Source organism: Equus przewalskii, chromosome 31, assembly GCF_037783145.1.
Source record: "Equus przewalskii isolate Varuska chromosome 31, EquPr2, whole genome shotgun sequence".
Lineage (NCBI taxonomy): Eukaryota > Metazoa > Chordata > Mammalia > Perissodactyla > Equidae > Equus > Equus przewalskii.
The window spans coordinates 21,734,012-22,015,700 of NC_091861.1; the positions used below are offsets into that span (position 1 = coordinate 21,734,012).

At 38.9% G+C, this 281,689-nt stretch overlaps 2 protein-coding genes and 1 pseudogene across 5 annotated transcripts; 2 read left to right on the top strand and 1 right to left on the bottom strand.

The window, feature by feature from the left end:
- Positions 1–11,498: 11,498 nt before the first annotated feature.
- On the top strand, positions 11,499–227,199 carry CDC73 (cell division cycle 73). 3 transcript variants are annotated; one of them, XR_011535272.1, is made up of 17 exons: positions 11,499–11,871; positions 14,541–14,646; positions 17,100–17,169; positions 21,728–21,790; positions 21,892–21,944; positions 24,551–24,639; positions 34,157–34,373; positions 39,020–39,118; positions 40,991–41,069; positions 42,754–42,818; positions 98,007–98,064; positions 102,945–102,980; positions 103,291–103,378; positions 114,722–114,883; positions 224,598–224,721; positions 226,014–226,142; positions 226,336–227,199. XR_011535272.1 is itself a non-coding variant. In XM_008542148.2 (17 exons), the coding sequence occupies exons 1-17, from the start codon at positions 11,741–11,743 to the stop codon at positions 125,540–125,542; spliced, it is 1,596 nt and encodes a 531-aa protein (XP_008540370.1). In that variant the 5' UTR covers positions 11,499–11,740; the 3' UTR covers positions 125,543–130,671. The 3 variants fall into 3 exon arrangements, 2 of the variants coding, with proteins under 2 accessions (XP_008540370.1, XP_070458277.1); XM_008542148.2 differs by lacking the exons at positions 224,598–224,721; positions 226,014–226,142; positions 226,336–227,199 and adding exons at positions 119,053–119,153; positions 124,392–124,533; positions 125,506–130,671; XM_070602176.1 differs by lacking the exons at positions 224,598–224,721; positions 226,014–226,142; positions 226,336–227,199 and adding an exon at positions 125,506–129,996.
- B3GALT2 (beta-1,3-galactosyltransferase 2) lies at positions 73,316–81,074 on the bottom strand. 2 transcript variants are annotated; one of them, XM_070602177.1, is made up of 3 exons: positions 80,442–81,031; positions 76,405–76,544; positions 73,316–75,975 (listed from the first exon to the last, which is right to left on the bottom strand). In XM_070602177.1, the coding sequence occupies exon 3, from the start codon at positions 75,849–75,851 to the stop codon at positions 74,583–74,585; it is 1,269 nt and encodes a 422-aa protein (XP_070458278.1). In that variant the 5' UTR covers positions 75,852–75,975; positions 76,405–76,544; positions 80,442–81,031; the 3' UTR covers positions 73,316–74,582. The 2 variants fall into 2 exon arrangements, with proteins under 2 accessions (XP_070458278.1, XP_008540369.2); XM_008542147.2 differs by lacking the exon at positions 76,405–76,544 and having other exon boundaries at positions 80,442–81,074.
- A 6,380-nt stretch (positions 227,200–233,579) lies between the features above and the next one.
- Positions 233,580–234,713, top strand: LOC103563749 (small ribosomal subunit protein uS5 pseudogene; annotated as a pseudogene).
- The last annotated feature ends 46,976 nt before the right edge of the window (positions 234,714–281,689 follow it).

Genomic DNA, 281,689 nt, shown 5'->3' on the forward strand with positions numbered 1-281,689 from the left:
CCATCTGGCGTTGAACAAACAGCATTTCTTGACAGCTGTTTCTGAACCTTTGCTTTCTGAAGCTTTGTCTTTTCTCTCTCTCTCTTTAGAGGTCAATGTTGCTTGCTCTCTCCTGTTTTCTTGTGTCAAGAGGGAGCTAAACTTGTGTTTTTATTCTTACTTTCTTTTCTTATGAGTTCCAAGAGAATGAGCGAGGAGCTATATTTTTGACCTTACTGGTGAATTGAATCATAGTTGAGACTAAAAATTCACTTAATAGTATAGAAAATTTTAACTATGGATGTAGGTGAGTAAAACAGACTGTGAGTAAGCAAATTCACAGCCACAATCTAGGAACATAATTTGGTACAGACTGAAGACTGAGAAATTTCGATGGCATTTCAAAGAAAAGCCATAATGGTAGTCGTATGCCACCGAATCTCTAACTCTTTACGATGTAAGGATTGATACAAACGTGTGAGCAACAATGCAATAGGTATGCAGCTCATTAAATTCCCTTGAATCTAATCTAATTCCCCTTTAATCTTAGGAGCTTTCCTGATCGATTTAGCTAAAATAGCAACACCTTTAATCTGCTTAATTTTTCTCCAGGGCATTTATCACCAACTGACTTCGTGCCTGGTATATATGCATTAATTGTCTCCTTCTTCATGAGAAAGAGCGGGGAATTGTTTTGTACACTGCTAGATCCCACAAAAATTGACTCAGGAAACTGTATAGGTTTCACTATAGTCACAGAAATAAAGCAAACAAATATTTGTGAATTTTAAAATTGAATAAACAACATAAATATAGTGTAAATAAATTCATTCTGGAAATTTAATAACATTTGATTAGAACAGTAGGCTGGGGGCTGCCCGGTGGCGCAGCGGTTAAGTTTGCACGTTCCACTTCTCGGTGGCCTGGGGTTTGCCGGTTCGGATCCCGGGTGTGGACATGGCACCGATTGGCAAGCCACATGCCGTGGTAGGCATCCCACATATACAGTAGAGGAAGATGGGCACGGATGTTAGCTCAGGGCCAGGCTTCCTCAGTAAAAAAGAGGAGGACTGGCAGTAGTTAGCTCAGGACTCATCTTCCTCAAAAAAAAAAAAAAAAAAAGAACAGTAGGCTGATAATTCTCAGAGAAGAGAACTATGATAATCTTGTTATTCATACTGAGTTAAAGTTTAAGGGTTTCTACAATACAAATATGGAAGAGAAGAGAATGACGCAAGAGGAAGATATCCAGTCAAACTCTTTTCTAGTCCAGTTCTTTTTTACCTAATGAAGCAGCTTTTCAAAGAGGCCTTCTGTGCTGATATTATATAAAGTAGCTAACACATCCTGCATTCCCTGTATCTTACTGCTCTATTTTCCTCCTGAGCTCTTAGCACCTCTTGACATTGTGTGTATGTTTCTATTTCTATTTGTCTTTCCTCAGAGAACAGAAGCTCCATGAAGGTAGGGGCCTCAACTATTTGGTTCACTACCAGAGTCCCAGGTCCTAGAACTGGATCTAGCATGCTGTAGATGTTCAATAAATGATAAATTCGTAAAGTATTTAATTACACTTTAGTACAGAATATACTATTTTAATTTAGCTGTCACTAAAATAAATTCACAGCTGTCTTTGGAAAAATAATAGAATTTTTATTACAATATCTCATATGGTAGAATAATCTCATTATAATTAATTTAATATTTCAGTTCTATTTGTAATTACAAGTCATAGAAAAAAAAATAGAAGTATTTTCTGGGGCCGGCCTGGTGGCGCAGCAGTTAAGTTTGCACATTCTGCTTCGGTGGCCCAGGGTTCACCGGTTTGGTTCCTGGGTGTGGACATGGCACTGCTTGGCAAGCAATGCTGTGGTAGGCGTCCCACATATACAGTAGAGGAAGATGGGCACACATGTTTAGCTCAGGGCCAGTCTTCCTCAGCAAAAAGAGGAGGATTGGCAGCAGATGTTAGCTCAGGGCTAATCTTCCTCAAAAAGAAAAAAGTATATATATATATGGTATCATATATATATATCCTGTTTTTCTGGAGAACCCTGACTAATGCAATATCCAACAGTTTTACCAAAGGTAAGAAGATTGTTCAACTTCTCTTTTCTATAGCTCTTTGTTCAAAATAACTTATGTCCTTAGGATTCCCAAGAAATAAAAGTTTAATTCAATGAGCCTCTAATTCCCTTTTGCTATAAATTTCCCAAACATTGGCGACCCCTAATTGCAGAAATCAATGGAAAGAATCAGAATCCATTCTGCAGGGAACTCGTACAGCACTCGCTCCTTTCATTCTAAAAGATAGGCACAGTGCGCTCGGAGGCGTGTCTGATCCGGTAAGGATCACACGCTCTTAGGGGCAGAATGCAGACTCAAACACTCATGCTCTAATTTCACGTGTAACTTTTCAACCCTATTTTTGAAATCCTTTTCTTTTTCCTTGAATTGTACCTTTTGTCCTTTCTGGGAATCCACACAGAAGAATGTAGGGGGAATTATGGAGGGAAAAACTTTTCTGGAGAGAGAGCAGAATCAATAATATCAAAAGAGGACAGAAGCGAGGGAATAGGAACTTACACAGATTCTTGGATTTGCAAGAAGAAAGATATTGTTAACTTTCCAGGGATCAAATTCTTTTTTTTTTTTTTTTTTAAGATTAACACCTGAGCTAACATCTGTTGCCAATCTTTTTTCTTCTTCTTCTCCCCAAAGCCCCCAAGTACATAGTTGTATATTCTAATTGTAGGTCCTCCTGGCTCTGCCCTGTGGGACGCCGCCTCAGCATGGCTTGCTGAACAGTGTGGGGTTTGCGCCCAGGATGCGAACTGGTGCAATCCTGGGCTGCCGAGGTGGAGCTTGCGAACTTAACCACTGGGCCACGGGGCCGGCCCCACCAGAGACCAAATTCTCATGAATGGACATGGCAGAAGAAGTCAGATTGGAAGTGCCTGACAAAGAGATTGATTGTGAAGTTGTGGATAGAGCAGGTCCAACTGGTGTGGTCAACTGAGGTGAAAGGAAGAAAAGAAGAAAGCAGATAAAGGAGAAGATCCCAAGGCTCACAAATTCTCAGCAGTGCTGAGGTCTGAGCTAGAATGAAGGCACCCGGAGCCTGCAGAAGGCCACCCTTTCCTTCCCTTCCTCTCTCCATTAGATAACAATGAAGTCAACACACCTAACCCTCTGCCAGGTACTAAGGAGATTATCAAACAGCGCTTTGAAGAGCGGAAAAGAACTCATGTTTATTGATGTGTCAGATACTGCATTTGAATGATTCACATATGAAAACTCATTTAGCAAACAACAGGTTACTTGGGAACTACTTTACATAGTTTTTCTTTTCTTTTTTTATTTTTTGAGGAAGATTAGCTTTGAACTAATATCTGCTGCCAATCTTCCTCTTTTGGCTGAGGAAGACTGGCCCTGAGCTAACATCCATGCCCATCTTCCTCCACTTTGTGTTTGGGACGTCTATCACAGCATGGCGTGCCAAGCGGTGCCATGTCCGCACCCGGGATCCGAACCGGTGAACCCCCGGCCGCCGAGAAGCAGAACGTGCACACTTAACTGCTGCGCCATCGGGCTGGCCCCACGTATTTTTTTCCTTTAACTTCCTTAGCAACTCTATGAAGAGATACATTCTTACCTCCATTTTACATAGTATAAGGAGCCCAAAGCACCAAAAGGTTAAGTAACTTGTCTAAAGTTGCACAGTTGACAGACTGGACCTTTAATCCACGTGGTCTGATTCCAGGGCCCGGCTCTCCATAACCACACTGTATTGCTTCTCATGATAAAGTATTTCTATCTCTAATTAGTAGTGAGAAAAGGGAGGCAAATAGCATGAGCAAGGCCACACTTAGTTGTGACAGAATTGAGATTGGATCACAAGTCTCTCTAATTCCAATGTCACCAAGTTTCCACCATGCTATGGAGGCCAAGGACAAAACAGAGACCTAGTAAACTGTTTGCTGTGAAGGGTAAATCGAATACAGCATCTGAGATGGGCACTCAGGACAATAGTAGTGAGAGAAGTCAGTCCAGCCCTCCACCTACTCACAGGCAAAGAGAAAAGCTGTCTTTGGCATCCAAGATCTAGACTGGCACCAACAGCTAGACCATGATATTCTCCTGTTAAATATAAATAATTCCACAGAACACCAACATCAGATAAGATCTCTCTGCCATGATGGATCAAGACACAACAAGACCACTTAGTAATACTAATTGAGCACTTATACAAAAATGACCACTATCGGGGCTGGCCCCGTGGCTGAGTGGTTACATTTGCGTGCTCCGTTGCCGTGGCCCAGGGTTTCACCGGTTCGGATCCTGGGTGCAGACATGGCACTGATCATCAGGCCACATTGAGGCGGCGTCCCACATGCCACAAATAGAAGGACCCACAACTAAAAATATACAACTATGTGCTGGGGGGATTTGGGGAGAAAAAAAGCAGAAAAAAAAGAAGAAGATGATTGGCAACAGTTGTTAGCTCAGGTGCCAATCTTTAAAAAAAAAAATGACCACTATGAGTGACTGGTCCTCTTTTGCCAATTACAGCTTTGGCCTCACTCCATTCCTCCCGTCTTCTAGATAAGGTAAACTACAGCCCTGCTGGCCAAATCTGGGCCTTGACTGCTTTTGTATAGCCTTTGAGCTAAGAATGTTTTTAACCTTTTCTGTGTGTGAGGAAGATTGGCTGTAAGCTAACATCTGTTGCCAATCTTCCTCTATTTTTTATGTGGGATGCTGCAACAGCATGGCTTGATGAGCTACACCACTGAGCAGGCCCCAAGAGCTGGCTTTTTAATTGTATGGCTAGATAAAATTGTCAAGGACCCACGTCATTCTTTTTTTTTTTTTTAAGGAAGATCAGCCCTGAGCTAACATCTGCTGCCAATCTTCCTCTTTTTTCTGAGGAAGATTAGCCCTGAGCTAACATCTGCTGCCTATCCTCCTCTTTTTGCTGAGGAAGACTGGCCCTGAGCTAACATGTGTAGCCATCTTCCTCTACTTTATATGTGGGACGCCTGCCACAGTATGGCTTGCTGAGCAGTGCCATGTCCTCACCTGGGATCCGAACTCGTGAAACTGGGCCCGCCGAAGTGGAACGTGGGAACTTAACAGCTGCACCACTGGGCCGGTCCCCCAAGTCATTCTTTAAATTAGTTGTAAGTACATTCTTTTCGTGTGTGTACATGTTAAAATGGGTATTTCTACATCTAAATTTCCTCTTCTCTCTTTGCATAGAAAATATAATTAGCTTTTTACAGTAGTAATTTCATAGTTGTCTGAAACTGGCTTCTCATTTTGTTCTGTTTTTCTCTGTCTTGGAAAATCAGAAGGAGATCCCACATCAAACAAACAAAAACATTCAGTTATTTTGTGCTCACTCTAGGAACATCTAGTCCAGACAAACAGTCAAAATATCTAAAAGAAAAAAAAGTTCTCAAACTCTTAGTGTTTATTTTGTGAACTCTGGAAAGTATATTTACTGAATAGCCCTCGTGACATAGTTACAAGATAAGAAGACAAAGCTTTAATTAGTTTCAAAATAAAAGAAGAGCTTTTCAGGGCCGGCCTGGTGGCGCAGTGGTTAAGTGTACACATTCTGCTTCAGTGGCCTGGGGTTCACCGGTTTGGATCCTGGGTGTGGACATTGCACCACTTGACAAGCCATGCTGTGGTAGGCATCCCACATATAATGCAGAGGAAGATGGGCATGGATGTTAGCTCACGGCCAGCCTTCCTCAGCAAAAAGAGGAGGATTGGCGGCAGTTAACTCAGGGCTAATCTTCCTCAAAAAAAAAAAATTGGTTAGCAAACATAATTTTCTTTTACTCTTATTTCTTAGAATGGCGATAGATTAACAAAATATGCAAATATCTCTGGGTGATATATATGTGTGTGTTTAATTTTTTACTACCTCAAAATTGTTAAAATGATATAAAGTGTACATTCATGGAGAAAAATTAGGTAAGCAATTATTGGTTTTCTCTGATATTCTCTTTTGTTTAGATATTCTAAATTTTTATTGTTTAGATTTTGATATTCTCTTTTGTTTAGAGAAAAAGTCAATGGTTACTTTGGTTAAATATGATAATTATATCATGTTAATTATCATATACTTATAATATAATGTAATAATTACAGAGAAGTACAAGAATGTACGGCAGACAACAGATATGACTTTCTGTTTATTAAGAGAATTATTTCTGTTTATCAAGACATTAAACTTAATATGATATATAGTTTTACTTAATATACATTTTAAGGTTGTAGTTAAAAACTTTAAGCATATTAATTATTTGTATATTTATATATTCATTTGTCTAAATAACATACATATACACGTATATTTATAAATCTTTTTTTGTTTTTATTTTTGTTTTTTGGTTTTTTTTGAGGAAGATTAGCCCTGAGCTAACATTTGCCACCAATCCTCCTCTTTTTGCTAATGAAGATTGGCCCTGAGCTAACATTTGTGCCCATCTTCCTCTAGTTTATATGTGGGATGCCACCACAGCGTGGCTTGATGAGTGGTGCACAGGTTCATGCCTGGGATCCGAACGGGCGAACCCCAGGCCACCAACGCAGAGTGCCCAAACTTAACCACTATGCCACTGGGCTGGCTCTATAAATCTTATATTGCCAACAGTTGTGTGAATAATGTGCAAAAAGAGTAAAAGTAAAATTAGGGTCTTTTTTTCTGTAAAAGGATTCAGTTATTCTGTGCCCAGATTGGTGGAGGTTTGTTTTTCTCACCAAAATATGTGTTTATTCTCAATGCTTTCTGATATATTCTTAAATCATTTTGAAAAGATTCCTCCCTACTTTTGAAAAAATTTAGTTCCTCTTACCATTGTTGTCTATTGCTATGTTTTTCCAAGGTTGCGCATAAATATTTCTTGTCTTTAGATACTTTTAACTTAATTCTTGTCTACTCTAACAAGTATGCTTAATTTTTGCTTTTTCTCAATTTAGGCTCCAGATTCAGAATAAACTCTCATCAGGTCTCCCCAAACGGCCATTAGGGAACAAAAAGAATTGCTCTTTTACCCTCAACATGAAAGGACAATCAACATAATTAGGTTTTTCTAGAATTGTTTAATTTTTAAAAAATTATTATGAGAAATCATTGTTTACAAAATTTAGGGATCAAACACATAGCAACAGAGATTGGATTGGTGGTTACCATGGGGGAAGGGGGGAGGGCAAAAGGGGTGATTAGGCTCACACGTGTGGTGATGGACTATAATTAGTTTTTGAGTGGTGAACATGATGTAATCTACATAGAATTTGAAATATATTACGATGTACATCTGAAAGCTATATAATGTTATAACCCAATGTTACCGCAATCAAAAAATAAAAATTAAAAAAAATTTAGGGAAAAACTGACAATGCAGAAAAGAGGTTCATCTTCTTAGGTTAGTGATACATAAACAATTTCTGTTAAGAAAAATATCTTCCAATGATTGTGTATTTTTCAAGTGAAAAGAAGCCTGTCTATCAAAATATTTTGTTTCCAGGATCCTAGATTCAAAAATCCTTTTTTGTTTTTGTTCATGAAAAGTCTGATACTTTTCATGGGGTAAAAAGCACTGGGGTTACTGACTTTTCAGAGGTTTAGTCCTTTTTCAGTCTTTCATTACATCCAGGGCACCCATCTTCCCTGAGAGCCGTAATGAACACTAGAAAAACACGTGCAAGCTTCAGGTGATTCTCCTAGGGTCTCCACTAAACCTAATGGTTCCCCAGGCCACACAGACCTTGTTATTGACCAAAACCTCTCAACACTTCTCAGCAACTTGCCTAACCTCCTACAAAATACTGTTGTTTCCCTCACACACCACTAGCCATTACTACCACAGTAAACTCAGTCACCCTCCTTCTCGTCCCACAACGAGAATCCCGTCGTTGCTCACCTCCGTTGGGAAACCGTCCATAACACACACGCGCCTCTGAGTCTCTCTTGGATGTCTCTGATTTAATTTTGTTGGTTGATGGTTCATGCATAAAAAGAATAATTAAAAATTGCCAAGAGGGCTATGCTATCACATACTGAAATTTACCTTTAAAATATAAGGCTCTCCCAGAATTATATCATTTTGGATATCTAATTTCTCTTACCTAAACTTAACAGCTGACAAAAGGTAACAGTATGTATGTATGCATTTGTAAAAATACACATTGTGTGTGTGTATATATGTATACATTACATATATATGTATATATATATTCCAAAACATATATATATATATATATATATATATGCTTTTGGATAAGTCTGTAATCTTGGAATGCTTTGAAAGCAAAGAGAACCCCCGACCTCTATCGTAACCTCTATAAAATGTTTAAAACATTTAGATGCTTTGCTATTATCTAAGGATAAAGCAATTATAAAAATGGATTTTAACAAGAACGCATCATGATGTTAAACACAATAGCAGAGATAAGTTGACCACAATATGGAACCACCCCTAGCGGGGTAATTGTACAGGAATTGCTGAGGATGTTTCCATCGTGCATCCTATCAGCCAAGGACACAATCTGGGCAAGACTGTACAGGTAGGAAATGACGGAAGCCCACGCCTCAAGGCCCCTTTGAACGCTGCCCAACGGATTTTACACAAATTCCTCTAGCGAAAGGCTGTAACTATGTTCAGGTTGTTGTTCGTTTATTCTCAGAATGAGCAGAGGTTTTTCCTTGCCGGGGGAGCTATGGCTTCACACCCTAACCTTCCACAAACTTTAGGAAAACTAAAGAGGATGAATGGAATCCTAAACCTAAAATTAGCAAAGCGCTCAGGAAACTTTGAACTTCTGTGACTTGTAGTATTGCCATTGGCCTTGACAGCAATAAGATTTACCTTCTCAGGGACCCACAGCTTATCCCCTCATGAGTTAATAGCCACCTCCCTCCCCCACCCTCCCAGTGCCCCTTGCATTTGAACAATTTACTTCCAATCCTGGAGTCCATCCATCACAGACTAACATGAATAAACACTACAAGTGATTACGATGCCTCCAGAATTATCACTAGCAGGTTCAGGTTGCATTTCTAAAATACCTACTTAACGGACCTTCCTGATCTTGACAAATAGAAAGGGCAAGCAATAGGATATATTGGAGTATATGAGGAAGCCATTTGGTGTAAACCTAATTCGGCCTGACTTTGTTTTTTCCAAAAACACAATTTATTCCCAAAGATGGACTGTTCGGTCACGTTATAGACTGAATATTTGTGTCCCCACCTCCCTTCACATGTTGAAATCCTAGCCCCAAGGTGATGGTGTTAGGAGTGAGGCCTTTGGGAGGTGATTAGGACCACATGAAAAAGTCCCCAGAGAACTCCTTTCCCTTTTTTTTTACCACATGAGGATGCAATGTGAAGCCCAAGGTCTATGAACCAGGAAGCAGGCTCTGATCAGACAGCAAATCTGCTGGCATCTTGATCTTGGATTTCCCAGCCTCTAGAACTATGAGAAATAAATTCCTGTTGTTTATAAGCCACCTAGTCTATGGTATTTTCTTACAGCAGCTTGAATGAACTGAGATAGTCATTGTTTGTATATGAAATAGGTATCATTTGCAGGAACTGGAGTTGCTTTTCCTAATCCATCACAAAATCTTGACTTTGTTGAACTCATCTATCCATTTATTAATCTAACATTTTCTTTTCTTTTTTTTTAATGAAGATGGCCCTGAGCTAACATCTGTGCCAATCTTCCTCCATTTAGTATGTGGGATGCCGCCTCAGCATGGCTTGATGAGCAGTGTGTAGGTCCATGCCCGGCATCTGAACTCATGAACCCCAGGCCACCAAAGTGGGGTGCAAACTTAACCACTACGTCACTGGACTGGCCCCTAACATTTTCTAAGAGCCAGTAATGTGCCAAATAATGTGCTAGACACTAGGGTATGATGACACAGGTTTATTGCTCTTTAGTTTTGTAGGGTGAAGCAAGCAAGTAAACTAATAAGGGCAGTCAAGTACTATGGGGTCCTCTGATACAAGCATGAATAGAGTAGACAGTGTGGCGGATAGATAAGAAAGTAGTAAGTTCTTCATAGCGTGTGCGTTTGGGGAGAGTTTCAGGAAAATACCATACGGATGGGAACATTTGCAGAGCAGACAAAAATTCTCAAATCTAGTTGCAAAATGGCCATAGATAGTCTAGGAAATGAACCACACACTTCTGTATCTATAGCCCTCTGCAGTGCACATAACCACAATCTGATTCCTTTCAAAGCTGGTCAAGGAATTTGGTTAAGTGAATCACAAAGTTGGCTTTTTTTCCTCTCTGCTATGGTAAAAGGAATAAAAAAAACATCATGGGCCCCATAGGATATGTTTGATTTAAGGTATACAGGCCACAGCATATTGAATTTATTTACTGCTTCCAGCACAGCAAGGACCCCCTTGAGCCTTCTGAGTAAAAAGTCAAGTAATCTGAAAGCCTTCTAATTGGGACAGTTGGACCGTGTTCTCCAATCTTCCCATTAGCATCCTGGAACAGACCCATATACACGTAAACCTGGGGCTGGTCCTTAAGGCATAGCAGTTAAATTCCCAGCTCTGCTTCAGCAGCCAGGTTGGCAGTTCGGATCCCAAGCGAGGACCTACACCACTCCTCAGCCACGCTGTGGCTGGGACCCACACATATAGGGAAAGAAGACTGGCACAGATCTTAGGTCAGGGCTAATCTTCCCCAGCAAAAGGGTGGAAAAAAACCCCACATAGCCCTTTTTGCTGTTGGCAGGCAGGGAGGAAAAGGGGCCAGGATGGAAAAAGTTATCATCTAGAGAATTAAGGGGTGAGATCCAATATATATAATACATTGATTTGCTAGGTGCTCTCACTCTCATCTTATTCTCACAGTAACTCCACTTTCTCCATTAACCAACTGATGCCGTGAGAAGATATGGAACTTGACCAAGGTCAAACAGCAGCTAATAAACGTCGGTGCTCGGGACTGGTCTCCGCTGGACTCAGTCTCTTCCACTACGTGAAGCCACCAAAACCAAAAAAGCACCCCCGAACCAAACCTCTCCCCAAACCTCCTTCTAAAGGGGCTTCATCGCATCCCTACCACCTGGAGGCCATTTGCGAGGCCCAGATGGAGAGGAAACCCTAGGGCGCCGCACAGCTTTTGCCCGGCTCCATCCTCGCCCACGGAGGGACCCGAGCGCCGGGCCACCCTCGAGGCGGGCCCTGGACACGGACAGACACGCACCCTCGGGAGAGCCGCGCGTTCCTTCCGCGCAGGTGCGCGCGCACCTGTCGCCCGCCGCGTGCGCGCCGCGGGGCAGGAGGTGCGTGCCCGACGCGCGTGCGCCGGGCCGCGTCCCCGTACGTGCGCCGTACGTGGGCGCGGTGGCCGTGCGCTCCCAGTTCCGCGCCGGGAGTCGGCCCGGGGCCGAGGGGGAGGCTGGGAGGGGCGTTTTCCGGGGCGGTCTGGGCTCCCCCTGGCGGCGGCGGCCGGGCGGCGCTGGCGGCGCGCAGTCAGGCGTTCTCTGCGGGCAGCCGGCGGCGGGGCCTCGCAGGGCAGCGCGGGGTCCTCGGCGGCCTGGGTGGCTGCTGGCCCGGCTGCTGGCGTAGGCGCGGGCGGCTGCGGGTGCGGCGGCTGGGGGTTCGCGGCAGCGGCGGCGGCGGCGGCGAGGGCGCGGCGGCGGAGGCGGCGGGGGAAGGAGGAGGCCGGCGCGGCGGCGGCGCCCGGGGCCGGCGGCGGCGCGGGGGGGGAAGATGGCGGACGTGCTCAGCGTCCTGCGACAGTACAACATCCAGAAGAAGGAGATTGTGGTGAAGGGAGACGAAGTCATCTTCGGCGAGTTCTCCTGGCCCAAGAACGTGAAGACCAACTATGTGGTTTGGGGGTGAGTGCGGCCGGGCGGTGGGCTGGGGGCGGCGTGGGGCGCCCTCAGGCGACCTGGGTCCCAGCCCCTCCCCCCGGCTCCCTAGGGGACGGGGAACGACGGGTGCTTTGGGTGAAAGTTTTTCTCCGGAGCAGAAGTTAGACTTTTCGGTGAGGAGGGAAAAGGGGGGAGCAGCGTCTGGAGTGGTCCATCCCTTGAAGTCTCGGGAAGCCCCAGGGGAGGTAGCATGGGAGTTTGTGGCTTTTGGGATCATGTTCACCAGTAGGGACTGAGTGGTGGTAGTGTGTGAAGGTGCATCAAGGAGCACACCGTCCGGTCCCCGGGACGTCTCTTTTTGTTCTTTAGTTTCTCCTCTGTCTCCGAGGCTGCCCTGCCTTGTAGCTCTCTCTGCTGGGCTTTGCAGCTCCTGGTCTTGTTCCTTCTCCTTTCGTGCTTCCCTCCAGAAGAGCTGGAAGGGGAAGCACCTCGGTGGAGTTAGGACGGGAAAGAGGTCTGATCGCGTCGGGAGAGTCAACAGAATCTGTGTTAGAGGTGAAGGCAGGAGTTTCTGCAGGGAGAAAGTTGTTGTGAAATGGAGCGGGCTTTGCAGGTCTAAGTCAGAAATGGAGGGGGTGCGTGTTTGCAAGAGAAATGTTTTGGAACGTTGAGCCACGTGGGGTTTTCCGAATTGAAGTCATTAAGGAAAACGTGGAGAGAGAGGTCTGGTTGGCAATCGTTTGGGGTCTTTTTAGTGATGTCTCTCTCTCTTTGGTGTTTGGTTTGGATGATTAGAACCGAGGGCCAGAACTGCCATAGTCGTTTCGTTGGATTGGACGGGAGCAGTGGGGTTTATGAAGAGTTGATCAAAAGCAAGGGGAAATTTACTTTGTTGGTTGGCTGTTAGTTTTTTGTTTTGTGGCCTTGAGGGCTTATGATTTATTTAGCTGTGTGAAATGTTGATGAAATAACGTCATTCTGAGTTTCCTGTATTTTGTCCTTCCGAGAGAGTTGGCACAGACAGAATTACATTTGATTGGAGTCTTAACTTTTTTTTTTTCTTTCTCTTTAAAAAAATGGTTGAGTACTCCAGGTGTAGGGCAGCTCAGTTGAGAAATAGAAAAAATTGGTAGGACTCTGGTCCCTCTCTCAGAGGAGGAGAACTTAATCAGAATAGAGGTGATGAAACATAACTTGATCAGAATTGCGTTCTAGTTCTTAAGAAGAGAGCAGTCACTTCTAGCTTGGGGCATCAGGGAAGGTTTCATATAAGTGTGTTTTGCATGTCAAGATGCTACACATTTTTCTTGAATAAGTGAGAGAACAAATGAATAAGCCTTAAAGAATGGGTGGGAATTCTGAGGGTGAAATAAGGGGTTAGGTCCAGGACCAGGGAACTGTAGGCCTTAAAGGCGTGAGAGCTGGAAAGGAAATGTTTTGACAGCGGTTCAGTGAAGCCAGGAATGAAAAAGGAATGCTTAGAATAGTAGATTGCAACCTTTTAGGACAGTGTATTGCAGCAGGAAATAGGTTTTCATTTACTACTCATCCCTGTGTGCACGTGTAACCATGTACACATTCGTAACATTAAACAGCACTTACGCTTATTGCATGCAGTGCATTCTGTTATTTTGTTTTTCTATATCTTAAAAAAAAACCTGGTTGTTACCCATATGTTAGATTTCAGAGTACAATAATTGATAGTGGCGTGTGGTTTGAAATATGGTGATCTAGAGGAAAACTGGAAAGAGAGGCTAGGAAAGTAGGTTTGGGGCTGATTATACTGAGCTGTCTTCAGATGAATTCAAATACCGTGTTGACATTTGTAGATGGGAGAATGTAGTAGGCAGCATGGAATTGGACGCTAACGTTTGTTGAGCGAGTGGTAGTTTGTGCTTCTGTTACAGAGCTTGCACCCCGAGACACCATTGCTTTATCACAGGTAGAATTCCTTCTGGTTTTACACCACTGGTTTAATTATACCTCTGAAATTCATTATTATGTTTACTGTAAGAATGGTGTTAAGGATGTTGTTCTGCAGTATCTTACTTAGGAGACAGGATAAATGTCTTGTAAGCTTCGCACTGGTAATAGTGCTCTTCTCCTAAACAGGTTGATTGTCTTCTCTTATGGATCCTCTCCAGTCTGTAACATTAGGTTTCTCTCTCTGTTGACAAAGCCTAGAACCTAATTTGGGCCAAATTCTAAAAAGTGTGTAGTACCTTTGAGTATGAATATGATTTGCTTTCCTTACTTCTTGCTTTTGTTATTGTCTATGTTTGTGTTTCTTTTGCCCTAAGGACAGCTCCACTTATTAGGTTTCATACTTTGTGTGTTTTCGTCAGCCATGTTAAATCCATTGTTGGATGGTGAAGAGTATAGTTCAGTTAATACATACAATAGAGCCCAAAAAGTTGAATTAGAATTGTGAGTAAAAAATTTTGCCTTCGGGGCGGGCCCTGTGGCTCAGTGGTTAAGTTCACGTGCTCAGCTTTGGTAACCCAGGGTTTCGCTGGTTCGGATCCTGGACGTGGACATGGCACCGCTCATCAGGCCATGCTGAAGCAGCATCCCACATGCCACAGCTGGAAGGACCCACAATAAAAATATTCAATTATGTACTGGGGGGATTTGGGGAGAAAAAGCAGAAAAAAAAAGAATTCCTTCAAAAAAAACTTTATGCCTTATTTCAGGACTGGAAAGGAAGGCCAACCCAGAGAGTACTACACATTGGATTCTATCTTATTTCTGCTTAACAATGTGCACCTTTCTCATCCTGTTTATGTCCGACGTGCAGCCGTAAGTAGAATCCATTTTAAAACTTTTTTGATTTAATTGATAGTAGGTATCATTTGGCATGGATAACCTCCCTCATGGGTTTCATATTGAAGGAAGGAAAGGTTCGTCTGTATGAAAGTCTCCTGGAGGGTCAAAATTAGGCCACTGTGCCTTAGGCAGATTTTTAGTCTGTGACTTTTCCATGTAAAATCTGGGTAATGTGTACAAGAACAGAAGTTTTAACGACGTTTATAGAGATGTTTTACAAAATTATGAGCTTGTGGAAGGACCCTGATATTCAGAACTCTAGTTTAATCTCAAGAAAACTTTTTTTGTTTGGCATCAGAAAGAATCAAGATTAACAGACAACTTTTTAAAATTAATTTGCAATCAATTTAACAGAATTCTTTCATACTTTATTGATGAATTCGTTTTCAATTTTGCCTGCTTTGTGCATCTCAGTGTTTGAACACTGCTTTTCTGAACAAGAAATACATATTTAGTGTCAAATACGTATAGAAAAAATCATACCTAGGGGGAAATAGAAAAATAGTGGGATAAAATAGCAGCAGCTCGCTCTATAAAGCTGTAACTCAGATCTCTAAAAACTGAAAGAGGCAGTAATTTGGATGTTTCGTTGGATATATCCATTCACTTTGGGGTGGTATAGATGATCCCGACAGTTGGTTTGGATTTAGAGATTCTCTTCTTAGGGAGTGGTTGTAGCACATGACTAGTAGCTATAACTGATACTGTGGGCCTTGGGACCCTTGGTCACATAAGATTGATCTCCTTTGCTTTTCTTAAATACATGATAGACTGAAAGGACAGAATTCTAAAATTCGAGGGTTCTACCAATTTTTTCTCCTCACTCCTTTTTGTTAGTTGCTCTTTGTTGTGGTCAGACCATTTCTGAAATAAGTTTTCCTGACCCGTAGCTCCTGTTTAGTGTGAGTAGACGTATGTCTTTTTCACTTGGCTGTAATGGGTATAGAATTCATTAGTGACTAAATGATGAAGTATGTTATCAGACTTAGAAACAGTAATTTAAAGAAAATTAATTCAAATCTTTTCACTATGATATTCCATGTAGAGTAGTTTTTAAAAACAAGTGCGAAAAACCTGTAGAGTCTTAAATGTTTATACTCATAAGCAGAAGTTAAAATTTAGCCTACGCTAAAAAAAAAAGAGTAATTTTAAGTGATTAAACATAGTTCAGGGGCTGGCCCTGTGGCCGAGTGGTGAAGTTCGCAAGCTCCACTTTGGCGGCCCAGGGTTTGGCAGGTTTGCATCCTGGACGTGGACGTGGCACCGCTCATCAGGCCATGCTGAGGCAGCATCCCACATGCCACAACTAGAAGGACCCACAACTAAAAATACACAACTATGTGCCAGGGGGCTTTCGGGAGAAGGAAAATAAAATCTTTAAAACAAAACAAAAGCATAGTTCATCTCTATCATGAGGGAGTGTGTACAGAATGGTTGGTGTGGTGCAATGTAATCAGTACTCAATATAAGATAATTAGCTAAAGATACCACGGGTTCCTATTGCTTCATTGTTTATATAAAGTGACAAAGGGATTTTGACTATTTAATTCTGCAGCACCAGTTTTTCCTGTTCTCTGTTGTTTGTTTACATTATAAAAATGATATAGGAAATTGTCGTAATTACAGGATTCATTGAATTCATGGCCTGATGATGATTTGGGGCCTCAAGTATATAGGTTTCTTTGTTTTGCACGCCACTTTACAAATAACTAGTGTGGAAGATTAAAGGAAAATTACCCATTTTACCAAAATAGATACCTTTTCTAGATTTAACTTTTTAATCTTTTTTTTCTGCTTACAGAATTTATACACACCCAAGAATAAAAACGAAATGTGTAATGTAGAAAATAAATCACCATTAACATTTTCCTGTATTATCTCCTAAATTTTTTCCCATGCTTGAACAACACATGCCTATTGTTAATTATGAAAATAGTTTTAGTGTCTATATTAGTTTATTTAAAGGGTTGAAGTAAAATATTTTGAGAAGGTCTAGTTTGTGTGAGAAAAGAAAGCACTTTGGAAGCATTGCATATGATGAGCAAGCAGTGGGACTAAAAAGATATTTGCCTCAAATATGCAAACCATCATGAGTAAAATTAAAAAATAGAGTAGGCTGAGGGAACAAAAAAGACTGGGATTGATAGTTTAAAGAGGGATAGGGTCACTGTTTTCATTTCTAATGATTATCTTTTGTATATCTTACTCGAATTTCAAGAATAAAGTTACCAAAAATTAATACGCTTAACATTTTTCAAGATTTCTGTTAGTTTCTTTTTAGCCTAGTCATTTTCTACAAATGTAATTGTAAATAAACGTTATCAAGATGTGTTGGAATACAGTTGAGACATTACATGATGTGTATCTTTACCAAGTTTCTTACAATTGTTATTGATTTGATGTTTAATTTAAAATTTTGACTGCAGACTGAAAACATTCCTGTGGTTAGAAGACCTGACCGCAAAGATCTGCTTGGATATCTCAATGGTGAAGCATGTGAGTGACTTTTGGATTGCTCCCACTCTTAAAGAGATGTTGTTTCTTTTTCTCCCCTGTAAGAAATCAGAGGCAGTGGGAAGAGAATCTGTATTCCTCCTGAAGAATGAACCCCCGTGCAGCTGTGTGCCTGTGCTCTCCTTTCCAGTTGTAGTGAATGCACTGTCTTTTCTCCTGAGGCCAGACACCCCTTCCTTGGGTCTGGCGTCCATCTCCTTTCGCACTGGCAGAGACTGTCTTTGTAAACTGTTGCTGCTTGCTTGCATCATCAGTTTTCTCCTTTCTTCTACCTTGTTCCCTTGAGGGATCTCTCGTTTAAAACAGTTTTTCGACCCCAAATTCCTACTATCTACTGCTCTGTTTGTCATTGTCTTTTCACTGCGAAATTCTTCGCAAGAGTTGTGATATCACTGCTTCCTCTTTACCTCTGCTTCTCTCTTGAATCTGCTCCACTCGGGCTGTCTGCCTCACCATCCCACCAAAATCACGCTTGTAAGGCCAGCACTGACTTAAGGATCGCTGGATCCTGTGGTCTCTCTTATCCACAGCTTACTTGACCTCTCACCAGCGTTTGGTACTGTTGATCGCTGTTTTGGAAAGCGTGTCTTCACCTGGCATTTGAGGCACCAGACTGTTGGTTCTCTTTCTACTCGTTGTCCACTTCTCGTTTTGTTTTGCTTACCTCCTTGTCTCCAATGCTGACCTGTTCCTGAGCTCCAGATTTATGAATTTACTGTCAGCATATTCCCTTGGATATTTAATAGGCAGCTGAAATTGAACATATCCAAAATAGAATGCCGATTTCCTCCTTCCCTTCTCCCTGCAAACAAAACAACAACAGTGAGTCTGTTCTCCTACTGTTCCCATCTCAGTAAATGGTATCCCATTCATGTAGTTGCTTAGGCCAAAAACCTGGAGAATTTCTCTTCTCTCATGTCCTTTTCATCAGCAGGTCCTTTTCTTTACCTTTAAAAGTCTGATAACTTGTTTACCTAGTACTCCCACCCTTCCCATCCTTCCTCTTTAGACTGTTGCGTAGCCCTCTCACAGGTCCCCACTCTGTATTTTCTACGGTGTAGTCTGCACCCATCAGTTAGAGTGACGTGTTTTTGAAAAAGCCTGTAAATTTGATCATGTCAGTCATCTGTCCAAGGCCGTCCTGAGGCTTCCCATCACACTTGGAATAAAGCCCATGCTCCTTGTGCTGACACACCTGATCCTGCTTCTGCTTAAATCTCTGTGACCTCCTCTTCTGCCAGTCTTCCTTTGCTCACAGCAGTCCAGTGTCCCTGGGTCTTTGAACTGTTCTGACGCTTAGAGCCTTTGCTCTTGCTGTTCCCTCTGTGTTCACTTCTCCTTCTCTGCATTGTCACAGGGTCACTATCATCACCTCATCCAGATCTGTGCTCAAGAATTGTTCTGTCAGAGAGGACTTACGTGACCACTCTAAAATATAAAGTAGTATTGCTGTCCCCATACTGCTTTCTGTGTGTAGTGCCATCCTGGTTTATTTTTTATCAAAACCCTTGTGTTGAGCTGAAATCTCATACTCGTTTGTGTGCATATCTATCGTCTGTCTGCCCCACTCGAGGGTAAACTCTAGGGGGCAGACAGTTGAATACCCAGCGTTGAGAACAGTGGTTGACAGTAGGTGCTCACCTGAGTAAGGGGGTCGTTGTTAATTTGCTGTCTTACGGAGTATGAGTAAATTGATGTAACAGAACTGTTGAGTCTTACCTTCCCTGGGGTGGCGTTTACTGCCTTTAAGGAATCAGTAGCGGTCTTGTCACTGTTCTGCTCCACAGTGAGATTGATTTGCCCAGAACCTCGTGCATGGTGGAAAGAGCATCGTCAGGAGTGTCTTCCTGTGCTGTCCTCATTGAGCATACAGCAGGCACTTACTGAGTGCTTATTTTCAAAGGCATCGTGTTGGGTGCTGTACAAAATGCAAAATCCCTGTCCTGGGCATGTTTCCCGTCACGCAGGGTAGACTGGTAAACTGATGGTTAGAACCCTGGGGAGGGTTCGGGAGGGGTCCTGATCCTGCTGCGAGGAGGATGGAGGTGAGGAGGATAGGCAAAGACTTTTTTTTTGAATCTCATGGTGCACTTGTTAAAACTAGATTTTTTTTTTGCTTCAGAAAATGTGTCATAGAGTTTCAGATTCTCTGTTTTTAGTGAGTATCTCAGGGGAGCCTGCTCCCTGGGCTAGTTGGGGGCACTGCTTTAGAGCAAATGGGTTTTCTTTTCCGAATCCAGAAAAAGAGTTGCCCTTTATCCATCCATGTCATTTCCTGTAGTTTCTATAGGACAAATAAGTTGTCATCAAGTACACTGCTTTGCTAATTTTTAAAAAATGGCTACTTTAATGATTTAATGAAAAAGTCAAGCAAATCTTAAGACATTCCATGTTTTTAGACAGGAGTACATAACAGCTTAAAGGTGTCAGTTCCTAACATAGTTTATACGTTTAACATGATCTCAATACAAATCCCTACAGTTTTTTCTTGAGGGAAGGGTGGAACTAGAGAAGATGGTTCTAAAATTCATTTGGTAAAAAGTTTTATAAAAATTTGGAGAAGACCAGTGAGAAAATACTAGCCATTCTAGAGTTTAGCACTTATAATAAAGCCTTCACAGTGTGAAAAATGTGAATGGATAAACTGCTGGAACAACTTTTTTATTTGTTACATGTTAAATTATGTGAATTTCACATGATTAACAAGACACGTCAAATCAGTGGGGAGAAGGTGGGATTGTTCAACTAATATGTTAAAATTGGAAAAGTTCTTCATTATATATAAAAGAAGACATGACAAGCTGGGAAAAGATTTCAACTCATGTAGTAAAAGGGCCAGTCTCACTAATATGATGAAGTGGTCCTCAAATAGATATGTAAAAGGTCTCCAACCCAATGGAATTATGACCATACAATTCACAGAAAAGGTGATAAATCATAGGAAACATGCTTAATTTCGTTTGTAAGAAGAGAATTGCAAATTTAAACTATACAGAGATAGCAAGTTTTTTTTTACCTGATAAAAAACTAGAAGTTCGGTAATACACTCCAGTGAGGCTATGAGGAAACAAATATTTTTGTGTACTGTTGATTGTAGTGTCAATTGATATAACTGCCACTGAGGAAATTTGGCAGTAACGTATCATCACAAATTTGACATGGAAATCCTACATCTGGGGCTTGTCCTAGACGTGTGTTTGGAAATGGGTGAAGCAGTGTGTATAGAAAGTTATTCATTGTGCCACTGTTTGTAGTTGCAAAAGTCTGTTTGAATTGAGCTGCTCATCCATAGGGAACTAGTAAAATAAATTGTTATTAATCCATACAGTAGAATACTGTGTAGCTGTAAAAAAAAGAAAAAAAGAGTTAATATGTAATGTGCTATCTTTTGTGTAAAAAAGGGGAAAATAAAAGTATCAGTTTGTATTTCTTGTATCTACAGAAAGACACCCTGGAAGGATATGTGTATAAAAGATTTAACAGTAGTTATCTAGAGGGGTGGCAACTAGGGGGATGAGGACAGGTACAGCCCTTTGTTATCATTTCATTATTTGAACCATTCAAAAACTAAATGGTTTTAATTTAAAAGATACGTGAAATTTTTTTTTACCAATTGTGAATAACTAAAAATTCCATTTTTAGAGTGAATGCTAACTTAAAAAAAACTTTTCCCTTATATACATATGTTTATTTTTTTTTAAAAAATTTATTTTATTTTTTTTGAGGAAGATTAGACCTGAGCTAACATCTGCTGGCAGTCCTCCTCTTTTTGCTGAGGAAGACAGGCCCTGAGCTAACATCTGCGCCCATCTTCCTCTGCTTTATATGTGGGACGCCTACCACAGTGTGGCTTGTCAAGCGGTGCCGTGTCCGCACCCGAGATCCGAACTGGCGAACCCCTGGCCGCCAAAGCGGAACCTGCGCACTTAACCGCTGTGCCACTGGGCCGGCCCTGTGTTTATGTTTAGATCCATTTTTATGTGCTTGTGTTGTGGTATTGGGGTATGCTCTTTGAAGTGACCAGTTGATTTCAGGCAGATTGTCTCAACAATTTGTAAGTTAAATTGTTAAAAACAGTTTGTCCTCTGGGCCGGCCCAGTGGCGTAGTGGTTAAGTTTGCACACCCCGCTTCAGCGGCCTGGGGTTTACTGGTTCACATCCTGTGTGTGGACCTACCCACTGCTCATCAAGCCATGCTGTGGCAGGCATCCCACATATAGAATAGAGGAAAATTGGCATAGATGTTAGCTCAGGGCCAATTTTCCTCAGCAAAAAGAGGAAGATTGGTGGTGGATGTTAGCTCCGGGCTAATCTTCCTCCAAAAACAAGAAAGTTGTCCTCTGATAGACTGTCTAATATAGATTAATCGTTTATAATAAAATGCTTTTACAAAGCTACTTTTAAAAGTTATTTTTTACCGGGGGAAATCACCATGTATAAAGTAAGAAATATAACAAATCTTGAGCATTTCACTTGTAATCATATCCAACATATGTGTTTAAATGTTGACCTTCTCACGTCAGTCTTTTTAAATCTTCAGCAACATCGGCAAGTATAGACAGAAGCGCCCCTCTAGAAATAGGTCTGCAGCGATCTACTCAAGGTATGTCTTACTCAAGGTAAAGTTGATCTACTCAGGTTTATGTTGGACTTTCAGAAACCTATGCCAAAACTGTACCTTTATTTACTTCTTTTTTCTTTCAGTCAAACGAGCTGCAGATGAGGTTTTAGCAGAAGCAAAGAAACCACGAATCGAGGTAACGGAACTTTAAAGGTGACGCGTGTTGTTACGGAAATTGGGATTGTGTAGCAGTAAGAATTCTTGCTTCGTGGTGGTCCTGGGAGCTTTTTTCTGGAAAAATTGTAGTAGAATGAAGAGTTGGTTAGTAAGTTAGCTTGGGCTGTAGTTTAAGATCTCTCACGTACAAGCTGTGTGATGCACAAATCGCTTTTTCTTTGCCTTTATATCCTTACTGATGAAAGTCTTAGGCTAGATCAGGGGTCGGAAACCTTTCTTTGTAAAGGGCCAGAGAGTAAATAGTTTAGGCTTTTCGGGCCATTTAGTCTCTGGCCAGCTCCTCCCGCCTGCTGCTGTGGTGTGACAGCAGACGCAGACAGTACATGAGTGCGCAGGTGAGGCTGGACTCAGTTCACTTGTACCACGCAGACGGCGGGCTGGGTGCGGCCTTTGGGCTGTAGTTTTCCTCCCCCTGAATAAGGTGGTGTGGGAGTTGGCTTCACTCTTAAGAGCTGTGAACATGAAGTGCTTGTTGTAATTACTGCTTAAAATATTGACATATCAGTCTACATATTTCTTGTAGCATTTTATAGCCAGCAAGTGAAATATTAATATTGGTAAATAAGGATAGTTCATGTGAAATAGAAGCCACCTAAGAAATGCAGTTACCTTTGGAAAGAAAATTTCTTGACCCATTGATGCACTGCATAAAACAGTTAAACCTTAGGTATTTTAATTGTACGATCATGATACTATTTAAATTTGTAAGAAGCTCCAGATCTGTTACATATAAAACCCCCTGAAATGGAGGACTATGCACTAGAGGCAACTGAAAATCTGAGAAATGACTAAACTGGTCACGTGTCAATTAACAATATAGGAATAACACTTGTAGTCATCACTAGTGTTAACGGTCCCATAAATCTTTTCATTTCACACTAGCATAAAAACCAAATAGGTGTACATTTGCCTGCTACCTAAATAGCAAAGCATCCACTATTAAGGACAAGAAAGGTAACTTCAAGGGACAGGCTTGGTTGGTAAGTACACACAGTAGAATCATTGACAACCATTGATACTAAAGTAATGTAATTTTAATTAAGCATACTCTGAGACATGGGCCTGAGTTTTTTTAGGTAAAGAGAATAATGGTAATGAGCTCATTGTTATTCCTCTGTGCTAGGTGAGGTTCTGTGTACTTTAACTCATGTCATCCTTACCACCTCCTGAAGTTGACAGTTGCTCATCTGTGAGCAGACGGGCTCAGACAGAATGAGCGACTTGCTGAGGTTCACACAACCAGGAGTAGAGCCCATTCTGCTACACTGGGTACAAAATTTTGTGGCAATAAACTGAACTCTCTTTGTATGAAAGGAGGTTATGACCCAGTATGAGCAAAACGAGTGAATTTATGGATACTATTTATTTGGCAAAACGTGAAATTCACAGTTTAATTATTTGAAAAAATTGAACATGTCATAAATGCTAATTTACTGGGAATTCAGTAACTTGAAAAATCAGCAGGAAATAGCATAATAAAATATCTTCTAGAGCATTTATAGAGTTAAACTGAGTTATGTAAACAGCTGTCTAAGATAAACAGGTTTCAGTTCAGCAGATACGCATTGAGAACCTGTGAGGCTCTACTGGGAGAGAGAAACCCTGAGGGCAGGGTTCCCATCTGATTAAGGTCTGGACTCCACTTGTCTGTAAAACCAGCCGTCTCCTAAGGAGCTTGAGTGATTTGTTATACTTTTATACAAAAGGCAAAAATTTAATGCGTTTGCTAAAATATTATCTTTGCCTTCGTGTCAACAATATGTCTGTTTTAAGAGTTTTACATGATAGATTAATATTAGAGCATGAATTGGAGCACATCTTTGTGGATATCTCGAATATAGTGATGCTTTTTCATGCAATTTCATATCCCATTAGTCTCAGACTCTGACTCTGATCCTCAGTTTTCTCATTTGTTGAATGTGGCATTGAACTAGATCAGAGTTACTAAGTTTGATTTTTAAGTAACCAAATGCTTTTCAGACCAAATTTTACCTGAAATTCTAATCTGCACATTCTCAAAGCTGAGCTACCAGTGTTGGATTCAGACAAGAAGTGACCCATTGAGCACTGTGTAGGAGCTCTTAATGTTCTGAGGAACGTGCTTTCAAAACCATTAAAGTTTCGTATCTTTTGTTTTGATCTCTGCTGATGGGTTCGGGACCTGGGGCAACAGATGGAAAAGATGTAGGTCCAAAAATGAAATTTTGATTGTGGTGAAGGCTTTGCATAAAATTTACTTATGCACTTTCCTGAAGAGCAGGCATTTATTTGTTGTATGATGTCTTTCTGAATAAAGATAGCCATGATATATTATGGGAAGAACATTTAATCATAGAAAAAAGTTCACTGAAGTTTTTTGGTAAGCTTATAGTCATTTCTACTCTTATGTTATCCAACATACATTTATTCTTGTTCTCTTTATGTAACTAAAAGTAATTTTAAAATTGACCCAAGGCCAGTAATGCCTGGAGCTTTATAAGTGGGAATTTATGTAAGGAAAAGTTATGTGCAGTGTTTCTTTCATTCTAAAGTTAAATAAAAATGTAAAATATTCACTAACCTCAGGATGAAGAGTGTGTGCGCCTTGATAAAGAGAGATTGGCTGCTCGCTTGGAGGGTCACAAAGAAGGGATTGTACAGACTGAACAAATTAGGTAAGATTTTCTTCAGTAGAAAGTGGGCAGTCAAGGTGTATGTAAGTGTATACGGAGCAAGCGATATTACTGTGCTGTCTACACTTAATTACCTCTTGCACTCATGATATGCCTCTGGGCCTTAACTTCAAAAGAAGGTATGTGGGCATGTTTTATGATGGGGGATTGGAAGCCATTGTGCTCATTATACTTCTGGAAAGCTGCCCTCTTGATTCTATTACAATATTGATCTTTCCTCTTTAAAATTACTCCATAATCCAAGCCACTTCTTTATCACATAATCGTTTGTTGATTTACAGCAGAGGTCAGCAAACTTCTGTAAAGTGTCATGTGTTAAATATTTTTGGCTTTGCAGGTCAAGTTTCTTCTTTTTGCAACTATTCAAGTCTTTTGTGATAGGGAAAGCAGCCATATGCTGCTTTCATTCATAAATGAATGTGTGGCTGGATTTGGCCTGTGGTCTCTATTTTGTTGACCCCTGATTTTTACTATAATTTAGAATCACTTCATGATTTTTTTCTAGGCACAGTATATTGCTTTTGGAAGTTTTATCCAAACTTGAAAATTCAATGCAGATTTTTAAAAGCTATATTGAGGATAATTGACATGCAGTAAACTGCACATATTTAAAGTGTATAAGTTGATAAATTTTCACATATGTATATGTCTCTGAAACCATCATGATAATCAAGATAATGAATATGACATCCTTCCCATAAATTTCCTGTATGCTTTTATAATTTCACACTTCCATCCCTACATCCTTCTCTCACCAGGCAGCCAGTGATCTGCTTTACCATAGATTAGTTGTTTTTTTCTAGAGTTAAATATAAATGGAATTATGTAGTATGTACTTTTTTTTGGATCTCATTTCTTTCACTTACAATTATTTGGAGATTCATCCATGTCATTGGATGTGTCTGTAGTTCATTCCTTTTTATTGCTGAGTGCTCTTCCATTGTATGGATGTAACACTGTTTTCCCAGTCACCTGTTGATGGACCTTTCATTTGTTGTTTTTTGGCTCTTACAGCTAAAGCTATAAACATTCGTGTACACATTTTTGCATGGACATAGGTTTTTGTTTCTCTTGGGTAAATACCTAAGAGAGGAACGATTGGAACAGACAGTATTGTAGATTTAACTTTTTGAGAAATTGCCAAACTGTTTTTCAAAGGGATTGTACCAGTTTACATTTCTACCAGCAGCGTATAAGACTTCTAGTTTGCTCCCATCCCTGTCAGTGCTTGGGATGGTCAGGCTTTTTAATTTTAGCCGTTCGAGTAGCTATGAGGTGCCATCTCACTGTGGTTTTATCTTGTACTCACCTCGTGATTGATGATGTTATAAGTATCTTTTCATGTGCTTATTTGCCATCTTATATTCATCTTTGATGGAGTGTCTTCAAATTTTTGTCTTTTTTTATTGGATTTTTCTTTCATTACTGAGTTTTAGAAGTTTGTTGTATGTTCTAGATACAAGTGCTTTTTCAGACATATGCTTACAGTCATTTTTCCTGGTCTGTGACTTGCCTTTTCATTCTCCCAGCTGTGTTTTGAAGAGTGGAGTATTTTAATTTTTATGGAATTTCTCATTGTGTTCTTTTGTGAATTGCATTTTGGTATTGTATCTAAGAAATCTTTGCCTGAACAAAGTCCATAAAGATTGTCTCCTATATTTTCTTGTAGAAATTTTAGTTTCAGGTTTTACGTTTAAGTCTGTGATCTCCTTTCAGTTAGTTTTTTGTGTATGGTCTGCGGTATGGATCTAAATGCACTTATTTGTTGTGAGACAGGGATTGAAGGTCAGTCTCATGCATGTGGCCAGCCAGCTGCTTCAGCACCGTGGGTCTCCAGTGAGTTGTCTTTGCACTTGTGTGAAGAATCGGTTGTTCCTTCGTGTGTGGCTCTGTCTCTGGACTCATTCTGTACCATTGATTTGTCGTTTTGCCAGTACACACTATTTTAATTACTGTTTCTTTATAGTAAGTTTTGAAATCAGGTAATGTTAGCCTTCCGTCTCTGTTCTTCTGTTTCAAGGGTGTTTTTGCTATCTCTGGTTCTTTGCTTTTTGATATGAATTTTGGAATTAACTTGTCAGTTTCTACAACAAAGCCTGCTGGGATTTTGATTGGGATTGCATTGAGTCTGCAGACCAATTTGGGGAGCATTGACATCTTGAAAATATTGAGTCTTCTGACTTATGGACAAGGTCTATTTCTCCATTTATTAATGGAGAGAGGTTTAGGTCTTCTTTAGTTTCTTTTAACAACATTCCATAGTTTTCATTGTACAGGTCTTATACATCTTTTTGTCATATTTATTAACAAGTGATGCTACTGTTAGTGGCATTTTTAAAAAATCTCAATTCTTGATTGTTTATTGTTAATATAGAAATACAGTTGATTTTTGGGTATGGGTCTTGTGTCCTGCAATCATGCTAAACTTATTGATTCATTCTTGTAACTTTGTTTGTGGATTTCATTGGCTTTTCTACATAGCCAATCATGTTGTCAACACATAAAATATATCTTTACTTCTTTCTTCCCAACTTGGATGCCTTTTATTTCTTGCCTTGTTGCCCTGGCTGGACTCGCTGATCCAGTGTTGAATTCGGCAGTGAGAGTAGACATTCTTGTCTTACTTCATCTTAGGGGAAAGCAGTCTTTCACCAGTAAGCGTGTTAGCTTAGGTTTCTATGTAGATACTCTTTAACAGGTTGAGGCAATACCCCCCCCTTTTTATTTTTGCTGAGGTTTTATCAGGAAGGAATGTTAACTATTGCCAGATGCTTTTACTAATTCAATTGAAATGATCATATAGTTCTTCTTTTTGGTTAATGTGGTGAATTAAATTAATTTTTTGAATGTTTGCATTTCCTAGATAAATTCTCCTTGGTCCTTTTATTAGTTATGTATTTTGCTGCGTAACAAATTAACCCAAAACCTAGAGGCTTACATGACCCACGTTTGTCACCTCTCAGTCTCTGTGGGTCCGAAGTCTTGGGATGACTTAGGTGGCTTCTCTGCTTCAGGGTATCTCTCAAGGCTGCAGGTAAGGTGTTGGCCAGGACCGTGGTCTCCTGTGTAGACTGGATTGGGGAAGGATCTGCTTCCAAGCTCCCTCCTGTGGTTGCTGGCAGAGTTCAGTTCCTTACGCTCCAGTTCCTCAGATGTTACCTAGAGGACTCTGTTCGTTCTTTGTTGCATTTGGTCTCTTCATATACTATTTCACAATATTGCAGCTTGCTTCATCAGAGTGAGCAAGCAAGAAGGCAAGAGAGAGGTCAAGCAAGATAGAAGTTACGGTTTTTTATAGCCACGTTTTTAGAGTGACACCCTGTCTCTTATACGGTACAGTCCTGCGTCACTTAACAACGGGCACACATTCCGAGAAATGTGTTGTTAGGTGATTTTGTTGTGTGAACATCAGAGCGTGCTTACACAAACCTGCGTGGCACAGCCTCCTACACACCTAGGCTATGTGCTGCTGATCTGAATGGGACCACCGTTACATGTGTGGTCTGCTGTTGGCTGAGATGTCAGCATGGGGCACGTGACTGTCTTCCATTCATTAGAAGCAAGGTGCAGCTCACACACACGCACGGGGAGGGGCTTACATGTGGGTGTGAATGCCGCGAGGTGGCTATCGTTAGTAATCATTTCAGAAGCTGGCTGCTACAGTGATGATGTATTACGCTTTTTACGTATTATTGAATTAGATTTTAAAAAATTTATGTGGAGTATTATGAGGGATGTAGTTTTCTTAGAATGTCTTTGTCTTGTTTCATGTCACGATAATTCTGGTCTCAGAATGAGTTGGAAAGTGTTTTCTTCTCTTCAGTTTTCTGGAAGACTTTGTTTAAAATTGGTATTTTTTCTTCCAACATTTGGGAGGATTTACCACTGAAGTTATCTGTGCTGTAGTTTTGTTTTTATATATTTGTTTAAGGTAAAGTTTTTAACTACAAGTTTAATTTCTTTAATAGTTATAGGGCTATTCTCTCATAGTGCTATGGTTCTCTCTGTTTTTTGAGTGTTTCTTTGAAAGAATTTGTCCATTTCATGTAAGTTGTCAACTTTATTGGCATAAAGTTGTTTGTAATATCCTTTTATTATGTCTAGAATCTGTAGTGATGTCCCCTCTTTCATTCTTGATGCCAGTAATTTGTGTCTTTCCTGTTAGTTTCCTTATTAGTCTGCCCAAAATTGATCAATTTTATTGATCTTCTTAAAGACTCTGATTGGAGTTTTTTCCCTCAGTCTTTTTTTTTTTCCTCTTTTTTGATTCTTTGATTTCTGCTCTGATCTTTATAATTTCCTTTCTTCTGTTTACTCTGGGTTTAATACACTATATTTTTATAATTTTTTTTTTTTAAAGATTTTTATTTTTTCCTTTTTCTCCCCAAAGACCCCTGGTACATAGTTGTATATTCTTCGTTGTGGGTCCTTCTAGTTGTGGCATGTGGGACGCTGCCTCAGCGTGATTTGATGAGCAGTGCCATGTCCGCGCGCCCAGGATTCGAACCAATGAAACACTGGGCTGCCTGCAGCGGAGTGCGCGAACTTAACCACTCAGCCACGGGGTCAGCCCCTATTTTTTTTATAGTTTTTATGGTGGAAGCTCAGGTCATTGATTTCCGTCTAAGCCCTGCTTTAATGGCATCTCATAATTTTGATATGTCGTGTTTTCATTTTCATTCACTTCAAAATTACTTTCTAATTTCCCTTGTGATTTCTTCTTTGACTCTTGGATTGTTTCAAGTGAGTTGTTTAATTTCCAAATATTTGGGGATTTTCTAGAGATCTTTCTGTTATTGGTTTCCAGTTTATTCCAAAATATGGTTATACTTTATATGACTTAAATCCTTTGAAATGTGTTGAAACTTATTTTTTGCCCCCAAATGTGATCTGTCTTGATAAATGTTCTGTATGCACTTGAAAAGAATGTGTACAGGCACACCTCATTTTATTGTGCTTCACAGATAACTGTATTTTTTACAAGACCCTCCACCAGCAAAAAGATTACAACTCACTGAGGGCTCAGGTGATGATTGGCATTTTTTAGCAATAAAGTATTTTTTAATTAAGGTATGTACCTTGTTTTTTAGACTTAATGCTATTGCACACCTTATGGACTACAGTGTATGTAAATGTAACCGTTATACGCAGTGGGAAACCAAAAAATTCGTGTGACTCACTTTATTGCCATATTTGCTTTATTGTGGTGGTCTGGAGCTGAACCCACAATATGTCTGAGGTATGCCTGTCTTCTGTTGTTTTGGAGTGTTTTACAAAGGTCAGCAAGGTCAAGTTGGTTGATAGTGTCAGTCAGTTGTCTTCTATATCCTTATTTGTTTTCTGCCTTACTTGTTTTATTAATTGTTGAGATAGGATTGTTGAAATCTCCACTCATGGATTTCTCTGTTTTTCCTTGCACTTCTGTCAGATTTTGTTCTACCTACTTTGAAGCTCTGTTATTATGTGTAAATGTTTAGGGTTTGTGGTGTTCTCTTGATGAATGAATCTTTTTATCATTATGGAATGACCTTCTTTATCCCTGGCAATATTCTTTGTTTAAAAAATCTACTTTTACTCGTGTCATTTTTGCAACTTTCTTTTGGCTTATGTTGTTAGCATAGTATGTCTTTTTCATCCTTTTACTTTTTAAAAAAAATTATGGTAAAATACACATAACCTAAAATTTACCATCCTAACCATTTTTAAGTTTACAGTTTAATAGTGTCAAGTACTTTCACATTGTTGTACAACTATCTCCAGAACTCTTTTCATCTTGAAAACTGGCGTCCTTTTACTTTTCATCTGTATGTCTTTATAGATTAAATGCTTTGCTTGTATGTTTAGATTTACACTTAATGTGTTATTGATATGGTTAATTTTAGTTGATCATTTTGCTATTTTCTATTTGTGTCTTCTGTTCCTTGTTCCTTTTTTTGGACTTTTGGATTAAATGAATATTTGTTGTAATTCCATTTTATATTTTTGTTGGCTTTGTAGTTATACCTGTTATTTCAGTTTGCCTATGGGTTTTTAGTATGCATGGTTTATGGCATGATAGTCAACCTTCAGGTGTTCCACCACTTCATAGAGAGGATAGAAACCTTACAATAGGATGCTTCCACTTCTCTCCTTTTGGCCTTTGTGATACTGTTGTCATGCGTTTTACTTACATATATGTCGTAAACACCAATATGCATTGTTCTTATTTTTGTTTGAAGTTTTGTTTGAAGTATTCTTTTTAAAGAGATTTAAATAATAAAACATTCTTATAGATGTACAGATAACATTTCCATTGCTCTTCATTCCTTTATGTAGGTCCATATACCCATTTTATTTTCCTTCTGCCCAAAAGATGGCATCTCTCTTTTTTTTTCTTTTCTTTTTTTTTCTTTTTTTTTACGGATTTTATTTTTTTTTTCCTTTTTATCCCCAAAGCCCCCTGGTACATCGTTGTATATTTTTAGTTGTGGGTCCTTCTAGTTGTGGCATGTGGGATGCTGCCTCAGCATGGCCTGATGAGTGGTGCCACGTCCGCACCCTGGATCTGAACCAGCGAAACCCTGGGCCACCGAAGCGGAGTGCATGAACTTAACCCCTCAGCCACAGGGCCGGCCCCAGCAAAAGACTTGTCTTAACTTTTTTTTTTTTTTGGTTGAGGAAGATTGGCAGTGAACTAACATTTGTTGCCGATCTTCTTCTTTTTGCTTGAGGAAGATTGTCCCTGAGCTAACAATGGTGCCAGTCTTCCTCTGTTTTATATGTGGGACACTGCCACAGGATGGCTGGGTGAGTGGTGTGTAGGTCCGCACTTGGGATCCAAACCCGCCAAATCCACCAACCCTGCATTGCTGAAGCAGAATGTGTGAACTTAACCACTCTGCTCCCAGGCCGGCCCCTAACATGTTTTTTGTGTGCAGGTCTACTGGTGATTAATTCTTTCAACTTTTTTATTTCTGAAAAAGTCTTTGTTTTGCCTTTTTTCTCTTTTGAAAGAAATTTTCACTGGGGTATAGAATTCCAAACTATATCTTTTTAAGTACTTTGAAGATGTTATTACCATTGCCTTCTTGATTGCATTGTTTCTGATGAGAAGTCTGCTGTCATCCTATTTTTGTTTCTTTTTAATGAAATGTATCTTTTTTTCCTCTGGCTGCTTTAAAAGTTTTTACTACTGCTGGTTGCGGGTCATCTAATTATCACATGACTTGGGGGAGTTTTTGTCATGGTTCTTGTGCTTGAGGTTCATTGAGGTTCTTGAGGGAATTTTTGGGTTCATAATTGTCATTGAATTTGGAAAATTTTTGGCATTGTTTCTTCAGATATTTTTTGTTTCCCTCTTTGTGGACTCCAGTTACTCCAACTCTGCTTGAAGTTGTCCAACAGCTTGCTTATGTTTGTTTCTTTTTGTGGATTCTTTTTTCTATAGTTACTATAGTTGTATAGTTCACGATATTTTCTTCTGTAACTGTATTTGCGGTATGTTTGCAGTCTCTAACATTGTATTTCTTATCTCTTGAAGTTGGTTAAATATGTAGTCCATGTCTCAACTTGTTGAACCTCTGAAATACAGTTACATTAGTTATTCTAATGTCTTTGCTAATCCTACATCTGTGTCAGTTTGCAGTTGGTTTTGATTTAGAATTCTTCTCATTCTGGCTCATATTTTCCTGCTCCTTTGACATGCCTTGTATGTTTGGATACTATGCATTTTACATTTTACCTTTTGAGTGCTAGATATTTTTGTATTTCTCTAAATTTTCTTTAGTTTTGTTTTAGCACATAGTTAAATCACTTGGAAATAGTTTGCTCCTTTTGAGTCTTGATTTTAAGACTTGATATTTCAACCATGGTACTTAGGGTAATTGTTCTGCCCCCACTGCTGAGGAGAGACTGTTTGGAGCACTCTCCCCAGTGCCCCATGAGTTTGAGGCTTTTCTTCTGGCTGGTGGCAACAGGTGCCGTTCTTCCCCTGTGTGAGCACCGGGTGTTGTTCTCTCTGATCCTCCGGGATGATTCTATACCCGGCTTTAGTTTCCTCTTGCTGGTGTGCTAATCAGTATTCTCTGGAATACTCGCAGAGGACCTTCTGTGGGGCTCTCTCTTCTCAGGTGCTCTGCCCTGTCACTCCCAGCTGCCTGGTCTTGCTGGACCCTCAGCTCCATTTTCTCGAATCAGGGAGTGCGTTGAGTTTGGCCTGAGTGCTCCTCCCTGTGCCCTGTTGGAAACTTTGAAGCAGTAAGCGGCAGCACTCATCGGGCTCATCTTACTTGGTTTTCATTTGTCAGAGATCACTGTCTTTGATCGCTTGATATCAAGCATCTAGAAAACTATTGTTTCATGTATTTTGACTGGTTGTTTCAAGGCAAGAGGATTAATTCAGTCCCACTTACCTCGTCTTGGCTGGAAGTAAAAGTCTGAGTATGAGTCCCATGTATGTTTGATTATGAATTAGAAGAGTATTTGAATTTTACTCAGGGTGTGCTGGTGTGCTTTAGATTTGGAGGGAAAGTGCACAGTATTATATAAAATGCGTCAAATACTAGATGAATGTTAAGCATCTCTTATAAAGGACTTTAATACCTAATACAAATAAACTGGTATACTATATAATACTACCACAGTTAAACCTACAGGAATTCCTGTCCTTTTTCCAGATATTGTTTAAATGTATTTCAGGATTGTCATCTTGTGATTAGAGTAATAATTTTGTCAACTGTTGTTAAGGTACCCAAACACTCTTTAACTCTTCTTCTCATTTTACATTGTGAAAAACGACAGTAAGCTTAAGATTATCGTCTTAATAAAATCTATACTTTCAGTGTTCAGTCTTTTTTTTAAAATAGTTCTTAAAGCTATTTTGCCTGTTGTTTGAAAAGCAAGTAAAGGAAAGAAAAAGAAAACTTCAAAATATGGTTTCATCTTCCAGACATTAAAAGAAGTATATATTTATGTGGCATATAAAAGTCTCTGTCACGTATAAAATTGATATATTGTGCGTTGTGACTTGTAGGTTTGAAACCTTGAAATAAATTTCAAGGAAAACCTAAACTTTGAATTCTTTACAGAATGAATTTTTCATCCTCCTTCCAGGGTGGCACGAGCACATGCATGTGTGTATGTGTGTTTGTATAATTTGCATAGATAGGACATTACCAAATAAAAGGCTCAGAAAATATGAAGACAGTGAGTTCTGAGACCATATTAATGAGCTCTGCTTTTTTGAAGGGGAAGAGATTAAAAAGCATGAAGATTTTTGTTGCATTGATCCTTCTAAGAAATTACAAGTTTGCCCATAGAGTATTGTTTCTACATGGACTCTTTTATCTGTAAAAATCTTATGTGATTATAAAATATCAAGTATGTCATTTTTGTAGGTAAAAAAACCTTAAGTATTGCCACTTAAAGTGCTTTTACCAGAAACTTATAAATGTAACAATATATTTATGTTGTGCTCAAGAGATCCTTGCTGTGAAAATTAAGAAAAAGAAATTGCTTTCAGGTCTTTGTCTGAAGCTATGTCCGTGGAGAAAATTGCTGCAATCAAAGCCAAAATTATGGCTAAGAAAAGATCTACGATCAAGACTGACTTAGATGATGATATAACCGCCCTTAAACAGAGGAGTTTCGTGGACGCTGAGGTAGATGTGACCCGGGATATTGTCAGCAGAGAGAGAGTGTGGAGGACACGAACAACTATCTTACAGAGCACAGGAAAGGTAATTAAAATATTTTACCCATTCATTAGAGATTTAACCAATCTGTGATTGGTTACAATTTGCTATTAGGAGGAGGTTTCAGATTTTATCTCTGAAAGATCAGTAATACTGTAGATTTTTCAGTGGCCACGTTTACCATTCCTTGCCAGCGTATCGTTGGTCATTGGTCTCCAGAGAAGCTGATGGAAAAGTCTGGAAGTGCAGGCTTCTTGATTTACAGCTCATCTGTCAATTCAAAGAGTCACCCAGTTTTCTCATTTATCTCATTTTTGCGTAAACCTAATAAATAGGAAATAATGATGGCAGGCTCTCTGGTCATTAATATCATTATTAATTTTTTCCCCCAAAAAGTAAAGAACTTATGAAATCCATCAGCAAACATTTATTGTGTGTGTATTTTATACATTCTAGTGTGTAGATGTAGCAATATTTATTTATTAGTTCCTTATTAATGGAAGTTTTCTTTTTTTTGTTTTTTTTGCTATAGGATTGTGGGATTTTCTTCCTTCCCTTTCTCCTCCTTTCCTTTCTCCTCTCATCTCCTTCCCTACCTTCCTATTCACGATTACAAATAATGCATTAAAAAATCCTTGCACATATACCTCTGTGCATTTATGTGTGTACAGCAAAAGGGTTAATTCCTAGAAGTGAATTGCTGTTTAAAGGAGATTTGTACTTTAAATTTTGAAAGATAATAATTTGAAAGATATTGGATGTCCGTTATCTTAATGGATCTCAGAAAGTTTGCGTGGATTCTGTTTCATTTATTTATTTTCACCTGTCTTTTCCTCCCCTCCCTCCTGATATTCTTTTAAATGTTTGTTTTCCCCCGATGCACAGTTGTTCATGGTGGGGATTTGGTAAGCAAGTTTGTAAAAGTGTGTAGGATTCCTGATGAAAGGGAACTTCAGCATTGCTTTAGGCAGACTGGGTTTGTTTGCAGATTTTGGATTCTGGCCTTAAATTTATGATGCCTTTTTAGTAGGAATAAAAGCTGCAAGGAAAGAGTGTATGAAGGAAAGAATTCTTTTTCTTTTGTACTTTGCCTTGTTTTAGAAAGTACTTGAGGTCAAGATTAAGAATTATTCTCCAGAGTAGAATTATAGAGAAATCTGAGAACATGAGTAAACTTTCATTTTTGTATTTACAATAAAGTGATCTGTTGATACTCATTTTCACTGCCTAATATAGCTACTAGTTGAATATTGTGACTTATATTGTTCTACCAGTGTTCATTGCAATTGTTGAAAAATCTGAATTTCATACTAAAGGAGTAAAAACAGGTGCTAGGCCTCACCTTACTTTTAGACCAAGCATGAAGTTTTCAGGTAACTGAGGTTGAACAATTTTCCTTGAGCTGTAGGTGGCAGGATTGTACCATCCTTTCAAAATTTAGCATTCTAATTTAATTTAGTGTTGTTTGCACCACTGTATAGTTTTAAAAGTAAGTTAAGTTAATAATTAAAGAATTGTTTGGTAGCTAGATTCGCTTCTATGAGTATTAATATTTTAAAAAATCAAAAGAACTATTTTGACTGATAGCCTCTCTGCGTACTGTTTCCACGTGCTAAACTCGAAAAACCTTTTAGGTACTCACAGCCCTAGAATGCTGTAAGATTTTAGACAGACCTTTATTATTACCAGGTATCAGGGCCTTCTTATTTTCTGAGTTTCCAGAATAAAAGGCAGGTTCAAGATCCCATGAGAAATATAAATACATCCTTTTGTAGTTATATTACTCTAGCAAGCAACCCACATAAAACAACCTGGTTTTATAGTGCCATTAAAAACACACTTTTAAGCGTATATAAATTATTATATGTTTTTAGTTGAAAAATGATAAAGAGAGATCACTAAAAGGAAGATAATCACCTGTAATTTGACCACACAAAATTAGGTAATAACATTTTGATTGATTCTTCTGGAATTTGTGTCTCTCACGCAATACTTTATTATTTTTAAAACAGTGAGATTTGATTTTCATATGTTTTCATGATAGGATTAAGACGTTGTTTGCGTGTGCCACCGCGTGGATCTTTGCGCTGCTGGTGCAGGAGCAGTGCTGGTGTAATGCCTGGCATCTTGGCCTGAATCAAGGCATTGGCACCACACTTTACTAGGAGACCTTGCATTCTTCATCCACTAATGATGTCCTTGATGAAAACAGAAATTACAAAATTTGTTAAATCTTGACTTTTGAGTAATGTCTTTCTATATTTTGTGTGGTGAAATCGGAATATATAAAGCACTTCCGCATACCAAAATCTGATGGCTGTCTCCACGAATAGCGCTTGTGCCATTGTTTAAGTTGGGTGTCAGACCAGCTGCTTATTCACAGAAAACCATTTTGTATTTGAATAACTATGTTATTCAGACTTGCATATTTGACATTTGTTTTTCTGAAAATGAAGGAAGTCTCTTCCTTCAAGGAAAACAACTGACAGTATTTCTTGCCAATAATAAAATGTTAGCTTTTATGAAAAAATTAGAATTTTGGGAAATTTCTTTTTGCTACCTTGACCTTACCAGCTTCCTAATTCTTAAAGACTTTTGTGATGAGTTCTGTGATATTAACAAATATAATTTATTGATAATTGTATAATACATGTGTTAATATTTGGAAAATCTTCATAACTCAGTGATGGGTATTTTCCAGATGACCAGGGTTTGCTGTTACAAAATCATGTGTGCATTGAAAAAATCCGTTTCAACTGCAAAAGAGACCAATGGATTTTAAAGTAACAATGCGAAAAGTTTATGGGTGTGGTCTCCGCATTGCAGTAACCTTTAAGAAACTACCACTTACTGAGTTTTAGTGTGATATCAGGGAACACCCACAGTAGTGTCTGACAAGCTTTTATAATACTCCTCCTTTTCCAGCTCTCTCTGTGAGGCTAGATTTTCTTTATATACTTTGACCCAAACAAAGTATCACAACAAATGTTGAATATAGAAGCAGATAGGAGAATACAGTTATCTTCTGTTAAGCTGGACAGTAAGGAGACTTGCAGAAATTTGAAGTAGTACCACTCTTTCATGTCATTACTTTTTGTGCAATTTGGAAATTAGTTTTTCATAAAAATATTTATTTTTACATGGGATAGTTTTTTTCTTATATTTGAAGGAATTAATACAGTCATGTATCACTTAATGATGGGGATATGTTCTGAGAAATGCACCGTTAGGCGGTTTTGTCATTGTGCAAATATCATAGAGTGTATTTACACAAACCTAGACGGTATATCCAATACACACTTAAGCTATATGGTACTAATCTTATGAGATCACTATTACATATGTGGTCCATCATTGACTGAAACGTCATTTTGTAGCGTGTGCCTGTATTTTAAAAATATCTCAGTTTTAGTTTCTAATGTGATGAATATTGTAACCTCTGTAAACCAAAGCTCTCAGTTGGGGGGGCAGTAATTTTTAAGGGTGCAAAGTGGCTCTGAGACCTTTATTTGCTGTCCTGAAGAACTATAGGAACTAGCAAGTATTGTCACTGGGGCAGTGGTAACAGTTATGTTTCAAGCTATGTCTCGTTTTGTATGCATATTTATTTGACATCTCCAAGCCAGGCCCTTCGTGGGCACTAACTGGACGTGCATTGGTTCTAGCTGTCACAGAGGTTATATTTAACAGAAGACAGAAAATTAAATAAGCAGTAATTGTGACATACGACATTGTAAGGTAGGCACCCAGCAAAGGCAGTCAACTTGGTCAAGAGTACAGGGGAGAGAGTGATAGGTAAAGAATCAAAAGGAGTGAGGTAGGTGAAGGAGTGAGGTGGGACAAAGTGGTCCAAACCGAAGAAACAGTATTCTTAACTGTCTAGAGAGAGAACTGCTGTTGCATTTGAGGTTTGTGAGGGCAGGGACCCGTGTCTCCCTTGGCCATAATTTTATCTGAGTGTCAAGCAGGGTGTTTGGCTTATAGTAATACCTATTGCTTAAAATGATAAGTAACTGATAAGCAGAATTAGAAGAGCCCCAAAGGAACTGTCAGACATTAGAGCAAAAACTAAGGGAGAGTCTGGGAGGTGTGAAGGAAGACTTTCGTGAAGAGAGGAGTAGTCAGATGAGTCAGCATTGTTGAATGTTGCTAAGACTTTTTTTTGTGGTTCATGCAAGAGTTTATTAAGTTTTTGAAAATACTTCCCAACGTATGAGTCTTTGAAAAGTGCACAGTGACTCCTAACAAATAGTATCTCAAAACTTTGAACGTCTCATAAATTGTAGCAATCTGAACTTAGCGCTGGAGTTCGTTATACCTAGAAGAGGGTGTGGTAGTTAAGAAGGCTCTTTGGACAACAGATCTGTCATTTTTATTTTACGTAAATGTTAACTGTTTCCTGGTTACGTGTTTGAATACATGCACAATATGAATAAATTTATAGCCGATTATGCAGTTTAAGTAAAATGAAAATAAATGAATAGCCCTGGGTGTATAATAATCGGTCTTTGGCTCAGTTTCCCAGTAGTAGTCGATTTTTAGTTATGTGTGTAACAGTAATGCCTCATCATGATATAGTAGGGAAGAATTAATAGGAAGAAAACTTAGTTTGAAATTGTTTATTAAGTAAACTTACTATCTTTGAGTATGTAATTTTAAGTGGGCTTAATTAAGATTCATTTATGTTTTAGAATTTTTCCAAGAATATTTTTGCAATTCTTCAATCTGTAAAAGCCAGAGAAGAAGGGCGTGCACCTGAACAGCGACCAGCCCCAAATGCAGCACCTGTGGTAAGAATTAGTACTGCTCATATAGTAATCTTGAGGGAAATGATGCTTGTTTTTCAGTAGCGTTGTTTAGAAGACATTGCATCTTAAAGTTTTGGTCAGTAGGTTCTAAACCTTTTGCTGCTTCAGCATACTTGAAAGATGTGAAAACTCTCTCCACCATTGAAAGCTCCTTACGTCAGCAGTAATTCTTAACTGGGGACATAACTGGGTCAGAATCTGCAAGAGGTTAATTAGGAAAAGCCCTCTGAGTAACTGGGTAAACTGTAGCTGGCCTTCTCATCATTGCTTAGGAGAATCTCTGACCATGGTGAGAAGTGTAAATCCCTATTACCATCCACTTCGGGGCTGTTTTTGAAATCAGTGGTGTCTGTGACTTCTTGGTGACTGTATTGTCTTTCTCCTGATCACAGGTCATTTGGTCCTTTCATTGTGCCTTAGTTTTAGCTATTTGGGGGGTTGATTGCCTCACCTTTTGAGGTGCCACTTAGGACTCTCCCAAAGTAAATTTCATGTATGGCGTATACCTCTATTTAAACTCAAACATATCCTGCAATTTTGTTGAAAATCCTTCCATTTAGTTTCATGTGATTCAACAAAGGAAAGAAACCATACATAGAATTGTTTTTATTTTATATGGAATTTAAGAAAGTATATCAAAATTTGGTAGAGTACTAACAGTCTTTGCAAAATCTAGTAGTTTTGTTTGTTCATGAAATCTTTCGTATTTAACCTTTTAGAGGTAGTGAATTTTTGCTGGTATTTAGAAAATACTTTCAGTTGACTTCCTAGCAAATGTTAAAGTGCCTAGTATTTGTCAGGCAGTGTTCTGACAAAGGTACAAGAGATACAAGAATGAAAAAGGTCCACAGTCCCCTCGCTCTTTGAGCTTACAGTCCAGTGGGATGTAGAGATGAATGAAAAGGTAGTGGGACCAGTGTTGTGATGGTAAGACACAGGGTGCTCGTAATTATGAACTGGTTGACATTTTGAATAGCAGCTGGTAGGAAACTTATGTCAAATCTTAAAACAGTTTAACCATTATTATCTTTGTGACTCTGAATCTTCTCTGTATTTCCATAATCATTAAAATATTTGAGGAGTTTAATGGTTAGCCTTTGACTCTAGAAGTGTATACCTAGTGACAGTCTTGAATAACTATCTTTTATTTGGAATAACACCAGGGGTAGCATCCTGTTGTATCAAAATGAAAAGTATTTTAGTCTTCCTGAATACCACAAATTTCTCAAGCAATTTTGGAAATATTCTTTAAATGTGCTTTTTCTAGGTTATTACAGACTGTGAGTTTTGGATAAAGTATTTGTGAATTAAATTATACGTCATTAGATTGGCAACTTTTTCTAAGTATTTAAAAAAATAACACTAGTCTTACCCCGTACGTTTTCAATGGGTTTGTTGTCATAGTTGTCATATTCACTTAATTTAAGGATTAACAATTTGGAGAATGACTCAGTTTAAAAGGTTCTAAAATGTCAGCTCAATAAAGTCTGAATTAAAAGGTTATTTTTTTGTTAAAAAAATTCATAATTGGAGAGTTTATTTCATGAAGAAATTTAAGTAATCAGAATGAAATTACTAAGTACATCTGTTTTATTTCTGCAGTTCCTGAGAGTTTTGTTTTTTGCCTTGGTGTAGGTTTACTTGGGTACCTTTGCCTTCGTCCCTGATAGAGATGGTAATTTTCTAGCAGTAAACAGTGTCTTGAAAATAAGCATCAAATGACTCCCTGCTTTTGTCTACTTCCCGCTTTTGTCTTACTAACTATAGTAAGAAAAAAGCTTATGAAATAAAATCCTTCTTGTGGTTAAGTGACAATTTAAAATATTAACATGTAACTCATGAATTTTTCTACAGGATCCCACGTTGCGAACCAAACAGCCTATCCCAGCTGCCTACAACAGATACGACCAGGAAAGATTCAAAGGAAAAGAAGGCAAGTGACTTAATTTTTATCTTCCTTTTCCTGTGATTGTACTGAACTTAAGAGGCCGCGTGGCCTGATGTGTAAGAGCAGGGGGCGGCAAACGAGTGTGGGCAGGCCACACCTGGCCCACCACGTAACTGTAAATGAAGCGTTGTTGGAACACGGCCACCCTCATTCATTTGTGTATTATCTGTGGCCCCTTTGGTGCTGTGACAGTGGAATTGAGTTGTGACGGAGATTGTATGGCCTGCAAAGCCTAAAGATACTATTGGTCTTTTACAGAATAAATTTGCCAGCCCCTGGTTAACTGCATGGATTCTGGATCCTTAGTGCCTGGGTCACACTTACTTTTTGTGTGAATTTTGATAAGTTACTTTAACTGCATTCTCTCTCAACTTCCTCCTGTGTAACGTTAAAAAACTTGCAGTAGTAGTACCGGTGTCTTAGGGTTATTGTGGGGATTAAACTGGTTAATAAATACAAAGTCCCTAGAATAGTGACGTGTATATCATTAGCTATCTATGAATATTTGCTGTTATTAATATTCTGTTTCTCAAAAGTTTATTGTTGAGTGGATTTATCAAATCACATTTCCCAAATTCTGTATAAACTTGGGAAGCACAGGTTGGAGTAACCATGAGGACTTATCTTGTGAGGGCCTGCGTGGTCTACTGGCTAATGCAGTAGTGAGCCACTTCCACGTTAGCGAGGTCGTTAGTGAAGTGTGGGACTCATGTCAGTGTAACTTCTCTTATGTCTCAGCTTGAGTCATGAAAAAATGACATAGAAGCAACTGGAAGTTTAGCGTTTATGATTTTTTCTGCATAGTCTGAATTCTCCATTTAAGTTTCATTAAAGGATGTATTGCCTTGATGTAGCGAATTTTGTGTGCTGACTTCATTTACTGGTTAAAGGCATGTACTGCATACATGCCGAAGAAAGACAGCGGTCTGTTCTTTTATTCACTGCAATGTTTTTCTTGTGGAGTGAATTATATAAACTAGAGGTTGGCAGATTACAGCCCACAGACTGAACCTGACCCTCCACGGGCCAAATCAGGCTGTGTCAATTTGGTTACATGTATTATTTATCCTGCTTTTGCACTACAACTGCAAATTCAGGACTTGTGACAGAGACTTTGTGGCTTGCAATATGTAAAATGTGTGCTATATGACCCTTTACAGAAAAGCATATTTAGTATTCTGGAATTTACTGTCTGTCCTGGAACATTTATCCCTCGTGTCAGTGTTGCTTTTCTACAAATCATATAACATATGCCTGTCATTGTAATTTTGGAACACAACTTTTTATAAGTTAAGGACTTCTCATGATATTAGATGCTTTTAGTGGTACTATAATTGAGTATTAGGAGTAAATAATTTGGGGGTTATAAAATATTTTATTCAATCTAGTGTTTGATATTCACAAACAACTATATGATTATAGAACACAGTTGTAGAGATAGTCTTAACCAGCTTCTACATAGTGGGCTTGTTGGTGTGTACCAAATATATTTTTGAAACTAGTATCCCTTTAAGATTTTTCTCTTCGCAAGTATGTAATTTAACTTTAAATATGTAGTAGATTCAAGGCTTTGTTATACTTCATTGAACTGTCAGATATAATGTAGATTATTACTTGTTATTGATCGTGAAATACTTAAAATCTGATAGTACACCCTGTTTGTTTATAGAAACGGAAGGCTTCAAAATTGACACTATGGGCACCTACCATGGTATGACGCTGAAATCTGTAACGGTAAGTTCCTCTGACTGCGGAGCTGCTCTGTTCCAGGAATTTTATGTGAGTAGCAGATGTTGAAGGAAATCTCTGTTCTCTAACATTTTCTATTTCATACGTTTATCTTTAATACCCAGTTGTACTGATAGATCTGTGTGGTGGGTATTTGATTCATGGATGTCCTTTTTTTAACTGAGTTGAGTGTGTGTAAATAAAATCTGTTTTGATTAACTTGCAAGTAGGATGCATGCTACTTGGTTAGGGTATTTAAAGCCAGTGAGGAGTTACAGGGCCCAGTTTGGGAGAGTTCTTTGCCATAATATCTTTGGGTCTTTAAAATGTAATGCCGTATGCTCTTTAAACAGACAGATTGCTTTGGTTGAATTTCATACTTGGCAGAACCAAGTATGTTCTTGGATGTCCATGATTATAAGCCTTTGCCTCACTTTTAGCAAACTTTCTTTTTTATTTTTTAACCCCTGACAGTTATTCCTAGATGTTCTGCTCTGACTAAGCCATATTTAACCCTTTTAATTTTTATTTAGTCGGTGATAGGACTTAGTGATTTGGAGCAGGAATTCTGTTTACTTCATTTTGCATATTTGCATTATTGGTCATTATACCTTTTGTACTTTAAAATACTTTGTGTACGCCCTAACTAGAGTACCTGTGTATTTAAAACACTAATACCAAACTGGCTTTGTCTTTGTGAAATCATCAGATCTTTGAGGACCCAGTATGACATGGAATCATTAAGTATTTGCTGTGATTTCTCAGAAGTAAGACATATCTTGCCATGCTTTCCTCATTTCCAGAAGCAAATAGCAGATAACTGTGGAGAATCTGATTTTAAAAGTTGACTTTTTTCTTTCTCTGGACTTCAAATTGGAATTGAGTATTAGATATTTTGCTGATACACTTGTTTTTAAGTTGTCATCAGATTTATTTCTGTGTTATTGAAATTGTATGTGGACTCATGAATTCATTCAACAGATGCTTATTGAGCTTGTTGTGTTAGACTCTCTTCTGGTTGCTGGCACTGCAGCCTTGAGTAACACAGACAGGGCTTCGTTAGATAGCGTAGTGAGTGGGCTCTCTGAGGCGCTGGCAGTTGAGCAGAGACGTGGCAGAAGAGCATTCCATGAAAGGCACCGCAGAGCAACAGCAGGAAGGCCAGTGTCTCCAGAGTCTAGTGAGTGAGAGGAAAGAGGTCAGAGATTAAATACACCTGTCTTATGAGAGATCTGCCTGACTTCAAAATGTAACTCACAGCTGTAAGAGTTCACTTGAATTCTTTGAAGATGTACTTATTGGCATTTTCTTGGGTTCAGAACTTGCCTCTGTCCATTCCCCAAGTGGACTGTCGTGGAACTGAGGTGGCGGTGTCCTTAGGTATCTGTCAAAGTAAGTGTTTTGTGGTTATTGTTGTTGTCATTGTTCTTTTTACTTTTGTCTCGTCTGAAATGCCATGAACTTGGTTCCATTACTGAGCTTCTGTGCGGATGATTTTACAATCGGGTGGTTTTTGTAGAGATGCTTTTTACAGAACAGTTTTTCTAAAATCCAAGGACAGCTTCTTAATTAAACAGTATGAGAATGAGATGACTCTGCTTCCTCATCAGAGACTTTGTTCCTAAGTATGCTTAAAAGAGATGAATTTAAACAGATTTATGGTGTGTGATTTTACAGAAAGAATCACAAAAAGACATTGTGTAGCAGTGCAACAGAAAGACTAAAAATGGTCAAATTGTTAGTGCTTTTAATATTTTAATACTTAGTTTGAATCATTGTGCTGCTTGTGACCTGATTCGTTTTAGCAGTTGATAGAAGAGAATGCATAGAGAAGTTTGAACTTGAAAGCTTTGAAGTAGTCCCATAATAGTTGCTTTTTAAAAGTTGAACCTCAAACTTATGCTTCTAGTTTAATGTTTTTTTCCTCTTCGTTTTTTCTTTTGGAATTAATACCTATTTGTGAACTTGTGAGTTTCACCAACTTTCTAACTTATTCTTTAATTAAGAGAGTACTTAGACGTACAGAGCAGTTAACTGTATGTTAAAGGCTTTGTTGCACAGCTGTGGCTTCCTTTCTCATTTATGTGTAGCTCATTTTTGCTACCATTGTTCTTCAGAGTTTTGATATGCCTCGTTGATACACAGTTACTCAAATTAGGATCAGTCTGCATTAGGATTGATCTACATATCTTTTAAGTTCAAGACACCAGAGTTCTGTTAGATGTAAGACTAAATAAATTGACTTACGCAGACAGCTAGAAAAATTTTATACAAATGAGTTTTTTTATATATGTTATAGAGAAGTGGTGTGTGTTTTGATATTTCATAAGAATCATAAGCTGTTGAAACTTACAGAAATTAAGGCCCAGGCAGGATATTTTGGTAATATTTAGTAGAAATACATTTCATAGTAAAGGTTCTAGAGGCACAAGACATGAATGTTTAAGAGTTGTTAGAGGGCTTTTCTGAGTGGTAAGCCTTTCCCCAAAATGTGTTACTTGGGTCCTATAATGTTTTAGAAATAGTAGGTTAAACAGATTTCGATGTACAGGAGTCTCATTGTTTTTAGTATGTGGATATCTGAGTTGGAAGACGAGAGTATGCCCTCTTTCCCAAGCTTGTTTACCCCCCAGAGTTTGCCCTCTCCTCCCTCCTGTGGAGAACACTAGAAAAGAACTAGTGTTGTGTAGAATTACCGTAAGGGAAGCTATCTTAGGTGTTATGCATTAGAAGTAGAAACCATTCAGTATGGGGAAAACCAGAATATATTTTCCTGGGTTCCTTTTGTGAAATGGGCCATTGTAGACTAAGAAAATGCTACTTGATGATGCTTTTCAATATATAGTAAGAGGAGATGAGGAAGACCTCTCTCTGTTAGGTAGTGGCAAGGAGCTTGCCTATGGTTCCACTCGAGAGGCAGTAAGAAGATGGCATCACACTTCGCTATTGTTATTTATAAGGATTTGGTAAATAACTTTGAATTGAGAACTGTTTCATTTTAACCTCCCAGTCTAGCTTGTTCCTGTTCCGGTGGAAAGGACACATACTTGAGCCTTTATTTATTCTTTCTTCTGTTCTTATGGAATATCACTGACTCTTGATTATCTTGCTGTCTTCATTTTTGAGGAAACATTTTGCACTCTGAAATTGTACAGAATGCTTTCCTTGAAGATCATTATTTGAATCGACCCCAACAGACATTGTAGTTCCTAGAAGTCTTTTTGGGGAACCATTTTCCTGATAGTAAGTACACTTGGGTGGATTTTCAGTATCTGTTTCAGAGGTGTAATGATATCACCATCAACCTTCACTTTTCAGAAGGATCTGGAATCTCAGTCTCTCTGTGAAGTTACATTCTTAAGCAGGAATGTGTACATGAGTGACTTCCCCACCCCTGTTTTATGCAGCTTCCCTCATTCTCTTTTGGGTGTTGATGCACTTGGTCGTCTCTGCTTCCAGTGGTCTGGGAGGGCTCTGGTTGCCATAGTGCTTTGGAGTAGGGTCTAGAGCCCAGGCCAGCAGAAGATGGAGACGATGGTTAGGGCTTTCTTACTGGGACTCGCCTTCTTCCTTTCCCTCCTTCTTCCTTTAGCAAATATTCGTTGAGTGCTTGCTGTGTGCCATGCACTGGGCTAGGTGCTGCGACATCAAAGACGAACAAAGCCAGACTGTTCTCATGGACTTGATTTGTGGTCTTTTGGAGGAGAGGCATGTTGGTCAGTCACTCAGATACCAAATTGTGACTGTGCCGAGTGTGTGGAGATACATTGTGCCAAGGGAACCTAAAATTGGAGGATTTTTTGGTGGGAGGCAGAATGCTTCTTTGAGGAGGATATGCTTGCAGTCAGATCTGAACTTTGAGCAGGAGTTAACTGGAAAATTGGAGGAAAGCACGTTTCAGGAATAGAGTACAAAAAGCAGGAGTAAATGCCTGGTGAGGAGAGCATGCTGGGTAGAAAGATCTGGAAGAAGACTGGTTATTGTGTAGATTTTAAGGATGCCTCTGGGAAGATTTTGCCGCAGCCTGCCTGTTCATAATGCCATGCCTTGACATCATGTGCCTCTCTTAGCAGACTGCTAGGGTCCTTCACTGTGCCAGTCTAAATGGGGCCCAGATATATTTTCTTAGGCATCCTTTGTGATTTAAAGTTGTCTCATTTAAAATTGTATCACCAACATTAAAAAATAAGAGTGTCACATAAACAGTCTGGATTTCCAGCTTCTTTCAAGAAACTGGCGTGACTGAGTCTACAGTCTAACAGAGCAACAGCCACGTGGATCTGAGTAGTGGCTGTCTTCTTGAGATGGGATGTTTTCTCCAGGTTGCCACCGGTCTCACTGCTGTTTCTTTTATCTAGCCTTCTGCACTTATTTATACTACCTTCTTAGACTGTATTGGCTTTTCACTTTGAAATTCCTGGTCTAAATAAAGGCAGTGGTAGCTTGTTAAAGAGAAGTTAATCCGTTGGAAATACTACAGATTTGGGCCTTTGAAGTCAGTCCTGGCTTTGAATCCCAGCTCTTCCATTCATCCTGTCACTAATGAAGTTGAGAAGGTTGTTTAACCTTTCCATCAGTGATCTTGTTTTTATTTTATAATAAAGATAATAGAAGTTACATTGTAGTATTGTTGAGGATTAAAAGAGACACTGTAAAATGCCTAGCACAAAGAGGACTCAACAAGTAAATGATGGCTACTTTTATTATGGATTTATAATTTTATGTATAATCTCAATTTGACATATATAAATTTAGGCAACTATAGCTTCATTGATGTATTTAACATTTCGTGTTTAATGATGGAGTTTTCATTCAAAGTTATGAAGACTTGTTTATTTAGATATTATAGAATTTTTTTCCTCTCTAGGAATTGGGATATTTTTACTATAGCCTTATATGTTTATCTTATAGTGTAGAGTTCTTTATCCTTTGAGAGAAAATTGCTGCAGAGAAGTTACCATATAACGCGTGTGATAACTTAGCTAAGTTAGGCTTTTTCATCTACCTGTTGGGACTCAGATATAGAAAGAAATGGAATTTATTTAGATTTAAATTATTTATTTGGATCCAAAAAAGTATAGAAAGCGTTGGTATTTAATAATGTGGTCACAGAATTATCAGTAGGCATATTACTTTTATAGTTTATGATTTTCGGCATTCTGCATTTAGATTGACAAGTGAGTCTGTTTAAGAATATTGTATTAGACTTGAAATCATTTTCAAAACTTGTTCACTATCTTGATGTTTCAGGGAACAGGGTGGTTCTGTTCTGCGTCAGCCTGAGCAATAGAAAGGTGTACCCCCAACAAAGGAAACATTATTTGGTTTCTATCAGTAACCCAGTATATGTCTTAAGCTTTGAAAGTTAATTTTATATGTTTCTGTCTGTTCCATGAAGTAATAACTTGTGTTAATGTATTAATATTTTGTACACAGTTTTTTATTATATGTGCATTTTCATGAACTCTTGTAAGATTCCAGCACTAAATGGAATGGACAGTACTTTTTTGTCTGTTCTCAAAACGTCCCCTATATCCCTCTTGTAGTAGTTTTCCCCTAGGGATTTTTCCAGTCTTCTGAGGGTTTTTTTGATAATGTGCTCATAGATTTGGACCATTGCTTGATACAAGGGAGTCACAAGAGACAGCCTTCTGTTATAATTTGGTGTCCTTTTTGTTGCAGCAAATTATGCATCGGTTTTCTCCTCTGAAAAATGGGATTATAATAACTTCCTCTGGGATTTGTCTTAAGGTTTAAATGTGTACAGGTATACCTTGTTTACCATTGTTCCTTTCAGTGCTCTTTGGGTGTAGCACTGAATTAATTGTAGTTCTTGCAGAAATACTTTTATATTAAACATATTTTATAAACTTTTTTTACTGAATAATACAGAAACAGCCCCCCCCCCCCTTTTTTAGTTGGGTATTTAGTGTGAACACCTGGGTTGGTATTAATCTCCTTACACACATATCTTCTTTGTGGTGAGAAATATTAAAATCTTATTTTACCTTAATATTTTGTCAACATAATCAGCATTTTGATGCTAATATACTTCAAGAAAAGTGAATTAAAGCAATAGAACATATTAATAGGTGTCAGGGAATTTTAATTCATGTAAAGTAGAAGTTTTATCTCACTGAGATTTATTAAAAATCAATTGCAGAGGCCAGTCCTGTGGTGTAGTGGTCAAGTTCACCATGCTCTGCTTAGGCAGAGTGGGTTCGCGGGTTCAGATCCCAGGCATGGACCTACACCAGTCCTCAGCCATGCTGTGGTGGTGACACACATATAAAAAATCAGGGAATATTGCCATAGATGTTAGCTCAGGGCTGATCTTCCTCAAGCTAAAAAAGAGGAAGACTGGCAACAGATGTTACCTCAGAGCTAATCTTCCTCACCAAAAAACAAGAAAAGAAAAAATCCATTTCACAATAAATAGTACTTGTGGTGTAAGTCTGTAAATTAGACTCCATTAATTTAGCTTTGTATTTCATTGAAGAGTAGTTATTGGTTTATATGAAATATCTTAGAGATTTTAATAATGTCTGTAACATACCCTTTAGGATTAGTCTTCCAATGACCATGTTGTTAATGCCGTGATTACAAAACTCCTGAGATTTGTCTTTGAAAGAAGCGTAGATAAAGTTATTGTTGGTCATATGTCAGAAGTAATTAAGTCATTGTGTAAATTTTAATAAAAATGTTAACGTCACCTTGTTTCAAAGTATTTTCATATTGGTCATTGTAAGAACAGGAAACAAACCATTTTGGAAATATAATGGTATTTTGTTAAAAACATGGTAAAAATTTGTATAATGAAATTTCAGTTTGATTGTATATGCTCTGTTAATTGTAGTTCCATGTGTAATGCTATAGTTATGTATGACTCAGATATGCATAAAAGGTAACTTTAATTTTCTTTACATTTAATATTCTCTCTTGGACATACTACAATAAAGCTTTTTATTTCAATGTCTGTATCTTCATCAATACAACTTTAATCCATTCAGTTTTAACAAAATTAGTATCAGCATTAAATATATTTCATCACTTTTAAAATCTCACTCCTTCTTAGTATATTTTTAGACTAACCAACACTGTTCTTTAACATAGACATGATTTTATTTTATATATTTCTCTTCGTTACTTGGAGGAAACAAGATTAATATTTCCTTTAATTTCATGACAGATGATTTGAATCAATTCACTTGTGTGAAAAAACCTCCTGTAATGGGGTGTTTAGATATATTCTGGATGGGTACTTTTCTTTTGGCTGTTGTTGGCTCTTTTAGTTTGCTGTATCAGTTTCTAGGTCTTCATAAATTGGTTTAAATCTTCAGTAAATTTCCAATCTTTTATATAAATCCTACATTCAAATTTTATTTTGAGTTTAACATTTTTGTCTTAATATTCATTGGATTGTCTAGTTAGTTCATCCCCTCCCCTTGCCCGACCCTGCCAGACCTCATTTGATCTTTAATTCTAAGTTTTGGTTTCTTTTCCAGGTATTTTTCTTGATGGATGTTTCTTTTAGTGTTGTTGTTCTTGTCTTTCCTGCTTCTCAGTTCCTCTGTGAGTGACTGTTCCCATGTTTATTTTAAATATCTGTTTTTAATTAAACTCTTACTTGCTTCTGGTCTGGACAAGTCTTACTATTTAGAAACTAAGTTCTTGTTTGAAATTTCAGAATGGTGCTTTGCTGTGAACAAGTTGAAGGCATGTTCATTTGAAATGCTAAGGAATTAAAGCTGTTTAAGATTTTGATTTTTGTTTTAATTGGAGACAAAAGTTATGGAACTCAGGTAATTGTCTAACTGCTGTTCTTGTCATATTTTATGTTGTCATTCAAAAAGCATTTGTCCCTTACATTTAGACTTTTGCAGTAGTATATAGGATCAAACAGAATTATTTTAACATTTTCACAAATTACAGTTTAAGTCAGAAAGAATTGATTCAGTATTTTATCATCATCTGCAAACAGTGAATTTTGGACACTATCGACCTAATCATTTACCTCCTTAAATTTGATATTTTTAGATAGATGCGTCAGTCTTCTTGCAGTGTCTTTTTGTCATTTATGTCTTACGTGTGTTGCCATGAACATTCTGGAATTGAATTCCTTATATATTTTAATCTACCAAACTTGAGAATTAAAATTAAGCAGGACTTTGACCTTTCAGAAGAATTTAACTTCCTTTATGTAGAAGGCTTTTAGTTTTCTTTATTAAAAAAGACCAAAAATTCAGCTGCTGATGTGATTAGAATATTATCATTCATCTTAAAAGGCTATCCAGAATACTTCATAGTGTCCTTCAGAATTGAGTTTTTACATAGAACTACATCATCATAGCCAACCTTCTGATAGTAAATTTGTGGGTGCAGTATAATTCATCAAGAACTTTGGTATAATCACATTTTTCCCCTATAAAAGTTACTTTAACAGGAAAAGTAAACATTAAAAGCTTAACAAATAAATTGCTTTGGGGAACATTTTCTCTTTGGATTAAATGTAATAGATATAATTGACCTAATACCTTCTAATAAATTGATAGATACCAATATTTGGGAGACCTGTAATAACCATTTGATTTATTTCTAAACTTCCAAAGGCATTATTGGTATTTTTGAAGAGTTTGTGTGATTTTCTTTTAAAGCTTTCCGTATCAGCATAAAGGTCATAGTACAGTCAATCTTATAGGAACATGCTGGAGTATGGCATACTGGTAGTATTACATTTATATTTTATATTGGAACCCTCTTGTAGATCACTGAAGACCAATCCATAGTCATACAGTCTGGTTCTAAGTGTCTGAAGAGTTTTCATCACTGTTATATAACAGATCAAAGCATAAATAACTGCTGGTCATGAGCATAGTGCAGAAGTGATGGTCCCTGGGAAAGATCAACTGAATGGATCTCAAGTTGCCTAATAGGGTGGCATTTCCTGTGGCCCAGGAGAAAGCTGAGAAACTGAGTAATATTAGTATACCATGAGAGATTGATTCATTATTTAAGCTGATGAGAGTAGCATTTGAAATGCTAAATGTTAAATACTGATTTATTAGTTTACAGTGAGAAATGTAATTGCCAAGGCCACTGGACGCTCAAATTCTCTATCTAGCACTTACGTGTTCTCCATGTAAAGAAGCTACATGAGAACTCACAGTCTGATCATATGTTTGCACAGTGAGCACATATTAAATTGTATCCTTCAAATGTTTGATGGTATTAGAGTAAGATGGCTTGATATTTGCATCTCCTCAACAAAGACAGCCCTGTTGCAAGGCCAGGGAATCTTTTGCCTTGGTCACTGCATGGACAGGGTTTGTCATCATTTGCAGCTGCGACTTCCATTCCTGATTGGCCTGGCTGAGTAATCCCTCTCCAGGTGGGTATGATGTCTTCTTCAGATGTTGTGTCAATGACTGATTCAGCTTTAGGACTAACATCTCATTCTGTTCTGTTGGATGTGTTGAAAAGTATTAGTGAGGGAACTACCTCTTTCGAGTTTAAAATTCATAGTGTAGATGTTGAAAGGATCTGGTTTGTCACTAGAGAGGAGAGGCGGTGGTAGATGACCTGGCTGGCAGTCTGAGCTGTAGGTCTAGTCCCATTTGGTTTTGTTGATTTGGAAGGGGAGACATGGGGCAAGGATTTCCTGCTGGATTCTGGAAATCACTTATTTCTGTCTTTCACTCGTTCTCACAGGTAGATAATCAAATTAATGAAGCTTACTTAAATCCCACCCTCCTGATAAATTCAGTAATTTCAATTCTACATTTGTTTGTAATTACACCTACAAACAGATTTACACTTTGTAATTACAATTGCAAACAAATTTACAGTTGTTTTCTTGACATTACAATTTGTTTTCTTGACGCTGTGTAAAAGCATTTAAGATTTAGAATGCCGTCAGAATGAGTACAGAAACAAATATAAAGTCAAATAGAGAGGTACTAATATGAGTACCATTATAGAAGACTTTGTATGTATATAAATAGATACGTAATTCTGTCTTGGGATGAACATTTTATACAGCTCAGTGCTACCTTGGCATATTTATTTGAAAGATGTGAATATGTACATAGTATAATCCAAAGTATGAGGGATTTTTTTTCATTGAGTTCATTATTGTTTACATCAATGTGAGATTTCAGTTGTATATTATTTCTTGACTATCACCACATAAGTGCTCTCCTTCACCCCTTGTGCCCACCCCGCACCCCCCTTCCCCTGGTAACCACTGAACTGTTTTCTTTGTCCATGTGTTTGTTCGTATTCCACGTATGAGTGAAATCATCTGGTGTTTGTCTTCCTCGGTCTGGCTTATTTCGCTTAGCATAATTCCCTCCAGGTTCTTCCATGTTGTTGCAAATGGGATAAATTTGTCTTTTTTTTTTTTATGGCCGAGTAGTATTCCATTGTGTGTGTATGTGTATATATATCACATCTTCTTTGTCCAATCATCATTCACTGGGCGCTTGGATTGTTTCCATGTCTTGGCTATTGTGAATAGTGCTGCAGCGAACACAGGGGTGCATATGTTACTTTGGACTGTTGATTTCCAGTTGTTTGGGTGGATACCCAGTAGTGGGATAGCTGGGTCATGTAGTAGTTCTATTTTTAGTCTTTTGAGAAATCGCCATACTGTTTTCCGTAGTGGCTGCACCAGTTTGCATTCCCACCAGCAGTGTATGAGGGTTCCCTTCTCTCTACACCCTCTCCAACATTTGTTATTTTTAGTCTTAGTGATTAAAGCCATTTTAACAGGCGTAGGGTGATATCTCAGTGTTTTGATTTGCATTTCCCTGATGATTAGTGATGTTGAACATCTTTTCTTGTGTTTATTGGCCATCTGTATATCTTTGGAAAAACTGTTTGTTCATCTCCTCTGCCCGTTTTTTGATCGGGCTGTTTGTTTTTTATTGTTCAGCTGTGTGAGTTCCTTATGTTATGGAGATTAACCCCTTGTTGGATATATGATTTGCAAATATTTTCTCCCACTTGGTGGGCTGTCTCTTTGTTTTGATCCTAGTTTCTTTTGCCTTGCAGAAGCTCTTTAGTCTGATGAAGTCCCACTTGTTTATTTTTTCTTTTGTTTCCCTTATCTGAGAAGATACAGTATTCAAAAAGATCCTTTTAAGTTCAGTGTCAAAGAGTGTAGTACCTATATTATCGTCCAGGAGTTTTATGGTTTCAGGACTTATCAAGTCTTTGATCCATTTTGAGTTTATTTTTGTTTATGGTGTGAAATAGTGGTCTACCTTCATTCTTTTGCATGTGGCTGTCCAGTCTTCCTGGTACCTTTTATTGAAGAGACTGTCTTTTCTCCATTGTATGTTCTTGGCACCTTTGTTGAAGATTAGCTGTCTGTAGACGTGCAGTTTTATTTCTGGACTTTCGGTTCTGTTCCAAAAATTCCAGTACCGTGTTGATTAAGAATGGTGATAGTGGGCATCCTTGTCTTGTTCCTCTTCTCGGGATGGCATTCAGTTTTTGCCCATTGAGTATGGTGTTGGCTGTGGGTTTGTCATATATGGCCTTTATTATATTGAGGTAATATCCTTCTATCCCCATTTTGTTATGAGTTTTTATTATAAATGGCTGTTAGATCTTTTCAGATGCTTTCTCTGCATCTATTGAGATGATCGTGTGGTTTTTATTCCTCAATTTGTTGATGTAGTGTATCACATTGATTGATGCGTGTGTTGAACCATCTGTGTCCCTGGTATAAATCCCACTTAATCATGATGTATGATCCTTTTGATGTATTGCTGTATTCTGGTTGCCAAAATTTTCTTGAGGATTTTTGCATCTATGTTCATCAGTGATATTGGCCTGTAGTTTTCCTTTTTTGTGTTGTTGTTGTCAGGCTTTGGTATCAGAGTGATGTTGACCTTGTTGAATGTGATAGGAAGTGTTCCATCTTCCCTAATTTTTTGGAATAGCTTGAGAAGGATAGGTATTAAATCCTCTCTGAAAGTTTGGTAGAATTCCCCAGGGAGACCATCGGATCCTGGGGTTTTATTCTTTGGGATGCTTTTGATTACTGTTTCAATCTCTTTCCTTGTGATTGGTCTATTCAGATTATCTGTTTCTTCTTGATTCAGCTTTGGGAGGTTGTAAGAGTCTTAAGAATTTATCTGTTTCCTCTAGATTATCCATTTTGTTGGCATATAGTTTTTCGTAGTATTCTCTTATAATCTGTTGTATTTCTGTGGTGTCTGTTGTTATTTCTCCTCTTTCATTTCTTATTTGGTTTATCTGAGCTTTTTCTCTTATTTTCATTGTCAGTCTGGGTAGGGGTTTGTCAATTTATTTTCTCAAAGAACCAGCTCTTTGTTTCATTGATCCTTTGTACTACCTTTTTTGTTTCAATAGCATTTATTTCTGCTCTGATTTTTATTATTTCTCTCCTTCTGCTGACTTTGGGCTTTATTAAATGTTCTTTTTCTAGTTCAGTTAGGTGTAATTTGAGATTGCTTGTTTGGGATTTTTCTTGTTTGTTAAGGTGTGCCTGTATTGCGGTGAATTTCTCTCTTAATGCAGCTTTTGCTGCATCCCATATGAGTTAGTATGGTATGTTAGCATTTTCATTTGTCTCCAGATATTTTTTGATTTCTTCTTTAATTTCTTCAGTGATCCATTGCTTGTTCAATAGCATGTTTAGTCTCCACATCTTTGTCCCTTTCTCAGCTTTTTTCTTGTAATTAATTTCTAGCTTTATAGCATTGTGATTGGAAAGATGCTTGTTATTATTTCAATTTTTTAAAATTTATTGAGGCTTGCCTTGTTTCCCAGCATATGGTCTGTTCTTGAGAATGTTCTCTGTGCACTTGAGAAGAACGTGTATTCTGCTGTTTTGGGATGGAGTGTTCTATATTTGTCTTATTAAGTCCAACTGGTTTAGATTTTCATTTAATTCCACTGTTTCCTTGTTGATTTTCTGTCTGGATGATCTGTCCATTGATGTGAGTGGAGTATTAAGGTCCCCTCCTATTATTATGTTATTAATATCTTCTTTTAGGTTTGTTAATAGTTACTTTATGTACTTTGGTGCTCCTGTGTTGGGTGCATAGATATTTATAAGTGTTATTTCTTCTTGATGGAGTGTCCCTTTGATCATTATATACTGCCCCTCTTTGTCTCTCTTTAGCTGTGTTATCTTGAAGTCTGCTTTGTCTGAAATAAGTATTGGGACACCTGCTTACTTTTGTTTGCCATTAGCTTGCAGTATCAACTTCCGTCCCTTCACTCTGAGCCTGTGTTTGTCATTGGAGCTGAGATGTGTTTCCTGGAGGCAGCATATTGTTGGGTCTTGTTCTTTAATCCATCTCTCTACTCTGTGTCCTTTTATTGGAGAATTCAATCCCTTTTCATTTAGTGTGATTATTGATGTATGAGAGCTTAATGCTGTCATTTTATCACTCGTTTTCCAGTTTTCCTGCATTTCCTTTGTTTCTCATCCTGTGTGTTTTGGTCTACCCATTGAATTATGTAGTTTTTTATGATGTGTTTTTTTGTTTCCTCCTTATTTATTATTTGTGTCTCTACTCTGCTTTTTTGTTTACCTTTGGTTACCTTGGGGTTTGTATTCAGAATCTTGTGTATAAGATAGTCCATTTTCTGATGGCCTCTTATTCCCTTAGTCTAAACTGATTCAGTCCCTTTCCTCCTCCCCTCCTAAGTTGTTTTTCTCTCATCTTATTCCATCTTGTGTTGGGGGTTTGTGGTTAAAATGACAGGATTATCTTTCTTTTTGCTATTTTCCTTCCCTTTAGCTTAATGCTATACTTGAGTATGTACTTCCTATTCTGATTCTGTCTACCTATTTATCACCTTACTCTGTGTTTTGTAACCCTTTTCTGCCTTTTTTTCTTTTTTCCAGTATGAGGACCTTCCTGAGGATTTCTTGTAGGGAGGGGTCTTGTGGCTACAGACTCCCTTAGCTTTTGTTTGTCTGGGAAAGTTTTTATTTCTCCCTCATATCTGAAGGATATTTTTGCTGGATAGAGTATTTTTGGCTGAAAATTTTTGTCTTTTAAAGATTTAAATATGTCATGCCATTCTTTCCTAGCTTGTAAAGTTTCTGCAGACAAATCTGCTGAAAGCCTGATAGGGGTTCCTTTGTAGGTTATTTTCTTCTGTCTTGCTGCCCTTAGTATTCTTTCTTTGTCATTCATTTTTGCCAGTTTTACTACTATATGCCTTTGCAGTAGATCTTTTTACACTGACATATCTAGGAGATCTGGAAGCCTCTTCCACACAGATTTCCCTCTCTTTCCCTAGGTTTGGGAAGTTTTCTATTATTTCTTTGAACACGCTTTCTGCTCCATTCTCCTCCTCTTCTCCTTCTGGAATACCTATAATTCTTATAATGCATTTCCTAATTGAGTCAGATATTTCTCAGAGACTTTCTTCATTTCTTTTTAGTCTTAGTTCTTTCTCCTGCTCTATCTGGAGCATTTCAACATGTCTGTCTTTGATTATGCTGATATGCTCCCCTATGATGTCCACATGAGCATTCAGGGAATCCGTATTTTGTTTTATGTCTTCCATTGTGTCTTTCATCTCTGATATTTCTGATTGATTCTTCTTTATAGTTTCAATCTCTTTTGTGAAGTAGTTCCTGAACTAATTTAATTGTTTCTCTACATTCTCTTTTACCTCGTTGTCTTTTTTGATGTTAGCTATTTTGAATTCATTGTCACTTAGATTACATATTTCTTGTCCTCAAGACTGAATTTTGGGTACTTGTCATTTTCTCCCTGGTCTGGAGATTTGATATAGTGTTTGATATTGCTAGAGGAGGTGGGGCAGATCTTAGGCATTTTGATATTATTTGTTTGCAGTTACCGCCTATCACCACTGGGTGGGGGTCAAGAGCTGCATATTCTGAGCCATCTCCCTTTAGCCGAGATCCCAGGCAGCGGAGTGGGTGTGGGGCAAGTGGGGGCTGCGGTGCTTTCTCCTGCATCCTCTCTGGACTTTCTCGCTCTGCTCTTGCCATCTCGTCTCCTGTGGTGTTGGCTTGATGAGGTCACCCCTCGCGAAAGCTCTTGCCCCGCTAGAGGTCGCTCAGCTGCAGGGGCCCTCAGGAGTCCTTTATGTTCCCATGAACGAACTTCCCCTCCCCTGTTCCTTCCCTCAAGGAGCCTCCCATGGTCACTTACTGCAGTCTTTAGGAGAGGGAGTGAAGTTCTCTCCTGCCCCGTTCCAGCTCCTCTGAGAGGGGCTCCAGCCTCTCCGCCCTCTGTCGTATGGCTGTGTGTCTCTCCGATGTTTTTATGTTGTGTTAGGATGCCCTGTGTTGGAGTATGGATGCCCCTTTTCCTTGTATGTTGGAGGGGAGAGAGTCCTGGGCAAGTTCACTCTGCCATGATGCTGATGTCACTGAGTCTGCAGTGATTTTAAAAAAGCTTAAATGTAATGATTTAAATCGACGATTGGCAGACGTTTTCTGTAAAGGACCAGGTAGTAAATATTTTAGACTTGCAGTCCTATAGGCAAAATCAAAGAAATTATATAGATACTTATGTAACAAGAGAGAAATCAGATCTCTCCAAATTTTTAATGACAAATAAAACAATAATACAAAAGTAAAATTTTTTGTAATAATGATCTGCTAATGAGAAGAATGTAATTTCTTGTGGTGGCGGGATGACATTTTGTGATTCACAGTGTTTGTTCTCTATTACCAAAATTGATTGTAAATGTCAATCTGTTAATGCTGATCTGTAATGAAATTTTATGTATTTCATCTTTGAAAAAATGTCTTTTCATGCAGATAGATACTTCCAAATACTGATATTAGTCCATGAGTGTATGATAGTAACTGAGCATCTTCATCACTTGGAATGCATTTCTAGAATTCTCTTTGGTTATTTTCTTGATGTTTATCTTTTTAGCATGTCATTACATTTCAGATTGCACTGTCATTGAAGTTTAGGTGGAAGTTCCACAGTTGCACAGTAGACTTCAGATGTTGCTGTGTGGCAGAATATGTGGCACACAACATGATGTGTTTTGCATTCATTCAGCCTATATTTGTTGTGCACCTGCCGTATGCTGGGCAGTATTGTAGGTCCTGGGGATACAATGATAAACAGGAGGGGGGACAAACAAACGGAATAACGGTGATATATGCTGTATAGAAAATTAAAATAGGGTGACCAGTATAACTGCATTCTTGTGATTTGTAGTGTGCCAGTCAGCAGTGCCAAACTGTGAGAGTGCCACATAAGGTCTCTGTCTCAAATACTTAACTCTCTGTTGTAGCCCAAAGGCAGTCATAGACAATATGTAATGAATGAGTGTGGTTACATTGCAGTAGAACTTTCCTTATGGATACTGAAATTTGAATTTCATATACTTTTTACATGTCAGGAAGTATTAGCATTTTTAAATTTGAAAAAATTTTTTTTATTTTTAATTAATTTTTTTTTTTTTGAGGAAGATTAGCCGTGGGCTAACATCTGCCACCAATCCTCCTTTTTTTGCTGAGGAAGACAGGCCCTGAGCTAACATCCGTGCCCATCTTCCCCTACTTTATATCTGGGATGTCTGCCACAGCATAGCTTGATAGACAGTGTGTAGGTCCGCACCCAGGATCTGAACCAGTGAACCCTGGGCCACCGACGCAGAACATGTGAACTTAACTGCTGTGCCACTGGGCCAGCCCCTTGATTTGTCTTTCAACCTTAAAAATGTAAAAACCAGTTTTGGCCCAGGGGACATACAAAAATAGGCAGTGGCCTGGGTTTGGCCCACATCTGTAGTTTGCTAACTTTTGGCTTAAATTTTTTTTTTTTAAAGATTTTATTTTTTCCTTTTTCTCCCCAAAGCCCCCCGGTACATAGTTGTGTATTCTTCATTGTGGGATCTTCTAGTTGTGGCATGTGGGACGCTGCCTCAGCGTGGTCTGATGAGCAGTGCCATGTCCGCATCCAGGATTCAAACCAACGAAACACTGGGCCGCCTGCAGCGGAGCGCGCGAACTTAACCACTCGGCCACGGGGCCAGCCCCTGGCTTAAATTTTTATCAACTGATATAGAAGGCAATAAATTATCTGCTAGATCAAGTGATCAATACTTGAGTTGAGGAGCTGACTCAGTGGCATAATGGTTAAGTTCGTGTGCTCTGCTCTGGCAGCCTGGGGTTTCCAGTTCAGATCCTGGGTGCGGACCTGCACACCACTTGTCAAGCCATGCTGTGGCAGTGTCTCACATAGAAGAACTAGAAGGGCTTACAACTAGCTCATCCAACTATGTACTGGGGCTGTGGAGAGAAAGAAAATACTTGAGTTGAATTTTAGGTTCTTAGGAATTGATATTTAGGTGAATTTTAGGAAGGATGCTATTTAAACACACACCTGGCATGTGCATTAAGTAAAAATCCAACTTTAACGATAAATTTGTAAGATTGGAGGTATTTGCATAATGGGTATTGTTTATGTACTGTGGTTAAAACTATTTCTATTTGTCTTAGGAAATGCAAGAATGTTAAATGGAAACTGGTAATGTTGGATTTGGATTTTAGAATAACGGCAGTGAGAAACTGTGTTACAGTATAAGATGTATTTCCTAGTACTAAGGAATTAAAATTTTATTAATAAATCTTTTATAATCAGGAATTTTCGATTGCTTAAAGCCAAATAGAATAGATTTTTGGTATTTTTTTTAAAAGGAGGATTTCTCATAATGAATAAAAGTATCGATTTTTGTCAGGTTTGTGACAACATATGCTATTTGGGAAACAAAGTGATAGGGTGTTTTGTTTGTCAGCCAGGCTGAAGAGCCATTACACGAAGACAAAGGAGAGGTTGATGGGAGTCAGCTGATTAGAAGACACTGAGGAGAGCAGGACGGTGTGACAGGCCTGGGGAAGCAGAGAGGGTTGGCCGACCCACCTTCCTGCTGGTTGCAGAGCCTTGTTGGCGTTCCCCCCTTAGATGTGGGAAGCCCGAGAGGCATAGAGCCCGCTCTAGTTACACGAATGGAAAGGGTTCCTTTTCAGGGACAGTCATGTTTTTGACAACCTGGGAACCGTCTTGTTTGGTCCAGTTGCCTAGATATGGCATCCTCTGACCCCTATCCAATTTATTTGCTTTCTACTGATTGTGAAGACTGTAGTGACCTGGCATTGCATCATTTATGTGCATTTGCAGCTACTGTGCAGCTTCCCTCCTCCTCCTTCCACCCTAGTCACCCGAATTTCCAGATCTTCCTAAGTATAAATCTAAACTGAATCAGTACTTGTTAGCTTAAGACTGTAGCATATTTTTCCTAAACGATCGCTATTTCTAATGCCAAGAGTGCTAGTTTGATCAAGGACTAATTTTCTAGGCCCAGACGGCTGATATAATGGGAATAGGTTCTTTTTCCTTTCAGGTGAGTGCCATTAGACAGAGAGCACAGGCGCATAAGATATGGCTAATACCCGAGCGGCTTCCTACTGTCTTCCCTGAACAGAATGGGGGAAAAAAGAGGAAAATCCCTATTTAGTTTCCACCCTTATCAAATCAGGTGACTTGGTCTAGGACATCATCAGCCTAGAGGAAGGGGCATCTTTCTCTCCTTTGTTCTCCAACAGACAGTACCTCTTTGTAATTTTTTTTCCTCTAGGGGACTCCTTTTTGCAAAGCAACTGCCAAATGCTTTCCCCCCTTTTCCTTCTTAATTATGAAAAATTTCAAACATAAATATAACCAGAGAAAATAGCTTATGATTTTCTATCTGCCCATCACACAGTCTAATTATCATGTTTTCACCACTCTTATTTCATCCCTTGCGCATCTCCCCTTTTCTCCCAAGTATTGTAAAGCAAAACCCAGACACTGACATTTTGTTTTGTACTTTGCACTTGTAAAAAACATGGGCTTTTTTTTTTTTTTAACCTAGCCTCAGAGGCATTATCACACATAAGAAAATAAATAATAATTTGTTGCTATCATTTAATACCCAATTCATTCTCCAGTCTCTTGAGTTTTTCTGAAAAATGTCTTTTTGTAGTTCATTTGTTGGAAATAGGATTCGAACAAGCACCAAAAGTTGCGTTTAGTTGTTAGGAATCTTAAGTTCCTTTACTTTAGGTAGAGGTTCATAATCTTTTTTTGTGCCATGGACCCATTTGGTAGACTGGTCAATCCTATGAGTTCTCTCTGAATAATCTTTTTAATGCATGAAATAAAGTATGTAAGATAAATAAAACCAACTGCATTGAAGTATAATTATCAAGGTATTTTATTTTTTCTCTCTTTTTTGTTTATTGAGGAAGATTAGCCCTGAGGTACCTGCTGCCAATACTCCTGTTTTTTTTCCTGAGGAAGACTGGCCCTGAGCTAACATCCATGCCCATCTTCCTCTACTTTATATGTGGGACGCCTACCACAGCATGGCTTTTTGCTAAGTGGTGCCATGTCCCCACCCGGGATCCGAACTGGCGAAACCCGGGCCGCCGAGAAGCGGAACGTGCGAATTTAACCACTGCACCACCGGGCCAGTCCCATCAAGATATTTTAAAAATGCAAATTTATGACATGGTAGTTTGTGCTTCTTTACTAAGCTCTAGCAATAAATCTAATAAATGCCAGAATTTTAAAGTCACGTGTCGCTTAATGACGAGGCTGTGTTCTGAGGAATGCTTCATCAGGTGACTTTGTCATTGTACGCACATCATAGCGTGCACTTACATGAAGCTCAATAGTATGGCTTACTACACGCCCAGGCCACATGGCACTAATCTCATGGGACTACCGATGGATATGCGGTCCGTCGTTGACTCCAGTGTCGTCAATGCAGCACGTGACTCTACGAGCATACACAGTATTTCAGGATATCTGTACCAGTTTTAATGTGATTTGAAAATACCTGATTTCTCTTGGTGATAGAGTCACAACAGTTGTTAACAGTACTGTTGTTTGTTGCCCTCATTCTTGAAGGAAGGAAATGTTAATTTCTCTTAGAGGTTGGTGAAAATAAATAATACGTTTTTCCCCCCATCCAAATTAAGGGCTCTCTGAATTTTATCCACAGCCCCCTGCTCTAGAGTAAAGGTGTTAAGAAAGGTCCTCACTGCAGTTCTAATTCACTGGGTCTTTTCTGTTTTTCTACACACTTGTCAAGTTCTTCTCAACCTCCTAGCCTTTGTTTTTGCAGTTCTGTTTGCTTCAATCGTCCTTTCTCTTGCTCATGATGACACTGGCTCCTCATAATTCAGATCTCCATTCAAAGGTCACTTTCAAGAAGACCTCTCAGTTTTTTCTTGTAGTAATCTTGTTTACTTTGACGATTTTCTTTGAATATGAGAGTCTGAAGGGAGGAACCACGTGTTCATTGCCCTCCGTTGTATCCCCAGTGCTGAGAACAGAGTACTGGGCATGTAGGTGTTGCTTGAAAAGTATTTATCAAATGAATGATTCTTAAGCTCATACTTTTTAGTTACTTTCCATTCTTTCATATGTGTATAGAGTAGTAGTTAACATTTATTATTATTGTTATTGATTCTTTGTAAGACATAGGCCCCCCCCAGTGCCACTTGACAGGCTTTTTATACATTTTTGATGGCTCTTTATTACTTTATCCCTGGTGAATCAGGTTCTTCTTGTATAGTGTTTCCTCTCTTGGTAAATGGTGCCGTCATCCCCTCAGTGCCCAGGCAGGATCTTAGGCTTCATCCTTGCCACTTACCTCCCTCTCCCTCACCTCCAATATCCAGATGAAGGCCTGTTGACCGTACTCCTAATGTCTCTGGAATGCCTTATCTCCATATCACTACCATCCTTCCTGGTCCAAACTGTTCTGTTGTCTTGCCTGGATTGTGGTCTCGTAATTGGTCTTCTCACATCACTCATATGTCTCTTCAGTCTGTTCTTCACATTGTAGCTAGTGTGCTTCAAACTTCAAGAAGGTAGAAGCCATTAGGCGTGAAATAGCCTCAATTTTTTTTATTTCCCAAATATTACTATATCTTGGCTTTCTGTTACTCTTAGGATTAAAAAGCATAATTCTTAATAGGCACTACAAGTCCTCCTATGGCTTTACCTTACCCTTTCTTTCTTTACCTTTCTGGCATCAGCTCATGCCAGTCTTCCTCTTTATTGTTGTGCCATGGTTTTTTCTCACCTCAGGGCCTTTGTACCTGTTGTTCCCTCTTCGTGGCATTGTTCTCCTTTTGCCTGATTAACATCTAGTTATTTCTTAGATGTTAGCTTAAACATTTCCTCAGGGGAGGCTTTTCTGACCACAGGCAACAGAGATTACCTCAGATCCCCTGTTACGTGCTTGCTAAGTACTGGGTATCTTTCCTTCATGGCAGACAGCACATTTGTCCTTTCCGTTTATTTGTATCAAGATTTGATAAATGGCTTTCTCTGTCAAAGGAGTGTTATCACAACAACTTAATGATTGTTTTTGTTCATCAGTGTATCTACAGCTCATGTCTCAATGCCTGTCAGTAAATATTTATCACATGAGTGGACTTTTGGATGTTTCTTCAACTTGTAAGGAGAACTGGGCTCAAGAATGTCGATTAGCCTAATGTTAGCATTCTAGAATTTAGAGTAGTAAAACTGATCTGTTTGGGAAATGATGGCTAGCAGTTTCATCTGTATTGATTGCGTGAGGAAGGTTAAGCCTCATTTCCTGATCTTAAGTGTCATACTCCCTGCTTAGAAATGCAGTGTAATATGAAGGACCTTAACACATATGTGGCTTTTGGTAAGTTTGATCATCAGTACTTTCGCTATTGCTTCCCTATACATGATTCAGTTCCAGTAGCTTGTTTGTAAATCTATTTTTGTATAGTCCAAGATGATTGAGAAGGATTTAAAGTTTGTGTAACTGATGATAGTTATTATTTTCAGAATACTTGTACTTTCTTTTTGTCAATGTATATTTACTTATATGTTGCTTTATTTGTGCATATCCCAATCAATGGATGAATCTTGTCACTACAGAGAAAGATTGACTTGATACCTTAAAAAAGTTTCTTTTCAAGTAAGATGAAAATGCTTTAAACCCAAAAAAGTAAGGCTCTTTTATTGAGTCAAATTTCAATTCACTGTTTTTAATCTAGGATTTTTGTTTCTTTATTGCTTTTAAAATCAATTTTGAGAAAGAGAGGGTAATTTATAGAATGAAGTAGAAGGCAGGAATGCCATCAAGTGATTGAGTAGTGAGATTAGCCTTCAGGGAAGAGAGTCATTCCTGGGCCTTGAGCTAGCGCGGGATTGCAGGGATTTTGGTATTTATTGTGTGAGCATTGGGAAGCTGTCGAAGCTGTGAGATGATGCGAATAGCTTTGTGTTTTGTAAGTACTGTTCTGGCTATAACATGGGGAACACATTGCAGGAATTTGAAAAAACCAGCTGTAAAGGGATTGCAGCAGTTCAAGTGAGAGATCCTCATTGGAACTACTAGAGGGGTAAGGTGAAGAGAAGCAGATGGAGTCCACTGGGAATCCAGGTTTTGGGGAGAGATAGATATGGATGAGAACAAGAGAAGGAACTGGCAGAGATGACTCCTGGTATTCTGATGTGGCCGCTGACTGGAGATAGCCATTCGCTGAGACATGAAATGATGAAAAGGTCTTAAATTTGGAGATGAGAAAAGATAACTTGGGTTTAACAATATACTGTTAAATGTCTGTGTGCTTGGCAGACAAACAGACATACGAATACTTTAAATTTGGGGTTATGCATTGAACTTTGATTAAAAACTTCATTTTATTTTTTTAAAAATTAGGTTTACTTGTCTTTTTTTGCCCAGTTGTTAGCTTTCTTTCTTCATTGTAGAGGACTCCTTCATTCTTTTCCTTCTTTTACATAAATCTATCAGGAAGAAGAAGTTTGTAGCTTTTTTCCCCCCTTGTCAGGATATCTCTGATAAAGGAATGCAGTTTTAAATGGCAGATGTGAGACCTGGCGGACTAGTCCTCTCTGCTCACTGATTTCTAAGCTTGGACAACATTTTACAGCGTATCAGGCTCAGGCAGTCAGCATTTGCGGTTGCTTTGGAGACCTGTTGGCTCTCCCTCATTGTGGGGTGACTTTAGGAACACAGCTCCCAAACCCTGTTGCCCTGGTCCTCCTCAGTAATAAGGCGTTTATAGTACTCTAAGTCTCGGCTGTATTATGTTGTACGCACAAAGTCTGCGTTGTTGCTCCTCTGAGGCTTGGCCATGGATATGGATTATGAACAGCTGTGAAATTTTCAGCCTGTTTTCTTTAACAGAGAAGTTGTTCTTGGATTCCTTTGTCCTCCTGATTTGTTCGGGTGAGAGAGCACACAGAGGGCATGGTCTTCTAGAGCGTCATGGAATCATCATAAGAGCTAGGAACCGTTTTATTACTGCACAATTTGCTGGTAGTAGGTTTTCTGTCAGGATTCTTTGGTGACAAGCAAAAATTAACTAACTGAAGCAAAAAAAGAAAAAGTATTGGACAATTTGGATGAGCTCGTAAAATTGAAGAACCAAGAGGTTGAAGGGACAGGAGCCGTATCAGCTCTGGCAGTCTAGGTAGCAAGAGTTAATAGATAATTTCTTCACGGTGCTCAAGTTCAAATGAATTAGTTCCGGCTATTTTCTCTGTGAATGTGCGTGTGTACCTGTACCTGAGTGTGTGTGTGGGTGAGCGTGCCTGAGTGTTTGTGTATGTTTCCCTCAAGATTCAAATGACTAGAAGAGAGGGTCTCTGATTATCTTAGCTTGACCAGTGCAAGGCAGGGTATCTTGATTGAAAGTCTTCCTAGAATTTTTTAAATTGAGTGTAGAGTCTCTTCCCAAAGGAAAATCTGCCAGTGCTGGAAATTTTCTGGAAATTTTAAAAGATCATGATTCATTTTTTAGGAGTATGCCATCTCCAGCTGATGGAACACCAATCTTCTGTAGGAGTAGAGTTTAAGAATCACTATACACAGGAGTAACTGAAATTTGGTGTCCTCAGTTTTATCTTTTTTCTTTTTAATGACCTAAGAGGCAGCTCATCTTTAGTAAGTCTTTGCTCTGTTTTTTAGTAAGTCTTTGCTCTCTTTTTCCATCCATCTTGAGCCTAAGATTTTTGTAAGCTTGCTACTTCTTGAAAAAGAGGATTCTCTGCTTTTCTCTTGTTGAGGCATGATAGTTATCCAGATTTGAGTCTGCTGTTTTTCCTTTTCTGATGCTCAGAGTTCCCCCTAATTCTCTTCCTCTTCCTCTTCTCCCTGCTCCCCCTGCCAGCTGTGTGTGTGTGTAACCAATGCACCTGTATTCATTATTTCTTTACCCCATTGTTGGTTACATGGTGGTATTCTTGAGAATAAGTAAAACTATTCTTTTTCGGTAACTCTGGTTTTCCACATCTATTCTAGTGAAGACATAAGCACAGGGTTATAAGTGGAGAGAAAATATTTTCTTAAACAATTCAGTTCATAGCATTTCCTAACCGTATTGGCATAATTTCTTGTTTGAGCTTATATTTCAAGAATAACTTCAAAATAACAATACTAGCGTTACTATTTACCATAAGATAGTTGAATGCAATTACGTAGGTTGTGGTGTGCTTTGATTTAAGCAGTGCCGTGTGGGTGGACATTTAGGTTGCTTTCTGTCTTCTGCTATTACAGATTCTTGCCTCGATTAGTTTTATATGTACCTACTTTATTTCATATCGTTATCACTGTATTTTGGGAAGAGATTCCTAGATGCAGAATTGATGAGTAAAGAGTGAATGCTTATCTAATTTTGCAGGGTGTTACCAAATTCCCCTCCATTAAGAGTTCTACCATTTGCATTCCCACTAGTATGTATGAATGTGCCTATTTCCCCGCAGATCTATCAAAAGAGTATGATGTTAGGCTTGATTTTTGGTTAATCTAATAGGTGAAGAATGGTTTCTCAGTGAAGTTTTCATTTGCATTCCTTTTATGGCCAAAGTTGATCATGTTTAGGGGTCATATCATTTCTTTTTCTGTTAAACTATTAATACTTCTTCCCCATTTTTCTGTCAGAAGTTTGATTTCCTCCTTCTCCTTCTCTATGTTTATCTTTCTCTTTTTAATATATTGAGGATATAAACTTTTATAGGTTACAAATGATCTTTTCCCAGTGTGTCATTTGTCTTCTGTTTTTGTTGATGTTGTTTCTGTTGCCATGCAAGAGTTTTGTCCCGAATTTTTATGTAATCACAGTTATAAATATCTTACTGCTTTTGGGTTTTGTTATATTTAGGAAAGTTACTTCTCCCAAGTTATAAAGGAATTCACTTTTTTCCCCCCTCTAGAACTGGTTTGTTTCATTATTTACATTTGAATCTTCGATCTGTTTGGAAATTATTCTGATATATGGTTGATCTAATTCTTTTTTCTTGTGGCTGTTGAGTTACCCAAACATCGTTTATTAAAGATAGACCATATCTTGTCTGATTATCATCATAGTGTCTATACCTGACAAATTGTAGGCTCTCAAAAAATGTTTGAATGATTGAAAAAAATTTCTCTTAAAGATCTTCTAGTTCACTTTATCAAAACTTTGATTATCATCTGTAACTCTAGAAATTCTTTAAAAATATTCGAAATTTATTAAATTTGAGTAGATTCAGTGAATATGTGCCAGTTATACAAGATATAGGGCAAACTTTGGTATGATGCTAATCAGCTTGTTAATGACTATTTTTCATTAATTGTAAACCTGGAAAAATTGTTAAAAACAGAAAACTATGAAGAAGAAAAGACCCATTATTCCATTTTCCAGAAATCACCATTTGTTTTTTATGTATTTTCTAGGATTTTTTTTTGAATGTGTCTGGTTGTGGAAAATGAACCGTGTTACGTTGTTTTGTGTCTTGATTTCTTTTTTTGGCTTAATAGAATATATGAGTGTTTTTCTGTTATTAAATAGTCTTTGAATCCAAATTTTAAATGACTATAATATTCCATTATATAATTACCACAGTTTATTTAATTTCTATTTTGAGAATTTAAAATTTTTTCCTTGTTTTGCTTCCTTGATTATTGCCTGATAATAGATTTTTAATTGAGGGTGGATGGTTGAAAGGCTCTTGTTAAATATTTTTAAGTTCTTTTTCAGAAAGGCTTTACCAATTTACACTGCCATTTGGGGTACTTTCTCATTTTCATTACCTGAATAGACTATTACTTTAAAAATTACCTTCCGATTTGAAAGATAAAGATGGGACCTGGTGCATTCTAAGTGCATTTATCTCACTACTCTTGAGGCTGAATATGTTTTATTTATTGGATAATTTCATTGTTTGTGATTTATTTATGACTTATGATTGAATTTCTTTTGGAGTATTGATGTTTTCTTCTACGAGTTCTTTATCAAGACACTTACCCTACTGTCCATTATTATAAATATTTCCTCAGTTTGTCTTTTACCTTTTGTCTTTTAATTTTGTTTATGGTAGAAGTTAATTTTACGTAGCGGTTAGTATTCTGTTTATCTTTTCCTGCTTGATTTCTTTCTCTCTCTGTTTGAATTCCTTCTTACTCTGTGATCAGTAAAATAGTCCCCTGACCCCCGCGTGATAAGTTTAATTATTAGTACAGTATTGTACTTATTTTGCTGCACCTGGAATTTATTTTTGTAATAGTATGAGGACTTAACTTGAATTCTAAAAGATTAAATCCTAGACCTTAGCCAGTTTTCCTATTGAATAATGAAATAGTAAATTCTAATTTGTTCATAATACCAGGTTACTATAAATGGTACGGTCTCTTGCAGGTCTAATTTTTTTTTTTAATTTAACTGCCTAATTCTTGTACCAGTACAAACCAAAATCATTGTTGCTTATGGAAGTTCTTTATTGTCATTTAGAATATTTTCTTAGCTACCGATACTTTTTTTCCGTATTACTTTTATAATCATTTTGTGATTTCCATTCACACACTCTAGAAACTTAAAAAACTATTTATTAAGATTTGATTGGGCTTACACTGACCCTATATATTAAAACAGCTTTTCCCCCTAGAATATTTAGAAAATGCAGATGAACAAGATATCTTAATTGGGGGAAGAATGTCCGTTTTAAAAGTAGGTATTCTTGTTACCTAAAAACAAGTCTCACCTTTAATTGTCAGAATTTTTATATCTCTCAGTAAAAGTTCAGTATTCCCCATAGAATTCCCTCTTACTTGTTGTAGTGATTATTCTTTATTTTTAAAATGTTGTTTTTGTGAGTTAATTTTTTTCCATAGTATTGTATAATGGGTTATTATGTGTAAGACTCTTGTTTTAGTGTTTTAATCTTGTTTTTGACTGATTTTCTGAGTTCTTTTTATTCTTTGAGTCATTCGCTCTGTTGGGTGTTATATAATAATTAAATATATATTTTTTTCTCTTTTCTGTAGTTATATTTCAGTTCAAGAGTCATTAAGATCTCAATTAAAAAAACAAAACAATAGAAACTCTTTTCAAATGAACTTTGACATAGAATCTTTTCATGTATCACAGAAAAGTGCAGTTGCTGTTAAAGTGAGGGCGGGACTCTAGAATGCCACTCTTGGGTTTACTAACTATTACTGAAACAGCTAAGGAAATTAGTTTGGAAACTACTGTTAAATCATAAAACAATGTCTATTTATGGCCTTAGTGAGCGTTCTTATTTCTACTCTTAACTTTTTCTGACAATTAAGTATGATTTTGGGTATGGTTTACAGTGATTTCCTTTAGTTTTAATTTTCTAATAGTATTTACTTTTTAAATCACAAGTGGGAAAAGTTTTATTAAATCCCTTGAAAGAAATTTATTGTGGTGGTTATAGTGTGATTTTATTAACTTGTTTCAAATCTTCAGTGTGTTAGAAAATTCTCATTGCTATCAGAATCCCATGTTAATTCTGTTTTTATCTATATTCTAATGTATTTTTAGTAGCATTTTAGTTATGACAATGAAGCATACAACCCTTAAACATTTCATTGAAAACTCATACAAACATGAATTTAAGATTTTGCTATAATATTTATAGCTTTCTGTTCTTTAATATTTGTTTTTTATGATGTTATTGATCCGTTTTCCTTTTTTTCAGTGTTTAGGATACTAAAGTGAGATTCAAATTTATAATCTGTAGGATTCATTTGGAAGTTGAAATAACTGGATTAATACACAGACTAAGCAACTGCCTTAGCCCCCATTGTCCTCCAGCTCCGACATTGGCTGTGGTAAGGGAGAGGAGATTCCTGTAGGTGCAGAAACGTTTGCCTGCCTCCTCTGGCAGATTGGATCTGGAACGTAGTAAGGTTTATGTTACAGCATGCTTGGAGGAGGGTGTGCACATGTGTTGATGGAGTGTACAGTGACAGGTTTCTTCCTGAAACTCAAGATGTCCCTTTTTAGTATTTGATGTACATTACCTGTCTTCTGAGAGTAATGTTTAAGTGATACACTGTTATTCTGGGAGGTATATTAGAAATGTGTAGTGGGGATCTTTTTTGGCTTCTTAAATCTTAAGTTTTGTAGTTAAGCAGTAAAAACTGAAAACAACCCCCAAAGCTTGAATCAGCTGGCTGAAAAGATTTTACCACCTTATCAACAAAACAGAAGGTGACTAACCAGAAGCACGGGTAAATACAGTGCTGCCTTTGTCTATTAACAATGATCACTTGTGCTTCAGAACAAGCACCTTTTAATAATTTCTGAGTGCCACCTGCGTCTTGTTTACAGATGTGTCTCAGAGCCCAGAGGAGCAAGAGATAAGCCGTAATTCTTAGGCTTTTCTAAGGTTTTGGCCACCAGTCATCACCAACTACAAAGGAGAAGAAAAGATAACTGAGGGATCGGATTTCCTCTCCTTCCCCTTCTCTTTATTTGCCCCTAACATCAGATGCCCCTCCAGCGTGTGAAACGGTTGTGAAGCCTGGAGGCCCTGGCAGAAGATGAAGAGTAAGTGGAGAGTAGGAGAAGAGACAGGCCATTTTTGTTGAGCTTTTTTAGACCTTACAGCAGGTGTCATGTGTGAAATATCCAGCAGAATAACATAATGGCTGAGAGCATGGTCTTTGAAATGGAACCCTGCTGCTTTCCTAGCTGTGTGATCTAGATATTCAGCCCTTTGTGTGAGTCTGTCTTCCCTGTCTCTCAGTGTTTAAGAGGATTACGTGAGATCATGTCTGTAAAGCGCTTTAACACAGTACCAGGCACACAATTATGCTCAGTCTACTGATAGCTCCTGCTGCTGCTGCTGTTATTTCTACAGGGGTTTTGGATAATAGATATTAACTAAGATTCCAGTTGAGTTATATGTGATTATGTTGTAAACTAAGGTGAGAAATTTAAATTACTTACTTGAATTAGAATTTCATCACCTATAATGTTGGTCAAGATAACCTGTTGTAAATATTGAAAGTTTTGGTATTTTTATCTTCTAAAATATCTGTTAACACTTTGAGTATAAAGATTACATAGTTGATGTTCCTATAATTTTTTCTTTGACCAAGTGCAGTGCTGTCATTTAAAATTATATTTTCATGCGTAGTAACTACATAGTAGGGCATGAAAAGGCACAATTAATACTTGGTGAGATATTTTTAAATACCATAATATTTGCTGAAGAAATCAGCTTGCATATTGTTGTAGAAGATCAAAAATAAATTAATAGAATATTTATTTTAAAATAAGGGTTTTCAGCAGTATTAAGAAACTTTATTTGATTCAGTGCTCTTTGAGACCTCTGAGTGTCATCAGATCACCATCAGTTTTCCAGATATTTTATCAGGAATATAGAAATGATTTTAAATTGATGTCTGAGATGGGAGGAATTTGTTAAGAATTCTGTTTTTCATATGTCAACTTTTTAAACTTGAATTTTTCCAGAAGGAAAGTGCTATCTTTTAAAGATCCTGCACTGGAATCGTAATTTGGACAAACAGCACCTGCATTCTGTTTCTTGTGCCTACCTGTGCTTGCACATGCGTGCACATACCCTCGCCCCCCCCCCCCCCCCAAGCTTCTGAAGTATAATTGAGAGCATTATTCTACACTGAGGGAAGATTCCTTCTGTCTTTCATCAGACTTGCTCATCTAATTTGATACATCCTCTAATATGTGACTTTTATTTAGTAATTGTAGTCTTTTTGTAATCATATCGAATAAATTAAGTGAAGAGCAGACTTAACCAAGAGCTGGGGATGTTATATAGCTCAGCTTTCAAAGTTACTCTGTGTAGAATAGAAAATGTAGACTGCCGAATTGAAAATGGGAGATAAATCGAGTATAAACAGAATTCAACATATTAGTAAGTACTTAAATAGTTTCTGTGATTCTGAACTTCTGCAAATGTTAAAATTATGTTTTGGTGCAATATCTCTTCAAAATAGAATCAAGGATAAAAATGATTGTCTTTAAAATTAGGATAAGTAACATCCTGACTAAATTAAATTCATAAATTTTACATACTTGTATAAAATAAAAACTATGTTAAAGTTAGTGGGTTAGTATTTCTCGATTTTAAAATATATAATGGAGCCAAACAAAATTACTGTGAAAATATTTGTACCATAACACTCAGTAAAGATTTTTCGTTTACTTTTTTTTATTAAAAACTTGATAAAAGTGCATTGTATACATTGTTCATTCTAGAATCAAGTTTTCATCAAACATTGTAGTTTTCTCCCATCCCTCCCAAAAAGGTTTTTAATTGGTGATGTGGAATATTTGTCATCTACCAAGTTAAAAACTGCAGGTTTGTAAACTTGGCACTCTGAGAAAGAAGTCGGTGCCATGAAATGATGAAGTATTGGCATGTGTACACCTGCTGTCAGGAAATAAACTTCCCATATGGTGCAGTTTGGCAGACATGCATCTTAAAAATGTATTGAATGAAACTGCTGCTTCGCTCTTTATCCCTTATCTTTTTCCAACAGTACATTCTCTTTGTGCCTGTAAGTAATCACTTCTACTTCAGTTCGAGGAACATGATACACTTTTACAGATACGCTTGAAGTGAAGTGGTGGTGCTCCTTAAGAGTGCAGTAACTGATCTAATTGGATAACTCATTGAAATACTAGCTTGGCCCTTAACACCAACAAGGAAACAAACTTTGTCTATTTTGAAACATTTAAATTTTTTTTTATAAAAACTTGAGCCTGAGACACATTGATTTTTCACATTTTATCACATCATGTCAAAATAATTTTCCCAGATATATGTGAGTATTAATAAAAGAAAATATTTCAGATGTTTTTAAAAAGTAAGGACTTAGATGAGAACTGCATTGATGAAACATCTGAACTTTATAAATGTGTTTATGATATTCAACTAAATCTTATTGCATGGAATATAGCTTTTAGAACCCTAGAATAGTCAGGTCAGAAAATTTGTCCTTTGCACAATTACAAAGTTTCCTTAAAATTGACAGTGATGTTTTATTTACATTTAATTATTTATGTGATATGAAAAACTGAATTTAAAATGAAGGGTGTTTTGAATGTCTCCATTTCTTAAATTAAAATTTATGTGGACGATATATGCAAATACATCTTGTTGGCCCCTAACATAAATCTTGAACCATTGATGTGTGCATGCTTGTTATTGCATGTTAATACACAGAATCCCTTTATACAATTTTTTTAAATAGATTCTTTTGGGATATCTTTTTGTTATATAATGTATTTTGGAGAATTACCTTCTTCAGAAATTAAAAAAATAATTTTTTGAATTCCTGTATGTGATGAGTTTTAACTAAAACTTGTCCTATGGATGTAATCAGTTTTAACTATACATGCTTTTAGCAATATTTTACAGATTGCACGTTTGAAAAAGAAAGTTGTCTTTCCTAGTGTAGTTTACGGTGGCGATACCTGCCTGCCTTTTCTTTTGCTGCGTTGGCACAAGCATTGTGCTTATTTTGTTGTAAATGGTTCCAGTATTTTATCAGTTCACTAGGCTGGAACTGATGAGAGGTAATTAGGTGGCTGTATTTACAGCTTGAATAAGAAACTCGCCAGTGGTTGAACACAAACTCATTGGGAGGGGGCACAGGATCAACTCTCAGCTTGGCAAGACAGATCCCTACATACACATCTTCCAAGTGCAAACGACGGATGCTTAAAGAAACTTTAAATATCTTCTCTGCTAGATCACCAGAGAAAACATAACCAGTCCCTGAACAGAAGACAGGGTAGCGCTCACTTGGGTAGAGTTCTGGTGGCATGTACCACTTGCTGTCTTTGTTTCGGTTGGGTGCGTATCCTCTCATTAGGTAACCAGTGAAATAGTTATGTCTGGGAGGCAGGTCTGGCTTCAGTAACTTATGTATTAAATATTCAGTGTTGACAAACATGTCACTGTCAGTTTTCATGACATATGGAATATGTGGACAGTATGTTGCAACCCAGTTCATGCCCATTAGTGTTTTAATGGTCAAATTATAGTATGTATCTAAATATTCCTGTTGAATTATATCATGATATTGTCTGCTTTCTTCCAGTATTGCACGTTGAAGGTAGCCATTTAACTTAATACTTACGCCCAACAAAAAAATCCGTGTCACTTGGATACCAGGTGCTAGACTTTCGTTGCCCCAGGTTTGCCGAATCGCTCTTCTAGCTTCTATCTGTCCAGGTTCTGCAGCTATTAGTAGTATTAAAAAAGGGCTTTTCTCCTGGCATTTTTCAGGTTCATTGATAATATATTTGAAATGGTAAGAATTTGGATGTCCAGTACCTTTCTCATTGTAGATACTTCCATTGGCACTAAGTGTGTTCTCCAGCCCTGTAACTCCTTGTGGAGACAAGTCTGTGTTATTGGAATTAATTGCTGTTTGAGGCCTCAGAGTTTGAGGGACTGTTTCTTTCCAAAGGTTCCGAAGAGAGCTGTGGTTTGTCTCACTTTTTGTAGAACGAAATCCTCGGAAAGTGTATGTTACAGGGTTTTCTTTGAATCCAGCTCTGCCTGGCAGCCAGTCGTGATGATTGAAAAACAAAAACATAGCAAAAAGAAACACTAGAGAAAGTACACCAATAAGATGGGTACGGAACAGAGACCTCTTGGCATTCCAGCTCATCTTTGCAAAGCAGCAGTGTCTTCTCCTCCACTGAAGCATGTTGTAAATATCCACTAATGAGATATGCAATATTGGTGGCTGAAAGTGTTTTCTTCTCCTGAATCAATACTGTTCTTTGGTAATCATTTTCTAATTCGGTCACATTGTTTCCCTCGCAGTCATTCTGTAAAGATGAAGCATAAAAGTTTATAAAATGGTAAATGTTACAGAACTGCCTGAAAGAGACTTTGGATGCTAGTAAAATTAGGACACATGAGAATATTTAGGCTGTGAAAATATAATAACCTGGGGACAAAGTTTATAGTTTGTTTCTTGTTGGCAACATTCCATCACTGAGAACAGGATTAATTTCATTAAAAATGTACCTTTGTCGCACAATGAGCACTTTAAAGAGAAGTGATGGATTGATTTTCTTCCACTTATTTCATTGTCTCAGCTCTGATGATCATTTATACTTTTGACCCGAGTTAAAGATTTAGTTTTATGCATGTAGAAGAGAAGAATGTTACTGGATTCCTGAGAGAGGCCGTGTAAGAAGGCCTGAGAGCAGATGGAAAATTTATTGGCATTAATTAAAATGGATTTGACATACCATTGGTGGTATGGAGCACAGTCAGTGGCCTTTTTTGTAAAATGGTCATGTATCAGTTGTGGGACAGACGGTGCAAGGTTGATGATGGCAGAGTTCTGTTAGTCACAGTACACTGCTTGGCGTGTTTCCATTGGCCCCTACTGTGTTGAGAAAGTCAATGAGAAGATGCACCTGTCAAAATTAATTTTCAGGGTCCAGTAACTTCAGTGCAGTATTTTAAGACAGTAATAAATGATGAACATTTTCAAGCACTCTTATCTAATTTTTACCTTCCATCTCAAATATGAGGTATTCAGGAGATCATTGTCCTTACTTAGACTTAAGATTGATTTTTAAAATGTGGCAGCTAGTTATCACTAGTTATCTGTGGCCTTGGCAGAGCGCTGTCATGTCTCAGTTGAGTCTCCATGTTAGAATTAAACAAAGAGTTACTTTGAACGGTCTTCAGATTTATTATAAAATTATAGGCACTAGGTACTATCATATCCAACTGTTTAAAATGGAAATTTCACAAAATGCATTTTTAAAGATTTCTTGAGTTGTGCTGTGTTCTGAATTTGCATGTAGAGAACGTGTTATTTTTAGGACTTCTGCTAGCATGACACTTAGAGCCTTAGATTTTTAAAAAGATATGAGATGTCAATATGGAAGGTTCATGATGCCACATGTTAAGAACTGGTTGTGTTATCTTTGAACAAGGTTTTTCAGTGCATAGCACAAATTTGTTCATGGTTTTCACTTCTAGGTTTTTGGATCAAGGCGTGGGGGTTGAGGTGGGCAAGGAGCTGTAGTTTTATTTCTATTGAGAGAAAAAACTTTTTGGGAAGGTGGCAAATGTGTAATTTTAATTTTTTCAACTTTTTATTGTGAAATTATTTCTTTAAGCAAAAGAAAACTAGTCAATTAAAAAATATAGGAACATTTGTTTATTTGAAATAATACATACATACGTATCTGTTTATTTAGCCTGTGGTATTGGGAGATTTATGGTTGATACCACATTTGTTTAACTTGACATGACGTTTAATTACTTTTGGAAAATAATGGCATTTACATGCAAGTCCTCATATAATTGAATAATTGTAGACTAAAAATCACGTATATAATGTGAATTACTTTGAAAATATTGATTGAAAGTGTTAAGACATACCTATGAATGAAAGCACTACTATTCTAGTAACAGCCACTAGGAGGAGCAAGTAGATGGGAAATGGGACGAATTTCTAAAGTGTAATAGGACAGGCGCCAGCTTTTAATAATTTCTAGTATCTGAAATTATGTAGTACTTTTAGAAGTTATGGTATTTCTCAACTGTAAAAAATTATTTAATCATTTTGTGAGCTAGGAACAGGGATTTTTTTAAGTTTGGGATTTTAAAAACATAGAATCTACTTTTCTATTTATTAGAGTTTATTTACATGAATTTTAATTTCACATACTCTAATGAAGACCAAGGCGATTGACTGTATGAGTAAAACATAGTTCTGCTGTGAGCTAAGCTGAAGGTAATAGAGCTGAGTGTTCTGATGTAGAAACTCATGTTTTTCCTTCTTGCACTTATAAATAGTTTGCCATTCTGTTTGGACCAGGACACAGTTTCTAAGCTTTTATTTCAAATGAAATATTTGATAAATAGTAATGATTCTTCCTTCACCTCATAAAAAAGCCAGTAGATGTAAGGGTTATGTGTGTAAATTTAAAAGAAACAAAAACTGCTTTATAAATTGACTTGATAATGTATTTTAAACATTCCAAAGCTAAATTAAATGTATCAGCTCTCTGTTAATGTAATAGTGCTTGGAATCTGGTTGAAGTCCAATCATGTAGATCTTTTAAAAGTGTAAATTTGGTGTTAGGAAGCAGTAAATACAAGGGCAGCTGTTTGAGTGAATGTTTGAATAAAGGACTGAAGAAATGAATGAAAGTAAATACTATAGTAGTAAATTGTGATATTTTTATGAAAACAGTATACCTGAAGTGATGTCTCTAAAGTATTTCAGTGTTATAGAAAACAGCAAATTATTATATGTTGTAATCTAGCACAAATACATAGTTTATGGTCCTATGTGATTTTGTAGCAATAGGTGATAGAGATGCATCTTAATTTAAATTCATCATATTTGTGTGTTTGTAAATATTAAGCTGCTCAGGCTTGAAATCCATGTACTATTTGTTAATCTCCCATTGATAAATGAAGTGCATGTGTCTAGCCTTAAAAATTCTTTCTTAAAAGTTTCTCAGGTATTTATCATAAAATTTTGTTAAAAGGAGAGTAAACTAAAAGTAAACTGTTCCTCCTTTTATTAAATAATAAAATTATTCTCTAGTTACTGCCTGTTGTATTTAATTCTTAAAAGTAGGAACAAGACAAGAAAGTTACAGTATTTTGGTTTTCTAAATAGTTTGACTTTTACATCTCAGCATGGAAGTAGCTTTGATTTATCTCCTGAGTTTTTTATGGCAATATTTTCCAGTTATTAATGTGTATTTACATCTTATGGATTGAAGTTCATGGAGAGAGCGTTACTGTAAAATGTTCAGTGACTTCACACACACAGAGTTTTCATTATTTGGCTTCTAAAAGTGTTGATATCTTTAGTCTGTTTGAACAGTTTTAGATCTAAGTGGCGCTTGAATAAAATAATCCTATACTTTTGAGATATCTAGCTTGTAAAAATGATTGGTGACTTTAATCTGAGAGACTTGAGATTTTTTACAACCATATTTTTTTGTTTAATACCATCTGATTTCATTCTTTGGTGGAATAAAAATTCATGGTATGAGCGAGTTGATGTTGCGATGTAATAATAATAGGGCCTGATAAGCTCGTTTAATTTTAGAATGGAATGCTTACATATGTCTTAAAATTGTTTGCCTTTTGTGGTTATTAAATAAGTTATTGAGTTGTGCTGTGAAATTGAGCAAAAATCAGGATCTTTGATAGATCAGCAAGAAATACTAGAAATATCTTTGAGTTCCTGAGCCATGAGTTGCTATTCTAACTATGATTGTTGCTAAAATAGTTTATTAGGTTTATTTCTGCCCTGCACACACATAGCATGGCAGTAGTTCCTTACTACATATTAATATAGCCTGGAAGCACAGTAACTACGTTTATGTTTAATATTTTGACCTTGTATTGCTGTTCATGTATATTTTTATATCAAAGTAATTTTATACTATGTTTCTGATTTCATTTTAAAAATGTTCACCAAGAACAGCCTCATATTTGCTCATTCAGAATCAGTCTGTTGCTTAAAATAAAGGCTCACTATTTCAAATGAGGGAATCTTTTAGCAACTATTGATATTTCTTTGTTTAAAGTTGTCTTCATGGACACTGTGATCACATGCAAATCTACTGTGGTCTTGTCCTTTCCATAAACTCAGACTGCCTTATGTGATCCTCTGCAAATGCTTTCTTTTTAGTATCGTATACCTCGATAATACTTAAAATTTGTTCATACTCTCTTAGTTTGTGTTCTTTATCTTTATTTGGGGAGATACTGGAGGGAAGATTCTGTTACTAAAAGCTGTTATATATTAAGATTTTATTTTAAAAGGACTTTGAAAAAAGCTCTTAATGTTAAGATCATCTTTGATAATATTTAATGAAATTTCACTGCATTGTCTCTTTTGATAGCCATTTTTAAGAAAGCACTTTAATTTACTAGATAGGATTCAATGTGACCTAATTTGTTAGAGGATTTCTGTGTTTTCTTTAGAGGGCTACAGAGTTTTTTTTTTTTAAGTTTAATTTCTCAGAGAATCCTTTAAGCACATCTTGTTACTATTTGCTTTTTCTCTCTCTTATGTCTACTAATCCGTAACTACTCCAAGCTACATATTTACTTGAATAAACCAGTGACAGCTTGTTTTCTAAACAATGACAAATTTTAACATCATAAATTTAGAAACCCTGTCATAGTTTCAAGGACAGTGAACTGTATGAACTTGTTTATCAGATATTAGTGCCTCCAGGGCAATGAAAAGGTAACAGACATTTCACTGAATATCACACACAAGATATCGACATACCTTCCTTGGTCAGGCCATTTATGTGGAGAGGATTATGCCCACTGAAAATACTTTTGGCACGCCATCACTTCAGCAAAAAAGATGCTATCGAACATGCGCACATCCCCCAGTAGTCTGCCTCCTGCGATTGCTTTTCACAGTATCCAAAGTGTCCATCTGTCTGCTTGTCTTCAAGTTACCCCCCTTGTTCATAGGGGTCCTAGTCTTCTGAGGTTTTTCCTTTCTTTCATTTTCTTTCTCTTTGTTTAAACAAAAGAGCTGCAGTTGCTCGTTCTGTTTGGAGCACTGTTGACTCTCCCCGACAGTTGATGCATCGAGGCTTTTCACATCTGCTGTTTTCCTGGTCGGACAATGCAGTGCTGTATTCTCTTCCCAGTATCCATATTTCTAGTAATAACACTGAGCTGCAATGTAAAGCAGCCAGAGCTAGAATGTAGGGCTTCGATTGTCTTGGAAAAGAAGAGGGTTTAACTCTCGTTGTTGCCTGGCAGCTGCAGGAAGGATTTTAAGCAGTTTTACTGGGGTTTTAGTCTGTAATATGAAATCCACGGTTCCTCAGCTGCTGCACAGGCAGGCAGCAGTTTAAATGTGGGCTTGACAGATGCTCTCTCTGACAGAGCAGAATTGAACGTCACTGCTTGGCTGAATCCCACGTGATTGTTTGCATTCATTTTGACTAAAATCCTAAGGTAGGGAGAAGCTTAGAGATTCTGCTTCTATGTGATAAATTATATATATTCAGTACAAGTGCAGTGATGAGTGAATAATACAAGAAAGGGATGATTATGAAATGAATGGTTATAATTTTATTTTTTCCAGCTTATTTCCTTTTTTTTTTTACTTTATGCTTAAGCACAGGCTTTCTAAATGTTTTCAGTGTTAGATGCTGGTTTTCATGTTTCTTACATGATTTTATAGGGCATAAGCAATTTAAGCTTTTATATGTAACTTGCTGTAATTTAACCCCTTACTGTACTCCTTCCTTGAAGTTTTTTTCCTCGCATTGCTCTGATTTTACTAATATCTAGGTAGGACTCATAGACCTTTATCTGTAACTTAGACCCTCTCTCCCACCCCCCTATTCTGGGTTTTGTAGAAACCAGCTGATGGATTGCTTTACTGACATGTGATGTGATAAAGCCCCCTCCTTGCTTTCTCTCTTAGGGTTTCTAGTGGTCTTAAAGGCAGCAAAACTTTTTTTTAAATCACTTTTTAATGTCAGCATTTATTATTTATTTATTTTCCCTTTTCTTTAAAATTTCGTGTGTGGTAGAATTCAACAAATACAGCACACTCATACAGGATCTTCTTGGTGGGTGATCATATTTACTTGTCCTAATATTTCAGGGTGCTTTAGTAACTTGCCATGAGGCAGATTTTCAGTAAGCAGTAGATACTCACCCTGAAGTATTTCTTTGTATGGTTAGTCTCCTGGGCACCTTGCTTGCTTCTCTTTTTCTAGAGAATACTGAAATGTCTCTCTCTCTTTTTTTTTTTTTAGGTAGCCTGAATTATCTTTTTCCTCTGAGACTTCAGGGACATTAACTCCTAGAAATTGATCGCGTTGGAACTTAGGCTGTATGTTTGTAGTCATGTGTGCTCTTCATCCTACCTATCTTCCCCAGTAATGTCTATTTCAAGTATAGATTTACATTTTCTCTAATATTTTAAATTTTTTTGTCCTCATTATATTTTTTAATGTAGCTGATGGAATGTGCTTTGGAGTTTTAGGAGTCCTATGACTGTTTTATAGGAGTGTATGTGATTTTCCTAGAAATGTCAAAAGGAACATTAAGAATTTTATAAATGGGAAACCTTGGGCTAGAGCTTTGACTTTCCCTAGTTAAGTGTGGAGGAGAGAACTAAAACCCAGGTTTCTTGGCATTTACTACAGAAATGTCCACCCATGCTATGTGTTCACTACTCTTTTTTTTTTTTTTTTTAGATTAAACTTAGGTAACAGAGTAATGCTTAAGTGCATACTTAAAATAATTTTTTTTACAAAAGTAGAAGTGGATTTTAGTAGATTAGTATTTTTCAGTAATTCGTTATATAAGATTTGGCTATGCAGCTATCAACAGAGACCATTTCTTGACTATTTATCCAAAGTCAGATTGCAGTCTAAAGCTTTTTGAGCTGTTATATAAGTGACTTTTTTTCTTCCTAATAGTTTTATCATTGTAATACCCATTTTAAAGATGAGGAACCAGTGCTTAGAGTTGTAAAATAATTATCCCAAATACCAGCTAATGAGAAAGATTCCAGCTGGGAATTAAAGCAAGATTATCCAAGTCTTTATGCTCTGTTCTTAACCATTGTGCTACATGGCACTGCTAGAGAAATTGTGGGATTTTTTTGTAGTACTGGCACAGCATACCCAGAAATCATTCATAGAAGTATATTCTATGTATGGATGTTTATATTTTCACTTTAAACTTGTTCAACAAATACATAGTGATCAACTATTGTGTGCCAACATTTGCAGTTAGGGATACAAAGATGGTTTAGACACATTCCTTACCCTTTCTCCAGGAAGGATTAAAACAGTTATTTTTGCCAGTGCTTTTGATTGAACTCTCTTTTGATGCCCCGCTGGATTTATTATGGATCTTGAATGTTAAGAGAACTCCATAGATAACCTGCTGCTTAGTGGTTCTCTCCAGTATTGGGTTGAGCCCCAGAATTCCCAGTGGGCTGTGGTCTCAGCTATGCTTGCTATGAGGCAAGTGTTTATACAGCAAGAGAGACCTCTGAAAACTAATAAAAAAGGTGCCTGTGTACTTAATCAGAATTTGCTTTAAACTTTTAGGTATACCTGCAATCTGTTTCTTAAGTTTAGGTTAAGCTGGTTAAGAATTTTACATAAAGTACAGAAAAACTGAGCAGACTTGAGAGAACAGTTCCTGTAGGGACTTTTTCTAGCAACCTACGTATTTCCAGCCAAGGGAAACTAAAAATCTTACGACAGGCAAGCTTGTAGAAGTTCTGCCTTTAGTCTAGTTTCTTTTAACATCTGAATTCTATGCTTAAACTTTCTCAGTAAATGTGACAGTTTCCTTTGTCAGATTCTGCAAACTGGCAGCTGTTGTGTTAAGTTTTATAGTTCTAACTGTCTTGTAATTTTTACTTGCATAGGTCTACCTTTAAATCTTATAACACGTTCTCGATGCGAAAGTAGGTAGTCATTACTCTGTGCCTTATGGCCAGAACTGTCCTGGCTGGCTCTAGAATTTTCTTGGGCATGTCTGAGACAGCCCTCAAGAAGCCGGAATTTGAAGACAGGTTTTGCAGCACCTCCTAACTCTTAGTTTCTACTGGGGACAAAAGTATTACTTTATTCATGTACTTAATAGTTTTGGAGTGATTATCCCAAGATGAATCAGGTATAGATTTGCTCACTGTCAAATAGTAAAGACAAGTACTTTCATGGAGTTCTAATATCATATAAATTCAACTAAACATCCTCGGTGAAAAGAATGAGGGAGACGGGTGTGGGGAGAACCCGTCAACCGTGGCAGGTGATTTCCATTCACTGAGAATGAGCAAATATTGTGAGAAGGGAGATGTGAATCTGGTTTTTGCTATGTTGGTCTCCATTCCTGTTTGTGCTTTAGTGTGAGTAGTTGGCCCCTAAGTGCAAGCCATTGATTTCAGCTAGGGCTCACCTGAAGAAAATGCTGGAGAAAAATCTTGATATTGTGGATCGGGTGTAATTCCCACCATAGTACTCTGAAGAATGCCATTTAACATAGTTGTTTAGAGACCAGTTTTAGTTTTATTGAGATCAACAACTTTGCATAGTAATGTTTGCTATATCTCTTCACTGTTTTGACTTAAAATCAGATGAAATTCTTTTCATTACGTAAAAGATTTGGATGAATGGCATATTTTTGGTTATTTACTATTAGTAGTTTTCCCTTTTTGAAGAAAAATTATTGTGTTTATTAAGAGTTTAGAATTTTCCTTTGAAGCCAGTAGATGATTTATGAACCAGTTTTACTTTTCTTTGAATTCACAAAGCAGGAATTAGCCTGGTTGCAAATTAGCAATCTCAGAATGACCACAAGTGTCAGTGTTCGCCTGCCTTATTTTTTCCCAACTTGTGCAGCAGATACTCCTATTGTTTAAGAATTTCATTTGACTTGAAAGCAGAGCTAAATTTAAGTGTCTCTTTCAGAACTAATTGTAGACACCTTTATCTATTTTAATTCATACAAACTATTAATGATCCTAAGGGAAAATGTAAGCATTTAAAATCAACAGTGATTTGGTAAATCCTTTAATAGTGTGCTTGCGTGTTCTTTGGTTTCTCAGTAGCATGACTGTTTCAGTTGAGCACAGATCAACTAGACCGTCTCAGTTGTTTGGCACACCAGGGGCTCTTGGTTAGAGCTGTGGTTCTCAGTGGGGGTGGCACTGGGGGTAATATTACTTTCTAGGAGGTGTTCTAGAAGTTTATGAGGGTGTTTTCGGTAGTTGAAACAGTTGAAGGGGATTTAGTGAGTGGGGCCAAGGAACATAGTCTGTAGTGTGTGGGACAATCTTTGAAAACAACAAAGATTAGTCCCATGTTCTGGAGGGCTTCTGAATGTCCCATTTGGATATCTGTGTGTGGGTGAAAGGCCTTCTTTATAATTAAATGAACCTAAAAGCATAATTGGAATGCCAAGTATACTTTGTAAAGTTTTAACCTGTTCTGAATTTTCCAAGTGCTGTAACTGCAGTGTACATTGAGGGAGGGTCTAGTTAATTTTGTTCTGAGCTTTGCCAGTAGTTCACCATTTGAAGAACCATGCTGCCCATGGCACTGATGCTCGTAGTAATCAAATCGCCGGTACAGTGTACCAGTCTGGACATTGGAATGGTTACATTCACTGTGATTTTATGTGTATGTGCTACTGTCTCATTACTTCCTTGTGTCTTCTGGTGTGATCAGGTCTGAGACTCACATATTGAAATGCATATTGTTATCATAAATCTCTTAAAATTTCTCCTTTGTACTTGTTAGGGTATTGATTTTCATTAAAAAAATTACATACATAGGTTGGTTATTTTATCTGTGCATTCATTCAGATTGTTGGAGGGGTCAGTGTAAAGTATTTCTTACGTAAAGCGGGGTGTGTTGAGTTTCATAGGGTTGTGCAGCCCACTAGGTCAGCATTTGAATAAGTCATCTCAGCTGCCTTACTCCGTGCTCCCCAACACACTGACAGTATTTAAGTATTTTAACACTATTAATTCATTACAGAGTATAACAGACAGTTTGTAAATACAGGTAGATGTAATATTTTGAAGCTTAAAACTCCACTAAAACTTCACAAAGAAGCATAGTTACCCACATATAAATTATTAGTATCAGAAAATGCTTCTTATTTCATTGCTTTAGTAGATAAAAGTCAAAAGTAAATAAATAGAATGTTTTTCCTAAAGGGCGTTTTAATTGTATTTTATTGAGGTTATATTGGCTTATAACACTGTAAATTTCAGGTGTACATTATCATACTTCAGTTTCTATATAGACTGCATTGTGTTCAGCGCCAACAGTCTAGTTTTTATCCATCACCATATGTACGTGCCCCTTTACCCCTTTTGCCCTCCCTGTACCCTCTTCCTCTCAGGTAACCACTAATCTGTTCTCCTTATCTGTGTGCTTGTTTATCTTCTACATGTGACTGAAATCATACGGTATTTGTCTTTCTCTGACTTATTTTGCTTAGCATAATATCCTCAAGGTCCATCCATGTTGTTGCAAATGTCAAGGTTTTCTTTTTTTATGGTGAAGTAGTATTCCATTGTGTATGTATACCACATCTTTCTTTATCCATTCATCCGTTGATGGGTGCATGGGTTGCTTCCAGGTCTTGGCTATTGTGAATAATGCTGCAGTGAACATAGGGATTTATAAATCTCTTTGAATTGTTGATTGCTTGTTCTTTGGAGAAATACCCAGTAGTGGGATAGCTGGATCATACAGTATTTCTATTTTAAAATTTTTGACAAATCTCCCTGTGTTTTCCATAGTAGCTGTACTAGTTTCCATTCCCACCAGCAGTGATGATGGTTCCCTTTTCTCCACATCCTCTCCAACTCTTGTTATTTCTTGTCTTGTTAATTATAACCATTCTGATTGTTGAGAGGTGATACCTCATTGAAGTTTTGATTTGCATGTCCCTGATAATTAGTGATGTTGAGCATCTTTGCACGTGCCATCTGTAGATCTTCTTTGGAAAAATGTCTGTTCATATCCTTTGCCCCTTTTGGTTGGATTGCTTGTTTTTTATTGTTGAGTTGTATGAGTTCTTTATATATTTTGGAAATTAGCCCCTTGTTGGATATATGATTTGCAAATATTTTCTCCCAGTTGGTGGGTTGTCTTTTGTTTTGTCGATGGTTTCCCTAAAGGGCTTTTTTAAAGAAAGCTGGGAGCATTGAGCGTGCTTGATTCTGAATTCATGTAGCTATCTTCAGAATGATTGTTTAGGTCCCATTGGAAATAGGGATATTAGTATAAAGGAAATTTGCAAAGCAGAAAAGAGGCAGGCAAAGGTTATAGGATTTAGGAAGGGGGAATGTTAGACTTTAGGATTTGAATCACCCCCCCAACTTCTTAGAGGATGCCTAAGTTATTCACTTACATTCAGATCACATTGAGCATATTATATGCAAGTTGCAAGGGCATATGAGATACATCATTAGCTTCCTTTCTTTCAAGGAATTGATAGACTTGATGGGATACCTAGATCATTTTAAAGATAGCAAAATAAGTGGAAGTCAATGTTCTATGGTTAGTATTTAAATTTTTATCCTTCATGGACAAATTGTCTAGTGCAGGTCATTGTGGGATCGTTCACCTCGCTGCTTTGATACTTTGATCTTCCCAGTTGTAGTGGGTTTGTATTACATTTCTCTCCTTTTAATTTTTCATGCATTTCTAATAGTTTTATCCTCTTTAAATAAGACGAGATCTCACAGATAATTATAGTTGCTGAGTTTTAGTGAACCAAAATTAAAAAATGAAAATTTTTATATTTGTTTGGACCCTCCACTTTTGATTATCTCCCTGATTGCTTGTTAACGTATTGAGTCTCTTTTTCATAAATATCTTCATAGTTGACTTTGAGTTTTATCTATATTTCCTTTGTAACTTTTCACAGTTAATATTTATTAATATCTCTAGAGTTTATAATGTTCCAGAACATTTCTCTTGACTGTTTCAGAGTGTGTGTGTGTGTATGTATGTGTATGTGTGTAGTTTCAAATAGTTAAGTATGTACAGGTCTTTGTTTTGTTTTAGCTTCTCCAGTCAATTTATTGAATCATATTAAATGGTAAAACATTGACTATATTCTTTCAAAGCTTACAGTATTGTTATTTCCCTTTCTACCTATTTTGCTAGTATCTATAATTCTATGATTCCCAAAACAACCAAATTAATATCTAACTCCAAACATGTATCCTTTGATAGAGCTCAGCAGCAGAATATTATGTGTTTATTCACATGGAATAAAAGAAGAGCAAATTTATATGGCTGTATCATAATCTTTGAAGAAACCCATATTGAATTATGTCTTCAAACTTAATGAGTTAATCGGACACTTCAGGTTCTATTGTAATGGCATTGTTCCTAGTGAAAAGGCATTACTCACATTAGAATAATGGGATTTCAGAGCGGAATTGGACCTTTGAGGTCATCTAAAAATCTAGTTTTCTCACTTTACAGGCAAAGTAACTAAGACCCTGAGAGGTTGTGGTTTTCTCAAAGCTCTGCTCTTACTGTGGCAGAGCCAGAACTAGAACCTAGAGCGCAAGACTTCTAAATCAAGTTTTTCGTGGTATTCATTTTTAGTCCTTGGACCCATAAGCTATGCAAAAGGGTCCTCCAGACCTTCTACCTCATCCCTGTCCCTATGCCACTCTAAAAACAGTTCTGCCAGTTTTAAATGAGAAAGGTAGTGCTTTTATTAAACCTCAGTGAGATACATAAAAGAATTGTTCATCTGCTCCAGAAGGTAAGTTATGTGATCATTTTACAGACTTTGGTATTAAATGAGATCAATGCTCATGGTTTGTTTCTCATTGCTGTCCTATGATTAAACGTTTCCTCTACGTTCACATGGAGATAATTTTTTTATCTGTAGATAAATAAATGAAAAAACCCCACCATTTTCCCAATATACAAGATTTTAAGGATTTTGTGTTCTCTCTCAGTGTCTTTTCCTCTCTTTGGATTCAAATTTTAATTGCTGTATTAGTCTGAGTTCTCCAGAAAAACAACCAATAGGATGGATGTATGGATGGATGGGTGGGTAGGTAGGTAGGTAGGTAGGTAGATTATAAGGAATTAGCACACATGGTTATGGAGTCTGAGAAGTCCCAGGATTTGCTGTCTTCTAGCTGAAGACCCGGGAGAGCTGATGGTGTTGTTCCAGTCCGAATCGGAAGCACTGAGAACCAGGAGAGCCAGTGGTGTCAAGTTCCAGTCTGAGTCTAGTCTAAAGGCAGGAGAATACCCATGTCCCACCTTGTCTACAGCCAGGCTGAGAGCGAATTCTCTTTTCTTTTTTTTTTCTTTCTTTTTTTGGAGGAAGAATAGCCCTGAGCTAACATCCACTGCCAGTCCTCCTCTTTTTGCTGAGGAAGACTGGCCCTGAGCTAACATCTGTGCCCATCTTCCTCTATTTTATATGTGAGATACCTGCCATGGCATGGCTTGATAAGCAGTGCATAGATCTGCCCCTGGGATCTGAACTGGTGAACCCCAGGCTGCCCAGGCAGAGCGTGCGAACTTAACCACTGCACCACCAACTGTGCCACTGGACCCAGCCCCTACTTTACCTTTTTGCTCTGTTCAGTCCTTCACTGGATTGGATGAGGCCTACCCACATTGGGGAGGGCACCCTGCTTTACTCAGTCTACCAATTCAAATGTTAATCTCATCCAGAAACATCCTCACAGACACATCCAGAATAACGTGTTAGCCAAATAGGCAGGCACTCCATTGCCTAGTCAAGCTGACACATAAAATTAACCATCACAGTTACCTTCATGCATCTTACATAGCTTCTGCCAGCTAGAGCAGTGTACACCCTGATTCCGTGACACATAGAACAACTGGCTTAGCGTGTTAACTGCTTTAGGATGTGTTTAGTGAATCTGTGGAGATGAGATTTTCGTGATCCCTCTATTCTTCCTTAAACGCTTGGTTTTTATTTTTGTCAAAAATTAATTTATACTTGTCTCTTTTTGTTCAATTCATTCATTTTTGAACCAGTTTAGTTTTCAGCCAAGAAAGCATTCTACAGAATGAGGAATGGAAAAGCTGGTATTTAGTTTTTAAATTAGTGAATATCATTTCTTATGTTACTCATAGCACTTGTATTCCAATTTTGTCTGTGACTATAGAGAAAATGAATGTTACATTCTCAGGTTGAAGTTTTAATTACTGTGGGTAGATTTGGGTAAGAATAGAATTTTTCTTTTTCCTTCATTGAGATTAAAATATTTACTTTAGTGTAGTCCCTTTTGGTTTCAAGTAGCAGAAGCTTACTCAAGTCGGCTTAAGCAAGTAAAGGAAATATATTATAATGGTATAGGAATATTCCTCAGAACCCAATTCTGAGAAGTATGAATTGGCCTTTAAAAGAACACAGTGAGAAATTGGAAAACTGTCAGGAATCAAGGACGCTTTTCTCTCTTTCTAGCTGATGCCACGTGATTACTTGTCGTTTTGTCTGCGTCTGCACACCAGCTCTCTGGTCTTTGTGCGCAGTCTTCCTTAAAGCCGACACCACTCCAGGTGACTGTAGCCCAGACTGCTTGGCATATCTTAGCATGGATTGCAACCTCCCAAGGAGAGGAGGTCTGAGTGGGTCTGCTTAGTTCATGTGTTTGTCCTTTGTGGGTAGTGTCCTGCTCTGATGTTGGCAGATAGGTTGTTTTCTGAGCAGCCCTCCCTCAGAGTCTGCTGCAGCTTATAATTGCACTTTGTTTATTCTTTTACAAATATTTTTTGCTTTTTAAAAAAACTTTTAAAATTGTGGTAAAATATACGTTAAATATACCATTTTAACTGTTTTTAAGTGCGTACAGTTCAGCGGTAATAAGTACATTCACAGTGCTGTGCATCCATCACTGCTGTGTATCTCCAGAACTTCTTCCTCATCCCAGACTGAAACTCTGTACCCATTAGAAAATAATTCCCCATTGCCCTCTCTCCCCAGCCCCTGGTAACTACCATTCTACTTTGTATTTTTATGAATTTGATTATTCTAGGTACCTCATGTAAGTGGAATCATACAACATTTGTCTTTTTGTGCCTAACTTATTTCGTTTAGTGTAATGTCTTCATGGTTCATCCATGTTATAGCATGTATGAGAATTTCATTCCTTTTTATTTTATTTATTTATTTATTTTTGAGGAAGATTAGCCCTGAGCTAACTGCTGCCAATCCTCTTTTCGCGGAGGAGGACTGGCCCTGAGCTAACATACGTGCCCATCTTCCTCCACTTTATACTTGGGACGCCCACGACAGCATGGATCCGAACCAGCGAACCCCGGGCCGCTGAGAAGCGGAACGTGTGCACTTAATGGCTGTACCACCGGGCCGGCCCTCATTCCTTTTTAATACTGAATGATATTCCATTGTCTGTATAAATCACATTTTGTTGCTTTTTTCCCTTCTTTTGACTGTTGTGAATAATGCTGCTGTGAACATGAGTGTACAAATGTCTAAGTCCCCGCTGTCAATTCTTTTGGGTATGCATGTACCCAGAAGCGAAATTGCAGGATCGTATACTAATTCTATGTTTAGTTTTTTGAGATACTGCCATTACTGTTTTCCACAGCATCTGCACCACTTTACATTCCCACCAGCCATGCACAAGGGTTTGAATTCCTCCACATCCTTGCCAGTACTTGTTAATTTCTATTTTTTTTTTTGTTTATTTGATAATAGCCATCCTAATGAGTGGAAAGTGGTATCTCATTGTGGTTTTGATTTGCATTTCCCTAATGATTAGTGATGTTGAGCATATTTTCATGTGCTTATTGGCCATCTGTAGATCCGCTCCAGAGAAATGTCCACTCAAGTCCTTTGCCATTTTTGATTTGGTTGTTTTTTGATTTTTGAGTTGTAGGAGTTCTTTATATATCCAAGATATTAATCACTTTATCAGATACATGATTTGCATATATTTTCTCCAATTCTTTGGGAGAATTGCCTTCTCACTCTGTTGATAGTGTCCTTTGCTGCAGTCCAATTTATCTATTTTTTCTTTCGTTGCTTGTACTTTTTGGTGTCATGTCCACGAAATCATTGCCAATCTAATACCATGAAGCTTTTACTCTGTGTTTTTTCCTAAGCGTTTTATAGTTTTAACTTTTAAATTTAGGCTTTTGATCCATTTTGAGATAATTTTTCTATATGATATAAGATAATGGTCCACCTTCTTTCTGTTGCATGTGAATATCCAGTTTTCTCAGCCCCGTTTGTTGAAAAGACTGTCCTTTCCCCCTTGCATGGGCTTGGCACCGTTGTCAAAAATCAGTTGACCATATATGTGAGAATTTGTTTCTGGGCTCTCATTTCTGTTTCATTGGTCTATATGTCTATCTTTATGCCATACTACACTGTTTTGGTTACTGTAGCTTTGTGGTAAGTTTTGAAATCTGGAAGTTTGAGTCCCCAAAATTTGTTCCTTTGCTTTCGAGATTAGTTTGGCTGTCTGGGATCCCTTGAGATTCCATATGAATTCTAGGATGGGTTTTTCTTTCTGTAGAAACACCATTGGGATTTTTTTGGGGGGCAAGATTAGCCCTAGCTAACTCCTGCCAGTCCTCCTTGTTTTGCTGAGGAAGCCTGACCCTGAGCTAACATCCGTGCCCATCTTCCTCTACTTTATATGTGGGACACCTACCACAGCATGGCTTGCCAAGTGGTGCCATGTCCGCACCCAGGATCTCAACAGGCGAACCCCGGGCCGCTGAAGCGGAACGTGTGCACTTAACTGCTCTGCCCCCGGGCTGGCCCCACACCTTTGGGATTTTGATAGGGATTGCACTGAATCTGTAGATCGCATTGGGTGGTATTGAAATCTTAACACTATTAATTCTTCCAGTCCGTGAACTTAGATGTCTTTCCATTTATTTATGGCTTTAATTTCTTTCAGCAATATTTTACAGTTTTCAGTGTACAAGTATTTTGCTTCCTTGGTTAGATTTACTCATAAGTATTTCATTCTTTTTAATGCTATTATAAATGGAATTTTGTTAATTTCCTTTTCAGATTGCTCATTGTTAGTGTGTAGAAATGCAGCTGATTTTTGTGTGTTGATTTTGTATCCTGCAGCTTTGCTGAATTCATTCATTAGTTGTAACAGTCTTTTTGTGAAATCCTTAGGTTTTCTACATATGAATCTTGTCATCTGCAAACATAATTTTATCACTTCCTTTAAATTTGACTGCCTTTTATTTCTTTTTTCGCCAAATTGTTCTGGCTAGGACTTCAGTACTATTTTGAATAGAAGTGGTGAAAGTGGGCATCTTGTTCCTGATCTTAAGGGAAAAAGTTTCAATCTTTCATCATTGAGTATGATGTTAACTTTGAGTTTTTCATATATAGCCTTTATTATGTTGAGAAAGTTTCGTTCCATTCTTAGTTTGTTGAGTTCTTTTTTGTTTTTTAAATCATGAAAAGGTGTTGAAGTTTGTCAAATGCTTTTTCTGCATCAATTGAGATAATCATGAAGTTTCTTTCTTTTTCTTTTTGTTAATGTGATTAATTCCATTCGTTGATTTTTGTATATGTTGAACCATCCTTGCATTCCAGGAATAAATCCCAGTTAGTCCTGGTTGTACAATCTTTTTAATATGCAGCTGAATTTGGTTTGCCAGTTCTTTTCTTCTTATATAGAGAATGTTTCTTCTTGGGAAGAAGATGGTTTAACAGTTATTAGTCTCTATTTTGGGCACTGATCTGAATACACATACACATATATACATACATACATACATGTTTACAGACAAATACACATATGTGCACATTACAAATAACTAGGTTATGTTTATAATTATAACTTTTAAACTTTCATTCATTCATTCAGTGGCATCCTCTGTGAGATTGCAAACCTCATGAGAGCAGGGACCACCTTGCTCTTGTTTATAATGCTGCATTCAAATTCTTGTTTGGCACTCTGCTCTTGATGAATGTATGTGGAATGAATGAATGAATGTTGTTTAATTCTCTGAGTAATCTCTTCTGATGTTTTTACCATCTTCATTTAACAGATTAAAATAGTTTAACCAGTGTAACAGTGGTGAATCAGTAATGCTAAGGCAAGTGAATTTGTTTTAATTAATTAGTTAATGTGTATTTATTAAGCATCTACCATGCACCTGGCTCCCTATAACTGGCATTGGAGGTGTAATAGACAGTCCTTGACTTCAAGTAGTAGCTTACAGTCTGGTTGGGAGAAGTGGACAAGTAAATAGAGAATTATATAGCATAGTGAGGGATTTCATAGAGGTATCAAATCTATATATTTTATAGATATACTTTATTTTAGAAATGAGTTAACTATTTTCTGTGTTGAAAAACATTGTACACATATACCTCCAGGTTATGACAAGTCTAAAAATATTAATTGTGCTTACAATCTGTGTTGAAGTGTTTTGCTCCAGAAATCTTTTGTGTTTTTCAGCCTCACTGTGATTTGTCTACAGAGTTAACAGTTTCCTTTGTCTACATAGTTTTTCCGAAGTACTTTCTTTTTAGAGACTCACTCTCAGTGTACTTGAAAATTCAGATACTTTAAAAAAAAAAAAAATCCTAGTATCTGAGAATTCTAAATATCAAATCCAGATTTCATGGGAATAAGTTACTTTTTAAAAAGGCGCAAACATGCAAGGGTGCAGTTAGTATTTATTTAATTTTTAGAACATATGTTACTTTTGCTCTCATAAATACAGTAGTCAAAAATGTAGATTATAAACTCCTAGAGTCTGCATGTATATTCTGTATGTTTTCTTCATTAAGAACTTGCAGTATTTTACTGTTTCATATAAACAGCATTTTTCAATATTAACTAAATATGGTATATTCTTTTTCATACTGACACTTGTAATAAATGCTTATTCTTATGATATCATATATTATGGTATTATTTCCTACTTAAGTAGCAAATACCAGTATTCTCTCTCCCAGTACCAGATGATTTTAGATTGTCTCATTTGCCAAAATAACGCAAGTAAGGAATGTAAACAGCAAGCCTTGTTTTGACTAGTTATGTTTTGCAAATGTGATTCTGTCGCTAGTTCCCCCTTCCATTTTTATTAGTTGTTTCTTTTCCAGAATGCCTCAAGTTTTGGTGAAATTGTAATGGTTCTGGCTTTTCAAGAGAAAGCAGGGTTTCCTCTCCAATTAGCACCCCTTGTCAGCTCTTTTAGTTATTTTTGTGCTGGTACCTTTCTTTTCCCAGCTGGGTAATATTTTTTCCCCCAATCCAAATATCTTTAAAAAAAAGGAGAACTCTCAGTTTATTCCATATTACTGCCAATTATTATTCCTGTTTCTTAATATATGCCAGATGTTCTGCTGTGTAGCCTTTGAAAAACTACTTCACCTCTATCTTAGAGTAAAGGGTGAGGGGATTGGATTCTGTGATTTCTGAGGTCCTTTATGCAATGACTTCAACAATTTTATTTCAAAACAATGCAGATCAGAGTAGAATGAGCTTTTAGCTCTTAGTGTTGGCTAGAGAGTCCTGGAAATGGACGTGAACTAATGACATGATTGGCAAAGACTTTCCCATTTTTCTTTCAGTAGCTCATAGTCTACTGTTGCATCATAGCTGTGTAGCTTTTTGTGTATGTGTGTGTGCATGTGCATGCTTGTGTTTATTTGTGTGTATTTACTAACTCCAAAATTAAAGTTATATGAGTGACCTTTGCAACTCAAAACTTTCAAGAAACCCGAGAAGATAAAATTACTCTTTCAGTTGCAACTAACAGAAATTCTTCAACTAATTGAGACAGACAAATGTTGGGAGGACGAGTGGTGAGATGAGGGGCTTTAATGGCTCACATAATCAGAAAGGGTTAGGCAGGGAACAGGCCCTGCAGGCTATTAGAACTAGATTGTAGGTGTTCTGAGGGATGTTGTCTTCCACCTCTTTTCTTGCATGCCAGCTTCATTCTGTCCTTCTGCACATGAGTTTTCTCCATCAGTCAAGAGACATGATCATCTGTAATTATAGGCTTAACTCCTTGTTGCCCTGTGGCTAGAGGTCTCACTAGCTAGTTCCAATTCACCAAACAAATCCCAGAGAAGAGCTCTTGACTGACCTAGCCTAGGACATATGCCTTCCCGAGTGACCAGGGGCTAGGGCTTATTGCCAAAAGGAATGATTTGGAGCAGGAAAAGATTGCTTACTTGGTAAACAGAGAATGCCTGTTATTGGTATTTAAAGGATTCTAGTTTTGAGTTTATTTAAAAGTAGAAAAAATACTTAAGCATTATTATTTGTAATGGAAAAGAGTTTTTTTATATTACTTATCTGCTTGCACCTTTTGCTGACAAAAGGTTGCTTTTAAGAGCCATAGTCTTTATTCTTATAGTGTAGGCATATTTTAGTAGTCAGCTGAATCAGTTTTGGTTTGGATGATTTTCTTACTATGCATACAGTGCTGTATTCTAGTGATTTTGAACTTAGTTAACTCTATTCAAATGAAGAGGGCTTTGATTTGGGTCTAGCCAACCTTATAGTCAAATGGAGACAGAAGGATGTCTGCATATCTATGTGCTCACTGTTTTCCTTCCTGTCTTATTTCCTTTATTTTTTTCTCTCTTTCTCTGTGTATTTAAACCACACCCCATGAATCAGTATTTGCATGTAAGAATTTGTAAGTAATATGGTTAAAGTTTACTCTTGTTATTTTAATATGTAATGTCTAGTTGATTTTGTGCAGAAACATGGGATAGCTAAAATTTGTTTAACTGATTTCTATTTAATGATTACCCCTTGGCTTCTTACTTTTAAAAATCTAGACTCAGTTCAGCACAGCAAACATTTGTTGAGTGTCTAGTATGTTCTAGGTACTAGATTTACAAAGAAGTATAAAAGCAGTTATGTCTCCTAACGTGAACTTAGAGAAAAAAATAAACAGAAAATTTCAGCACGTTATAATGAAGTTAAACGTGTAATATGCTCTCCACCTTAATAAGAGCTCACCTTTTTTACATTTAAAATTTTACTTAAATATAATTTACTTGTAGAAAAATGACCATATCATAACTAAGCTTGACAAATGTTCACAAACTTAACACATCAATGAAACCAGCACCCAGAGTGACTCAATTTTAAATACACCAATATATAACTAAATGCATAATAGTGAAAGTAGTGGAAAAGGATTTTCTGCTGTCCTCAGGTGCTTTTTTTTTGTTTGTTTTTTTCTTTTGCTTCAAAGAGTATTTGCTAGTTGCTGCTTCTGCTATTGTGTCTTCCGATAAAGAATGATTTCTTTGGTATTTTAGCTGAATGCTAGCAATACCACTGTATTCAAAGTGAAAAATGCATTCTCTCTGTCAGTACTAATTTTCATAGTCATTTATTAAAAAAAAAGATGCTGTGGGATAGTCTACCATTCCAAATGGCTTAACCATGTAAAGTATCAAATTTTGAGGAGAGTATAATGTGATTAAAATTAACATTATTTAGCAGGATTTCTTTAGAAATATTTCTGTGATTCTAACATTGATTTTTATTATTGTGGATTTCTGTAACTTCCTGATATTTGTCAGATTTCCTTCAGTTGTGTACTAGCGTAAAATCTCCATGAATTACTGTTTTCCAATTTACATTTTTAGTTTTCTATAAAGGAGCATATTTTAATGAAAAATTTAGGGTGAGTATAATCGAAACTATTGCACTAAAGATAGACAGTTTTTTAAGTATCTTGAGCATTTCAGAGGCATCTCTTCCTGAGTATCTAATTGATATACCTCAACATTTAGCGTTTTTCCTTGTTGAGATTTGTTACTCAGTTTTTAAGATATTTTCAACCACTCTTAAATGTGTGATTATTTTCCCTGAATATTTTAAAGACATTTAATTTGAAATGTTTGTGGGATTTTTATCCACTCTGAAGTAACAGTGTTTACATCTTTCTAATGTGAGGTTATGTGTTATTTATTCATTTTGAGTCTGTGTAAGGGAAAAAGCTTGGCTTGATTTTAAAACCAGTAGTGACACTTCTGAGAATATTAGAATTGTCAGCAATTAAGCAAATCATTGAATATTTGAAAAATATTACCTTTTTACAATAACTGCTCTATGGTAACAATTTAAATTTATTTTCCACTATAGAGTCCTATTATTACCTCATGATGAATAGCATAAAAGATAAGTAGTGTTTTTCTTAAAAACTCTTAGGATGATAGTGTGTTAGTGGAGTGATTGAATGAGAGATAGAGAGATATGGAATTTCTTTGCCCTAATTAAATGAAAGTGTTTAACTATTATATAAAGGAACTTTGACATCATATATCAATTTTTGTTCTTTTAAAGGAAGGAGCATCGGCCCGTAAGACTCAGACTCCTGCGGCACAGCCAGTAGCGAGACCAGGTAAAAATAAAAAACTTTGGTTTTTGGTTTTTTCCCTAAATGATCACAAGAATGAAAATTTTTTGATATGTATAATGCTTTAAAGGAATTGAAATTTTACTTAAAATATTTCTAAAGTAATATCATAAGAACCTTTACTTGAGTAAATAGGTATATTTGAACAGTTAAATCTTTTTAGAAAATATTTTTAAAATTTTAGAAAAATGTTTCAAAAAGCTGTTTATATGTAGCCATCCCCTCACCGGTTCCTTCTTTGAATTCCGTGATAGTACACGTGGATGTGATTTTTTTGTCCCCTGTAGAACCATAATTTTAGTAGACTGATATGCAACCTTGATGCTTAGAATTTCAGATGTCTGTGTTATTGAGCGTATAAGGTTCTGTAATCATTTCTTAAAAGTGTGTGTTTAGCAAAGGTCATATTGAAGCTATTTTAGAAATATTTTTCTTCCCTCTTCTTCCTAGTACATAAAAAGATTGAACTTTATAAATGCACCTAGATACCAACACTATATTCATTTTAGCTGTTTTAGGTTTGGTTTTGATGTATGTTTGTTTTATTTTTGCATTCAGCATAATTTCAGTGCTAGGCTGTACCACCTGTCTTTTCTACTGCATTAGCGCTGTTGAAAGTGACTGAAGAGAATGAGGAGGGTTGGAAGGGCACGGGCAAGAACTTACCTGGGTGACCTTCCTCTCACATTTGGCAGTATCAGTAGTGCAGATTTGGATATCTGTTATTCGTAGTATGTTCACGCAGGCTAATTCTAAAATTGTGTAGATTATAAATATTAAATATTTCTGGAAGCACTTTTAAAGTATAGTATTAAGATTATATGGGGCTTGTACTGGAATGGTTTGTAGGCTAATTCACTTTGTGCTGGATCCATATGCTTGGATTTTGACATGACTAGTATTTACTTCTTTTTCTTCCTTCTGTGAGGAAGATTGGCCCTGAACTAACGTCTGTTGCCAGTCTTCCTCTTTTTGCCGAGGAAGATGGTTCCTGAGCTAACATCTGTGCCAGTCTTCCTCTATGTTGTATATGGGATGCCATCACAGCATGGCTTGATGAGTGGTGCATAAGTCTGTGCCTGGGACCCAAACTCGTGAACCCTGGACCACCAAAGCAGAATGTGTAAACTTAGCCACTATGCCATGGGCCAGCCCCTTACTTTGTTTTTTTAATGACAGTGGGTTTGTTTGAAATCTTTGTCATTCTTGATTTTGAGGAGAAGTGGAGAAGAGGAGTTCTGTCAGCCACATGAAATTTGGAGCACACTGGATCTAATTTATTTCAGATGACAGGACTGTCGCCTATTTTTAAGTAGAGAGAACCATACCAAAAGCCACTATGAGAGTATAAGGAAGAGCAATTAAATTTAGTAAATATTACTTGAATGCCTTCTGTGTGCTCAGTGCCAGAAACTAGGAGAAGCTAAAGGAGCTCTTTTCAGGAAGGAAGAAAACGATGAAGGAGATAGGGACGGGCCGACTGAGTTGGGCCCTGAGAATGCAACCTACCAAGCAGAGGCCTGTTGTGGAGGCAGTTGGATGCCAGGTGCACAGTCGTTTGTTTTTCTTTGGAAAGGAGGGGTAGGAGACTATAGTTGGTTAGTCTAAAGAAGATCACATGAGACACTCAGAAATAGTGTAAAAGGGGAGAAATTCCCACCCCAGGATTCTAACCCAGTTTTGTGTTGTGTGATGTAACGTCGTCTCCACTTGGCATTTTTTCAAAACCATTTGGCAAACAAAAGGAAGGGGTGGGGGAGGCACTATTGCCGAAATAAACCGGGCTGTTCAAACCAGCTCGTCCAGGGAATGTGGTCCTGGGGAAGACCAGATATAAAGTAGGAGCTCTGTGTCTTTTCAACTCTTAATATCCGATCATTCTTTTTCACTCCTGCCGAGGTGCACTGGCGATTGAACTGATAGAAGTTAATCTGAACTCATGGCTCCTGATATAGCAGATATTCTCATGCCTTCCATGTGCGGTCTCCTCTTCCTTCTTCCGCTTGCTCCTTGACTCTCATAGGTCCGCAGTCCCTACCCGCCTTTCTAAAGGCGAAGATTATTTTATAAGCTGTTAGCACTTCTTTGTCAGTAAGACCTGATATAGGTGGGTGTTAGCAGTTTGTCATCTTGGTTTTGGTTAGTGAATTTTTGTTTTGCTGCAGAAATGTTAAGTGTATTTGCTTATGGGGTGCTACCCAATTTTGAGGGAAAGTTGTATGAAATGTGACATGTTCACCCTGTGTTATCTTTTTAAAATTGAAAAAATGTCAATGCATGAAACACATCTGGCAAGGTGATATGTTGTAGATGAGAGATGATAGCTTTATGCTGCTATTTGTTAGGTGGAGTTGGAATCATTTGAAAATGGGGGATTGAACCACCTGTTCTTGTTTCCTTCAGTGAAGGAACTCGAGGATGGAGTTCCATTTTTGATCATTTTTTGTTTTTAATTTTTCCACCGGCTGGCCCCACGTGCATATGTATTTTTAACCTCGTCTTCTGCCACCTTCTTTTGTCCCTGTCGTCTGCACATCCGCAGTTCCATAAGCACAGCAGTTTCTTGTGGCCTTTGGCGTTTGCCCACATTCCCATCTCTTATCTGGACTGTTTGTCCACTTGTTCTTTGCAGGTTGGCTCCTTTTCATCCTTCAATCTCAGCTTAAATGCCACTTCCTTTGAGAGGCTTTTTCTAAGCGTTCTGTCTACAGGACACTTTTCTGTCAGTGTACACTCCTTTGTTCCTTAATATTACATATTCAGATTTGTTTATTTGTATGTGTTCTTTGCTTCTTTGTTTATGGTCTGACTCCCTTACTTTGCTGAAAGGTCTTTGAAGGAAAAGGATTATTTCTGTTTTATTTATCATTATAATAATAAGAACCTAGCAGAGTGCCTTGTACTTAGGCTCTGAATAAATATTTAAGTGAAGACTATGATTATATTTGAAATCAAACATAACAACAACAGTTGCTTATCCTCAGCTTGTAAAGTGTGCGTCGTTGCATTTGCTGAAGTCGTGGTAGTGTTCGTGGTGCTCCAGGCAGTCGCATTTAGCATCAGCTGTAGCCACAGGGTCAGTAAATGGTAAACGCGAGCCAAGACCCGGCTAAGGACTTAACGTGCGTTGTTGTTTTTAAAATTCTTACAGCAATAGCAAGATGGAAACAGCGTTATTTCTGTTTGACAGTTGAGGACAGCTGAGGCTGAGCAGTCAGTCAGTTCAACTTAGGAAGTGGCAAAAGGGGGATGTGGGTTGAGATCCCCTGAGTACAGCCTCTTGCTTTTAATCTCTCAGCTGTAGAGACCAGTGTTACTCTGCCTTCTCCTCCCCGCCCCCTTAAGTCAAGCTTATTTGTGTGTTTGTCACACTGGCCTGCTTTGGTTCTCACTTACCAGGGAATCTATTTATAGTCTTTTGTAGTTATTTTTCACCAAGCCTCTAACTTTATGTTTAGTACGTGAGCTTTTATATTTTGTCTTTTTCTTACATTGGGTCTTCTCAGCCTTGATTGTAGTGCATCTTTTCCTAAATTCCTGAGTGTGTTGTGCGCTCACTTACCAAATCAATAATATTTCAATCAAAGATTTCTTTTCCCTTGTTCTCCTTAGTCATTCTCATAGCAACTTGTGTCACCCGTTTATCTGTATGTCTGTCCATCCTGTCATTCTTTTATCCCTCTAACAAGTACCAAATATTTATTTGAGACTATATTATATTGCAGATGATGTTCCGTCAGTCCTCTGTCTAAAAATGATTTAAGAAAGTTTTAGTATTTTTTTCTCGGGAAGAAGAAAGATGAGAATACTATAATAAGTATGTATGTATGACCTTGTATTTGTGTATATCTTTCTCTGCTTTATGTAGCTGGAAGAATCATGCTACTGAACTTGATAATACTTTATCACAATGCAATAGCTATACAAAGAAGTACAAAGTAATAGTTCAAATGTAGCATTTTTCTGCTTTCAAAATGGAACATATTCCAAAAATGTGTGTGCTTCCCTTTAAGAGTGGTGTCTGTTTCTAAGAACTTATGGTTAAATTAGAATTTTAAATCTCCTTAGTTTTCATCTATTTTTGTGATTAAAAAAAGAGAAATTCTAGCACAGCACATGGCACATAGAAGGCAGTCAGTAAATTTTTATTGTGTGAATAAATACAGAAAATTGAACATACAGCATTTTTATCCTAAAATATTAATCTTGAACTAGGCTGATATTATCTCAACAAATATTTATGTGCATTAAACAGTCTGTTGTGTATACATATAATAAAAAGATAGGAATATTTATATTTTTATAACATATATTTACAATTGTTAATAGTGTGGGAAATTCCAGATAATATACACCTTCACATGACTCATTGCGTATAATGTTCTCTTCTAATAAAAAAAAAATTTTAAAGAGAGAAAAAAGGTAAGAAATATTTTAGATCTTAGCTCTCAGTAATTCCTTTCTTTTTCCTCTGAAATGGCTAAGCACATTTCCCCCTCCCAGCCCTTCTGCCAGTGTTGTGTGCTCTTGTAGTACCTGTTTGTGCATTTATTACAGCAGCAGTCAATTATTTATTTGCTTCATTTGCTAGATGTTAACATCCATGAACAAAGATACTCAGCGCCTAGCAATGTAGTATATCCACTTTCCTTGTCCTTACAGATTGTTGACTAATGCTAAGGCGTTTTAATGTTTTTTGTGAAGCAGAGATGTAACAATATTATTTGAGAAGATTGCAATACCCTTTAAATTTTATAACTAGTGATGATGTAAATACAAATAATTTTTAGGCCTTATTTGCTTTGTAAGTTTGAAAATAAGAATATGATTTTTATAACTCAAAATTTTGCTTTTTTCTCATACAGTTTCTCAAGCAAGACCTCCTCCAAATCAGAAGAAAGGTGAGGTTGTGCCTGTGATTCTAAACTTACTGTAAAAAGTACATCCGAATAAGCTAGATGACAAACCCAGGGCTGCTCTTATGCTTGTGCAGGTGTGTCACGTGATTGTGCTTGGGATCCATTCTGATTTGTCAGTGCTCAGGTCCTGTTGATTATTCAGTATTTTCAGTATCACTGCTGACTTAAAATATTTTTTAGCTCAAAAGAGTTAAAATTACAAATTTATAAACTTTTAATTTATAATTGGGAAACTAACTATAATTCCTTTTATAGTAACATATTTGCTACCTTGAACCTTTTGTCTTCACAGGGTCTCGAACACCCATTATCATAATCCCGGCGGCTACTACTTCTCTAATAACCATGCTTAATGCCAAGGACCTTCTGCAGGACCTGAAGTAAGTCATTCGTTCCACTGTTCTTTTCAGAGGACATGGAGACTCCTTATTTGGAGAACACACAATTTCCGTTCCTGTGCTTTACAGATAGTCTGAAAGACAATTTTCCAAATAGAATATATTCTTTAATATCTGGACCCTGTGGGGAAAATTATAGAAACTTTTGGCTGAAGTCCTAATTAAAAGGATGCTGTTGTATTAATTTTTAGTATGAATTGTTTTGTTTTGATTTTGCCCTGAAGAACTTGAAGAGGTTCTAAAACAAATTCAGATTTTTTTCCCTCTCCCTCCCTCCAGGTTCCAGTTGAAGAATGGGAAAAGTGATATGAACTTCTGTGTGTTAGCTGTAAACCCCGGGGGAAGAGCTTAGGACCGTAGTTTTCTCACCTAGACATTAGTAAAAGTTAGTTGAAGAGTGGAAATGAAACCATATACTATGTTAAAATTTCCAGATGCTCAACTTTCTGAAAAAAATTTTTATTGAGGTATAAATAACATGATTATTATTTTCAGGTGTCCAATGTAACGATTTGATATTTGTATATATTGCAAAAGGATCACAGCAGTAAGTCTAGTTCACATCCATCACCGTAAATAGTTAGAATTTTTTTTCTTGTGATGGGAGCTGTAACGATGTACTCTCCCAGCTCCTTTCATACATGCAGTACTGAATTAGTAAGTACAGCCTCCATGCTGTGTATCACGTTGGGATGACTGACTCATGACTGGAAATTTGTGCCTTTTCATTTTCTAATTGGAATTTTGCACTTGAAGTTTTTACTGTCTCTCCTTTCTCATTTCCTCTTTAAAATGAATATAGTCACCATTGTACTCAGTTTGTTCTGGTAAACATGCATCATGGTAATGGGTACAAAATAAATCTTTTCCCCACCCAACCAGCTCCACACTTAAAATATCAGTAGTGTACCTATTTTCAGCAGCATTTATCTTTATATTAATTAATATGAGTAGGCGTGCTGCTTTTAGAGATCATGACTTTGTTTTAATCTTTATACTTCTTGAATTGGCTGTTATTCACAGAAGAAAAATGGCAATGTTAAAATTGTTTCAAATAATTTTCAGTGATTTGTGCATTAGCAAGGTTTAAAATGAGCCACAGTTAAATGACTTTCAGAATGCTGTCAGCTTTATTAAGGTTATTAGCAGCGTGGCAGATGAGTGGTGCGGTGATTTCTGGATGTCTGCTTGTGCTCGTGACGGAATGAGGCCCACCAGGCCCTCCTCTCATTTTGAATTTCGTGTGCCGGTTCTCAGAAGGTGTTCGTGCTGTCAGTAATGTGCTGTTTGCGTCTGAGTTGTGGATGGATCTTGTTCTAGGTCATTACATTTTTACATAGTATATGTTAATTTCAAATTAACTATCTTTTTTCACTAAAAACTGAAAAGTGTGTGTGTGTTGGCAAGCCTGTGCACGGGGCACATGTGTTCCCAGCCACCTCGCTCAGGTGCGTACTGTGTTTGCATCCTTTTTAACAAGTTCCCTTTCTCTTTGCCAATGGTGGTACTAGGCTTAATAGGTTAAATACAGTAATTTTTTTTCTCCCTTAAACATTGGCACCTGAGCTAACATCTGTTGCCTGTCTTCTTTTTTTTCCCCCTTATTCTTCTCCCCAAAGCCCCCCAGTACATAGTTGTGTATTCTAGTTGTAGATCCTTCTAATTGTGGCATGTGGGACGCCACCTCAGCATGGCCTGGTGAGCGGTACCATGTCTGTGCCCAGGATCTGAACCGGTAAAACCCCACGCTGCTAAAGCAGAGTGCGTGAACTTAACCACTCTGCCATAGGGCTGCCCCTGAATGCAATAACTTTAATACAATATTTTCAAGGGGTAGAATGTGTTTTTCCTTTCCCCACATGTAGGCACATGAATTAAGACAAGAATAATTTATAAACATTTGTTGACATAGTATAAATATAGTAAAATGCTATTCAAAAGAAACAGTCACCTTAGCCTTTAAATAAGTAGTGTTTCTCAATAAATTGTTTTTCAGTCATCCTGATTTTTAAAATGGGTAAATATTTTACGTATCCAGTTAAACACTGCTGGGTGATTTAGGGATTTAAGATAGTTCATTCTGCTTTTGATTGAAGAAGTGAAATAAAAATGGAGGAACCCAGCGTTATAATATATCATAGTTTGGAGGCCAAGAGAGGTATCGTGGTCTCTAGTTGGAGAGAAGGGGGCTAAACTGTATTCTGCGATGCTGTTTTCCTGGCGTTTGGTGCGTTGTTATGTGAGGGACCTCTTAATTAAATGGAGGTTGTCGAAATTGTCCAGTTATGTCCTCGATCATTAAACCTTGGCATTTCGTGTGAATTTGGACTTTTGCTCACTAAGCTTTAACATGGCTTTCTTTGAAGCAGTCTTGGATTGAAGGCACGCCCTTACAGAGTGACTTTGTGCTTGCTTTGCCAGGTGCCACAGGAATATTCCAAGTCTAACGTTGATTGTTTCGTTAAGTTCTCAGCTTGGGGATTTCTGGTCCCCCAGCATAGTATAAATTCAAATTGAGGTCCGACCTGTGTGGCATTTGGGTTGGCCCGTGGCTGACAGGTTATCTAGGATCCCTTTTTCTTCCCCTGCTTTAGAGCCAGATGAAGATGGATTCGCTTCCTTAACAGTTGAGTGGAATTTTTTTTTTTTTTACCTAGTTGATCCTTTGGTTGATTGTGCACCTCTTCTGATGTTCCAGTTCTAGCTCCTTTGTGCCCTTCCTCATGTGGGTGGAAAAACCAAGTCTCAAGAAGGCATGCCCCATCTTCCGTTTTCCTCTACTGTAGCATGAGTGATTTCTAGCCCATTTCTGTTTTCTTCCCAGCTCAGCTGTGCATTTCAGGTGTGTGTTGTTTTTTTTATGCAGCGTTTCCTGGTGTTTATAGCGGGAGGGTGTTTATAATGTGTGGTACGCTGCGTTATTGGAACTGGAAGTTTATGAGGTGTATTTAATCTAGCTTAGTAGCAGCTCTCAGTCTGCCACATGTACATTAATCTGTTAAGACAACAGCACATTTCTTAATTCATTCTTCTTAATTGTTTGAGTTCTGCCTCAAACTTTCTAGAAGTTGAGACCTGAAAAGGAATATGGAATACAGTAGCTTGACCCACTCTCATCCTCAATGAAAATGCTGAGAGAGAACCTTAAAGGCTCCTCTGGAAGGTAGTTGCTTAGCAGGAAATGCAACTTGCTCTCCCAGTGACCAGTTTCGTTGTTTTCACCTTTGGACAGTGGAGATTCCTTTTTTTTTAATTGAAGTCATAATAGTTTAGAACATTGTGAAATTTCATTTGTACTTTATTATTTGTTGTTCATCACCCGCCTACCCTCTACCCTCCTCCCCTCTGGTAACCACTGATCTGTTCTCTTGGGCAGTGGAGATTCTTAATGAACGTTCAGGTAGAGAAATTAGCTTTTATTTTGGACTTGTTTTGGGATAACTCAAGAACAAAGCAAGCTCTTCTTCAACATTCAAGACGTTACGTTCACTGTTAGAATTACCATAATATTTTGTAATTCTAGTGGTCTAATGTTGAAAGTTCTTGTTAAATATTTTTAGTGATAACTAGGAACATATTTTCACTCAGTAACATAATTAATATCCAAAAGAAGAATGTGAGTGAATACTCTGCCTACTTTCTCAGTAAAATAATAATGACAGTTGTTGAAGAAAGAAAACAAAAGCAACCTCACCTCTGAAACAAAATCACACTGCTTTGAAATAATTTATGACGAATTAAAAACAAGAAGCAAAATAAGTTGTAATACTTGCCCGTTTCAGGTTTCACCAAACGCAGAATCAAATTTTAGTGCTTATGACTTAAGTGGATGTATAAAAATCTATGTAACCTGGCACGTACAAGTATATCCATATATTAAGCATGTTTCTTTAGTCCTTTTATTATTTTATTTTATTTTATTTATTTTGAGGAAGATTAGCCCTGAGCTAACATCTGCTGCCAGTCCTCCTCTTTCTGCTGAGGAAGACTGGCCCTGAGCTAACATCTGTGCCCATCTTCCTCTACTTTATATGTGGGATGCCTGCCACAGCGTGGTGTGCCAAGCGTTGGCATGTCCGCACCGGGATCCGAACCTGGGAACCCCAGGCCGCCGAAGCGGAATGTGCGCACTTAACTGCTGTGCCGCTAGGCTGGCCCCTCTTTAGTACTTATGAATGAAATTTTCAATGAACTTTTTTCCTTTAACAGTATGGAAAAAAGGAATTATGTTTTATATTTTAGTAGGCTGTTACAGTGAAGTTTAGTGTTCTCACAGTGTTGTGGATTACTCAAGTAATTCCTGAAGTAATCTACAATTGCTCAAGTAATCTATAACTGGGTGAATAAGAAATATAATCATTTTGGCCTGCCTCTTGAAATAGATTTGACAGTATAACTGAGACTGTGTCAGACCCAGGCAAAAATGGATTTCATTAACTGCTTTAAAATAATGTTTAGTTTTGGTTCGAGCATTTATGTATCTCCTTTACTCCTCCTAATCAATATGCAAGAGTAGTTTTTCATCATTTATATTCTTGGAGATATGATACGCATCTGTTTTTTGTTTTGTGCTGTAGTCTGTGTCCTGAATCTGATACCCAGTCTTTCCAACTAAACTGTGAATTCCTCAGAGAAGGGGGCTTGTTGTTGTAGTTACTTCTGTCTCCTGTATTTTATCTCCTGTACCTTTTCCAGTGTTTACAAAACACTGAATTTTAAAACAGTGTTTGCCTAATGATGGTATTAAGTAAGTGTTTAGGAAGGAAAAGAACAGAACGGGGGAGCACAGTGAGAAAATTGGAAAATGACAGACTTGTGTATCACATTCAAACTTTGTATTTTTGTGTCTGTGAAATCATTGCGTGCATGTATTTCTAATTTTAAATCCATTTTTTGGTATATGGTAGTTGGATCTGCACTGGGACCTGATTTGCGTTCCCATGGAGCATCGTTATACTTGGTGTTGCGGTGTTGGCACTTACTGCATGGTTGGGTGTTGCTTAATGACGGGGATGTGTGTTGTGTTAGCCAGTTTCATCGTTGCGTGAACATCATAGAGTGTACTTACACAAACGTAGATGATATGGCCTACTACACACCTCGGCTGTGGTGCTAATCTCATGGGACCGCCATTGTATATGCTGTTCATTGTATATGCAGTTCGTTTTGCAGCACATGAGTGTGTTGGGATCAAGTGATCTTTAAGGCCCTTTCTAGCTCTTTGGTTTCTGTGATTTGTGAATTTGGTATTTCCAGTTCTCACAATTTTTAGTAATTGACAACTATTTATATTTTTTATAAATATATCTGAATGGTTACAGAAAATTTACAGGAAGTTTTTGAAATGGTAAAAAGGTTCTGTCTTTAAATTTTCGTTCTCCAGAAACTTTGTTGTTCATCTGAATGTATTACAAATCTAATACTTAAATATTGTTTAATAATAGAAGAGAGTAAATACAGAGCAGGGAGATCACACATTTTGGCGTCTTTCTCCTTCGTCTTCCTGTAGAGAAGACAGACAATCAAACAGAGCACAGTCCTAGGATGGACCAGGCCTAATTTTTCTTCTGAGTTTCAAACGCTCCCTTCATTGTTTAACACCTCATTGCAGCTGACATGTCCCCTACAATTTGAGTCAGCTGGAGGCTTTGTCGTGTAATTAATGCATAATTGAATCCTCCTCCACACAGTTAGAGTACTGGCTGAAACCAGTAGCTCGTGTTGGCTTAGATTCTATTTGGTTTCATGTAAAACTGAGGATTCTTCACTTTTCGAGCCCTTTAATAAGTAAATGAAACAAAACAAAATAGAGCCCATCTTAACCTTTAACATCCTAAATAACAAAATTAAGATTATATTATAAAGTATTAAAAAGCACATTGTACATTTCTAAGCATGATCTTAAGAGAAGTTTTAGTGAGACTGTAAATTTATTTAAAATAAACTGATTGGGTGGCATTTGTGATTCTGGCCATGACGGCAGCCTCACAGGGCAGAGTTCAAAGAGGAGACGTGCACTGCGAGAGTGCTCCAAAGATGTGCGGAGGGCTCCCCTTGCACTGGTCAGATACTGTTGAGCACGCGTGTGAGGAAACTCCTGAAGGCCTGGGCAGGGGCAGGGAGAACAGGGGACTGGAGCTCACCCTAGGCCTGAGGAGTTCACGCTCGCAGCAGCCACAGGCAATGCAAAATGATTCAGCCACTTTGGAAAACAATGTAGGAGTTTCTTAGTTTTTTATCATTGCATTGAAGATGTTATTGTACTATTTTCTAGCTTTCCTTTGTTGATAATATAGGTCAGCTGTTAGTGTGATAATCAGTCATGAAGGAAATCTGATTTATCTGGGCATTTTAAAGATCATTTTAAATTTGTTTATCTGCTATAACTAGATGTAGATTTCTTATATACCCCACTTTGGGATTTGTTAGAAGTAAATCTGTGGATTTGTGTTTTTCTTCAGTTCTGGAAGTCTTGCCCCTTATCTCCTTAGATATCACTTCTTTCTCCCCTCCTCCCCTTTTTTTCTTTTTCTCGAACTTAAATGAGGCATCTGTAGAGCTTCTCATTCCATCACCCATGTCTCTTAAGCAATCCCCGTCTGTTTCTCGTCCCCTGGAATTCTTGATCGTTTCTTGAGATTTGACGTCTAGTTGTCTGTCTCTTTGGCCATGCCTAGTCTGGTGTTAAGTCTATCCATTGCATTTTAGAATTGGGATATCTTACTTTTCAATTTTAGTGATTCTGTTTTGTTCTCTTCCAAATCTTTGGTCTTTTCAAAATGATTTTTATCCCTGTACATATTTGCGAGCTCATCTTAGGGGCTTTGATCTCTGACAGTTGTGTCATTTGAAATCCTTAGTTATCTTTTTCTTTGGACTGTTGTTTCACTCATGATACCTCATTTCTGTGTGTATTTAGTTTGTTACTATTCATTTAATGTTTTTTCATTTACTCATTTACTGTTCATTTTCCTTGGAATTTTTTCCTGTGGAAATTCTTTGATTTCCAGAATGAAGGTGGAAGTACTCCAGAGAAGACTTGTATTTGTGTCTGCTGAGCACCCGGGAGCATTGACATCAAACATTGCTTTTAAATTCTCAGTTTGAGATTTTTTAATATCCAGATATTATTGTTAATTCCTTTTTTTTTCAAATTTCAATTTCTTTTATTTAAGAAAAAAGAAAACTATATTTTTAACTTGGGAAACATCCATAAACTTGTTCTGTTTTCAAAATAATCTTAAAGTCTAGAACTAATCTTGCTATATCGTCTCATGTGCATTTTTTTCTTGGACAATAGTAATAAAGTTATTTCAGTAGAACTTTGCTTGTTTAAACACTAATGACTTAACCATATCACCCATACTCCTTACACTCACGGAATGTAAAGTGGAATAAATAAATGGCAAATATTGGATAAGTTAGTGGACTTCACAGTATTTCTCCAAATCACGTTTGTCCATTCACCATATCAATTGTCCAGTCTCAGTTGTGCAATTCTGGTTGTATTTGTTAGACACTTTTAGTTGTAAGTGATAAAAACCAACTCAGAGTAGCTTTATCAAAAAATAATTTATTGGTTCAAGATAACTTGAAAGTCCTGGCTTCTGATACAGCCGGACTCAGTGCTCAAACGATGTAATCAGGAGTTGGTCTCTCCGTCTCCCAGGCAGGTTGTCCTCCGTCAGGGGCAGAGGTGACTGTCAGAAACTCCAGGTAGGCAAACACAGAAGACAGACACTGCTTGTTTCCCAGTACTTCCAGCAAAAATCCCAGGATTAAGTTTCATTGGCCTCGCTTGGAGAACATGTTTATTTCTCAACCAGTCACTGTGGTCAGAGTTGTTAATTCTGGCTTCAAGTCCAGGTGAGGTACAGTTGCAGTTCTGAGGTTTGATTTTCCTTACGATTGCCAGGGTGTTAGTTAGGGCTGGGGTGAGGAGGGCAGGAAAAAGAGTGGGCAGTGGGTTTGTTTCTAGTTTACCATTATACTGAACTTGACTCCTGAGAGTCTTAGCTTTTTAAAAGATGGAACTGCTGTTAGATTCCCTACCTTGAGCAGAATTTGGCCTTGTTTCCTATTTCAGGAGCCCAGTGAAATAAAGTAAAACCAAGGCTTAAGTTTAATTAGTTTGCCAGTACCTTTTATGGATAGAAGTTTGCAGTGTTATTCTGACTTCTTTGGGTTCCCTTCTTTACTCAGTCTTTGGTCCAAGAATTCTTAACTTCTTGCTAGCTAGCTTAGAGATGCCTTTAAGATGTTCTTTATACTTTATCCTACTTTGGAAAACTTTATGACAGTTTCGTGTAAAGTTAAATGTACCCTATGACCCTACAGTTCCACTTATAGGTATTTATATAAGAGAAATGAAAACATATGTCCACAAAGAGACTTACACAAGAATGTTTATAGTAGCTTTATTTGTAATAAGCCCAATTTTGGAACCACCCAAATGTTCACCACAGGAGAATGTATAAATATTGTGGCATATCCACACAATAAAATTCTTCTCAGCAATAAGAAAGAATGAACTACCTCTATGCCCCACAGCATGGATGAATATGAGAAACATTAAATTGAAGGAAAGAAGCCAGGCACTAAAGAGTATGTCCTGTACAATTCCACGTACATGAAGTCATAGAACAGGCAGAAGTGATCTGTGGTGATGGAAAGAAGAATAGTGGTTGCCGATTCGGGGAGGGAGGATGGGGATTTACTGAGAGGGGCACGAGGAAACTTTTCTGGTTTCTTGCAGATATTCTGTATCTGGATTGGAGTGGTGCTTACTCTGGGTATACGTTGATGCAAACTGATCTGTTTGTGAATTTCACTTTGTGTAAATTTTATGTCAATAAAAATGTTGCTGTGTATGCAGAAATACACTGAAATGAAGCAATGAGGCATAAATTTGATATTTGTGAAGCGTATATTCCTTGCAGGAATGACCTCACTCCCATGTTTTCTTACAAAGCAACAGCCAAGTGCATTATGGAACCCGAGAAAGGAAGATCCCTGTAGATGAAACTGTGTTGCTTTCTTGTTCCTGAGATGCATATGAAGGGATCAAGCAGTACATTTGAAGCCAAGAGAAATGACGAGTATCTGTCCCTACCCTCCGCCCGCCCCATAATGCCTCTAATTTACCTGGAGTGTCATTAAGGCATTATCCTAGTTTAATTGGGAGTATTTTTTTTTAATTCTTTCTTAGTAGTACAAAATGGCATATCCAGTAGTCATTGGGGCCTTAGGTTTGATGAACTACAGTAGGAAGAATGGCTAAAATTCGTATTGACTAGATGTGTAGTAGTTATCTTTTTAGTGGACTCAAGTTTAGGGGAATAGGTAGGAAGTCTGTCCTTGTTATCAAATGAGATCAAGGCTGAAAGGCATTTTGAAATACAGCTACTTTTTACTGCTAACAGAGAAATCTACTGTTTTAAGGAAAGGCCTAGATATATGCAGAAATTAAAACACTAGAGCATGTAAAAATTCTAGGACTATAGTTAAAGAACCATGTTAGTGACTCTGAACTTTAATAAAACTTAACATCAACAAATAATATAAACATGCAAATGCTGTATCTCTCATTTCTTATGCATTAAAAGTTGAATTTGCTGTGTAATAGACTTTTTTAAGTTGAATATTATAATAGATCACTCATTTGTATATATAATTCATTCATTATTAAACTTTATAAGTAATTTTATACCTTTACAACATTAAAGTTCAAAAGCTAGAAAAGAGGGAGATGCAATATTTAAGAATTTAAACATTTTAATCCCATCTAAATATAGACTAAGATAAATTAAAGCAAAGCGCCTTTCTCTTGGCAGTAAGACCCGTCTGTTCTGTGTGTCTGAAACATGAGCCTCAAGAGGGCAGGGGCTGTATTTGTACAACTGTGTGTATTGTGTGATGTAGCACAATGTGTTGCGTATACTCTTCACGTAATATGTCTTTGTTATTTGTGTCTTTATATTAGGACGGCTTCCATCAATGCAAGTCTATTAATTTCTAAAAAAATTCGTTATTCAAAGTGTTAGTATTGTATCTGGCATTTTCTAAGTGGGCTTGGTTAATAAGTAACCGGAATCCATCAGGAGTAAAATGATTATCTGGGAGAAATTTTTAGTGATACGTCTGTCAGTCTTAACTTTTCCATCATATGTGATATGGATGTGAAAACAGTGAGCTCAGAAGTGAAGTTCAGTATAATCCCAATCTCCATGTACTGGTTATCACTGCATGGTGAACCAGGGTGTGGTATTGAAGTTTTTCAAAGGACCCTGCCAAGTGCAGCCTGTCATGCATCCTCTTTTGTCTCTTATCCTTAACTTTAGAAGCAGAGTGCTATTCAGTGCCGTGACTGCATTGCCTCCATTAAAGTGGAGAGGTCAGACCATAGCTAAGAAAGTATGCTGATACATTGTGTATTAGAAGTGTGTATGTTTAAAAAAAAAAAGTAAGACTGTTTTAAAGTACTTTGTGAGCACTAACAAATCTAGAGCTGGCAACAGCTCTGCAGATTGCTGAACTATTTTTGAGAATATCTGTTGATGGTACAGTAGAGAATTGAACCACAGAGTTGGTAATTTACTGAAATAGACAATTGACATACACTGATTTAATTTCCTTACTTTAAAATTTGTGAAGTAACCCTGAAATTTGATGGCATTTTTCTAGTTTTGCTGAGGTATAAATGTGAAAAGGAGTGTTTTGTGAAGCTCCTGGATAGGCTAAGACACCTACCCAGGAAGAAACCTGGCTAGCCACATAGCTTCATTTCAGGTGACCCGTTGATTTATAGGAAAATTTCCCTCTGAGAGCATTTGAGAAGTCAAGGGTTAGTGTGGTCGTTCATGTAGGCTTGGAGAAGGCTGAGCGCGAGATGAATAAATAGAAATCGTGTGTGTCTGTGTGAGAGACAGACGCAGAGAGAGACACATACACACACATACACACACGCACGCACACACACGCACACCCACGCACACACCCACGCACACACACATACACACGCGCACACACATACATGCACCCACGCTCACACACACACACACACACGCGCACACGCACACACACGCGCACACACACACGTGCACACACACACACGCGCACACACACGTGCACACGGGCTTATGTGCAAGCAAAGCCCCATACTGTTCAGGCATTATAATCTGTACATGCAGAGTGGGTTTATTTTAAAAATAAACATTTTTGGTTCAAAACCATCAATATTTAAAAAATGATTTCTAAATATAATTTATTTTCCTATTTGTATCACATTGAAGCACTTGACTTTTTCTCATCTGTGTTTTTTCAAAGATTTGTCCCATCCGATGAGAAGAAGAAACAAGGCTGCCAACGAGAAAACGAAACCCTAATACAGAGAAGAAAAGACCAGATGCAACCAGGGGGCACTGCAATTAGTGTCACAGTTCCTTACAGGGTAGTAGACCAGCCCCTTAAACTTATGCCTCAAGACTGGTAAGATAATCTATATTGTTTACATAGTCATTAATTTTTTATACAATGAACAAATATCCAGTTTTATGATGAAGTGTTAGAACCCGTCCTTGAAAGCTATGTTACTGTCTCATTTAGTCATCAGTAATGTTAACATTCTAGTACTACGTAAATGAGTTTATATTTTGGATACCTAAACTTCTGTTTTACTTATAAGAAGAAACGCTTCTGGAAAACGTACAGAGTAAAACTTCTTTGCATTTGTCCATTTGTTCTGAATAAGCTTTTAGAACAAAACTTTCAAACAGACTAATGTTATTTTGAGGGCCTATATTTTAGATTTTTGATTTGGAGAATTCAGATTTTCTGATAGGAAATGTTAAGTGAAGGCATTGTTACTTTTATTGTAAGGGAATAATTTAATAAAAAGAACGTTACCCTGGTTTAACTCTTTTATTGCATTAAAATGTTTAAGAAAATACTAAGCTATTTATAGTATAAAGTACCTATAAATTTGTATATATGAAGTATCTTAAATTACTTCGTTAATCGAAGCTGGAGTGAAAATACAGGGTCTGAGAGTGCATCTCTGTGACAGAGATGCAACGCATTGGTGCATTAAATGAAATTGGCCTTTGAAGTACTTTTTAGTCTTCAGATATTAGGAAGTCAGCCGTTGAGAATATTAGTATGTCAGAAATTTACTAAAGAAAAAAGGGTCTTTAACAGAGATACCTTGAGTAATATATGAAGTGAATAAGAAAAATTTTAGATACCAAGTTTAAAACGTGTGGGAAGTAGGAAAGTTACACCATTTGTATTATATGTTTGCAAAAAATGACAGTACAGTGTGTACAAGCGCCATCACTTTGCTACAAAATATTGCTTATGTATGTGAGTTAGGTTCCTACCCATTGGTGTCATGATCTAGGAATAATATCTCCCTTACCTTTCTTCTTTTCTTTTCTGTTAATTGTCCTTTCAAGAATTCACTGGGAAGAGTTTTTGTATTCTCTTACTCCTCTACTAGCCCTATGAGACCTACTAGGAGCCATGTGACCCCTATCTAGCAAATTCCCTTTAGTTTGGCAGGCATCTTGGGCTTTCAAGTATTGTATGGTACAAGTTACATCATGAAGTTGAGGCCATTTAATAGTGTGCTGCATTACCAAAGATGGTTTTGGCAGTACGGGGCATATATCCCGTGAAAGGAGGAAATTTTTTATTTAAGATTTGATTTTAACCTTAGGGACTTTGAGAAGGTTAAGATCTAAGCTGTGGTTTTTCACAGTACCTTTGATCGTTCCCATAGGTCTTTTACTTGAGTAGAAGGTAACCATTGTTTAATGTTTTGTTGAGGGTAGAGAGTCTCCATTTAATGCAGTGTTTATGAAAGTGTGGTCCATGGACCTCTGGGCATTCCCAGGACCCTTTTAGGGAGTTGTGTGGTCAAAACTATTTCCATAATAATAGGGCTTTTCTCATCGTTTGCCAGTCCTCCCTCAGGGGCAGTAGCATAACCAGTGCACAGGCTTGATCATTTATTTCCCTCTCCTCACACCCTCTCTCCTTGCCCCGCTTCCCCCCTCCCTTGCTCTTCTGGCTGGTGGACTGTTCTCTGGTATGCCCGTTCACTTCTGCTTCCTCACCTGTGAAATGGGGATGATGATGCTACTCACTCCTTTGGATTGTTTTGAAGATTAAATGTGTTAACAGAAGGAACGTGTAAAGTGCCTAGAACAGCACTGGCAGCTAGTAAATGCTCGGTGATCTTACCAATGTTAACTCTTCCTGTCGATGTTGTGGTTTTGTCCCCACCTCTTTACTTGTAGGCTTAAGCTGTTTATGGCAGTTAGACGTATTATAATTTCTCAATTTAATTAAATATATTGTAATCGAGTGAAATATGAGGGCCTAGAAAGAGATTCGTTCTTTTAGGAAAATGAAGTTGAATCGTTGGAGAAACAAGTTACTTAAAAAAAAACTTACAGAGTTTAGGGTTAGTGAAATAGCTCTAAAACAGTTGGAAAAATTAAAAAATCTAGATGATTTCTGTACTCAGATTACTTTCCAAATAATTGGAGGAACTTAAGAGTAAGGCCTTGGGGCTTCATAAAATGGTTGGTGAATTACTATAGAATTACCTTACTATATAAGGTTTTTAATGTAAAATATTTAAGATGTCTTTAAATTTTTTTAGTGAAGTATAATTGACATGCTATTATTATGATTAGTTTCAGGTATACAGCATAGTGATTTCGTATTTTTATAGATTATGAAATAGCACCACGCCATGGCTAGTTACCGTACGAAGTTATTCCAGTATTGTTGACTGTGCTCCCTGTGCCACACTGCAACCCCATGACTTCTTTATTTGATGACTGGAAGCTTGTACCTCTTGGTCCTCTTCACCTATTTCACCCATCTCCTCTCCCCGCTCCGCTCTAGCAACCGCTAGTTTGTTCTCTGTATCTAGGAGTCTGTTTCTGTTTTGTTTGTTCATTTGTTTTGTTTTTTAGATTCCACATATAAGTGAAATCATGTGGTATTTGTCTCTGTCTGACTTATTTTCATTTAGCATAATACTCTCTAGGTTTATCCACATTGTTGCAAATGGCGAGAGTTCATTCTGTTTTATGGCTGAGTAATATGCCTTTGTATGTTTCTACCACATTTTCTTTCTTTATTCATCGATTGATGGACACTTAGGTTACTTCCATATCGTGGCTATTGTAAATAATGCTGCCGTGAACATAGAAGTGTATATATCTGTTCAAATTAGTATTTTCATTTTCTTTGAATATATACCTAGAAGTGTAATTACTGGATCATGTGGTAGTTCTATTTTTAATCTCTTGAGGAACTTCCATACTGTTTTCCATAGTGGCTGCACCAATTTACATTCCCACCAGCAGTGCCCAAGGGTTCCCGTTTCTCCACATCCTCGCCAACACTTGCTCTTTGTGGTCTTTTTGATAATAGCTATTCTAACAGATGTGAGGCAGTATCTCATTGCGGTTTTGATTTGCATTTCCCTGATGATTAGTGATGTGGAGCATCTGTTCACGTGCCTCTTGGCCATCTGTATGTCTTCTTTGGAAAAATGCCACTTCAGGTCCTCTGCCCATCTTTTTTTTTTTTGAGGAAGATTAGCCCTGAGCTAACATCTGCTGCCAATCCTCCTCTTTTTGCTGAGGAAGACTGGCCCTGGACTAACATCTGTGCCCATCTTCCTCTACTTTATATCTGGGACACCTGCCACAGCATGGCTTGACCAGTGGTGCATAGGTCTGCACCCGGGATCTGAACTGGTGAACCCTGGGCCACTGAAGCAGAACGTGTGAACTTAACCTGTGTGCCACCAGGCTAACACCTCTGCCCATCTTTTGATCGAATGCTGGGTTTTTTTTTTGAGTTGTATGAGTTCTTTATGTATTTTGGATATTAATCCCTTATCAGATAATATCATTTGCAAATATCTTCTCCATTCAGTAGGTTGCCTTTTTGTTTTGTTGCCAGTTTCCTTTGCTGTGTAAAAACTTGTTAGTTTGATGTAGTCCCATATGTTTACTTTTACTTTTGTTACTCTTGCCTGAGAGGGCAATCCAAAAAAATATTACTAAGACCAGTGTCAAAGAGTTCACTGCCTATGTTTTCTTCCGTGGTTTCAGATCTTACATTTATGTCTCTAATCCATTTGAGGTTTTTTTTTGTATGTGGTGTAAGAAAGTGGTTCAGTTTCATTGTTTTGCATGTAGGAGTCCAGTTTTCCCAACAAAGATGTGTTTGAATTTTAAATGATTTTCTTTTAAAACCAACTTTTTTGATGAACAGATCAACTGCTGTTCCCTATTGCATAGGAAAAGTGGGCTCTTACTCCAATTCATAGAAGGGAAGAGAAAAAGGCTGAAAAGATCACATATAAGGATTGTGCGTATAATTATGTTTAAAAGACTTATGCGCAAAAAACCGATGCATGGGCAGTATAGCAGTCATTAATGCACTCTAATGGTAACGGCGTAATGAACAGTTCTGGTAACGTACTTGGCTTGCCTCAGAGAAGTGTTGACAGGAGGCTGCATCACATGCGTAACTATGAGACTCTCCTTAAGGACTTACCCTGACCAGAGCTCATGTTTGAGATGTTCTCTCTCCACTCCCCCCCCCCCCCACCCCTCTTCTATGTTCAGGGACCGAGTTGTGGCAGTTTTTGTGCAAGGTCCTGCGTGGCAGTTCAAGGGTTGGCCATGGCTTTTGCCTGATGGATCACCAGTTGACATATTTGCTAAAAGTAAGATTCTCTTTATTTTTACTGCTTATCCAATATAGAAATGCTCTTACTTTGTTTAAGAGAAAGAGCCATCCACGGCTCTGTGTATATGTGTCATATCAAAGAATTCCTATTAAGTAGCATGTATAATGTTAATTTTTAAGCACTTGTGAAATATTTTTAAAGCCTTTTTTGAACATTAATATTTCCTGTGTATTCATATCTAAAAATGAATTAGCACCTATTCCCCAACATTAATAATTACTTTTTAGGTCACTTAAAAATCATTAATATTGTTGCATGTCCATACAGTTTTATTAAAATTGATGGCCAGTTTTTAAGTGGATTGACTTGCTGAACCATAGTGTGTAGCTGTAACTTGAAGTGCCGTGTGACTTTGCCAGCTCTCCCATTGCCTGGCATGATTATAGCTGATTGGCTGCTTCTCTTCGTTCAGGTCTCAGCTCATGTATTCTCTCCTTTTAAGAACCCTTCTCTGACCGCCCTGGAAATAGCCATCACCTCCTCCCAGTTACTCTCTCAGCTGTTTCATTTTCATGATAGCACTTAGCAACGCTTCATCTTACCCGTTATTTTTATATCTTTGTCATAAGTCTTCCCTGGTTAGAATGCAAATTCCAAGGTGGAAGGAGCCTTCTCTGCCTTGTGCGCCCTTGTATCATCAGCACAGAAGAGTGCCTTCAGTGGATATCTGTTAAATGACTGGATTTCATGTGGCTTATCTTTTACTGACATATATTTTTATATATTGGTATACCAGAAGTAGATGAAGGTAGCCTGTTGTTTTGCTGGTAGGGGTATTCCAATTATTATTCAATTCAGGTACCCAATTAAGTTAGTAATATTAGTAAAATTACTTTTTAAAAAGCATTCTCATAAGACAAATATGTTTATTAGAAACGACAGCTTTTAGTTATTATGAATGTAGATTGTGCTTTGAAAGCCAGCCCTGTTTTTGGCAACTTCAGGTTTTGTTAGTGGTACTACCATTCTTTCCAGGCTAGAAACTGCCCAGGCTGGAAAGTTTGAAACATTTATTCTCCTACCTTCATTCATTTTTAAACATGAATTCTAATACTACTAATATTATGATAACTTTTTATATGTTATTTCTGAAACTTGAGTAGTGCACAGAGTTGATAAATAGAAAATTAAAGATATAGAGAGAATGAGAATTTTAGTGAAAGTAAAATATCAGTGAACATGAGTGTTGTGTTTAGTCTGCTTGCTTGCCTTGTTGAATAGTATTGTAGTAAGAAATGATCAGAATGTCTTCAAGATGTAAATGCTCTCTGAATTTCATTAAGAATATAACAAACTGTTTTGTTCAGATTGTTAGTCTTCTGATTTAGCTAAGAACTTAGAGACTTTTTTAAAAGTTATCAATTATAATTTTCTTCTATGAATTATTCTTTCTCTTCAACCTTCCTCGTTTACTGATCCTTTCTATCATTATTTAAGATGAAGATATTCTTGCCCCTTCCATCTCAAAACAAACAAACAAAACAAAACTCTTTCGGAGCTTGACCTCCCCTTTCCTTCCAGCTCATTCTCTTTTTCTTTTACAGCTCAGCTTTTAAGAGAATTGCCTCTGCTGACTCACTTTGTGTTCAATTCTCAATCCACTGTAGTCTGGCCCTCTTGCCATCCACCGAACTGTTCCCACCAAGCTCACCAGTGACCAAATGTTGGCTGCTTTTGACCTCCTCATCAGAGTTTGACTCTCTTGACCCATTTTCTCCTTTTTAAAATGTTCTTTTCCAAGAACTTATTATGCTTTCTCAGACTCTCTAGCTACTTATCCTCTGGCTTTCAACAACATATTTATGTTCCCATATCTCTTCTCTTTTAATTATAATTACTTTTTCAAGGAGATCTGATAGCTTTTAATCACTCGTTCTAAAAGTTGTGTCTCTAGCTTGATATTCTGATCATCTCTCTCGATGATTATCAGATAACTCCTCTGTGAGGTCGCATTTGTACATCAAACTCATCCTGTTCCAAATGGAATTGTCTTATACTCTCTGTCATCCCCAGACTGTTTTTCCCTCTCGATTAGTTTTTTAAGTAATTTGCTTAAGCTAAAAATGTAGGAATATATTATGTCTTAGCTTTTAGTTGGTCGCCTTGCTTTCACTCTTGCCTCTTCCAGCTTCCCACCCTTTTCCCTGTAACACACGTTGAGAATGATAATGTCCATGTAGCATGGTGGGGCTGAGGGTATTTGGGAGCATCTGTATAGGCCTTGGTAAAAAATTGTATTGTACATAATAATAAAATACAGGAAAATAATAAAGTACATAATAAAAAATAAAATAAAATAAAATGCAAAATAATAAAATAAAATAAAATAAAAGATACTAAACATTGAATAGTATAAAATTGCCAAATAAAATCTTTTCAAAATTATAATGAGAAATTTAAGCTTGTAACTGGATATAGCTTTTTTCAGTGTTATCTTTTATTCTTGAGATGGCTACGTACATTTGTTGATCAAGATTTTTAAATGATGATGTCTTCAAATTTTTGCTACTTATCATTGACAAAATTTTTTCATTTAATAATCTTCTGTATTAGATTGTTCTTTTGTCGTTTGACATGCCTTCATTTTATCTACTAAATATTATTCAAGAGCACTGTTTCTGTTTCTTTTTGTTCCCACAAGAAAATGTTGACACGGTTCATGCTGTTTGCAAAAAATGAACCATTCTGAATTGTGTGAAGTATTTTGCTTTAGTATTCATTGTGCCACCAGATAACTGGCTAAGTCATATAAAAGAACTTTGTTTCCTTTGTTTTTTACTGAGGCTTAAAAACTTTTAAGTCTGTCTGGATAAGAAAGATGTTTCATAGTAATGTCTTGGTGTAAGTTTGCGTGCCACTATTGCTTCATGCTAACACAGTATTTTCTATGATGAGAGAAATCTTAGGTTTCCTCATTTGTGACTTAAACTTTTTGGACTGTGATATTTTAGCTTTAATTTTAAAAGATCTCTATTCTGGTGGGGAAATAAATACTATATAAACTAAATCTATTGAAGTTTTTAAGGGGGACTGTAGGCCTTTGTAGCTTTAGATAAATCATTTTTAAAAGTCTAACTCATATATTTTTAAGAATGGTTTAAAGTGATCATATTGGGAGAATAGAAAAGTGAAACGTGGGGCCAGCCCGGTGGTGCAGCGGTTAAGGTCACTCGCTCCACCTCAGCAGCCTGGGGTTCGCCGGTTCCGATCCTGAGTGTGCGCTTATGCACTGCTTCTCAAGCCATGCTGTGGCAAGCGTCCCACATATAAAATAGAGGAAGATGGGCATGGATGTTAGCTGAGGGCCAGTCTTCCTCAGCAAAAAGAGGAGAATTGGTGGCAGATGTTAGCTCAGGGCTATTCTGCCTCAAAAAAAAAGAAAAAAAAGAAAGAAAAAGAAACATATAAGCAGGATAAGAAGTATTGAGGTGTTGCTTTTATTTAATTTAAAAATTTCTGAAAATTCAAAAAGTATTTTTTACGTACATAAATATTTTGAAAATGAGTTTTCTGAAGCCATAACATATAGCCCCTGTAGTGAATTAAATTCAAAATGAATACTATATCTGATGAGGGTACCTTTATTTATAAAAGCAAATAATTTAGAAATAATCCTTATGTCTTTTTTCGTGGGCACGACTGATTCATTTTGGATTTCCGTCAAGAATTAGACCTTTATTAGTTGTTAACATCAAAAGCTACGAAGCCAGCAGCAGTATGGAACAAGCAACTCATAAATAGCTATCAGCAAAAACAAGAAATAAACCATTTTCTTTTTAGAAACTCCTAATACTGGCTGATAGTGATGATAGTAACAGTCATCTTATATATTAGAAAAAAAGTAAAAAGTTGAAAGGAAACATCTTACATGTGCACGTGTAAAACAAAACTCCGCTGATGATAAACTGATTGCAAATGCAGTAATCAGCTAACTAGCGTGATTCATCACGATGATCAGGGAGCGAGATGGAAAGTCAGTGTTTGAAGGCCCACCTACTAACCTTTCGCAGCACACGCCAGTTGGGAAGTTTTGCCCAACTGTCTTTTATCTGCCCAACACCCAGAGTTATCTTTTAAAAATAAAAATCAGATCATTTAGCCTTCTTACTTTAAACTTTCCAGTGGTTTATTATCTCATTTGGAATAAAAGACAGATTTTTTTTACCATAGCTGAAGCGTTTCTCCATGCATACAGAGCATTGCCTACAATACAGGTTATACTTGTTTGTAGGGCATTCTGAGGTCGTTTCTATCTCAGGGCCAGTGTATCAGCTGTTCCCTCTGCCTGAAATCCTTGTCTCCTAGGTCTTTGCTAGATTCACTTTTTATATCATTTAATTATTATCTCCTTCTGGGTAACCTTCTCAAGAGGCTTTCCAGTTTCTTCTTTTTCCCTTTTCATCATTTCTTACCAATTTCCATTTGTTCTCACTCCCTAATTATCTCTTGAATCTTTTTCTTGCTGTACATGTATCTTCTCCTCAGTTGATCAAATCTGTCTCTTCTCTAGATTACTAAATTGTATCATTAGTCTCTGCTCAACGCTTTTTAGCGATTCTCCATGTCTCTGAGGTTGAAAGTCGAACCGTGTAATGTGGCCAACAAGGCCAGCATTGCTCTGAGCCTCTTTGGTCTTCCCTCTTTCCGTTCCCTCCACTCCTTTGCACAGTGCGGTTCCGTTCAGTTTCTTTGGTTCCAGACTGACCCGTTCTCTCCTGGAGCATGCTCTTCTTGCTAACTGGGTCAGCTCTGCTCTGTGTTTGCCTAATTCTTCCTTCACCTTTAGGTCTTAGGTTAGACATCACTGCCTGTGCAAGCCTTTTCTGAATTCCATGGTCTGGGTAAGGTACTCTTTTGTGTTTCTCTGATACCCTACTACCTTTATCATACTGTATGTGAATAGTCTTTTTCTTATTATTATCCTTCATTGGACCATATACATTTTATCTTACCTTATTCCTCATTTCAGTCGCCAGTGGCTAGCATGTGTAAACCCTCAGTAAATACTTGTTGGAATTAAATGTTTTTGAGGATACCATGGTGCTTAGCATCTATTTCAAAGATTTGGTTATAATAGAGCTTCTTGTGGTGAAAGATTGTTTTTTTGCTTTTGTTCTTTTAGTTAATGTTTGTGTTGGGTATTTTTATTTTTATAAAATATTTTCATAATTTTGATTGCAGTGTGAATAAAAAATATTATTTCCCCCCATTTAGTTAAAGCCTTCCATCTCAAATATGATGAAGTTCGACTAGATCCAAACGTTCAGAAATGGGATGTAACAGTATTAGAACTCAGCTATCACAAACGTCATTTGGATAGACCAGTTTTCTTACGGTTCTGGGAAACATTGGATAGGTAATTCTGATCCTAAAATGCACTTGCTTCTGCTTTATTGTAGTAATTTTCCTGTCTCCTCAGTTAGATTTTAAGTTCCTTAAAGTTGTGCACCATATCCCCCAATTCCCCTTTTCGAAGGTTGTCTAATTTAATGCTGATCTACAGTAGATAATTAACAAAAATCTTTGGTATGTTGACTTTAGCAACAGATGGAGAAAGGGCTTCTAGCTTAGTAGAAAGAATACCACACTCTGACTCAGAAGACCTAGATTTTAGTCTTGGTTTTGTCATCTGGCTCTAGTGAGCTATGTGACCTTTCTGAACTGTTTTCTGTCAATCCAAGGAGCTTGAATTAGGTGATGCCGACATTTTTGGCCAACACCGAAGTCACTCTGACTCTAGATTGCGTTATGGGTAGCTCATGAAAGGAATTCAGGTTTTGAATTTAATTTCTAATATAAATAGAGTTCTTAAAGCCCTTTACAACAATACCGGTTTTGTAATTGGAAAATTTAAGAACAGTACATGATCATAATTAATACCCCTGAATCTCTTGTTGTTGTTGAGGCGCCCTTTAAAATCTGTAACTGTCTTGGTGTAATAAGTCTTTCACTGAATGTTATGGGTTTCCTCAAAGTCAGAGGTGATTGGTATGCATTATAATTGATAATAGATTAAATTATTATAATTGATATAATTGTTAATATTATAATCAATAATATAACAATTATAATTGATACTATATTATATTATTCTAGCCAGAAGCTCTTACATTATAGAATTTAATAAGGGGAATGTTTAGGTTACTTCAGAAGTTCTTGTATTCCCAAAGGTTACAGTGTCAGGTTTCTAGTTTTTTAGAAAACAAAACATCCTATTCCACTGTAGATTGTGAATTTTAAAAAAATGTCAACTTATTTTTACATATAATATTCTAAAAATTCTTAAATTCCTATTATCATTATAACCTATTATAATATTATTTTTCAGGTACATGGTAAAGCATAAATCCCACTTGAGATTCTGAATTGGTTGGTTTCCCCTTTTTCTGGAAATCTGGATTAAGAAGCATGGATATACCTTGATCAAAAGACTGAGACTCAAGCTTTATGAATTTATCAAGAACTTACAAATGAAGAAGGTCACAGATCGATCTTTTCTAAGACCTTACTTGATGCTTTATGCTTCAAAGGGATGATGCCTGTCATCCATATAAGCAAACTTTTTGGCTTATAACTATTTTTTTAACATTAGCCTTCTAGTATGTAATGGAAATTGTATATTTTGATAGAAGTTTTTTCTCCATTGGTTAAATTAGCGTTACTTAAAATTTGTTTCTTTAGAAAATAAATACAGGTTATAAATGTGTATAAATTTAGAGGTTATAAGGCTCTCTCAGCCGTCTTGCTTCTGATTTTTCATTGCTCTATAATTCCTTTTATTGAAGATACTATGTGATGAATGGTATTAAATTTTGGTCTCTGGAACTTCCAAAACCAAGCAAAGGGATGTGACTATTTTGAATGAATCAAAATGTCAACCTGTATGTATACTATATCTAGACTTACTCTTTATTTAAAAAGGAATAATGAAAAATCGAGAACAATTCTTCAGCTTTGGTTGAACTGTTCAGCCTTTTCAAGCCTTCTTTACTTATAATGAATACATCTAATGAATGTACATTCTTCTCACTGACTTTGGTGATTTTAAAACCTAGAATGGTATATTTCTATCTGTGATATCTTTCCACTTGAAAAATCTCAAAACACAGATTAAAAACCTAGTAGGCTATAGTACTTTTTATTTTGGGAGCCAGAGTATGATTTGGGGGAAGGAAATGTGTTAGTCCTACTGCAGTATAAGTTTAACTTCCTTAATCTTTTCTCATAAGCCCACCTTTGATTCTTACTTTATATGGCGTAGGGTTTTGAGTCTCCTATTTCTAGGCATGTTGATCTTGGAGTTCTTATCATCTGTTTCCCCTAAATATTGAGAAACTCTCCCAGGCACCAAAGAACACATTTGCTTAACTAAGTGTCTGAACAGAAACAAGATAAAAACACTGGTATTTTTATGTGCGTATTCAATATCGTATAAAATATGAAACCTCTATTTTAACCTAGTAAAATATTTTACTACTTCTCTAGTTTAGACAGAGTGGTGTTGCATCCCAGTTACAATGAGTGAACGTTTTCATTGAGTCCTGATTTCACCTGTTACATAAAAGCAGCTTGGAACCTTTACTTTCCTAAAGAGTTTTTGTCATTAGGATTGTTGCTGATCATTCAACATATGTCATTTTTTCTCTGTTTTCCCCCCAGTGATCTCTCTTAGGTTAACATAGTTTTTGTAGCTCCTCCTTATGTTAAGCTGACGTTAGCTGGCCTCATTTTGAAATTTAATGCTATCAGAAAAATGAGAAGCACTTATTATTTATTTTTTATGTAGCCACAAAAATCCATGCCAATAGTGAATAGAAAAAAGTATTTATTCATATGGAAGTCACTAGGTTCTTCAGAACAAAAGCAGCCAGCATTTTAAATTATTAGATTTTAGGATATTTATAAGGTTTGAACAGATTCTGCCCCCATTATCTTCCTTTCTCTGCATCCTCTCTTCTTGAAAATAAAAGAAAACTTGAATTCGTTCACATTAGAATTTGTCAGCATATAAATCTGTTTTCAAAATAAATTCTGTATTGTATAAACGTTCTCCATGATGAAATAGTCCAGGACTAGAGTCTGTGATATTTTAATGTAAGCTTACTTGTTAAGACTACTGCAGGTGGCCGTGAACTACCTTTCTAGAAAGATTTTTAGTATTTATACGTATGTGTGAAATTTACTTGATACAGAGTATGGTTCAAATTTGAAACATCTACTTTAAACAGGGTTTATTTTTCTATCTTGAATTTGCCTTATGTATATTCAAAGGCTTCTGGAAATACTGTAAGGAGCGTTAGGAAAAGTACAAATATGTGACGTATTTTAAAAATGAGACCCTTAGTATGTTCTTACTTTGTCTTTTTCTTTTTTTGGCAGTTCAGTCCCTTATTTAGGTCCGTGTGATTAATTTCATAGCCATTAATTCTCAAAATAAAACCTTTCGGCCCATCACTGTTCATTCTCTCGTGACTCCAAGTCCTGTAGCAGCCCCTGTCACAGTGCCTTGCACATAGTAGGCATTCAGTAAATGTTTCTGTGTGTGAGTGAACGATGTGTTTTCAGTGTAACTGATTTATTACAAAAAACTGCTTTGACTGTACTTGGTCTTGGAGTTTGAAAATAGAGAACTACAGGGAATGAAGAGGCATATGCAGATATTTTAATGGAAATGAAGTACAAGTTCATAAACTTGACTTACCCATAATTTATTGTTAACTGTAGCCACCCTTGTCTTGTCTTACCTGTAAAAGAGAGCTCCATGCCTTTATTCATCGGGCTCTCTTCTAGTCAGGCTTGTAGGTTTCAGTCAGTCTCTCTCAACCCTGACTGCGCGTTAGACTCATTTGGGGACCTTTTAAAAATTCTGATTCAATTCATCTGGGACGAGATGCGGTCCTCAGTACTTTTTAAACGTTCTTCAGGTAATTTTATGTTCAGAAAGGATTGAGAATCACTGGTTTAATTTGTTACTGAAAACAAAACCAGTATTAAATGTTGTGTGTCCTCCTGTTTTTCTTCTTCTTTTTTTTTGTCGCCACCCATTGCACTAGACCATCCCCGTTATTGGTGGTATTGGCTGATAGATCCACATGACAAATTCAAGTCTTATTTATTTAATATAGGAGTATTTTGCTGTTTAATATTTAAACAATGTTTAATATATTTCATTATAAACTAGTATCATAGTTTATGATCTGTTTCCCATGTGTCCATAGTCTTTACTAACTTTTTTTTACCAGCAGCATGACAGCAATCCATACAGAAATAACTAATTCATAATAAGGAAAATTTTATAATTAATTTTTAAGTAGGAAGAAAGTAAAGTATTAATTTCTTATCTGCCATGCAGAATTAGACAAATAGAGTTTGCTTATGAAAGGAAAGAGGCATACTTTTTAATTGGTCTACAAAGAAAATTAAAGGTAAATTATTCATTTAAATAAAATTCATTATCTAATAAAATTGAAGGAAATATTTTTCCTAAATAAAAATTTTTGTGACTCTTAACAAAATGAAAGTGATGACATTGTTCTTGTTTGAGGGTGGGAAGGTGGTATTTAGCTGCCATATTTCTTGCTATATAACCATTCCATTTTATGGGTGTTAACAATAGGAACGATGATAGAATTTATACTTGGGGCCAGAAGTGAAGTGCCACTTTGCCAGGTAACCATTATCTGAGTCTTAGTTGTTGAACTAATTAGTTTATAAAATTCTTTGAGACCAAAAGTATATTTTATAATATTACAGATACAGCAATTACAAAAGCTAGTCAAAATTAAAACATGAAAAATAAATTTAATTATATTAGCCTTAATATTACTTGACTGGATTTTTATTATTCACTTGGATTTAATAATCAACTGGTTACTCTAACCATAGTATATTACCTTTAGGAATAAAAGGGAGAGGAATGACTGAATTTCACATAAGAATTGGATTAGAGATTTTGAGATGCCATGTCCTGTATGTTCTGGCCCAATTCATTGTCGCATTTGGATTTATATTGACCCCAGCATGGTTTCTATATTAATACGTTGGAATAATAACTAAGGAAAAATTGAAAATGTATAATAGGTGTATAAAGAATTATATTTAGTAAATGCATAATAGGTAATTAATAATACTTTCAGGTTATTGATCTGTTTGGGTTTATATATATTATTTTAGGTAGTGTTTATAAGAGTATCTTGGGAGTTATAAATGTGTGCCATTTAAATGAGTAAATCTAATGAATAAAACTAGTTTTATTGCCAAAATCCAAAAAGTGGGATGATACTATGTGAAATTTAAGTAAATGCTCTCTCTCTCTCAGAATTTTGTTTGCCGTTGAAATTTCTTTCTATCCACTTTAAATTTACTAAAAGCTACTTAACCTCCAAGTTTGATTATAGTGCTTAATAATGTAATGCAATTTATGTGCAGCGTGTAGGCACTATAAATGATTGTCTAGCCACCAATTTGTACTGTTTCTCAAATTGAAGCGGTTCTTGAATGGAGCTTAAATTTGGGCCATGTGACCTGATAAATGTTACACTCATTCTGCTTCCATTTCAGTGGATTTTTACATTTCAGGTTTAATTGTAAATAAAACATTTTTAGCACTTTACATGAAGAGTCTTGGGGACATTCTCACCCCCGCCCCATCCCCTAACCTCCCAACCAAAAACATTGCCTTTAACCAGGAAGACAGAAACTATATCGTGGGGTAGGATATGGATGACGGAAGTCTTTACATAAAGTGATTCCTGAGGTTTTCAGGCATTGTATTTCTCTGTTTTGGAAATAAATGCAGTATAAGTTTTCACTTTAAAAACGAACGAGTTAAGTACATTTGTAGTATTCTTTTCTGTTAATGAGTTAAATAATGTAAAGAATCATAGTTCTTCATAAAGATAACAAGCTACATGCTCTGCTGAACTTACAGTTGGGTTATGGTCAAATTTCCTGTGTCCTCATTGTTGTAATAGGATGAAGAGCGTATCCTGGCAAATTATATTATCTTTACAGTTTGAGGTCCTGATTTTAACATTTTATAGTTTCAAAACAAACTGTACTCCCATATAATCAGATCATTAACAGCGTCATCATATTGGTGGTGCCAGTAATAATGTGTGAATCTTCTGCAAGAGAATTTCTTTAATGAGGAGTTTAATGGGCCATATTCGAACTTAATTTCCATTCAATTCATAAGTGCCCACTAAATATGTATTTTATTCTGCTCTTCTGTTCCTTTGATCATCTGCTCTTGAGTGAGCATCCACATAACTGAAATTGATACAGCATGAGTTGTAAATGCTGTTGGACTTTTTTTAAGGCTCAAAGGTGCCAGTATATAAATAACAGCACATTGCCAAATACGCTTGTTTCTCTCGTTTGCTAAAACACTTTCCTTTTATATTTAATCATGTAATGATCAGCATTTATGGTGGGTTGGAAGACTTTTCCTCTCAATTTTCTTAAATGACCATTAAAAAAAGCCTGGAAAGTACTCTGGATAAGGCTGTGTTGTTGGGTCTGTCTCCTGCTTATTTGTAGATCTTGGGCACAGAATCAGTTATAGTTTATAATTCACCCTCATCCAGAAAATGTTGATTTATGTCACATAACTAATGTGAGTAGGGCTGAGGACATATGAAACAGAAGACATCTGAGAGATTGTGTTTATCACATTTGGATATTTTATTGGGCTGTGCTCCATTTGCCAAAAAATTCCAAGTGGAAACACATTGGGTTCTACAACGTTCGCTGTGATAAAATGTGGTAATGTATTTTCCCAGAAGAACTGCCCTCATGGAGTTTACAGTGTTAAAAATGTAACTATGGTAATGGCATCTGTTTCTCTTTTTAAAATTGTTAAATAATGTGAACATCTTTTTCTTGGAATAGTTTGAAAGTTTATCAAGTCCTCGTGTGTGATGGTTGGGGGAGATGACATGAGCTTCCTCATGGCTCGTTGTTTCAGCGCAGTTGGGCATCACTAATGTTGATGGCAGTTTTGACTGTAAAACAGTTTTAAAGTATTTGTATTGTTAGTTATGTATTTTTATTTCATAATGCGCCATTGAGCACCAAAGGGAAGTGTGAGGGTTACTGATGGTGAAATGAAATAAATGGAGGAGCATTAATGTAGTTCAAAGCAAGTTGATGTAGGAATTTGAGGAGAAGAAGAAATTATTGGGGAACTCCAACTCAAGGAGAAAATATAGTAGGATTTGAGCAACAATGTACCTTTTTGGGGTTTTGGTCATAAATTTAAGTGGAACTAGGCAAACTTGTGGTATGATTTTCCTCCAGAAGCATTTAGCTGCTTGACTGCAGATGTAGAGAAAGCACAAAGCTAGACTTTTAACTTCTGAAGGAAAGTAGAAGCAGCCCAGGGAGTTGAAGATATTCCTAAGGTGATGATTATACTATCGAATCATGGAATCCAAGCTGTTCAAGGATTGAAGGATCGAAAGGAGGCGGTGGCTTGTGAGAAAGTGGTGCTGGCCCAGGAACTGAAGCTTCGATGAAACGAGGCTAAAGTGAGCCTGAGAGATGAGAAGGTCAGAGGGTTGTACGTGTGAAATCAAGGTTTCAGAGGTCAAAGAGTATTGGTGAGAAAAAGTCAAGACTAGAATTGGCTGAGATAGGAGGAGATCTTTGAAGCGAGTCAAGGATCCGTTCCTGTGAGTGCTGAAGTAACTGAAAATGACAGGAATAGGGGTGGCAGGAAGACAGCCACAGGCTAGTGACTCAGGTTGATGGCATCAAGAAGATGGTAGCTGGATGGCATGAGCTTTCAGGGGTCCGTGCTCAAACCAGAAATCTTTGTCATTATATCAAGAGATCCATGAAGGTTCATTTAGACATTTTAAGATTTTTAAAAAAGGGATAGATCATTTCAGTGCCATCTTGAACATGCTTTAGAGAACATTTATGTCCTTGTCCCATTCTCACAGATGGAGAGGGCTTTTACTGTGTATACTAAGTGTAGGTGCTTCCTGACGGCCTTCCTGCCTTCTCCGAGTCTTCCTGTCTGCCTGATCTGCTCCTGCGTGTGGCTAGTTCTCGTATTCTTTTCCTCTCCTGTAGCCCGACGGTACTTGGGTTGGGTCCAGCCCTTGTTGGAAGACCTGAGCTATGCTCTCTGGAGGATTCATAAAGTACCCGAACCGAGGTCACTTCCCCTCCCCCTAGTTGTATGTGCCTCTCATTACTGAGGGAGAACACCAGGAACGCTTGCCAGACTGGGCCCGGGAGCTGGACAAAGGGAGTCCCTGGAGATACTGGTGGCGGGAAAGGGTTTTTCATTGACTTTCTCAGGCAGCCTCTTATTTCCTTAGTTTGATTTATTCTGGATTTTGGATGAGAATTCTTAGAATGTCGTCAGCTTTGTTTTCCTACCGTGAGGCCTGGGTTAGATGCTATTTTGAGCCTAATCTAAATCTTACCCGAATCTGTGTCTTTCCTTGGTTTCCTTGTTAGCTTGAGGTTGTGTCCCTTTTTGTGTCAGGTGGCTGATGATTTTATTGTGAGTTTTCCTCCTCTGCCACTCCCCACCAATTCTTTATTTGTTAATCGTGATCCAGCTGTGATCCAGCTTCATCATCTTCTCCCAGAAGTGACCTTACCTGTTCTTGATAGAGGAAACGGAAGCCATGGACTTCCCAGTACTGCATCTCACAAACATGTCTGCATGTAATAAGCATCCTCTCGTTCCTCTTACAATGGTTTAAATGTCCTGTCACCCATCGGGGACTGTCCATTCATATGTGTTCTCCTACAACCTCTCCCACTGTCACGAGCTTTGCACTATTGCTGTTTCCTCTCCTTCTTGTATCTATTCTGTCACCGTGTACTTATCCCTTTCCACCCACATTTAAACTTGGTTGCCCCTTTCATGTTAAACAAGGTTCTAGGGCGATGGCGTGACTGTGTGAGAGCCTCGATCTCAGCGGTCCGTGGACTTGGAGGAAAAGCACTGCAGTCCAGGTGGGCGGTGCTGGGAAGACCAGCTTCAGAGGACCTGTTGGGTTGCTGCCTGATGGGCTCAGTTCTACATCTTCCCGTGAGGCTGGGACAGGGCAAGTTCTTGTAAAAAGAGGAAACAAGGTGGAAGACATTTTCCTCCTGTCTGTTGGGGCCTGGTAACATGATCGGCCCACAGAAACAGAGAGAACTGGCTTTTATTGCTCATGGATTTATTGCCACTCAGAGTATCTCGCAGTTTGACTTGAGTCAAAGGGAGAATGAGTAGACAAAGGAAAATAGGCTAAAGAAATCTAAAAAACAGCCTGCATCTAGAAAGAAAGAACATTAAGAAATGAGCGGTGGTGAAAATTGCTGGTGGAGATGGAAGACAACTTTAATCTTGAAAAAGCACATGAGGAAGTTCAATCACAGTGTAAAATCAACTTTCCTAGAAATTAAAAACCCAACACGTTAAACAGTGGTAGAAAAAAAGGGAAATGGCTAGTCCTGAGGACCGAATTAGTGACTTGGAATATGTGTAATGCTAGTTATCTCCGGAAAAGCAAAACCCACAGATGTGGAGATGGTCGCAAAAATGAAAACGCCTTGAAGACACGTTTAGGATATTTAATGTGAGTAAGTGAAGAACCATGAGGAGAAAAAGGCAACAGAGTTGGAAGGCGCAATGACTAAATACTAGAGGAAGATGTCACTAGTTTGAAAGAGCTCTCACTGTGTAGGTTCCAGGCAACCTCAGGGGAGTAGAAAGACACCGAGGCAGACATTTCATTCAAGTATTTATTGTCTACCTCGTGTCAGTGACCAGCACTGTTTCAGTTGCTGGGATTACAGGGTGGACAGAGCGCCTGGGCATGCTCTCATTGAGTTTGGAAGAGAGACACAGTGAGTAGACAAATATGTCAGATGGGAACAAGTGATACAGAAGAAAATGAAGCAAGTAGAGTAAGGTAGGCCCGTGTTGTGATCAGGCGGAAGCAGGGTTTACTATTTTATATGGGTGATCGGAGGCGCTCAGATGAGGTGACGTTTGAGCAGCAAGTTGAAGGAAGCAAGGGAGCCAGCCTTGTAAAATATCTGGGGAGAAGGCGGTCCAGAGGGAACAGAAAGTTTAAAAGCCCTGAGGTGTATCTTAGCTGCTGTTCCAAAGACTGCAAGGAGGCCACTTGGCTAGAATGAGGGAGCAAGAACAGGGAGAGCCGAGCACAGAGTGGCAGCAGGAAGCAAGTCCCGGGCGGGAGCTTTGTAGACCGTCGGCAGGCCTTTGGCTCTCATTAGGGAGTACGGGCGGAAGCTGGGGGACCAGATCATTGGGTATTGCGGTAATTCAGGTACGAAATGATAAGGGCTTGGATCAGTGTGCTATCAGTGGAGGAGTAACAAATGGTCAGATTCTGGAAATACTCTGAAAGTAGATGGATTGGGTGTGGTGTGTAATAATAGAGTCAACAAGAAGTTTTGTTTTTCTTTGGATAACTAGAAGGATGGAGTCTGCCTACTGTGATGGGAGAGGCTAAGGATCAGCTGTGGGAATGGTAACAGCTGACGGAATCAGGAGTTTAACTGGGAATGGTGAAGTTGGTTGCTTAGTACACGCGCAGGAGGAGATTCTCAGATTCCTGCATGTCGGGGTAAAGAGAGGACTTTATAAAGGGGAAAAAGAGGGAAAGAAATCATCTCTCCAGGCTTTGGAGAATGACTACAGGTAAGAATCCCTCTCCCAGGGAAGGCCCTTTATCTTGAGGATGCGCAAGGACCCAAAGAATTTGTCTCCCACGTAACTTCAGTTGGGGAAAATGCAGTAAGAACGTTAAACAAACAGCAAATAAAAACACAGATTTGTGTTTTGTGATAGAGTGACTGGAAGTTTGTAACGTTAAGTGTTAAGTATTCTTCAAGTAGGAAAGACGTGCCACATGGAAAATCGCACGTCAAGAGCTGCCAGGACTAAGCTGTGAGCAAAACCCGGAGTGAGGGCCGAGCGGGAGGTAAAGGGAGGAAGAACAGTTTAAATTTCTCATCCCTGGAAAGAGGAACGACTCACGGAAGATGAACAACACTTGTTCTTGCAACTGATCAAAAGTTATATATTTTTGACAAATAGCTTTCTAAAACCCACTGAAGCACTTTGGAATATTTTTTTTAAAAAGTATTAAGGTTTTGGAGATTTTTAAATAGGTCAGGAAATTATTTCGAGGTTGTTAAATTGTGAAGATATGAAAATTTTGATAGATATTATACTTATGTTTTCAGCCAGAAAAGCACAAAACAAAAAGATATTTCCAATAACCGTTTTCAGAATGTTCTTCCCATAACACAAGTTTTTTCCAACAGTAACTGCTTTCTCATTCACAGACTCCTGGTACCTGATTTCATGATAATTTTAAATTTCATAATTTAGCAAAGAGCTAATTTAGGTTTAGGAGAAAGGTCAACTGTCGTTTTCTGGTTCTCACGTGCTTCCATTATTACTGTTATCTTTAACGTGTGGGTGTGTTTTTTTCTCAGAGGTCTTTTTATGCCACTGTTCGTTCTGTAAAGCGTCCGTAGCGTGTGTGTGTCACAGTATGCTGGAGGAGGGAATGGCAACTTCACGGTCAGGTCTGCTCTTCCCTCAATTCACCTTGTATACAGATCAAGTGAAGACATCTGTATCAATGCGTATATTAACGATCAATAAAGCTTAATTTTAAACACAAAGAGATTTTAGTGTCTTCTTCCAGCACCCCGCTGAATCAACTTGCCTGCTCCTTGGGGGGTGTGTGCCCTCCCTTGGAGACCGACAGCATTAGGTAGAAATATTCGTAGACAGTGTATTTATCAAATAGTGATGTGTGGATCGGGAACATGAGCTTCCCACGGTGGGGGCGGGGCAGGCTGTGCGATTGTTAAAATGCAGATTCCTTGACCCTTGTCCCAAATTGACCGAACAAGTGTTGTTGGGCTATAGCCTAGGAATCGACGTTTTTAACAAGATTCTCAAATGGTTCGCCGATGCGCTATTTTGACAGTCAATGACTTTGAAAACCTGAAGCCAAATGATCTTTTCCACCTTGTCTCATGCTTCCGTCCCAACGACTTAGGGGCAGACAGCTGTCCCTTCCACACCTCCATGTCTTAGTAAGTGTTCCTCTCCCTGCCTGGAAAATGCGTTCTTTCCTTTCCCGACTCAGTTCAGGTTCACATCTGTACATATCAGATAACACATATGTTTTTTGTGACTTCTTCAGCCCATTGTGAGCAGCATAAGGAATTCGCCATTGTTAGTATTATCCCACATGAGAAAAAAATTCAGACCAGACCTAATGCTCTTGAAACCAATTGCACCAAGCTATGTTGGCATCAATGTCATCTACATACTGACTGATTTAAAAACAAAACCAAATCGTCATTTCCCACACACATGATACTACAACTCACTTTAAAACCTTAAAGAAATCTACACGTGTGAGGATTGTCACAGAGACTGTCTCTGGAGAAATGACACATAATAAAACTGAAACAGAGAAGACAAGTGAAGGTATACTGATAGAATAAGGAGGAATTAAGAATTCACGTTTTCCTCTTCTGTCCTTTCATCGCTCCAGCACGCCCTTCTCTCATAGCACTCATACACTACAATTCATCGTATTTCAAGATGGCGGAGTGAACCGGTTATCAACTTATTGTCTCTCTTCTCCAAGTCCACCCTTTGTCCTGCTTTGTAATGTTGAAACGACCCTGGACAGGTTTCTCCTTTGCCAGCAGGCTTGATGTTAGGCTTTGTCACTAGAGGCACGCTGTAAGGCCATAACAAGGAGAAGGGGCTTCTTTCTCTGGCTGTGGTGCGCTGCGTTTGGCCTGCCTGCCAGCAGACTGGCACACACAAGGTCCAGTGGCGCCCACTCAACAGCCTTCACAGATCAGCTGCAGCCTACACCTTCCTGCACATCGCTCTGCTGACTGTGAGCCGGCCTCCAAACTGGCTGTGGCCCGCCCACAGCCTCCAGTGACTCCACCACCTGCCGAGGTGCTCCAGCCGGGCCGGCCCTGGCCCTTCTGCTCTAGCACGGTTCTTCCATCCACGGGCCGTGTTCCTGTGGCACCCATGCCCCCTCCCATGACTTTGAATCTCAGTCCTCGGGTGGGCATTGGGGGTGGCTCTAGAAGTTCTTAGTTTCTTTTTACTCTCCTACAACCACAGAGGGAGTAGCTGCTTTCTGCCTTATTTCTGTATCCATTGGAGCCGTCTTTTATCCCTGTTAGTAGTTAGGCACCTTTTGTTAACAGTTCTGTATGTTGAATTTCCTCTATTGAGATGACGGATGGGGTTTCTGTCTCCTGATTCGATTCTGCCTGATGGATGCGGTATGCTCCTCAGGAGAGATTTCTTTCAGCCTGGGGAATGAACTACTTCTAGAAGCTGTGTGGCATCAGGAAGGGCCAAGTGTTAGAGGGAGGGCTTACAGGAATGTTTGCTGTGTCACAAGGAGCAAGTGAAGAGGGAGATAACATTGTGGTAAAGCAATTATGTGGAAAGCAGAGCGAGAGAGGGTGAGAGGGACTGATTTAATAGAGTTTGGTGGCAGCGTGCGTGAAACCTTGGTGATGGACGTGGGGACCTTTAGATCAATAAATATTTATTCACATGCCACACAAGGCAATTCAAAAGGTACTCAGTTCCTTCTGCTGGAGGTGATTACTGTGTCAAGATTCCTGGGAACCTTCCAGAACTTTTCTGTAGATAGGTGAACCAGTATATAAATACATCTTTTTTTTTTTTTTTTAACATATTTAGCATTCTTTTGCCTCTTGCTTTATTCACCTAATAGTATATCTTGGAAATCACTCTGTTCGTTCAATTATTTGTCGTGTTCTTTAAAAAAAATTTTGTTGGGACCAGCCCGGTGGCATAGTGGTTAAGTTCATGCATTCCGCTTCAGTGGCCCAGGGTTCGCAGCTTCGGACCCCGGGCACAGACCTAGCACCACTAATCAAGCCATGCTGTGGCAGCATCCCACATACAAAATACAGAAAGATTGGCACAGATGTTAGCTCAGCAACAGTCTTCCTCACACACACACACACACACACAAATTGTTAATTGAAGTAAGTGTCATACAATAAATGTCTTTTCCTTTTACCTGGCTGCATACTGTTTCACACTATGGCTGTGCCAACACTCTGGAGGGGCATCTGGGTTGAGTACAATTCTTTACCATTATAAGCAGCGTTGCAGCAAACATTCATATATATATATATGAATATATATAATATATATATATATATATATATGTGTACACACATGTGACTATATCTTGGATAAATTCCTAAAAGTGGTACCACTGGCTCAGGGGTCATGTATTTTTGTTTTAACTTTTTATTTTGAAATAATTATAGATTCGTAAGAAGTTCTCAAATTACTACGGAGAGGTCCAGATCCTGCTCACCCAGTTTCTCCCACTGGCAGCATCTTATAAAACTGTCATACAATATCAAAACCAGGACATTGGTACAAGCTACAGATCTTACTCAGATTTCACCAGTTTCCCAGGCCCTCATTTGTGAGTGAGTATGTGTGTGTGTAATTCCGTGCAATTTTATCACCAGTAGATTTGTGTAACTGCCACCACAGTCAAGATGCGAACCTGTTCCATCAGCGCAGAGATCCCTTGTGCCATTAGAGTCACCCCACCCTCCTCCCTTCACCACTACCAGTCCTATTCCTGGCAACCAACGCATCTGTTCTCCATTGCTACAATTTTGTCATTTGGGGAATATTATATAAATGGAATCAGACAGCATGTACCCTTTGAGATTGGTGTTTTTCACTTAGCGTAATTCCCTTGAGATCCATCCACGTTGTTTCATGTATCAGTAGTTTTTCCTGTTCATTTCTGAGTCTGTTCAATGATACGGATGTCCCACAGTTTTTCTAACCATTCACTGATTGAAGGATATTTAGATTGTTTCCATTCTTGGGCTGTCACAAAGAAAGCTGCCATGAACATTTCTGTACACGTTTTTGTGTGGACACAAATTTTTATTTCTCTGAGCCAAATGCCCAAGGATGCAGTTGCTGGGTTGTATGGTAAGTGTATCTTTAGTGTTTTTAAGAAACTGCCAAACTATTTTCCAGAACGATGGTACCGTTTTACATTCTCACCAGCTGTGTATGAGAGATCCAGTTTCTCCACATCCTTGCCAGCATTGGATATTGTCACAGTTTCCTTAATTTTAGCTGCTCTGATAGCTGTGTGGGATATATCATGATGGTTTTCATTTGGTTGTCCCTAACGGCTGATGATGTTAAACATGTCTTAAGGTACTTATGTGCTGTCTGTATATTCTCTTTGGTGAATGTCTGCTCATATCTTGCCCATTTTCTAATTGGATTTTTTATTTTTACTGTTCAATTTTGAGAGTTTTTTAAGCAGGCAGTTCTCACTCTGCACAGTTCCTATATGCATAATTTTTGTTTGTAAGAGTTCTTTTTTTTCCAGCTTTATTGAGAGATGATTGACATATAACATTGGGTAAGTTTAAGGTGTACAGTGTGATAATTTGGTACATGTATGTATTGTGAAATGTTTACCACAATAAGATAGTTAATGTATCCTTCACCTCACTTAATTACCATGTTTTTGTTGTTATGGTGAGAACATTTAAAAAATACGTTCCTAGTAACTTTCAAGTAAACAGTACAGTATTGTTAACTGTAGTCACCTGGCTGTACATTAGATTCCAAGAACTTATTCCTCTGGAAGTTTGTACCCTTTGACCAATATCTCGTAATTTCTCCCACCCCCCTAGTCCCTGGCAACCACCCCTAGTCTCTTTCTCTGACTTCGGCTTTTTAGATTCCACATATAAGTGACATCATACAGTATTTGTCTTTCTCCGTCTGACTTAATTTCACTTAGCATAATGCCTTCAAGGTTCACCTGGGTTGTCGCAAATGGCAGAATATCCTTCTTTTTTATGGCTGAATAATATTCATACACCACAACTTCTTTACTCACTCATCCCCTGATGGACATTCAGGCTGTTTCCATGTCTTGGCTATTGTGAATAATGCTGCAATCAACATGGGGGTGCAGATATCTTTTAGGGTTAGTGATTTAGTATCCTTCGGCTATTTACCCAGAAGTGAAATTGCTGGACCATATGGTAGTTCTATTTTTAATCTTTTGAGGAACCTCCATACTGTTTTCCATAGTGGCTGCACCAGTTTGCATCCCCACCGTCAGTGCACAAGAGTTCCTCCTTCTCCACGTCCTCACCCACACTCATCATCTCTTGTCATTTTTTATAATAGCCATCCTAACAGGTGTGAGGGGATATCTCACTATGGTTTTGATTTGCATTTCCCTGATGATTAGTGGTGTTGAGCACTTTTTCATGTACCTGTTGGCCATCTGTAGGTCTTCTCTGGAAAAACAGCTATTCAGGTCCTTTGCCCATTTTTTAATTGGATTACTTGTTTTTCTGATGCTGAGTTGTATGAGTTTGTTATGTATTTTGGATATTAACTCCTCATCAGATATGTGCTTTGGATATATTTTCTCCCATTCAGTGAAATGCCTTTCTCCCATGAAATGCCTTTTCATTTTGTTGTGTATTTCTTTTGCTGTGCAGAAGATTTTTAGTTTGATCTAGTCCCGCTTGTTGGTTTTTTGCTTTTGTTGCTTGTTCTTTTGGTGTCATATCTAAAAAGTCATTGCCAAGACTAATGTTGAATTGCTTTTCCCTGTGGTTTTCTTTTAGGAGTCTTAAGGTTTCAGGTCTTGTGTTTAAGTCCTTAGTCCATTTTGAGTTAATTTTTGTGAGTGGTTTAAGATAGGAGTCTAATTTCTTTCTTTTGCTTATGGATATCCAGTTTCCCAGCACCGTTTATTGAAGAGACTACCTTTCCCTAGTGAATCGTCTTGGCTCCCTTTATCAAATATTAGTTGACCGTATATGCATGGGTTTATTTCTGGGCTCCTGATTCTGTCCCATTCATCTATGAGTCTGATTTTATGCCAATACCACTGTTTTGTTTACTATAGCTTTGTAATATACTTTGAAACCAGGAAGTATGATGCCTCCAGCTTTGTTCTTTCTCTTGATTGCTTTGGTTATCTGAGTTTTTTTGCAGTTCCATAAAAATTTTAGGGTTATTTTTCTATTTCTGTGAAAAATGCTATTGGAATTTTCGTAGAGATTGCATTGAATCCGTAGATGGCTTTGGGTGGTATGGACATTTTAACAATATTAATTATTCTGATCCATGAACATGGGATATCTTTCCATTTATTTGTGTCATCTTCAATTTGTTTCATCTAGATCTAACAGTTTTCAATGTCTACATCTTTCACTTTCCTGGTTAAAATTATTTCCAAGTATTTTGTTGTTTCTAATGCTGTTTTAACTGGAATTGTTTTCTTTATTTCTTTTTCAGATAGTTCATTGTTAGTAAATAGAAACACAACTGATTTTTGTATGTTGATTTTGTATCTTGAAACTTTACTGAATTATTTTATTAGACCTAGCAGTTTTTTGGTGGAGCCTTTAGGATTTTCTATATATAAGATCTTGTCATCCGCAAATAGAGACAACTTCACTTCCTCCTTTCTGATTTGGATGAATTTTATTTCTTTTTCTTTCCTAATTGCTTTGGCTAGGACTTCCAGTACTGTGTTGAATAAGATTGGTGATAGTGGACACCCTTGTCTTGTTCCTGATCTTGGAAGGATGGCTTTCAACCTTTCACTGTTGAGTGTGATATTAGCTGTGGGCTTGTCATATATGGCCTTTATTATGCTCAGATATGCTCCTTCTATACACACTTTGTTGAGAGTTTTTATCATGAAAGGATGTTGAATTTTGTCAGATGCTTTTTCTGCCTCTATTAAGATGATTGGATGAGTTTTATCATTCATTCTATTAATGTGATGTATCACATTTATTGATTTATGTATGTTGAACCATCCTTGCATCCCAGGGATAGACCCCACTTGATCATGATGTGTGATCCTTTTAATGTGCTGTTAAATTTGGTTTGCTAGTGTTTTTTTGAGAATTTATTCATCAATATTCATCAGGGGTATTGGCCTGTAGTTTTCTTTTTTTGTGGTATCCTTATCTGCTTCTCATATCCCGGTAATCCTGGCCTCGTAAAATGAGTGTGGGAATGTGCCCTCCTCTTCATTTTTTTGGAAGAGTTTGAGAAGGATTGGCATTAATTCTTTAGATGTTTGGTAGAATTCACCAGTGAAGCCATCAGTCCTGGGCTTTTCTTTATTGGGAGGTTTTTGATTACTGATTCAATCTGTTTACTAGTAATTGGTCTGTTCAGGTTTTCTATTTCTTCATCATTCAGTCTTGGTAGGTTGTATGTTTCTAGGAATTTATCCATTTCTTCTAGATTGTCCAATTTGTTAGCATATAATTGTTCATAGTAGTCTCTTATAATCCTTCATATTTCTATAGTATTTCTTATACTGTCTCCTTTTTCATTCATAATTTTATTTACTTGGGTCCTCTCTTTTCTTGGTATTTCTAGCTAAAGGTTTGTCAATTTTATCTTTTAAAAAACCAACTCTTCATTTTGTTGATCTCTTCTATTGTTTTTCTATTGTCTATTTCATGTATTTCTACTCTGATCTTTCTTATCTCTTTCCTTCTGCTAACTTTGGACTTAGTTTATTTTTCCTTTTCTAGTTCATTGAGGTGTGAAGTTAGATTGTTTATTTGAGATTTTTTTTTTAAATGTAGGCACTTATTTACAATAACCTTTCCTCTTAGAACTACTTTTGCTGCATTCCATAAATTTTGGTATGGTGCCTTTCCATTTTCATTTGGTTTAAGGTATTTTTTGATTTCCCTTTTGAATTCTTCTTTGACCCATTGGTTGTTCAGGAGTGTGTTATTTGACCTCCTCATATTTGTGAATTTTCCAGTTTTCCTTCTATTATTGATTTCTAGTTTCATACCATTTCGTTTGGAAAAGATATTTGGTATGATTTCAGTCTTCTTAAATTTGCTGAGACTTGTTTTGTAACCTAACATATCTTGGAGAATGTTCTGTGTGCTCATGAAAAGAATACGTAATCTTCTGTTGTTGGATGGAATGTTCTATATATGTCTGTTAGGTCCATTTGGTCTAAAGTATAGTTTAAAGTTTCCTTATTGATTTTCTCTCTGGATGACTTATCTGTTGTTGAAAGTGTGGTATTGAAGTCCCCAACTATTATTATATTGTCTGTTTCCCTTCAGATCTGTTAGTATTTCCTTAATTAATTTAGGTGCTCCAATCTTAGGTACATATGTATTTACAGTTGTTATATCCTCTTGATAAGTTGACCCCTTTATCCTTATATAATGGCCTTCTTTGTCTCTTGTTACAATTTTTGACTTAAAGTCTGTTTTATCTGCTATAAGAATAGGTACCTCTGCTTTGCTATACTTTCCATTTGTATGGAGTATTTTTTTCCATCCCTTCACTTTGAACATTTGTATGTCCCTAAAGCTGAAGTGAGTCTCTTATGGGCAGCATCTAGTTGGGTCTTTTTTTTATTCATTCAGCCACCCTATATCTTTTGATTGGAGAATTTAATCCATTTACATTTAGAGTAATTACTGATAGCTAAGGACTTAGTAATGCCTTCTTGTTCATTGCTTTCTGGCTGTTTTGTTCCTTTCTCCCTCTCTTCCTGTCTTCCTTTTGTGAATTGATAATCTTTTGTAGTTATATACTTTTATTTCCTTCTCGTTAACTTGTGTCCATCTACTGTAGGTTTTTGCTTTGTTGTCACTCTGAAGCTTACATGAAACCTCTTTTAGATATAATAGTCAATTTTGAGCTGAACATCATAACTTTGCATACAAAAACTCTACTGTTGTACACACACCCTCACATTTTGTATTTTTTATGTCACAGTTTAAATATTTTTATGTTGCATATCCATTAACAAGTTATTGTAGCCATGTTATTTTTAATTCTTCTGTCCTTTAGCCATTATACTGAAGTTAAGTAATTAGCACATCACCATATTACAGTATTGGAGTATTCTGCATTTGACTGTGTACTTACCTTTACCAGTGTGTTTTATGTTTTCATGTTACTAATTAGTGTCCTTTCATTTCAGCTTGAAGAACTCCTTTCAGCATTTTTTTGTAAGGCAGGTCTAGTGGTGTTGAACTCCCTCAGCTTTTGTTTGTCTGGGAAAGTCATTTTTGAAGGACAACTTTGCCAGATAGAGTATTCTTGGTTGGCTGTTTTTGTTTTTTTTCCCCCAGCACTTTGAATATATAATCCCACTTTCTCCTGGCCTGTAAGCTTTCTGCTGAGAAATCTGCTGACAGCCTTATGGGTAAGTGACAAGCTTATTTTCCCTTGCTGTTTTCAAGATTCTTTATGTTTGTTTCTTGACACTTTTATTATGCTGTGTTTTGAAGTAAATCTCTTTGAGTTGAATTTGTTTGGAGACCTATTAGATTCATGAACTTGGATGTCCAAATCTCTCACCAGTTTTGGGAAGTTCTGAGCTATTATTTCTGTAAATAAGCTTTTCCCCTCTTTTCCCTCTCTTCTCCTTCTGAGACTCCAATAATGTGTGCATTATTTATTCTATTGGTGTTCAATTAGTCCTGTAGGCTCTCTTTATTCCTTTTTTCTTTTTTTCCTTTTTGCTCCTCTGACTGGATAATTTCAAATAATCTTGTTTTCAGATTTGCTGATTCTTTCTTCTACTTGGTCCCTTCTGCTGTGGAAGCTCTCTATTGAATTGTTCAGTTCAGTCATTGTATTTGGCAACCTCAAAATTTCTTTTCGTTCTTTATGTTTTCCATCCCTTTGTTGAACTTCTCATTTTGTTCTTTTATTGTTTTCCTTGTTTCATTAAATTGTTTATCTGTGTCCTCTTATAGCTCTCTAAGCATCTTTAGAACAATTATTTTGAATTCTTTGTCAGGTAATTCATGGACCTCTGTTTCTTTGTCCTCATTTACTGGAAATTTACTGTGTTCTTTTGGTGGGGTCGTGTTTCCCTGATTCCTTGTAATTGCTGGAGCCTTGCGTAAGTGTCTACACACTTGAAGAAGCAGTCACCTCTTCCAGACTTTATGGACTAACATTGGGAAGGAAAGGTGTTTATGTGTGGGTGGGGGCATGCTGGAGCATGCGGTGACCTCAGGTCTAGTGGTGCATGGTGTTAAATATTGGGGCATGTGGCAGCTCTGGGTCCAGAGGAGCATGATGTTTTTTGTTTTTTAAAATTTTTTTGTGAGGAAGATTATCCCTGAACTAACAGCTGTGTCCGTCTTCCTCTATTTTGTATGTGGCACACTACCACAGCATGGCTTGATGAGCAGTATGTAGGTCCACACCTGGGATCCAAACCCACGGACCCCAGGCTGCTGAAGCAGAGTGTGCAAACTTAACCAGTACACCACTGGGCCAGCCCCGGGAGCAGGATGTTTCGTCAGCTCAGGTTGCTAGGGTCCACGGCATCAACAGCTGTGAGATGCTTGGTGAGTGCTGTGGGGAGTCCACAGTGGCTGCAAGAGCTGTTGGAGTCCTCAGTGGTGCCTCCAGGTCCAGTGGCCAGGGACTAGGGCAGGCAGCAGTGATGGCCAGAGCTGGTGGTGTGCACATACTTGGCTGCAGGGGCCAACTGCAGGTGCCTAGGTAGTGGCAGGGGCCTGTTGCCAACACACACATAGTGGGGAGGGCCAGGGCAGTCAGTAAGGGCCAGGGCCAACTGTGGGTGCCCAGCAGCTCTGAGGTTCCTGGTTGTCAGCATGTACTCCTGTGGCTTCAGGGTCTTGCCATGTGCATGTGTATGGAAGTGGAGGCCTGTGATGGGAGTCGGGCTGGCAAGGTGCAGGTGCACAGCAGCAGGCGCTAACTGCAGGTGAGTCCAGGGATGCAGGCCAGTGATGGGAGAAAGGTCCAAATCCAGGCCCACAAGCAGCTGTGGGGGCTTTGGCTACTGATGTGCACTCCTGTGGCTGCAGGGTCTCACCACAGATGCAGCCTTGGCACTGGAGGCTGGTGACAGGAATTGGGCCACTGGTGTGCAGATGCACAGCTGCAGGGGCCACCCTTGAGTGCATGCATGGCGATGGGGGTCAGCTGATAGGAGTCTAGGCTGGCATCTTGCACGTGGGCGGCCACAGAGGTTGGGGCTGGCTGCCAGTGCAGATCTGAGCTCCAGTGGGGAAGTGGAGTAGAGAGAGACTCAGGCATCTGACGTCTGCAGACCTGAAAACCTGTGTGGTGAAAAGCTCAGTGGCAAAATCTGCAGAGAGTCTGAGGCAGCCATGTTGTTCATTGGTTTCTTCAGGGGTGAAGAGCAGAGCAGACCTCTGGGAACTGTGATTGCTCCCACGTGTGCCTGATACTGGTAGCCCCTGCCCTTCTTCCTTGTTCCTAATATCTCTATACTTCTCAGCTTCGCTGGTCTCTGGGTGGGGTGGAACCAAAGTGGGTGCTTCGTGCAGTGCCCTGAAAGGTTGGGGAAGCTTGGCGCTTACCCTACCCTTTCTTTCCCAGCGAGGAAACTCTTTCTAGCTGAGGTTTTCCCTCTGGGCACTGGGCAGTACCGGCCTGGGGGATGGGATAATGCAGGTCAAATGAAGCTGTTCTTCGTTTCTTTTATGTGAGGTTATTTTTTTGTTCCACTATGTTGCTGAAGCTTCTTAAGTGGACTCCAGAGCTCTCCCAGGGCTGTTTTTGGTCATAGTTGGCTGTCTAATTGTTGATTTTTGTGGGGGGACAGAGGCTGGGGTCCCCACTCCGCCATCTTGGTGAGGTTGCTCTCTATGGATGACTGTCAGTTGCCATGGTTTAGCTAAATAACGTGGTTCAGGTTTCAGTTACCATGGTATGCTAACAGTGAGTGGTTACATGAAGTACAATCTTTGTTGCTAGCTCTTCGGTCACAGATTGCAGCATGAATAATAGATGTGCATCATGGTCAATGACCAATCACCCCACTTCTTCCAAAGTCTTGGTAATTGATCATTGCACATTTCTTATTCAGACAGAAAGCAAAATGTGTGCTTGTGTGGCGTCCTTGTCTCCCAGTGATAAGCTGGGACATTTTACAAAAGTGGGTCATTGAAAGGGGGAATTGGCCAAGAGAGATGCAAGTTCAGCAGAGAAACAAAAAATTATCATACCAGAAATGAAACTCGAATTACCCATAAATGGAATTTTAGAAGAACTAGCTGACTATGAAAGCGTTGATGCTGCCATCATGCAAGAGACTCCAGGTATGCAGCCAGAGGAATTCAGTGACAGCAAACCTCTTGATGTTAATGAGGAAAGTGGTTGTGAAGAAAGGATGAGGATGTCCCGGAGGAAGTGGCAAAAATCTTGACATTAAAGGAACTCTCAGGGATATTTCAAGACATTGAAAACAAAAGGTAAAATGTTGGGAGGTGATCCAGACTAAGAAAGGATTATGATAGTTCACCAAGGCAGAGAAAAGAGCTTGAACGGTATTGTAAGTTGTATCCTGAGAAGAAGGTAAGCACTGTTCAAACTACTTCTGATAAGTTTTTAGCAAAGAAATAAAATGCTTTAAATTACAATGTACTACATAAATGTTTTCGTACTTTTAAAATTTCCCTACAGATTTATTGCCAAAAATAAGAAAGTTTTTAATGTTTTGACAAAAATGTTTAAAAGTTGTGGAACAGTTGTTAACTTTTCCTGCTGAGTATTAAGATTGCTCTGTATGGTTTTAAATTGTGTGGTCATTGTTATGACTACTGTGCAAAGTCCTGACTGCCTGTGTATTCTAGATACAAATCCTTGGTTGGATCTGTGTTTGCAAAGATTTTCTCCCAGTCTGCTGCTTGTTTTTTCATCCTCTTCACAGGATCTTTCAGAGAGCAAAAGTTGGTAATTTTGTCGGAGTCCAATTTCTTGATTTTTTTTTCTCTTATAGATTGTGTTTTTGGTGTCATATCTAAGAACTCTTTATCTAGTTGTGGGTCCTGAAGATTTTCTCTTATGTTTGCTCCTAAAAGTTTTTTAAGTTTATGCTCTGCCTTTAAACCTATGACCCATGTTGAGTTAATTTTTGTATAAAGTGTGAGGCTCATCTCCAGGTTTCTTTCTTTCTTTGCCTGTGAATGTCCAGTTGCTTCAGCATCATTTGTTGAAAGGAATCATTTCTATACTCACAATCCTTCCTTTGTACCTTTCTAAAAATCAGTTTTCCATCTATGTGCGAGTCTATTTCTGGGTTCTCTGTTGTGTTCCGTTGATTTAAGCATCTAGGCCTCCACTGATGCTGCACTGTCCTGATTATGTAGCTATATATTAAGACTTAATATTGGGTCAATCGTTGCTTCCTGTTTTATTATTCTTTTCCAAAATTGTATTAGCTAGTCTGATTCCTTTCCCTTTCCATACAAATTTTAAAATCAGCTTGTTTATATTTACAAAAAAAACTTGCTGATTTTTGGATAGGAATTATGTTAAACTTATAGTTGAATTTGGAGAGAACTGACATCTTTACTATGTTAAGCCTTCTAATCCATGAAAACAGAGTGTATTTCCACTTATTGAGGTTTTCTTTGATTTATTTTATCAGCATTTTACAGTTTTAAGCATACAAGTTCTGTTAGATTTATACCTAAGTATTTCTCTTTTTGTAAGCAATTATAAATAGCATTTTGTTTTTAGTTTGTCTCGTCATGTTTATTCCTAGTGTATAGAAATACAATTGATGTTTGTATTGTGATTTTGCATTCTGCAACCTTGCTAAACTCGCTTAGTAGTTCTAAAAGTTTTTTTTTTTTTGGTAGATTCATTGGTGTTTTATGCATAGATCCTTATGTCATCTGCAAATGGGGCCAGTTTTATTTTTTCCTTTTCAGTCTATGTACTTTTTATTTCTTGCCTTCTTGCATTGGTTAGAATTTCCATTGATATGTTGAATCAAAGATGCACTCTTTTTTTCGCTTACTCCAATTTACTGATGTTCTTTATTTATGGCATTTAGGGCACAAAGCTTTCATTGTGACAATATTAAAAGGTAAACGTGTTGCACACTGGCTGTTCCTTTAAGGGCAAATGTTAAATATGGAACTGTGGCGTTTGATGTCCTCAGGCTCTTGTCTTCTTCTCTTCCTCCTGCTCCTCCTTCCCCATCTCCGCCTTCCTCCTTTTGTTGGGTAAACACCCAGGAGTGGAATCGTTAGATGGCAAAGTAAGAGTATGTTTAATTTTGTAAGAAAGTGCCAAATTATCTTCCAATGTGGCTGAGCCTTTTTTTTTTTCCTTCTTCTCCCTAAATCCTCCCGGGTACATAGTTGTATATTGTAGTTGTGAGTGCCTCTGGTTGTGGCATGTGGGACCCCACCTCAGCATGGTCCGATGAGTGATATCGTGTCCGTGCCCAGGATCCAAACCAGCGAAACCCTGGACTGCTGAAGCGGAGCGCGCAAGCCTAACCACTCGGCCACAGGGCCTGGCTAAGCCATTTTGCATTCCCACCAACAATGAATGAGAGTTCCTGCTACTCCACATCCTTGCCAGCATTTGGTATTGTCAGTGATTCACACTTTAGCCGTTCTAATAGGTATGTAGTGGTATCTTGTTTTTATCTTCAATTTCCAAATTACATATGATGTTGATCATCTTTTTGTATGCTTATTTGCCAACTTTATATCTTCTTTGGTGAGGTATATGTTCAAATCTTTTGCCCACATTTTTTTTTTGAGAGGGAGATTGGCCCTGAGGTAACAGGTGTTACCAATCTTCCTCTTTTTGCTTGAGGAAGATTGTCACTGAGCTAACGTCTATGCCAATCTTCCTCTATTTTATGTGGGAGGCCGCCACAGCATGGCTTGACAAGCGTGCACTCATTTTTCTAAAAAAGCCTACAGTCAAAGTCTACACCAGGGATTGTGACCTGAAATACTTTGAGGACAAAGCAAATAACATATATGTAGATTGGGCTGATGAAGATCGTAGAAATTGGTGGGAATGTAGCATACTGGAGAATATGTGTGCTCCTAAAGAGAATCAAATCCAAAGACTTACAAAGCACGAAAACTTTTTGTTGCTGGCCAAACAAAATGTATTTTCAAACAGGATTTGGTGGAAGATAGTCCTTGGTCTGAGTTCTCTGCATGGAGTTTCCTTCAAAGAAAACACAGATCAAACTCCACAGGCTTGAGTAATCATTTAGATTGTACATGTACCAAATAAGGGCCCTGCTTTGGGGAATTACACTCAGATCGTGTTCTTGACATGAGGGTAAGACTAAGTTGGCAGTGGATGTTATATTGGTTAGCTGTTCATGCATAATATGCCACCCAACCATTTATTCTTGCATTTGTTATTAGTCTGTGGGTCGCTTGCTCACTTCTGGGCTTGCTGTTAATCGGGGCCCTGTTGGGCTGACCTTGGCTGGGCTTGCTTGCGCATCCATATTCAGCTGGCAGGTTGGCTGCAGTCTGGCTAGTCTTAGAGGGACTGGTTCTTATGTGTGGAGTTGGCTGGCTGACAACCAGAGCAGGAGTGAGTAAGTAGGCTGTGTCTGCTTATCCAGTGGGACATTGTGGGCATGTTCTCCTGGCAAAGACTTAGGAACCAGAGAGAGCAGAAACATGCAAGGCCTCCTGAGGCCGGGGCTCAGAGTTGCTCCTCTTTCCCTCCCACCGCTTTCTGTTGTATGTAACAAGTCCCAAGTCCGGCCTGGATTGGAAGCGTGGGGAAATAGATTCCACCTCTTGAGAAGATTTGCTTCAAAGGCCTGTTACACGTGGTGTGGATACAGGGAAGCCATTAATTGGGGCCGTCTGTGCGACAGTCTACTGTGAGCATGTGGCGTCTCCTTAAGGTTAGATTCATTTCATCTCCTTACCTGGCAAAAGGTTAGGTTCATTTCATCTCCTTACCTGGCAAAATGCCTTGCATATTGTAGTACGTATTCATCTGTATTTGTCTGTGTTTCTTAGAACCCTATGGAGGTTCTTATGAGGCTCTTATTCGCATTATGTGGGTAAAGCAAGTAGGCACTGAGAAGAAACTTGCCCACAGTCATACAGCCAGGAATCACATTTCCCGTGTATTGTCTATAATTATTGCTGTATCTGATGAGTATTATAATATTATTGATAATAGTTGTTGTTTTCCATTTCCATATCCAAATAGATGCCATTTGACTGAAAGAGTTGCCATTCTATTGTGAAAACGTAGGAGCTTAAGTTGACTATTTGCTAGCTATGGCTTTGCATGTTCGCATGGGAGTGACAACAAAGATGCCACCAAGTATAGTATATGTCCCCCGGCCCCTTCCCCAAAATATAGCTGTGAGTCTGCTTAAGAACTTGCATAAATCCTTGGTTAAACCACATCATGGAAGTGGAATTAGAATTAGCTTAAAGTATTTTAAGATAGGTGTTTACACCTGACCTTATCACCTATGCGAGAACTTCAATATGCGTACTGTGCAGTTAGTAAACTTTCTGACAGAACTTCCTGAATAACTTAACTGAAGAAGTGTCCCTGAGTTAATGAGTTAATTGGCCTGGTGACTGAATTTATTAAAGACAGTCCATTAAATGTTGGCTAACGCCTATAAAACACCAGGATTTTAGCTTGAGCGAGCTCTCTCTTTAACGGTAGCTGTGCCACAAGTCCAATGCATTTTAAAAACCCTTTCTAATCAGAGACAAATCATGTCATTTGAGGTTTTCTACAATAGTTGAACTGCTTCCCATTCACTAACTGTTCTGAGTTGTTTGCCGAAACACTAGAAACAAGTAGAAAGTAGACTGTGAATTAAAATTCAGTCCCAATCCTGTGTGATATCAAACCTGATTCCTCTGGTAGCAGGTGGGAATGAGATTTCCAATCTGGCCCCAGCAGGATGTGTTGCTGTTGACTCCACGGGAGCCCCACCGTGTATCCACACCTGAGTGATCAACAGAGATGGTTCCTGCTTATAGAATCAGAGAGCGGCGATAGCTCCAAAGGGCCGTAAATATTTTCTCAGAGCAAAGCCTGCAAGAGCCGTGATGAATGCGAGAACAATTGTGCTTGAGCCTGTGTTTTCATACTTGAGAGGGAAAAAGAGAGGTATAGTGGGTCAAGGCAAAATTTTAGAAATGCGCTTCAGCCTGAGCAGATTTCCTGCAAATTACGAACTCCCTCTTCTCTCCCTGTTTGTGTGTGTGTTGTGTTAGTTTTCCAGGGCTCCCATGCAGAGTCCTCCAGACTGGGCAGCTTGAATAACAGAAACTGATTTTCACTATTCTGGAGGCTAGGAATCCAAGATCAAGGGGTTGGCAGGCTTGGTTTCGTCTGAGTCCTTTCTCTTTGGCTTGTAGATGACCGTTTTCGTCCGGGGTCCTCACATGGTTTTCCCTCTGTGTACGTTTCTGTGTCCTAATCTCGTCTTCTTATAAGAACACCAGTCAGATTGGAGTGGGACCCACCCTAATGACCTCATTTTAACTTACTGACCTCTTTAAAACCCTATCTCCAAAAACAGTCACATTCTTAGATCCTGGGGGTATAGGACATTGTATGAATTTTAGGGGACACAATTCAGCCCGTAAGAAGTGTTGAATACAAAAAGTCGTTGTACTTTCCTACAGCCCCTTAGAAGCTCTCCACATCTAAATATTTACAAAATGTATTTCCGTAATAGCATATATGAACTGAACATATTAATATAATCAATATGTTGAACAAGCCCAACCTGTGATGCTGTCAAATTGCAATTTTTTTGTGGGTGATTTTTTCATTTTTCTCCAGATGAAACTTTCAGCAGGCCCTTTGCTTTTGTGCTCCCTCTTACATGACAATACTATAGTTATTTAAGTCCTGAACACAGATATTAAAATGTGCAATCAATCAAAACTCAAATGGATTTAATGCCACACCCCCACCTTCTTTCCTGCTGGTTGGAAGCGCTGACTGGGGAGGGGCAGTGGTTGGCGGCTTCTCGGTTTCTCCATTGCCTCCCCTCTAGTCCTCTCCCCTCTTCATGCTAACTGCCCCAAGCCTGGAGCTCGAGAGAGGAACGGTAAGAACATGGAAATTCCTATAGGATCTGGTGCCCTTGGGAGCTGACTTGAGACTCTTTGAGCCCGGCCTAAGTTTGAAGCAGGATTTGGGTCTCGCACGTTTCTTTTGGGGACTCTCAGAGTGCTTGCTGGGTGCCTCTCTCCTGCAGTTCACGTGGCCTGGGGAGCTGCCTGTCTCTGTTCCTGGTGGCCTCTTCAAGTGCCTTCCTGCACTCCCAAGAATACAGGGCTCACCTCCAGCTTTTCGTTTTCCAAGGTCACTCTACTTCTCCAGGAGACAACCCACACCAACTCCTCCTTCCTTGTGGCCCACATCTGGTCCATGGGACACACGTGCCCAGCCGTGGCTCAGGCCACCATCTGCATTAGCTCTCTCTGGCGTGAGGTAGCACGAGTTCTCTAAAACCTGCAACTGCAAGAAACGTTGTTCCAGTTCTCTTGGGGTCCCATGAGAACCCCCATCACTGTCCTTGAAGTGGGGGGAAGTAGCACTGCCCCCTACACCTCAACCTCTGTTAGCCCGTCATCCTCGCCCCCCAGTCACAGCATGGCCACCAACTCTGGCTAAGGTGATCCTCTCAAAGGTATGTCTTCTCTGCAGGTCCTTTGACATTCTCTTACCGGATGAGGCAGTTCAGGACTCCAGGACAATGTCCCAGTCCTGCCTTTGCAGACTATGCAGATGATGGTTGGACTTTGGAATTGCACGTCTATTGCATCTTCTGTCTCAGTCGGAACTTTCATTTTAACATCCTGGTACATCATTACCGGTCTTCCGCAGATGAAAATCATCAGAATGTCTAACGTTGTCAGTGTGGATAATAGGAGCTGAGCCGAGCTCTCCTAGGCTACAATAAGAGGCGTAGGATACAATCTCTTCTGGGCTATAAATGAGAAAAAAATGTTCTTTCACTGAAAAGCCCAGAAAGTATTATTAGTGGCTTGTACCAGCTTGCATTGTACATGGTCACGCTAATATTGCGTTCTGAAGCGTTGGGAGATTAAATTTATTATTTGGCCTGCCAAATGGGATGATGGAAAAAATTCAGTTCTTTGCCTAATCATGCCTCGCTTTTAGGATCATTTCTAAGAGAAGAGTCTGATTTCTTGGTCACTTGAGAAAACAAATCCTGCCTATTATCGCAAAACAATGTCTGCTTTAAAATGTGGAAGTTAGCCATCATCTTAGCAAAGTTATCAATAGTATTGTTCTTTTCCGTGCAACATATTTTTCCAGAAAAATGTAGTTAACCTTTTTTTTAAAAAAAAAAAAAGGAATTCCTGGGCCTTTTTTTCTTTTTTTTAAACTGGCACCTGAACTAACATCTGTTGCCAATCTTTTTTTTTTCCCTTCTTCTTCTCCCCAAAGCCCTGCAGTACATAGTTGTGTATTCTAGTTGTGGGTCCTTCTAGCTGTGCCATATGGGACGCCACCTCAGCGTGGCCTGATGAGTGATGCCATGTCCGTGCCCAGGATCCGAACTGGTGAAACTCTGGGCTGCTGAAGCAGAGCACACAAACTTCACCACTCATCCACCGGGCCGGCCCCTTAACCTTTTTTTAAATAAAGGGTATTTTGATTAGTCCTGTAAAGAATTTGAAGCCCTAGAATTTAAAATTAAACTTAAAAGAGTCATCTAAGTTATCTTGTAAACCCCACTCCAATTTATTACTATGCTTTTCCAGTTATTTTATTTCTAACTTCAACCTAAAAGATTTCTCACTGCCTCAGTAGCGTGCCAGCAATTTCATTTCAGAAGAATAGAAGCTTTTAGTGTATAACAAACCACAGCACAGCTTAATGGTTAAAACGATAACCATTTATTATTTTTCATGATTCTCTGAGTTGGCTGAACAATTCTTCTGGTCTGGGCTGGCTTGGCCAGCGCTGGATGGTCTACAAAGGCATCACTCACATGACTGGCCATTGTTTGACTGGTTAGTCTTGGTTAAAAGCTTCTCTAGAAGCTTCCTTGGTTGGAAGCTTGGTCCAGTTGGGGGAATGGGGCTCAGCTGAGACACCTTGTCTCTGTTCCATGTGATATCTCATCATCCAGTGGGCTATCACAGGCTTCTTCACATGGTGGTCTCGGGGTTCTAGAAAACAGCAAGAAAGTGCACGCCCTAATGCTCAAGCGTTTTTCACACATCTGCTGACATCGTGTATGTCGATGTCTCACTGGTTGAAACAAATTACGCACCTAGGGTTAAAATATGAAGATGTCGGCCATATTTCTGAACGGGAGGAGCTGGGAATTCTCACTGCTAAGGGGAGGGCATATGGGAACAGAGAGTTTGTAGCCGTTTTCATAATCTACCACAGATGTCTTGGCCTCATTTTCTCTCCTGGTTTTATCATGAGGCTGTCACTGGAAAATAACCAAAAACAACACCTTGGTAAAGCAAATATACTCAGTTTTAGAGTGTGTATTTTTTGCCTTCTGAATAAAGTCATATAATCTCATTACCTATTCTGTGCTTTCCTTGATATCCACCCTTAATCAGCTTATCTCCTTGATCTTTGCAGGGTTTAGAGCCCATAATCCATTAGTAATTATGATAACCACAATGAAGCTGTAGTACTTTTTTTCCCAAGTACTATAGGGTGGCAAAAATAAAATTTTGATTTACAGTTGAGTTAGAAAATGAAAATAAAAAATTGTAGTAGTTGTTTTCAGACACCATGTCTTCTCAGAGAAGGGAAACAATAGAAAGAATAAACAAATGGGACTTCATCAGAGTAAAGAGCTTCTTCAAGGCAAGGGAAAACAGGATTGAAACAAAAAAACAACCCACTAACTGGGAAAAAATATTTGCAAGTCATATATCTGAGAAAGGCTTAATATCCATAATATATAAAGAACTCTCACAACTCAACAATAAAAAATCAAACAACCCGATCAAAAAGTGGGCTGGAGACATGAACAGACATTTCTCCAAAGAAGATATACAGATGGCCGATAGGCACATGAAAAGATGTTCATCATCACTGATCATCATGGAAATGCAAATCAAAACTACACTAAGATATCACCTTACACCCATTAGAATGACAAAAATATCTAAAACTAATGGTAACAAATGTTGGAGAGGTTGTGGAGAAAAATGAACCCTCATACACTGCTGGTGGGAATGCAAACTGGTGCAGCCACTATGGAAAACAGTATGGAGATTCCTCAAAAAATTAAAAATAGAACTACCATACGATCCAGCCATCCCACTACTGGGTATCTATCCAAAGAGCTTGAAGTCAGCAATTCCAAAAGTCCTATGCACCCCAATGTTTATTGCAGCACTGTTTACAATAGCCAAAACGTGGAAGCAACCTAAGTGCCCATCAACAGATGATTGGATAAAGAAGATGTGGTATATATATATATACAATGGAATACTACTCAGCTGTAAAAAAAAGAACAAAATCGTCCCATTTGCAACCACATGGATGGAACTTGAGGGAATTATGTTAAGTGAAATAAGCCAGTTAGAGAAGGATAATCTCTGTATGACTCCACTCATAGGAGGAATTTAAAAATGTGGACAAAGAGAACAGATTAGTGGCTACCAGGGGAAAGGTGGGGTGGGGGGTGGGCACAAAGGGTGAAGTGGTGCACCTACAACACGAATGACAAACATTAATGTACAACTGAGATTTCACAAGATTGTAACCTATCATTAACTCAATAAAGAAAAAATTGTAGTAGTTGGTAAATCTGCTTAAAAACTACTGTTTTTAAAAACTGTATGCTGAATCTACCCAAATGAGTTTCAGTCAGTTGAACAAATATTTATTAAGGCTTTCTGTGTGCTAGACACCGTTCTAGATGCTGAGAATGTACTGAACCAAATAGACAATGACCCTGTTTTCACTAAACTTCATCTGGCGACAAAGGCAGATAATAAGCAACTAAACAAATAAATGAGTGAGATCATTTTATAGTTTTATAAGATAAACGATAAAAATAATGCTGGAGAAAATAAGAGTATGAGATACCCCTGCCATGAATAGATCAGGTGCTCATTAGATTTACTAGTTGAATTGCTGATTCTATAGAAAGTTGAAATGTGCAAAAGTTAATTTTGGATTTACACAAGTAAAAAAAAAGGCCCAACAAACAGAGTCACATAGTGCTGAAAATAATGGTTTCTTATTCCTGTTTTAGGGAATCTAAGGAAATAAAAGATTACAGCTGTGTATATAGTAAGCATGTTACATGGAACTTAAAGCTTACATTAGTGTTCTTTGGTGGTAAGCAAGCAAAATCGATTTTAATTAGCTTAAGAAAGGGAAAAAGCTTGGAGGGGCATGGGGGAGCTCACAGAATTACAGGGAAGTAAAGAACTAGAATGAGGGGGCTGGCCCAGTGGCACAGTGGTGAAGTTAGCATGTTCTTCTTCGGTGGCCCGGGGTTTGCCGGTTCAGATCCCGGGTGTGGACATGGCACCACTTGGCAAGCCATGCTGTGGTAGGCGTCCCACATATAAAGTAGAGGAAGATGGGCACAGGTGTTAGCTCAGGGCTAGTCTTCCTCAGCAGAAACAGGAGGATTGGCGGCAGATGTTAGGCTCAAGGCTAATCTTCCTCAAACGAAAAAAAAGAAGAACTAGAATGAGGAAAGAGGAGACGCTGAGGAGCTTGGGTGGCTTTGGGTGGTGTATGTAACAGATAGATTACATTGATGGCTGGGATTCTTCGTCTCCTCTTGTATCGACGCCCCTTGCAATGTAACATTGCTCTACCCTCCCACTACAGATGGGGCTTTCTCTGCTCCATTCCATCACTTTGGGCTCAGTTTTGGGGCTTGTTTCAGTCACTGGGATGTTAGTAAATGTGACATAAGCAGAAGCTTGAAAAGTGCACAATAATGCTCGTTTCATCTTACTACTCTGTCGTCACCGCGAGAACACACCAGGCTAGCGTACTGGGAATGAGTCACATAGCCCCGACTCCTGTTACCACGGTTAACAGCCCGCTCCCTGCCAGACGTGTGGACAAGCTCAGGCAAGAGAAGAAGAACCACTCAGCCAAGCCCAGCCTACATCACTGATCTGCAGGTTTATGAGCCAGATAAATGCTTATTCTTTCCAGGATTGGAGGTTTAGAGTTCTTGGTCACACAGCATAGTCGCAAAAACAGCTGATGTAGAGAGGATCTCAGAAGAGCGGCTGATGGATGCCCATTTTGGGCACAGCCTAATTTTCAGTCCTTTTGTTATTTTTCTCAGGATTCAAATTCTATAAATAAAGAGATAAACTGACCTGGTTTGGGTCATGTGTTCACGCTTTGGCTCGAAGGGAGCAGGTCACCTTGAGTGTCATTCCCACCAGTTTTTATCCGATGGAGAATGTGCTAAATCCCCTAAAAATGGCAGAATGAATATTGGTTTGACAAAAATACTTACAGAGGTCTTTACTGAATAACACTGAGTTTTTGTTTAAAAATTGGTTTAGGATATTGACAAATATTTAAATGTTAGAGTGTTTAAAAAAGAAAAAGGATGATCTTTTTTTGAGTCAATTTGATTAGGAATTCATTTATTCATTTAACAAGCACTTATTGACTTGGTTGGATAAGGCACTTTGCCATTGCTAGAGATCCAGAAATAGCAAATCTGTATTTTTTCTATTCTCAGTACCATCACCATTTGGAGAGAGAGGCAATGAATCCTATGATTATATTGCAGTGGAGAGCTAAGGTGAAACACGTATCGGGTCAGATGAGAGAAGGGGGTGGTGGGTCTTGTCTCAAGCTAGGGGTCTCAAAGGAGGATACAAGAGAAAGTGATGTTGGACTGATCTTAAAGGGGCATGAGAACCAAGAAGATTGTTCCAGGCAGAGGGTACTTCATGTGTAAACACAAGAAGGAGTGAGAGAAAACGGTGAATTGAGGGAATTCCTTGTATGTGATATAACCAGAGTGATGTGACCTGACTGACAATGAAAAGCAGACAGTGGGCAGATCATGAAAGAGCTTGCTTGAAGTGTTAAGGTGTTTCGACTTTGTCCAAAGGTCATAGAAAACTATTGAGGAATTTTAAATAAAAGTGGCATGCTCATTGTTTTAAATTATGATAAAAACCACATAACATAAAATTTACCATCTCAACCACTTTGAAGAATACAGTTGAGTAGTAAGTATGGTCACAGTGTTGGGAAACAGATCTTTTTTAGCTTTTGCACTTTGCCAGTCTGAAACACTATACTCATTAAGCAACAGCTCGTCTTTCCCCCTCTTCCAGCCCTTAGGAAGTTCCATTTTACTTTGTGCTTCTATGAGTTTGACTTTCTTTGATACCTCATATAAGTGGAATCATACAATATTTGTCTTTCTGTAACTGGCTTGTTTCACTTAATGTTCTCAAGGTTCATCCATGTAGTAGCATACGACAGAATTTCCGTCTTTTTTAAGGGTGAACCATATTTCATTGTATGTGTTTGGTTTATCCATTCATCTGTCAGTGGACATTTCTTGGCTATCGTGAATAGAGATGCTGTGAACATGGGTGTGCAAAGACCAGCAGGCTCGTTTTAAGAAAGCACTCTGGCAACAGCGCAGTTGGAGGATAGACTGGAGTGGCTGGCACCTGGCCATGGGAGGGTGAGCTGGTGAGTTCTGAACTCAGATGGTGGTAGCTGTAGACATGGACAGACTGGGACAGAATTGAAAAAGACTTAGGCTTATAGAACTGAAAATACTTCCAAATTGAACAACTGGATGTGGGTGGGAGGAGGGAGCTTAAAGGAGGGATTGCAGTTGGCTGGTGGGTAGAGTATGCGTGAAGCCGTTGGGTTTTGACGCCTATGTCAACCTAGGGGTAGATTTGTGAGAAGCAGCTGTACCTGACGAAACAGGAAGAGGAAAACACTGGAAAGAAACAGGGGGACCCCCAAGTTCCTCCAAGTCCAGGTCTAATTTATGTGCGGGGTAAAATATAGTCACAGGAACGAAGGGGTTAGTGGTGGCCACATTCTTTTTGTGAGCTTGCCACATGAAAGGAGCACTTAGAGGAGAAATATCAAGGGAGGTTTCTGCACTGGATGAAGCAACTTATAGATAGTCTGGGGTGAAGTGCTGTTATTATAGGATCGAAGGCTGCGTATAATGCCAAAATACTCAAGTTTATGCCGAGCTTTGAAACTTGTGAACCTTAAATGTGCGTAGAGTATTGGAGTAATCCTAGAGATCATAAATCAAAGAGGCTGCACACATCAAAATTATTTTAGCTGAAGTCATGCATGAAAGCTGGAGTGGTCTAGGACTTAGGAACACCCGTTGTGTAGAGAAGTTAGCATCCTAAAAATGTACATTTTTTTTTAATATTTAAAGTTTTGCTGCATTAATCCTTTTCTGTATATTTGGATTTTAAATAAAGATTTTTATCTGGAAATAATTTCAAATTTTCAGGAAAAGTGCAAGAAAAATATTAAGAAAACCCAAATGTCCTCTACCCAGATTTACATAATCTTGATATAGTTTAACATTGTTAACATTTAAATGCTTTAACATTTATACTCTCTCCCTTTCTCTCCCCTCTCTCTAAACACACACACACAGTTTTTCTGCCATTTGGGATTAAATTGTATGCATTATTATCCTAGAACTTCTGTATGTTTGTTAAGAATGGGGATATTTTCTTATAGAACCACAATACAGCTTTCAATGTAAATAAATTTAGTATTGATGCAATACTTTTATCTAACTGCCATCTATATTCCAATTTTGTCAATTGACCCGATGATGTCCTTTTTAATACCATTTTTCCCCTCCAGTGCAGGATCCTATCTAAGGTCATATATCAATTTAGTGTCCTGACTCTAAATCTTCTTCAATCTGGAAGAGTTCCCCAGTCTTTCATGACCCTGACAGATTTCAAAAATACAGTCACCTTCTTGTTTCAAGTAGAATGCTCCTCATTTGGGGTTTGTCAGATATTTCCTCATAATTATGATCAGAAAGTATTCCTCGTAGGAATCCTATGTAAGTGATGCTGAGGTTTCTCAAGGTGTCACATCCGGAGGCACACGATGTCCATTTGTCGCTCTTTGGTGGGCACTCTCTTGATCACCTGGTCAAGATGTTGTCCACTTTCTTCACCATATATTTACTATATTTTCCTCTTAGATTTAATAAGCAGTTTGGGGGGACATACTTTAAGACTGTGCAAATATAGTGCTTCTCATCCAGAATTTCCTCCTAGATTTAGCAGCCCTTGCCGTTTCTTGCCTGACCTAATCTTTCTCTTGATGGTTGTGAAATAGTAGTTTTCCAACTCCAGCTCTTTCTCCACATTGACCAGCTGGCACTGAGCGCTCTACTGAGAGCTGAAACAAGAGTCCTTCCTTCTCCCAATTGTCTACTTAGATTGAATCTATTCATTGTCAGTTCAGACTCATGGAGTCGTGTTTTTTCAATGGCTTACAAGTCATAGTGTCCCACATTTGGGATTTCTTGCACCCTGTGTCCTGTGTCCTGTGACATTCTCCCCTCATATTTTTGAGCAATTTCTTAATTTCTGGCATAAGACTCACAAGAATTAGGTTTGATTGTCTCAATCATGCAATTTCATAAGTCTAATATAAAATCTAATCATTTGTCCACATATGGAATTGTCGTGGTGGAAATTAGCAAAGAGCTGCGTGCGCTTAGGCGCCCAAAGACAGACAGACTGTCATCTGGGGATCTATTGTTGCTGCGCCAAGCTTAGAGCAATCGACAGAAAGATCAGCTCTGAATCATAGAATAAGAAAGTATTTTAATAAATTCTTGCTTTGCAAATGCTAAAGTTTTTATTTGGTGGCCCAATTTAAATAGCTTATTGCCTATTTTTAAACAATCTTTGTAGAAATGTCATTAAATAAACAAAGCTTTGAAGGTAGTCTTTCTGGAAAAGGGCACTGAACTAGTGGGTCGCAACACAGAAAAGTCTTCACCTTGTTTATTATTCTTCTGTCTTATTTGGCTATTTTAAGCAAGATATTTGAGACTTCTTGCGAACTTTTGCTCCAGATATTTCTTTTTACATTTCTGTAATTCAACATCATATCAATATTTCACGTTAATTGTCAGATGCTTCCATCTGTGTCTTTTTATTTCACGCTCTTGCTTCTCTTCTCTCAACACATTTTCCTGTCAACTTTGGCTACAAGAAAGAGAAATCAAAGTTATCGAGATCGGAGGTCCTTGTCAGAGGTCTTATTTAATGGAAATATCCCTTGTGTTAAATTATTCGGATAGTGTTTAGAGTCAGTTCTTCAGAGAAGTGTTTTCTTCTTGTGTTATTCTTTTTAACTCAGTTCATAGTATGTTGAGCAATTTTCTAACTGCAGCAAGATGAACAAATGTGCAATAATATGCTCTATAAAAATGCAGCTTAAAAAATTAATTCAGCAAGTATTTATAGAGTGCTCACCATGCACTCGGCTACGTGCTATTTTAGCGGCATCAGAAAAGTTCTATAATATTCATCCCCATGCAAAGCTTAAGACTTTTGGGAAATATAAGACAATCACAAGGAATATTAGGTAATAGTACCGCTGAGAACCACTGGGTTAGATGATACAGTAGGGCTGCTACTTTGAGAGGTTGTGCTTGAAAATCATTTTCAGAGTGTACTACTTATCTGTTGGTGTATAGCAAAGTATCCTGAAACTAAGCAATTTGAAACAACGAATGATTATTATCTCACACAGTGTATGAGGGTCAGAAATCCAGGAGCGGTGTAGCTGGGTGGTTCTGGCTCAAGGTCTCACTTGAGGTTGCAGTCAAATTGTCAGTGTGGGCTCCAGGCATCTCAAAGTTTAACTGGGGGTGGAGAATATGCTTCCAAGATGACTCACATCAAGATGGGCACACCTCAGTTCTTTGGTGGCTGTTGGCTGGAGGCTTCAGTTCCTCCCATGTAAACCTCCACAGAGGACTGCTCAGGACGTGGCAGCTTGCTCCCCCAGGGAAAGAGAGTAGGCGTCGAAGGTGGAAGTCACAGTCTTTTTTATAACCTAATCTTGGAAGTGACATATCCTCTTGGTCACACAGACTAATCCTGGTAAAATGAGGAGGGGACTACACAAGAGGGTGAGTACTGGGAGGCGGGGTTTATTGGGAGCCATTATGGAGGCTGTCTACTGCACAGAGATGGGTCCACTGTGGGGAGGAAGCTTTGCTCGTCATCTAAGGCAGCTGGTGGAGTCCCTTCCTGTGTGCTCACGGAAAGGCCTCAGAGATCTTATGTGTTGGCAGCTGGACCATTTACAGTGGTCTGCTTGGGCCCCAGGAGATGGTTGGGTGAGACAGCCTTAATTCCAAGAATCTTGAATAGGTGTGGAGCGTCCAGTAGCAGGAAGTTGGACGTAGAAGATTTGAACCATCCCTTTGGTCTTGCCTTTCTCTAGCGCCATAGCTTTTAAGAAACCTGTTTCATATTTAGTGTTCATATTTAATGAACCTTGGGGATACAGTGGTGAACAAGTAGAAACGATTTTGATCTTTACAAAACTTTTAATGTGATAGGTGAGATAGTGAACTAATTTCACAGATAATCATTTAATTGAAATTGTGATAATGGCAGCAGTTTTTTTTTTTCTTTTAAGAGTCCGTGGACAGTGTCAACTCCTCTCCCCCTGGGCGGGGACACAAGGTCAGCTTGGAGCAGATCTTTAGAGGCCTTATAGTTAAGCAGCCTTAAAATGAGTGGACAGCCTTCCCTGGGGTTTAGAATACGAGGGGCTTTTTTGGTCGAGAAGGGGCATTGCTTCAAGGTGTCACATCCGGAGTCACTTCTTTTGTTGGTGTGACACCTTCTGAGAAGCCACCCAGAGGAGTTCTGAGAAGCCACACATCCTCTCCTATGACTCGACCTTTAGGTTCTCACTCTATCTTTAGCATGTTGAACAACAGTATTTCTGGGAAGACTTGTAATTAGAGAAGTGTGTTTCTGTTCAGAACACATAATTTCTGCGGCAGTCCTTAGGCACATTAAAAAAAATAGATTTTAAGGGTCCGACCTGGTGGTCGAGTGGTTAAGTTTGCATGCTCTGCTTTGGTGGCCCGGGTTTGCAGGTTTGGATCCTGGGCGTGGATCTCGCATCACTCGTCAAGCCACGCTGTGGCGGCATCCCACATAAAAAAGATTGACACGGATGTTAGCTCGGTGATAATCTACCTCACACACACAAAAATAAATTAATTAATAATCCATTAAAGGGATTGATGCTCAGGCAAATAGTTTATTTAATATTTGATATGCTTCATATCCTCTAGTTTATTCATATTAAAAAAAACCTCAGTTGAGATTTTAGTCTTTTTTTAGTGCATTAAGATTTCGTCTCAAACCTTTTAGGTTTATTGGTCACAGTTCTTTGTTTCCATGATGGTGTCATGATGGTATCTTTTTTTTATTTACTTATCCATTTATCCATCGTTTTTCATTTTTAGATAAAATAAATATTTTGTATACTAAGAAATGTACAAATCTTAAGTGAACTGTTTGATAAGTTTTGACATAAGCAGGCACCTGTATTACCCACATCTTTTTTTTTTATCTAATTAATTTTATTGGGATTATAATGGTTTATAACATTGTGTAATTTCAGGTGTACATTATTGTTCATCAATTCCTGAAAACAGTTCATTGTGCTCACCCCCAGTAGTCTAATTTTTATCCATCACCACACGTATGTGCCTCTTTGTCCCTTTCACCCACCCCCCCCAGCCCCCTTCCCCTCTGGTAATCATTAATCTGTTCTCTTTATCCATGTGTTCCTTATCTTCCATATATAGGTGAAATCATGCAGTATTTGTCTTTCTCTGTCTGGCTTGTTTCGCTTAACATCGTACCCTCAAGTTCCGTCATAATGGTATCTTAAATTGTCTTCTTTTGATAGAGATGTGCTTTTTTGTATCATAAATATATAGGAATATTTTCACATCCTGAAATAAATATGCTTTTCCCATTTTCCTTGAAACACAAAGGTGCCTGGTCCACCTTTTGTTCCCCCACATCTGAGAGAAACAGATGTAAAGAAATAGTACACCTTTTTCTTGATTCTTTGAAAAGAAAAATGACAGTAAACCACACTGATAAGTGGCAACTGACATTTGGCCTCAAGTCAGAGAGGCAACAGGGACTAGTAGGGACTGTGGCAAACTGGAGGGTGCTTGCCGTGTTCAAGGGAGCAGCTGCTACTCAGCCTCACCCCATTATTGCCATTTGGGAATGTGAGTCCATTGTTGGAAGAGCTTCTAAAGTTTCATGAGAAGCTGGAATTCCAGATTTTCATGTGAAATCTGGCATATAAAGGTCAGTCGTAACAGACAGACAGAAAACATCATGTGAGGCAAACAAAATGTATCTACAAGCTGAGTTTGACTTGTGGGCTGCTGCAAACTGGAGCTTAATAGGATGTGGAAGGATCGATACAGGTAGCCGAGGTTCCAGCACAGTGTGCTTGTTTGGAGAATGATAGCTGTGTAGGGAAGCTGAACCAAATCTGGGTGCCACTACATGTGGCCAGATACTGGATCCACAGGATGAGGCCCAAGCTGTTTGGGTCCAGTCCTGGGCAAAGATGCTAAAAGAGAGAGAGGAGATGCTGTGGTGGGCTACACAGACCCCAGTTTGCTCTTCGCTTGGAAGCAAGCACCTTTGGACTGACTGAACCCCAATGTTCCTGGATCATTTAGAGGAAGACCTCAAGAAAGAGACGGTGGACTTTCCTCCTAATGGTGCTGGTGGGTTCCTGAGCAGTTAACTGGAGAGAGAGCGAAAAGAGACTGTGTTTAGATCTGGTTGATGAAGCAGCCTGTGAAGAAGAGAAGGCGTAACTGGAGGATAGGACCCAGTCTAGGGGATGGGGAAGCCTCGTTGTGAAAATAAATTTAAGCTGAGATCTGAACAGGGGCTAGAAGTTAACCAGGCAGAGGGCAAGAGAAGAGACCACCAGGTAGAGGGAGCAGGTGAGGTGGCCTCAGGTGGGAAGGATCATCATAAATTTGAGGAAACGAAAAGTATGCAGAAAGGGAGAGTGACTCATGATGTTGGAGCCATGTTGTAGAGGTAATGTTGTAATGTGGTAGTGTTGCAATGGTTTGACTTTTAGTTCTAAGACTAATGTTAAATAGGAGCATGGCATGATCAGATTCGTGTTTTTTTTTTAAGTAGACTTTTTGTTGAGGTATAGTGTATGTAGAGAAAAGAACACAAATCATAAGTGTGCAACTTAATGAATGTTTACAAAGTGAACCCCCCATAGCCAGTGCCCAGATCAAGAAACAGAAGCCCCAGTATGCCAACCTTTCCCCTTCCAGTCACTATTTCCCCCCAGGGTTACCAGTATCTTGACTTCCAACATCAAAACTGGTTTTGCTAAAAGGACCTGAATAGATGTTTTTCCAAAGAAGACATGCAGATGGCCAACAGGTGCATGAGAAAGTGCTCAACACCACTAATCATCAGGGAAATGCAAATCTCAACCGCCCTGAGGGACCGCCTCACATCTGTTAGGATGGCTTTTATAAAAAAGACAGGAGATAACAAGTGCTGGTGAGAATGTGGAGAATAGGGAACCCATGTGCACTGTTGGTGGGAATGTAATTGGTTCAGCCACTATGGAAAACAGTATGGAGGGTCCTCAAAAAGTAAAAAATAGAACCACCGTGGATTCAGCAGGTTCATTCCTGGGCATATTTCCAAAGGAAATGGAAAGAAGATCTCGAAGAGATAGCTACACTCCCATGTTCATTTCAGATTTATTCAAAATAGCCAGGATATGGAAACAACCTAAGTGTCCATCAGTGGATGAATGGATAAAGAAGATGTGGTATACGTGGAAATTCTGCCATTTGTGACAAGACGGGTGACCTTGAGCGTGGGGAATCTTGGGGGGAAAAAAAGTCAAACTCTTAGAAACAGAGTAGAACGGTGGTTACCAGGGGCTTGGGAATGGGAGAGATGGAGAGATGCTGGTCAAAGGGTCCAAGTCTTCCATTTTAAGATGAATAAGTTCTGAGGAGCTAATGTACAGCGTAGTGTCTAGAGTTAATAATACTGTAGAGTATACTTGAGATTTTCGAAGAGAGTAGATCTTAAGCATTCTCACCACACACGCACACAAGAGGTAACTATGTGAGGTGATAGATATGTGAATTAACCTGATTGTGATAATCACTTCACAAAGTATACATATGTCAAGTCATTGCATTATCCACTTGAAATATATACAGTTAGGTCAACTATACCTCAATAAAGCTGGACGAGAAAAAAACAAGTTGGTTTTGCCTAATGTTGAACATTACGGAATTATAAATATGTATTTCTTTATGTCTACTTTACTTCCCTCAGCATCATGTTTCTGACATGCATCCCTGTTCTTGCTCCCAGTTGTAGCTCATTCTGCTTTCTTTGCTGTGTAGCATTCCAGGATGCTCTTTTTACTGTTCTGGACATTTGTGGTGTGTAAGTTTGATACTAGCGCAAACGAAGCTGCAAGGAATGTTCTTGTACGTGCCTTTTGGTAAACATAGTACATTTATGGATTTCCATTGATTGTAGTTAATGTTTTACTTTTTTATTGCAGTAACATTGGTTTATAACATTATATAAATTTCAGGTGTACATCATTATATTTTTATTTCTGTGTAGATTACGTCATGTTCACCACCCAGAGGCTAATTACAACCCATTACCACACACATGTGCCTAATCACCCCTTTTGCCTTCCCCACTTCCCCTTTCCCCTCTGGTAACCACCAATCCAATCCCCATTGCTATGTGTTTGTTTGTCGTTGTTTTTATCTTCTGCTTGTGAGTGAGATCATATGGTATTTGACTTTCTCCCTCTGACTTATTTTGCTTAGCACAATACCCTCAAGGTCCATCCATGTTGTCACAAATGGCTGGATTTCATCATTTCTCATGGCTGAGTAGTATCCCATTGTGTATAAATACCATATCTTTATCCATTCGTCCCTTGATGGGCATCTAGGTTGCTTGCAAGTCTTGGCTATTGCGTATAATGCAGCAGTGAACATAGGGGTTTCGTGTATCTTTACACATTCCTGTTTTCAAGTTCTTTGGATAAATACCCAGCAGTGGAGTAGGTGGATCATATGGTAGTTTTATTCTTAATTTTTTGAGGAATCTCCATACTGTTTTCCATAGTGGCTGCACCAGTTTGCACTCCCACCAGCAGTGTATGAAAGTTCCTTTCTTTCCACATCCTCTCCAACATTTGTTGTTTCCTGTCTTGTTAATTATAGCCATTCTGACGGGAGTGAGCTGATACCTCATTGTAGTTTTGATTTGCATTTCCCTGTTAGCTCATGATGTTGAGCATCTTTTCATATGCCTGTTGGTCATCCGCATATCTTCTTTGGAGAAATCTCTGTTCAGATCTTTTGCCCATTTTTTAATTGGGTTGTTAGTTTTGTTGTGGTTGAAACATATGAGTTCTTTGTATATTTTAGATATTAACCCCTTATGTGATATAGGGTTTACAAATATCTTCTCCCAGTTGTTAGGTTGTCTTTTCACTTTGTTGATGGTTACCTTTGCTGTGCAGAAGCTTTTTAGTTTGATGTAGTCCCATTTGTTATTTTTTCTCTTGTTTCCCTTGCCCCGTCAGACATGGTACTTGAAAGTATGCTGCTAAGACTGATATTGAAGAGCATACTGCCTATGTTTTCTTCTAGAAGTTTCATGGTTTCAGGTCTTACAGCCAAGTCTTTAATCTATTTTGAGTTAAATTTTGTGTATGGTGTAAGATAATGGTTACTTTCATTCTTTTGCACATGGCTGTCCAGTTTTCCCAACACCATTTATTGAAGAGACTTTTCTTTGTCCATTGTATGTTCTCAGCACCCTTGTCAAAAATTAGCTGTGCATAGATTGTGTGGGTTTATTTCTGTGCTCTTGATTCTGTTCCATTGATCTGTGTGTCTGTTTTTGTGCCAGTGCCATGCTGTTTTGGTTACTATGGCTTTGTAGTATATTTTTGAAATCAGGGAGTGTGATGCCTCCAGCTTTGTTCTTTTTTCTCAGGGTTCCTTTGGCTACTCAGGTCTCTTGTTCCATAAAAATTTTAGGATTCTTTGTTGTATTTCTGTGAAAAACGTCATTGGAACTTTGATAGGGATTGCGTTGAATCTGTAGATTGCTTTAGGAAGTATGGACATTTTAATGATGTTAATTCTTCCAATCCAAGAGCATGGAATATCTTTCCATTTCTTTGTGTCTTCCTCAATTTCTTTCAACAATGTTTTATAGTTTTCAGTGTACAGATCTTTCAATGTTTTAAAAAGGCTATTATATTATGTTATATTACAGCCTCTGTGTCAGAATGAAATGGAGGGAAGGCGAGAGAAGGTGTGGAGAGGTGTGGAGGATCTTTTGTAGTTGTTCTGGTACTGAGGGTGTGGTGACTTGGACTAAGGTATTGGCAGTGAAGATGTCAAATTGATGGATCCTAGAGCGTTTAGGAGCATTGTCGCAACTTAGTTACTGATTGGATATGGAGGATGTAAGCAGGGCAAATGTCAGTCGTACCCGCAAGATTTCTGACTTGTTTAGTATGGAAGGTGGTGTTTAATTCATCATTAAGCCATTCTGGTTTTACTAACTTGGAAGCCATTTGTGAAAGTATATGAATTATCACGGCTTGAGTTCAGAACTTTGAATTTAAAAAAGTAATGATCTTAGAAAGTCAAGTAGGGGCCTGCTCCATGGCCTAGTGGTTAAAGTTCAGCACACTCCACTTCGGCAGCCTGGGTTCAGTTCCCCAGGCATGCAGCTACACCACTCATCTGTTAGTGGCGATGCTGTGGCAGCAACCCACATACAAAACAGAGAAAGACTGGCACAGACGTTAGCTCAGAGTGAATCTTCCTCAAGCAAAAAGTGGAAGATTGGCAACAGATGTTAGCTCAGGGCCAATCTTCCTCTGCAAAAAAAAAGTCAACTAAAAGAGGGTATAATTATCTGCGTGTGATTTTTTTTTTTTTTTTTAAAGATTTTATTTTTTCCCCCAAGCCCCCCGGTACATAGTTGTGTACCCTTCTCCGTGGGCCCCTCCAGCTGTGGCATGTGGGACGCTGCCCCAGCGTGGCCCGATGAGCAGCGCCACGTCCGCGCCCAGGACCCGAACCAACGAAACACTGGGCCGCCTGCAGCGGAGGGCGCGAACCCAACCACTCGGCCACGGGGCCAGCCCCTATCTGCGTGCGATTTTTACAAAAATCTGATTACTGTAATCTTACATTTACAGAATAGATACTTATATATTCTCCCTGAAGTGGTTTTAAATCTGCTCGTTAGTGATATTCCAATTAAAAAAGTGTTCACATTAAAAAACATGTAGATGGGTAGGGAGTGGATTTTTATTCCTGAGAGAATTCAAGCATTTTTCTGTCTTGTTGTGGTTTAATAGAAATTGAATTGTATCACTTGGTGGCTGGCTATTGTGTAAAATGAATTGTTCTCAGTGCAATTTCTTGTAGACCAATGGCTTCGTCCCCTAAATTGCTATTGCAATAGCTACCTTATTGGCAGTCTTAGCAGCTGAGGCTGAAGCTGAACGAGCAGAAACTCCATCATTGGTTTATCCCCGGGCGTGGATTGGGATACAGGGTAGAAAGCTTAAGTAGAAAGTGGTGTGGGAACTCCCAGACCTCAGCTGTTGAAACAAGGGTTTCCTTTTCACAGCATCAAACTACATCTGGTACCTCCCTAAAATTCAGGTTAATAAGAATGATATGTGATGCCAAGATTCCTAGAGTCCCATTTGATTGTGCTCATCTTTTTTCTCTTTCCTCTCTCTTGAAATGATGGTACCTTGTAAGTGGAAAAAGAAAACAGCTAAATTTAAAGACAGCTGTAACCTTTGTTTTAGGTATCTGTGATGTTATTCCTTCAGTGTAATATCGTCATTGAAAAGACTTCTAATATTCCTCATCTTTAAGTCCAGCAGCTGGTTCTGGTTTAATTTCATGGCCCATCTTGTTTTTATTGTGTTTCATTTGTATTCTGCTTTTTCATCTGTGACACGTCACTTCTGGTCCTTGCTTTGCCCCTAAGATCCCTTGTACCATTCCCTGTTTCTTTTTACTGACATGACTCATTGGGCAGAGTACTGGCTGCCAAGGAAGATACGAGTTACGGAAACCATCATCTTTGCCCTCATGTTCTCCAGCTTTAAATGTCCTTCATATAGAAAGCCAGAATAGATTGTTTGAAAACGTGTATTCTCTGCATTGATAAAAGGCTGGCTCCAACGTGTGAGATGCTGTTATCGTGGGCGTCATCTGGGGCTCCCTCCACCTCAGGGCAGCTCCGTGGACAGAGCCCCAGAGTACAATCAAACCTCAGCAGGAGTGCCAGGGGGGTGGGTGGCTAGCCATCTAATCTTTTGACAAGTCTCAGAGACGCTTTCAGCCTTGGTTTCGCCATCTATAAAATCAGGATAGTAGCATCCGCTCCAGTGACCTGATGGAGCTGTTGGGAACATCCAATGAGACACTGAGAAATGTTTGAAAAATTGAGATGTGCTATAGGAATGTACCATGAAATTGACGTTTCATAATGATCGGTTGTGTTTGTTAAATTATTGTTTTGACTGCTTGCCACAGAGACCCGAATTAACAGTGCCTTGAAGAAGATTGAATTTTATGTCTGTCTCATGGATCAGTGTGATCTGCACAGTCGCTGGGTGATCAGCCTTCTTTCGAATTGTTGCTCTGCCATCCACAGGCTTTTGTTCTCATTTGCAAGGTCAAAGGTGGTTCATTATTTTGTCTAAATTCCAGCCAGTAGTGAGAATGAGGCAAGAGGAATGACAGGGGACATCCTTTCTCTTTATTTATTTATTTCGTGTGTGTGTGTGAGGAAGATTGTTGCTGAGTCACATCTGTGCCAATCTGTATTTTGTATGTGGGATGCCACCACAGCATGGCTCGATGAGTGGTGCGTCGGTCCGTGCCGGGGATCTGAACCGGCGAACCCTGGGTCACTGAAGCAGAGCATGCGACCTTAACCACTATGCCAATGGGCTGGCCCCCCTTTCTCTTTAGAGACCACCCATCACTTCCTTTCATGCGCCATTCCCAGGGTGAGGCCGGGGACCACATGCAGCTGCATGGAAGGCTGGGAAATGTGGGAAACATTTCTAAATCTGCCACAGGAATTGAGAATAATAATAACAGGACTGAACTTGAATAGATGCTTTGTAGAACAACCTTGTCAGATGCATAGTTTCTAATTTTCTAGTAGCCACAGTACAAGGTAAAAAAGAAACAGGTGAAGTTAATTTTAATAATATATTTTATTTAACCTAATATATCCAAATTATTATCATTTCAATATGTTAATAAGTATAAAAATTGTTAATATGATATTTTACCTTTTTTTCATACTAAAACCAAGTGTGTAATTTTTACTTACATCACATCTCAATTTGGACCAGCCACCCTTTACGTGCTCAGTGGCCACGTGTGTCTAGTGGCTACTGGATTGGACAGTGCAGCTCTAGAAAGAAGTATTGACCAATGTTAGATGATAGCAGTGGGGGAGAATAAACCATATGTGTCATTTCCTGCTGTTTTTACATATCATGAAATTTTCTGTGTATTCATTCTACAAATATTTCGTAAGTATCTACTACATTCCAGGCTGTGTTAGGCACTGGGGACACAGCAATGAAGAAAACTAACAAAGTCCCTGTGCTAATGGAGCAGACATTCTAGTGGGGGAGATTCAAACAATCAACAAAGAAACAGGTAAATATTTGGTATGTCAGAGTGTAACAGAGAGAAGAATATGGAGAACAAGCAAGGTAATAAATTAAGTGAAGGAAGAGCCGTGCATATCTGGGAGAAAATTGTATCAAGTAGCAGGAAAAGCAAGTGCAAAGGCCTTGAGGCAGAGAGTGCTTGGCAATAAACTGGAGAACTGCTTAGGCCAGCGTGGATGGAGCAGAGCTGGTGAGAGGTGGGATGTAGCAGAGGAAATCAGAGAGAAGTATGAAAGTAGGTTTTAAAAAGATTCCTATGGCCGCTCTGTTGAGAGCACAGCAGGAGGTAGCAGAGAAGTCAGGAAGAAGGGTATCACAACAATCCTGCTGAGAGAGAAGCCTGTGGGCAGAGGTGATAAGAAATGGTAAGATTCTGATGTGTTTTGATGGTAAAGTTAAGAGAATTTGTTAATGGTTTGAATGTTCGAAGAAAAAAGGAAAGCCAAGAATGCCTCTGGGTTTTGGTCAGAGAAAATGGAATATAGAGTTACCTTTTACTGAAATGGTGAAGACCATGGGAGGAGGTGGTTTGTGACAGGTGTGTGGGGGGGGGGGGCGTGGGGCAGGGGGCAGTTTAGACTGGTTAGGTTTGAGGGGTCCATTAGACATCCGAGTGGCAGGCAGGCAGCTGGACATATGGGTCTAAAGCTCAGGAGAGGTTGTGGCTGGAGGGATGAGGCTGTAGAACTGTATTTAAAGCCATCGTTCTAGAGGAGATCGTTGGGAGAGACGAGGTATGTAAGGATAGAGATGCAAGGACTGCACCCAGGGGCTTTCCAACGTCTCCAGGTGGTGTCGACGCAAAGGAATCAACAAAAGGGGCAAAGAAGGAGTGGCCAGTGAGTGAGGTAGCAGGAGAACTGAGAGAGTGTTGTGTACCAGAAGCCAACGAGAGTTTCAAGAAGGTGTGAGTTGTAAGAAGAGGGTGAGAGCTTACATTTTGGATTTACCAAGGTGGAAATCACTGGTTGTTCTTGGGGATTGGCTGGGTCAAGAAAGAATGCTCTTTCCAATGCTTCTGAAATGAGTGTCCTTCTCTGTACATATTGGGTCCATCTTTCGGTTGTTTCCTTAGGATCCGCTCCTACATTGGATTGCTAGACCAGTGTGGTCACTGAGAAAGATTTTAGAAAGATCCTATCATAGGTGTCATATCATGGGTGATCATATCATAGATAGGGAGATTTCTTTTTGGTACAAAATTATTATTTTTCTTTTCTTGTTTCCTGCCTTCTTGCCCCAGTCACCCCCTGCCCCAACGTAATGTGTTTCAAAAGCTTAGTATGTATTCTCCCATGTTTACAATAGAAAAAATTAGAAACAACAGAAAGGATAAATAAATTATGCTATATTCATTTCTTGGAATAGTATGTGGTTATCAAGATGATGATGTAGGAAAATATTGAATGACATGAAAATTTTACAAGTTATAGTAAATGAAAAAGCAGATTATAAAACAGTACCTGTTAGAGATTTATTTAAAGAATTGGAAAGATAAATATCAAAATTTTTAAGTGGTTTTTTAAAATTTTCATTTTTTGAGGAAGATTAGCTCTGAGCTAACATCTGCTGCCAATCCTCCTCTTTTTGCTGAGGAAGACTGGCCCTGAGCTAACATCCTTGCCCATCTTCCTCTACTTTATATGTGGGACACCTACCACAGCATGGCTTGATGAGTGGTGCCATGTCCGCACCCGGAATCTGAACCAGTGAACCCTGGGCGGCCGAAGCGGAATGTGCAAACTTAACTGCTGCGCCACTGGGCCGGCCCCTTAAGTGGTTATATTTGGATTGTGGAATTCTAAGTTGTTTTAATGTCCTTCATTGTGTTTATTCATGTTTTTCAGTATTTTCATAAGGAAGATGTATTACATTTGTGGTTAGAGAAGAAAGCTTGAAAAAAATATTAATGCTGTAACAGAGAAAATAAAGACAAGAGGCCAAAGATTGAGAGCTGAGTGGAAAGGTTTTATAACGAAAAGCCAGGCTCTGCAGGATGAGGCTTGGCTGAGCAGACTCATCTTTGTCTCAAATATAAAGCAGAGCCCTGGCTCCACTTCGGTGGCCCAGAGTTGGTTCCCGGGCACAGACCTACACCACTCATCATCGGCCATGCTGTGGTGGTGACCAACAGACAAAATAGAGAAAGATTGGCACAGATGTTAGCTCAGGGACAATCTTCCTCAGCAAAAAAAAAAAAGGAATCTCTGAGTGCTGCCGATGGGCTGGTGATATCTGGGCTTATTGACTAGGGGGAGTCTGGGCTGGTTGGAAGTGGCTTTTGCTGTGTATGTTAAGTGCCTGCCTGAGAATGACAGCATCCAGCTGCCTTTCATCAAATGAGGGCCCTGATTCGGGGTCATGGGGCTCAGCAAGCATTTTAGCTAGATGATCAGGTCATTGTTCCTCTAGGAGAATTTAGCAATTAAGACAAGGAGTGTTGGCAGCAATGGCCAAATGGAATTAGATCTAAAATGGGGGATGGAGGGGGGGATGGTTAAGAATTTGCTATATCACTAAAAGTGAAGAGTTCAGATTAGAGTAAGAGGATGTTACATCATTAGAGAGTCTTTTTTTTTTTTTTAACCAAAAATAAGCAGATGCTGTGCTTTCTTATGATTTTTGCCTTCTTGGAATTTCTTCATGAAATTTCCAAATGTCTTGCCTGTAATTTTTGTTTGTTGAAATGTTTGCCAATAAGACCAACTGTATTTGTGGAAGCACGGGGGAAAAGGTATTTTCCTCATTTGTTTTATGAAGTTCTCTTATTTGTGGAAAGGAAGATTCCAGCGGAAGATAAAGATAGGTCCGGCGAGACAGTTTGGACTAATTCATTGCTGATCAGGCACAGTTACTTGGGTTCTAAATACTCTTTCAGTTATTTCAAAATATTTTCAAATGAATTAAGCAATGCATGTGAAATGAGATCAATATGGTAAGAAATTGTCGATGTTTTGCTTTGACATAAGCTTGGTTTGCTTTGTTCATTCCTCGTCAGTCCGTTCTTTGACCTACTCCTCCCATATACTTGTCCCATGTTACAGTGCTGGGCCAAGCATTATAAGAATTATTAGAAAGACAAAGATGAGTAAGGCTCTCCTTGCCCTTAAGAAGCGTGTGGAAGAGACAGAATTATTAAACAATGTAGAAGCACCGTCATGGAGATGTACACAGGGTATTAAGGGTGTGACAGACAATCTGTGAAGGCTTCTTGGAGGAGACGTCAGTTTCAGTCTGAAAGGATAACTGAAGATTAACGTGGAAACTACAAAGCGGAAGGCCATCTCAGGGAGAGAGGGAGAATTACTTTTTGAATCATTCTGTTTGAGGTTCAGGAAGAAAGAAATTGCTGAGCCTTGGGTCTATGCACAGAGAAGTAATTTATGCCTTCTGTCAGTATTGGAATCTCATGTGCATTTGCAATACGTAGAAAAAATGGAGTCAGAGAGTTACGGTTCAGAGGTTATGCGTTCTGAGATGTGTTTTTGTTCATATGTTTTATATTTTTTTCTTTTTTATGCTTTATTTACAGAAGAGAGCCTTCCAGGCAGTTCCAGATACATTTTAATAATAATAATAAACATTTATTGAGTGCTTACTGCATGCAGGCTCTGTTCTGAATACTTTCTAATTTTAACTAATTTAATCCTCACACGCAGCCTGTCATATACATGAGACACGAAGACACAGAGCAGCAATTTGGCTTCTTCAAGGTCATCTATTAAGTAGAAAATCCAGAATTTGAACCAAGGCAGAATTTTACTGCTGCGTCTCATCGACAGCCTTTATTAAAGCTTCCATGAAGAATAATAGAACATGAATCTAAAAGTATGAAATCACTGAGTTTTAATATCCCTTGGTGTGCTAATTTTGCCATTCATCTTTTCTGACAGTGATAAATGCATGGATAAAGCTTGATTGGGAGGGAAGTCTTTTATTGGAAAAAAAAAGTTGAAGAGAAAGTGCATTCGAATTAAGTCCAAAGTGGCATTCAAGGGGCTGTGGAAAGCTTTCTCTTAGCACAATGCTCCTCAAACTGCCCGTCACAGAGAACCTCCAAAAGGAACGTGTCGGGAGGGGGAGAGGGGACACACGAAACCTGTGGTCACTCTAACTCCTTTACCCAAGAAGAAATGGGTTTGGAGAGCTACAGCGTATCAGATGCTTGTCACAATATCAGCCTGGGAGAGAGCTTGCCAAGAAGGAGCTTGACAGACTGTCTGCTTGGGGGAGCACAGGAACCAGACATTGTCACGCACGGGCATGCAGATAATGGCGACAGAGACTAAAACAAAGTATTTCACTTGAAGAAAGTCTAATCCAAAAAGAAAACATCAGTGTGTGTCTTTATACTACGTATCTCCCAAAGGAAATGATGCTGTCAGGTATTAGACACATTCCCCAATCGAAATAAATTTCGAAGGGAGAAGATGTTCTAAGTCTGTCTTGTTACAAGTTATTAGGCATAACATTTAGCCTAAATCCTGTTTTTCTGCATTGGTTTCACATTGATTTCAGTTCAGTTTGGAAGACTGCAATTTAGTAAGGAGAAAGCACACGGCAATAAAGATTCACAATCCCTCACCTGGAATCCCGAAACCTAAAATTCTCTGCAAAGTGCAAGTTTTTCGTAAGTTTGGCATCACAATGCATTTGGGTATAAAACCTGACCTGCACTGACATGAGGTTATGTATGATTTCATTTGTCATGCTCGGGGTTGGCCAGGTGGTGCAGTGGGTTAGTTCATGTGCTCTGCTTCGGAGGCCTGGGGTTCGCCAGTTCAGATCCTGGGCACGGACCTATGCACTGCTCATCAAGCCATGCTGTGGCACGCGTCCCACATATAAAATAGAGGAAGATGGGCACGGATGTTAGCTCAGGGCCAGTCTTCCTCAGCAAAAAGAGGAGGATTGGCAGTGACTGTTTGCTCAGCGCTAATCTTCTTTAAAAAAAAAAATTGTCATGCATAGTGTGAATATTCATACATTTTGGTGCAAAAATCTTAATGAGTTTCATTCTGTGGTGCTTTTCTAGACCCTGCTGTGAATGTTACATAATAAATAGTGTATGTATCGTATTACTTTTCTAAAATCCAAAAATTTCTGAATTCCCAAATGCATCTAGCCCCATGGCTTTCCAGTGAAGTATTATGAACATGCACGGGCAAACTGGGTGCAGTGTGGACTTCCTGATTCTAATTTAGATTACTTTCATGTTCAACTCCTGCTTGCTCTGGGAAGAAACATTATCTATCAAGAGTTAAAACTCTGTGGAGCAACCATTTGCAATCTTTATGAATCATTCATATCAACAAAGCCAAGATAAAGTACTGAAAAATGTTGAAACATTGTTGCAAAGAAAAATGGACTTTTTCTTTTTCTTCTGATGACGGGAATTGAGTTAAAAATGAGCCACGTCTTCAGATCTTTGGTGAAATAGATATTAAAAGCTTAGATACGTGTTAAAACAAATTTCTCAGACACGCAGATCTTTTACTACCTGCCAGAGTTTAATTTAACTCTTAAAAAGGAGACCAGTAGAAAGATCAAAAGAGCTGTTCCAGAGGGTATTTGAAGGCTAGGCATAGATACAATTGTCCTGGAAAGGATAGTCTAAATAAGATTGTTAACCTGTATGCTAGTCTGGTGACCGTTTAACAGATCTGTTAGGCTATGACACTTTAAAAGTTAAGTTTCCCTAGGGCTATAAAGTTTTATTGTGTTCCTGCCAGTTAAGCATTTATTATTCATGAGGGCTGTAAAATAGTTGCACGCTTATCAGTTTTAGATTGTGGGTCAAATATATGAAGAAAAGGTGACCGGTGTGAACTATGAACTCCACATGGCACAAAGGACTCGCCCCAACCCTGTGCTTAGAGACTTGATCAGACTTTAGTCTGGCTTCCGCTTGCACTGTGCCATGTTCCTAACAGAGACCCCAGCTCCCACGCTGAGTTTTTGCTCAAGAAAACAATGCTGCCAAACCACAAAGTGTCCATTGTCCTAATCCACCTCACCAAAGGTGCAAAAATCTTTGGTAATTCTCCATTTACTCCCTTTCTGTAATTTTCCATTTCTCTCTTGTCCCTCCTCTGTCCGTTTTTTTGTTCCCTCTCTTTTCTCCCTTTAAAAACCTCCATCACCAATGCCTTAATTGGAGGTGAGCTTGATTTGTGCTGGAGTCTCTCCCCTGCTTCACTGGCCTGAATTGAATCTGTCTTGCTGCCTTTAACAAGTGTCAGTGTGGTTCCTCTTTGACGTTGGTTTCTGGTCCTGCGTGTAAGGAACTTGGAAGTTGTCACTCCCTCCTAACAAGTAAAAGACTGAACAAACTGAAAATCAACAACTCTTCTTGGATCTGTCAGGGAATTGAGGCCACAGGGCAAACCATTGCCCCCCAAATTGGAGAGACAGATAGGTCGATACAGAGAGTCACACTTACGGAAGCAGAAACCCATGAGCAGAGACTTCCATGGGAAGCAGTGCTCCAGTAGGAAAATCTGAACCGTAATTGGTGAATTGCTGGAGGCTCAGTGTGGACAAGTCTGAAAGTTAACTCCAGTCTTAGGAAGGCCCCATACTGTTGTGAATTTTATCTCCAGGAGCCCTACCAGGTTCTCACAGGGGAGGTTGGAGAAAAACCCCATCCTGCTTGAGAGGGAGGGGAAAAGGAGTCATTCTGAGATAGGCATTGTTTTCTTCTTAATAAGTCCTGCCCTCAAGGGAAACTATTTTACTGGAGCCTAACCTACTGGTGGGAATGCAAAATGGCACAGCCACTGTGCAAGACAGTTTAGTGGTTTCCTACGAAACTAAACATACTCTTGACAATGATCCAGCAATGGTGCTCCTTGTTATTTACTCAAAGAACTAAAAACTTCTTTCCACATGAAAATCTGCTCATAGATGCTTATAGCAGCTTTATTCATAATTGCCCAAATTTGGAAGCAATCTTTATTTATTCCTTCTCTAAGACTTTCTTTCTTTATGTAGATTTGAATTTCTGACCTATATTCTTTTTCTTTTCTCTGAAGAACTTCTTTTAATATTTCCTGCAGGGCAGGTCTACTGGCAACAAATTCAGTTTTTGTTTTTCTGAGACAGTCTAATTATCTTTCTCTTTTGAAGGATAATTTTGCTGGATATAGAATTCTAGTTTGGTAATTTCTTCTTTCAACACTTCAAATATTTCATTCTACTCATTTCTTGCTTGCATAATTTCTGAGGAGAAGCCCAAAGTAATTCCTTTCCTTGTTACTTTATAGATAAAGTGTTTTGTTTCATTGGCCTCTTTCAAAATTTTCTCTTTGCTTTTGGTTTTCTGTGGTTAGAATATTATATGCCTGGGTATAGAGTTTTTTGGTATTTATTCTTGCTGTTCTCTGAGCTTCCTAGCTCTGTGGTTTGGTGTCTGTCATTAATTTTGGAATGATGTCAGCCATTATCCCTTCAAATATTTCTTCTGATCCATTCTCTTTTTCTTTTCTTTCTGATATTCCCATTATACATATGTTATACCTTTTGTAATTGCTTCAGACTTCTTGGATAGTCTATTTTGTTCTTTATTTTTTAAAATTCTTTTTCTCTTTGCATTTCAGTTCTATTGCAACTCAATAGGAAGTTTCTATTGAACAACAGGAAGTTTCTATTGACATGTCTTGAAGTTTACTTAGTCTTTCTTTGGCCATGGCCAGTTTACTGATGAGCCCATCAAAGACATTCTTCATTTCTATTATGGTGTTTATGATTGCTAGCATTTCCTTTTGATTCTTTCTTTGAGTTTCCATATCTCTGCCTACATTACCCATCTGTTCTTGCATATTGTTTACTTTTTCCATTAGAGCCCTTAACATATTAATCATAGGAGATCACATTGCTGATTATTCTAAAGTCAGTGCCATAATTGAGTCTTTCAGATTTTTTTCTAGACATTTAATGTGTCTTGTAATTTTTTGGTGAAAGCCAGGCTTGATGTACCAGGCAATAGAAACTGAGGGAAACAGGCCTGTACTGTGAAGTTTGATGTTAATCTGGCTAGGACCTGGGCTCCATTTAACCTCTGCTATAGCTGTAGTTTCCGGTAGTGTCCTTGTGGTTTTCTTCCTCTGTTGTCTTTGGGTTTCCCTAAGAACTCCTTCTCAGATAGAGTCTGTCTTGTAGCCCTATTGTTTGTAATTCACTGTTAGTCTGGAGCCCTGTTGATGTGGTGATAAGGTGTAGGGAAAGAAGAATGTTTTATAATCTTATGATTAAATCTCAGTCTTTTGGTGTACCTGAGTCCCTGGGCTGAGACCTTCATAAGTGTTTTTCAGCCTTTTTGTTTTTTCCCTTAGGTGAAACAGGAAGATAAGGCTCCCAGGCACATAAGGTTCTGGTAAAGTGTTTTCCCTTGAACAGCAAGCCTTTGCTTTGTAGCATGCCCTGGATTTATTAAAAATGGTTACTTGCCACCTCTCCCTGCCTAAAACAGGAGGGCTTTCCCCCTCATATCTTTACTGTGAGAATCTGATGAGGTTCCTGGAAGTAAAACCTACAAAAGACTGGGCCCCCAGGAGTTTCTCACTCTTCAAACTAATCCACACTGTGCCTCCAGCAGTTTGTCAAACTTACTGATTAAGTGTTCCTGTCAGTTTATGGCTCCAGTGTCTTCTGCTCCAGGTAAGCTGATGTCAGCTGATATCCTCTGTATTTGACCCTCTCTTCAGATTTCAGGTTGGTTATTTCCACATGACCTTATTTCTCTAATTAGTTTAAGAAAAGTCACTGATTTGCCTTTTGTTCAGCTTTTTTGTTGTTCTAAGGACAGAAGTGACGACTTCCAAGCTTTTTTGTGGTGGAGCCCAAATCAGAAGTCCTCTGTTGCATTTAAGAAAACACTATCCAAAGATTTTTTTTTTTCCCCAGGTAGAACCATTTCAGTTAAATTGTGCAGTAATGGGAATTATTCAAAGATTGAATAGGCTGAAGTGATCTTGAGAAAATGTTACTCTTTGCTGAGTTAAGGAGTTTACTTAAAAATCAAAGTGGAATCCTGTATTTTAATGAAAAGTCATTTTGGGCTTTAACTATATAAATATATTTTTGAATAAAATAATGACCATGAACACAAAAATGTCAAAAACAGACCATTGATAACTGCTATATTCCTTGTAAATTACCAAGGAGATATGTATATAGATTTTAATAATTATGTAGATTTTTTTTCTTTAATCAATCCACCCAAGTTTTTAAGTTCATTTGCCTGGCAGTGTCGAGGTACCTGTCATCAAGTACATTACAATCTAATTGGGAAGCTAAAACTAATATGAAACAGTGAGCCATCAGGTGCAACAAACTGAGTTGAACAAAGAAATTATAAGAGTTGTGACTGACTAGACATAGGAGACAAATGCTCAAACATGGCTCTGATTTGGAGATGTACGTGTTTCTATGAGATATAGTTTATTTTCACTATTTCCCTTTGGTAGCTCAAAACATTTAGGTTCACAAGTAATGTAGAGTTGGCACACACTCCATGTACTGAAATTCTGTAAAGAGCTGCTCCCCTGAGTCACATGCATTCCCTCCCCACAAACTCTGTCCGTTTTCCCACTCCCCTAGGGTCTCCTGGCCCTCCCTGTGACTAGCAACTGAAGCGTTGCCTCTAGGATCTGGTTCTGGACCCAAGGCCTTATGGTTGGCTGTTGTTAAATATGTTGAATAGAGTCTTGTCCATATTCTTTTGACTTATCTAAAAGATGCCAAAATATTCACACGCAAAAAATGAAATATTGAGTTTATCATTTGGATGCTGAAGAAAGCCAATCAGATGGTTGGAAATTTCCAGTGACATAGCAAAAAGACGTAAACGAAGCTATGGTGCCTGCTGACTTCTCCCTGGGAAGGCTGCTCACAGGAGAATTTGCTCTGTGTCCGGATCTCAGAGTGACCAGGGATGTGGTGGTGAAAAAGGTAAGGCAAAATCATCTCTCCAGCAATGTAGGCAAACCTGGCTTGTCATTAGGAAGTTGTAGGATGCTGAAGTGCATAGAATTTGTTTCAGACCGAAGAAAAAGAAATCCTATTGGCTTTCATTTTTCTTGTATAGTATAAATCAGTGGTCCACAAACTATAGCCTATAGGCCAAGTCCAGCCAGCTGCCTGGTGTTGTAAGTGAAGTTTTCTGGAAACACGGCCATGCCCGCTTGTTTGTATATTGTCCCTGGCTGCTTTTGAGCTGTGAAGGTGAATAGGGTAGTTGCAACCGAGATTGTATGGCCTGCAAAGCAAAAAGTATTCATGAGCTGGTCCTTTATAGAAAAAGTTTGGAGACCTCTGGTTTCCATGATGAAAACATCCTTGTTAAAGCAGCCGATCGAGCACACCACCTGCCCCAAGAAAGCTTTAAACAAGTCTTTTCAATTTTATAAGACATTATTTTTGTTGAAACGATTACCAAAGGTTTAGTTATCTATGTTTTGCATTTTTCTCTTATCAAGAAAAGTTGCTACGCATGGCTTTTTTAAAATTTAGTTTTTGGTGCTGGCCCTGTGGCCGAGTGGTTATGTTCGCGCACGCTGCTACGGCGGCCCAGGGTTTTGCCAGTTTGGATCCTGGGTGCGAACTTAGCACCACTCATCAGGCCCTGCTGAGGCGGCATCCCACATGCCACAACTAGAAGGACCCACAACTGAAAATATACAACTATGTACTGGGGGCTTTGGGGGGAAGAAGGAAAAATAAAATCTTTAAAAAGTAAAATTTAATTTTTTTCTTTTTCTACCCTTTCTACCTAAAAATTCACCTCCTAGACTAGTTAAATAAAATATTGGAATTCAATGCCATGTCCACAGTTCCTCTTAAATTTTCACTGACAATAAAATGCATTTTGTGCTATGACATTTATTGTAAGAGCTAGGTATTAGAATAGCAGATGAAATATCAGACGGCATCTAATGGCCAGCTTTATCTAGCAGAATCCCAAAGCATTCCCTTGAGTTCGGAGGTGAATGGATATTCTAGATAATGGAACAGCAGTTCAGAAATTTTTATTTTTTTCTTCTTCCTTCTAAAATAAATACTCCCTTCACGAGTTTAAATAACCCTATGAGATTATCTTTAAGGAAATATTTTATTTTAAAAGCTAGAAGCCTTCACCCAATTATACATTAATTTTATTGTTGTCATTTAATACAATGCCTGGCAATTTAAAATTAAGGATGTTAATACAACTGTATCCTAGGAAGTAATTGAGTTGTAATACAACAGTCTTTTCAAAAAATTAAATTTCCTATCAAATGTGAATCAACTGGAACAACCAAATGCTTATGTGCTCTTGATTAATATGTAAGGATCTCTATGAATACATTTGCATGTGTGTGTATTATGAAAACATTACACGAAATCAGCTCTGATTCGAAATAAAGATTTGGAGCAGAGCATTTGTATGCCTCCTTTTCCACCTTATATTATAACAAAAAGGTAGCTTTTCAATCAAATAAGGAACTCAGATTATTAGAACCGTGTGATTAAGTTTAAATCCACTGATTGTTTTTCATATCCACCAAATCTAATTTAATTATAATTTCCATGTGGTTTTTTTTCTTTTTTGAGGAAGATCAGCCCTGAGCTAACATCTGCTGCCAATCCTCCTCTTTTTGCTGAGGAAGACTGGCCCTGAGCTAACATCCGTGCCCATCTTCCTCTACTTTATATGTGGCCACAGCATGGCTTGACAAGTGGTGTGTAGGTCCGCACCTGGGATCTGAACCGGCGAACCCCGGGATGCCAAAGTGGATGTGTGAACTTAACCGCTGTGTCACTGGGCCCACCCTAATGTCCATGTGTTTTTAATAAATTGTTATAAGCACACATCCGATATTTGCTCAATGATTTTAGTGCAGATAATTGAGTATTATAGAAATTAGTAAAACATGGTTTCTGCCATCAAGGAGTTTATAATCTTAGGAAACAGATGAATTATCTATAAAAATAACCATCTATTCATTCAACAAATCTGTACTTAGTATGTACTTGCTGGATGCTTGGCATAATCTGTGAGCAAGGCCTGAGGGATGCGACAGTGCACAGTATAACGTTGCTTTCATAAGATGTAATATAGAAAAAGCTGAGTGAAAAGGCCCTAGGACAACTAACAAAACATGCTAAGAGAGTCTAGAGCAGAAATAAAATGAAATTGGGCTGTTCAGGACAGAAGTTGGAGTAGAAAACTTCATGGGAGATGAGGCCAATAAATTGCACCCAAAAGGATGGTAGAATTCAACACAGAAGCATTGGAAGGGCATTCCAGGAAGTGAGAGGAGAATAGATCGGCATGCAGAACTGAGTAAGGTGTATGTGGTATGTTTAAAGAATGGCAATTATAGTATAATCAGTGTGGCAACCTGTTTGCCACTTTCTTTTTTTTTCATTTGTTTAATTTTTTTATTTAGGTAACATTGGTTTATAACATTCTGTGAATTTCAGGTGTACATCGTTATATTTCGATTTCTGTGTTGACTACATCATGTTCACCACCCAAAGACTAATTACCATCCGTCACCATACACACGTGCCCTTTTACTCCTTTTGCCCTCCTCTTCCCTTCCTCTCTGGTAACCACCAATCTAATCTCTGTATTTATGTGTTTGTTTATCGTCCACATATGAGTAAAATCATGCAGTATTTGTCTTTCTCTGTCTGACTTATTTCGCTTAACATCATCCCCTTGAGGTCCATGTATGTTGTTGCAGATGGCAAGGTTTCATCTTTTTTATGGCTGAGTAGTATTCCATTCTACATCTTCTTTATCCATTCATCCCTTGAGGGGCACTTAGGTTGTTTCCAGGTCTTGGCTATTTACATAATGCTGCAATGAACATAGGGGTGCAAATATCTTTTTGAATTAGAATATTCAGGTTCTTTGGATAACAACCCAGAAGTGGAATAATAGCTGGATCGTATGGTTGTTCTATTCTTAATTTTTTGAGGAATCTTCATACTGTTTCTGATAAAGTTAAACAAATACCCTCCCCATCATCTAGCAATTCCGCCTCTAAGTATTTACCTAAGAAAAATGAATGCATATGTTCACAAAAAGCCTCATAAGAATATTCACATTAGCTTATGAATAATAGCCCAAATTCTCATCAAAAGGAAATGATAAACAGTTTATATCTATATGTAATATATATCTATATCTATATTTATATAATAAAAATAAGTGAATTGTGGATACATGCAGCATAAATGTGTGGAAGGTTCTTTTTTCTTCTTCTACCCCAAAGTCCCCCAGTACATAGTTGTATATCCTAGTTGTAGGTCATTCTAGTTCTTCTGTGTGGGACGCCGCCACAGCATGGCTTGATGAGTGGTGCTAGGTCCGCACCCAGGATCCAAACCGGTGAAACACTGGGCCGCCGAAGTGGAGCGTGTGAACTTAACCACTTGGCCATGGGGCCAGCCCTGTGTGGAATGTTTATAGATGAATCTCATAAGCATGTTGAGCTAAATAAGTCAGAAACAAAAGAGTACACACTAAATGGTTTCATTTAAATGAAATTCTAGGACAGACACAACTAATCTATGATGATAGAAATAGAATAGTTGTTTCCTGAAGGTATGAGAGTAAATTGTCTGGAAAAGGAGCACAAGAGAACTTTCTAGGGTGATGGAATTGTTCTATATCTTTATCTGGATGATGGTTACGTGAGTGTACGTGTTTGTCAAAATTCGCGGAGCGTTTATGCATTTTACTATAGGTACATTGTACTTCGCTGCTAGTATAAAAAAAGACCAGCAAGTAAGTGATCCATTTGACTAGAGTATCGAATACATGGCAACCTAGTGATTTTAATAGAATAATAAAAATTGTAATAAAGAGCACGAAAGCAGTTGTCTGTTCCCGCTGGTTCTTGTTTTATCTGAAGCACAGGAGGAGGCAAGATCATCTCCTGAAAGGAGCAGGAATTGAAGATTTAGGCAGAGAGAAAGTTTAGGAAGGGCTGAATATGGAAGGGAATTATGACAAGATGATAAGATCAACTAGTAACTTTTTATGGGGTTTTAATGGCATTCATGACAGTTTGAACAAGCCGTGTAGACTGATGTAGTCAGTTGATTAGATCATGGGGAAGATGAACCCTGTCTCGGCAAAGACTTGACTTGAAGAAAAACAAATTAACAGATAAATAAATCCTGGACTATCTGACAGCAGCTTCTTGCGTGTGCTCTTAACGTTCCACCTGGATATAAATCAAGTCTCATCACAGTGGTGCCACTTCTTCATTAATTACGGTGTGGAGTTGTGTCTTAGTTCTGTTGATGGTGTTTCATTCTGTGTCTCATTTTTCAATTAGTTTCAAAGGAAAGAGTGCAGCAAAAATGACTTTACTCTTCCGTTTTTAACCAGAAGTCTCCAGAAGTACGTTTTTACATTAGCATTTCTCAGTGCAGGCTGCAAAAGCGTGCTGGAGATATTTGTGATGTCAATTGCTTAGCATCGCTTACGGAAGATGTTCCTGAAGAGTTTTCATTAAAATGCTTAGGAGACACCTGGGATGCTGGCTTCGGAGCTGGGTACATCCGTGTGGCGTTCAGTAACTTCTCTTGGTTTCAACTTCCTTATCTGTAAAATGGATGTATCCAATAGTCACCTGTAGGGTTGTCTTGAAAACTAGAAATGATGTGTGTAAAGTGGCCACCAGACCACATGGAACAGAGTAGGAACATAATAAATATCAACCATCATTATTAAGCGGTGAGTTTGTGAGGTCTTTTTACAACTATAAAGCTTGAATCTTATGCCTACACTCTACAGTTCTTCAATTTGATTTGGCTTTGGAGATTCCTACAGAGTTATTTTATTTTAGTTTCTAAAGAACGCTAAAGAGATTGTCCTCTTTTTTTCCCCAGAGCATTAGTTACATGTTCTAGAGTAAGAGTCAGCAAACTTTTTCTATAAAGGGCTAGATGGTAAATATTTTTGGCTTTGAGTATCATACAGTCTCTGTTGCATCTACTCACCTCTGCCAGTGTGGCCGAAAAGCAGCCTTAGACAGGACACAAAGGATGTGGCTATGTTCCAATAAAACTTTATTGACAAAAACAAGTGACGGGCCAGATTTGGGCCACAGGTTGTATTCTGGTGTCCTAGATACCGGCAGTTTCAGTATTACACCACAGTTGTTACCTGTTTGGCATTTACTTACCTCACAACAATTACCTCTAATGATTATATAGATGATTATATATATTATATATTATTGTATATAAATGTATTATATATATTTATAGATGATTTATAGATGATTATCATATAATGACTTATAGATGAGGTTCCTTATATTTTTGGGTGGTATTTCAAACATGGAATTTTTTTTTAATGGTCCTTGAAATGTTCCGTGTATTTCCCCCCAGCTTTGTTAAGGGATAATTGACAAATAAAATTGTAAGCGATTTAAAGTGCACAGTGGGATCATCAAACATGGAATTTTTGTTTTGAAAATGTTTACCAAAATATCCCTTACAGATAATTCACCTAAATAATGCAAAGAAATAATATGCAGAAAAAATTCAGTTATGACATAATAGAGGTCAGCTCCTAATGTCCCAATCTAAGAAATAATAGTTTGCGAATCCTATGTATAGAAAAAAGTTGTGTATCTGTGATATATTGTTAAAAATTTTAATGTCCATAAGCTTTTAGGATTTTTCTCTATTTAAGGACCGTTTTAAGAGAAATTTCTTTTTTAGTGGATTTTGGATTTCTGGCTGTATTTGAGTTCATCTGAATCCTGGAAATAGAAGAGTGGTGCTAGTCTTCTGAGAAGAGACCACATGCAGAGCTCCCTGAACAGTCCTCTCTGGCATCTCTGCCTTGAACTTGAGAAATGCTACAGGCATTCCACAGGGCTCACGTATTCAACATGTTGTATCATAGAATAGACAGTCACCAAGAGATCCTCACGTTTACGTGATGAAAGGGAAAGACGACACGTGTCCATAAATGTCTCTCTTAGGCCATCGCTACCCTGTTCCCAACTGCTGATCCTGTCATGAGTCCATCCCTCAGATAGTGATGATTACCATATGCTTCCAGAGAAATGCCCTTGTGTGTTTTCCTTTCATCACAGGAAAATGGAAATAAACCAAGGAGCTCTGTGTTTGGGTTGGACCGTGTAGGCTGTCACTGACAGCTTTTTACAAAACCTGCCACTTGTTTCTCTCTTTTCCGTAGAAGAGATTGCCCAAGATTGTGGTATGAAACTGAAATCCAACAAGAGGTGAAGCCCTTCCTGTCTCAGGTTTATTTAACTGAAGTGTGAATTGGATGCTTTAATGTAGATTTCACCTTTCGAATAGATATTTTTTCAGTATTATCATGTAACTACTATAATGTTATACATACGGTAGATTGTCAGGAAATACTTATGAACTCCCAGCCTTATAATCTATGGAGCTAGACTGTTAATGTTTATATTAGGCCTATGTGACAATATGATTACTCAGTAAACTATCATTTCTAGGTTTGTTTGTTTGTTTTTTGGTGAGGAAGATTGTCCCTGAGCTAACATAATGTTCTAATCCTCCTTTATTTTGTATGCAGGATGTCGCCACAGCTTGGCTTGATGAGCAGTGTGCAGGTCCGTGCCCGGGACCCAAACCCATGTACCCCTGGCCACCGAAGCGGAGTGTGCAAACTTAACCACTACACCGCCAGGCTGGCCCCTATCATTGTTAGATTTTAACGTCTGTCTGATAGAGATCAAAACTACTGTACAAAAATGCCCCCACATATTTGTGCTCAAACATATCTGTGACAACAACCATAAAAATCTACTGCAAATGTAACGTAATAGCCGCAAGAATCATTTTAGTGCACATTAAGCTTTCAGGAAGAACATAGTTTATTTCTATGTCTAATAAGATGACAGTGTCATCACTCAAAATGCAGAGCATCCATGAGAGAATTTTCTTCACTTAATTCGGATGGACAAGAAAACGCGGTTGGTGATTTATAATTGATGGGAATTGAGAGAGAGTACCTTGTCATCCTTGAGTTAGTGTTAGTGGAGTAAGGGAACGCGGCCACAGGCACACGTTTCCTAAATTGAGTCAGTTCCTTCAATAAATATTTGCATGCCTTTTTATGTACCAGGAACTATATTAGTTACTGGGGATTCAACTTTGAACAAGACAGAAAACCAAGCGCCTGGTCCTCATGGACCCACAATCTTATGGTGAGGCCGTGGATACCTGGGCTGTGCATACACATCATATCCTGGACTAAGTGACAGTTAAGCTAGAACATAAATTGAAAATTTTAGGAAAAAGGAGATCTAGCGGCATTGTCAGAAACTCACAGTGAGCATAAATCAGGAGAATTTGGCCTTGTGTGTAGACATGCGGAGGGTTTCCTATGGCTGGGTGCTTTGCTATTTACATCGGTGAGCTCAATTACTCTCAGCAACAACGCTCTGCAGTGTGTCTGATTATTCACATTTTGTAGATGAGAAAACAGGCTGTGAGAGCTTGAGTGATTTGCCCAAGTGTCAGCCAAGAAGAGGAAAAGCCAGAACTAGAGGCGAGTCTGTCTGTCCCAGCTGAGGTCATGAAAAATGCACAGACCAGGAGGCATCTAAAGAAAGAAATGCCTCGCGCTCAGAGCCAGTCTGTTGAACTCAGAATTGTCAAAGGGCTTGTATAAAGCTAGAAGAAGGAGGTAAGGTGTGAAGGACCAATACCCAGAAGAAACCTGGGCTTTTAAGGACATCTTGACAGAAAATCCTCTAGGAAAGCCTAATAAACAGAATAAACTGAAGTTTATGCAAAAGGTTAGAATGTTCGGGTCCCACCGGAATGTCATTCCTCTAGAAAGTCTACTTTGTGAGGGGAGGGACTTTTGTCACCTTTAAGCAGTGCTGTGTCCACCTAGAGAGGTGCCCGGCCTGCACCAGGCGCTCACAGTGGGCACGACAATCTCAGCTTCAGCACAGCCCCTGGAGTCAACCCGTCCTTTCCTTATGGCCTTGGGGACAGGATGGAGAGATGTGATTCGACCCGTAAAACTAAAGAGATTGGATGAATGGATTGATACAAAAATGGATGGAAGTCTCTCGATTTGTCCCACAGGGACCTCTTGGCCCTATACTGGTCAACTTTTTCATGAATGTTTTCCGTAAAGAAATACAGAAATTCCCGGCAGCCTCTTCCTTGCCCTGGAACTTCGGGTATAGAACATAGCTTAAACTGAGAGGTGGAGAGCAGTGGCAGACTTTGAAAGTTCCTCCACTCTCCAGTTGCTTATAAAGAATCATTTGCTGCAATGGGGTAAAAATATGGAAGGCGTGCTTGTAAAATACGTGGGTGGCACACACATCTTGGAGGGAGAGATCAGCCCCATGTGATATGAATGAATGAGGGATAAAAAAGATCACAAGAGCCCAGCAGGTTGGTCTGAAGCCAACAAAGAGTTTTGAAAATACAAGATGGAGAAAATTTGTTTTGACAGTATTGTATGTGAAACGTCTTTGGGATTTAGTTTCTTGTAAACTCTTTAAGAGCCTATTATAGGAACTGGCTGTTCAAATTAATCTAATCTTTTTCTTAATTAATTAGAAGCAAAAGAGATAGGTGAATTCAGGTAACAGACCCGTTATCCTAGGTGCCAGAGGATCACATCCTGGTGTTGTGTCCCGGTCAAGGTGTTCTGCTTTGAAAGGGACATTTACACACCAAGACGACATGAACCTCACCCTCGAAGGGAGCCTGGTCTAGCTGTACTTTAGGCCTGTGTCCTAGCTTGCCTGGATTATTCCATAGCCTTATTCCCATCTCCCTCTCTAAAGTTTTTCCTTCTTCAATCCATCTTTTAAAAAATAGACTTTATTTTTTAGAGCAGCTTTAGGTTCACAGCAAAATTGAGCAGAAAGTACAGAGAGTTCCCCTATACCTCAAGCCCCCACACATGCACACCCTCCCCCACCATCAACATCCCTGCCGGGGGAACATTTGTCATGATCGATGAACCAGCACCGAAACGTCCTTATCACCCATAGCCCGTAGTTTATGGTAGGGGTCACTCTTGGTGTGGTCCAGCCTATGGATTTTGACCAAGATGACGCCCTGTATCCACCGTCCTAGCATCATACAGAAAGGGTCACTGCCCTAAAGATCCCCTGAGCTCCGTCTGTTCATCCCTCTCTCCCCCTCACTGATCTTTTTACTGTCTCCATAGTTTTGCCTTTTCCAAAACGAATCCATTTTTCACAGTGTGGCCAGAGTGCTCTTTCTAAGATATAAGCTTCTCCTTCACTTGCCTGACTCTCCACTGTTCTCACGGTCAGGACTAAACCCTGTGCTGATCTGACCATGAACTAAGTGTTCAGGGTCCTCCGTTCATGGAGACTTTTCTCTGTGTGTGTGTGTGTGTGTGTGTGTAGGGAGACCAATCAATAAATGGTGAAACCAACAAATAGTAAGAGTAGCACATGTGGCAGTAAGCACCACAAAGATGATAAAACAGGAATGGGACAGAGTGTTTGGAGCATGGGAGACTTCTCTGAGGTGGTGAGATCTGGGCTGAGGAGTGAACGATGAGGAGTTAGCCAAGAGAAGATCTTGAGGCACAGGAAACAGCAAGTGCAAAGGTCCTGGGGAGTCACCAATCCAGGCGGGTTTAAAGAACAGAAAGAGGTCAGTGTTCTGGAGAGTAGTCAGTAGGGGAAGTGGTTTGATGAGCATTTTCAGTAACACCTATGGAAGAGAAAGAGAACTAGCATTTACTGAGGTTTTTTATTTGTTATCACCTTTAATTTTGAAGGCCTCGGAAATGACCTCTTTTTACCAATGAAAAGAAAAGAAGATCATAGAAGTTACATAACTTGCCCAGGTCCTCACAGCCAGCGGCAGAACTGGGATCTGAACTCAGTTATGTCTGATTTCACACACACTTCCCACCTCGATGTAATTTCCTTAGTAAGAGAATTCAGGATGTTTATCTCTGCTGAAGAGCTTGTGTGCCTGTCCTTTTTCATTTTTATTTGCATAGTAGTTGTCTCTCTTTATACATGTGATATTATTCTGCTTTCCAAGGTAAACTACCAGGAGACATGAACCATTTCCGTCTTACATTCCCCATTGTACTGAGTCATGTTTAAATATAAACCCATCAGGACTGCGTTTCGGTGATAAATAAGGGAGTTAATGTGCCTCTCAGCTGAACCTCCCTTAGGAGAGGGTAGCAATTTAGGACTCACGAGATAATGGCTCATTATATGCAATCCTCGGGTTTATAGTATAGTTTTTTTTGTGGATGATGCCGAGGAGTGTAGCAGTATATGTCATACAAAGCGGAAGTCTTACATTTTAAAGAGATTTCCATGTTCCTTAGGTAAAATGAGCCCATTTACATTTTTAAAATAAAAAAGCAATGTGTAGGGGCTGGCCCTGTGGCCTGGTGGTTAAGTTCGGTGTGCTCCACTTCCGGGGTCCCAGGTTCAGTTCCAAGTGAGGATCTACACCACTCACTGGCGGCCATGTTGTGGCGGCCACCCACATACACAATAGAGGAAGATTGGCAACAGATGTTAGCTCAGGGCAAATCTTCCTCAGCAAAAAAAAAAAAAAAAGCAATGCATAGACTATACTATACTGAGATATGGTGGTTCAACTGTAAGATCTGTAGACATGGTGGTCCCTCAGGTTATCCCAATGTAAGAGAATGTGATGAAGACTACCGTTGGCCTCATAAACTTCCGAGTTTGCAATTGGGCCTTGGCTAGGGAAGAATTCAAAAGCAAGATGAATTTTTAGGTTGGAGTGTCTCGTGTTTCCCGTTTCTAAAGAAAATCCTCTATTGATGGCTCTCTTTTGATAACGGTAATTAATATAGCAATTGAGACGTCATAGCTGGAGCAGGCACTTTGCTCTGGTATGAAACCCCCTGTGTCTCCATTTTGTTAAAGGAAGAACACAGTGGCTCTTTCTGATGGGTGGGAATAATTTAGAGTTAGTTCTGTAGTATGTTTAACGATGGATGGTCAGTCTCCACCTGAGCTGGGGGAGCCTGGCTGTGTGCAGAAATGTCACAGGGGACGGTGGAGAGGGAGGGTGGAAATTTTGACCATGAAAATTGGCTCTGCAGGGATGACATGAACCTGCATTGGAATTTGTGGCAGCTTGTGGACTGTGTTGTAAGAACACATAACTAAAGGAACCCCAGTGAAAGGGCTGTAGGAGCAGCAGTCGTAAAAATGTAAAGGACAAAATAGGAAATAGGTCAGGCAGCGTGGAAGCGTGGAGGGGACGGGAAGGATAAATATGTAAGCCAAGTGCAAGAAGCCAATCCAGAGGGTCAGAAAGCTCTGGAAACCGGTTAAAATCCACACAGGAAGCCTGAGAACAAAGCTAAGAGAATCAGAGGGCAGCTGGAGATAGATTACAGTCAAGTCAACAGACAGGAAGTCATGGCAGCCCCGGGTCAGGGCGGCCTCCGCGATGGAACAGAGCAGGGAGGGAGAAGAAAATAGCGACGAGCTGTGTGACCAATTCCTGATTTCTCGTCTCTGAACTCTTTGGGTTCTTGGTAATAGATCTACTATCAGCAGAAGCACAACCTTTCAATGCTTCTATTTAAAAATATGGCTTCCAAGAGCAAGGCTCGGAAAACAAATGAAAGATTGGCTGTTTCAAAATAGGTCACCCTGTATGGTCCCTTTCGCGATATAGCTTATAACCTATCTTGAATTTTCTGTTTTGCTTTTTCCTTTTAGTGAGGCCTTTTGCATGTTGTCAGATGGTGCATTGTCAGGCTGCAAAGTGCGGCCGAGAACAGACTGGCTTTTAATTTGCGTGCTATGGTTTTTGTTACTTAAAGTACTAAGGCGTTCGTTATTCATCAGATTGATAGATGGACCGAATGTTCCAGGCGCTGGGAGAGAGGGTGAGGCGGGAAGTGGTTTGTGCTTTGGGGCCGATTGCTCTGCAACAGTTATTGCTCTTCTCAAGTTCCTTTTTTCCCCCCGTTTTGTTTTGCCTCTGTGGCAGTAACCACAAAGCACGCAATCTGTTGGTATCTCATTTCGTGACACAGCAGGTCTTCAGTGCTCCTCTTGTCCCATATATAAATCACTTAAGCTTTTGTATGACATTTACTGTTTTCAAATTCCACATAAGTTGCTGCTTGACAACAGAATTGACAAGCCCACGTTATCCTGGGAAGCGTCTGCGATAGATACAGGCATCCTCGGCTCCGCCATTCTCGGGCCTGCCTCCTGCCAGTCACTCAGCCGCTGGGACAGGAGGCTCCGCACGGAGCAGTCATCGCCAATGTTCACACCCAGGAACAAACTCAGGGAGAGTCCCGTGCTTGTTCTGGGATAGGCCACATGCCAATCCGATGAAAGCATCTTGGTATCTTATTTAATAAGGGAGAAATGATGGTGTGGGCCAGATGGGGTTTTATTTGAGCAAGAATGGCTTTCGTGCTGTTTTGTGAGGAGCTTTGCGTTCCTATGTTCTGTTGTGTCCAGGTGTGCTTTCCCTCCCATTTTTCTGCACTTCCTTGCACGCGGCGTCACGAAGAGAGATGTGCCTCCCCGCATCCTCCCGCCCCGGGGCCGGGTTCCCCATGGTTGTGGCGGATTAAGGGCCATTGTGCAGGAGGGGCCAGGGTGGGAGGGGAATAAAGACATTTTTTTTTCTTCCAAAGAATGCAACCTCAGGTTCATGGATTTTCCCAGCATTCTTTTCTCTTCCAGCTGTGGCGGGATAACAAAATGTCCCTTCAATAGTCAGCTCAGAGTTGCTTTTCAGGAGACGCCTGTTGTGCTTATGGATAAGGCCAAGTAGGCTGCCGTGGGGGTGGAAGGTAAAGTCACAGGGTTATGATCTGGAAAATGTGTCACAGTGAGTGGGGAACGGCTCTGCCAAAAGAGGTAAGAGGACTTTGTGAAAGGGGGTAAACAGCCTGAAAAAGAGGAGGAGGTCAGAGGAGAGGAGGAGAGAGGCCACAGCGTGATGGATTTCTTCTCTCAGAAAGGAGCCTGAGATGGGGCTGGCCCCGTGGCCGAGTGGTTGAGTTCACGTGCTCCGCTGCAGGCGGCCCAGTGTTTCATTGGTTCAGATCCTGGGCGCGGACATGGCACTGCTCATCAAGCCATGCTGAGGCGGCGTCCCACATGCCACAACTAGAAGGACCCACAACGAAGAATATACAACTATGTACCAGGGGAGTTTGGGGAGGAAAAGGAAAAAAATAAAAAAAAAGAAAGGAGCCTGAGAGAAAGCTGGGTGGAAAAGTGGTCCAGACCCTTCCAGAGCAGGATTTACTATTTGACTTTAAATTATTGACAGTGATGTAATATAAACTCCTTCCATTGCTGGAAATTTTTAGTCAAAATCTGCCTTATAGGCAACTTCGTGTTAGTGGCATTTTGGGGAGCAAAGAGATTAGGGGTGGTGGCCAACACGAGGTGATGTAGTGTGTGAAAAGGATGCCACGTGCCTTGTGGCAAGATGTTCCCAAATGAGTATGAACCGAGGGAGCCCAGACAGTTGGAGCCAGATGTGACTAGGAGAAAAGTGCCATTTCTCCAGAGAGACTGTAGGGCCACCCGCTTTCCTGCAGTAAGGGAAATGGGTTTTTCTGTTTGTTCATTTGAACGCAAAAGCAAAGTGACCTTGGCTGACATCTTGCTTTTTGGCTATACCCGTGACCCATTCTGCATATTGCAGTTCAGTTCACATAGTAATCCAAGTGCTACTTAATCTTTATTATGGTTCAAAGGCACGTGGGGATACAGGGTACATGAGCAGGGGGCCCGGGGGGGTCTTTCATGGGGAGGCCAGGTGGGGTGTCCGTCTGTCTGGGTGTGCCTGGTAAACTGGAGCGGCAAGGTCTGTTTCTATGAAGAGCGGAGCGGCCTCCTGGGTGAGACCGCCCCCTCACAGAGGGGCATCAGGCAGGTGATCCAGGAGCAAACCCTCTGAGGGGCAGTGAGAGGGCACAGCAGAGTGTTGTCACACACCGTGCTTGCCCTGGTTCCTGTGAACTCCGCCCTGGTCCCCAGGAAGAGGGAGAGATCTGTGGGCAGACACATTTTACACTCTGAAAGGTGTTAGGGAGCAATGCTGGCTGCCTGGGTCACTCAGAAAAGGATGCAGCCGTCAAAGTCAGAGAAGGATGGCTTCACTGCCTGTGCCCGAGAACCACACCCAGGTGTGGGGCGCTGAGGGCTGCAGGGCACCATGACAGCTGCCTCGGGGGTGGTGGCACTCATCGAGAGAGGACACGGTCACCGTAATAACAGTGATGGAGAGCTAATCCGTGCCAAGAGCTTTCTATGGTGCTCATTTAATCCTTACAAAGCAACCCTGTGTGGGAAGTCCTGTTACTTAACATTTCTCAGTGCATTTGACAGTTAAGAGGATTGCACAGCGAGGAAGGTGCAGAGCATTTCCACCCCAGCCCATCCGGTTCCAGAGCCTAAGCTCTGTCTCTGTACTGTGCTCCTCTCTGGGCACGATGCTTGGTTACCAGCACTGAATAGGGGCTGTGGTGGGGGGTTGGAGGGAGGAAGGGCGGCCTAGACAGCTAGGATTCATTTATTCATGTCCCGCTGTAACCAGACCAGCAAGTGCATAAGCGACATTCCCTGGAACCCCTCACAGGGCCCATGTAGGGATTTGTGCTTTAGCATTAGGAGGCAGAGGTTACATAGTCACTCAACAAACATGAATGCGCAGCATTATTCTTAGGGTTGTGGGACCTCAGTTATGAATCACACAAGGACCCTGACCTCAAAGAACTCAAACCCCACATTTGTGTTTTAGCACATCTGGCTTTGTCTTGCCCTCCTTATTGACCATCACTTCTTGAGACAGATAGTGCTTATGATGTCAGAATTCAGATACACCACAGTAAAGGGGCATGGGACATTTCTCAAATGACTTGTGGGGTGACCCATACCAGTAGGGGAGGGGAGTGAAATGGAGGGGTCGATGTGATTTTAGGGGGTCAGGACCTAATCTACAGAATAGGGAACTGACCTGAAAGGGGTATGCCTTTGCAGAAATCGTCAAACTTCTTATTTTTTTTTTCCTATTGAAATGGCACTTGACACACATTGATTAAGCATGCACTGAGTACCAGGGGCTGTTCTGGTGTCTGGTCCTTCCCTGGCCTCCTGTAATTGGATTTCAGCAGGACAGACAGAATTAGCAAGTACATAGTAATAAGCACTATGAAGAAGACAGAGGGAGAGGATCTCTTAGCTTGGGGAGTCAGGAAGAACCTCCATTTGTGGGTGACATTTGAGTAGTGACCCAAATGATAGGAAAGAATGAATCATGTGAGGATCTCAGGGAAGACAGTTTTAGAAAGATGGGATATTGCAAGTGCAAAGGTCCTGGGGCAGGAACGAGCTTGGCTTAGCTCAGAGGCAGCAGAAAGGCTGGTGGGAGAAGGACCAGTGAGCAAGGGTAGAATGGTAGGAGGTGAGAGAGAAGCAGGCAGGGCCAGTTCATGCACGGCCTGCTAGGTCTTGCTCAGGTGTTTGATTTTTTCCCCTAAATGTGATGGGTAGCACTGGGACAGCTTTATGCAAAGGAGTGACAATGTGACTTACACCTAAAAAAAGGTCAGCCTGACTGCCATGATTATTGTCTTTTTTTTTCCTCTAACTTGCAAACACTTCCTAGATTTGTGATAGATGTTGGAGGAGGTCATTGAGAGGACTTGACCGCCAGCTGACTGGTGAGCTAGACCCGGGCAATCGGAGGTGCCTCACCTTCTCCCCTGTCCTTGGAATGTACGTTCTGCCCACTGTTCTCGTACTAGGAGCTGCTTCAAGGATGCAACCTTGAGTGTGTCATTGAGACCATCTGGACCGTAGACGTGACTGAACCCCATTAGGCCTCTATATCAACTTCCAAGATTCTGGTGGGCGGGTACAGAGATCTGCAGGTCTTCCTTGACTTACGATAGGGCTCCGTCCCAATAAACCCATCGTAAATTGAAAATATCTTAAGTCAAAAATGCATTTAATACACCTAACCTGCTGAACAGCATAGCTTAGCCTCGCCCACCTTAAACGTGCTCAGAACACTTACATTAGCCCACAGTTGGGCAAAATCATCTAACGCAAAGCCCGTTTTATAACAAAGTGTTGGACAGCTCATGTAATTGATTGAACACTGTACCGAAAGTGACCGAACAGAACGACTGCATGGGCAGAATGGCTGCAAGTGTATCCGTTGTTTGCCCTTGTGATCGCGGGGGACAGGGAGCTGCCACTGCCCAGCATCACCAGAGAGGATTGTGCTGCACGTCGCCAGCCCTGGAAAAGAGCAAAATTCAGACTATGGTTTCTGCTGAATACGTATTGCTTTCGCACCATCGTAAAGTTGAGAAATTGTCAGTCATGGCGTTGTCAGTTGGCGACCCGCCCTGCTCTTCTTGGAGCCGCCCAAGACCAGCCTTGTAAGTTCGTTCCCGTTTATTCAACCTGCCACCTACCAGTCTGGAGCGGGCTGCCTCTGGCTTTGGTGTCGCCTTGCCCTTCTTGTCTGGGGGCCAGTTTTGATCTGCAGAGGTTGCAAACCAACAGTCGGGAAGGCAGGAACCAAAGGAACTCTCCGCCATGCTTTGAAACCTCTGTCTATTAAACGATGGGAAATTTAAAAATTTCATCAACCCTATTTAGGGCTTTTCTTACACTGGGGTAAGGTGGTTTGTGGTGAAAGCTAGGCTCTGCCTGAGTAATTTCAGAAATGGAAGCTTCTTTTCTCTGAGTGGTTTGTGAGGGTCAGTGGGTATAAAAGTCCCTCCTAGGATGCTCTATAGGGGTCTTTTCCCCCCTTGACAAGAATAGAGATTAAGGCTCAGTAAATAACAATTTCGTCTTACAATGGAATAGCAGATCTGTTTGGGGGCAGTTATTTAAAAACTATACCACAAAGTTGAATCATAAAAGAGCCTTCATTTTCGTAAATTCGTTAGTGAGGTTCAGGCTCCTCGGAACATTGGTACACAGATTTAAGGAGAATTGGATTCTAGGAACGGTTCTGTTGTTATCTCTGCTTTGGAACCCTTCAGATGTGATTAGGAAACATTTAGTTTTCCAATTATTTTGAGAAATAAAATAGTAGCTTACATTTGCCTGAATTTTTCAATTTTTTTCTTTCTTTTTGCTGAGGAAGATTGGCCCTGAGCTAACATCCGTGCCCATCTTCCTCTACTGTATATGTGGGATGTCTGCCACAGCATGGCTTGCTGAGCAGTGCATAGGTCTGCACCCAGGATCCGAACTGGTGAACCCTGGGCCACCGAAGTGGAGTGTGTGAATTTAACGGCTATGCCACGGGGCTGGCCCCTCAATTTATTTTCTTTATGAATGAAAACAGCTATTTGTAATTGAGCTGTTAGCTAGTTACCTTAATGAATTAGTCCTGTAAGGTCTTTACTGTGGTGTCTACTCCTTAGGCATTAAGTAAAAGGGTTAATGTATATAAAAAAGAGGCTGGCTTCAGCAGGCTGTGCCGCTAATTTGGGGTTGCTCTTTTTGTATCAGGAATAAAACGAGTCTAGGGAAAATTATCCCACTGCCCTCAGAGGTTTATTAAATAGTCATTTAAAGGTCTGTGGCATATTTAGAAAATTAAATCTGGTGGTAAAACTTCCCACTTCCACTTTGCGATGTGTGGTTTAGTACAAAAGGAGCCGCTGTTCTCATCTTTTTATATATCAGGTTTTAATCGTCTGGATCAGGATCGGCAAGTAGATTTCATTTGGTGTGCCAGCGCTTCTCCTCTGTTGTGATTGCTGCAGATGACATGCGGGGAGGATTCCGCAGCTCTGTTCCTGGTCCCTGGGCGAGAGGACAGTGCCGTGTGAACGACATCCTCTCGGGCCGAGGAGTCAGCGGGGGCGTGGTGCTGGCTGTTTGCTGGCCCTGACTTGGATCCTCCTGCATACCTGTGTGTTGTCAGGTTGTGAGTGACCTGTGAGTAGATTGTCTGTTCCTAGGACCACTGCTTGCATTTTAGAAACTAGTAATGGCAGTGTAGTGTAAGTACCATAGTGACAATTAGAAGACCTGTATTCCAGTGTCAACTAAAGCAACGATAGTGGGCATTCTTTTTAACAGCTTAAACAACACATTTATTTTTATATACTTCTGTAGTTCAGAAGTCCAACATAGGTCTCACTGTGCTTAAAATCAGGGTGAATATTAACAACTTCCAATTTTTCTTTATAATGTATTCTGGTAACAAGATCCTCTATTAATAACATTAAAATTGAAGCTGCATTTTTTATTGAGGTATAATTGACATATAACATTATGTTAATCTCAGGTGTACAACATGGTGATTTGATATTTATAAATACTGCAAAATGATCGCCACAATGTCTAGTTAACATCCATCACCACACATAGTTACAAAATTTTTTTTTCTTGGCGTGAGAACTTTTAAGATCTGTTCTCTTAGCTACTTTCAAATATGCAACACAGTGTTATTGACTTAGCACCAGGCTGTACATTACATCCCATGACTTATTTATTTTATAGCTGGAAGTCTGTACCTTTTGACTCCCTTCTTCCATTTCATCCACCCCCCACACCCTGCCTTTGGCGACCACCAATTTGTTCTCTGTATCTATGAGCTCATTTTTTTTTTGTTAGGTTTCACATATAAGTGAGATTACGTGGTATTTATCTTTTTCTGTCTGTCATTTCATTTAGCATAATGCCCTCAAGGTCCGTCCATGTTGTTGTAAATGGCAAGATTTTTTTCTTTTTTATGGCTGAAAAATATTCCATATATATGCCACATTTTCTTTCTCCATTTATCCACTGGTGGACTCTTAGGCTGTTTCCGTGTCTTGGCTGTTGTGAATAATGCTGCAGTGAATGTGGAGGTGGGAATACCTTTTCAAGTTGGTGATTTCATTTCCTTTGGATAAATACTCAGCAGTGGAATAGCTGGATCATATGGTCTTTCTATTTTTCATTTTTTGAGGAACCTCCGTACTGCTTTCCATAGTGGCTGCACCAGTTTGCACTCCCACCAGCAGTGCACAGGGTTCCCTTCTCTCCGCATCCTCTCCAACACTTGTTATTTCTTATCTTTGTGATAGTAGCCATTCTGACAGGTGCGAGGTGATATCTCATTGTTCTTTTGATTTGCATTTCCCTGATAATTAGTGATGTTGAGCATCTTTTCATGTGCCTGTTGGCCATCTATGTGTCTTCTTGGGAAAATGTGTATTAGGTCCTCTGCCCGTTTTTTAATTGGATTGTTTGTTTTTTTGCTATTGAGTTCTATGAGTTCTTTATATATTTCAGATATTAACCCCTATCAGATATATGATTTACAAATATTTTCTTCCATTCAACAGGTCGCCTTTTCATTGTGTTGATGGTTTCTTTTGCTGTGCAGAAGCTTTTTAGTGTGATATAGTCCTACTTGCTTATTTTTCTTTTGTTGCCTTTGCTTTTGGTGTCAAATCCAAAAAAAAATCACCAAGACTGATGACAATATTTTCTTCTAGTAGTTTTATGGATTTAGGTTTTCCATTCAAGTCTTTAATCCAATTTCAGTTAATTTTGGTGTGTGGTGTAAGATGATGGTTCAGTTTCATTCTTTTGCTTATGGCTGTCTTGGGCCTTCTTTTCTTAGTCCTGATCTTAAAACAAAAGCTTCTGACATTTGCTGTAGGCTTTTCTAGGTACGGTGATGGGCAGAATAATTGCCAACCCTGCCTTCCTTCCCACTCTCCCAAGATGTCCACATCCTCATCCCTGGACCCCCTGAATGTGTTAGGTTACACAGGAAAGGAGAGTTAAGGTTGCTAATCAGATGACCTTGAGATGGGGAGATTATCCTGGATTATCTGGATAGGTTCAATATAATCATATGGGTCTTTATAAGTGGAAGAGGGAGGCAGAAGAGAGAAAACAAGAGAGAAGGCGGATGACAAAGATTCATCCTTTGTTGCTGGCTTTGGAAATGGAGGAGTGGGCCACGAGCAAGGAATGTGGGTGGCCTCTGGAAGCTGGAAAGGGCAAGAACAGATTCTCCCCCAGAACATCCAGGAGGAACAGCCCTGCTGATGTCTTGATTCTAGCCCAGTGAGATGCACATCAGCCTTCCAACTTGTGTTGTTTATGCAGCTAGATTTGTGGTAATTTGTTACAATAGCAGAAGGAAACAGATTTTTTTTCAGAGTTCTATAGGTTGGGCCCTTATATTTAGGTCTACGATCCATTTTGAGTTACTTTTTGTATATGATATGAGTTGAGGGTCAACGTCATTCTTTTGCCTATGGAATCCAGTTATTCTAGCTGCATTTTTTGAAAAGACTGATCTTTCCACATTGGGTGGTCTTGGCACCCTTGTCACAAATCAGCTGGCCATAGATGCATGGGTTAATTTCTGGACTCTCAATTCTATTCCACTCATCTGTACGTCTATCCTTATTTCAGTACCGCACAACAGATTACTGTTGCTTTGTAGTAAGGTCTGAAGTCAGAAAGGGTGAGTCCCCCTTTTTGTTCTTCCTTTTCAGGATTGTTTTGCCTATTCTGAGTCCCCTGAGTTTCCATATGAATTTTAGGGTCAGTTTATCAATTTCCACAAAGAAGCCAGCTGGGATTCTGAGAGGAATTGTGTTGAATATGTAGGTCAATTTGGAGAGTATTGCCACTTTAACGGTATTAACTCTTTCTATCCATGAACATGGGATGTCTTTCTTTTTATTTAGGTTTTTTTTTTTTCTTTCAACAATGTTTTGCAGTGTTCAGGGTATAGGTTTTGCACTTCTTTTTAAAAATCTAATCATGAGTAATTTATTTTTGATTATGCTCTTATAAGGGGAATTGTTTTCTTATACAGTTGATTTTTCCTGTATTGATCTTGTGTCTTGCAAGCTTGCTAATCTCTCTTATTAGCCTTTTTACTTCTGGACTGAAGTGCAGGTTTTTGTTTTTGTAAAATGGCATCATTTGAGCCATGTCCTAGTCATGTCTCAAAATGGTGTGACCGCCCCGAGGTTTAGTTACCCTTATGCTACCCTTCCTATTGAGAGGGTGGCTTTCTCTGGTATCTACTCTTAATTCTTCTTTTTGAAGACTAACTCGGTTACCTATGTTCTTGATCCCATACTCTAGAGTCTCTTCTCTACTTTTTTCTATTAGTTATCCTTTCTCTTCAATGTCTTCAGTCTCTCCTCTACTAGTGGCTCCCTCCCCTCAGTTTAGGAACATTCTCAATGGCTCCCAATAACCAGAAAACCAAGCAACACATCTCCCTTGACTAGTCTTTCTATGCCACATTCTCTTCCCACCCTTCTGTACCCCTTCCCCTATAACCACTATGCTATCGCCTTGTCCTCATGTTCTCCTTTGAACTTAAACTTCTTAAAACAGTCAACACTGAGAAGCTCCACATCTCTACCTCCCATTCGCTTCTCAACTCACGGCAATTTGGCATCTGCTCCTAAGTGGCTTCACTAATGTTACCAGTGGCTTTCCAGTTTCTCCACCAGTCAGAAATTTCCAGTTCTTGTCTCACTTGACCTTTCTGTAGCATTTACCATTGCTGACCACTCCTTCCTGGAAGGTTGGTCTTCTCTTGGATTTTGAGATGCCACTTTCCACTGGTTTTCCTGGATTCTCTCTGACCTCTTCTATTTGACAACTTCTCTTTTTTGGCCAGCTCTCAAAATATTGTTGTTCTGGAGGCTTCTGACCATGGTGACGTTTACCCACAAATGCCTATATGCTGATGATCCTAAATCTATTTCTCTATACCATCTCTCTTTCCTAATGTCTAAGACCACCATATTCAGCTCTCCCAACCATATCCACTTGGCTGTCCTGTTAGCATCTCATTCCAAACTTGCCCCAAACTAAACATATTTGCCCAGTAAATAGTGAGTATCTACTGTGCCCCCAAGATATACATATTCTAATATTTATAGAGTTTATGGTTATCCTCCTTTCTTACTACAAAAAGAAACTTTCTTTTTGTTCTGTATTTCTTATGTCAGAGAGATGAATCACTATTATCCTTCCACTCAATGAAGCCAAATGCCTAGACTTTTCCTTAGACCACACATTCTCTCTAAACTCCTACTTCTAATTTGTTCTCAAGTCCTGCCATTTCTACCTCCTCTTAATTTTTTCCCCTCCTATTTGCTGGGTCATTGCTGTGGCTCAGGTCCTTATCATTTCTTCCTAGGATGAAAATAGCACCTCCTGACTGGTTTTCCTTTTTTATCACTCCTCTCTTGCAATTCTCTACATTACTATCATTCTAACACCACGACTTATTTCAAACCCTTCAGAGGCTTTCTGTTGCCTTGGTTCGTACACAGTCTTCATTCAGTTCTTAGTTGCTGCCATCTTCCCCCAGTCTTATTTCTCACTTATCCAGCACATTCTCCCTTGTGTAGGTAACAGATTTATTGAAGAATTACATCTTATTGGAGTGCAAATATGAATTCTTGAATATTTCCTTATGACACACCCTGTCAAGTTTCCTTTTTCCATTGGATAATCATTCTTAAAAACTTTTATCAAGATTCCACAACTTTCTGGCCATCTTTATTAGAACAGCCCAATTTCAGTACCTAAGAATCAGTCTGGTCTATTTAAAATTTTTTTGCCTCAAAATAAGTTCAAAGTTTGCTTCAAACCCTCACTGCAAGTCAGCTGGAGAAAGGTGTTGTGATCTGGCTCTGGGATATCTCCTCTTGTATCTGTCCTAAGCACTAGCTACTTTAGTGTTTGGAAGAGGGAAGAAGGACGGAAGAAGCAGGGGTTGATCTGATTTAGTTTGATGCTAGTGGTCATTGCTGATGTGGTTTCCATGTAGGTTTCACCTGGCCCCTCTGTCTCTGAGGAACTTCCCTAGAGGAGCAGCCATGTCTTATTCTGGCACCTCCAACATTATTTTCTCCAAAACTTTCTTTGGGTTGAGAATACCATTGCTTGGTCTTATGGCTGCCTGAGTGGCTTCATGGCTTCTGTCCCTCCGTTAATCTCCACATTCCTTCATATGGAACTACCGAACTCCCAAGGTCCTCTTTCATACTCTCCCAATTTTGTGGAGAACTTTTGCCCCCTAAATCCTCCCAGACATGCTATACCTTAGTCTTTTCAGGTCCTCCCAACACAGGCTATTCCAATAGACCTACTGCCTCCAGAAAACTCTAAGCCAGGATTCAGCTTTCGTTTCGTTGTTCAAGTACTCTGCCAAATTTGAGGGTACTTGTGGCAAGCACCACCTTCTTCCTTTCAGTGGGACACAGGGCTGGAAAGGACCTCTAACATCTAGGCTCACAGAAACCCTCTCCCAAGATCTGTTTCACAACATGAGTGTTGTTACCTTAGTGATCCAGAAATCAATGAATACGTTTAAATATGACTGGAGGTTCATGGCAGTCATGATTGCAGAACAATGTGAATGTGTTACCATCCAAGGGGGGGGTCCTCTGCTCACTGCCAGACATGCCAATAGTCAGGAGGCAAGGGGGTAGGAGACAAAGGCTTTCTTTATTACAGCTTGCCAGCAAGGGGGAAGATGGCTGACTAATGTCTGAAAGAACCATTTTACAGAATAAAGACTACAGGCCAGTTATATACGGTGCTGGTTTCCAGATGGGGGAGGTGGCTAGTCTCTGGGTGGGAGTAGACCTCTTGTCCCAGTTCCTGATACTCCTTTGTTTTACTGGATATGCGTCAGAGAATGGAACAACGCCCCATACCTTGATCTTTCAGTTGTCGTTGATGATGGCTATCAGCATAGGCTCTCTGCCAGGGAGTCATCACATTCCTGGAGAACTCAAAAGAGCAAAGTTATCATCTTATCACAGCTGGGAGGGGCCATAAAATCTATAGAGCATGTTTGGGTTAGTTACTCAGAGATCATTTAAAGTTATAATATGGTTTCTTTTCTACAATATGGCTTCCCTATGTCAACCTTGTGTTGAGCCGGTATCAAATGTACTTAATGCCACAGAACTGTGCTTAAAAATGGTTTGAATGGCAGATTCTATACTATGTATATTTTACCACTTAAATAAGAAAATACTTAAATGTGAAACACCAGAAGGATGGGGCGGGGTGGGGGGGGGGGGAGGTTTGCCATGCAGGAGGCTTCTAGTTGAAAAGAGAGACACCAGCTTTCCTTTCTTACAGATTCCCCAATTGTATTCTCTTGGCCCTGTCTTTACTTGGCTTGCAGTGAGAGAATGTGTCTCCCTTCCCTCTCCAGTAGGAAAGGGAGGAAATAATAACCTTCTCGACAGGCACTGCATGCCCTACAAGGCTGATGACTTATCTCTCCCCAAGTTTCCTTTTACATTGTTGGGAGACAGCATGTTTGTTTCTTGATTGGGGCCATTCTGACCTGGATGCTTTCCATAATTCCTGGGGGCGGGGGGCAGGAGAAGCCCATCTCCTGGGGCTAGGGTCTATTTAGAACATGAGGTACTTAGTATTTTTTATTCTCTGCTTTGGACATTAACCTCAATTCCAGAATAAGATAATCTCACTTGACATTCTCTTACATGAGTTTGTGCTGATATAATAAAGTATAAAATGGGAAATGCTGTAATAGAAGTTATGAGAAAATAGAAAGACACAGAAATTTGATTTCTCCCATCACCTTGTCCTTTTAGATAAAGATTTCATATCTTCCTTTGGAAGTGAGAAGAATAAGGAAGATCTCTCCAAAAATGCATGCTTCTGGTTCTGATTTGTGTATTTTTCTCCCTCCCGTATCTGCCTGCATTCAGTATGTAATTGGTCTAAGATCTCAGGCTGAAATTTGGGGGCAGAATAGGGTACCAACTCCTGTAAGTGAAGCTCAGCTCCAGATGTTGAAAGTGGGGCAGGGTACTACTATGACAGTATACATGGATGTGTCTCCTCCTTCTTTACACCTTAGCACTCTTGTTCTTGCAAATTTGGTTCCAAGAGAGGACACTTGGTCTGAAATTGAGGTAATTCTGTAGTAATCAAATGGAACAGATAGAGTCCTAGCATAGCTAACTTGGGTCCTCACAGATGTTTAACTGACTCTCAGTCTTTATCAATTTAGGGAGGTGGCCAAGGTCCCATCTGGACCTTAGAAGCTTCTAATAACACAGACATGCTCTCTTCCACAACTTCAGATTGGGGATGTTCTTGACTGTGGAAAATGAGGAGACAAGCAATAGACGTGAAGAATTCCATGGATCCAGATGGAAAGCTGTAAGTGCAGCCACTGCCTTGAAGCCTCATGAACTTCTTAACCTTGACTGTGTTTCATTCTGCTGCAACGTCCCATGAATCAAGTTTGACCATTTGGAAGAAGCAGTTATTAAGAATCCTGCATGTGCTATGCCAGCTGTATGTCATTTTTAGAATATGGCTTTAGTTCTCTATTTTGAGAAGACATTTTATTCAGTTTCCAGTTGGTCAGCATTACCGAGAGACACTCAGTTCATCAGAGGTTACTTACAGGGCAGGCTCAGTTGGGAGAGAGAGATGCAGTGATTCTAAAACATTATGAATGCAGTCCTTTCAAAGAGAGGCAACTTAGTTTCAACTTGAGATGCCCCCATGTTCTACCAGACAGCAGCTGCCATCCCATAGTTCTGTTTTGTTTTTTTTTTTTTTTAATATATTACTAAGGAGGGGCTGGCTGGGTGGCGCAGTGGTTAAGTTCACATGTTCTACTTTGGCAGTCCGGGGTTCACTGGTTCAGACATATGCACCACTCGTGAAGCCATGCTGTGCCAGGCATCCCACATATAAAGTAGAGGAAGATGGGCATGGATGTTAGCTCAGGGCCAGTCTTCCTCAGCAAAAAGAGGAGGATTGGTGGCAGATGTTAGCTCAGGACTAATCTTCCAAAAAAAAAAAAAAACTTTATAAAAAAATATATTACTAATGAATTCTGGAAGTATTGTGAGTTATTTCAGAGATTTTTGAAATGATGTTCTTCATTATTCTAGGAACTTACTTGGTAGAAGCCATTGTATATCCTCATGAAAGAGACTAGGTCCAAAGTGGATAAACCTGTCATCAAGGGGTAACTTATAGAAAAAGCAACATTTTCTCCCTGTTATCTCAGATGCTAGTTTTAACACTCAGAATGGTGTATATTCACACTTTTAGCATAGAACTGAATTATGATAAAAATGAGTTTCTTTTTTTATACAACACTTTTTATTGAGGTGAAGTTTTCATAGAGTGAAATGCACAGATCTTAAATATACGCAAAGTTTGATGAGTTCTGATAAATGTATCTTCCTGTGTAACCATTATTGCAATGAGGATTTAGAACATTTCCATCACCCCAGAAAGTTTCCTCCTTCCTACTTCTATTCTCTCTGCTCCCTACAGGCAAACATTGTTCTTTTTGTAACCGTAGGTTAACTTGCCTGTTCTAGAACTTCATATAAATAAACTCACATAGCGGGGACCCTTCTATGTCTGGCTTTTTTTTTTTGCCTGATGTAATGTTTTTGAGGGTCATCCTTATCATTGCATGGATCAGCAGTTTTCTGAGCTTGTGGATCTGTAAGTTAATTTTTTTCACCAAATCTGGAAAATTTCAGCCATTATTTCTTTGAATATTTTTTTCCATCCCATTCTCTCTCTCCTCTCTTTTTGGGACTGCAATTGCATGTGGATAGACTGCTCGATATTGTCCTTCATGTCACTGAAGCTCTGCTCATGTAACCGCCCAACGGGGTCTTCCACTCATCGCAAGACAAGCCAACAGGCAGGAGGCAAGGTGGTAAGAGAGAAAGGGTCTTTTTATTACAGCTTGCCAGCACGGGGGAAGATGGTGGACTCATGTCCTAAAGAACCTTCTTAAAACTACAAAATTTTGAAGCAGTTCTAGAGGGCAAATGGTCCAAAAAGGGGGGTGGTCTCAGGATGTTTACCATCTGGAGCTGTAGTCCTTGAGATTACAGAGTGTCCCTTTCTCTCTTCATTGGCGACAGATAGCAGAATTTTTTTTTCCCGTAGGTCGTTACATCCCTGGAAAAGCTGGAAAACAAAGTTATTGCCTTATCGGAATAGGGAGGTCTATGTATAAGCCACGGCTACAAAAATAGCAGAGCAAGCAGATGTGTACTTCTCTAAGCTACGCGCAAACTAGAGCATTGCTAACAAGGAAAAGGGGGTGTCTTGTTATAGTCCCAACATAGTTCCCCTCTATAAGATGGCTTCCCTTATGCTAACCTATGTTAACCATTGGCTATATTTATCTTAGCTATTTACGTGGTGCTAACGCTCATTTTTCCAATTCTTTTTTTCACTTTTCCTCAAAACGGATTTCTATTGATATTTCTTCAAGTTCACTGACTCTTTTCTCTAATCTGTTCTTATATTCATCCAGTGAAATTTTTATTTCAGAGATTATCATTTTCAGTTCTAGAATGTTCTGTGGCTTTTTTCATAGTTTCTATTTCTCTGTTGAAATTATTATGACTTATTTTTTACTTTAAGTCCTTAAACATATTTATCATAGCTCTTTTAAAGTCTTAGTTTGCTAATTCCAACATGCAGGCTATCTCAGGGGCTGTTTATATTGACTGTTTTTTAAATTCTTGATTATGGGTCACCTCTAGCCATTTTCTAATGGGTAGTAATTTTTGGTTATATACACAACACTCTATATAATGCAGTATCGAGACTCTAGCTTCTATTATCTTCCTCTCATGAGTGTGGAGTTTTTGGTTTAGTAGACAGTTCAGTTACTGGTTTGTCACCTCCATCTTAGGTATGATTGGTCTTGTGCTTTGTTATAACGTGTCTCTGGAAAGCTCTTAATGGGTCTTAGCCATCTAATTTTGTAGGACTCCAGCTCCAACTTTGTCTCCCCAAGTGGTGTGCAGTAAATAAATTCTCTGCTCAGCTCTTTCAGACTTCCAGCTGACTCTTTCTTCTGAGCTCAGTGGAATTGCTCTTCATTATGCGCAGTTCAAGGGTTAGCCAAGAATTTTCAGAGAATTTGTATGTAGGTTTTAGGGACTTTCTCTTCTTTTTTGGATTTCCCCCATCAAATTCCGGCCATTCTTGGAGCCCTGAACTCTACCCACTGACTACTCAATCTGATAATGCTGTGCCTTTCTGCTTGAGTCCTCTCTGCCAGCATCAGATGTGGACTGGAAAGCGCCCCCAGGGGAAAAGTCATGGAAATGAGGACCTCACACAATGACTAGTTTTGTTCCTTTTAACTATCTCATCTTCTACGGTTCCCATCTGCTTATGATTGCTCTCTGGGGCCTTCAATAGGTTTTTAAACAAATTTATTTTGCAGAGAGATATAATCGTTATCTTTCAGAGGCTTCGTCAAAATACTTCACCACTACTAAAACTTCAAAATGAGTTTCACCATGAATATTTTGTATTGTGAACATAATGAAGTATGAAATTTGGGAAATGATAAGGTAAAAATTTACACATGTGTTTTCCTTTCTCTCTGGCTTCATCTTATTTCCCCTTCCCAGAAGATTGATGTTTAGTACTTGTTTTCAGGCCAGTCTCAGCCTTTTGAGCTGGAAGCATTTTTTCCATCCTGCATTCCCAACCTTTGCTTGGCACTTTTCCTGGCCGCGGTGCTCTTCACACTACATTGTGATAATCAGTTGACTTGTTTTTATGCCCCTTTGACTACATGGGGGCATGAGGGCTTTCCCTTGTCTTATATCGAACTCATTATTTAGCACGTGGTAGGCACTTAACACCTACATATATTGATAAGTGAGTACGTGAATGGAAGAATTAAACGAAAGGGAAAATCTGAAATGGAAATGTGAAACTGAGATTTTTGTGAAACATCCATTTTGGGGGAGGTCTTTAAATCGTGATTTTCCTCTACTGAATTTTGACGTAAGATATCACTATTTGGGGTTCAATCATTTCAACATTCATTAAATGTTTGCATTGAAAAAATATATAATTTGATGCACTTGGAAAGGCAGAGCAAGGCCCAAGTTTGCTGCTTCAGGCAGGTGGAAGGTCAGAGGCAGGTCAACAGGGAGGGGCAGTGTCAATCCTGAACTCATCCGCTCTAATTTCTCTTAAACTATAACGCAGAACAGGACCCTGGAAAAATATTAACACACTAATGCATTCCAGAAGAGTGAGTGGCAGTGGTTTTATGCCCCTTTATGTCACACAGTTTACATTTTAATCTATGATGAAATCTCCTTTGTCAGGTAAGATAACCTGAACCAGCTTAGACAGAAAATTCCAGTATGATGACATAAAAGGTTAACGCTAATAAATGGTTTGCTCTTTCTTTTTGAAATAAAGGTGGCTGAGAAAAGTGAAAAGAAAGGTTAGGAGGAGCTCTGGACCTATCTGCTCATTCATAACCAAAAGGGATTGAATTTAATTATTTTGCGTTCTTAAATTTTACTGTAACATTAACTGATAAACCTGTTTATTCCTTCATTTATTTATTCCCTCATGCACAATAATTTTTTATACATGTACTACATACCAAGCATGGAGCTAGGACTCGGATATATGTAGATGAATAAGACATAATCCCTCTTCACAAAATCCTCACAGAAAACTATAATATACTTTGAAATAATTAAATATTGACCTATAAACAGAGTGCCACAAGAATCCAAGGAAGGAATGTTTAAGTTTGCTTGAAAAGAGGCAGGGTGTGTACGTGGGAGGAAGAGACTCATGAATTAGAACTTAAAAACAAGGTCAAAGATTCAAAAAAGAATTTTTAAACCTCATAAAATTGATGCTGTAAAAAAAAAATTGAAGCTGTAAAGAAGAAATGGAATGAGGAGGAAAGAAAGGCCTTCCACTCAGAGAACAGGAAAAGGAAAAGCGTGGAGCTAATATCTTAGAAGATAAAATGGTGATAAGGCTAAAGTAATTATAAATCAACGTGGCGAAATGTGAAATTCAAGTCCTTTGGGGATTATTAGATTGTCAATTCATTCAGTGCGATGAATGGCTTTGGGCCATCGAGCATCAGTTGATGGTACAGCTGTTTATCTCTTCCTTATTACCAATGGTTTAATCATTAGCATCAACCACGCTACACTATGCAGCTATGCTTGGGGCAAGAAGAGCAAATTTAAAGGATTCGGCCCGTGGATGTGTTTTATTTGGCCGGCACATTTAAAATTTTTTCATTTGAATGTATTTCCCAGTTTGCAACCACTTCCACATCTCTTTAGTGCTCTCTGTGGTGCTTCACGCACGTACGTTTTCTTGCTGACCCCTCAAGGTATCCTGGTGTGCCATCCTTAACTTAGAAGCTGATTTTATGATCATTTGAAAAACATTTCCAACATAAGACATAGTATGAATAAATAATTGGATTCAAGTGGATTTCAGAAGTTGTCCTGGTTAGCATGATTATATTTGAGTCTGGGAAAATTCTGTTTCTTTGGACAGTATAATAAAGTCCTTTTGGTTTCGATGGATGGATTATTGGGCATTAGTTCAAATTATCTAGCAAGAAGGGTTTAAATTACAAGGGCCTAGAAATTGGCTGGGACACCTGCCTCTGCAGTGACCTTGGGAATGAAGTTACTAAAGTTGGCAAAGAAATTGTGTTGCACAGTATCATGCTTGTAGGAAGGAAAACAGCGATAATAAAACAACAATAACACAACATAGTTATTTCAAGGGAACTGTTTTCCTTGACAGAAGCAGAACAAAACACCCTGTAGGATTTGAGTAAGGGAGATCTTGGAACAGAATCTCCAGAGGTGTGGTCCTCAGTGTTTTCTCCTGGAATTGTACCATCCTCTTAATTTCTGTCACTTTGTCTCCTGCATTGATGACCTAGCTCAGCCCCCCAGGGCTGTGCTTTTCTCCCTAGAAAACTTTTGCCCCTATTTGGGTGGAAATCCTTTGTGTTTTCTCCTTCAGCTCACCTGAGACATAGAGAAATATTAACAGGTAATTCTCTTACTATTAAGGGGTATATATATAAATATATAAAACTTGTCTTTTTTTTGAGGAAGGTTAGCCTTGAACTAACATCTTCTACCAATCCTCCTCTTTTTGCTGAGGAAGATTGGCCCTGAGCTAACATCCATGCCCATCCTCCTCTACTTTATATGTGGGATGCCTGCCACAGCATGACTTGACAAGTGGTGCGTAGGTCTGAACCAGCGAACCCAGGCTACTGAAGTGGTATGTGCAAACTTGACTGCTATGCCACTGGACCGGCCCTATTGGTTTTTTTTTGTGAGGAACACAGGCCCTGGGCTAACACCCATTGCCAATCTTCCTCTGTTTTTGCTTGAGGAAGATTGCCCCTGAGCTAACATCTGTGCCAATCTTCCTCTATTTTGTACATGGGTCACTGCCACAGCATGGCTTAACAGCAGTGTGTAGGTCTGTATCCAGGATCTGAACCCATGAACCCTGAGCCACCACAGCAGACCACGTGAACTTAACCACCATGACACCAGGCTGGTCCCTAAAAAATTTAACAGCACAGACTTGTTTAAAATTTTTTGGCATAGTTTCTGATTCTCACATAACTACAGTGCTGCCTCCAAGGGCTCCTGCAATCCTCCTGGCTTCCCTTTTTGTCTACACCCCGACTGGATGCTCCAGTCTCTGCCCCATTAGAGTGCCCTCTGAGGATCCATGGCTTTGTCATCCTGGCTCCCAGGGACTTCTCTAGTGACCCATCTCGTTGGGATCTAGACTATTGTGAAAGACTTTTTCTTTTAAATTGTTAAGTTTATGTCCTGCCAGTGTTGGGATCATTCACTCTGTTTTGGCAAACAAGAGACAGTCTTCTTTTTGCAGTGAATTTGCAGCCCTGACAATTGACATTTCCATCCATCAATGATGGAGCCTTTTGAGCTTAGGTGATTGGCCACACCTACTTTTGGCACTTTCTAAGATTCGTTCATAAGATAAATTGGGGTAGGACTTGACTCGTTTCGGGCTTACCGTAGTTTCTAATCATACGATAGAGCAAGCATTCATGGGAATAATAGAAGGCTCAGCTTTTGGCCACAGTCAGGAAAAATAGCAGCATGTAGCACAGTTTGCCTGTGTTGTATTGTCATTACTGTAGGCCAGTTGAGCAAGCTTGGTAAGCCAATGCAATGGCGGCCCCGTGCTGGCACAAAGGTCTAGACTGGTGACGTGAAATAACCATCAAGGTATTCCACCTAAACCATTGCTGACGCTGTACTCTAATGTTTCTGCAAGGGCTGCTGTTGGCTCCCAACCATTGATGAGTTAATGATATGTATGTGTGTGCGCGCCCTTGTGTGAACGCAGGGAGAATTAATAGCTCAATAAATTGTTACACTAAAAATTGATGAACAGTAGCTGTTAGTGTCCTGCCTGCCAGGTGTCCCATTATAAATAATGTGGCCAATAAACTAGATAAAAGTCTGTTTCTGATAAGAGTTATTTTTCAGTAAATATAACATGACTTTTACATTCAAATAAATATTGTATTCAGTGAAAAAAAAGATTCTGATGTTGCCGCCTTTACTTAAAATGTTTTAGAGACTTCTTTGTAGAAATTGCCTTCAGAGCTTTCGGCAAATGCTTTTGCATATTTTCAATAGTGGCAACTTTTTATCGTTTCTGAGTGGGTTTGATTTTTGGAAATAGCTGAGAGTTATGTGGTGTGAGCTCTGGTAAATAAAGTGGCTGATCATGCTAGGTATTATAATTTTGCAGGAGGAAATAAAATTGGGTGTGATGATAAGTAAGTTTTTCTTTTAATCTAACTCAAGCTGGCTGCTTCAGATCTTCCTCTGCTTGTCTACACAGCTAGAGAAGGAACGGTCGTGTGAATACCAGCCTGATACTCATGGTGCCTGAAATGCCTCTGACAAATTGTTTTCCAACCAGAAGGTTTTAATTTTAAACTCTCTCATAAAAATGAGCAAAACCTGAGCCAACCCAGTGGCGCAGTGGTTGAGTTCGCATGTTCCACTTTGGTGGCCTGGGGTTCACCGGTTCAGATCCCGGGTGTGGACCTATATGCTGCTTGTCAAGCCATGCTGTGGCAGCCGTCCCACATATAAAGTAGAGGAAGATGGGCACGATGTTAGCTCAGGGCCAGTCTTCCTCAGCAAAAAGAGGAGGATTGGCAGCAGATGTTAGCTCAGGGCTAATCTTCCTCAAAACAAAAAAAAAAAATGAGCAAAACCTCCTCTCTCTCCAAGGTGCTCTATTGTAACCACTACCAGGAGACATTTCGTGAAAGGATGGACAATGTTCTTTCTGCTCACTTTTGTATCTCCCACACCTAATACTCCACATGCCACGTAGTGGTGTATTCAATAAATATTTGTTGAGTTAAAATGTAAACATATCGACTTTTCTCTCCAATAAACATTGGCCCTTCATACTATTGGTGAAAGCAGTTAGCAAGATAACTTTGAGATAATTATAAATTGAAAATGACGTATAACTAAGTTTATACTACAGACAGTCCCCAACTTATGATGGTTCAACTTAAATGGTTCCTCCACTTTACGATGGTGCGAAAGCCATACACGTTCAGTAGAAATTGCACGTTAAATTTTGAATTTTGACCTTTTCCCAGGCTAGCCACATGTGAGTCAATCTTCTCTCATGATGCTGGGCAGTGGTAGCAGCCACAGCTCCCAGTCAGCCACGTGATCATGAGGGTGAACAACCCGTACCTCACCACCATTCTGTACCCATCCAAGCATTCTCTTCTTCACTTTCACTGCAGCGTTTGATGAATTGCGTGAGAAATTCAACGCTTCGTTTTAAAATAGGCTTTGTGTTACATGATTTTGCCCAACCGTAGGCTAATGTAACTGTTTTGAGCATGTTTAAGGTAGACTAGGCTAGGCTACGATGTTCTGTAGATTAGATGTATTAAATGCATTTTCAACTTACGGTATCTTCAATTTAGGATGAGTTTATAGGGGTGTAATCCTATCATAAGTCCAGGAAGGTCTGCATTAATTATACATTATTTTTGCATATATTAATATATTTTGAAACATAATGAAAGTTTTTTTCACAAGGGTCACCTAAGATTATTTAGATTTTGCTATGGTCTGACAATATACGGCAAGTATTCTTAGAAATTAGGATGATTTTCATGACGATTCCTGCTCCTCTACTAAGCTAGCAGAATGATCCTGCTAAAAGTTAGAAATGCTTGTTTTTTGCCTCAAAGCTTCTGCTGGGACCACATATGCTAAGATATGCTCACTCCAAGGGACTTTGGGCTCACTCTTCCTAGTCCCAGAATCCTCTTCCCACATGGCCAAATTGTTTATTGTCTGTAAGTCATAACTACAAACTGTAGGACTCTAGAAGATGTTTCTTCTAGTTGTCTCATTGATCTTATGAGTCTTTTCAGGAAAAATTAGGTTCAATTTTGAAGAACGTAATTTGAAATAAAATGGACTAGGATAAAAAAAGACAACTCAGAAATGATATCAATAGGCAGATAATTCTGTTCAAAGTCCTCATAGGTATATTTAAAAGTCTGTCTTCACTTTGTGGGACTTCATGCCTTTTCAATGAAAGGAAAGTTGATGCAGAAATATGATGATTTTCTAATCTATTTGCACTGGTTGATTATTGAACGTCTCAGTTTTTAAGTATATTAATATTATGAGGTGACAGATTAATGGTCCTTCAAAATTATTGTCACTTCTCTTTACTTCGTTATCAGTTAGGTATGTATTCTGTTTCATATTCTTAGAGCCACATTTGACTAATAAGATGTCTTCTGAGCAATGCTTCGGTGTTATTTTAAGGCTGGTATACTTAGCCCAGAAGTAAATAAAAGAGCATCAGCATTTTAGTAGATGCCACTGAAAAAGTGGGAAATAGAGAGATGTTTGCCAAAGGACAAATATTTAGCAGAAAGAAAATTTCTTATTTTCTGGCTGTGTCTGGGAGTTTTAGGAAAATGCAGGAAATTTGCAAAAGGTCTTGTGGAGAGTGTATCTTGTGGACTTTTAAAGTAAATATAAACTTTAAAATCAAAATACTAATACACACCCTTAAGTGTAAATTTCACTTTACAAACTTATGTGATCTTAGTTACGTGGGACATTAGAGTTTTATATACTCTTGTTATCACTCCATTTTCCATCGAGTTATGAGAACAGTTTCTATTAAAAGGATCCAAATCTGATTCTGATTTTTTTATCCTTGTCTCTCGCTTGGATTATCTATGGGAAACCTGTCCCCAAGAGGGCATGTGTTGCATTATAGTTTTACAAGGCAAGATTTAATGCTGGGAATCAAATAGGAGCTGTTTCAATAAACTCTAAGTTAATTTTTGACCAGAAAGATCATTTTCACTGACTTTGGTTTGAGAGTTCAACTGTGCTTCATATTTTCGGTACCGCGGTGATTTATTGCTGGTGTTTTTACAGAAGGGAGATTTGTAGAGGAACACTGAGGTCAGAGGAGTTTGATTTTTGATGTCATTGCATAGAGTACGTAGCACTGAGAGAAAAGGTGGTTTGCAACTGAATTTTGGAGGAGGATGGTCATTTATTAGGTTTTTTTTTTGATATGAGAAATTTTTACTTATTATAACAACATTGTCACAAATCAAACAGGAGTCTCCCCGTAAAGCTTTGTATGTTCTCTTCTTCAGCATATCACTCTTCTATTTTAAGCTTAGAGTAAAAATGTGATTTCAGAGTCCCAATGTTCCAATACCTGACTATATAGTTCTTCCTGGGGTAGATGAAATGTTAAGATCAGATTTGTATCAGCTTCCATATTATTGGTTTTCCTCTCACTTTCTACTTCGACTTTGGAAAAACAGCTGCCAAGGCTGGTTTGAGACCTTTTATGACGTCTCTCTCATGGATTCAACTATTTTAGTGTTGACCTTTGTCCGTCTCTGAGGGATAGAGATAACTTGAAACTACTAGTCACAGGGAAGAAAACCGAACATCAAGGAATGAAGGAAGTAAACGAGAGAGAAGCAATATCTGTGAATTTTAAGGGAAAAAAGAATGGAAATTCCCCCTGGGTCTTTCCACACAGAATCAGGTTATAAAAGTGGATAAAAATGTTTTATTGTTTTAGTTTCTTTGTCTGGAAGCATAAAAAAAGCTGAAGAGATGGAGAGCCATAAAATCTTCCTTGAAAAAGAGCTCTGATAATCTTGTTAGGCTGAATTTAGATTGTTGCAGAAGCTCTTTTTTTCTTTTTACCTCGTCTGCTTGTAAATACGTTTCTAGGTTCTTGCTGAATTTTGAGCATCTGTGTTTCACCTGAAAGCCCAAACCAGACAACTGAACAGATGCTGATGCTTTTATTGCTAAAACATTAGTCCTTCTTCCACATCTCCCCAAATATGTATGCCCCAATTAAGGGATAGTCCCATAAAAGGAGCATGCGTATAAAGACGTCATCTGTGTGTTACCACCATGATTTATTTTTATCATGACATTTATCACTCTTTGGTATGTTCTTGTTTATTTCTTTGTTTATTGTTTGTGCCCTCCCATTTGATGGTAAATTTTATGAGAGAGAATGGCCATTTTATAAACCTATATTCCTGTCACCTGGAGCTGCATCAGGCACACAGTAGGTGTTAGATTTTGAATCAATGGATAAATGCGTCACCCTAGGCTGATATCTTCCACAGTGAAATCGTGCCCTGTCTTGATTTTGCAGAAATTTCTGACCACCCCCATATGGAGATCCACGCCCGTATGTCCAAATGCCTGCTTGACTTTTCCTCCTAATTTCTCAAACCAGATCCATTCTTAGTCAAATCCGTGTCTTGTCATCTCAAGTAAATCGTTACTTCATTTCTTTTTTGCTTCACTTATGGTGTATAATCCATCAGTAAGTTCCGATAGCTCTACATCCAAAAAAATCCTTAAATCTGTCTGCTTTTCTTCACCTTTCCATTTTCTACCTGAACAAGCCACCCCTGCCGTCACGTGGACATCTGCAATAGCCTCTCAGTGGTTTCTCTGTTTCCATTGTTGCTCTCTATCATCCATTCTCCACTCGTTACTGAACCAAAGTGGGTTCACTTCCTGGCAAGTTATGATCACACTCTCCACCACAAGTAGTTGCCACACAAAGCAGAGTTTGTTGGCAGCAAATAGGAGACCCTGCAGAATCATTTCCGAGTCGTGGCTCTTCCTGAGCACGAGACAGCAGGGGCCTTTAATCTTGGATGGGGAATGAATATTCAAAAGGGGGGAGTGGGTATTCACTCACGCAGGCTCAGTTGCAAAACATGCTTCCACATCTGCGCGGGGGGCTGCTCTCTGGTGGGGCTCAGTCTGGATCAGGGTGGTTGGTGATTGCATCTAACATAACAAAAGGAAAAACACAGTTTGGAGAAACAGTTAAATGCTTCTGAAACCTCCCTTGTGTTCCTTGGGGGCAATTAGTCAGTGACACACACGGCAGCAAAAGTGTTGTTTAAAATGCCTTCCCTCTACCAATAGAATAAAATCCAAACTCTGTTATGGCTTTAAGGACTTCCCTATTCTGATTTCTGCCTCCTCTTCCACCTCATCTCTTTCTACCTTTCTCACTAACCTCCAGCCACAGTGACCTTCTTCATGTTCATCAACCAGGCCATGCTCACTCCTGAGCCCAGGGCCTGTTGAACTTGCCATACTCTCTGTCTAGAACGTTCTGCTTCCAATCTTGTCATTGCTAGCTCATTTTGTCATCCAGATATCAGCTCCAATCTACAAAAGTGGCCCCAATCATGCTCCATCACATTCCCTAATTTACTTTCTTTATAGAACTTAGACTATATAAAATAATTGTATGAACTCATCTTCTGGAACAGAAAGCCCATGAAAGTTGAGAACTAAGACTTTGTGTTTCTTATTCCTTATTATATCCCCAGGGCCTAGAAGTGTGCCTGGCATATAGCAGCAGCTACAATGAGTGGATATGTAGTGACATATATTCACAAAGGTTAAAAAGACAGCCAATGACCATCGTTAACAATACCGTGTTGTATATCTGAAACTTGCTAAGTGAGTAGATCTTAAAATTTCTCATCACACAAAAAAATTTGCAACTATGTGAGATGATGGCTATTAACTAAACTTATTGTGGTATTCATTTGGCAATATATACATGCATCAAACATTGTGTTGTACACCCGAACCTAATACAATGTTAAATGCCAATGATAGCTCCCTACAAGTGGAAAACATAATCTATTTTTAGGCTGGAAAAAAAAGATAGCTAAAATATCCTTACTTCTCTTTCCTTGGATGTGGAAAAGTTTCAGACTTGCAAAAACTACCAACTGACAGAGAGATAAGAAAGGGAGCAAAAGACAAATAGTTTTTTTGAGCTCTAAGTTTACTGGAAGAAAAGCAGAGGTGGGGAAAAAGCTGTGCATTCAAGTGAGTGGAAAAGAAGCCACGCACTGGTGTGAGTGGTTTTGTTATTAGTAGGAACGTGCAAGTCTGCGTATTGCTGTGCCTTCCTGCCAGCTGCCATTTCTCTGGGCTGTGAGGGTGTCCACTTGAAAAGGCTACTTTCTGTAAATCTTACTTAAGTAGGAATCAGTGCCTTTTCTTTAAAAAAGCGAACATTTCAATTAAGTTTTAGAAAGTAAGGCTGTCTTTGAGATGTATAGAATATATTAACATGGTGCTCCACTCTGAAACGCTAAGTACATTAATTTGGAATGTGCTGAGCTGGTGGTAAATTGATAGCCAGCCTGCAGTTGCCAGAAGAGAATTTTTGTCTTGTCTTCGCACAGAAGAGAAAATGCAAGGGAGTCTGGGTCAATTAATTGCCTGCCGGGGTACTGCCCCATCTATTTCGGGCAGGGAAAACTGGAGAGGGCTGGCTGGTTTACTCTGTAAGTAGTTTCTTGCCGAGGGAGCTTGGTTTCAAAATCCTAGAAACCATATGTGTTAGTTTAATCAGAGTTTGGCCCCGAGGAGAATTAAAATGAAAGGAAATTCCACAATTAGAAGGTGTGGAAGTGGGAAGCCGACTGAATCCAGCCCTTAGAGAGGCAATGTGGGTTGGTGAGATTACATTCTTAGGGTGTATAATAGGCCAAGGTTTTAATTCCCAGATTCTTTCACTTAAGAGCTTCTGTGTCTGAATTCTAGTGGAATGGAGGCCCCTCCATTATAAGGGTCTCGCCTTTGTGTTCGTGGCTACAACTGTAAAAGGGGAGAGTCCCAAGGTAGCAAGAGGTCTCAATAGAGGTTTGTAGCAAAGCCCTGGACAAGAAGTCTGACTTTACAAGAGGCTTCTTTCTCCTTCTTTGCCAGTGTTTGTTTCCTATTTTGTCAGGTTGGCTTGTTGTTAAAAAATCAGAGCGATGAAGAGAAGAATGTCTCACGGAGGGTCATGGAAACCACTGTTTATAGTTCTTTGGGGTCTTTGTGGGGAACTTCTGCTAAAAGGACTTGGTTACGAGATAAGAATTGTTCATCGTAAATGAACGTTGACACATAGGTGTGCATAGGGAAGTGGTTGAATCAGATGGAATGGGACTAGGGCAGAGCCTGGCTACATTCCCAGCAGTGATGGAGAGATCGAAACTGAATTTAGAAGTCTGAGGGATAAATGGGTCTCTAGTCATAAGAAACCCAGCACCAACATATGGTGGCTCTATTTTTAATTTTTTGAGGAACCTCCGTACTGTTTTCCATAATAGCTGTACAAATTTACTTTCTCACCCACGGTGTACAAGGGTTCCCTTTTCTCCACGTCCTCACCAGCATTTGGTGTCTCTTGTCTTTTTGATAAAAGCTACTCTGACAGGTGTGAGGTGATATCTTCTTGTGGTTTTGATTTGCATTTCCCTGATGATTAGTGAAGTTGAGCATCTTTTCATGAGCCTGTTGGACATTTGTATGGCTTCTTTTGAGAAACGTCTATGCAGATCTTTTGCCCATTTTTAAATCAGGTTATTTTTTTATTTTTGCTATTGTTTGTTTCTTGTATATGTCGGATATTAACTCCTTATCAGATATATGGTTTGAGAATATTTTCCCCCATTCCATAGTTTGCCTTTTCACTCTGCTGATTGTTTCCTCTGCTGAGCGGAAGTGTTTTAGATGATGTAATCCCACTTGTCTATTTTTGCTTTTGTTGCCTGTGCTTTTGGTGTCATATCAAAAAAATCATTGCCAAGACCAATGTTGAGAAGCTTTTTCCCTATTTTCTTCCAGTAGTTTTATGGTTTGCGGTCTTACATTTAAGTCTTTAATCCATTTTGAGGTGATTTTGTATATGGTGTGGGATAAGGGTCCAATTTTATTCTTCTGCTTGTGGCTGTCCAGTTTTCCCAACACCTTTATTGAAGATATTGTCCTCTCCTCATTGTCTGTTTTTGGCACTCTTATCGAACATCAGTTGACTGTAAATGAGTGAATCTATTTCTGGGCTCTCTGTTCTGTTCCATTGGTCTCTATGTCTGTTTTTATGCCAGTACTGTAATGTCTTGATTCCACTTTTGAATATATATTCAACAGAAATTAAGTTAGGATCTCCAAGAGAAATCTACACTTTCATGTTCACTGAAGCCTTATTCATAATAGCGAAGATATTGAAACAATCTAAATGTTTCTCAACAGATGAATAGATAAAGAAAATGTGGTGTACACACACACACACACACACGCACACATATATACACACAGTGGAATATTATTCAGCCTTAGAAAAGAAGGAAATCCTGCCATTTGTGACAATATGGATGAACCTGGCGGATATTATGCTAGGTGAAATAAGCCAGACACAGAAAGACAAATATTGTGTGATCTCAATTATATGTGGAATCTGAAAGAGTTAAACTTGTGGAAGCACAGAATGGAATGGTGGTTGCCAGGAAGTGAGTGTTGGGGGAATAAGGAGATGTTGATCAAAGGGCACAAAGTTCTAGTTGTGCAAGATGAGTAAGTTCTGGAGATCTACTGGGCAGCAGGGTGACTATAGTTAGCAATACCGTATTCTATACTGGAAATTTCCTAAGAGGGTAGATCTTAAGTGTTTTCACCACACACACACACACACACACATACACACACACACACAAATGGTAACTATGTGAGATGATGGATGTGTTAACTAGCTTGGTTGTGGTGATCATTTCACAACATATAATATATCAAAACATCAAGTTGTACACCTTAAATATATACAATTTTTGTTTGTCAGTTATACCTCAAAAAAACTGAAAAAAAGTAAAAAAAAAAAAGAAAAAGGAAACCCAGAAAAAAAGCTTAATGTGGGAGGGACACAAAGCAAAAAGATAAAAACAGCACCAAAAGAAACAACAGCTTGGGCCAGCCCAGGGGCATAGTAGTTAAGTTTGCGCTCCACTTCGGCAACCCAGGGTTCACTGGTTTGGATCCCAGGTGGGGACCTACAAACCACTCATCAAGCCATGCTGTGGTGGCATCCCACATACAAAATAGAGGAAGATGGGCCCAGATGTTAGCTCAGGGCCAATCTTCTTCAGCAAAAAAAGAAGGATTGGCAGTGGCTGTTAGCTCAGGCTAATCTTCCTCAAAAAACAGAAAAAAACCCTACAACAGCCCACTAATAAACAACTAGTAGATGGTCTATACATGATTCATACTATTTACATATACTTTGGCCACCTCTACCTCAGGAACTTTATTCCAGAGCTCATTTCCTTCCCCACTCCTTCCCTAGGATCCTCCAAATACAGGAATAGCTCCTCAATTCACAAATGATTTTCACTTGTACCATTTGCTGTGTTCTGGGGATACAGAGATGAAGAAAATCATCTGTACCTCAAGGAATTTCAATAATCAAGGTAGGTAAATATACATGTAAACAAATTCCCTAGTATACAGTATTTAAGTATAATATAAGTATGTTCAAGGGGTAGAGATAGCATTGATGAAAAAAATGCTTGAACCTATATGAGATAGGTGATGTGTTAAGGCTGAGATGATTATTTTTGGCATGATTTTCTTTCTTTATCAGAAAGCATAAAGATTACTTTAGTCCAGCTCTGTTCTATTCTATTCTATTCTATTCATTTCTGAGACCTCAGCCTGTCAGAGAAAATTTGAAATCAATGATAACGTCGTATTTACGTAACTCCAATATATTAATTAGAACACAAACTTTTAAATAAGAATGTCAGTGACATAAAAGAGGTTCTTTTTGACACAAGAGATTAAAATGATAGTCCACTGTTTTTTGCATAGTTTGTGAACTTTAATTTTTGTTTGTATTTAAGTCTTCTCTTTTGATCTAGAATCAGAATGTTTTAGAAAAGAAATGCGCCAATGTACGATAAAATTCACTTTATAAATGGGCTTACACCAGGAGTCGGGTTCGATTAGTTTGTTCAAGCTAAGCTCCTTTGAATTCTAACTTCTGTGCTGGATTTCAACTGCTTAAGCAGAGATTTATCTGGGCCTGGTGCAAGGAACTAAAATTGTTATTAGATTACCTTCAATCAAAACTATGTGATAATTCTTGTCGAAATTAGAAGAATTTGAAGTGAGTGCTTCTTTTTCCTTTTATTCAGTAATGACTTCAGTTTAAATTATGTTATTCAAAGGGTACAGGAGCTTTCATAAATTATTCATTTGCAAAGACCTAGCTGTTTCAAGCCACATCCCCCGAAACAGAATGGGTTGAGTAAAATGGTTTCATTTTGCCGAGGCATTCATAAATATCTCTTTGCCGTACTTCCGCAATGAATTTGGATGTCTGTTAGCTTAAGGCACATTTCCTGCTATCAGGTTATCTCATCTAATGGTTCCCCTTTCTAGAACAACTTGGGAGTGAGCTTTGTCTCATTCTGATTGTCCCACTAACTTCAAAGTGGAAAGAAAAAATTAACTGCATCTGTGGGGATTTCAGCAACTCTTGAATCTTCCCATGCAAGCCAGGCTTCTCCTTAATGTTTGTGATCTCATGTCTTTTGGGAGAAGCAATAGTTATTTTGTTTTTAATGTATCTTTCTACTTAAATAGGTTACTATAATAATATGCTTATTCTCAGAGATACTCCTATTCATGCATTTTTGTTACAGTTGAGATGACTATACATTAATTAGGAATATTTCTAACCTTGGTATTTTCTGGGTAGATTTTCCTCAGTCTGGACCAGCTCTGTCTATTATTGGACACAGATGCTCAGCTGGTCGTCAATCAGCTATAATTACACTTTGGAAAAACCTCATATGCAAAGATGTTCAACTTGTCACAGCTATAATTTGTAAGTAACTCTACAAAATTTATATTCTGTAATCTCTTTGAAAGATTAACTCAGGGACTGAAAGATTGCTTCTCTTCCTGATAGCAAGCAATATTTAGTACAAATGGTGCTAATTAGTGCAATATCATCAAGCTTTGTCGAGTTTGAAGTTCTATGTCATTTATCCCTTTTCCTGTCCTCCTCATTCCTGCAGAACATCTCTTGATGGTAGTTCTTCCCTCGATTGACCTTGTGGTAAGTGAGGCTCGGAGACAGGTGGGAGGTAGGTAAGAATGGCTCTACAGTAGCCCAATAGGAAGAGGGAGCAGGTTCAAAAAGTCATGGGAACTGAAGCCAGAGAGCAAAGTAAGAGTGAGTGGGTGGTTAGTAAGCGCAGCAAATGCAGATCGACTAATTTTGCAGGAAACTTGATAGTGAAGTTAAGGAGAGCAAAGCATAGTAGCTAGAGAGTGGATTAGCAGCGAGAGCAGACTTGAGCATGTCTACCAGAGGAAGAAGCCAGTGAGAATGGAGAGATTGATGAGACAAGAGAGAAGGAATGATTGTGAAAAATTCTTGGAGGAGACAGAAGAGGGGAGGTCAAGAGCTCCTGTGGAGGGGTTAGCATTAGCAAGGAAGCAGAACGCCTCTTGAGAGACTAAAGTGAGGTAAGAAAGACTTAAGAAGATAATTCATAATTAGGAATTGTGATGGCTAATTTTATGTGTCAACTTGGCCAGGCTATGGTACCCAATTGTTTGGTCAAACACCATTCTAGATTTTGTCGTGAAGGTATTCTTTTAGTTGCGATTAACATTTAAATCTGCAAACTCTAAGTAAAACAGATTGCTTTTCATAAGGTGGGTGGGCCTCATCCAATCAGTTGCAGGCCTTAAGAGCAAAGACTGAGGTTCCCCAAGAAAGAAGGAATTCTGCTTCCAGACTGCTTTTGGACTTGACCTGCAACATCAACTCTTCCCTGGGTCTTCAGCCTGTTGGCCTGCTCTGCAAAATTTGGACTTGCCAGTCCCACAAATGTGTAAACTAATTCCTCAAAATAAATCTCATTCTCTCTCTATCTGTTGGTTTGCAACCTTGGGCGTTTCCCTGGGTGAAATCTGTAGCTGGTCCTCATATACAGAGGGCAAGGAAAGACCGAAGAAAGAGGCAGACCACTCCAGCTTGGTAGGTGTCAGGTTTAATATGCAAAGAAACCTACTTATGAGGCTTGTCTTGGGTGGGCTCAAGAAGAGTAGATCTCTGCACCCACCTGCCAGAATCTTAAAGTTTATGCAGAGGCCTTAACAGAGTTCAGTCACAGTCCAGATGGTCTCAATTACACATTGGTCTCTCAAGGCTGCATTCTTGAAGTGGCTCCTAGTGTAAGAATAGTGGGTACACCATACATTCCAAGGATGGGGGCAGGGTAAGGCGCCTCTGATGGCTCGAGCCTAGCTTGAGGGTCACCTGGCAGTCACATCCTCTCAATGACCTCCTCCAACAATATATACACATCCTACTGGTTCTGTTTCTCTGGAGAACCCTGACTGATACATAGATTCAGGATGGAGTGGAAGGGTTTTGAAGATGCTCATGTTAGCGATGTCAATATTTTTTGGTAAAATGGGAGACTAAGATTTATGATGAAAGTGAGGAGTAGGCTTGAAAGTGGAAGAGTTTCCAAAGAATTTTTAGGTGGGTACAGGAGACTATAAATTCTTCCAGAACAGGGAGCCTATGTTATTCCTTTTGTATCCTAAAATCATAGCACAATAGTTGGCATCATGAAAGTGCTCCACAAATGTTTGTTGTCTGTCAAATAAGCTGAACCAAAAGGTAAGACTAGATGCTATGAATTCATGGTGAATAAATTGTCACAGCTTTGCAACTTTTTGCAATAACACTGGTTCTCTGGAAGTTGGATTAGAAAAAGTGAACCGTGGGAATCAGCACAATGAGAACTACTGAGAGTCAAGAGATGGAGAGCAACCAGTATGGTACTGAGTGGACAATGCTGTGTGAAAGTGACTGATGGCGAGGCCCAGGCTGGGTAGAGAAGTGAAAGGAGCCAAGTTGGGATTATTGGTCTAGGAGAACTGGAAGGAGCCAAGGGATCAAACGACTTAGTGAAGACAGGGAGGATGTTTAATGGGAGAAGTAGAGAGATGGGAAGAAGGGAAGTATTTGTCTGTGAATTTCATAGTTCTCAAAGTTATGGTGGAAGACTAGTTTGGAGTGGCCAAAGTAGGGGTGAGATAAAGATTAGGACCATTAAAAGAGTATACTTTTATTTTTTCTATTTATACGTATTTAATTCCTTAGCATGTGTATAATTTAAGAAGGTTTTAACGAATAGAAAATATAGTCAGTAACTGCATTTCCTACTTTAATTACAAAAAATTATCCACAGTGGCAAGATACTTCGTTAGGTGCTGGGTCCTTCTAGACATCAAGCATGGAGTTGAGTATTTAGAGCACTGAACTTAGAATTAAAAGATGTTATAAGCCCAGACTTTCCTATTTGCCAGATGAGTGAATTTGGGCAATTCATAGACCCTCATGAATGTTTTATCTTCCAAAAGGTGAATGATAATGATACCTTTAGGATTATTGTAAAGATCAGATGAAATAGACAAGGCCTCTTTTCAACTGTAAAGTTTAAATATTAGGCAATATTTTAAAATATTAATTAGACATGGTACTATCCTTTGAGGAACATTCTACTTGAAAAAGATATTTAAGGGTTAATTTTTAGTTAGACCCTGGCATAATTAGATTAAAACATCTTATGTTCATTAATTTTATTATATTTAATAATTTCAAATATTCAACAGGACATTATGTATTGTTTAATACAATGTAAGCCAAAATACAGACTTAAAATGTGCCTTGGTGTACCTTAAATGTTGTGATTTTCCTTGTTTTCAAAGGGACAATTCTTTTTTTATTGAAGTATAGTTGACATACAATATTATATTAGTTTCGAGTGTACAACATAGTGATTCAACATTTATGTACGTTACAAAATGATCACCCTGCTGAGAATAGAAACCACCTGTCATCATACAAAGTAATGACAATATTGTTGACTATATTCCTTATGCTGTCCATTACATCCCCATGACTTATTTATTTTATGACTGGAAGTTTGTACCTCTTGGTCCCCTTCCCCTGTTTTGCCCTTTCCCCCTCTGGCAACCACCAATTTGTTCTCTGTATCTATGAGTCTGTTTCCGTTTTGTTTGGTTTGCTCATTTGTTGTTGTGGTTGCTGTTATTTTAGATTCCACATATAAGTGAAATCATACAGTATTCTTTTTCCTCTGTCTGTCTCATTTCACTTAGCATAATACCGTCTAGATCCGCCCATGTTGTTGCAAATGGGAGGGTTTCATTCTTTTCTCTGGCTGAGTAAGATTCTATTTTATATATATTCCACGTCTTTATCCATTCATTTACCAATGGACACTTAGGTTGCTTCCATGTTTAGGCTATTGTAAATAATGCTGCAATGAACATAGGGGTGCATATATCTTTTTGAATTAGTGTTTTCAGTTTTTTCAGATAATACCCAGAAGTGGTGTTGCTGGGTCGTATGGTAGTTCTATTTTTAATTTTTTGAGGAACTGCCATACTCTCTCCCACAGTGAAAGTGATAATTCTTATCATTCTTGGTATTCCCACCCCCGAGAGCAGGCATGGCGTAGATTTGTGTGTGTGTGTTTAACTTACGTTCAATTAAAAAAAAAAATCCTAGGCGTAGAAAAGTAATTATAAATTGTATGTCCTCTGAATGCAGCTAAAGTTAACCCAAAGGATTCATTTCATATTAGAATTTAAGCCAAGAACCAAGAAAAAAGTAAGTATGCAATTACACAATTTACATAATTTTTTTCACTAAATGTTAATGTATTTCTTATAGTTAATGTTGTGAGTTCTGAGATCCATGCTCCTAATAGAATTCCTAGGCAGATGTTCAATATCTATCCCTAATTTACAAATCTTAACTTGAGCATTAGGCCCCTGTGTAATCCACACAACATTTAGTATAGAATGTTTGAACAGTTAACGCCCATCATTATCTGAACCTCAGGTGATATTTAGCGCATTGTGCAAGACATGGAGCAACAGGGAGTCCTTACTTTGGACTCTGCGGAGGAAGGAACTGTTTCCACCCACATGGCTTTAAATGACTCCCCATACTCTGGCCCTCGATATCACAGAGAGCAGCGTAACCCACATCTTGACAGGAAGCAAGAAAGAGAATATAATGCACAAAACATTTGGGTTAGAGAAAACGTCAGTTTGGGATTCTTGCAGCCATTCTTGAGAGCATTATTTAGGATATAAGCTGAGCTGTTCCTACAGAAAACCCCCAAAATATAGGGGTTTAAATGAGACAGAATCTTATTTCTCTCTCACGTAACAGAGAGTAAAGCAGGCGGGCAGTCCAGGGCAGGTAGCAGGCCCCCATCAGTGAGGCCATCCAAGGATCCTGGATCATGGGACGGCTTTGGCATCATCAACATGTGGCTTCTTTCTCTAGATCTAAGGCAGCTCCTTTAAGTGTCCCATCTCCCAGCCATCAAGAGGCGTGAAAGAGGGAATGAAAGGCAAGCCTCTTTTTTGTGTGGATGTGACCCAGAGGGTGCTCACATCACTTCCATTCACATCCCCTTGTGAACTTACATAGTCACGCTTTACTGCAAGAAACGTTGGGTAATGTGGTGTCTAGCTGTGAAGATTTGTGCCCTAAAATTGGTGGTGTCGTCCTTTCCTCTTCTCTCTCCCACCATCAGTGTGTAATCTATACGTGAGTTCTGATAGTTTGACTTCCAAACGCTTTCCATTATTCTCCATATTCCTAACAACACTCTATATCCCTTGCCTGGCCCACTACAATCACCAAACTGGTCTGCTTGCTTCTACTCTTTTTTTCTGTTTTTGAGGAAGATTAGCCCTTAGCTAACATCTGCTGCCAATCCTCCTCTTTTTGCTGAGGAAGACTGGCCCTGAGCTAACATCCATGCCCATCTTCCTCTACTTTATATGTGGGGTGCCTACCATAGCATGGCTTGACAACTGTTGCCATGTCGGCACCCAGTATCTGAACTGGTGGACCCCGGGCTGCTGAAGTGGGCTGGCCCTGCTTCCACTCTTGCTTCACTAAGCCATTCCTTACCTAAGTCACTGAATTTTAGATGTATAAACCAAATCTCATCACTCTTCTTTTTAAGCCCTTTAATGTCATCTTATTTCCACAGAATAAAGTCTAAACTCCTCACCATGAGCCATAAGACCCAGCAATGAATGATGCCCCATTCTCATACCACACTTTCGCCTGGTCATTATGTTCTGGCCACTAAGGCTTCCAATTTTTTCTAGAGGATGCTGATCCCTTCCTGACCTCAAGCCTTTAAACCCACCATTCCTTGTCCTGGAAAGACTTTTCGCTGGGATCTCTACATGGCTGGCTCACCCTCATCTCTTGGCACTAGGCGCAAATGTCGTCTATTCTGAGAATGTTTCCTGCCTGCCCTTTCTAAGCAGCGTGTCTTGTTCCCTGTTACTCTTTATCCCATGCCCTTGTTTATTTCCTTCATGGCACCTATGAAATTATATAACAATCCTCTTTCCTTACTTATTGATTGATTGATTGATTGGTTCCTCTCAGCAGTAAGTAATCGTCAGGAAGCAGTCTGATTTACCCCTGATTTTCACACTCTGGCACATAAGAACTCAATAAATGTCTGTTGAATGAGTGACTAAATGAATTCGGTGGATTTCATATGTCTCTTACAAATAAGAATCTGGTACCTATGGTGGAAAAATCCAGTAAAAAGAACCTTGGATTTGCCTCCTTTAGCTTCACATCTGACTTGGGTGTACATGTTACACCCGAGCCGTGAATTTATCAGCCTCAGTTTGTGTTTGAAGTTATGGCCATTCTCTGTAGTAGCTTGAATGGCGGCCTCCCAAAAAGTTATGTTTATGTCCTAATACCTGGACCCTGTGAATGTGACCTTATTTGAAAAAGAGTCTTTGCAGACTTAATTAGGTAAAGGATCTTGAGATGAGATCATCTTGGATTAAGTTGGTGGGCTCTAAATCCAATGACCTCTGTCCTTGTAAAGACGAGGGGAGATTTGAGAAACAGAGGAAAATGTTAGTGAAGACAGAGGCAGAGATTGCAGTTATGCAGCCACAAGCCAAGGAAGGCCTGGCTCTATAAGAAGCTGGAACAGGCAAAGGCAGACTTCTCCCGTAGAGTGTATAAATCTGTCCCGAATATACCATGGAAAGTATTAGACTGAAAAAATACTTGTTGTTTATCTGAAATTCTAGTTTAACTGGGCATTCTGCATTTTGATTTGCTAAATCTGACAATCCTACTCTAATCCAGAGAATATTGGAAAATAAAGAATTGGCTAGGAATGATATATAGATTCTGCCAAGTAAGAACTGGCACCAAATTTTTTAAAAAGTCAATTAAGTAACTAAAGAAAGTGAAATTGGGGTCATGGGAGTTTTAAATATGCTACAAAATCCTGAAATTTTGCCCAGAAAAGTAACTAAGCAAAATGCTTGGAAATAGAAAAGATTTTAATGTTTTAAATCTGATCTAAAAGTATCTTGGAAGTGGGTCATTTGTTTCTTGTAACTGTAAAAAATAACAAAATTCCACCTATTCTTGACAATTTTTTTTTTTTTAAATCTCTCGGGAATTAGCATTGAATTAGGCACTGCCTCTTATTTCTACTACCCACAGTTTATTAGATGCAGCTTGAAAATGGGTAAATTAAAACACAGGAATTAAAAAAAAATTAGACTGAAAACAGGTTTGGATGAAGCCCGTTAAAATAGGTTCTTTCCTAGCGGCCTGCAGGTGTTTCCAGCCATGAGCGAGAAGCCTCAACAGGCCCCTTTGTCCTTCTCACGCCTCAGGAACAACTAATATCACCCAGGAGGTAAAATTCCTCTCTCTAAATTTCTTCTGTTTAAATTTTGTATTCTTAACGTTCATAATTACCTTCTTTTTTTTTTTTTTACCTTGTGAGTTTTTAAGCACAAATATCATGTAGGCTGTTAAATAAGTAATTCAACCCATTTCAGCATCAACTGAACAAGCAGATGGGATGAGGGCTGCAGTGAGGAGAGAGAGAGAAAGAATGAAAATAGAGTAAGAGAATTACCCCAATCCATAGTGTATTTAATGAAAGACTAAGTGAATTGGGTGTATTCCACGTGTCTCTTACAAATAAGAATCAGGGGCCGTGGTGGGCAAACCAGGTCAAATGAAACTCCTGTGCAGAGACTTTCCTCTATTAGCTTTATTTCGGACTCCAGTGTACCAAATGAGAAACCGGAGCAAGGACAACCTCACCTCCCCAGTTGCAACTGAAGAAATTAGACTCTATAGGAAGAGGGAAGTCCACTTTGAACAAACAATAAACGGCCGATGACGCAGGTGCTGCGTAATGTCCTGGAAGCCCCCGGAGTCCCCAGATGCTCCTGGAGGCCCTGGACGATCTGCACCCTCCCCCCGCCCCGCCCCGGCCCCAATGCTCCTAGAGGCCCGTGATGTTCCTGGAGGCCAGGATGCTCCCAGAGGTCCACCACACTCCAAGATGCTCCTGGGGGGCCCACAGATGTTCCCAGATGTTCCTGGAGGCTGGGATGTTCCCAGATGTTCCTAGGAGCCCCAGATGCTCCCGGGGGCCAGGACACTCCCAGAGGTCCGGGATGCTCCGGGGTCCCTGGAATGGGAGGCAGTGGTGGCTTGCACGCAGGTTTCTGGCAGCAGCGTTCTGGGTGGGGGCTGAGGCCACAGAGCTCGCAGAGGCAAGCTCGAGGACAAGGAGTGGATCCCTGTCACTAAGGTGGGCTGCCTGGTCAGGGACATGAAGATCCAGTCCCTAGAGGAGATCCATTCCTTCTCCTGCCCATCAAGGAATCTGAGGTCAGTGACTTGCTCCTGGGGTGTCCCTTCTGGACGAGGTTTTGAAGATTATGTGGGTGCGAAAGCAGACCCGAGCTGGCCAGCAGACTAGGCTCAAGGCATTTGTCCCCATCGTGGATTACCAGGGACGTGTGGATATGGATGTTAAGTGCTCCAGGAGGCATCCATGTCATCCATGGCGCCATTATCCTGCGAGCTGTCTGTCATCCCCCAGTGGCAAGGCTGATGGGAACGAAATGGGTAAGCCCCATGTCATCCATGCAGGGGGACAGGTGCTGTGGCTCTGTGCTGGTGCGCCTATCCCCACCCAAGGAGCACTGGCGGCCTCTAGGCCCCTATCCCAAGAAGGTGCTACTGATGGCCGGCATTGACAACTGCTGACATCAGCCAGGGACTATACCCCCTGGACCACTCTGCCAAGGCCACCTTTGATGCCATCTCCAAGACCTCCAGCTTCTCACCCCTGACCTCTGGAAAGAGAGCGTGTTCACCAGGTCTTCATACTAGGAATGCACTGATCATCTTGTAAAGACCACCCCAGTCTCCGTGCAGAGGACTCAGGCCCCAGCCATGGCCACCACATAGTTTCTATACAAGAAAAATAAAGTAATTAAGCCTGTTTAAAAAGAAAAAGGAGGGAGGCCTGTGTGTGTGTACTGGGGGGGACATGGGAAGGTAGCGTAGGTAAAGAAAGTAGAGATTTTCCAAAGAAGCGTCACAGGAGAAAAGCAGAGAATTTGGGAACAATTTTCTACCAAAGACAGAGCAATAGGGAGTCACTGATCAGTGCCAGAAGAAGTTTCTGGAGGGCTTGATATTCATTCATTAACTTATTCCTCCATCATTTATAAGCTACTCAGTCTGTGTCAGGAATTGGGTTAGATGTGGGGTTTCTCCAGGGAAAAAGCGTTAGTCGCTGACTTTAGAGAGTGGACCGCAGAGAGAGAGGAGAAGGACATGATGAAAAAGAAGTAGAATAAGGTCTAAGAGCTGTCACCATTCAAGTGCTTATAGGGTGGAGAGAGCATGCAAAGGAGATGGGTGTGGAAGGGAGGGAAGAGAAAGTGGGTATCAGAGTCTTTACCATGCTGGTACCCAGATTAAACTTCAGTGATTTATTAGCTTAGAGAAAGCTGTTCTCTGAGGTTAAGCACGTGTTTTAAGCTTCTGAGAATATTAACTAACATAATCGTATTCACGAACAGATACCCTTTACCAGGTGCCTCTTACGTGCCAGGCTCCGTCTACATATTATGTTAATCCTCACAATAACCTTATGAAGTAGAGATTCTTACCCCATTTTACAGATGAGGATGCTCCAGGTCAGAGGGTTTGAAGAATTATCTAGATTAGCGCAGTTGCTGAAGCAAAAGGCAAACTCTTGATTGCTTTGTCTTCCATTTTGCCTTGCTGCTTGTGCACTCGAAAATATGTGTATTCATAGTTGCTCCAGCATGTCCTACTTAAATGGTTCATGATTTAAGAATTAAATCTCAGTTGTTTTAATGAAGAGAAACCTATTTCCTTGATAAAAGTAAAAGTTGATACTCTCTGATTTTTGTGGCTCTGCTCCCTGAGAGAGCATCACAGTCTATGTGATGTTCAAGGCCAGCTTTCATGCAAAATCCCCAAACGGAAATACAGTTAGCAGAGAATGCAGTGTATTGATTCAGCATACAAATCAAAAACGTTATATTTATTACCCACAAGGATAAACGAATCCGATCAACATGACTTTTGATATTTAGGTGTCTTTTTGCTGCATCTACCTATGTCATTAAGAGATGGCTTCTACAGGCGTCTTTTGGGTAGGACGGCTGTGGGTGGGTCAGGGCAGCGGCTCTGAAGCGTGCTTTGGGGCAGTGCTGCTCCAGCATTAATGTACTTTGTGGTGCCCTGAGGAGCTTATGAATCTCCAGGTCTGAGCTGGGGCTGACATTCTGCATTTGTCAATGTAGATGCTCCTGGCTGATGATCCACAGACCGCACTTTGCACAGCAAGGGCTCTGGAGGGAATGGAGACCATCCGTCTGATTTAGAACCTGCCTTGATCTCATAAGCCCATATGACTTGGCCGACTTATTAGAAAATAATTATGGAGTGCCTGCAACATATAGACACTGTGCACGTTCCAGAAGATATATATGTGAAAAAGTATAATTGCTGTGTATTCTAGATACGCACCTCTGTATGTGAGAGTGGCGAGGAAAGAGGGAAAGATATTATTTTTTTATTCTTGCTTGCATTGTGTCAAAAGTTGCAATAAGTATATATATTTTTTCTCATTAAAATAAAAAAGTTAAGAGGAGTGTATATTGTAGTTGGGAAGAGAAACAATTAACACATAACATGTTAAGGCAATATTAAGTGTTACTATGAGTATGTGGGGGAGACTCTCACTCTGGGACTTTTATTTTTGCTTTATTGTTTTGGTGAGGAAGATTGTCCCTGAGCTAACATCTGTGCCCATCTTCCTCTATTTTATATGTGGGATGCTCCCACAGCGTGGCTTGATGAGCCGTGCATAGGTCCGCACCCAGGATCCAACCCTGTGACCCCCAGCCCACTGAAGTAGAGTGCAGAACTTAACCACTATGCCTCTGGGCTGGCCCTGGGACTTTTAACTTTATTCTAAAACAAATGGGGATACATTAGAGGTATTTTTGGGGAGTGGAAACATGATTACATTTGATTTTAAAATGATAGTTTAGAATTGAGACTGATTTGCAGAGAATAAGGCTGGAGGCAGGTAGAGCGGTTAGAAGGCTGTCGCTATAAACTGGGAAAGTCGAGGTTGAAAGAAGGTAGTGGATTTGAAAAGGAGAATCAGATAGTGATAGATTGCACGTAGGGAATGAAGAAAAGAGAAAAGCCCAGGATGACTCCCGGTTTTCTTGTGTGGGCAGTTGAATGGATGGTGGTCCTGTTCATTGAACACTAGAGGAAGAGATTTTGGGTTTGAAGTCAGAATGGCGCCTCTAAGTTAAGAGGTCCAGTGGGTCATTGCAGATAGAGGTGTAGGACTGAGGAGAGGTGCGTGGGCTGGAAATAAAGACTTGGATGATGATTGAAGCCATGACACTAGTTAAGCTTATCTAGGGGAAATATCTATTGCTGAGGCTTCTTAGCTGGAGAGCACATGCGTGGGCTTCAGTGAGTCCTGAACCTTCACAGTTTGTTTGATAAATTTAACTTTTATGTGCATTTTTCTGGGGACGACGATTCTGAGGTTTTGTGAAATTCTCAAAGGGGCCTTTTGCTCTGACGAGCTTAAGAACCATGAAGGTGGAGGGTGAAGACAGATCAGGATGGAAACTGAGACACTGACAATAAGGCCTGGTGTCTGGAACACTGGGCCACAAACACTGCTGAGGTTTGGGGGTAGAAATAACAAATTAGGAGTGAGAGGACTAATGAGCATTTAGTTGAATTTCAAGCCTGGGGATTTTTGGAGAGACTATTCTTAGAATTTCCCAAAACCTAAAAATTTCCAATTACATCCTCAGTAGAGAAAATTAATAAATGCAATCCCTTTAGTATAAAGAATTCTTGTCCACAGAACGTGTAATTGCTTTTTATTCATTAGGCTGTATGGAGTAAGATGAAAGCAGAGACCAGCCTTGGCTTCACCTGGTAAAATTAAGATAAAGGATCAAATGTCCTTTGAAGTACAAATAGAATATTCATTTTTGATTCATGTTCTTGCAAATACATTATGTTTTGGAAGCTTTTCACACCAGGTGGGCTCAGAATAACTGAAGCCTGATCCTGTATCTATCTTGTTTTTTTTTTTAACACTAACAACACTTTAACTTTGTCGTCACAACTCAATTTGCTACTTGTCTTTATAGGTTTAGGGGAGAAACTCAGGAACTTTGTTAGTGAGTGCTAAAAATAGATGATACCAGTAACCAGGAAAGAGAAGGCATAGGACTCTCTGTCATCAATAATTTTCTGACCGGACTATTTACTCATTGGCCAAATATTGTGTTTCTACCCCAGTTGATCATCTTTGTGTTGGTAACTGCGTTAGTTTTCTATTGCTGTATAACAAATGAGCCCCAAACCTAGTGGTGTAAAACAAGCAGTTATCCCATGGTTTCTGTGGCTCAGGATTTTGAGGGTGGCTCAGCTGGGTGATTCTGGCTTGGGGCCTCTTGGGAGGTTGCAGTCGAGATGAAGGTTGGGGCTACAGTCATCTGAAGACTTCGCTGGGCCTGAGGATCTGATTCCCAAGATGGCTCATTAACATGGCTGTTGGCAGGAAGCCTTAGTTCCTCGTCACATGAACGCCTCTGTAAGATGCTTGAGTGTCCTCATGACACAGCACCTAGCTTCCTCCAGACTGAGTGATCCAGAAAAGCAAGATGGAAGCCTTGATGTCTTTGGTGACTCAGCCTGGAAGTCATACTCTGTCATTTCTGCAACATCCTCTTGGTTCCAAATGTCTATTCTTTGCAATGTGGGAGACCATACAAGGTTGTGACTACCAGATGGCAGAGATTGTTGAGGGCCCTCATGGAAGCTGGCTACCCCAATAATGAAGGCTATCTTTTATTATTATTTTATTTTTATTTATTTATTTGAGGAAGGTTAGCCCTGAGCTAACATATACTGCCAATCCTCCTCTTTTTGCTGAGGAAGACTGGCCCTGAGCTAACATCCGTGCCCATCTTCCTCTACTTTATATCTAGGATGTCTGCCACAGCATGGCTTGATGAATGGTGTGTAGGTCTGCACCTGGGATGCAAACTCGTGAGCCCCCGGCTGCCGAAGTGGAACATGCACACTTAGCTGCTAGGCCACCAGGCAGGCCCTGGAAACTATCTTTTGAAATAAATATTCCCCTGGAGTACTGAGATTATAAATTCCATTAAAACTATCATCACCGCTACTACCACCACCAAGCATGCTGCCTTATATTTTTCCAGTTTTGTTGAGACATAATTGACATATAACACTGTATAATTTTCAGTATACAATATAATGATTTGATGTATATATATAATGAGAAATGATTACTATACTAAGTTTAGTTAACATCTGCCACCCATGCGTACTGCTTTAGAGAAATGTCAAAAGTCTGCATAATCACTAATTAAGATTGAGATAGTTAGGTCATGGGATAAATCTGATGTCAATAACATTGCTTTAGCCGTGAAGAGAAGCAGTACCTATGAATTTTGACTTCCACTTTTAACGTAGCCAGTGACCTCTAAATTGGGAACCTTTCTCCTTGTGAGTCAGCTTTAATGCATGGTAGGGCCAAGCAAAGTTAGGGTTCAGCAGAATAGTTAATGGATATATTTTCAGTAGATTGAATTTGGCAAGGTCTCAGTTGCTTTTAGTCAACAATTTCTCCCCATGAGGATTAAGCCTTTGTTTCATGAAAAATAATTACTCCATCTCTCTCTAATCCATACGATCTATAAAAGGCTAGTCTATGAAAAGTATTCCCGTATAAGAAATTCCATAACCCTTTGAAAAGTCTTCCGTGTTTCTCTTCCTTTTTGAGCTTCCAAAAATGCTACTCTTTATTCAACATTCCTTATTCAAATATGGTTAAATTCTAAGACAGCTTGTGCCAAATTGTAAACTTAGGATTAATGTAGGTTGTGAACTTAGCAAGATGCTCTTTAAACGTCCCATTAGTGGTTAATAAAGACATAAAGTACAAAGGAGGACTCAGAATAGAAGATGGTCTCGAGGGCAGGGTTAGACCTCATTCTGTAACCTCTCTCTAGCAGCTACTTCCGGCAGCTGTCTTGGGCCACATGACAGGGAGTCACTCCATTCTGTAAGCATGACAGTCACTTCCAGGAGCTCTCATGGGCATGGATGGAGATCTTTCAAACATGGTGGATTCCATCCTTTTGTATCTGGAGGAAGAAGTTAATTAACAGGACAGTGTGTGGGGAGAGATGTCTTCTGAGGTCCTTGCTAGCCTGTATGTTAGTGAAGATTAAGGAGCACCCTTCTGAAATTTAGAAAGCAATCTTGGTTATGGTTTTATGGTAGTTTTTTGTTCTTTCAAGTGACTTAAGTGCTAGTTGTATTTGAGAACAGTTTGATTTTACCCCCTGAGGAATAAATCAAGGAGACAGGGGCATTTAAAATGGGCGATCTAGGGAGCAAAGCAGCGTTGACTAAATCTCGAACACTCCAGGGACCCTGCTTGTGTTGATTCTGGAATGTAGAGGTGCAGCTACATTCGCTTTAACTTCAGATTATTACACAGAAATTCACACCTGTTTTTATCCCTTTATTGATAAAATAATGCAAATATGCCTCAAATTCTAATGGGAAACCAACTCCCTCTTTGAAGAATTTACTGCCCGTTTTGTGAGTAGGGTAGTTGTACGATTCTAGAAAATGTTACCTGAGTGACTCTTAGAACACATCGATAAAGTAGAAGAGTGGCAAGCAGGAGCTCTCGCATCTGTCCCTGCAGGTAATTTAATCAAGGTCACAGTTACTCATAGACGAGGAGCTGCATGAGGTAAATATTGGTTGAATAAATGGATAAGACAGTAGCTTCAAGGAGACTGTTGCCTGAAAAGGCAAATAAGATATGTACAAAAGGACCTGTAAGTGCTAAAAGATAATTACAAACCTTTACGATGACTCCGCAGAAGAGGAGTTTCTCTCACTTGGAGAAATCTGGGAATGATTCAGGCAGCTTGGGCGTGTTGAACCTTTCTCCAGCAATGCTCTATAGCTGAACCCTGGCAGTTGGTTTATCAACTAGGCGACTAGTGAGGATCATCTGTCCTTGCCCTTTTGAACCCAGGAGATTTCCCGGGTTGGATAAGCCCAGTTGGGTGAAAGGTTACAGGCCTGTGGATTCCAGAGAGCTAGTGACGACATCACTGAAATGGTTGAGATCCGCAGTGGCCAGCAGGCGAGCCATCTTGGAGGGGTGTGGTAGATGGGAGAGGAAAGGACGCAGATTCAGTGAGCTTTAACTAGGGTTTTATTACAGAGGCGTGATTGGTTGAGCTTAAGCCCCAGCCCCTCTCTGCTTCCTGGAGGCTGGGCTGATATCACCTCACCCAAAGTCCCAACCCTCTAATTACAGGGTTGGTCTTTGGTGTGTCAAGGCCCCATGCTGAGTCATTTCCTTAGTATAAACTATCTAGGGGTCCCCTGTGTGACTTCATGAGCATAAACCAGTAGGGCTCCCTATAAATCCTAAAGACACTGGTCTATCTGCTTAGGGATCATTTGGCGCTAGAATCTTTCTTGGATAAAGGATATATTTCTTCCCTATCTCATTTCCCCTTCCCCCGCCTGCCTCCTGTCTACTGTATTTTTTCAATTTTAATTATTTTAAATCATGAAATTCATTCAGATCAGATCTAAAGAGTCGTCTTGTGGGAACATCAATATGCTGATTCATTGGTGTTGTCACCCCTACTTTTATGGTCACGATGGTGATTCAGGTCACGGTGGGCTGCAGTAAAGTGATGACAGCGTCATTATGATGGCGAACGTTGAAAGAGATGGTGAAGATCCTGTGAGCTGGTAAAATCTGATGGCTAGAAATGTTTTTATTCTGCTTTCACTGTTTTTAAAAAATGGTTTGTGTAAACATTTGTTATTCAATGGTGATTTAGTATAAATTCGTACTAGCATATATTGACTGTAAGATACATGTAACACTCTATTTTCAAGATAAAGTAAGATGAAAACCAGAAAATCTATGACAATATCTGTATCTGTCATCTATTTAGCTATAGATAGCTAGCTAGATAGTTATAAACTACTGTACATAAAGACGAGTAGAATGAATAAAATGTGAAAAATCTTATAACACTCATTGATTACAATAATTAAAAAAATGTTACTTGGGTTTGGAAGACATTTTTAGGACCCCATAAAAGTTTTTAATGGTATCGGTAGTGAAGTTTGTTTTTATTTTTTCCTCTGAAAGAACATAACCCTAAAAATATTCTTTATTACTTAAATTTCTTATATTCTTCCTACTCAGACATTGGTCTTGCAACAACCTCCTACTTGCAGAAGAGCATTTCCTACATGATTCTTGTGAGATGACACAGGGTCCTGCAGTCAAGTATGTTTGGGAAGTACCGGGGTATTTTTCACAGTTAAAAACACACTAAATTGTCTTGTGAATATCCAAGGCTAAGGAATAAATAGCATGCGGCATTTTACAAATGTATCTGCCCATGCAATTCTTTCACAGTGGAATATCCACTAATGCCCCCGGGAACACCAAACAGGGCAAAAATTTCCAACAAACAAACAAGGAAACAAATAAAACCCCCCAAACTCAAAACGCACGTCTCAAAGTAGCCCCTAACCAAAGACACACACAGCATTCTGGACGTTTTCACACACAAACGATTTGACTTATGTTTCCCAAGCAGTTCTTAATACTTTGGCTATTTCATTTCCTAGTTAATATTTTTTGAAAGATCGAGGTAGGATAGATGTAGTGTGAAATAATTATCAAAAGCCAAAACATCAGCAAGACTTAACAAGAGTCTAATGCTGAACGAGGAAGCAGAAATACAAAAAACGGACATAGAACTTTATTTTTGCAAAGAGTATAACAATAGATGTTCATGGTATGACTCTGGCATTAAGGAAAAGTTAGGTTATGTTTATGATCTTTGTATAAGAACTCATTTTTGGAAAGGTATCTGTAAAATGGTTTAAAAAATCCTCTGTTTAACATTTTTGTTTTGCTGGTAAACTTCAGTTATCTGGAAAATTACTTTATTACTAACAGTGCCAGGTTATGAAGGGGAGATGCAGCTGTCATGGGGAGGAGAAAGAACTATGATGAAGAAACCGGAGCCACTCATCAGCTTTGTCACTTTGGATACAACTTTCAGTTTCTTGGAACCTAACTTTTTTCAGATGTAAAATAGAGATGGCAATGTCTGCTTCCCGGGATTATTGTGCGAATAAAATGAGACCAAATATATGAAATCATCTAGCACTCACTTGGAAAACACAAGACTATAATAAAGATTCTTTAAAAAATTATTGGCTATTGGGGTCAGCCCAGTGGGGTAGTGGTTAAGTTCACATCTTCTGCTTTGGCAGCCCAGGGTTCACCGATTCGGATCTCTGGCACAGACCTACTCACTGCTCATCAAGCCATGCTGTGGTGACATCCCACACAGAAGAACTAGAAAGACTTGCAACTGGGATGTGCAGCTATGTACTGGGGCTTTGGAAGGAGAAAAAAAAGAGGAAGATTGGTAACAGATGTTAGCTCAAGGCCAATCCTTCTCACCAAAAAAAAACCCCCTGAAAATCCAGTAAAAAAAAATTTACTGTTGTTATTCAAAATCTAGAAAGTGCCTGAATCATTTAATTTTCCTAAGCCTTTATCTGTTGATGATCCAGCAGGTTTTGAGTTTTTAAAAAAAGTGAACTGTGGTTAACAGGGCCAAATACTGAAGGATGGTGGGAAGATGAGGTCTGAGAAAGGAACCCGATTTAGCGATTATTGGTGATTTTGAAGAGAGCGACTTCATGAGTGGTGAGGGTAGAGCCCAGATTGCAGGATGTGAGTATCAACAAGGAATTCCTTTAAGAAGCTGGGAGGAGAAGGAGAGGAGAGAGAGACAGGGCAGAAGACTGAAGGGTACTAAGCAAGGGATTTTGTTTTTCCAGATTGGGAGAAGACAATATCCTTCAATTTCTTGAAGGTCAAGAAGAATAAAGAGGAAGACAGTGGAGAGAGTACCGGTACAGGTATGAAATCAGATCTGTTTCAAGTTCAGGCTTAGTCACTAATTTCCAGTGTAACCTTGGGCATCATCTTCAGCCTCTCCGAGTCCTGGTGAAATGGAGCTGCTAATCTCTGCCTCGTCTTCATGACTTTGGGGCAAGGATCGTTTGAAATAAAGCCTATAAAACACCTTGAAAAGGATAGCGTATGTTATCATACAAAATAAGTATAAAGCCATCTTTTCAGAGGATGGTTTCGCCATATCCCAGACACCTACCTTGATGGCCGAGGCTATGAAAATTTTCTTGGACTGTTTATGAAGGGCAAGCCTGACTTTGGGGAAGTGATTATTGATCCGAGTTGAATTGATCCAGCACTAACATGGCAAATGCACTTTTAGATTACAAGGCGCGTCACCCCCTCCTGTTTGCAAGCTCAGGACCCTTCTCAGCTCTCTTCGGACATGCTAACTTGGTTCTTGTTTTCATTACCTACCAACTCCTGTGCAGCCTGTCACTTCTGTGTTCTTCATCTCACACCGTTGAACCATACCTCTCAGCAATTCTCTGACTGAAAAAGCTGCCTGCTCTTTGTTTCCACTGCGGTAAAATGGTCCCCTCTTAAGGCCCATTTACACGAGGAGGAAAAAAAGACTGTTGAGAAATCTAGAGTCAAATGTAGCTTTTTCAAACCATGTTGTGTTTTGAACACTGTAGTATCAACAGTGTCAAAAGTTAAATTTTTTATTTTAAGCAGAGGGACTGTGAAAGCTCTTCTGGAGCCTGAGGACGTTAAATATAAGCCCTTAAATTCTGATTTAGTTTACACTTCAGCTTTCGAATTTATTTTTGGCACCGTGTATATTATGCGGGGCCAAGGGAAAAAAAAATATTTTCAAAGAATTGTAAACTCTTGGATTCGTTCCTCAACCAGGCAGCATGCTAGACCTGGGGAGACAGAGATGAACAAGACAGGGGCCGGCCCCATGGCCGAGTGAGTGGTTGAGTTCACATGCTCCACTTTCGCGGTCCAGGGTTTTGTCAGTTAGAATCCTGGGCATGGACATGGCACTGCTCATCTAGCCATGCTGAGGCGGCGTCCCACGTAGCAGAGCCAGAAGGACCTACAACTATGTACTGGGGGTGCTTTGGGGAGAAGAAGGAAAAAAAAATGAACAAGACGTTATGTTGTTCCCAATGAACTTTGGCATATAGGAGAATAATTCCAGTTCAGAATGATAAATGCTATGGCAAAGATGTGTGTAAAATCTAGAGATGGTATAAAGGAGAGCCATGGAAACCGTGTAGGGGAGCAGACATGGCCAGTGGTGAGTTGAGAGGATTAAACAGCAGAATCTCACGTCTCACACATGGCTTGCGGGATGGGGGACTTTTAATAAGTTGGGTAAGTGGGGGGCCCAGAAGGACAGTGTGACCAGAAGGACAGTGTGACCAGGAGGACTTTTAAATTTTGTTTTTGGCTTTAATCTTTAATTTTTTTTCTACAGCTTGATTGGGGTAAAATTGACATATAATCAACGGCACATATCTAGATATATTTTGACCTATTTCTGTACCTGTCAAATCATCACCACAAGCAAGATAATGAACATACCCACCACCCAAAACATTTCCTGTGTCCTTTGGTAATCTGTCCTTTTGTCCCTTTTTTCTCCCTCTCTGAAGTAACCACAGATCTGCTTTCTGGCACTTTAGATTAGTTTGCGTTTTCTAGAATTTCAGGTAAGTGGAATCATACAGTCTGCACTCATTTTTCATCTGGCTTCTTTCACACACCAAAATTATTTTCATCTTCATCCATGTCACCATGTGTATCAATATTTCATTTCTTTTTTTTCTTTTTTGTTTTTGAGGAAGATTAGCTCTGAGCTAACATCTACTGCCAATCCTGTTTTTGTCGAGGAAGATCGACCCTGGGCTAACATCTGTGCCCATCTTCCTTTATTTATATTTGGCATGCCTGCCACAGCATGGCTTCATGAGCAGTAGGTACGTCCGTGCCTGGGATCCGAACCAGTGAACCCTGGGCCGTTGAAGCGGAGGGTGTGAACTTAACTGTTATGCCACTGGGCCAGCCCTTCTTGTTTCTTTTTTTTGCTTAGTAGTGTTGCATTGTATGAATATGCCACACTTTGTTTATCCATTTACCTGTTGATGGACATTTAGGTTGTTTCCAGTTTTGGGCTATTGAACCTAAAGTTGTGAATATTCCTGTGCAAGCTTTTATAAGGGCATACATTTTCATTTCTCTTGGGTAGAAAGAAGTGGATTGAAGGCTTAATTTTTTTTTTTTTTTTGAGGCAGATCAGCCCTGAGCTAACATCTGCCAATCCTCCTCTTTTTGCTGAGGAAGACTGGCCCTGAGCTAACATCCATGCCCATCTTCCTCTACTTTTTATATGTGGGACGCCTGCCACAGCATGGCTTGATGAGTGGTGCTACGTCCGCACCTGGGATTCGAACAGGCGGACCCCAGGCCGCAAAAGCGGAACGTGCGTACTTAACCACTATGCCACTGGGCTGGCCCCTAAAGGCTTAATTTTTAAAGAAACTACCAAGTTGTTTCCTGAAGTGGTTGTACATTTTACGTTCCCACTAGCATTGTATGAGAAGTTTCAGTTCCTCCATATCCTTGCCAACACTTGTTATGGTTAGTCTTTTTAAAAATTATAGCCATTCTGACAGATGCATATTGGTATCTCACGTGATTCTATCTTGCATTTCCTTGATGTCTAATGGTGTTGAACATCTTTTCATGTGCTAAGAGCCATTTGTATATCTCCTTTGGTGAAGTGTCTATTCAAAGTTTTGCCTGTTAAAAAAATTAGATTGTTTCTTAGCATCGAGTTTTAAGAGATCTTTATATATTCTGGGTATGTCTTTTATCAGACATATGATTCGCAAATAGTTTTTCCTTATTTGTGACTTTTCAGTCTTAGCTGTGTCTTTCAAAGAACAGAAGGTTGTAATTTTGATCATTTTAATTTATCAATATGTTGTTTTTTAAAACAGCTTTATTGAAGTATAATTGATATACAAGGAGTTGCACATACTTAATAAATACAATTTGATGAATTTGGACATTATGCAAACGTCTTTGATACCATCACCACAATCAAGGTAATAGACATTTCCACCACCTCCCAGAGTTTCCTTGTGTCTTTTTTTCTTTTTTTAGTAACAACACTTAATGTGAGATTTACCCTTTTAACACATTTTGAAGCACACAGCACTGTATCGTAAAGTATAGGCATCGTGCCGTATAGCAGATCTCTGCAACTTATTCCTCCAGCATAACCGAAACTTTATACCCATTAACAACTCCCTCTTTCCCCCTCCTTCCAGCCTCTGGCAAACCATTGCATTCTCTGCTTCTATGGGTTTGACTATCTTAGATGCCTCATATAAATGGAATCGTGCAGTATTTGTCCTTCTGCAACTCGCTTATTTCACTTAGCATAATGTCCTTCAGTTTTATCCATGTTGTCACAAATGGCAGGATTCCCTTCTTTTTTAAGGCTGGATAATATACCATTGTATGTATATACCACATTTCTGTATCCATTCATTTGTCAATGGACACTTGGGTTGTTTCCATGTCTTGGCTATTGTGAATAGTGTTATAGTGAACATGGGAATGCTGATATCTCCTTGAGATCCTGATTTCAATTCTTTTGGGTGTATATCAAGACATGGAATTGCTGGATCATATGGAAGTTCAATTTTTAATTTTTTGAGGAATTTCCATATTGTTTTCCGTATCTGCTTCAAGTTTGTTCTTTTCTGGATGGTGCTCTTTGTGTATATACAAAAGCTTTGCCTAAGCCAAGATTACAGAAACTTTCTCCTGTGTTTTCTTCTAGGAGTTTTAAAGGTTCAGGTTTTAAATTCAGGTTTGTGATGAATTGTGAGTTAATTTTTATGTTTGGTGAGGCATGGATTGAATTTTTTTCATTAGATATTCAATTGTTCCAGCACTATTTATTGAAAAAGCTATCCTTTCTCCACTTAAATTGCCTTTGCGCATTTGCTAAGACTCAGTTGTCCATATATGCGTGGATTTATTTCTGGATATTATAACATGTTGCATCGATTTATTTGTCTATGTTTAAGCCAATACCATAGTATCTTGATTACTGTAGCTTTAAAATAAGTCTTGGAATCAGATAACATTAACTTTCCAACTTTGTTCTTTTTACAAGTTGTTTTTTGGCTATTCCAGGTCCTTTGCATTTTCATATGAATTCTGAAGCAGTTTGTCAATATCTACAAAAAAGTCTGCTGAGATTTTGGTGTGATTGTGATGGGCTAGAAATCAATTTGGGAGAACTGAAATCTTCCCAACCCTGAGCGTTCCACCTCATTACATGGTGCGTCTCTCCGTTTACTTCAGTCTTCTTTAATTCCGCTAGCAGTGTTTTGTAGTTTTAAGTGTACAGGTCTTTCTCATGTTTTGGCAGCTTGGTTTATCCTTCAGCATTTCATGTTTTTTGATTCCATCTTTTTTAAAAAATAGGAATTTTTAAAGACTATTTGAAGTTCAAAGCAAAATGAAGCTGAAAGTGCAAGCAGTTTCCATATGCCCTTTGCTCCCACATTCGCAGAGCCTATCCCACTGTCGACATCTCCACCAGAGGAGTACGTGTGTTACAGTTGATGAACCTAACTGACACCTCATTATCACCCACAGTCCATAGTTTACGTTAGGGTTCACTCTTGGTGTTGTACATCCTATGGATTGTGGCAAATGTATAATTACGTTTGTTCACCATTATAGTTTCATGGAGAAAGTTTCATTGCCCTAAAAATCCCCTGTGCTTTTCCTATTTATCCCTCCAGTCCCACCAACCTCTGGCAAACGTTAATCTTTTTACTGTCTCCATAGTTTGGCCTTTTCCAGAATGCCATATAGTTGGAATCACATGGTATGTAGCCTTTTCAGATTGACTTCTTGCACTTAGTAATATGCATTTAAGATTTCTCTGTATCTTTTCATGGCTTGATAGCTCATTTCTTTTTAGTGTTGAATAACATTCCATTGTGTGGATGTACCACAGTTTATTTATCCATTCACTTACCAAAGGAGATTTTGGTTGCTTCCAAGTTTTAACAATTATCAACATCCTTGTGCAGGTTTTTGCGTAGACATAAGTTTTCAACTCCTTTGGGTAAATACCAAGGAGCACGATTGCTGGATAATACTGTCAGAGTATGTTTAGTTTTGTAAGAAACCACCAGACTGTCTTCCAAAGTGGTGGTACCATTTTGAATTCCTACGAGCAATGAATGAGAGTTCCTGTTGCTCCACATCCTTGTCAGCATTTATTGTTGTCAATGTTCTGGATTTTTGCCATTCTGATAGGTGTGTAGTTTTATCTCATTGTTGTTTTATTTTGCAATGCCCTAATAGCATAAGATGTGGACTGTGTTTTTGTATGCTAATTTACACCTGTATATCTTCTTTGGTGAGGTGTCTGTTCAGATCTTTTGCCCAGTTTTTAATTGAGTTGTTAATTTTCTTGAGTTTTAAGAGTTCTTTGTATATTTTGTAAGAGTTCTTTATCCGATATATGTCTTGCAAATATTTCCTCCCAGTCTATGGCTTGTCTTCTCATTCTCTTGAATGAGAAGCTTATTAACTCCTTCTTTCATGAATTATGCTCTTAGTATTGTATCTAAAAAGAGTCATTGTCAAACCCAAGGTCATTTAGATTTCCTCCTATGTTTTCTTCTAGGAGTTTTAGAGTTTTGTACTTTACATTTAGATCTGTGATCCATTTTGAATTAATTGTTGTGAAGGGTGTAAAGTCTGTGTCAATATTATGTTGTGCATATGGATATCCAGCTGTTATCATTTGTTGAAAACACTCCCTTTTCTCTGCTGTATTGCCTTTGCTCCTTTGTCAAAAATCAGTTGGCTATATTTGTGTGGATCTGTTTCTGACATCTCTGTTTTGTTCCATTGATCTATTTGTCTGTTCTTTTGCCAGTACCACACTGTCTTGATTACTGTAGCTTTCTATAGTAAGTCTTGAAACGGGCTAGTATCAGTGCCCTGACTTTGTTCTTCTTCAATAATGTGTTGACTGTTCTGGGTCCATTTGTTTATTGCTGGTATATAGGAAAGTAATTAACTTTTGTAAATTAACCTTGTATCCTGCAACCTTGCTATAATTGCTTATTAGTTACAGGAATTTTTTGGTCAGTTCTTTTGGCTTTTCAACATAGATAATCATGTCATCTTTAAACAAAGACCGTTTTATTTCTTCCTTCCTAATCTGTATACGTTTTCTTTCCTTTTCTTGTCTTATTGCATTAGCCAGCATTTCCAGTATGATGTTGAAAAGGAGCAGTGAGGGGGGAAATCTTTGTTTTGTTCCTGATTTTAGTGGGAAAGCTTCTAGTTTCTTACCATTAAATCTGATATTAGCTGTAGGTTCTCTGTAGATGTTCTTTAACAAGTTGAAGAAGTTCCCCTCTATTCATAGTTTGATGTGAGGTTTTTTTTTTTTTTTTTTTTTTTTTTTTTTTTACCATAAATGGCTGTTGGATTTGTCACATGCTTTTTTTGCGTCTCTTGATATGATCATGTCATCTGTCTTCTTTAGCCTGTTGACGTGATGGATTACATTAACTGATTTTCTTTTCTTTTTTTCTCCCCAGCTTTATTGAGGTGTGACTGACAAATAAAAATTGTACATATTTGGGGCTCACCCTGTGGTGCAGTGGTTAAGTTTGCATGCTCTGCTTTGGTGGCCTGGGGTTCACAGGTTTGGATCCCAGGTGTGGACCTAGCACCACTCATCAAGCCACGCCACGCTGTGGTGGCATCCCACATAAAATAGAGGAAAATTGGCACAGATGTTAGCTCAGCAACAATCTTCCCCAAGCAAAAAGAGGAAGATTGGCAACAGATGTTAGCTCAGGGCCAATCTTCCTCACCAAAAAAAAAGTACATATTTAATTTACATTGTACATATTTTTTAAAGATGTTCAATGTGATGATTTAATATATATATGCATTTTGAAATGATTACTATGATCAAGTTAATTAACAGATCCATCACCTCACACGGTTACCTTTTTTTTTGTGGTGAGAACACTTAAGATCTACTCTCTTGGCAAATTTCAAGTATATAATACAGTATCATTAGCTATAGTCACCATGCTGTACATTAGATCTCCAGCACTTATTTAGTTTGCATAACTGAAATTTTGTACCTTTTGACCAACACCTCCCCATTTCCCTCACCCTGCAACCCCTGGGAACCACATTCTACTCTGTGGTCTATGAGTTTGGATTTTTTTTTTTTTTTAGATTCTGCATATAAGTCAGTTCACATAGTATTTGTCTTTCTGTATCTGGCTTATTTCACTTAGCATAATGTCCTCCAGGTTCATCCAGGTTGTTGAAAATTGCAGAATTTCCTTCCTTTTTTATGGCTGAATAATAATATTCCACTGTGTGTGTGTGTGTATGGCATTTTAAAAATCCATTTATCTGTGGATGAACACTTAGGTTGTTTCCTTATCTTGGCTATTGTGAATAATGCTACAGTGAATATGGAGTACAGATATCTCTTTGAGATACTGATTTCATTTCCTTTGGATATGTTCCCAGAAATGGGATTGCTCTATCATATGGTAGTTCTATTTTTAATTTTTTGAGGAATCTCCATTCTGTTTCCATAATGCCTGTACCAATTTACATTCCCACCAACAGTATACTAGGATTCTCTCTTCCTCACACCCTGGCCCACACTTGTTATCTCTTGTCTTTTGGATAATAGCCATCTAACAGGTGTAAACTGATATCTCATTGTGGTTTTGATTTGCATTTCCCTGATGATTAGTGATGTTGAGCACCTTTTCATATGCCCTCTGACCATTTGTTTGTCTTCTTTGGAAAATGTCTAGTCAGGTCATTTACTTCTTTTTGAATCAGAATATTAGTTTTTTGTTTTTGCTGTTGAGTTGTATGAGTTCCTTATATATTTTGGATATTAACCCCTTATCAGATATCTGGCTTGAAAATATTTTCTTCCATCATGTAGGTTGCTTTTATATTTTGCTGATTGTTTTCTTCGCTGTGCAGAAGTTCTTTAGCTTGATGTAGTCCTGCTTCTTGACTTTACGCTTTTGTTGAGTGTACTTTTGGTGTTGTATACATTCATTGATTTTTGAATGTTGAACTAGTCTTGCATGCCTGGCATAAATCCCACTTAGTAGTGAGGTATGATGTTATTTTCAATGATCATTTTTAGTTTCTAATTGTTTGTTGCTAGTGTATAGAAATACATTTGATTCTTGTATGCTGATCTTGTATGTTGATCCTGTAGCCTTGCTAAACTGATCTATTAGTTCTAGTGACTTTTGGTAGAATCCTTGGGTTTTCCATGTAGACAATCATGTCAGTATTGATGAGTATGCAGCTGAAGACTTGAGGGGGACTCTCTTCAGTCTTCAGCGCCCTCTTTCTGTGCATCATTCTACTTTATGGTACTCTACCCTACAAACTCTAGCTTCCTTGACCTCCCAGACTCCCAGATCTGTCTTCGTATCTGGGGGAGCTAATGGGCTCCATCTGGGTTCCCCCACTCTGTACCATGGCCTGGAAATGCTCTACAGTAAGGTCATAGGATTATTACTTGTCCCTCAGGGATTATTGCCCTTCGTGCCTGATGTTCAATGTCTTGAAAGCCATTGTTTTGTATATTTTGAGTGTTTTTTGAGTTGTTTTCTTTTGGTGGGGAAGGGCAGTGTAAATCTGGTTTCTGTTACCCCATCTTGACCAGAAGCTAAAACTTGCAGATACTTCCTCATCTAAGTATATATTAATATATCTCAATTTTTATTAAAGGAAGCACTATATTTTGTGTTTATGTGCCATAATTTGTTTAACTATTCTCTTATTGAAGGGTTTTTAGGTTATTGTTTTTTTCTCTAGAACTGAGATGTAATGCACATCTTTCTCAATTTTGTCAGAATTGCACTGAATTTTGCACAATCAATACTTTTTGGGAAACTTAAAATTATATACATATCAGCAAAACTGAATGCCTATTATACAGCCAGAATTGTATTAGGCAATGTGTATAATCCTATTGAGAATGCTTATTTAAAGATACAACATTCAAAAGAATTAAAGCATAAAGTGAAAGAATAGGAATATACAGCCACATTCAACTCATCCAGAGTTCTAGCGGAATTAAGTATTCTGGATAAATGACATTTCTGGATATCTGAAAAGTAAAAATTGAGCTAAAAATGATTTGATTTCAACCTACTTATATTGAAATCCTAGAAACTGTACTATATACCTTCTAACTTTAGTATAAAGAAGGAATTAAATAATTTAACCATATTCCTGATGATTCAAAATTGTCCTAAGGAATGTTTATATTCTGATGCAGAAGATGTGGGACATCGAGATGAATCAGTACTAGCAAATGCCCTCAGGATTATAGAAGTAGAATGGGCATGCATTGGAGCTGACTTCCCGAGGGAGTGACCCTTTCTTCCTAGCACTCTTGTAGTTATTTTTTCTGTAGCCCTATTATATCACTTATCAGAGTCGGTCTCTTCAGAGTAATTTCTCTTCATATTTCTTTAGTCTACTGGATCTGTCGTTCCTGGAAGGCAGAGACATCCTGTTCTTCATGTTTTTAAACTCCACAGTCCTGGAGTAAGTATTGGATACAATTAATTAAATCAGGTGCACAAAGGACATAGGAAAGTAAGACATTTCAAACGCTCTTTGGATGAATTGGGATATAAATAAATATATGATTACAAACAACAATATTTAAAAGGCCAACAGTCCAATATTACAGCAAGACAAATCTTCTGCATCTTAATTTAAAATTTATCTCTGTACCTGTGAAGAGTTTAGTAATGTGTATGTGGACCAGCAAGAATACACAAAGAGAGCCAGCCCTGATGGCCTACTGGTTAAAGTTTGGTGCTCTCACGGCTTTGGCGGCTTGGGTTTGTTTCCCAGTTGTGGAACCACACCACCCATCTGTCAGTTGCCATGCTGTGGTGGTGGCTCACAGAGAAGAAGTAGAAGGACTTACAACTAGCATATACAACCATGTACTGGGGCTTTGGGGAGAAAAAGAAAAAAAAGAAGAAGATTGGCAATAGATGTTAGTTCAGGGTGAATCTTTCCCTGTGGGGAGTGGGGGGGGAGGCGGTGACCCACAAAGAGAGTGAGAGATGAATAAAATGGAAAAATGATTCTCTCCAGTAACTCTAAGCTTGAGGGAGAAGTTTTACCTTCTTCTCAGAAGGAAGAGGGAAAAAGCTTAGGCTTGTGTGTTTTGTGTCTTCTTTCCCATCTAATGTATTATTATGAAGCCAGTGAGAGAGGGAAATCCTTGAGAGTCCAATATATTAATTAGTTGATTGAACAAATGCATACATTGAGCCCTTACTATTCAATGATCACTTTGTTAGCAAAATTCAGGATCCGCTTTTTAGGTGCTTGCTAACTAGACATAGTCTATTTCTTCTGAAATGGAATTTTTCTTTGGGGTCAAGAAGATAAACCCCAACAAGGCTGGATTGAAATTAAAATATAAGGCACATCTCAAAGATTTTCCTTCACGCTATGAATAATTCTTGCTTTGGCTGTTCACAAAGTGAATGTGGAAAAAGGATAGCAAGCCCTAGTTTGAGTGAGATAACCTTTAGGAAGATTTGGATGTACTTTGACAGAATTACCATCTGCATTTTAAATTTTATCTGTAATTTATAATTGCTAACCTTGCCCACTTTCCAAGCAAGGTTTAAACTAAGAGGAAAATATTTTTCTTCCTCTTTTCTGTTATCTTATGCGTATTGAAACAGTTGTATTAGAAAATTGAAAAGTACGAAAGCATAGCTGGATCTTTGTTTTTTCTGGGGATTACTTATGCATCCCAGAGAGTGGAGTGAAGGAAGCTATAGAGAGTATGTGCAGTGGAAGAAAAAAACACACTGAGAAGCTTGTTGATATTGTTGCCAAGATTTTGACCTTATAGTTTGGAGGAAAAAATGATCTTAGAAAAATAATGACGAATACTAAACCCAATACTGTTTTTTCTAATCTGCTGACTTCTAAGTGCAAAAGATTCTAATATTAGAACAAATCCTTCTCTGACAAATATTCTTTCCTGATACATTTTGGTATGTGGTTCATTTTATGAATTGCTTAAAATATAACATCTTTCTATTTTGGTAACTCATTGAATCAATTTCGTAACAATGGAACCAAGGCCTTGAATAAAAGGGTAATAAAGATGAGGTAGGGTAAGAATAAGTACTCCAAACAGAGAAAATGAATTATTTCAACACGTGCTGTTCCTGCCACAACACACTCAAACGGACATATTCTGATGTTGACCCTCTGAAAATGTTATGGAGAAATAAAGCAACAAGTACTACAGACAATTATGCCATTGTACCTTTGACCAACGTCTCCCCATTTCCTCCTCCCTCTTGCCCTTCAGTCACCCTTCTACTCTCTGCTTTAATGAGTTTGACTTTTTTAGATTGTGTACATAAGTCAGATCAGACGTTATTTGTCTATCTGTGTCTGGTTTATTTCACTTAGCATAATCTCCTCCAGATTCATCCACGTTGTTGCATATGGTAGGATTTCCTTCTTATTTAAGGCTGAATAATAGACTGAATAATATTCCGTTGTGTGTGTATGTGTGTGTGTGTGTATATTATATGTCTTTCACGTCTTTATTCATTTATCTGTTGGTGGACATTTAGATGGTTTCCATATCTTGGCTCTTGTGAATGGTACTGTGGAGAACAGAGGAGTGCTGATATCTCTTCAAGAAGGTGCTATTATTAAATAAACCCTTTTGCTAATTAAAAATGTTTACACATCACATGAAGAACATCATGGCTAATACCACCAGCATCGTCACTCGGTCTTCATTTTGTTTACCCATTTGGACTGTCACTCAACATCGACAGCATCATTGTGGCTCATGTATCAGGTCAGTGGAGATCACTGGTTTTCAAATGACCGTCAGTGGCATCCTGGGGTTCTGTGGTTGGGCCTTAGGTGTCACCAAAGGGGAGCAGCCAGAGGCTAAGTGGGCAGCTTGGTGCCCTGCCCAGGTTTGAATTCGAGCAATTCCACATGTATCTGTTTTATATGTTGGGGTTCTACAAAAATCTTCCTTTGAAAAAAGTTTTCCTTCTTCCTTTACATAGAAGATATTTGAAAACCCATGATACAGATGCACTGCCATGCTTTCTTTATCTCTTCTTTTTTAATAAAAATTCATCCACAGGTAAAACTAAAATGAGAATGGAAGCAAATACAATATCAGCACCAAAAACACTACGATGATTCATAATTGCTATAGTTATTAACGGCATATCGTTAACGATGGCTTGCTAAGGGATGTGGCAGAGGAAAAATAAATTGCAGGTTACGTCTAATTCTCTCTACCTGCGGCTTCAACAATTTCTTCCAATTTTAGAAAACAGATAGGAAAACAAGTGAGACAGTGGAGCTATTCTGGGGATAACCTTGATTCTATTCTAATTTATGAGAGAAAGTAAACCATTTGTATGATTGACATTCTAATTATTGCTGTTGAAATTATTTCACTACCCCTCATTACTAATGACATCACACTGGTTGAGGATTTTCCATGGTAAGAAGGTGATTAATAAATTGACTGAAACAAAACCAAATGGCTAGTTTGTAGGAACATAATCCTGAAGGTAGAGGTTTGTGAGAGATTCAGGTCTGCAGAAAAGTGGCATTTGTGACAGAAATCTGATCAAGAGGATAAGAGCCTGTAGTGCTACTGGAACTTAGTAGGTCAAGGCTGTGTATTTTCTCTTCAGGAATAGCTCACGTTCATGAGGAACTTCCTTAAACTAAAACTGTCACAGATGAACTGTACCAGTTAGCTATGGCAGCAGTGAGTGTGGGCTGGGCCTGGGGGTATGATATGTAGAGGGACAGTGACATGGGGAGGAGACCTTCAATAATCTGACCCACCTCCCTTTATTTTAACAAGGGGTTGGTGTGAATGGGCTGGGCAGGGGGAGGGTGTGGAGAAGCCCTCTAAAGTAAACAGTTAAGAGGTGAAAAACTTCAAGAGAGAAGATGCTTCTAGGCCTCCTTTCTTCACAACCAGTATTTCTGGAAACTTCTTAGTTGCTACTTTCAACTGTTGTTATGTGCCATCAAGTCAGCCCCGACTCCTGGTGACCCTGTGAATGAGGGACGTCCACAATGTCCTGTTCTCACAGCCCTACTCAGCTTCTGTGGACTCATTCCTATGGCTTCCTTCATGGAGTCAACCCATCTCAGGTTTGGTCTTCTTGTCCCGCTGCCTTCTACTTTTCCAGCATGCTTGTGCTATTATTCAGTTGCACACGCAGAAATCCATATCACCAATCCAATAAAATTAGGCGTAGTGACACTCTTGTCTGTATCTATAAATCAGCACTTGTTCTCAAGGAATGACTAAATGTTGAGAAACTGCAAGCCACTAGCATTACTTACAGGGATCCCAGACCTTTGCATGAATTTTGCTTCAAAGTCTGAGAAAAAATTGCCCAGGACTTGTTTTACCACGTCAGGGTGTGCCTCGAAGGGTAGAGAATAGCTGACTACTGAACTTTGAAGCATTCACGGACCATGCCAAAGGAGTGAGGTGAGAGCATATTTCCTATATTTGAATGAAGAAAACGTCCCTTCTATTAGTTATGTCATTGCTTTCTCCTTTAGGAAACCAATATTATGGCCAAAGATCTGGCTCTGTGGTCACACAGACCTGGGGCTGAATTCCTAGCTCGTCACTCACCTTGTGACCTTGGATAAATTATTTAGCCTTGCCAAGTCTCACTTCCCTTATGTCTAAAATGGCATAATGATGTATTTTTCGTAAGATGAGGATTAAATAAACTAGTACTTTCAATGTTGCTGGTAACACATTTTGTTCTCTTTATTATGGATAATGACCAAAATGATATGCAGGATCACAGAAAGCTACTGAAATGTGAGAAGTCACAAAACACAGGTGGGACCCCCTCATTCTATGCGGCCGGTGGGGTAAAGGGAGGGAATGTAAGAGACCAGGGGCACAAGGAGGGCTTTCTCTAAAGGTAACCTGTTGTCCCCCTCATCAAAAATATGTGGCAGATTTGGGAGAAATGATAACATCGGCCTGAACCTAAGACAATTTCAGATCGTCTAGAAAACTAGCATAGCTGACCGTTGGCGGTCTGTTTGCTTGGGGTGTGAGGGGCATCTGAGAGAGAAGGAGGAACAAAGGAGCAAAGTATGGTCCTGACAGCAACGTTTGTTTGTTTTTTGCTGGTCAGGTTTTGCATGTTACTCTTGAGAGACAGAATATAGAAACAGACAGTGGCCAAAGCACACATGACAATAGAACTCTGACCTACACAAGAAGCCTGGGTGCCAAACCACAATTTCTTTAGCAACTTTTCCCTGAAGCCAAACCACAACCCATGCAACAAATGGCCAGAACGGTGAGGACTTGGCCGGTGACCTCCAGCTTCCCTGCTTTTTGCTCCAACTTCCAACTCAGGACCAACCAGAGAAAGCCAAGTATCACATAAGCTGCCCTGCTTCCATTTAGCCTGCCTCCCGTGTCCCCATGGCAACAGCCACCAATCAGAGCACGCCTGAAGCGTTCCCTTTTTCTCATGGCAATGCTTCCCCACTCCCCTGCCTGCTTCTGAGTCTGCCAAACACAAGAGATGGGGTGACTCCCTTGCTATAGCAAGCTCTGAATAAATTGCCTCTGTTCTCTTTTGGGTTGTTTTCATTTATGACCACATGCTATAGCATGTATGTTTGTTTTCATGAAACAATACTGTTTACCATTAATGTGTGAAATCACCAGTGAGTAAAATGAATGTTTTAGAGTGGTATTGTGTTTAATCCTGTACCCTGGGTGTTCACAAGCCTCGGTTTGAAAAGCACTGACTTAAGTATCACAGGATCTTTTTTTTTTTTTTACAATTTTATTGAATTACAATTTACATACCATATAATTCACCCATTGGAAGTGTTCTCCCAGTCTGTGTTTATATTTCATTTTCTTAATTATATCTTTTGAACCATAAGAGTTTTTAATTTTGATGAAGCTGAATTTATCAACTTTTTCTTTTATGGGTTATGCTTTTGGTATCATTTGTAAGAAATCTTTGCTCACTCAAGGCCACAAAGATTTTCTCTTATGTTTTTTTCTGGAAGTTTTACAGTTTTAGCTCTTACACTTAAGTCTATGATCATGTGGGTTGATTTTTGTGTACGGTGTAAGGTCAAGGTCTAGGTTTATTTATTTTTTAAAATTTTTTTCTAAGGAAGATTCACCCTAAACTAACATCTGTTGCCAATCTTCCTCTTTTTTTATTTTATTTTTTTGCTTGAGGAAGATTCACTCTGAGCTAACATCTGTGTCAATCTTCCGTTTTTTGTATGTGGGCTGCTGCCACAGCATGGCCACTGACAGACAAGTGGTGCAGGTCCGTGCCCAGGAAATGAACCCAGGCTGCCTAAGTGGAGTGCACCGAACTTAACCACTAGGTGACGGGGCTGGCCCAAAAAGAGAATTTTTATAAGAAAAAGGACCTCATTTGAACCCACAGGCTCATTGCTAGGGCAAGGTTAAAAAAAGAAGAGGTCAGAGTCAGTGCCGAAATTGTCACATCCATCAAACTAAGGAACATAGAGAATTTCTTCTTATCGCCCACAAACATGTGAATTGACAATAAATAAATAACACTGAAGTTGAGTTAGGAGCTGCTGAAAGTTCATGGGATATTTTCTGAACAGTAAATCAGATGGGAAGTCAATTAGAAAATGCAAGTGAGGAAAATAAAAAAGAGACTAAATGTGGAAAATTTGGAATTGATCATTAAAAATCAGAGTAAGCAATTTCTGGAACAAGTTCTTCTGTGTGTTAGTTAGATGGATGGTTCTACCAATGGGGATATTTTTAAGATGCTTAGAGCAATTCACATCTCTGCTGGAAGCAGGAAGACCCCATATACCAGCACAGAAAAAGATTGCTTTAGGTTTAAAGTGGCCATTTTCAAACTTTTACTGCCAATATCAAAAGACTAGTAAGTAGGGGATGCATACTTTGTTAAAAAGAAAATATATACACTGTATATATTATACTATGTATAAAATGTACTATGTATGGTGGTATTTTGTTTTATAGGCTTTCATGGAGGGAGAGGAACTATTAGTATGCAAATGTGTGTAATTTGTTTATTTAATAATGAATTTATAGGATCAAATGAAATATTGTATGTCAAACTACAAACTGCCAAATGAATATCAGTTATTGCTGCTACCCTTTGATTACTGGATGTAGGTAGATACAGGTAGAGATGTGACACCCACTCTATAAAATTGAGGAATATTGGGGGCTGGCCCAGTGGCGTAGTGGTTAAGTTCATGTTCTCCGCTGTGGTGGCCCAGAATTTGTAGGTTCGGATCCTGGGTGTGGACCTACACACAGCTCATCAAGCCATGCTGTGGTGGCATCCCACGTAGAAGAACTAGAAGGACTTACAACTAAGATATACAACTGTGTATAGGGGCTTTGGGGAGAAAAAAAAAGTGAGAGAAGGTTGGCAACAGATGTTAGCTCAGGGCCAATCTTCCTCACCAAAAAGCATGCCTCGAAAAAAAAATAGAGGAATTTCTCGTCTGGACAATTTTGTTTGTTTGCTGCCTTTCAAAAAAGTGATAAAGTGTCCTTAAGATACCATCAACATTTGTTGGGTGCTTGTTTATGAGGACATTGTTTGTGTTTATGTCTGATCCAAGATTCAGGGTTAAAGTTTTCTTTTTCTCCGAATCTTAATTTTTTAGAGAAGGGCTTTAGGACTGCTGAAAATTAGTTAAAGGAAGTAAGTATGTGGTCACACTTTGATCCAGAAATCTCAGCAATTAAGGATCAAGGGAGTAAGAATTTGGATCAATCCCAGGAGAATTTTGTATATAACTCTAAACAGGAGTGATGGAGCCTTACCTAGTCATGGAAACCGTAAATTCAGCAAAAGGGAACAGAAAAATACCTTGGAAAAGATATGAATGCATATGAAATGGATGGTTAATAAGAATAAAGATGCGATTTTAAATGGCTGAGTTTTTCATTAAAATTATGCTATTTTAAAATCACCTAGTTTGTAAATAGTTAAGTGATTCTGATTTCTAGTGCTGTTAGTTTGTGAACAAACCCAATAGTCAATTTATACTTTTAGTTCAATTTTTTAATCGATGACGTTTTTTCATCATTACTAAATCAGAACCCAGAGAGGCTAACTTCTTTGATCTCTAACTCACTTTATTTTTTTGAGGAAGATTAGCCCTGAGCTAACATCTGCTGCCATTCCTCCTCTTTTTGCTGAGGAAGACTGGCCTTGAGCTAACATCCATGCCCATCTTCCTCTACTTTGTATGTCAGACACTGCCACAGCATGTCTTGATAAGTGGTGCATAGGTCCGCGCCTGGGATCCCAACCAGTGAACCTGGGGCTGCTGAAGCAGAACCTGTGAACTTAGCCACTGTGCCACCAGGCTGCCCCTGTAACTCATTTTAGCAGATACTATGTTTAAGTGAAATATTTCTGCAATAAAATTCACCAGAAGATCTTGGAAAGCTGTTTCTTTTATCTTCCTAATTCTACATTCTCTGCTAACAACTTTGACTTCTCTAGAGAATCATTTCTTTTCATTCTCTGAAATGTTCTTTTCTGCTTTTGTCCTTTAACGTGGAAGTACTTCTTCAACGTCACATGAGCAGTCACATCTGTTAGAGTGTATCTCCAACGGTTTCATGGAGGGGAGCAGGAAAAAAACAGGATTATCCCTTTACTAAATAGGAATTCATTATGTCAGTAATCTGAAAATGACTGGAAATGTCGAAGACAGTAATATATATATTTTTTATTTTTGCAAAAGAAAGTAGGGGTAGAAATTGTCTTCTTTATAAACATAGATGGTGTTCATAGTAAAATGGCTCCTTTTGAGAAGAGAAGAATGTATGCATAATACAGCGGGTTATGAATGGCAGGGAAAAGGTGGGGCTGTGATCGATTGCCAAGCAACTCACCAGCTAGCTAGTCTTGAAGGCAAGGGGAAAGATGTGTGGTTTTGAGCTTGCCTTTTACAAGAGGTGAACTTCTGTTTTTCTTATTTAGCTGCTATTTTTTAAAAATCAACACATGAATTTATTAGTATTGAAGTTTTTGACAAAGTGTGGAATTTTAAAAAATGGAAAAATTTCAAGCAGCTTTAGTAGAGCACTTTAAATGCAGTAGACATCCCACCAACATTTAGAGCTGATGATATAGCATTTATTTTACTTAAAAAAATTATGATACACTTCAGTGTCTATTTCATATATCAATATAAATTTTGCACCAGAAAGAGCAAATGCAAAAGCATTCATTCCTTCTCTAATAATATGTATGCACTGATAGGAAGGCAAAACAAATCACCTCAGGATTAAAAAAGCAATTGTGGGAATTTGAAAATAATTTCCTTGAGTGGAAATAAAATAACCAACTCTCCAAGCATAGTATTTTATTCTTTTCAAGGAATCAAATTCAAAACGTGTGTAAACCAGTCTAGTTGAGTATGAAGTAGGCGGCGTCACTTTATACTGACTCTGTAATTTTCTTGACATCTTTTATTACTTGGGGGGTCTCATTGCTGACGGAAGAGGAAAAGCAGAAATTGTAGGCTTTGAAACAGTTGAGTACCATTCATCTAGTTGCACTATAAATAGACTATAAATACACCAATAGTGTTAATAGCCATCAATTAATAGGAGTTTCCTGAGTTTGTGCATAGACTTCCATACATGAATAAGTATATATGTGAATACATGTATTAGGTGGTGAAGTGCTTTAGAACAGTGCTTGGCTCACAGTGAAGGACTCAATGTTAATTCGTTAGTATTATTTGGACATATTAGTGTTCCATCTTTATATTATTTGACGGTATGTTTATTAAGTAAGCAGAGATAATCCTGCTGCATTAGTTATAAATGGAGGTAGTTGCTTGTCAGTCTGAACTTTTGACTCTGGTAATACCCATTTCAATAGTCAGTGTGTGGGTGATAACCATTAAATGCTAAAAGGTCAATGCTTCTCTCAGCATTGAATGTTAATTTGTGTGTGTGTGTGTGTGAGGAAGATTGTCCCTTGAGCTAACATCTGTTGCCAATCTTTTTTTTGCTTGAGGAAGATGGTCCCTGAGCTAATCCTCCTCTACTTTGTATATGGGGTGCTGCCACAGTGTAGCTTGATGAGCAATGTGTAGGTCTGCACCCAGGATGTGAACCTGTGAACCCTGGGACGCCTAAGTGGAGTGTGTGAACCTAACCGCTAAGCCACCGGGCCAGCCCATAAATGTTAATTTTGACACCATCTTGCCAGGGAAAGGAAGAAATGTGACATGAATATTTGAGGTAAAAGAACCAAAAAGAATGATCCTAGGAAAGTGATATCCATTTTATATTACCAACTGCTACCTTACATTTTCTCCTTTAGCATAAGTTTAGACCCTTTGCTGATTACATCAGTTGGCTTTATTGTAAAACAAATCATTATTTTTGGTTGGAGATTAACTCTCTAGCAAGGGATCATGATTCCATATGTATTAAGTATAAGGATAAAAAATGTTATTTGGCCTACTCATTTTCATGACAAACGTGTGAGTGAACATGGTAGGCAGCCTCTGACATAACTCCCAATGAACCCCTCTCTTGGTGTTCACATTCTTGTGTAATCCCTTGCCCTTGAGTATGAGCTGGACCTAATGACTTGCTTTTAATGAACAGAAAAGGCAAAAGGCATGGGATATCCCTTCTGTTTTTGGGTTGCTAGCATTCTCTGTCTTGCATTTCCTCTTGCTCTCTTGCTGACTATCATATTGTGGGATGCTCGGTGGAGAGGCCCATGTGGCCGGGAACTCAGGGAGACCTCCAGAGAACAACTCATGAGAAACTGAGGTCTGAGTCCAACAACATCTTAGGATCTGAATCCTGCTGACAACCACATAAACCATTCTGAAAGTGAATCCTTTCCAGGAGAACGTTGAGATGACTGAGCCTTGAGTGATGCTCCGAGCTGGAATATCCAGCTCTGCTGTGCCTGGATTCCTGGTCGAGAGAAACCAGGAGATAATAAATGTTGTTTTAAACCACTAACACTCTGGGGTAATTTGTTACACAGCAGCAGATAACTAAAACAATGAGTAAATTGAATATTTACTTGATGAATTTGGTTTGTGGAGACATACAATTTTGTTCATTTGACTCCAATTATCTGAGATATTATATAAAATGTCTCTGAAGAGTTAAAAAGAATTATACGATATTTTGAACATAAATTATTTTTCTAATAATTCTTCCTCTTCCCACTCCACGCCCAGCCTGAGCTTCAATGATCTACTTACTTTACATGTGGTGAAAAAACTGTGATCCTAGAATATTTCTTTATACATAATTACTCACCAGCCAAATGACAAAAATAAAATAATTTGACAAAAATGCTTGGCATGTCATAGCTCCAGGCTATGTCATGTCAAGGAACACGAAATATAACATATATTTATAATATATTCATTACCCACGAAAAAAGTTACTTCCCATGGAGTGTTCTCGGCAGAGTGCTCCTTTGACGTGATGTATCTGGATCGTGCCAGTCATGATGACTTACATCATACACGCGGAAGAGAATGAGGATTGCCACTGTCAAATGCAATGTGCCAGATGGAAGTTGTCAAAGGAAATTTTCTTTGAATTTACATGATACCAATTTTTCACTGCTTCCCCTCACCCTAAGTAATTTGTGATTCAAGAAGCAGATTGTGAGCAGGTTGACATCTGGAGAATGTGATTAAAGATGTTGTGTCAATTACATGACACGATAGTCAGGAGTTCGCCATATTTTCTTCCTGCAACTTCGAGCCAATGTGTCCAGGTGAGGAAGAGTCTCTGGGAAGTAAGGCTGAAGTTTATTAAGCCACTTTGCGAGCAAACGAAGTGAAATTTAGTGGTGTTTCTGGTTTCACTTTATTCCAGGTGTAACTTAACGGTTTTGTGCAAATTTGAGAGCTCTGGTTTGAAGTTTTCTGTTAAGTGTTGTGGTTTTCATCTTCTGATGAATATAGCTGATTCTAAATAATTTAGCTCTGAGCTTAAGTGTGGTTTTGCACGATCTAGATTCTTTTCTTATTCTTCTGTATTTAGGACACTGCAATTAAGCATTTCAACCAGAAGCCAGGGGCTGGATCAGGTTATCCTGTGGTTTGACTGTTCTGATAAACAGGGTTAGTGGACGAGGAAGTTGAATGTAAGAGAAAACATCCGCTAATTTCAATGATCCCTATTAGTTTGGGTCCTGTTAACAAAGGAACCAAGTGTTGACTGGTTTTAAATTTCAACTCCTCCCAAGTCAATAAAACTGGTCAAGATATAACAGGAAAAAATATTATTCACTAGAGCCAGAATTGACCCTAATGATAACTGGTCTGGAGTTCCATAATTGAGTGTTATAAATACTTTAACATTATTGCTATGCACAATTGGATAAACATAGCCTATTAAACCAAGAGTCAAATTTACTTACTTTCTGGATATCTGCTGCTCTGTTTAGAGGGAAATTGACCTGGATTATCTGTTACTTGCTCAGATTACTTGTCATCACTCAGGTGTAGCAAGTTTTTCTGTATCTAGACACACATAATCCTGACAAAGTCTGCTTTTCTCAGGCTTCTACTGGCTGTTGCTTTCAGGTGTCTTCGAGAAATCATTCTTTCCAACATTACATAAAAGATGAAACATGCTCTGAGTAATTTGGCAGTGGTGGAGAGAATGGTCAAGTATTTTTAGATATTTAACTTTAGACTTAATATGACTCTATTATAAAATCATCTAGATAAAAACTCTCTATTCTTTCAAGAGTAAAAATAAGTCTATGGGATGTTTTTTTGTTTTGGTAAATTAAGACGTGCTTAAAAAATAAAACTCTAAGAAAAAAGCGTACACAGGATATTGCATTGTCTTTCAACGTTTTAGAGGAAAAGAAAAACATGTGAGTGAGTCAGAAAGATTATCCTATTTGCAAAGTCTGTCATAGATATGTGTGGTTGGGATGAGGAAAAATGCTTCTTTTATAACATTTGTGTGAAATTGGCTATAATCTCATGGATCAACATGCCTTTATGCATATTAATTTTTATGAAAAAATGCATTCATTATTACAAAGTAATGCTTATTTATTATAGAACAAAATAGGAAATTAATTTGTTTGAGAAATCTATAACTTCACCAACCAAAGATTGACCTCTAATCCTTTATTTATTTACATAGTTTCCAGACAAACACACACACATCATTTTTTAACCAAGAGGGCATCAACAATTATGCTATTTTACTCTGATTGTAATGTGCTTTTTAATTCAACAGTATTTTGCTAACACATTTCTTTTTGATACATATGTCATCATTATTATTCTTGATGGCTGCATTAATATGTCACTATATGGATGGTCCATGATTTGTTTAACGAGTTGGCGTTGTTGGCCATGATACCCTTTTATTAACCAATCCTCAAAGAAACCTCCCTATTCATAACGTTTTTGAGCCCTTGTCAAATTCTTTCTTTAGGGTACATTCCTAAAAATAGAATTTCAGAATTAATGGCATGCATTTTCAATGTTTTGATGGTACTCTAAATTTATTTTGTCTAGTGAAAATTTCTGTTTTCTTAAAGGACATTTTCAGGATCCTTCTTGTTATTTGATCGTTTTGTACTTTGTAATACAAACAGCTCTTACTTCACATGCCAATGTGTGTCCTGGATGACCACGAGAGGTCATCTAGGAAATTAAATATCCCACCTGTGACTCGAATTTTTCAGTCAGAGATTGACCTTTATGTAAATCAAAGAGAAAAATAGTCTTGAGGTAATGCTTGCTAACTCTAATAACATTTAGTATTAAAGTCACATCTCTTTCCTTCCTCCACACCACCACCTCCTGCTTTAGAAAAGTCACTTTATGGAAGATTTGACACATTTGGTCGTATTTTCTCTGTGGCCTTTGTTTCGGACGTTTCTTTTTCATGATTTTTCTTATTGCTTTCACAGATTTTGCTCTCTTATAATTATTTGAAATTAGTTTGTCAAATAGTGAGTCTAAGAAACCTCGGAGTCAAAATGGCTGGTATAAAGTATTTTGAGCCTGTTTTATTAACGTGGCAAGTATTTTTGCTCCTGTATTCTTCCCACCCCTGTCTCATGAGGTAGGTTATATAAGGATGTGCTAGAGTGTGTTGAGCACTTGGCATTGTTTTGTTAATATGTTTTCATCTTGATGGATATGTCCTCATCATTACCATTCTTGAAAGCTGTGGTAATTATGCTTTTTAACCATTTAGCCTTGGTCTAAGTATGTGAGAATTATTTCTTTCTTGGCTGTACCATTCTATCCATAGGGGTAAGAAAGCAGAAAAGATTAAAAAACAAAATAAAAATAATGAAAATTGAAAAAAATTTTGTTCTAAAAATCTTCTATGATTAGTTTGAAGATAGACTGACAAACACCATGTAAACACGCACATGTTATATGTAAGGTCATTAGTTTGTATTCTGAGCATTTAGATAGCTTGCCATATATCAAGAAAGTTGTCACACTGATCAAGTGTACTTCTTAATTTCTTCTCTGTCATAAATTTCTTGTTTATTTGAATTATATCTATACATCTCTCATAGTATATAACATATACTATGATATACAATATAATATAAATTATGTATAATTTCATTATGGTTATATTTTTACGCACATACACGTACCCTTCTTTTTCTTTAAAGTTAAAGGCTCATCACGGTTTGTAGTGAGCTCAATTCTTCACCCTCTTTTAATGTACTATGTTGAAAGGTTTCCTCGACAATCTCTTAAAATATGGACTCCTATTAAAACACGTGCAATCAAGTCTCGTGATAAAAGCCTTCAACTTTTCACTGCCTAATTCCTATTCCATTCTATTCCTACACAATTAAAACAGTCTCATAATATCACCTGGCAGTAATCTCTTGGAAGGTCTTTCATCAGGGACGAATGCCTTCAGTTTTGGTGAATTTGTGATAGAAATGACACTCGGTATCAGGGTCCCCGGATAAGGGTCAAGCTAAATTCACTGAAAACCATTCCTTGTATCACCTTGTGTCCTTGCCTAGTCTCTTGTAATGACAATAGCATAAATACTATGAATGTTCTTCAAGGGTCTCAAGCTCTTGTTCTTAGGATCCCTTTAGACTCTTAAAAATTATTGAGGGCCCCAAAGATCTTTGTCTAGTGTCATGTGTAGTCTATCTAGAGATGTTTAGTCTATTCACACTTAAAACTGAGAAAATTAAAAAATATGTATCGATAATTTATTTAAAAATAACAAACCCATGACATGTTAACATAAATAACATTTTCATGAAAAATAAGCTTATTTTCTAAAACTAAAAAAAAAAAACCAAACCTTAGCAAGAAGAGTGGCACTGGTTTACATTTTTCAAGTTTCTTTAACGTCTGTCTTAATAGAAGGCAGCTGGGTTCTTATATCGGCTTCTGCATTCAATCTGTTGTGACATCACAGGTCATGCAGCCTCTGGAAAACTTCACTGTGGGATCTTGAGAGAATGAGAATGAAAAAGCAAATAATGTCTTTGTGTTATTATGAAAATAGTTTTGACTTCATGGTCTCCCCGAAAAGGTCTTGAGGACCCTCAGGGGTTCCCAGATCCCACTTTGTGAACCACTGAGCCAGATGGTAAAAACATGAGTATCTTCATACATCTTTATTGTGGAATGAAAACTTTGATGGGGACTATTATTGCAGGGTGATATCAGAGTGGTCAGACTAGGGTGTGAAGAGCAGTTCTGTGGTTCAACTGCTTTGTTATCCTGGGAGAATTAAACTTCCAAACCTCCATTTCCCCATGTGAAAAATGAGTATAATAATGTTTACTTCATGGATTTTGTTGTTTTTAAGTAGTTTTGTTGGGATTATAATGGTTTATAACATTGTGTAATTTCGGGTGTACACTATTGTTTATCAATTCCTGAATACACTTCATTGTGCTCACCCCTAGTAGTCCAGTTTTTATCCATCACCATACATATGTGCCCCTTTTGCCCATTTAGCCCACCCCCAACCCCCTTCCTCTCTGGTAACCACTAATCTGTTCTTTTATCCATGTATTTGTTATCTTCACATGTGAGTGAAATCATGCAGTATTTGTCTTTCTCTGTCTGGCTTATTTCGCTTAACATCATACCCTCCAGGTCCATCCACATTGTTGCAAATGGGACCATTTTGTCCTTTTTCATGGCTGAGTAGTATTCCACTGTATACATATACCAAATCTTCTTTATCCGTTCATCCATAGAAGGGCACTTGGGTTGTTTTCACATCTTGGCTATTGCGAATTGTGCTGCAATGAACATAGGAGTGCATCGTGGGGTTGTTTTTAAGGATTGGCATTCTTAGTTACCTACAATCTCTTTGTGGTTTTAGTTATTATACTGTTATTATTGAGAACCTGGTGAACTCTGGGTTTATTGATAAAGACCACTTTCTGTCCTGCAAAGGGAAGAACCTGCCTCTGTATTGTGGTAAATTTAGAAAACAAATGAATGGCTGAAAGAAACGGTGGCATCTGTATATAAAATTAGTGCTGCTGCTGTTGGTATTGTCTCTGTGTCAGAGTGAAGACACTGAGGGCTGCAGAAGTCAGGTCACCTGAGCAAGGCCAATGCTGGCAGAAGTGGGATGGGATTCTGTGCAGTTCACTTCCAGACTCCACACTCTTAGCCAGTACCCTACACGGCCTCTCTAGGTGGTATTTTGATTGTCACACTCCAAATTATGGAATTTGAATCTAGGATTTGATTCTTGTCATTTTCTTTTTTTAAATTTTTATTTATTTATTTTTTTAGGAAGGTTACCCCTGAGCTAACATCTGCTGCCAATCCTCCTCTTTTTGCTGAGGAAGACTGGCCCTGAGCTAACATCCATGCCCATCTTCCTCTACTTTATATGTGGGACACCAACCACAGCATGGCTTTTGCCAAGCGGTGCCATGTCTGCACCCAGGATCCAAACTGGCGAACCCTGGGCTGCTAAGAAGCGGAATGTGTGAACTTAACTGCTGCGCCACGGGGCCAGCCCCTGATTCTTGTCATTTTCTGAGTGCATTTTACATTATGGAAAAAATTATTAAAATTTACATCCATTGGTGGATTAATCATGGGACCATTGCAGTAAAATAAAAGATGCCTAATATGGATTTTTTCACTCACTGGTAGTCAGTCACTACTTCATATACTCAGGCATATTCCTGTGTTAACTTTAGTTGTAATTGCTTTTCTTTGCATGTGGTTCGACTTGGTCAGAATTTCATGTCACTGATTGTGTAGATGTTTTCTTGTAATGTTCTTTCTGTCGAGTTTCTCACCCACCCTTGATTGTGTAAGGAATAATTTTCATCATGATAATTATCCAACTGAAATACACTTTTAAAATTTTTAAATAAAGAGAACTTTTTCATTTGTTGGATTTCATGAATGAAGTATCTCAAACATGTTTTTGTTCATTTAAATTAATTTTATGTTTTGAGGAAGATTAGCCCTGAGCTAACATCTACTGCCAATCCTCCTCTTTTTGCTGAGGAAGATTGGCCCTGAGCCAACGTCTGTGCCCATCCTCCTCTACATTATATGTGGGACGCCTGCCACAGCATGGCTTGCCAAGTGATGTGTAGGTCCGGACCTGGGATCCGAACTAGCAAACCCTAGGCTGTCGAAGTGGAATGTGCGGACTTAACTGCCGGTCCCTAAATGAATTTTTAACTGTACCAGACCATCTTATTGTATCAGTGACATCCTTCTCCAAAGCAGTTGAAATTGGAGTGATAGGTTTAATTTGATTTTCTCCTACAGATATTTGATACAAAAATTATATTTTTAAATTTGTGCAGCAATCACGTGGCTGATTTAGATCTCAATGTAAGAGGGTAAGATTAATCTTTTCTGATGGATTCTCTGTCTTTCAACAGAAAAGAAGCTTCTCTGGAAAGCTGGACTGCTACTATTCACTGTTTTTCTTGGATAGAGTTCTGTGGCGCAATTTAGGTGATATGTGCAATTTAATTTGTGTTAATAAGGGTCAGCATTGTCATCTGGACTCTAAAATAAGGCTTCCTCTTGAGGAAAGAAGTGATCTAATTTCTAAGCTCATTCAATGGTTTCCTTTTAACAATATTTATTTCATTATGATATTGAAGGGAAATTTCGTTCTTTGAGAGTCGGTCTTAAAAATATCTCATAACGTCGGGCCAGATGCTGCGGAGGAACGTGGCTTCAGCAGGTTGAAGAAAGCTCTGAGCGAAGTGAGAGAAGCTGGAGATTGATCATAGTTCCTGTGTCGGCTGGCTCCGACTGCTTGAAACATTTCTGGCTCCCTTTGCCCCCTCATCTCCTCTAACATTTTGTTTTTAATCTCTTTTTAACCCTGAACTATGTAAGTCTCGCCTCTCCAGGGTTTCTCATTGATCAAAGGCATCAACATCTTTCTTCCTCTAGCACTAATTCTCTCTAAAGCAGACAGACCCCTACCAGGCTGAGTCCATAAGGTTTCCAGATCGTTCTTTGTATATTTCCATTTCTCTCCTCCACACCCTTTCCTACCTGACTCGCAGCCCGTCTCCATCTATATTTGCTATTAGGAAGCTGGCTCCTCTTGTGTCAGATTAAGTTCAAACACTATTTTATAAGGTAGTTTTTTTTTTTAAAGATTGTAGTTTGAGGTATAATTCTTTGTTGTTTTAGACAACAATCCTTCTGATGGCCCTCAAATTAATTGGGTGATGTTAAATTTTATATATCAGCCTCTGTAACATGGTAGAATGATTATATATCATTCTTGTATGTCTTGGGATTGTTAAATCAAGCATGTTTTTAAACAATTTCCAGCATAAGTGATTTCGAATAGGGCAGATCTAAATATTCAGCTTACAGAAACATTGAAAAAACCCTCTCAGATGATTTGGTTTACATATCGGTGATGGGTTTTCATTTTAATGAATTATTTCAGCCTCAGCCTAGACGATAAGAAAGAAAACACAATTAGCAGTAGACAGGAAACTGTGCAGGTGAACAATGTTTTTGATGTCCTGAAAGGATTGCTTGTTTTACACCTGGGAAAATGACCAAGGATTTTAAAGGTCTGTTTTCCCAGGAATAGCGGGAAGAATTGCTTTGCAAAGGGCCACGCACATGGCAGGGATTTCAGGATTTCTGCATCGAAGTCCCAGTGGGGAAAAGAACCGGAAGCACAGCCCTCGGAAAGGTATAATGCAGTTACGAAAACCACGTCTCAGATTAACACGGCCTCCCATGTGTGGGAGTCAGGGTCTTTAGTGCTTACAATTTCACCTTTTTATTCTGTCGAATGAGTGCGTTTTACCATGCTGAGGTGGTACACACGACATTTTTCTTGCAAGTGAGTCCTGCACTTGTCCTCATGGTTAAAGTCTCTCATAGGAAGGAAATGAGAATTGTCACATGAAGACTGAATGGTTCAAGAAGCAAATGTGGCCAGCGTATTTCTTCCTAAAATACTTTTGGATTCATACCACTTTTGAGGCTTGAGGCTATTCCAAGGGAATCCTCTCTTCATCTCCAATCCGGATTGTACGGAGTGCGTCCCGGAAGCAAACACCGACTCTTTTTCTGGGTGGAAGGGATGAAGGTATCTATTGTTTATTCATCAGTTAATCTATTCTTTCTTGTGGGCATCTACTTTCTGCCAGGCATCCTTCTAGTGCGGGAAGATATAGGAGTGAATAACAGACAGTATCTCTGCCTTCTTTTGGCTTAGTTGAGGTGAGTGGCAGCATGATGGGAGAAAGACAACACGTTGGGGTAATTTCAGCTAGCAATAAATGCAATATTGAAAATAAAACAGGGTAATGAGTTGCAGAGTGACTGGGGAGACTACTTTATTGAGAGTTAACGGAAGGCCTTTTTCTGAGAAGATGACTTCTGATGTAAGACTTGCCTGGAGATGGAATTAGACCTGCATGTATGTGGGGCTTGAGCATTCCAAGCAGCGATAGCAGCATGTGCAAAGGCCCTGTGGCAACAGCCAGCTTGAACAAGAATAGTGTGGCTAGAGTGCAGGGAGTAAGATTGAGTGTGTAGGAGGTGAAGTCCAAGAGGAGGGCAGGGGCCAGACCATGTAAAGCCTTTTAGGCCATGGTAAGGATTTTGTTTTATTCTAAGTAATTGGAGAGGTTTAAGCAAGGAACTAGTATGATAAGATATATGTTTTCTTTTAAAAGATTACCCTTACTGCTCTAAGGATAATGGATTGTAGAAAAGATACTGTATTGGCACTTTACTGTATTATTTTTAATCTTCATTATCTACCAGTGAAGGAGCTATTATTATGATTTCCATATAAAACGTGAGAAAACTGAGGGGCCGGCCCAGTGGTGCAGTAGTTATGTTTACATGTTCTGCTTCGGTGGCCTGGAGTTCACTGGTTCGGATTCCAAGTGCAGACCTGCGCACTGCTTATCAAGCCATGCTGTGGTAGGTGTCCCACGTATAAAGTAGAGGAAGATGGGCATGGATGTTAGCTCAGGGCCAGTCTCCCTCAGCAAAAAAAGAGGAGAACTGGCTGCATATGTTAGCTCAGGGCTAATCTTCCTCAAAAAAACTTGTGCAAAGCTTGTAAATAGCAGAGCCAGGACTTGAGAACCAGTCTGTCTGTAAAGTCTGCCTTCTTTTTAAAAGGTGGCTACAGTTAGGAGAATAGAGGAAAGAACCACAGAGGAAAATGAACTCCATACTTGCTATGTCAAAGTTGGCTTTTTCAAGTAAAGTTATTTTATAGTCCTGAAACATGCATTCAAAAAAAGTGCATGATCATAAGTTCACAGCTCAAGGAAGTTTTACACAATTGACATACCTGTGTTACCATCGCCAGCTCAAGGAGCCTCCTTTGTCCCCCTTCACAGGTGCGACCACTCCACAAAGGTAGCCATTATTCTGATTTCGAGCACCATGAATTAGTCTTGCCTGTTTTGACCTTTATATACGTGGAATCATTATTCTTTGGTATCTGGCTCTTGTGATCAACATGGTGTTTGAGAGTTTCATCGGTGTTGTTGTGTATAGTAATAGTTTCTTCATTGCTGAATATTATTTCCTTGTGAGCATACAGCCTGATTTATTCATTCCCCTATTGATGGACACTTAGGTTGTTGCCAGTTTCTGGCTTTTATAAATTTTGTTGCTGTGAGCATTCTTGTATGTAGCTTTTGGTGAACATATATACACATCCGGGATTATAACTGGGAGGAAATGCTCAGGGTTATGGGGAAGGTGTATGTTCAGCTCTAGTCAGAGGTAAGATGGAGTGGCTGGTACCACCAGTCTCACAAGAGTTGATTTTGCAAATCTCTTCCCAAATTTCTGTTCAGTGATGTCACATCAATATCTTAAAATTAGCCATCAGGGGACTATTTACCTATGGAAATAGGCAAATACTACAAATTAGTCCCCCCTACCACTCCCCTGAGAATCAGTTAAACATTTACTGGCACATCACTGACTTTAGTAATTATTTTCTTACGATTTTCCAACTTGGTTTTTACCCATTTACCAGTTTATACTCCCGTCAGCAATAGATGAGAGTTCATGTTGCTGTACGTTCTTACCAGCATTTGCTGTCTTGATTTTAATTTTCGCCATTCTGGTGAGTATGTAAGAATGTCACCTTGAGTTTAACGGCATTTGGAAAAGTTTTGAATTATTCAAATTAGCTGCTACCTAGATTTGTAAACCCAGACATAACTTCTGTGGGCAGCTCTTCCTCAATGAAGAAAGGAACAGTTGAACAAATAGAATTATTTACTGAAAGCTCATGCTATAGGAGAAATGCTTTTATTCTGCAGAAGATTAGAAATGCTCCTAAAGCTTAGAGGGTTTTCCTTCATTTAGAGACATTTGAAACTTGATTTGAAACTTTCTTGCTGCTTCTTTTACTTAGAAACTTCTGGGTTAATTTTGATATCAAACGGAATTTATCAACGCCTGTAAATAAAAAATGACATCGTGTGATGTTGACATAGAAGATGAATTTCTTCTTGAGTCCTACTTGTGTGGTCCAGCGGGGTGACAGATGGCTGAAAAACAGTAAACTATTAGTTCTAACACCACACCAACTTCTTCATGGTTTTTTTGGGGGAGAAAGGGGGAATTTTCAGCCTGCATCACTGCTGTCAGCTGGCTTCTAACTGGTGATTTGTGGCGAATGCTTCAGCCGCTCCAGCTTTATCTAAGTTATATGTTCTTCCACACCGGGCAACTGACTGATGGTAGCGGAGCTTAAAATAACTCAGCACATTTGGATCTGAAAAGTTAAAAACTCTTTAAACAGTATTTGCTGCTATATTCGAAAATGATCTATCTATCCAGTTGGACAAGGCACAGTAATATGCTTATGCTACATTTCCTATTATTTCTTTCTTTATTTAGTAGTGGAAAGTAGATGAGAGGATATAGGAATATATAAATACACGCATTTTTCAGAGAGGTGACATGCTCTATAAAGCATTGGGGATATTATACCCAAGAAACAATTTGAATGCCACACTGATAGAAAAAGTGAAAGTGGCGTGGATGGAAAAATGAGTGTCAAGACCCTGTAAAGAGATGCCGAGGAAAAATATATAGAAAACTATATGTAGTCATTCTCCATCTTGCTACTTTTTATTTTTGGCCACCTTTAATTTATCTTTTGTTCTAAAATGTTTTGCTTATCGCATTATATTGTATAAGCAAAATTGTAGGACTACCTGTTAAAAACAATCTCTGTATTGAATTGGCAGGGCAGTCTTTGCAAACGCTTGTGTATTTAGGAAAATAAACAATTCTTTACATGAAATTCTTAGGGATTGTAGAGCAGATAGGATGTGCTAGTGGTTTAAATCTGGAAAGAGTTTCTGGAGGTAGAGGGTAAGTGAATAGAAAGGAGTAGCTCAGAGATGCTGAGGTTGAGAGGAGGTTAGGGTGCTGGAGGATGGCGTTTCCGAAGCTTCCACCAGTACCTGCATCCGCACAGGTAGAAGGTGCGTGTACGCACCTTGACCTGTATCCACGCGATCTTTTGTCCTCTCTTGTCTCTCCTCATATCCGATCCTTCAGTTGTGTTCTGGACCCCATCCATGCTCCTCATCAACCTTCTTCTCTCCCCTGGACCTTCCCAATCCTGTCTGCACACACACATGCTCTGGGCTTTCCTGTCTTTGGAAAAAGCCCCCAAACCTTCTGGGTCCCCATGTTCCCTCTAGCAGTCTCCCCATCCTCCGCTCCCCTTTCAGAGCTGCATTTGAGAGAGTCAGAGATGTGAGGCTCTCTTTCCTCACTGCCTTTCTCTCCTACTCATTCCAGAGACTCTTGACGCTGAATCTTCTATTCTACTTTACTGAACCTACTATAGTGAGTGACATCCGTAACACTGAGGTTGCTGAATCCACAGGACATCTTTCTGTCCTCATTTTTCTCTCCTCTCTCTCAGCAGCATAGCTTATAAGGCCCTGATAGTGTGAGCCCTGCCTCTTTCTCCAGCCTCATCCTTTGCCCCTGTCCTCTTTGCTCACCAGGCTCCAGCACACTTGTCTTCTTTTAGATCTTTGCACACATCTAGCTCTTTCCCTTCTCAGGGCATATATGCTGCTGGAGTCTTGGCAAGAGAGAGCGTCTCTCCAATCTTTGCATAGATAATTTCTCCTTCTTAGGTCTCAGCTCTAATGTCCTCTTCTTAGAGACGCCCCTCCCAACCGTTTTGTTTAAACTCATACCCTAATTCTTCTCTATCTTAGCTACTTGTTTTTTCTATTTGACACTTACAATTTATTTTATGTAGTTGTGTATTTATAATCACGTGCTTACTTCTCGTCCCTCCCCTCATCTCCCTTACTGGAATATCAACTCCATAAAGACAAGATCCATGTCTGTGCATCGTTCACCGTGGTATCCTTGTTACTTAGACCTGTGCTAGGTATTATCTATGAATGAGGAAAAAAGGGACGAAGTTATAGCTTCTCTTAATCTTACCATGCTTTCATTCCAATAAATAGGTGTTTGTTTTGAAGTCAATCGTTAATGTTTTGAATTCATTCTCAAGCATTTTTTTTACAACGAGTTTTACTTTTCATACATATGCTCCTGCTATAATTTTCATCCAAAAAGTTTTATGTAACATTTAAAAAGCTTGAGATTTCACCATAACAGCTCTGTGTAAGAGAATCTGAGTGCTTGCATTCAGTTTAAGTTAAGGAAAGGTGTGTGTCTTTAGGCACTATGATGATGCTAAAATCCCTTTACTCTTTCAAATCCGCTCCTCCCTCTCTGTGGTCCAAGGTCCTCCTTCCTTCGGGGCTTTAATGTCACATGACTCAGGTCACTCCCCTAAGTCTTCTTAGCTTCCTCTTCCCAGTGTAATTGCAACCAGAAGTGTAGCGTAATTGGAATGCTTTTGATGCAGATAGCTTTGGATAATCTTTTATTAATGTAATTAACTTGGCTTAATTAAGGGTCAAACCTGAGGGGCTTCTCCAGCCATTGCTGTTCTATCCCCTGCATTAAACGCTTTTAGTTTTACCCAGGGTGATTCCATTCCAGGACAGATGAATCCCAGCAGAACGTCTGACCTGGTTCTGTCCCCAGTACACATGCACAGAGAAACTCAACTTCAGCTCCAAAGTCCTTGTGTTTTTGATTTATTAATCTTTTCCAAGGCTGCATGGCAGGGACCTTGCTTCTATCCTGTTTTCATTTTATTTTCTCTTCTTAACCCTCAGTTTTCTTTTTTTAACACTGAAATCAAACCAGTATCTTCAAAAGCTGTAGATAACTACTTATACGTCTGGGAAGAGGGGCAGACCCTGACCGGGATGCGAGACTTTTCCATTTCTCCTCTTCTTTAGTGGAGAAACTCTTGTAAGAATTTCTTATCATTTAGAAATTTTGGCAGGCATAGAGAGTTACAGGAGAGGAAATAGAGAAAAGATAATCCTCATTGATAGGGAAAGAACTTGGGCTGCTGAGAAAAGGAGGGCAGGTTGGAAGACAGACCAATGAGAGCAAGAGTTTGAGAGCAAGGAATTAACAGGAGGACTGGGAACTCAAGGGGAAGGTAGAAAGTGCTTTGTTGGGGTAAATAATGCATATACAATATGCTCATTTTTATAGTTTTCTTTATCTTGATATTCCTTCTACCAGACAAATGCCTATGACGTGTGGATCTTGTCCAAATTCAATGGAGGAAAAAATGTGTGATTCTGATGAAATCAGAGTTGCCATCAACTCTTTTCCTTTTCCAATTCATTTTGTACCCTGGCTACCAAACCAGCTTCCTGAAACATGCCTTTCATCCTCTCACTTGACTATTCAAAAATCCATAGTGGTTCCTTATTGCCTATTGTGTAAAGTATCAACATATCATCCCATACTTTAACCACATCCAGCATTCTTTCCCTCTGCTTCCTCACACGTACATCCAGCATCTCCCCTTATTCCAGGCTATTTCTAGGCTTTGTGTTTTTAAATTCATTTCCATGGAACACATATATCTTTGATACTAACAATAAGACCAGCGCTACCTTACAGTGGATGATACAAATATGGATAAGGTCTGTTTAATAATTTAGTAGGGGTGGGGAACCCCAAAACCAAATGCACCAGTAACTGTTTTCATACAGTTCTTTGCCTGGAAGGCCTTTCTTTTCTACTCATTATCATTATAATGTAAATTGATAGTGTTTACAGTTTCTAATCCTTTATCACGTATGGTCTATATTAGTGCTCCTCAAACTTTCAGATGGGTAAGAATCACCTGGAGAGCCCGATAAAAGAGAGATTCCTGGGCTCCACTCCCAGGGGTTCTGAGTCAACACATGTGGGTTGGGACCCTAGAATTTGCATTTCTAACAAGTTCCCAGATGGTGCCAATGCTGAGGGTTCAGGGACTTCACTTTGAGTAGCTCTAGTCTAGCCAACAACCCTAGGAGGTAGATGGTAGCATCTCATTATGTACAGATGGGGAGAATGACGCTCAAAGGAGCCCAGGTGACTAGTCTATGGTTTTATGACTAGTAGATGATAACCCTGGGACTCAGGTCCTCTGAGCTGTGATCAAGTGTCATTACTACTGCATCCTACTGCCTGTGTATAATCTGCACAGCTTTGAACACTTAACTGAATTCTTATTTCAGCCAGGCAAAAAAGTGTGGACTCTAGCTTGTAATCATTTGTGATACCTAGTGCCTATATCAGCAGTTCAAAGGGCAATTTACAAACTCTGTGGGTCTCTGAGATCCTTTTTGGATGTCTTAGAGGGCAAAGCTATTTTCATGATAATACTAAAATATTATTTGCCTTTTTTACTAGGTTGACATTTGCAAGCATGGTGCAAAAAATGATAGGTAAAATTGCTGGCACCTTAGCATGAATGGAGGCAGTGGTGCCAAACTGTACTGGTAGTCATTGTATTTTTCCTTGCCATATGCTTGCAGTTAGAAAAAAAATGCTTGTTACACTTACAAATATTTTTTATGAAGCAGTAAGATTATTAATTTTATTAATTTTCAACCCTTGAGGTCATGTCTTTTTAACGTTCTGTATGACAAAATGAGAAGTAGGCATAAAGTACTTGGGTTGCTAAACTCTAGAAATGGGCGGGGATGGGGGATGGTGGAAATGGATGAAGTTGGTCAAAGGGTACAAACTTCCACTTATCAGTGAATAAGTTCTGGGGATGTAACATACAGCACAGTGACTATAGTTAACAATACTGTATTGGATGTTTCAATGTTGCTGAGAGAGTAGATCTTAAAAGTCTTCACACACACAGACACAAATTGGTAACTATGTGAGGCGATGGATGGATGCTAACTTTATTTTGGCAATAATTTCACAGTACATACATATATCAAATTATTACATTGTACACCTTAAACTTTTACAATGTTACATTATATGTCAATTATATTTCGATAAAGCTGGAAAAAATAAAGCACCTTGGTTGCATACTGAAGAATAAGGGTTGTCTCAAAGAAAAGCACTTGTGTGTTTGAGTTACAAGCTAAACTAGCTGCTTTTTTCATGGACCATCATTTTCACTTGAAGAAATAACTGACATGCAAACTAGGGCTACTCTGATTTATTTTATTAAAAGTAAATAAAATGAACCTATCATTTTAAAAAAGAACCTGACGTTATTACTAATGAAAACATTTGAGTTTTCACAAAAAAACTAGAAATTTGGAAAACTTGTATTCATCACCATAAGCTAGATTGTTTCCCAACACCTAAAGACTTTTATAATGAGACTGGTGGTGATATTAATGAATGTGATTTTTTGGACATTGAATAATGAAATGAAATGTGAAAGCTCTAAATAGTTTAGTGAACGAGTACTTTTCAAGTGACTAATGCATTATGTTGCAATATCATGAAAGGTTAACAAAAAGGTCCATTCAAAGTGCAGGATGGACCAATGACTTTTAATGTAACAGAATACAAAAAGCTCATGGGTATGGTTTCCAATTTCACATTTTGGTGTAGTATATCAAAGAAGAATAAACACAATTATGTGAAAAGGCTGTTAAAATAATCCTTCCTTTTCTAACAATTCATCTGTGTGAAGCCACATTTTTTTCATACATTTTAAACAAAGGACATATCACAAAAACTGAATAGAGAAGCAGATACAAGAAACAAACTGTCTTCTATTAAGCCAGAAGTTAAAGAGAATTGCAAAAGTGTTCAACAAGGCCACTCTTGGCAATAAAACATTTTGCTTTGGAAAATACATTTTTAAAAAAATTAAAATATGTTATTTATGACAATGTACAATGGGTTTATTGCTGTTATTGAGTCAATAAACAAATATTTTTAAAAGTCTCAATTTTTTTTAATATAGTAAATATCAGTCACTAAACCTATAGAATTTTCGATAGTATAAAGAGGTCCTTCGACCACAAAGTTTGAGAATTGCAGGCCAATTCTATGAATTTTGGTAACTGATTTCATTCAGTATATTAGTAACATGGAAATAGAAATGTCCTAACTTAAAAAGAATCACTTTGATTTAGCCTTTTTCACTAAAATTGAAAGACATTCTTGGTTGCAATGATGTGTCTAAAATAATTCTATTATGTAAAATACTTTTAATCATTTTTACATTTGTGTTTTTAATCAAATAGTACATACACATAAATTAAAAACTAAAATTCTATTTCAAGAGTCCTATCCCAATCTGTACTACTCCCAATTCCCTTTTTCCATGGGCGATTCCATTTAATTCTTTTAGTTGTTTTTTTACCCTCTTTATCAAACACTTCTGATGTGCAACTTTGGAGACAGACAACCTCGCTTGTCTCTAAAGAGTCTGGCTACTTGTTCTGTCACCTCAGCAATGACCAGCTCTGCGTGGGCTCCCACTAACTTCTAACTTTGACCAGTCATGATCCAATAGGCTCTCACTTCCAGCCCACCTCCCTTGCCTCACATCCGGGGCTTCCCTATTGATGCTGAGGTATCAGCTGGTACCCTCGGTGACTGTGTTTGCTTAGCTCAAAAATAGGAAGCGAACCTTTGACCAATATGATATGGAAGCTGGTGGTTAATCTTCTCCCCTTTACCCCCGACATAATGGACCATCTCAAGTCATGGCCATTTATATGGCCTCTCACAGGATGGTCCAGTGAGCATGAGCCATCGGTCATACTTG

Bases quoted from the DNA above. Each gene is read 5' to 3' on its own strand.
- CDC73 (XM_008542148.2), top strand. From the start codon at position 11,741: ATGGCGGACGTGCTCAGCGTCCTGCGACAGTACAACATCCAGAAGAAG. The intron at 24,640-34,156 runs GTAAGATTTTCT...AATTGCTTTCAG, and splicing joins GTACAGACTGAACAAATTAG to GTCTTTGTCTGAAGCTATGT. The intron at 34,374-39,019 runs GTAATTAAAATA...TTTATGTTTTAG, and splicing joins TCTTACAGAGCACAGGAAAG to AATTTTTCCAAGAATATTTT.
- B3GALT2 (XM_008542147.2), bottom strand. From the start codon at position 75,851: ATGCTTCAGTGGAGGAGAAGACACTGCTGCTTTGCAAAGATGAGCTGG.